The sequence below is a fragment of the Pagrus major genome, chromosome 16 (assembly GCF_040436345.1).
Source record: "Pagrus major chromosome 16, Pma_NU_1.0".
Classification (NCBI taxonomy): domain Eukaryota; kingdom Metazoa; phylum Chordata; class Actinopteri; order Spariformes; family Sparidae; genus Pagrus; species Pagrus major.
Window position 1 is genome coordinate 9,488,085 of NC_133230.1, and position 288,358 is coordinate 9,776,442.

At 41.0% G+C, this 288,358-nt stretch overlaps 11 protein-coding genes and 3 non-coding genes across 21 annotated transcripts; 10 read left to right on the plus strand and 4 right to left on the minus strand.

Moving 5' to 3' along the window:
* Positions 1-29,751: 29,751 nt before the first annotated feature.
* On the minus strand, positions 29,752-50,431 carry rps6ka5 (ribosomal protein S6 kinase, polypeptide 5). The gene is made up of 17 exons (XM_073483366.1): positions 50,230-50,431; positions 47,051-47,122; positions 46,639-46,857; positions 46,328-46,443; positions 46,140-46,241; positions 45,085-45,168; positions 44,841-44,944; positions 44,594-44,744; positions 44,244-44,405; positions 42,772-42,897; positions 41,481-41,614; positions 40,651-40,744; positions 39,608-39,778; positions 39,108-39,299; positions 37,129-37,288; positions 36,196-36,359; positions 29,752-35,798 (listed from the first exon to the last, which is right to left on the minus strand). Exons 1-17 carry the CDS (start codon positions 50,297-50,299, stop codon positions 35,514-35,516), a joined length of 2,406 nt encoding a protein of 801 aa, XP_073339467.1. The 5' UTR covers positions 50,300-50,431; the 3' UTR covers positions 29,752-35,513.
* A 2,451-nt stretch (positions 50,432-52,882) lies between these two features.
* Positions 52,883-60,778, plus strand: hadhab (hydroxyacyl-CoA dehydrogenase trifunctional multienzyme complex subunit alpha b). The gene is made up of 20 exons (XM_073483685.1): positions 52,883-53,041; positions 53,778-53,819; positions 53,937-54,007; positions 54,095-54,228; positions 54,362-54,500; positions 54,608-54,727; positions 55,092-55,194; positions 55,365-55,487; positions 55,586-55,704; positions 55,833-55,889; positions 55,986-56,095; positions 56,364-56,498; positions 56,671-56,842; positions 56,995-57,081; positions 57,161-57,301; positions 58,069-58,137; positions 58,269-58,464; positions 58,579-58,693; positions 58,803-58,948; positions 59,947-60,778. Exons 1-20 carry the CDS (start codon positions 52,975-52,977, stop codon positions 60,090-60,092), a joined length of 2,292 nt encoding a protein of 763 aa, XP_073339786.1. The 5' UTR covers positions 52,883-52,974; the 3' UTR covers positions 60,093-60,778.
* A 1,359-nt stretch (positions 60,779-62,137) lies between these two features.
* On the plus strand, positions 62,138-69,030 carry LOC141010252 (kinesin-like protein KIF3B). Its single transcript, XM_073483125.1, has 9 exons — positions 62,138-63,544; positions 63,638-63,739; positions 63,850-63,972; positions 64,231-64,376; positions 65,936-66,049; positions 67,198-67,312; positions 67,475-67,591; positions 68,356-68,535; positions 68,905-69,030. The coding sequence occupies exons 1-9, from the start codon at positions 62,138-62,140 to the stop codon at positions 69,028-69,030; spliced, it is 2,430 nt and encodes an 809-aa protein (XP_073339226.1).
* Positions 69,031-69,799: 769 nt separating this feature from the next.
* asxl2 (ASXL transcriptional regulator 2) lies at positions 69,800-84,944 on the plus strand. Its single transcript, XM_073483686.1, has 12 exons — positions 69,800-69,997; positions 71,341-71,423; positions 72,355-72,463; positions 72,702-72,843; positions 74,513-74,631; positions 76,117-76,234; positions 76,532-76,591; positions 77,624-77,784; positions 78,093-78,189; positions 78,308-78,413; positions 78,911-79,640; positions 80,099-84,944. Exons 1-12 carry the CDS (start codon positions 69,941-69,943, stop codon positions 81,920-81,922), a joined length of 3,606 nt encoding a protein of 1,201 aa, XP_073339787.1. The 5' UTR covers positions 69,800-69,940; the 3' UTR covers positions 81,923-84,944.
* A 5,396-nt stretch (positions 84,945-90,340) lies between these two features.
* On the plus strand, positions 90,341-117,260 carry dtnbb (dystrobrevin, beta b). Of its 6 annotated transcripts, none has more exons than XM_073483543.1 (17): positions 90,341-90,407; positions 90,669-90,749; positions 90,881-91,094; positions 93,732-93,817; positions 94,138-94,292; positions 94,421-94,526; positions 95,834-96,000; positions 97,508-97,632; positions 108,879-108,969; positions 110,691-110,779; positions 111,731-111,844; positions 113,635-113,731; positions 114,069-114,089; positions 115,634-115,793; positions 116,079-116,168; positions 116,438-116,501; positions 117,209-117,260. In XM_073483543.1, exons 1-17 carry the CDS (start codon positions 90,341-90,343, stop codon positions 117,258-117,260), a joined length of 1,779 nt encoding a protein of 592 aa, XP_073339644.1. The 6 variants fall into 6 exon arrangements, with proteins under 6 accessions (XP_073339644.1, XP_073339645.1, XP_073339646.1 ...); XM_073483544.1 differs by having other exon boundaries at positions 116,438-116,495; XM_073483545.1 differs by lacking the exons at positions 116,438-116,501; positions 117,209-117,260 and adding exons at positions 104,053-104,127; positions 112,196-112,210 and having other exon boundaries at positions 110,697-110,779; positions 116,079-116,173.
* An 8,561-nt stretch (positions 117,261-125,821) lies between these two features.
* On the plus strand, positions 125,822-170,137 carry LOC141010355 (DNA (cytosine-5)-methyltransferase 3A-like). 3 transcript variants are annotated; one of them, XM_073483265.1, is made up of 23 exons: positions 125,822-125,897; positions 127,063-127,259; positions 131,771-131,878; positions 137,655-138,006; positions 143,501-143,547; positions 145,763-145,909; positions 153,284-153,667; positions 155,481-155,639; positions 155,900-156,007; positions 157,093-157,249; positions 157,432-157,578; positions 159,128-159,172; positions 159,510-159,589; positions 159,741-159,853; positions 161,346-161,529; positions 161,632-161,716; positions 162,193-162,338; positions 163,364-163,454; positions 163,558-163,706; positions 164,249-164,349; positions 165,409-165,478; positions 166,673-166,791; positions 166,925-170,137. In XM_073483265.1, the coding sequence occupies exons 2-23, from the start codon at positions 127,179-127,181 to the stop codon at positions 167,064-167,066; spliced, it is 3,015 nt and encodes a 1,004-aa protein (XP_073339366.1). In that variant the 5' UTR covers positions 125,822-125,897; positions 127,063-127,178; the 3' UTR covers positions 167,067-170,137. The 3 variants fall into 3 exon arrangements, with proteins under 3 accessions (XP_073339366.1, XP_073339367.1, XP_073339368.1); XM_073483266.1 differs by lacking the exon at positions 145,763-145,909; XM_073483267.1 differs by lacking the exon at positions 145,763-145,909 and having other exon boundaries at positions 164,249-164,334.
* A 6,462-nt stretch (positions 170,138-176,599) lies between these two features.
* On the plus strand, positions 176,600-185,081 carry dpysl5a (dihydropyrimidinase like 5a). Its single transcript, XM_073483822.1, has 12 exons — positions 176,600-176,860; positions 179,355-179,513; positions 180,069-180,248; positions 180,418-180,486; positions 180,639-180,683; positions 180,797-180,872; positions 181,491-181,647; positions 181,733-181,874; positions 182,069-182,211; positions 182,323-182,530; positions 184,247-184,415; positions 184,996-185,081. Exons 1-12 carry the CDS (start codon positions 176,600-176,602, stop codon positions 185,079-185,081), a joined length of 1,695 nt encoding a protein of 564 aa, XP_073339923.1.
* trnaw-cca (transfer RNA tryptophan (anticodon CCA)) lies at positions 183,309-183,380 on the minus strand. Its single transcript has one exon. It is a non-coding gene; the product is annotated as a tRNA-Trp (tRNA).
* A 2,481-nt stretch (positions 185,082-187,562) lies between the features above and the next one.
* Positions 187,563-194,557, plus strand: mapre3a (microtubule-associated protein, RP/EB family, member 3a). Its single transcript, XM_073484052.1, has 7 exons — positions 187,563-187,650; positions 190,165-190,292; positions 190,683-190,828; positions 190,960-191,116; positions 192,103-192,245; positions 192,341-192,493; positions 193,110-194,557. The coding sequence occupies exons 2-7, from the start codon at positions 190,172-190,174 to the stop codon at positions 193,176-193,178; spliced, it is 789 nt and encodes a 262-aa protein (XP_073340153.1). The 5' UTR covers positions 187,563-187,650; positions 190,165-190,171; the 3' UTR covers positions 193,179-194,557.
* A 696-nt stretch (positions 194,558-195,253) lies between these two features.
* Positions 195,254-195,326, plus strand: trnaa-agc (transfer RNA alanine (anticodon AGC)). The gene has a single exon. It is a non-coding gene; the product is annotated as a tRNA-Ala (tRNA).
* A 1,065-nt stretch (positions 195,327-196,391) lies between these two features.
* Positions 196,392-196,464, plus strand: trnaa-agc (transfer RNA alanine (anticodon AGC)). Its single transcript has one exon. It is a non-coding gene; the product is annotated as a tRNA-Ala (tRNA).
* Positions 196,465-201,552: 5,088 nt separating this feature from the next.
* Positions 201,553-216,095, minus strand: LOC141010482 (otoferlin-like). The gene is made up of 41 exons (XM_073483463.1): positions 216,050-216,095; positions 215,420-215,546; positions 215,270-215,324; positions 214,970-215,101; positions 214,519-214,581; positions 214,333-214,417; positions 214,086-214,245; positions 213,822-214,008; positions 213,490-213,676; positions 213,107-213,330; positions 212,575-212,683; positions 212,027-212,210; positions 211,687-211,807; positions 211,465-211,565; positions 211,096-211,186; positions 210,879-210,995; positions 210,615-210,767; positions 210,343-210,532; positions 209,923-210,047; positions 209,685-209,819; positions 208,588-208,749; positions 208,377-208,496; positions 208,114-208,275; positions 207,801-207,963; positions 207,381-207,454; positions 207,151-207,177; positions 206,915-207,046; positions 206,728-206,800; positions 205,785-205,894; positions 205,508-205,645; positions 205,240-205,371; positions 205,014-205,141; positions 204,728-204,898; positions 204,460-204,620; positions 204,160-204,302; positions 203,950-204,038; positions 203,754-203,852; positions 203,412-203,653; positions 203,089-203,267; positions 202,889-202,989; positions 201,553-201,733 (listed from the first exon to the last, which is right to left on the minus strand). Exons 1-41 carry the CDS (start codon positions 216,093-216,095, stop codon positions 201,553-201,555), a joined length of 5,379 nt encoding a protein of 1,792 aa, XP_073339564.1.
* A 4,870-nt stretch (positions 216,096-220,965) lies between these two features.
* Positions 220,966-226,916, plus strand: map7a (microtubule-associated protein 7a). Its single transcript, XM_073483126.1, is given in 16 exon segments — positions 220,966-220,997; positions 221,284-221,344; positions 221,346-221,457; positions 223,036-223,110; positions 223,219-223,382; positions 223,496-223,595; positions 224,066-224,182; positions 224,406-224,563; positions 225,081-225,103; positions 225,244-225,315; positions 225,406-225,629; positions 225,710-225,887; positions 225,973-226,141; positions 226,236-226,340; positions 226,447-226,497; positions 226,668-226,916. Coding segments are annotated over 16 exon segments (1,890 nt in total).
* Positions 226,917-229,569: 2,653 nt separating this feature from the next.
* Positions 229,570-234,950, minus strand: LOC141011230 (uncharacterized). The gene is made up of 13 exons (XM_073484493.1): positions 234,758-234,950; positions 233,716-233,832; positions 232,883-233,002; positions 232,622-232,741; positions 232,066-232,185; positions 231,745-231,953; positions 231,610-231,655; positions 231,415-231,539; positions 231,075-231,206; positions 230,834-230,948; positions 230,575-230,709; positions 230,017-230,142; positions 229,570-229,894 (listed from the first exon to the last, which is right to left on the minus strand). Exons 1-13 carry the CDS (start codon positions 234,948-234,950, stop codon positions 229,761-229,763), a joined length of 1,692 nt encoding a protein of 563 aa, XP_073340594.1. The 3' UTR covers positions 229,570-229,760.
* Between the last annotated feature and the right edge of the window lie 53,408 nt (positions 234,951-288,358).

The window sequence follows — 288,358 nt, forward strand, 5'->3', positions numbered from 1 at the left end:
CTACGCCATATCAATGTAGGTAATAATTTGATTCCTACTTTTACAGGGATTTTTATCCAACAGATATAGTCAGTTACTAATTACTTTGCAGATAAATATTTCAAAAGAGGAACATATCATCATCTAAAATAAAATCAGATGTGTTGTTTTAGACGAAGATTATTATAAGAGTTCTGTATATGCATAGGTTTAAAAGAGTACATTTACATTGGGGTATGGCTACTTAAGTAAATGACCTAAATACTTCTTCCATCACTGCTAGAGTCCTCTCGGATGTAAGCAAAATGTGTTTTTGTTGCCCTTTTCTGTCTGTGATTTGGGTGAAATGACCCATCTTCTAGGGCACTAAAGGAAATTGATAATGTTGAAGAACTAGCACTGGAGAAACAAGACTTCCCAAAGTAAAATAGAAAACAAAAAAATCTCTTGCCTTTTACGTCATTATGAATCAGCGTGTACTGTCACCTGCTGCTTTAAGCTGGCAGTGTTGCTCACCACACTTCTTTGTTCATATCAAACAGCAAAAATCACTAAACACGGTCATCATGATCCACTCAACATGGTCTACATGAAGAAGCATTCTTTGTTTTCAAATCAACTTATTGAATTCCCTGATGAGCGATACTGTTTGAGAACATTTCTTTCTACTTAAATTATCTTTTATTCATAAGATGTTTTTTTCACATGCCTTTGTGTGCAGGTAGAGTTGTGCCTGTACGTGTCATTCAAGGCCCGAGCGAATTATTCACTTCTAAACACAGCATTCCTCCACTTCTCCGGCACACCCAACAAACAGACAAACAACAATGTAGACTAAATGACTAAAGTGTTGAATTGCCTTCCTTTTGTTCTTTACCTTATTTCTCTTCTCTGCTGGCTCTTTCTCTTTCCAAGACAGGCTCCTTTGGTGGTGAGCACCAATCTTAAGTAAACGTCATTAACTGTTTGCTCATATCGCCCACAGAAAGTATGCCGCAGCCTCCTTTGTCTCACTATCAGTTGTTTAAAGAGGTTTGTGCTGTAATGGTGTGGCCAGCCAGTGCCAGAGGCTTTGAAGTGCCGTCTCGCCCGGAGAATTGACCTCTATGGTCACTGAAAGCTGACTCTGACGTTGCAATTTGAGGAGGTCACGTGGCAAAATACCTAGAAAACCCTGTGCACATACTGCAATGCACGGTGTCACCATTACCAGCTTGCAGAAACTATACAACTTTCTAATAAGGCACACTTTTGTCAAAGCTTTATCAGTTGTAACTAATGGCTTTATCATTGAGTCATTTATTAATGCTTTACAGATCATGAATGAGCCATTAATGGACATAAAAAGAAAGCTTTTTCATTGTCAGGTTCTGAAAATCCCTTTGATCAATGTGCATCTTCCTTGAGAATAAGCTTCTTTTTAGCTCTCTATTCACTTAAAAGACCCTTCTAAAATGGACTATTTGACCACTTCACTCCTATTACCATTATTAACAGAGCCCAACTGGTAAATTGGTTGGCAGATACTATTGGCAGATATTGGCCTATCACAAATTGGCATATATAAAGTCCAATATGGCATACTAACATGTTTAACTGCAGATGGTGGCTCATTGTAGAGTGAGAAACCCCTGATGTTTTATCACTGACTTACTAATATTTATGTATATTTAGAAATAAAAAATGTATAATCGATGAACTCCTTATGAGTGACATTCTCACATTTGTAACTGCAGACTTGATGGCTTACTAGAATATTAAGCAACCAGTAATAAAAGGGTTAGACTAATAAATAAGTTACATATTGTTGGTTTGTCAGCAGGATCACACAAAAATCTAGATCAAGATCTGATGAGCTTAAATGATGGTTAAGCGGTTATGGGTCGTTTAAAACTTAGAGTGATACAGGACTATCGAGTTTGATATTGGATTAGGCTTGATTGAATTAAAGATCTAGATACCAGACCAAAGATGCCGTCTTTTCAGTCCCATAAGAATCGCTCGCCTGGAGCAACAGCCAAAAAAAGATTCTAACTTCAGGGTTTACTTTGTGATGCGGCCAGTGATATGCTCACTACTGAACTACAAGTTCTCACTCGGTCCACCAACTTTACATTCACATCACAGATTTTAAAACCTGCTCGAGGAAAGTTTTAAAATAGAAAACCTCCGCGGATCAAAAATTTGCAATACAAAGGTGCAGTAAGTGTCCTGTCAACAGTTTTACAGATGTCTCTTTGGAAAATGCTTTTTGGGCTGCAGGGGAATTTTTTGCTGTATTCTCACAAATTTGGAAGCAAGGCTGAGCAGCACTGCAATATCCAGGTCTTAATAATATACTCCTTGTTCTTCCACTATCAAGCATGAATTATAAATGTTTATAAATGTCTTATGAACATGTTCAACCACAGACCTGATGGCTTATTATAAGTGCACAAAACCACTGACCTGTCATTTGTGACTTTCTAACATTCATGAGCAAAGACTTTAGATATTGTAGTGTAAGAACTCCATATAAATAGCATAATGACATAACTGCAGACTTAACTATTATGTCAAAAATAAAGGGTTATAGGTATTTTAGGATATAAAATACTATCAGTTAAGCAGTTATACATGTGTATAAGCTTTGATAAAGGATTATTCTATTAATAACTGCCAACTTGTTGTCTTATAATCAAGTATACAGTTATAATTACATTACTAAACTTGCAATAATGAGGGGTTCTTCCACTCCAATAATCAAGTACAAAGTCTTAATGTTCCATCAAGTTCTCATACTAACAACAGTCTGCCACCTGCATATGTAGAGTTTGGTTCATTTTAGATAACTGAAACTTCTCGGGTTCTTGCGTCAACATCACACACTTTGTATACCCAACCATTCACCCTAATTGGCCCCTAAGGGTGTGTCGGTATAACAACATCACTCTTACAACAGCTATTATTTGCATGACTGCAAAAGGTCATTTGTGAGGATAACATATACATAGATCACAAACATTAATAAAGGGTCCCTCCAGGTCACAGTTGTAAATGTCATAGATTGTTAATAAATAAGTTTTAGAAAAATGGATGAATGGATTTAACCTCAACGTACAGTTTTAACCTCAAGTGTCCAGGTAAACAGCTTTCTGGTTGGAAAAATCATTACCTACTCATCAGTCATCGTCTCATGTCCTCACAGTATAAATACACTATTTGCAGTGATGGAATGTAACTAAATACATTTACTTTTAAGTATTTTTTTTAAAGTGCAATTTTGAGGTCTTTCTTTGAGTATTTCCATGTTGTGCCACTTTATACTTCTACTACTACTATCAACTAGATTTTGGAAGCAATATTGATACTTTTTACCCCACTGCATTGATTTGATAACTTTGATAAATTTGATTTGCAGATTCCATGCTGCATCAGAGCCAAAGTACTGATTCGGATCAGCCGATATTTATGTTAAGCCATAGTATATACATACTAGGGATGCAACGGTAGAGTTTTCCCACAGTTCGGTATGCATCACAGTTTTTGGGCCACGATAACAGTACGGTTTCGATTTCTTAATATAAAACTACTCACACTAGCAAAGGCAATATTGCATGTAAAAATAATTAAAAGCAGATATAGTCAAACCACAAACCTTATTATAAAAATCTTATCTTAATTGCCTTCCATAAAAAACATATGCAGTATCCAATCAAGTTAAACAGCAAACATTATTGTAGTATTGTATTGTACTGTATTGTATTGTATTGTTTGCCCTTGTGTATTGAACCTAACAGGGCGTATTGAACGGTTCGATAAAATATTGAATATTGTTGCATCCCTAATACATACGTGTAAAAATACATATATTTTACTTTTAACACTAAAATACTTTTACCATTAGATACTTTAAGACCTTTACTCAAGTACTATTCATATGAGTGACTTTCACTTTCACCAAGGTAATATTTTAACATATATTATACATGTATATTGTAATTGACCTTTTGGTACTTTTTATAACAGTATGTATTTAGTTGATGGATATTTTGGGATCTTCATTAGAATTTGATAAGTTAGCTGCAGTGCATGAGTTTGTTATACTGGACCCACCAGTTATTCAGTTAAAGACCTAAATAAAAAGACAAGGCACCTTGCTTTGTAAGATTATACACACAAAGTATTTGTGAAAAGTAGTTAAGTACATTTACTCAAATAGTGAAGTTAAGTTAAATTTTGACGTACTTCTACTTGAGTAATTCCATTTTACGCTACTTTATACTACTTGGCAAATTCAGTGTGATACATACGTAGAGGGTGTATATAACGTGTTATCAAATCAATATGGGATCTCAGGACCTCCACAGGCTCGGATTACGCCATACGAGCTGTATGGAACAAGTTTATCTATATTTTTAGTTGTTTATTACATTTTAAAACAAGTCCCTAGCTAATTCAGTTGTTTGGGAGAATTCTGCAATGCTGTTTTGCTGTGAAGCTCCAGAAATGTTTTGTGGACTACAAAACTTCACCTGACTTTCCATCAAACGTGAGTAGATAATGACTTCTCCTTTAAGTATAAGATCTGTGTACTTCTTCCATCACTGTACACCAGCATGGAGTTTTCAAAACCTGCAACCAAAAAGTTATTCCTGGCTTATTACTGATCAGAGAAGCATTAATAACATATCTATTACCCAAAGCCATTAGTTACAACTCATAAAGCATGAAAGGTTTTAGTCACTTTTTCTTAACTTAGTGCAAAGATGCTCTTGGGGACCCAGACACATTATTATAGAGATTTTGGCACCGGCAGCACCTGGGTAAGTAATGGCTGTGGTGCATTAGGAGAGGGGAGAGAGATGTATGATAGCCTGAGTTGTGAGTCAACATCAGAGGCCTTGGGCTGACCCCACAGGGGATTACACACTCTGATTTAAGAGCATCTGTCCAGCACCTCTCCTCTCTGTAGCACTCGCGTCCTTGGTACATACAACACCCACCTGATGCAACATAATGTCCAGGAATACACACACATGCTCATGTGCACACTCACACGCACACACTTGTATGTGGGATCATTCTCGTTATACCCTTATTCTTAGCCGCGCTCCATCTTCTGTTACAGGGTCGGGGCGGAGTAGGATCCTATCAGGGTTTGTATCCAGAGAGGGAGAAAGAGATCCGAGCCCCTGCAGGGGTAAGTAAATACAGCCTAATGGCCTCTGATTAATTCTACATTGCTCTCATCGGGCCAGTAAAAAGAGATGTAATGACCTGCATCTCTCTCTCCCTCTCTTTCTTTCTCCCTCATTTCTCTCTCTCACTCCCCCCCTCCCCCCTTAGTCTTTCTCAATTTCTCCCTCATTTGCTCAGCTTTTGATTATGAATTAAAAGGGATTGCAAATGGTATGCTGTTGGTTGGCCCCCTGATTGCCATATTTGATTAAGAAATGTCAGTGTGCATGTTTCCCATGTCTGTCTTTTTTTAGCCCCTCCATTCGCTGCAACATTCGCACATGCACGAGGAAACACAATGGCTCTGCGGCTCTCAGACAGTCGGCCGTGAACAGCAAACTTGCGCTAATCAAACGCATTCTTCCGTCTTCCCTTTCTCTTTTTCTCGGCCTCTCTTCTCATTTTTTGCCTTTTCAAAACTCGGTGGGTTTTTGTATCAGCTGTGAGACACACCAACAAGGGAGAAATCACAGAAAATTAAAGAGCATTGAGAAAGACAGGTAGAGCAGAGAATGAGGACAGGAACAAGTGACGGAGATCTGACTGAAATCAGAGCAGACAGGGACCAGTTTCCTACCTCTGTAAGTTAATTGTAATCCTCAAACAGGAAACTTCTGATTTGTATTTTCCCCCTTTTGGACTACGTACCTATATACTGATATATACTCTCGCATCTACTGTGATGACATACATCCTGAATCCTTCAACACAGCAGCTATAAGCAAAAGAAGAAAAGTACCCTGACTGCTTTACCATAAAGGATGCAATTGACCTTTGACGATATGATAAACTATAAAATCCTGACTACAGGTGTCACTGGATATGTTCACTGTTACTAGTATGATGCAGTAGTGTACCTGTACAGCTCACATCTCTATGGTTTTAAAGTTTTGAAGTTATTAGAGTTTTAAGACTTCAAGCCAAGTCTGAGGGTCATGAAATTAATGACTCCAAGTCCAAGACTGCAGCTGTAGCTCTGATTTCAGGCCTTAAATTTCTTGAAGATTTTAGCGTTGTATCTTCAGGTATCTTCAGCTTTTCTCTCCTGTGACCACTTCAGCTCTCTCACTGCTCCAGTTAAATCCATCAGTTTGAGCTCAGTCAGTAGCACATATCTTTTCTTCTCACACCTTCAATGGCTGTTATTCTCTGCACATCAGTTCACAGACCACACGGACAATGTATGTGGCAGTTGCATGCATACATTTGAGCTGTATGTGTATGCATACAAATGTGCGGCATGTCCGAGAGTCAATGCTTGTGTGCATGCATGGACATGTGAAAAAGTGCTCTTTTTTTTGTATGTGTGTGTGTGCTCGCAGTTGTGTGTGATAATGGCCTGTGTCCATCAGCACACAGAACACGAGCCTTCTGTATCAGGCAGAAGACACACTTAATGCCTGTCACAGGGTCAGATCAAGTGTGTACAAAGGAGAATTGAATCCTTTGAAAAACAGAATTCAACCAAGGACAGTTTTCCCATTTGCCAAGTTGTAAGAAAGAGAAAGGTGTATAGAAAGACGGAGAGGGAGAAAATGGGACAGAGAAATGGTGTAGGTGCCTGCAGGAGAGAAATGTGTTGATCTTTTGAGATGAAAAGCCCTACTTTCACAGGCTGCAAAATGGAATGGTGGGCTTCAAGGCCAAGGCTGTAAGGAGAGGACTTTCCTTCCCCTCCAGGTCCTTTTGTTATCCTCTCATCAGTCCATCGTGGAGGAGGTGGAGGTACAGGGCGAGGGCGTTGGGGGACGTGGGTATGACAACTGTCTGCCCCACAAGCAAGAAATGGTCTCCCTCGCCAGTCCTTGGGGGGGTAGATACACAAGCTACCTTAGGCTGGAGATGAACATAGGAGAGGAAGAGGTGAGATTGAAGATTGAAGCGGGTGCAGAGCAGAGGAGAGTGTTAATGAGGGGACGGCACAAGTAGAAAAGGTTCCACCGGGCTCTTTTTTAGAAGGTGGCCCCTCTCGCATTATATTCTTGACTCCCCTCCAGGAGGGCCTAATGACGCTCTCTAAGGATGGCGGTCTTGTGGAGGAAGAAGCGGGGGGAGGGTTGGGCTGACATACCACGAAGAAGCGCCCCAAACGCCACAGAGTAGGTAGCCAAGAAAAGGGAGAGAGAATGGTGTCCCCACTAGAGAGACGAGTGAGAAGGAGCTCTTTTTCTCAAGACTCTTCATGTGCCCATCTTCCTCTCACTTCAATCTCTCTCTTCTTCTCCGGCTCACCTCTCCACCTCCACCCATCCTCCCTTTTCTTTCTGCTCTGTCCTCTGGAGCAGGTTGGTAATTGTCACACACAGAGCAGCACTATTTTCCATTAACTTAAGTATGTACAAGGAGCTAATACCTAACTGAGCAACATGTGGATTTAGTTGTGATTTCAAGCTCCATCACAAGCAGGGAGGGGACCCTTAGGTGGCACCATGGAGCACAAGATATCGGAGAATTTCCCATCCCTTCCAGATTTGTTTTAGCCACCTTTAAAACCAATTCATAATCCACACCCATCTACCCCCAACCCCTTCTATTCCCCAAGAATGTCAGAGTATCCATAAACAAAATCAGAGGCTACAGTAAGGTCTCTAATCAAGGCAATCAGTGCTGTTTTCAGAGGTGTACAGCACAGCAGCAGCGCTGGTCTCATCTTTTTCTGTGCTTTAATTACTTGCTTTTGCATTTTGATGGAGGGGGGTGATGGGGGTGATTGTGCCTTATCACCTATCTCCAAGGATAAAAGACTACCCAATTACTTTGTTTGGATGCTAATGATTGCATTTCATTAGTAGCCGCTCTTAGCCCTCCTCACCCAGTAAATGAATGAATATGCCGTAATTTCAATTATTGGAATTATGAAAATTGCTTTTAAAAAGACGGCACGGGTATCATCAGCTTTCCACTGTGACATAATGCCATTTTAATTTCTATAATAGTTTTAATTGTCAGTGGCCCCGCTGTGCATTAATCATTTAATTGTATTGTCTTTTTCCTGCTGCAAACACCTACACCCCCTGAACACCCACACGCTTTTCCCGCCCCAGCTTTGAAAATACAAATCACAATCAGTACTATCATCTTGAGAGTGATGAGATGACGGTGAAAACAAAAACCAAGTTAGAGGCGCAATTCAAAGTTCTGAGATGGGGGTAGACAGTTATTCTTTGTTGGAGGTTTTTGCAGAGGGAATATACAGTGTGACCTTGGATATATTTGTGATTTTGGTCAGATTTGTAGTCAAATATTGGTAGAAGCTAATTGAAGCAGGTGAAAAATAAAAGGTTTATTTTAGGTTTTTACGCTGCAGGTATTAATAGAATTGAGGATTCATGACTTAAAGTTGCACTGAATACAGGTAGAATTAGACATGTATTAATTATCATTAGAGTTAAAAACAGAAATATTCTGTATTTTGTTGTATTATTTGTTGTATACGGGTTATATTGCAGAGACAGAATATTTAAAGAACCAAAACAGCAGCTTTATATCTATTCTTTCTCTATATGGAAAGGTCAAAGGTCAAGGATATCACACAGACCTCCGCTCAGAAAAACAGTGTCTTTGTGGCCATAGTCACCTTCCATAATCCCTCAAAAACATGAAAATTTGTCGGATCAGAGCTTTTAGGTTTGTTATGTTTGTTCCAATTTAAGAGATATAATATCAATCATATAAAGCTTTTCTTGGCCTTTATATTAATGATAGTAAATATTAAAAATCAATATTATTCTCATAATTTTGACAGCGACACAGGCCAATTATTTTTCACTTTGCATGACACTTGAAGAAACCAAAGGTATATCACATAGGAATTTTGCAAAGAACTGAAATTCATTCAAATTAAAATGTGAATTAGAATAACAAAGAAACAACAGTGAAAAAGGAAAATATAAATGAATTAAATCAATTATAAATTAAAAGCAGTATTTATGTTCTGTTCCTGATCTCATCCCTTATCTTTGTTTGTGCACAGATGTTGTTTTTTAATTAAAATTTTACACATTTCACAGCACTTGGAGTCACATATGGCAAAAAGAAAATAGAAAAACCACAGACAATTATGTTATGTTAAAGCACAATGAGTCAGTAATGCAGCACTGCATTGAAACGAAAGGTGTAAAATCAAATAGTCAACATATCAATTTATTCAGTTTTATCCGTGTAGAGCCGAGAGCCGTGCAGCAGCAGCACCATGAGAACAAAAATGTCTGACTGACAGCCTTGAGCAGCCCTCCACTGTCTCCTCCATCGCTCCTCGAGAGGGAGGAGGTCAAGTGTACCCCCTCAAACAAACACACTCAGATGCCCATGCAGAACACCTTGCCAAGCCTTTTAGCCACAGCTATTTTTCTTAAACTCATGTCATCAAGTGCACCAGAGGCATCTCTCAGCCTTGAACTTATGGAGGTGAAGTGGGCCGACGGCTGGGTAGGAAAGGTGTGCTCCCCCATGTGAATACATTTAATGCCTCGACCTCCAAATGTGTTCTTTCTAGTCTGTTTTGAAAAGAGGAAAAACATTCTACCGACGTTTATATGCCACCAAATTAGTTGGAATTCAGTCACATAGAAAAGGGCACTTCAGACCCTTTGAGATCAGCCTCTCTGAAAGCACAACAGTAGCTCTTCTCATAGAAATTTTTACGTCCAAGCATGTTGCTGCATGACCTTATACCCTTTGCTTATGTCAGGGAAACGTCCGTTTTTTAAATTATATTTTTTTTGTTACTGTTGAGAAAAGTGGAGTGTAGCACAGTGGTGCACTTAAAGCGATCAAACATCAAGATGGAAGTTGAGACAGAAAATGGCCAAAGTTGTCCCTGACTTTCTTGGTCAAAATTCAGTTTTTTGCCGCCACAAACACAGCTGGAAATTGTCCCCAGGTCTCCTTAAAAATATCAAACAGTGTCATCTTTAAAAACGAAGAAAATCTGTAGTCCCTCAAAAATGTTGAAAGGCAGTCTTGAACTGCAGTCACTGGCTTTGCAGTCTTCTCACCTGTAACTCCACCACCATCTCCTCCACCTCCAGATATGAAAGTCAGGTCATTGACATGTAATGTGAACGTGACATGACACCTATTGTAGAAATGTGTGTATGGTAGATAGCCTTTGACCTGTACAAATCTCAACGAATCTGGTTTGCAGAAACGTGAGTTAACTGTCAACAACTCAGTACAACGCCACCACAATGACCTCAAGGATAAAATGTGTAACTTCCTTCACACATCTGTGACAGTGTCAACAAAAGCTGCAAATTATATGCATCATAGTTGTTTATTTTTTTCTGTAGACCATCATGCATAAACATGAAGATATTTTTTACCTCACTACAGTTTGATTAAAAAACGGCACCATATTTCTATGAGAAAAGGTCTTTAATTATTAATGAGCCGTTAACTATAATCACTTAAACTCTTAGTGACTTGATCATATAATAGGTTGAATTGTCATTAATCATGAATGAGCATTTGTTTTGTAACCTTAATATAAAGTTTAAGCAACTTTTAAATTGAGTAAGCAGTAGTTCATGAAAAAGCTCTCAGAAATGTCAGTAAAACCACTCATTTGAAAAACTTCTTGAGCTACTGTGCTAATAAAAAGATGAACAAAGGAGCCAAAAAGGTGTCCTACCTGGTGGAGGTTATTAATAATCTGCTCATGGACCAGCTGAACTAGAATTTAAAGCCTTTTCAATCACCTTTCAGTTGGAATACGACAATAAAAAGCAGGGTTTAAAGTATCTCATTAGTACATTAAAAGATCTCATTAAGTAAGAAAGTAAAACTGAAGCTCAATGAGGATATTGACCTTTTATTGGTATTAAAGACTTTCCAAGTAATGGGAATTTATGAGGTGACGTTGCTCTGCTCTGGTTTATTTTAATAATTAGCTTCTGGAGTCCCAGAAAAACTGAGTGCTTTTCAAGTTTTCTTTTATTTCGATGCTTTTTAACTGAGGCTAAAATTGACAGTTGCAGGGGATTCATCTTCATCTTCAACATTCAGTGTAGTGCCACTCTGAAGGTTTCTTTACAGGAACTTATGTGACCTGGACAAGGCGATGTCACTCGACTTGACCTTGGTGAATTTGAATTACAAGACTTTGTGGATGGGCCACATGCTCTTCATCCGAGGCTCTTTCTTTTCACCGAACTATATACACATATATATGTGTATGTCGGTTATATATATATATATATATATATATATATATATATATATATATATATATATATATATATATATATTTATATATATATTTATATATATATATGTTATTTTCTTTTGCAGAAGAAAAATACATTTTTGGCAAATTGTGAAGACTGTCTTCAAGTGCAAAGGTTGAAGAGGTCTCTTAACATGCAGGGAACAAAGATAGAGATACTGTTTTTTTATTTGGCTGGCCACGAAGCAAGACCTCACTGACAGGCTTTTTATATTGCATCAATGGCATCATATTGAATGCCTGGCCTCTGACCAGTTCCTACACAATTGTGCCACCTTCTGGAATAAATGGGGAAATCTACCAAGGACGGGGAAGAATTCAACAGGGATTCAGCTTAAGAATAACTTATCTGCTTGTTTCTGAAGTTCTTTGGTTGTATTCTGTGCCGGTGTGCTTCCTTCCATCGTATTGCAACTATCCTGCAGTAACCTATTAAACAGTATCAGCATTCTGTTTATTTTCCTTATTAATATATCTTATAATAATGCTTTACTTTACAGGTCCATAATCTAATAATAACCACAAAGGACACTTTCTGGAAAAGGCTGTTTTCCTAATTATAGGTAAAAAAAACATAGCAGGACCCTACAGTATAATGGTAATTGGTACTCTACCAAGTAATTAATCCCCAATAATTGCAAGAGAGTCTTTTAGACAGCACACAGTGGGTCAGAGAATAAACTTATAAATGAATAATTAATTAACATTTACTCAAAAGAAGTTCTTTCAAGGCAATTCTTTTCCCCCCAATAATTAGAATAATTTAGGAAATGTATTTATTTATTAGCAAAAGTAAAATCAAGCATCACCACAAAATTTAATAGTAATTCCATTAGCAGATATAGCAATATCAATCAGTTTTAGACTAAATTAAATAATAAATAGGAGCAATAGTCAGGAGCATCACCACAGTTAGTTTGATGGATATATTTCTGTTTCTGTGTCTCGTAAAAGCATGGCTGCATGGATGCGTTTGTGTATTTGGGGTTGTGGGGGTTGTGGGGGCTGTGGAGGGTTGGGGGACGAAAGAAGATTGGGGAGTGATTCAATCGCTACACAAATGGATTTGGCTAATAGAAGGAGCCTCTGATCCTGACTGGTGCACAGCTGGAGCTCCCCTAATTGGAGAGGGTGAAGAGTGGAGAAGAGAGTGGGGAGAAAAGAGAAAGAGAGAATATGGCCCCCGGAGAAATTGCACCTCCACTGTAACACTATTGACTCGACGAGGATCATGCCAAACGTTAATACCGGTGTAAAAGGACACGCTCCGGGAAAGTAAGTCACGCAGAGGCTCAACGTAGCTCAGTGTTCATTTTCTCACCTTGAAAAAGCAGCTCAATCAATTTTTGTGTAATCGTTTCCAGTGTTTTAAATAACTAATGAAGGGTGCCATATGAGCAGAAAGTGGCCAGCTCTCTAACCCACTTCACATCAGCAAGGACCATTAGAGAAATAACTGAAAGGTGAAAACAGGAGCCTTAAAACCATTTAGCAGAGTACTCACCACTATTTTCAGTGAATTCAATTAATTGTTAAAAGAAATCAAAATAGAAAAAAGTGATTCACTGTTATTGATGACCTTTCTTGTCAGTGGGCCGACTCAGAGATCGATGAAAGTAGCAAATGTCAGACTGGTTCAGTAGAGAATGAAAAGAATTCACTCTAAAAATGTATGAATACATTGAAAGAGGTGAAAATAAGGAAGATTTTACATAACTGTTGCCTTTGTGCATGCATGAACAGAAGAGAGTGCAGACAAAACATTCAAAAAGAGAGCAAGGCTCGTCGTTTTAACAGCTACTACAACTACTGCCCAGCAATGAAAGATTAGAAGAGCCCATTATCCTTGAAATGCCTTCACTTATGCTCCAGGAAACAGAAAGAAGGAGAAAAAGTTAATAAAATCCTCCACAGATTTCACATCTAAGAAAAAGAAAAAAAAACATCCATGGTTTGCAGAAACATGCACTGCCAAAATGTATTCTGGTCACTGGATAGCGTCCATTAGGTCAACTAAATGATTTATCAAGTGTTACCGGCTTGATAACTTTAGTATTTACATACTGTATGTTGTTTTTGACATTTTCTGAATGAGCCAATGCTGTTGCTTTTTTCTGAGATGACAAAACCTCTTGGACATCATTTATTTAGAGAGCGAAGTGTTAAAACAAAGTTGCGAGCACCAGGACCAAAATTTAAGATTTATACAATTGTGTGCACAGTCAAACATTACAAAGAATTATTGTAGGAGAAGAGAACAGGTGTCTGGACCAGCTGAGAGTGTATGTGTGTTGTGAATGAGTGTGTGAGTGAGAGAGAGAGAGAGAGAGAGAGAGAGAGGGAGAGAGAGAGACCAAGACAGACAGTGAGACATCTTGTGTGTATTCTAAAAGCAGGGGGTCTCTTCCAATCGCCCAGAACACAAAGAGCTGCTCAGCAGGAACACACCAGGGGGGCTCTTAGGAAACCCATCAGCTCACATGGAAAGGGCAGAGGAAAGACTTACATATATAAAACAGGCTGTATAGGAGGAGCACACACACAGAGACATCCTCCACTCCTGTCTTGTGGAGGATGTCTGTCTTCCTATATACTGTAAAACAAAACAAAAACAAAACAAAAAAAACAGCACAGGTGAAAAAACAGATATGTGGACAAAACTGTGAACCACACCTCTACTAACTTCCAAGCTGAAAATTAAAATATTTGTACAGCGTGTGTCAAAACTGAGGTGCAAAAAGTGCCCTGCACCCCATGCTGCCCAGTTGGCAATCAACAAGCTAAGATCAACATATTAGTGTACAAACACAGACAAATTGTTGGATCTTGCAGGGACACTCACACAGAGGCAAGACGGCAGACCCTCCCACCGTGTTTCCATTGTAGCAACCATTGTAACAGTTTTGTCTGAGCCATATGGGCTGGTTTAGGGGATGTGGACCCCCGGCAGCTGAGGCTTTGTCCCCATGTCACAGAGGTCGCTGGGATTGTGTTCCCAGCTAATTCCCTCTTTCAGGGACTGCAGATCAGAGTCTATAATGATCTGGGCGGCCTAGGACAGGGATTACTGCTGCTGCCTCTGACATCAACAGGCTTGTGTGTGTGTGTGTGTGTGTGTGTGTGTGTGTGTGTGTGTGTGTGTGTGTGTGTGTGTGTGTGGGTTGGGGGTGAAAAGGAGAGCGAGATAGAGAGAGATGACATCTTAAGATGAAACATTGTCGCTAGTCCTTAACAACAGGAATCAATTGATTCCCCCCTCACGGCAAACCCACCCACCACACCGAAATAGATCCACCCCACCTCCCAAATACACACACATGCAGACACACACACACATGCACACACACACCCCAACACGCTCTGAGTTTTCCACCTCATTTCCCTCAATCTAGCTTAGGCAAACATTATTAGCGGAGAAAGTGAAGGCAGTGAAGGGAAAGTAATAGCTTCTTGTGTCTTGACTGACCTCTATTGTCATCATATGGTTTACAAATTACAGAGCACTGTCTGGATATTTTGACTTACATCTCCAGCGTAGCCGCTTCTGTCTCACTACAACAAGTAATTAATCCACCATTTAAATTAAATGATCTGTTGTTCCTTATCTGCCATTGTAGAGAGCGTTTATTTTAAGTAAAACCAGTACCACCACCAAAAATACTCCATTATGAGTTCAGCATTCAAACTTTCAATTAAAGCAACATTATATAGTTTTTTCACCTTCAAATAAAAGCTTCAAAATCATTGTGATGGTGTCTTGTAATAAGGTTAATGGTGTGACAGCCACTCCGCCCCCCATCACTTGTTTCTCACTATGTAACTTCAGTGAGAGGGTAGGATCACAGCGTTACAAACATGTTTACTCCAAGATACAAGTTTTCAACACATCACATTGTTATGACGTAATGAGGGATTTGTATTTACGACAGTGGTGTTGAACTCAGAAACTGTGGGGGTGCCAAATCAAACAAAATGCCAGTTTCTACATAATGTTGCTTTCAGAAAAAGTAGTTTTCAGCCAAAATCAATTTAAGTATCTCAAATTAATTCTGCAGAATAACATTGTCTGTGGAACAATTTTATATATTATAATACAGTTTTTTTTTCATGCTGATTCATTAACTTTTAGTTAATTTTATTTATTTTATACTAGGACTGAATCAATTAGTAGATTAATCAAATAGTCAATTAATATAAAATTAATCAGCAACTGTTGTAATAATTTATGTTTATGTTTATGTATTGACTTATGACTTTTATGTCAGGCAGTGGTGATGATGGGGGAGTTATGAGAGAAGGCTGCCAAGCCTTGAGCCTCAACCACTTGATATTTTAAAGGAGACATTGGGACACTTTCCAGCCATGTTTGTGTCAACAAAAGCAGGTATTTGAAGCAGTCCATAGAGTAGTAGTCCATAAAAACAGCATCACCATAACATAAAATTGAAAATTTAACCAAAAGAAACTCAAAATTGCAACATAAAGAAATGTAAAGTTATATCCGTGGTTTGCAGAAACGTACAATTGGACTTATACACAGACACACATGTATCTGCAATGAGCTTATATGGGCCTGACCAATTTATCAGTCTACCTCTAAAAGTAATGATAACTGTTGACTAAATGTGACAGAGTAGAAAAGAAGCATAACAGGTACTTAGGTCACCGTTTACAACTGTATTTATGCCACCACACATTGATTATCTTTGAGTATATTTTGTGTCAACTGAAAGTCTCTCTCTCTTTGGATTTTATGGCTCCAACACAAACAGCACTCGCATGTAGAAAAAAAGCCTGTAGTTCACTGAATGGCTTATTGCAACAAAGGCATATCAATTACTTCCAGAATAACAAACACTAGCATGAACAATTGAATCCATATATTTGAACATAGCTCCTGGTGTATTGGATTGTATGGACAATGCTTGCTAGATACACTTCCACAAAATAAGGAGCCAACCTGAGTAATCAGGTATACGTGTTTTCAAGAAGAGACATCTAGATCCTAAATGAAGAGCACTTACACAAATACATGCTGAAGAGGAAGCATGCTACTCTTCATGAAGCCATCCAATTCTTGATAGAGAGTACTTTCAACAAGGCAGCTGAAAACAAAACTTGTTTGCTCTCCTCAATTCCACTTTTAATGTTCTGCTCTCATTTGTTCCTGTAGGCATCTTTCCATATTTTATTCTCTTTCTTCTTTCCCTCTGTGAAAGGGACTTTCATTGAAATTCATGCTCTCAAGGACCGGCACCCATGCAAGGCCAGAAGATAATAGGCGACCTATTTACCCAGCAGTTTTATTTATCTTTTCTTCCCTCCCTACCTCCTCCACCCCCCCCCTTGGATTGATCATGGTCGCTGCAAGATAACAGCTGTCTCCTGTGCATTAGCATTGCAAATGAAATAGAAGAGAAAGAAGTGGAGCTTCAGTGTGTTGAGCCACAGGCCTGCAGTCTGGGCTGGAAGAGAGCGGATCAGCATGCTGACCAAGTGCTGCCAGGACACTATGGGACAAGGAGCAGCTGACAGTGGGGCACGAACACAGCAGTGTCATCAGTTGCTTTGACAAAAAGATATTTTCAAGAAATATCACCATTTTTATCATATTTTTAATATTATCTTGGATGACTTCATTAGTGACCAGTGGCCATAGGACATAAAAAGTTCAGAATTACTTTCTTTATTATTATTTTTCTGTTTTGTTTTCTTTCAGTCAGTATTTGGAGCAGACATAGCCGGTGTACTATCCTGCCTGTTATGTTAACAAAGTATATATTTCCACTGCAGCGCCATCTTGGAATGAAATTTCACGACATTTTACAGGGCTGATCGATCCTATCTGCACATGTATGGCCCAAACGCACAAAAACTGACACCAAAGAACTGGAGGAGACGAAAGCCGACTGTTGTGTCACCTCACGTCAACTGTGTCTCAGCCGAAAAGCTGCACTTGAACACACCGAAAAGACTATAGTCAACTAGTGCGAATTGTATGGCACACATTGCAAACACTAGGGTCATGACGCCCTAACGTAACTTTGGTTGCAACAAAATTTTACATTGAAGACTTAACAGGAGTTTATTCACAGAGGCCACACCTACTTCAGGTACTTAACCAACTCTGGTAACCAGTTGTGGGGGGACAGCAGGGAATATAAAAAAACTAATGAAAAATTTGTTGTGGGGGTCGTCCAAATATGGTATGTACGATGTAAGATTGGTTAAACATTAAGAATAGGAAGGAGATTTCTTTTTCTTTTTACAAAAAATAATCTTGTGAGGCACAAATGGGCATGCCCTATACCAATCTCTTCTCAATGTTCTTAGATATATCAAGCTGACAATAAATTGCATTTATTTTTTTACTGCTACAGCATACATATCTGCTCTGTAAATCACTTATGTTCTCCTTTGAAAAAAGACACCAAAAGGGAGACATTTATAGTATATAATTTTTGGTTTCATGATTGCGCCCCTAGCTTTGCATTAATTTGACAGGATACGGTTCCCATAAGTAGGCATGCTCAAGCTCATTTATGTCTGAACATATCATGAAGATTTTATACTTGATAAAAAGACTGTAAAAAGCATCTCTTATTTGCGTGGTGTAAAGTCTATTGGCTGAGAGAGAAGGCACATGGAGGAGGAACACTAATGTGAATAACTGAGAAAAGTTTCTTGGCTCATGCGCTCGGAGCGCAATTTTCATTCAAGCGAGAGGCCAGCATCTTTGGGTTTCAGTATCTAGTTCCTATAATAAATCTGTGGCCTTAATCCAAGGAAAGCAAAATGAATTCATCTTGTATCATGGTTCATGAGCTAGTAGCCAAAAATATAAACTACTGTAGTTGATTTTTGCCATTAACGCTGATGCTGATGTATCCACTGATATTCTCATATATTACAGATATCTACACAAACAAAATTTTTTGATGATCCCTCAAATGTGGCTATCAAACACTTGTGACAAAGATACGTATGCCATGGAGGCTGGATATCTCATAGTTTAACAAAAGGTTATATTGTCCGAAAAAAGCATCTTTGTCTGCATTATGTTCTGTAATAAAAAAAAAAAATATTATATTGCACATATTGGCCAATAACATAGGCCAACCGATGTATCAGTTTGGCTCTATTTTGAAGGCAAAATTCGTTGAACCATGTGTACCAACTTTAATAACTTTAGCATTTATATTTTTTTAGACATATGATGAAAAAGTACCACATTCGAAGATACATGCGGAGGAGAAATCAGTGCAGGATTATTGATTTTTATCCATTAAAATCCAAGGACTTTGCGATCATTGCATTGAAAGGCCATCACATGTGTATGGACCGAAAAAAGCATTTACTTTGGCCATGTGGTGAATGCAGCTGTATTAAACCAGGATCGATTAACACAATTTATTAAACCTATCTTTCACACAGTGATGTATGTTAGTATCCAAGGACAAATCTTATTAATATCACTTCTATGGGGAGGCAATACAGGTACTGTAGGTGATTGTTCCAAATCCCAGCAAAGAAATATTGTCATGGTTACCATCGAGCACTTCAGACAAAGCCGCAAGTATCCTCGTGGAGTATGAACTGAAACGCACACATGGACATGAAAGCATAAGAAGGTGTACAAAAATCAGAGACGTGGGCAGTGTTGTGAAAGAGGCTGAAAGACAGTGAAAGTTTAAATCAGAGATAACAAGTAAATAGGTACATTTACTCAAGTAAGGAACTGAACAGTTTTGAGGTATGTTTTCACTTTATGCTACTTTATAATTCTACTCCACAACATTTCAGAGTTAAATATTGTACTTTTTACTCAACTATATTTATTTGACGGTCATGGTTATTCATATTTTTTGCAGGTTAAAGATTTTAAGTTAATAGATAACAAAGTAGTGGTTCTCAACCTGTTTTGCTTGTGACTACTTACAATAAAATGCAGTGTCTAGTTGGGGCTCTGTCATGTTTCTGATGTCTGTAAGTGCTTCCACTAAAGACTAATTTACCCTCAAAATGACTCCTTCCACTCATTTTTTCAGACATATAACTCAGATTTAAGGTGAGCAAAGAGAAACTTTCCTACCTCAGTAGATTAATGCGAAAACAGCCTTCAAGTATTAAACTCTACATTTACATCAGTCTGCACAAGGAAGGTTCAACATCAAAGAAACCATTAGCAATACACATTTTTGCACAAAGAAGAACTAAAAGATCATGTGAAGTATCCAATATCCTAGATTTTCATCAAAGCTCTGTAAGTGCTTCTGCCATTGGTCTACAGGAGTTTCGACACACTGAAATATTTATTAGTTTTTCTTGCCTGAATTTTTTAATGCAAATAAAAGCTTGCACATGACCTGTAATTGCCCCTATTAGCTAGAAAACACAATAGGTCCCAATCATTTAGTCTTACATGGTCCAACTCAAAATTTAATAACAATATCACTGAAATGTGAAATTTCACAATTTTTTCTTCTCAAAATACGAGTGCATAGATCGAAAAACAGCCAATACAAAGAGCAAAATGCATAAAACTACATAAACGTGCAGACATCTCCTTGGCTACATTTGAGGGATTGTTGCAAAAAATGTGTTTATGTACATATTCTGTGTACATAAACAATATCAGCCGATATATCAAATTTTGGAATTTTTTAATTAGCTAGTATCAGTATTGGCACCAAAAATCAAGTACTGGTCGGTCTCTAACACTTATTCAGTTTTGCTGGTAAAGTACTTTACTCTTAAGTAAGAATTGGAATGCAGGACTTTTACTTGTCCAATTCCTTCAAGGAAAACGTGTTTCTTCTCCCCCCACTGTTAATGAGAGTTACCTGAGAAAGATCAGTGATGTAGCTTCTCTGCTTGAGCCCACCTCAGATTTCACGGGGCCAAAGAGACGCACAGAGGAAGGACAAGTAAACTGGCTCGGTCCTTTACAAATGCTAGAGTGGCCATCCTCCCACTGCCAGTCCCTCACACAGGACCACAATTAAATTCTTCGCCCACTCATTCTTTTCCTCTTTTTTTGTCTCTTGAGAAGACACCTCACTTGAGAAACCACTGAGGCTGCTTTTTAAAGGTCCCTGTGTGGCAGGGTGACAGAGGACACCACTCTCTGCCTTTTCTCTCATTTGGAAAGACCGAGTGAAATTGAAAAGGGGGTCCTCAGCTCCCTCCCTGAAGACCCTCTCTACCCCCTCCACCTCACCCCACCATCCCCACCTCGGCCTGGGTGGACTCCCTCGGTCGGTTCTCAGACCTCCCCTGTCTGTGTGATACCAGCGGTATTGTGAGAGGCTGACAAAGAACAGGAAGCCTGGGGGTCGGCAGGGCTCGCCTGAAGGTCAGCTCAATCAGTCTCTGTATGACGGATGCAGCGCGGGGGCCGGGTCACCTGAAATGCACCAAACAAGATGGGCCAGTGCACACCCTCTTGGTCCTTTTGCAGCTTCTGCTGTTCACTTCTTTCATTTTCCCTTTCTCACACACACACACACACACACACACACACAGTAACTCTCTATATCCCTCTGCCAGCTTTTTGCTTTTAAAGATACTGTATGGGGTTCTACAAGTGCATCTAAATTTGTTTAGAAGAGCCAGAAAAAAACAGGCAAACATTTTAAAGCAAGATGCAGACAGATTGCATTAAACAACTTACTTATTAGGGTAAAATTAAAGAATATAAACCTGCAACCTCCGTCCGCTGTCCACTAAAAACCATGTAACTGCTTGTCATAATTGCTGATTCTGAATTTCTCAGATCAAGTATAGGTTGAGAAAACTTAACTCATTCCTAAACAAAAAAAAACATTCAAAAAACACTGCATTACTTGAAGGCAGTTATAGTGTAAAGAAATACTCAATTACCAACTTAGCTCGCATAAGAGTGATGAATAATTGTGGTTTTACTAAATGTAATTTTCTAATAACTTGAACTATCTACCAATGTACCTCTGATGTTAACCTGTGCAAAACGTTTTGGTTTCTTTTAGCATATAAGAAAGACAATCTATTCATTTTGCAATGAAAAGTATAGGCAATGCAGTTTATTTAAAGTAATTTGGGCATTGTTTCTGCAAAGACACAAGACTGTTGAGTTTATCATGTAATATTTTTATAGTTCGGGGAGACAGACTTAATTACACTCGAGTAAAAATAGGTTTAGAAGATCTAAAAGTGTGAAAATCAACGCAAAATGATCTGCAAGGCTAAATACCATGGGTCTGAAAATGTGCATTTTTCAATCCTTCAATCAGAGATATACTGTTGAATTTAAAGGTTAAGTCTAAATTATATTTCACTTTGGCTCACTCCAGGTGTCTTTTTGATGATTAGCAGGAAACCTTTAACAAAAAAACAAACTGTTTTACAGGAAGAGAACAAGGGGAAGACAAAGATAAAAGAGACAGAAGAGACACTATATAAAAACAAGCCGAATTAAATGTACAACAGACAAAATAAGGTATTACCTTGGTTAAAAAGGTATTTAACCAAGAAAAAGCAAGATATGACAAATGGGTTTAATGACAGTTTGTGAAGAAATGCACTGATTTTGCTTTTCTTTGCGAGAGAAAAGCAACAACTACAGCACAATCCACTTCATTTACAATTGTATTATTTTTTCTTTTCTTTTCTTTTCTGAACAAAGTCCAGAAGTTCACCAAGTTTCCTTCTCTTCTCTCTCACAAGTGGCATCGATGTAAGTTACATGAATTTTGCTAATATGAGAGTTCACCACCAATTTCTCTGCTGCCCCAGCAGCCTGAACACTGTGTCAGTGGGTGGGACGAGGCATGTATGTATGTGTGTGTGTGTGTGTGTGTGTGTGTGTAGGGTTGTCCACCGTTGTCATGGAGACCCCTGTGTGTGGGAAGCAGTCCAAACATGACAGGGCTGAGTTTACTGACTCAAGGTGACTGGGCCGAGGGCACAGCAGCACACAACAGGGGGACAATGGCCGCTCCATTAGTGCTAATGGGGGACACATGTAACAGGATTAGGGGTGAAGACACCTGGGGGGGGGGGACCACATGGAGAGATGGTACACCCGTCCAACCCACCCACCCCCAAAAACCTTTCCCTGTCGTGTCCCACTCCATCAAACTTGCACAAAACCAGGAGTCTGCTGTGGAGAGATGGCTGCCTGCCCACCATGTTTGTCGTTTTCGACAAAAAAAACCCAATAAGATGGCACCACTTTCATGTCTTGGAGAAATATGCTTAGCTTCAAAAGATTCCTAAGCTATTTTAACAAAATGCCAGCTTACCTATTTGATGAATTTGTTACAATACATCAGGACATCACATGGCTCAACAAATGGTAACTGTTGCATTGCAATGCACAAAATCTCACTTGGAAAATCTGTCTTTTATATGAAAAGAGCAAAACTCTGGAACTGTCCAAAAAAAGCTGCAGAGTAAAAAAATCCCATTTCTTTGGCTTTTATGCTTAATGATGAGATGAGACATTTCCGGTATTTTCATATTAATAAAACGATTTAAGAATTGGTTACATAAGCTTAAAAGTTAATTGAAATCAAGCCATAAGAAGAAGAAGAAGAAGAATCTTTATTTTGTCAGTTGTCTTTTACATGCGACATGCAAACAATAATCAGTATTCCCTCATAATGAATACCATGAACCAATTACAAGTGGAGGAAAAAGTATTCGTAGAAGACGTAAGTATTGACAACATGGAAAAACGGTATAAAAATACTTATTATGCAGGATGGCCCCTGTCAGCGAAAGTGCACAACATTATTTGATTGTTATCATCATTATTATTATTTATACAGCAACAGCAGTAATGTTGGACTTGGTCAAGGAGCTAATTTCAACCGCTTATATACTTTTCATCTATAACAATACATAATATCTTATAATCTAATATTATTTTTTCTATCTGAAAAGTCGCCAGTAATTTTATATGTTTAAGTAAAAAGTACAACAACAATTTCCCTCTAAAATGTTGTGGAGTAAAAGTACAAACGAGTACAGTGCGTGAATTTACGTATTTAGTTACTTTCGACAACAGATTTTTTTTTGACAAAAGCATTATATTTGGCTTTTTTCGCCTTTAAAACTGGTCAAATATTACTTCAGTCTATATGGTTAATGTAGTAGTGTCACTGTAAATGGAAATTAATAAACATCTGGTGCAGTGACAGTAACAAAGTTCTATAAAGATGATGGGGTGACTTTTGGAAAAGGTTTCTTGAGTTAATTTAAAACTGTTGGGCTGATTCAAAAGAATTTTAAAAAGACTAGTTTCAGATATTTACAACAGACCCCATCCCTCAATTAGAACATCTACATCACCACAACTCTCGCCTTCCTAGCAGCAATGTAAATCAAATGGAAATAAATCTGAGACAGAGGTTAATGAATCTTCATTGGTGGACTGCGAGTCTTTCCCAGTCGTCCCGCCCCTCCATCCCTCTCAGCTCATCCCTCATCCCCACTTTTTAGTCTCCCCCTTCTGCAAATTCCTCAACTCTGCCCAAGACGCCCAGTCAATTAATAAGACATTGTCTCCTCCCCTTGGAGCCCGTGCACAAGAGGCCACCCAGGAGCCAGCGGGCCTTCCCTCTAAAGCTGCTTCACTGGTGGCCCCCAGGAATGCCAATCGCTTTGGGAACAGGCAGAACAGGGTTGGATAGGAGGGGGTCTGGGAAGCTGGATAATAGAAACAGCCCCATCATGCTCATGTGCTGGGGCAAGCCAGTCAAAAATTGGAGGGCAACAAAAGGAAATGCGTTCCACTCCCAAGGATCGGAGGCACTTCACCCCTCTACAGTCCAGCCTAAACCCCGCCCTCTGAAACACACAAGCAAGTGCACACACACACACGCTCATGATTGTGCCATACTTGAGAGAACATTGCATTGGCTTACATTCACTTCCTGCTGGCTTACCATAAAACTTAGACCTAGCGCTTATCTTAACTAGTGAGCCAAAAGCGGTGATGAGACCTGGCCAAAACATCTGCACAGGACTAGTGGGGTGTCAGAAGTCAGCCCTGTCAAGTACAGCTCAACAAGACCACCATGACACACTCATCAAAACGCAGCTCAGAGACCAAAGTCCTCCATCATGCCCTGTCCATTTTGTATTCATCTCTTAGCTCCCCCCTCATTTGAGCAAATGCCCTTTGAGAGGAGATGTGGACAACTGCACAGGAAATTTCTGTTCCACATGTGGAACTATTTGTAACTTTTGGGAGAATTTCGTGCATTGGTTATTGGTCGGGCTGCACAACTGATCAAAATATAATCAAAATCACAATATGGCCAAGTGCAATATCCACATCACAGGAAGCTGCAGCTTTTTGATAGAAGGTTAAATGTGTGAGAAAACCGCATGATAATGAAGTCCTGTAGTGCCTCAGAGATGCCCTCGTCTACAAATTGTGCTCTCCAGATGAAGGAGAACATGTGTGTTTGGTACAGGCCCCAACAAAAGTCACACGGTCATGATTATTACCAGTTGTTTCAGTGAAAATGAAAATTGTGATGCAAAAATTAGCATTTTAATGTGTTGCTTTCCCTTTTTTTTCAGAAATGTAATTCTAAAGTGTCTTTGAGTAATGCAAAAAGCACTACATCATCATGACAAGCACTTTACCAATAACCACTGATCGTGCTCATATCGCAAATCACAATATCGGTCTTGAATTGCAAATTGCAAACCTATGGTACTTCAAGGTAGCTGATATTAGCCTATATTATTGATTATTGGTTTCAAAGAAAAGCAATATTGCGCGCACACACAGAGGATACAGTGTGTAATGAGTTTTTTTTCCACTGAGCATCCAATATTGATATCGACATTGTAAAATTAGCCAGGCGACAGCACTATCTGTATTGTTTTTGCAATAGTATCAAGCTGACAATAGTCTTTATCATTTAAATTAGTTGTTTATATTGTGGTTATAGTAGTATGATGTCTTGAATATTGACCTGTCTGTTCACCAAGGCATTTCTCTACCTACCTACCTGCCTGCGGCACCAGGTCGACAGCTACCTGTCTGATGTCACTTTTGCTGCCCACAAGTGACAGTCACAGGATAATGATGGATGCCAACATACACACTTATCAGTTGTAAAAAGGTATATCAGACGACGATAACATATAGGCTTAGCAGTAGATATAAAGTTGGCAGTAGAGGGGATATTTAAGAAAAAATAGCACGAGCAGTCTCACCTGCTGGGAGGCTGTAGCGTCGCTCCTCCTCGGCAGAAGCATCCTCTCTCCTCAGCTACCAACATTTCACACGGCACTGGTAACTTTATCTTTGAATAATACACATGTTAACTTACTTTTCGTTTTGTCTTTGACGTTTTTTGCTCACCTTCTTATTTTTCGCTACTTTTTCTCGTTTAACTTGTGTTTCCGCTTTCTACTTTGATGTCCTCTGATTATTTCCGGCTTGACCTCTGACATGCCATGAATGGACTGATCCACTGCAAGGGAGGGCGGGGGGGAGGTGAAGACGGGCGGTACCACGTCTGCCATACAGAAGCCTGTAGGTGGCCTACTGATAATTTTGGGGTGTTCAAAAACATGCAGGTGTTGTTGGAAAATGGAGCAGGAGCCCCAAGGACGGGATGATCATCATTCATCTGGGAATTTGACAGACAGGTTTAAACCAAACCCTCCAAATATAGGCAAGCTCCCCACTGGACTGTGTTCACACTGGAATAAACCAGAAACTGTCAATCATGTACGTGCTGATAAATTGCAACAGACATGATGAAGAAAGAAAGGAATTCATTGCTGCACCAGCAGATGGAAAATACAACATTACATTGGAGAATCTGCTAGAAAAGTCATCATGGAAAGTACACAAGCTTCTAATAAACCACCTAAAACAAACATGAATAATGAGAGAATTTCTTTTTTCTTTGTTTTTTTGTTTGATTGTTTGTTCTTCCTGATAATCAACATTAAAACTCAAAGAAGAGTAAGAAAATTTGCGTTTTTTTCCTGCTGGTTGTCTCCTCGTGGCGGACAAGGTGGGCTGGCCCATCTGGCATTTGTCAAAACTTCCAGATTGCCAATCCAGACTAATCAAACCAGGCCAAGTTTGTTAAAGGAAGGGTGTGTTATTTCCTCTTTCAAAAGTTGCACACACTTTTTATGTATTTATTTTTCTTTCCTTTTGTCTCTGTCACTGCCACAAACTGCCAGTTTGAGGGTGGAGCTGGGGATGATCAGTAGTCCTACTACTGTTACTGCTGTTATGAGACCATCTCACCATGTTTAAGAATTCGTAGACCAATAAAAATCATTTGAAAATAAAGAAACATTGCATAGGGTGATCTTAACTGTTATATTTTCGACAATAGTTAGTAGGGAAAGCTCATTTTCCTGTTTCAATATCTATAAAGAAACTGTTTTCTGAGCTTGGTGTGGAAGAACTGCAGAGACGCATGATTCCAACCCCATTCAACACCTTTCAGATCTCGATTGATTGATTTGTTTCTGGTTACTGTTATTTCTATGAACTTAAAAACAGAAACATATAATGCAAAGTACCTTCAGATCAAATCACTTGGTCATAAAATCAGAGACATTAACTGACGACTGAGGCTTTTGGAAATATGGTTGACAACAATACATGTTGACATGAGCGAGAGCAAAAGTAAAATTGTCTCAGGTTGTGCTTTGAAGGTGAACACAAAAGGGTTGGCATAAATAGGCACAATTATGGTTCATAGCACAACAAACAAGGGATCACATTGTCTTGACTTTAGTACTATTGTTGAAAAAACCTGTTCCAAATGTCTTATTCTCTACGTTTCAAAACTGCATCAGCCACCATGACACCATTGTTAAGAAAGAAAAAAGGATCTACTACGTGTCTGGGTACAAGGAATAAATCAAGTGACCATATCTTGGGCTTCCTTTTGAATCAGATTTGTGGTGTATTTTTGTCTTGATGTATTAGCCAATTGTCTCCCTCTATAAAATCTCAGTGATGGATTTTAGAGTGCAGAGCCTCCATTTGAATACTTGACCACAGCATACAACACATTGTTTACTACGCCTAATGGATAGCGTGTTAGTGCAGAGAGATTTCAAAGAAAAGAGATATCACGCACACACACGCAAACGCACACACTGTGTAATGTGTTTCTCCCGCTGAGCATCCATATTGACATCCACATTGCAAAATTAGCCAGGCAAAAGTGCTCAGTAAGTGCACCATCTGTGTTGTTGCATGTAGTGGCAAGTGAGGTGAAATCACAATAGTCACTGGATTGAAAGCCAAGCATCAGAAAATACTGTTTAAAATACTGTGCAGTAGTAGGCTACTGTATCAACCAGGTTGTAATAAGTAACAATGTTTTGCTGCGAAGCTCCAGAAATGTTTCGTGGACCAGAAACTTCACCCGACTTTCCATCGGCATGAGAGTGAACAAATAATGACTGAATTTTCATTTTTGGGTGAACTTATCCTTTAATTGTACTTAATTGTACCAGCTAGATAGATAGCTAGTGACTTTTGAACAACAGCAACTGTGATAGTTAGAGGATAACTAGTTACTCTACATGCTTCTTGTGACAAATGTACTTATTGTAAGTCACTTTGGACAAAAGCGTCTGCTAAATGCCCTAAATGTTAACGTAATGCTGAATGATGAAATGTAGTAGCACTAGACCCAGTCTTTGTCATTATGCAGCAATATCCAGCTGATATTGGCTAACATTAGCCACATAAGATTGTGCCAGGACAGTTGGTATGACCTGTCAATTGACCTCTGTTGAAGTGACATTAGATCTGATGATGGAAAAAGCAGAAACAAAACTCAGAAAAGGGAAATGTGGGAATTAAAACCTTACAAAGTAAACAGGAATCCTAAAAAAATCAGTAACTTTTGATTAATTAACCATCAATCTAGATTTAATGGATACCTCAAAAAAGAATGATCTATATATTGCATGTTTTAAAACATAACTCATGCAGCAGAAATCCAGAAAGCATATTTCTTGACCTCTGACCTCTACGATGCTTTGATCCAGACCTTCTCCAGTGACTAAATCTCCAGATCTTGGAAGAAAATCATTGGTTTGGTTTGGGAGCCTAGTCTGATTTTTGTTTCCTTAAAAGGGGGAGTTTCCCTCTTGTATGTTCACCTGCTTAACACCAAAAATTTAGTTTTACTTATTTAAATTTACTGTATATAACTTTTCCCAAGACAGGAGCAGTCATTGTCCAACTGACTGAGAGCCAAAGAGCGTCCTCTCCTGTCAGTATATGGTAATACACAACAGCGAAGACCACTGGTAGCCAGGGAGCTGCAACAATTAGTCCTTTAATTGATAATTAATTGAGTAGATTGACAGAAAAGCAAGAATACAGAGGCTTCACAGGGTTTTAGCATCTCATTGGTGAATATCTGCTGGTGTTCTTAGTTTTTATGATAGTAAAATGAATATCTTTGAGGTTTTAAACAAGCAATGTAAGAAAAAAATCATTTTGATTTTGAGAATTTTCCCACAATTTTCTGATATTTGATGGTCAAACAATTAATCAAATAACAGAGAAAGTTATATTAAAATGAATCAATAAAGAAAATGCTCATTAGCTGCAGCCCTAGTGGAAAGGATGTGTAATATTTGATTTTTTTTATTGCAACATAAATAAACAGTTCCATATTTTCTGAAATACCCGAAAGCCCTTATCTTCTAAAATAAAGATTTCTTCACAGATGAAGTTGATGACACTTCATCTGGCAAAATCTACTGACACAAACAATCCTCATTTGCTATTACTTCACAAAAGATCAACAATTCCCTAATGACCCATATAACAGATATCCATTCAGCTCGTCTCCAGCTGGACAGTCTCACACTAGCATCACTTTTAAAAGAGACTGGAAACCTTTTTTTTGTCAGGTCTACTGCATATGACTATTTTAATCAGAGCATAACAATAATATAACTTTTACAGTACTTTCCGTTGACTGTTCAAGACACAAGATCTTAGTTTGGTTATAAATATGCATTTAATCGACCCGGTACACAGACATAAATCTCTAGTCCTGCTAGACAACATGAAAAACGTCATTTTGAACCATATTTAACACAATCTTATACTTGACTCATCTATGAATAAATCTTAAAGGCTGTTCATGCTGCACAGTAAACTGCTCTCCAAGTGGTACTTTATTAAACACTGCCATCTAGAGGCTGCCAGCTGGAATAAAAGCTTCCACGTCTCCTTACTTGCCTTTTACATTAAGAGTACCTCATATTTTCAGATATGAAAAAGCTTTTCACTTAGTTAATAACTCAAGATCAATAAATGAACAGGAAATCGTACATTTATTGTCCTTCTGACAACTCATACACACAAATCCAGGTATCACAAAATAGCTTCAGTAATGACGTAAATACACTTGAAAATACAATGAAGCCAAGGGTCGATTAAAAGACTCATCATGGCCGGTATCAGGTTATTAAAATGTACAGATGTATACAGCCAGCAAGTAAAGCATTTATTGAAGCAAATCAAGGTTTTTTCCTCAGACTATCAATGGTGTGCCTAAAGACCTGAATGATGTTCACAGTGCCCTAAAAAAGCAGGTATGCACATGGTGTATCCTTGCAGTACAAGTACTATCCGGTGTTGAGGTTCATATTTTAGTATTGTCTTAGAAATGTTGGACAAAAGCCATCAACACAGACAGACGGATGAACAAGCTGAAACATCTGAACCTGCACAAAGTCAAAAAGGACAGTTTTCCTTCCGTTACAAAAAAAGATCAATTGCATGATTAAAATAACATACAAGTGCAAAGTTTTGCCCTTAAAGCTTGATTGCGTGTTTTGAAACAGTTTAATACTGACCAATCTCAAAAGGGATTCACTGCTACAGTACTTTTTGACACGCTTCAGTCACAATATGACAAGGATATGACAAGAATCAATGAAAATACTGACAGGAACTGAGCAATAGCACATGCATGACTGCGAGAATGAGGATGATGATGATGCCTTAAGTTGCAGGTTGGCATGAGCACTGACTGACATCCCTTACAACTTGTGTAGGCGAAAAGCATCGATGTTTCCCTCGATAAAAACAAAATGCTACAGCCTGTTCATTTAGCTTTAATCCCTGTTGACACCAGAGTAAACCTAATAAATTCAAATAAGACACAAAGTCCCGGGTGTCGACATGCTAAAGTGTTTCTGAGAAAGATAACAGTGCCATTCTGTAGCTGATCATGTCCTTCTCTGGCAGGGTTAATGGTTTGGATCATTAAAGGGGCAGTTCACGCAAATTCCAATATTTTTTTTTACAGTTAGTTCCATCAGGCTTTAATTTAATGCGGCCCGGCTGTAGCATCATGATCAATGAAACAGCTGTTGTGTGATGCTCCCCCTATTGAAAAATCACATTTATACTGTATTTTACTGTAATACTGTACTTTTGATAATCCACACACCACACTGTAAACCAGGAACCTATTTCTTAGGTTTGGATATGGGGACGCCACTCAGCCTTGCGTTCAATTTATCCAAGTGGCCGCTAAAAATCTCGCTGTGGCCCAAGAGGACCCCCTTTATAAAAGAGACGTTCGTAAAACCGTTGACAGGACACCTCAAACTGCAAACAAGGTCAGTTGACTTTACCTATTTTAAATTTTTGACCCTGTCACTTCATCACAATGTTAGGTCTACGGGCCAAGCAGGAACTTACGGAGAATCCCTACTGCACATATTCAGTGGGCCACATAACCAGGAAGTAAAGCTAGAAAACGTGTCATTGGACTTAATAGGCGCAATATTTGCATTCACCATCTTGTTCTTCTTTAAAACTACTTCCTCACAGAAAAAAGGTTCCTATGACTACTGTGTTTTTGTTTGGTTCCCGCACTTCTTTGTCCAAAGTTACCCAACAGTCCTATAAAAGTTTATATAAATCTGGATGTAATTTAACAATATTCATTATATCAAACTGATCACTGTTTCTATTTGTTTTTTTATTAATTTTTTTTTTTACATCTAAGACATTATCATCCTGGAATCGTTGATGTTCAGGTTTGCTCTATTTTTACAGTAGATTTGGTTAATTTTGCATTGATACTACTGATACTACTACCACAAGCTGGGTATTTCAACCACCCACTCTCAATCACAGAAGGTGTTACAACAGTCTCAGGTTGGTGAAAGCTGTGTCATCCACAGTCACCTTATTGTAACTTTTAGTTTTGTGAAAATTGGAAAGAGGACTCCACTGATTTAAATTACACTCCTATAACATCATCTGAGTCATGGCGGACCGTCTTAAAAATGATCAAAATCGATGCACATATAAACTTTATTTTTACTCGCACTTTCTTTCAAAACCTACGTAACAGAGCAACTCAAGCGGCGACAGTTCAGTTGGAGATTCAGGTGTCATGCTAAATGCGGCTAACGCAGCCTCGAGCAACTACAGTGTGCTACAGAAGTCTGGTCTTTCACCTCAACCCGATTTTTGTCATTTTCAAACAACGCTGACTCAATTGACATCACTCGAGGCAACTTACCACACTTCACACAGCTCCCTCTGAAGCGTTCCCCTCTAAGACCAGCCTCATACCCATTTGTAAACCAATTTGTTGGCTTGTTTTCCTCTTTAGCACAATTTCTACTTCTTAAAATTGTCCCTCCCCTGGCAACTGTGCAAGTGCTCCTGGTTAGTAAACACTGCTTTAAAGGATCACATTATTACAGGTCATTGTGGGAAGCCACTTGTTTTTGCAGCATCACCAGAGGTTTGGCCACTTCAGCACCGCGGACAGCTCCGTATAATCCATACCGGCAAAAAAGAGCCACAACAGCCACGGCATCTGTCCAACAACTGAACACAGATCAGAGATAATACAATCACTTTCAGCTTTGGCAGCCACATCTGTCTCTAAAGCACATACTGTACGTGACAGCAGGACACAGGAAGTCCAATCCTTTGACTCTAAAACGCACAACAGCAGACACCGGTTTATATAAAACAGTTCAAATCACGAGCCCTCTTATTCATGTTGCTAAAAGCTCGAAAGGTTTAGTTAATCAGGTGGGAAGCCAAACAGAGGAAGCACAGTAGGCAGAAAAGGAACTTCTATTCAAATTTCAATCCAACCTACAAAATAGACAAAAGGACGCCAAATCAAAACTGGTCTCCCTCCCTCCATCTTCCTCATAGTAGCACACTGAACGTTGTTCATCAAAGGGGCAAAATCAGCCACAAGAGACGTTGGTTCTAAAGAAACCCTTTCCTGTGATACTCTGTTATTTTCCCTACAAACAAGTGAGCTGGGTCCCACAGAGGCAGTGAGTGGAGTACGGTATTTTCTTTGGAACAAACAGCACTGCAGTACATCAGCTAATAGAGCCCGGCTCCCAGAGGGGAGCTCAATATAGGACACTTTTCCTCTTCCTCCACTTGAGCTATTAATACACCCAAACAAAAGAAAGGAGGCTTAATGAGGCAGCAACGGGGAACTCATGTGAACTAAGTTAGACAAGAGCTTTGAAGTGTTTAGCTCCAAGGATTCCAGCTTTTCATACACCAATGGATCAGACCTTGTTATTTGTGGCTGATGCCATGAGACTAAAAGTACACTATATATACATCAAGTTGCGCCCTTCTAAGCATAACGTTTGGACCCATTTGCGGAGGTCTTTTTGAAATGGTGAAAGCAACACAACAGCGAAAAGAGATGCATAGTTTCAAGCATGATAATGTGCAGGATATGGATATTATAGATCCCATGAAGAGTCTCTGAAGAAACACACTGTACACAGTTACATAATCATCAGACACGTCTACAGAGTTCACCAGTTGGACAAAAAACAAACAGAAACTGTGATATATGAAGCATTTCTTTGCATATTTGCATGAAAGTAAATATCTCATGCAGCTTAGAGCAGCTACCTTGAAGTTAATGCTTTGGTTCAGATTCAGAGTGCATTCAAATGGAAGAAGATGAAGGAGTGTATTTCAATGCACACAGTAGTCCAACTAAGAATTTGGAGAAACTGTTTCTAGTCAGCTTCACATACTGAACACAAATACTCCAACTATTAACCATGGACACACACTAACACATACTTGCAAAAAACACAATTCACAGAGCATGGCATTTACTTGCCTAACTATCCTGGCCAACACCAGTATTGTAACATTAGAACATTACAATATTCAGGCTTTTGTAAAAAGGGGTTTCGGTGTTTACATCAATCACACCTCAAATAGCATAACTTCAAAGACCCGAATCAAATCGGGGGATATTCAAAATGTGCAAGTAAACAAACTCACATTAAAATCAAGTAAGATTCTGCCAAGAAAGCCCATTAAAACAAATAAAAAAGAAGAGGCTGATGTTTCAGTTTACATCATGCACTGGGAGACTTGATACGAACCAGATATCTGCCTCAAAATGAGAGCAGTCACACAGTGCAAAGATCACCGTTTCAGTCATGCAGTACAACATGGTAAATAGAGCAAGGGATGGTGTCAAAAGTTAAAGGAGTGTTTGTTTGAGGAACTTGATGTTTTCATAAAGGGTCGATTTTTAAAACATTTTTGCACTATATTGCATTAAAATAGTGTTTAATGTATCACCACCCATTACCTGATTTAATGCATTTTTTGGCACATAAACCTTTCCATTTTAAAATAATTTAATCTCATCTGAAGAGGAAGCCACTTGAAGCTGCCCTTTGGCATCTTGGATCTCTCGACCACAGACGTCTTTACAGGTTCACCTTGACACTAAGCCGATCCAAATTTTCCATTTGGGCCATTCTGCTCAATCCAATTGGTTGTAGCGACAATGAGACAATTAAGTCCTATACCACACAAGGCAAATCCGCTGCTGGGCTAAATATACTGACTTAAGGATCAGAGAATGTGGAACAGCAGCGATGCTGAGCCTTGAAGTAGTCCTGCTCCCACATCAGAGGCAAAAATAAGTCTAAATATAGCTCTTCTTGTGGGGTCACATCCCCACAGGCAGCAGTACTCCCCATACAACAATAAATCAACAGATTTGGCTGAACATACTACATCCACATTTGGTTGTTCCTACGAAAAGATGTTGCTTCTTTAATCCTTATAAACAAGGACATTTTTTGATTGAGGGACACAGTTCAATCTAAATCCACCAGCCTCCATAAATAATTCTGAACCCCTTCACCACCATTAAGCAGTAATGGTGTTAATCTCTTCTTGCCTATAATAATCTTACATTATCTACATAACTGTGTCTCAGTAATCTACTTGAAGCACTGATGTCTGTATGATGATTACAAAGATGTATGAACAACCACCAGACTACATGGAAACAGTCTTTAGAGCTGATAGGGAAAAATACACACATACACAAAATGTCTCTCTTTTTTTAAAAGACTCACTGTATCCATTATTTCTTTTCAGATCAGTCTGAACCATAAATAAGTTAACAATATAGCTTATCATAAATAAATTCAGTCTGTAAAATTCACATATATAAATACCCTGCTCCACCTTGCAGAGACTTCCCAGAAAAGAGAAGTGGACCCACGTAATGTTAACGCTGCTGCACGTTGCATTTTCTCTCTCCCTTTGACATAAAAATACAAAGCATCCATGGTGTAAACACTACGACTTTCCCTTTAAAACCTCTGGAGGCATGGACAAAGACGGGTAAACGCAGCGGACAGATTGAGCTGTGATTTCATGATGAGACTAAAGATGTCTCTCCATTGTCTGTCTGGACCTGGGGCAGTGGGGCAGCCCTTTTCATTTTGGACACCGGTGACAACATCTTCCTGGTCCAGTCCCTGATTGATACAGTCTGTGTGTGAAAGTGAGAGAGAAAGAAAGGATAGGCTATTGCTAGTGATGATTGATTGATATTGAGGTGACGGTTGCTGCTCCTGCTGCATGCTTGGTTTTGGAGACTTGCGGACGTCCATGCAATTGAGCCAGAGGCAGAGAGCTGCCAGGGACAGAGAGAAAGAGGAGAGCTGTCTCTACGCTGGTCCGAGCCATCCTGCTGTTCATGAAACTATCTGAATCTCCCTTTTTTCTCTCGCTGCCTCACTGTCTTTCTGAGAAGTCAAAGGCTGGGTGTGCCGGTTGGTTCTCAGAGTCTGTTCCCAGTGGCACGGGTGTGTTGACAGGAGTGCTGTTGGAGGGCTGCGGGTTGGTGTCGCAAGACTTCTCCTGAGACTGGGAGGAGGAGGATGAAGAGTGGGTGCTCTCGCTGGAGCTGCTGCGGGTCTCTGTGCTGGTACTTGTCTTTTTCATCTTCCTCCTCTTGGCTAGCGGAGCCTTGTCCACTGTCTGCAGGCGGAAACCTTCCCGCTTACATTTGTTAAATGCCTGGGACAAAACACAAAACAAAAAGGGGGACTGGTGAGTCAGTCAATAAGAATTCTCTCAATTATTCATTTTCAAATGGATACACTGATCCAAAATTTGTCAATTTACTATCACATAAGATGAAGTGAAACCTCAAAACTGAGAGTTTGGAACTATGTCTAGTATTTCAGCATGAAAAATTAATTAAGGGATTAATTGTTCATCAAAATAGTTCAGAGATTTTCTGTTGATGGCCTAACAGCTTAATCAACAGATCATTTCAATTGTACTTTGGACAATTCACCTCATAACACACTTGAACTACAGATGTTCAGTACAACCCAACCTTTACAGCAGGAAGCCCAAAAGTCCCACATCCCTGACCTAAATCTGAAACAAGCATGCACTCATTTCGTACATTAAAGGTAGCTTTGACGTAAGTGTGGACGGAGGCAGTGGAGGAGCCGAGAATGTCCGGGGTCATGAGCGGGTTGGAAGACAGCTGGCTGTCGTCCTGCAGCCAGGCATTATAGCGTAGGCCACACATCTTAATCCTCTTGTTTGGGTCCACCGTCAGCAGCTCTGCAGGAAACGAGACACAGATAATTACCTTTAGCACTCTTAATACGAGAGTGAGGAGGTGAGCCACAAAGAGGAAGCGATTGCCACTTCAGGAAGCTCAGTCATTGCGGACACTGTGTGGTTGGCTGACTGAAAGGTCTTTTGAAACAGAAACAAACTCTTTATACAACAACTGAATTTTAAGTTTGGAATGCTTGATGCTGCTAAGAATCATTCACATCAGTTCACATCTGAGTATCGGACCTGTATTTTCAATTACAATGAGATGAACAACACACAAAATACTCATTCATGATAAGACACTCTATGAATCTTAATCTGTTACAGGTATGATAACACCTGTAATTTGTATGGTTTAACGATTACTTTCATTATCCAATAATCTGCTGATTACTTTCAAAATTAATCACTTAGTCTGAAAATTGTCTAAAAATGCTCATCACAATTTCCCAGAGCCCAAAGTAACATCTTCTAATTGCGTCTTTTGTCCGACCAACAGTCCATAATCCAAAGACTCTTCATTTAATGTCATAAATGACAAAGAAATGCAGCAAATACTTACACTGAGGAAGATGGGACCAGCAAATGTTTGACCAGTATCTTAGCCAATTAAATCTTTTGTCAGTAACATAATAAAAATGTACTGTAAACCACAGTCTCAACGTGACATGACATCTGATCTTACATCTTGTGAATAAAAAAAAAACTTCTAGCAAAGTTCAACACATTGGATTTAACAACACATTAAATCAGTCGTTTCCATCCTCACCTTGTATAAGGTCCTTGGCCTGCTGGGACACATTTCTCCAGGCCTCGCCTTCAAACGAGAAGTCCCCGTGTTTGATTTTCTTCATGATCTCCTCAGCACTGGTGTGAGTCAGGCTCTTCTCCTGACACTGAAAAGGCACCTGGCCAGACAGCATGGTGTACTGCAAACAGGGGGGCAACACACAAGCTGCTGTTATAACGCCGAAACAGTTTGCCTGTCTAAATATCCACACTGGAAATGCTACGTGACAATCACGTTCCTTACAATGAGCTAGGTAAGTAAAGGCACCGGTGTTAAAACATATCAACATGCTTTAGAAGAGCTCTTAACCAATCACGAATAACATCCATTGTTATTCTGCATGTTGTTGACCAAGGTTAAACCAGCATTAAACAGAAGAGCGGTTTGTGCTCAGCTGAATGAACAGGATGCTCTCACCTTGGCCTGTTTATATCTGCCCTCAGATTTCTCATTAAAATGACAGTAGTCGGGAACAGCCCTTTTGGCAGTGGAGGATCTGTCGTGCCTGCTCTCTCCCTCCCTCTCTGTGTTGGCTCACTTTGCTTCCAGGGCATTGGGCACACGGCTTGTCAGTAGCCATTTCATCAAAGCTCCATGAGGCACACTACACCCATGTCCCCCCAGGGGGCGACGGTGCAAAACAACACTTGCACAAGGGAGTCCAGGCTCTGTACGGATGACTGGCCGAGGACAGAAATCTCTCTCTAAACTCTCCAACCCCTCCTGTGTATGTGTGCCCTCTCCATCTCCTCTCTACCTCTCCTTTTAATTTTCCTCCTCTGTGCAGAAAAAGGTTGAATTAGGATGACATTTCCGCTGCCGGGAAGTACCGTCTCATGTGAGCGAGGCTTAACCAGCTCTGAGAGCCGGGCTGGTTGGTCTTCACTCCGTGGTGAGCCTTAAACTGTGTCAGCTCACCACAGGATGCTGACAGCAGCAGCGCAGAACATGAGAGGGAGATGAATATCATGCAAAACAGATGAAATAGAACATGCACACACACGCATACATACATGTGCACACTGACATGTAAAAACACCCTTTATACACATACACACACACACACACACACACACACACACACACACACACACACACACATATTCTGAAAGCCCAAATCAGTTAAAATAACAGCTGATTGCTTAATCAGAACGGCCTGCAGCAAATTTTGATTCCATAAACTCGATAACATCAACAAATCAACACTGTGTAGAGCTCATGATTAAACATTTGGTTTGAGAAATGCTCCAGTTAACAGTATTATGAAAAACAACTTTAAAGTGGAGCTTGGAGCTGTGGATTTTGGAAATGATTTTTAAAAATCATAAATTTATAATCAGGTCACTTTCCTGGAGCATTGTGGGAAGTGAGGGATATACTTTCAATGCGACTGTGCAGGCACAAAGAATGATGCTCTTGAATAGGGCTAATCAATGATCTGTTATTCGGTCCTATCCCTGACTGAGTGGCATAAATGTCATGAAACCAAAAACTTAATTTTGATGTTAGGAAATATGCTGTGAGTATGCTCAGTTACTTTGACCTGAAGATATCAAATATTAAATATTAAATAGCACAAAGTAAACATTGGGTGCTTACTGGGTTCAAGGGTCAAAATATCTGATAATGTTAGTTAAGTCATGATGTATAATGTACTTTCTTTCTGAGACAGACTGGCCTTATTGAATTTATATGTGAATTATAAATTATTATTATGTACATTATAAATTCTGAAATTTGAAAACACTCACAAGTATTCACATTTCAAAAGCTGTTATCAGCTTAGTCTCTGTTATGTTTACAATTTCTGTTTAAACTGCTGTTATCCTAACCCTAAAATAACACACCTAGAGAAGTGCTATGATTACAGGCTGCTGATATGTGTATTTACTCTAAGGATAATGTTAAGTTGAATAATGAATGATAATCCATCAGTCAGTCGTCCCACACCCACTCACCAGAATGACCCCCAGACTCCACAGGTCGCAGGACTCATCGTAGCCGTCATATTTGAGTATCTCTGGTGCTGCGTACTGCAGCGTGAAGCAGGGAGTCTTCAGGAGCTGATTGTCTGGCGGTTTGAGGCGAGCAAAGCCAAAGTCTATGATTTTTATCTCGGAGTTCTCACTCTCGTCTGTGAAGAGCAGGTTCTACGAAGCAATTCAAGACACGGACAGCAATCATTTCTTTCTGCTCTGCAAAACTGGTCCACTCAAGAGCTCGCTAAATTGGACATCAAGACTTGTCTGACCAGGCACTTTTGACCCATGTTAGGGTCAAACAATTTTACTCTTGTTGTGCAGAAGATTGCACAGTCACAATGACAATACGGCAGATCACACTAAGTTCAGAAAAACACAGTAATTCAGTTTGAAAAGCTTATGATCCTGTGTCTGTATTCATCACAAAGACTGTGCTCAGAGAGAAAATAATTTCTTGCTGAGTATACGTCCAATACCTCCGGTTTAAGGTCTCTGTGCACCACTCCTACATCGTGCATGTGGCTGACTGCCGACACCAGTTTTCTCATGATGCGGCTGGCCTCAGTTTCGCTGAAATGTTGCTTTCTGCGGATCCTCTCCAGCAGCTCACCTCCACCGAGCAGCTCCAGGACCAGGTACGTGTGGAGCTACAATAAACACACACACAGTATATTTACGCTTCTCATTGTTATACCCATTTCTAACCATTCTTCTTTATGCTATAAGTTTTGCAGTTAAACAAATAGTGAAAAGTGTTTGCTAATGCTTTCACAGCTTGAACTGCAAGTTGAAAACAACTGGATGTTAACATGTAAAATGGTGGATGAGAATTTTATTTGTTGCATAATTAATATGGCAAAAACGTCCCTGATCCCATGATGGTGAGATCAAACCATAATGGTATTGAGTAAAAGTGAAAGGGGCCAAACAAATTGGGAAGGGAATAATGTGTCTGGGCAGCGGGGTAGAGTTTCTCATTAGTGCTGGGTCTGTGGAACAAAGGCAGGACTCGGCTGAGGAGAGGCGAGGCAGCGCTGCTTTGATCTGGGTCACAGGCCTCTGAGGTACAGTAATAACCCCACTGAGCTCATCAGGACTAAAGTGGTGCTCCTAGGCTTGAAGGACTGGGGCTAATGAACCTGTACACAGTCAGCCACACGGGCACACCTTCCAAATAACCGAGGTAAGCTTCAGTTGGAACACATGCACACTTAGTTTGGTTTGAGAGCGCGGCTCGATTAGCAACACAAGTAAATTTGGGTTTTTATTCAGTGTTGCAAAATGGATGTTTGTCCAGCTGCAGTTTTAAAAACACATTTGGTGTGAAATATCAAGCGCACGGAGAGATGTTTATGGGACAATACATGAAGAGACAGACCTCGAGGGCTTCAAGCTTCCCCATTAATCTGCCCCGTTCCAGTTCCAGGACTTAATAAGGCTGCAGTCCCCACAGGCTCCTCAGAGAGCCATGCAAAACAGAATTTATGGTGGCAAATGGAGCCGCCGCGGTCAGCCTTACCTGGTCATGGTAAATTTCATGTAGCTTGACAATGTTAGGGTGGCCATCACAGAGCTTCAGGGCTGCTATTTCCCGCTGAGTCTGTGCCTCCATCCTGTAGCAAACACAAGCAGGAAGCCAGATAAGTGTCAGAACTACAACATGAATACACACATATGCAGCAGGGTGAGAAATTGACTTTTCAGAGGGCAGTGTTTGTATCCTTTAGCAGGTTTTTGTCAGTTTTTTTCAGGATAATGTCAATGTGGTAATGAATGGTGCAAACTGCATTACAATTTGGGGACAATATTGAGAAATGTGATATAATATATTTTTTGGGAAACGTTTAACCTTATAGATTAAATTGTGCCCAATTTTGAGTGTTTACTTTCCAAACAAGCCTATCTGAATTTCAGGAACATGTGTTTGTATCGGATTGCTCCAGCGAGGGTTACTCTTTTCACATCATGATATTTGTTGTGTAGGACTGCAGTCAATACACAAGATCAAAGCTTATTTTGTAGCAGTTGCCAGCAAAAACAACCAGGTTTGCGAGCTGAGATGTATTAACATTTATTTAACCCACATCTGGCAACGTTACACAGAGTAATAGAGCAAATAAAATCTGAGATATTATGTAATCAAGTCATGTAATGACATAATTTTGCATTCACAATATTAACAGAACATTTCTCATCTCATTCTTTTATAAGATTGTGTTAAGAGTTGGCTGACAGCAGTCCAGGTTCTGCCAGCGAGAGGAGGAGAGCCAACAACTGATTTATCTAGTGAAACAATAAACATCACGCAGCCGAAAACAACCGAGCTGACAAAAACATCTGAGCTTGTACCTCTTGCTGACAATCTTGACTGCGTATTTCTGTCCAGTCTTCTTGTGTGTACAGCGTCTGCAGATAGAGAAGCTGCCCTCTCCCAGAACGCTGTCCCTCAAGTCCATCTCATAACTCATATAGAAAGGTGAGTCCTGCAGGGGGGAACAGCGGATCAAAACAACATGTTAGATCAAATATACATTATAACTAAGAGGCAAGTGTCCAGTAATTGCAATGTAAGAACTAACTTAAAGCTGTTAGGTTTGAGATGAAGTGGTCATAAAATGTATTTAACTATTTTGTATATTAAAATATATTATGCAAAATTCTTTAGAGTAACACAAATCTCAAAAATACTGGAACTGCTGCTACTTGGCTTACATTACACAGATCATGTTCTGGGTTAAAGCTAAAAATTCAAATTATAAAATTCAAATTCAAAACACATTTTTTATAAATGTAGTTATTTATTTATTTATTTTTAAATAATACATTTTATTTTTATTAAGTACATCAGCACAGAGTGATCTGCAGCAGTCCATAAAAACATTTTATGAGGAAGCCAGTAAACCTCTCTTGTTATGCAACTTTCATTTGTATAAAAAAAGAGAAGCATGCAAGGGGCAGATGTCGCAACATATAACTAAGTGGTGGAAAAATCTACATTTTCCAGATGTGAGTTAAGATATTGAAAATGACTACAAGACAAGACCAACTATTAGGTACCTTCCAGTCTGGACCAGCACAGTGGAGTGGCTTTTATTGGAGCACATTGCGGCCTGACTGCTCAGCTTAAACTTCCCCTTTTATCAAGTGTGTTAGCAGCATTTAAGTAGGTTGTGACCAAGGTTACATGCAAGCCAAAATCTAATGTGAACATCAGTTAAATTTAATATTCCAGCATTTATTTTTTATTAATCAAACACTCCTAAAAAGACTAAAAGCATTACTATGAATTACCAATATACCTAATATGACAACAAATATTCAAAACAGCTCAATTTCATATCACTAAAATCCTCACAAAATCTCTACAACATGATGATGTTGATGAGAAAACGTGCTTTGCACCAGAGGCAATGCCCTGCTGCCCTTTTAAAAAGAATTTTGTTGCACAGATACAAAACACAAACAGCCTCAAATAAACAGGCTCACGTCTGAAAACTGAATCTGAGTGCAATGAAGCAAGTACAGTAGGAAAAAAAAGATCTAGTGGAATGGAGAGGAGGGAAGAAGTCTCATCTGTCTGTGACAGCAGCCATTAGCTTAAGTGTGTTTGTACAGGGGGATCCAAGTCCATTCATCTTACCTTCATCATGGCGCTGCGGGCCACCGCAGCAGAGCCTGGCCTCTCAGAGACCCCACACAGCTGGACAGGGTCGTCCATCACCACATTCCTCTTGAACAGGATGGAGGGGGCCATGAAAGAGTATCCCTACACACACAGACACGTGAACTCTAGGTGTTTACATCTTACAAAGACATAAAGTGAGCAGTGGACTGTATTGACAGAGGGAAAGGAAACATCTATTGCTGACTAAAAAAGACTGTAGCATTAAAATCCTGCTGATTGCACTCTATTTTATATGTTACTGGAATTCATAGACACTTAATGTTTTTATATATTTCCATATTTGCTATAAAACTTAAAATTTCTTCAAATGTCCCACCAGCCTGTCAGCTCCACAATAAACTCAATTCTGTTAATTTGTGAGTGACAGTGGCTGTCCAGCTGTTCCTATTGTTAGACCTGTCATTGTGGAGCGCTGCCTGCTTAATTCCAGCTGTGGGGAGCCCAGAGCTTTGAGCTGGCATTAATCTCTCTTTCCCTTTTTCACCGACGCACACACAGCTGTGTGGTATGTAGTGACAGCCATGGATGGACGGAAGGATGGATGTTGAATGAATGAGATGCCCTAAATTGCCGGGCTTGAATATTTGATTGCTCTGCTGTGAAATTACATCTTGGCACTCTTAATGCAATTTTAATTTTGTTTTGTGAGGCACGGTGGGGGAGCAAGTGCACGGTTTAAAATTGGGATTGCTGTCGTTATCTCAGAGATTGCTAGGCTTGCAAATTATAAAGACCACAAAATTTCAGACTATGTGAATGGCAGCTGAGAGCGAAAAAAGCCAAGATGAAGTTGGCAATCAAAGACTGAAGGCGTAACCGAGACAGACGTGGTGATGCTCTCAAAGTGTAACCTTTTATTCCATGAGAGAAGCCCGTTAATGGATCTATTGATCTACCGAGCTCAAGGATCCAGAAGGCAATCAGAGTTGAAATTTCATGCAATACATCAGACAGCCATCAGCTGGCACGGAGTTGTGGGCCATATTATGGTTCAAAGCTACATCAAAAATAGTCATTCACATCTGTTACTTCAATAAGAGCTGCATATGGCAGCAATTACTTCAATAAAAGGCTCTTTAGTCAATTTGAATACCAGTGCACACAGACAGACTCATGTTGACTTACAGCAACCTTTTGAGGACATTCAAAACTTCACTTGATTACTTCGATTGCTGTGGAGTATGTCAAATATAGTCGCAGACAAAAGCGCATAATGTATAATGCGATTTTTCATCCGTGTCAACATTTCACACTGCCTGCAACCAAAGCCCAGACAAACATCAGCACAAAGCACATGCAAATATAAATGCTGTCCTGTGCAATGACCTGCAAGGAGCACAAAGGAATGTTCCTGCCTGTAAACAACAAAAACGTGAGTCACAACAAAAAGCAGTCGGGCTGTGAAACATCCTTCAACGCCCTCCCACCTGGAAGATGCGGTCGCAGTTTTGAGGCAGAGCTGCAGGGGAGTAGGTGGGGTCCATCTCTGTGAACTCGTCGGCAAAGTTGCTGACATCCAGCTCATCCCGGATCACCGGCTTGAACGGGGCAGGCACCTTTTTAGCCGCCAGGTCCTCCCAGTTAATTTTCTACAGTGAGTTTAAATAAAGACAAACATTGTGGTTCATTCCCATCCTTATCAACAAAGCTTATACAAACACTCAGTTTCCCTAAATGCTGCACACTCAAAGCAGCCCCATTATGTATAGTAAAGCCCATCCTGCCATTTAGCTTTTCTAAATATTGTGGAAGAGTCGAGACAGGCAATGAGATCCACCTGGTAAAACGGGTGCTTTTTTACATTCTCCGCTCCGTTAGGACCCGAGCCCAATCTCTTCTTTGGATCTTTGATGAGGAGCCGCTGGATCACGTCTTTGGCCAGTGGTCCCATATCTTTGGGGAAAGGAGGGTCCTTTTTTAAAATCCTCCTGTGGTGAGTGAGACAGACATGGTCAGTGTTGTAAAGAGATTATAACTGAAGGCTAGCTGAAAACTGTGGCTGATGATCGGGGGGGAATCCATACTTGGCTATGTCTGTGTGTGAGTTCTCGTCTCCGTCGACAGTGAAGGGTGATCCACCAGTTAGAAGCTCGTACATCAACACGCCGAGGCTCCACCAATCCACCGCCTGTAATGCATGAAAGTAATTACTCATGACTAAAAGAGAAATCTCATAGAGCATGCACATTCAATAATACAGAGAAGAGAATATGGGGGATTTGATCTGATCAAATAGATGACAGCATAAAACATAAAACCACAAATTACCTTGTCATGTCCAGACTCTCCGCCTTCCACGATTTCTGGAGCCATATATTCAATTGTGCCACAAACAGAAAATGCCCTTTCCATCTGTTTTTAAAAAGAATTGCAAATTCATGAGTAGACACATTTTAAAATCCAAATATATCAAAAATACAAATGATCTTAGTCTTCTCTGTGTTGTAAAATGCCTGTAAGTGTTTCTTTAGAACATTTAAAGGTGCCCTGTGGACTTTTCGACATCTGATAGCGCGTTAAGTAGTTTTTCTTTGAGTGGGTTCACATTTTGTTTGTCTCGTGCACATGCACAAGGACACAGATTTCTGGGCAGTATTTATTAGAAGCTTAACTCTCAAAAACTCTAATCTGTTTCATCGGGACTATGCAGGTGTGGCTGGATCAAATTTGATTGACAATGGCCTGGCAACATAATCAAACAACCTCACAAATGTTATCAGATTTTGATTCAAATGTTGCTAAAATCTGGAAGTCTGTGACAGCAGCTTTTCCTAACTGAGTCTGCCCACTTCAATCCAGCAAAGAGAGCTCGTAGGATGATTTCTCTTGTGTGAAATAAACAAAACAGTTCTTACTCTGGCAGAAAATTGCGTTTTCAAGCATGACCCCATTACTCACAGAAAAACAGCTTATTAAGAAAATAGTTTTTCTGGGCATTTAAGGGAAAAGCCAGACAACTTCTTTGTTATATAGGTTATAAACCAATTTTGATTCAAAATTTGAAATTAGGTAGGACTAAACGATTAATCAAAATATTATCGAAATACCAAAATGGCCAAGTGCAATATCCCAATCTATAGAGCTCTAATTATTTTTGATAAGGGAAAATGCATCACAACATACCAATATAAATTAAGCATTGTGGCACCACAGAGATGTCCCGGCCCTCAAAACATATTCTATACAGAATTATATAATTTAAGGAAATAGAGATTTTAAAGGATAAGATCACCCAAAAATGTTGCAACACTGTTTTGCTGTGAAGCAATTTTCAATTTTGGGGGAACTTATTCTTTAACACATATTGTTGAGACATACTTTACCTGATCAAATTCTTTGCTGAGGCCAAAGTCTGTGAGAACTATATGACCACTTGAATCCAGGAGAATATTCTCTAGTTTTAGGTCCCGATAGACAACCCCAAGCTGCAATGAGAAAACGACAGAATGTGTAAACAGCAATAGACAACTCCTGAAAGGACAAGAGGCCTTGATTGTATGGGATCTGTTACCTTGTGTAGATGCTCTAATGCCAAGGCAATCTCTCCGCTGTACAAGGCTACTTCTTGCTCCTTAAATCGCACCCTTTGCACCAAATGTGTGAATAGCTCCCCACCATTTACATAATCTAGAATGGAAGATATAATGCATGTCAGGTTTGAACCAAAATGATATAATGTGACTGGTTTTTCTACATTCAGTTTGGGAAAACCTGTAACTGTGTTAAAGACAATCATTAACCTTTTGTTTTGCGTGTATTAACATAACACAGAAATGTCTATCTGCAGTGTATGGCAGGCAGTTTCATTTAAAACATCCTAACCGAGTATGAGGTGCAGTTTGGTATCCGTCTGGAAGGCGTAGTGAAGTGTGACGAGGAACGGAGACTGGCGAATGTGCTCCAGCACTTGCCGCTCCGTCCGTGTGTGCTCAGCCGTCTTTGCCTTTTGTACAATAGTGGCCTTCTTCAAAACCTTCATGGCATACAGCTTCCCCGCATCATGGCCACTCACTTTCCTCACCAGGAACACCTTGCCGTATGCTGGTGGTTAAAATAAACAAAGACCAGAGCAAAGTTCAGTGCAGGGCATAGGCTTCAACAGAAATGCCTGGTGTAACATGCTTATCATTCCAAAAACACACAATATCAGATGCCAGACTGACATGCAAACTATCACCTAAACGTCTTGTTCTGTACAACACAGAGAAAGACTACAGTTAAAGGCTTTACTCACCTCCTGTGCCCAGCACCTTTAATAGCTCAAAGTTTTCAATGCCCACCCTCTCTACATGGCCCGTCAGGTTGGCTGAAGTGAGAGCAGACATAAAACATTACAAGGGAAACAACCACTCAATTCACATAATGACAAAACAGTAAAGAAAAGTCAACATCATGTTACAGGAGATACATGTATTCCCTTAAGGTTCACTATTTTTTGTTTTTTTTAAATCAATAAGTAGCTCGACCTTAAAAAGAAGAAGGAAACATTTTTTTCCGGATGAGGTATTTTTCCACTGAGGCTTATCTGGAGCAGGGGAAAATGTATGCTTTTATTCACTGCTGACAGCCCTGCTGTTTGTGCCTGCAATTGCTTTTTGCAGGTGCATTATTAATCTCCCACCTACCCCAGATTGGTGCCACGTTACTGGGGACAACTCATCGGAGACTTAACATGACCTGCAAGCCCCTCACTAACAATGGCAAAATACTGTGTACTTAAAACAGTGAACGCAGAGTGTAGTAAAAAGTGATTTCAAAATGTACTACATGTATAAAGTTGGCCCAATAAGAGCAGCCAGATGTTTCTAGTGCAAAAAATTATTTTTTTTAAATAATGTTAATGCTATTATATTGATTGTGAGGTCACATGCTCTTTAAATATGGAGATCTCTTAGTGTTAATTATTTTTCATAATTTAAGCTCAGAGGCAGAGTGACACAGGATGTCAGTAAATTGAGAGTACGTGGGATGCTCGAAGTATTTTGCATCTTCACACAAAAGGGGTTTGCTTTTGGCCTGTGGCCCACCATTAAATTTCAGTTTGGCCCTATCAGGGAAAAAGTTTGGGTCTATTTAATAATGTTAATACAGCCAAGTGGTAAATACGTTTGTACAGGTCAGCTGTTTTTAGCTGTAGATGACAAAAACTGCAGCCGTTGCATGGAAGCCATAAGGCATACTTCATCACCTTGCAGGCATCAATAGTTTTTGTTTTGTAGCTTGTGCCTGAGTCATAAATAATGTATTTTTGCATTCCATTTTGACACAAAGAGACCCTGAGCCCTGATGCTTTGAGACCAATGAATTTGAAAAGGCTGGGCTTTAAACTGGAGAATCAGCGATTTAAAACACAGTTAGGAAAATCTTGCTGTTGGTTAAATGAACACAGAGCCACAGCAGCAGACTGGTAGCACTGGTCATCTTGCAATAGTGAATTTGTTTAAAATGCACAAATACAACAGATGTAACATATGCATAATCAGCAAATTTCCTTCATGTTTACTGGTATACTTCTAAACTCCCTCTCAAAAGTACAAGATAATCTTCCATGCAACTGCAAGCAAATTTGCTAAATTAGCTAGCAATAGCTCATTATTTCCCATCAAACATCTTCAGTGAATTCAGCTCACATTGTCCGTGACTCCTCATGTCTTTCTAAATCGTGGTGTCCCTGTACAGCTGACTGAGCATAGCATGATGATAGATGTGCATGTCCATTGTAGTGAATACATTCCTTCTGTCTCCCACTCTGAAAATAGGCTACTGAGCAATTAAAACGGCTCATTTGATTTTTTTTTCTGCTGCTTCTCCTCTTACACGCGAGAAGAAATGCGAATGCAACTATTAGGCACTTAGGGTGCACACTGTGTCATTTCGAAGCAACAATGCTGTCCTTCAAATCTGAGGTCAGAGGTTCAGGTTGCATAACACCCCCGCCAAGGCCAAGTTTGATTTCTGTGTGTTTATTAATAGACTGACAGAAGTGTCGAGCCAGATGACGCCTTACTGCAAGACAAGAGGAATCTCTTCGGTCTGCATGTCCGTCAAAATAAAAAGCTATTTTGGTCGGTTTCCTGAGTGATAAATCTGAAAATCCAACACATGATTACAACTATCTGAATCAGCATCAACGCAGCCATGAAGATTAAGACAGGAAGGAACAGTGATCACTTTTGTATTGACTTTGCACGACTGCATATTTACAAAGATAGGTTTTTTAGTAAAAAACTGGTCTGGCCTTTTGCACCTTTTAAATGCTCTGTTGTTTCCACTGGGTCAAATACTGCAGGAAGGGTCAGAAGCAGGGTTAAGTGGTGCAGCAGCTGATATGCTATTTGAAATTTAATACCAAAAAAAAAAAAAAAAGCAGTGACAACTAGAATGACTGCATATTTAGGGCAGGGCAGTAAATGGGGGGTGCAGCCTAGTCATGTTGCAGCCTGAACAGCAGCACTGTGTCATTATAAACCAGTTGTAGCTGAGGAAGTGTCCAACTTCATTCAGCAGCCCTCGGCGTTAAATCAGCAGACCTGCAACTCTTCTCACTGAACATTATGATTGAGACTTTGCCACTGAAGTCTCAATCATAATGATTTGGGAACTGCAACAGTAAATTTGACTGGATTTCCTTCCTCTTGATCCTCCTGGAGTCACGTTTTGAGGTGCAGCTGGTTTATGTCAACACTACTTCCATTGCACGCACACACAAAAAAAAAAAACAAAAGCCAGCAGGATTTAATACAACCGTCACAGTTTTACCTTGAGGGTGTTGTTGAATGGTGTGAACAAGGCCAGCAAGAAGTACGAGTAATTTACTTGTCAAGCATGATTTCATGAACCAACCGTGCTTGATGTATAATGTGCAGAATGAAACCAAGCTAACTCGTGGGATCTGACAGCACTGCAGCTGTGTCTGCTCTTCCTTGGCTAAGGAGAAGTTAGCGGTGTGACCGCGAACAAATCCGGGCAAAAACAGGAAAAACCAACTCGTTTAGTTATTAATGTCACATTAAGGCGTCGGCAATCCCATAAACTTGCACAAAAATCCATGCCAGTGGTCTAATTTGGCATTGTTAACAACTAGCTTAAGCTAATGTTATTAACGTTAGCCGGGTTGACCACGGTTATTAAGAAGCAGTTAGCTAACGCTGGTAAAATGGTTAGGTAACGTTTAGTTTGCGTGAGTTAATAAGGACAGTCAGCCCCAACATTAGCCTTCCTCTGCCATTTTTGGACTTGAGCCACGTTAACATTGATGTTAGCGCTCACTACAAATGCCCACTGACAGTGACAGTTGACTCTTCCGAGCTAGGCAGCTAACATTCCTGCAAGGCACGTGTCTCGTCAAGAAAAAAAAAAACAGCAAATAAAACGGACTGCATTAAAAGTTTAACCAGCTTGCTGCTAACTTACCGTTTTTCAGCTCATGTTTCACAGTAAAGAGGTCACCTTCTCTGGAAGATCCCTCCATCGGGGATGGCATCGTAATTTCGTGCTCCACTTATGGTCAAAGATGCTCCTCGGACAAGGATACGTTCACCCCGTGGGCTAGTTTACAGTATTAACATGCAGAAACTGAATTACTGAGCAAGGTAATCAAACGCCTGATAGTTAGGCGCCAAACTTAACAGATAAATCGGCAGTGCGATGCTACTAAACGTAGCAGCAAGCAAGCCCAAAGGAAACACTTGCTTCATCCAGTACACCAACACTGCCACTACCTTCGCAACCAGACAGTCCCTCGTCGCTGATTGGGGTTGCTATGTGAGAATCTGACATCTGATTGGATCGCTCCGTGCTTGCGACACATGATCCCGCCTTCCTCGAAAGACTGATGCTGCCTTCAAATGTCCCTCGTACACGCGAAGTCAAAGGTCAGAAGTGTAAACATTAAAGTGCAATCGATGGCGATGAAAATATACTCCTGCGTTCAGAATAGAATAGTAAATGTGACAGGATGTTGCTTCTGTGGGTCACTAGCCTACTGCACAATTTTGAAGGACTATTTGATTTATTGCATTTTATAGTCATTACTTTATATACTGCACCACATTTATTTGAAAGACAGTTGCTTGTTTGAACATAACATATGATCATCTTATAAAATGTGATGCATATGATGTGTTTATTACTGATAAAACAGAACTGCATCAGTAATAATTATCTGACAAAATAGCACTAATAAAGGCTAAAACTTGCTATTTCACTATCTCAGGATTTCCTCCACCACCGTGCCAGCTTATTCAGTTAATGGGACAGCTTGACCATTAACCCTGGAGATCTACTATTATAGTAAAGTTAAATTACCCTTATGAAGAGCCTTTAAATTGTGCAGCAGCAATTGAGAGCATCTAGTTTTGCCACAGTGGGTAGATAGTGGTATGAAACAGTCAGCTATTGGGCAAGACTGAGTCAGTATATCTTGAAAATGATCAGTTCCTGTTAGTTGAGATGAACTATTTCTAAGGTACCAATTATAAAGATCCTAAATTGCAGTGAATTGTCTGTATTCATTTTCAGCCTATGTTTTCATTTGAGGCAACATTGAAATGGTTTAATTTTGCAGGGATGGGCTCTAAAGAAAACGCAGAGTAATTCAAATGGAATTCAAGCTTTGTAATTATTATTTCACATGTAATTATCCCTGTCCATCTCAAAACCTGGAGTAAACCCAAAAGACACTCAGCATTAAATCAGCTACAGTGCACCCTGTGTAAAAATGTGTGGGAGCCATTTTCCTAAAGTGAGGTCGATGTTAATGTAGTTCACCAAGTTGTACACAAGGTGTCACCTTTGAGCTGTGATCAATATCAGATACAGGAAGGAAGGAACTGTCACTCGGGTGTGAACAGGTTCTGACAGTCACACTGGGCTACAGAGAAGTGTTTGTGAACACCTTGGCTTTATAATAAAAATCATGGACTGCTGTTATTGAGATCCTTGTGCAGTGAGCTATATATACACCACAAAAAAAAAAAAAACAGAAGAAGGAATGTTTGGAATGTGTTTATTTTGCTAGACATGCTCTACAAGTGTGAAGTGAAACTAGCTGTTGCACTTAACTGTGCCATAGTGAGTGATACAGTATTGCGCAGGCTATTATTAGATTAGAAATGTTGGATAATATGACCTTATTGGGACTGAATTTTCTGTAACCATCTGACCATATTTGAGAGGAAGTGTGTCTTTGCCAGAACTCATCACAACACATAGACATCAAAATCGTGAAAAAAGGAAGATTGCAGTCATGTAAAGAAAACCACATGTAGTGACAGTTTTAAATCTTGAAGTGAGAAGCTGCTTGCAGTTTCAATGACTAAAACAGGAGACACACTTTATATGAAGCAAACAACATATTTCCCTTGTGCTCTGTTGTGAAATGTATAATTGATTAACATAAACAGTGATTTACAGACAGATAAGCACACCCAGAGGTAAACCAATAGGCAACAATTAAATAAATACAATAAATGATGTATAAATAATTTAAATGATATAAATGATAGATTGCTGATACATGTGCTCTCACAGCTTTTTTATTTGCAATGAGATGGTGTCAATGTACTGTAATGTTCAAACTTGCATTTCTCTATTTTGTATTAGTATTCTTCCTGATAGATAGTGGGATAGTTTCATTAAATTTAAATGAAACAACAAACATTTTTCCAAATTATGTAGCTTTTGACTATGAAAACTTCTCAGTGCAAACATCCAGTCAAAATCTCACACTGATTTTCTGCCTCCGCCTTGTGGTATCATGCTGCTATTGCTTTCATTTAGTCTAATAATTATATTTTACACTGTGTGCTGAAAGTACACATTTTGTAAGTATCTCATATTAATCTAAATATATTTTTGAATGACAATGTGAATTTAAAACCGAGGACTTCCAGTCGTCCCCGTTCATATGTTTAGTTATTTTCAGCTGAGGAAGTGGACACGTCTAGAGGCGTTTTGTAGTCCTTGAACGTCCCATGAGCTGCGACTTCCGCAGTGTCAGCCAATGATATGCGGCGGTTTGCAACAACAGCCAATCAGCTTCTGATCCGCGTTTTCAGGAAGTTGCACACACGCCACAGTCACTTTTGCTTCTCAAATACCAATGACAGCAAGCTAACTAGCTTCAGTTCATACTGCTGACTGACCTACGCTCCCAAGATGGCTGGTGTTCGAGCCCTTGGTGTTCTTTCCAGAGTGACATTAAGGAGATATGCTCTCTATTCAGGTAGAAACGACATGCATTCACTATTTGAAAAGTAAAGACAACCAACGCGGCGAATGATACTTAAAATACGGGATTTGCTAGGTACCGCAGATGGGTAATTAGCTTGTTAGACTAGCAGTTAGCTCCGAAGAATGTAACCTAATGCAGAAATGTGACTTGGTTCTTCAAACAACATGACTTTTTATATTTTCAGCAAACACCGAGCTTAATGACAGAACGGTCCCTGAAAGTGGAACTTGTGAACTTTTTGTTTTAGTGAGCAAACTTTTGAGTGTAAACCCGCTATCTGTGCTAGCTAGCTAGCTGGTTGCTACGGAATCGAGCAAGTTTAATCACGAGGGCTCTCGTTCAGAATTAAAGTTTTGATCTCAGACTATCAGCTTCCACTTTGGACTATAATATGTCCTCGGTAAGAGAGTTTGGACGGGCATTTGGGGACTTGTGCCATTGATTCGCCATTGTGATGGCTACTGTTGCCTCTTTCTGTCTGAATGGTAGGCGGAGAATGTAGGTGAGGGGTCATTTTCCAGTGGATTGCACAGCATGGCCTAGACCGTCTGAGGTCATGGCAATATTATGTGTACGCCTCATATAGACGACTTATATGCGTGTTGTACGACGACACTTGGTTTGGTTAAAGTTTTTAGGGGCTATATATAATGATTTTGATATGGATTATATGTTGATGTCTATATGTCTGTAATAATGCATTGTTTTCTGTCATTTTTCTCTACAGGCAGTACTTTTCGTACCTTCTCAGTAGCTCCAGCCATGCTAGGTAACTCCTAAATAACTTGGAATTTACTGCATATAGTACATGATTAAAAATAGGTCAGCCTGTCCAATGACACAATTATTTTCTCTCTGTACAATATCTTCCTTTCTCTATTTTTAGCACGAACCCATGTGAACTATGAAGTCAAGGGCGATGTTGCTGTTGTACGGATGAACGCCCCAAACTCCAAGGTGTGAAACAGTCATGATTGATGTGACAGTTTCCACTCCTGAATTACGTGGCTGTGATCTGAACTTTGTGGTCATGTCACCTTCCAGGTTAACACACTGTCGATCCAAATGCAAAATGAGATGACAGAAGTAATGGATGAGTTGTGGGCCAACAACGCTGTTCGAAGTGCTGTCCTCATCTCCTCAAAGCCGGGATGCTTCATTGCAGGAGCTGATATTAAGTAAGAAGTAATGTTAAGTGAAACAAAACACTCAATCGGCATGAAGATCTTTTATTATATTTGAATGTATTGCCAAAATGGCCATGCTTTTGATTCCCTGTAATCTTTTGAATACAATGTACATCTGTTTCAGTATGATCCAGTCCTGTAAGGATTCAGAAGAGGTCACCAAACTTTCTCAGGAAGGGCAGAAGATGTTCGAGAAGATTGAAAAGTCTCCCAAGCCCGTTGTTGCTGCCATCAACGGCTCCTGCTTAGGAGGCGGCTTAGAGGTAAACAAACAGTATTTCAGCAGCCAACTGTATGTTTGACAATTGTTGGAAACATTTGACTAGGATTATTATAATGTGTTATCTAATGGCCTCTCTTTGCATTTCAGTTTGCCATCGCCTGCCAGTACAGAGTTGCAACAAAGAGCAAGAAAACAGTTCTTGGTACTCCTGAAGTAATGCTGGGTCTTCTTCCTGGAGCTGGTGGTACACAGAGACTCCCCAAAATGGTTCGTACTGGGAGTAGATTCCCTACATTTTGATTGACTTCACTTAATGTCATAATATGTGAAAGCGTTTAATAATGGCTCGTTGGGACAAGACCTAAAATGGCTGGTCAGTCATGCAAAATAATCTGGTTAATGCTCATAATTGGTTTAAGACGTTTACGTGCACCTTCGAGAAGAACAGATTACTTCCCCCGGTCCATCATGTCTAGTTTTCAATAACACTGTCCTTAGAAGTGCAGGATTATGACAAACTACATAATGACTTCTTTTTAATGCACTTTCAGTGCTTTAAGGCATGCAAGAACACAACACACTGTTGATATTGATTAAATCAGTCCACAAATATTTTCTTCCATTATTTTAGATTGGTCTACCCGGTGCCTTTGACATGATGCTGACAGGAAGAAATATCCGAGCAGATAAAGCCAAGAAGATGGGGCTTGTCGACCAACTTGTAGACCCTCTAGGTAAGCTATCTTTACAAAAAAACATTCAACTGCTACAAATGGGTAGTTTTAAAGTATTACCACCTTCAGAAATGTGAATCTGTAATTTCTCAGCAGCGAGTATTTCACTGTACATTAGTTGCTCATTTTAAAAAGTTAATCTTTGCATGCTTTTTCTGCTTGTATAATAGGACCTGGGCTGAAGAGTCCAGAGGAAAGAACAATAGACTACCTCGAGGAAGTTGCCATCGAATATGCCAAAGGGATTGTCGATAAGAAGATCAAACTCCACAAAGAGAAAGGCATGATGCAGAGTAAGTAGGGCTGCATTTATTGAACATTTGACTCTTTCATGTCAATTAAGTTTGTTTCATCAACAAACTAAAAAAATACTTATGTTCTCTTTCCATAGAAATCCAGGACTACGTAATGAGCTTTGAGTTCGTACGGAATCAAATTTACAAAACTGTCCACAGTAAAGTTATGAAGCAGAGCAAGGGACTTTATCCAGCACCCCTGAAAATAATTGACGTAAGTAAAGAGTTTCTACGACTATTATTAAAAAATCTGGCCATTCTTGGCTATTTGTTGTAAAAGTAGTCCAACCATATAATATTCTAAGAATATTTTTAAAGTTTTGAATCTTTTTCCTTCTTCAGTGTGTGAAGACTGGAGTAGAACAAGGCCCCACTGCTGGATACTTGGCCGAGTCTCAGGTACGGTGTGTTCGCCCACAACATCGAGAAATGTAACATTCAATTGCAGTTGCACGTTGTGCAAATGAACATCACAGATTTTCTTGTCTATCACAGAACTTTGGTCAGTTGGCAAAAACGTCAGAATCCGGTGCCCTGATTGGTCTCTATCATGGTCAAGTTGCGTGCAAGAAGAACCGCTTTGGAACTCCTGAAAAAGAAGTGAAGTAAGTGGAGATCACTGATGACACATCAGTTGACACATGTTCAACTTGCATTTTCACTTTTCAGACCTGTGTGTTTGGTCCTGGTTAAATAGCTGACCAGCACTAAAGACAAAGCCAGGCCTAAAAACAAATGTTGACAGTTTAACAGCCACAAACAGGACATTATCTTTGCTTTGGTTTAAAGGAAGTATAATTTTCCTATCCTCTCCTCTATTGGCTCTTTTGAGGTGGTAGATAAATTCTCTTGTCTTTGTGTGTGTGCCACCAGGACTCTTGCCATCTTGGGAGCAGGTCTGATGGGAGCAGGTATCGCCCAGGTGACTGTGGACAAAGGTGTGCACACAATCCTGAAGGATACCACTGTAGGTGGACTTGGCAGGGGAGAACAGCAGGTTTACAAAGGGTGAGTTTTCATAGCAGACATGTAAATGTTGAGAATGTTTTCGACAGCATTTAATTCACAGCCAGACTGTACATTTGGTAGATAAAGTTGCAGTCTAGTGACATAATAACCTTAAACTTTCAAAACAGGTGAGAAATTTGAGTTTAGTTTGTATGTTTTTGTTTTAAACAAGGCTCAACGACAAGACCAAAAAGAGGAACATCACCTCATTTCAGAGAGACTCCATACTGTCCAACTTGACTGGCCAGCTGGATTACAGTGGCTTTGCGAAAGCCGACATGGTTATTGAAGCTGTGTTTGAAGACATTAAAATCAAGCATGCAGTTCTGAAGGAGGTGGAGGCTGTAAGTATGACTGGAAAGAATCTCAGCAGGCCTTTGCTTATACACTTTGTTGTATCAGTTCTTGGTATTTACATTTGTAACATTAAATCCAGGATAAAATTGTTGTGATTATTAGTTCAGTTGTGACTTTGAGCCAAAACATTTGTCTGCAGGTGGTTTCCCCTCACTGCATATTTGCCAGCAACACATCTGCTCTGCCCATCAAGGATATTGCTGCTGCCAGCAAGAGACCAGACAAGGTTTGTAGCTGCCTTGTAGTTTCAAAGTGCTTCTAAATAAGAATTAGAGTTGCTGAATAATTTTTCTTTGTGTCCTTAGGTGATTGGAATGCACTACTTCTCTCCAGTGGACAAGATGCAGCTCCTTGAGATTATCACCACTGATCAGACGTCAAAGGACACAACAGCCTCTGCTGTGGCAGTCGGCCTGAAGCAGGGCAAAGTCATCATTGTTGTTGGGGTGAGCGTCATGGTTGTGTGTTATTTCCTGGTGTGGTTACTTATCGACATGATAGCAAATGACCCACAATGAGGTTGTTAAGTGATTCAGCAAAGATATTTATCACAGCAGTAGAAGTAATGACCACAACCTATGATAGACAGGCTATGAAGACATTAGTACTTAAACACTTGCACATATTTGCACTTTGCAGCCAGACTGCTCTTAACTCTAAGTGTAAACATATATGTGTATGTATGTATTAGAGCAGGCACAGGTCAATTACTGAGAAAGCAGTCCATCCATTATCTTTATTCAGAATAAATTAATAACTTACTAAAACTACCATTAATTACCATGACCTGGATGACAGAGAACCTTCATCAACAACTTACTAAAACGTACAGAAACATATTCTGTTCAATATTCCACTTTCCACTTCTTTTCCCTCTTCCTGTCACTCTCTCCATCTCTCAATTACACACACACAGACACACACATATGCCCTCAAATACCCTTGCATACCCTCTCCTCTCCATGCTGGCTCGAGCGGTGCTGTGCATTCCAGCAGCAAGCGCATCCACTGAGTGTGCTTTCAGCTCAGCTGGCCGTGTGCTCGAAGCGCATTGAAATAGGTTAAACCCTGGAACTGTGGACTGCATCGTTTTCATGAGGCTAAACCACTGTAGAGTAGGCCGACTGTAAAGTTTCCTGATTCTGATGATGATGCATGCTAATAATTTAAACGCTATTGCGCCTCAGTTAAATATTCCACAAATTCTCTACAGGACGGACCTGGCTTCTATACAACAAGGTGTCTGGCTCCCATGTTGGCTGAAGCTGTACGAGTACTTCAGGTTAGTATTGTAGTATTCCTAAATCCTACACACTGGAGCTTTAATGAAGGAAAGCTCACTTGAGCAGAGCATATTCATTATTCCAGGATTGCTGTTGTACATATTATTAATTAATCCATTTGCACTTGCAGGAAGGAGTTGATCCCAAGAAGTTAGATGCACTCACCACAGGCTTTGGGTTCCCTGTGGGTGCAGCCACACTGGCTGATGAAGTTGGTATCGACGTCGCTGCCCACGTGGCCGAGGACCTCGGCAAAGCTTTCGGCTCCCGCTTTGGTGGTGGAAACGTGGACGTTCTGAAGACCATGGTGGACATGGGATTCAAGGGTATGGATGATGAAATGATGATTAAAGCCCAGTTTTAGCTAAATGAGGAACTTGTGTTTTTGTGGGCATGTTACATTAAAAATTAATTAATCCTTGCTTTTCTTAATTCTCAAGGCCGCAAATCAGGAAAGGGTTGCTACGTCTACCAGCCAGGACTCAAAGTCAAAGAGGTTAACCCAGAGATTGGAGATATCCTTGAAAAGTACAGGATGACACCAAATCCTGCTGTGTAAGTTGACACTAGACAAATGCCGAAGTAGCGATGCAGTGATATACGTTGCTCAATGAGGCTGCTGTTTGAATACTGAAATACTCTGTTCTCATGACTCTTTTTACAGTTCATCAGACTCTGATGTGCAGTACAGGCTCATATCTCGATTCGTCAACGAGGCCGTGCTGTGTTTGCAAGAGGGCATTTTGAACAATCCTTTGGAAGGAGACATCGGGGCTGTGTTTGGCCTGGGATTCCCCCCCTGCCTTGGAGGTAAGAGTTCAACCTTAAGTCATGATCATCAGTCAGAGGCTGTTTCCTCAGGGTTTCCTTTCATTCTGTTTTTCATGTGAATTTGAAAGCCCAAGAATTGTAGTGACAAAGCATTTTAGGATGAAATAAGGACCCTAACCTGTCTGTTTAGTGTTATTTATAGTTCAGTAACACAGCTGAGGGGTGTTTGATAAAGGTGTTTTGGGGAGAGCCTGCTTTGAATGAGCAAAACAGAACCTGGATCATAAAGCTTTCATAGAGCCAAGTTAAGACGATGAGATCTAAGTTAAAGATTTGAAACACAGACCCAAACAAATCAATCACTGATCACATCAATTCAAAGAGAATTAAATGGACATTTAAAGACAAATCTCTGTTGTCTGTGTCCACAGAGAAATACATATGAAATATAAAAGCAAAAATGAACAGAACCACTGCAGTTAACAAAGCCAGACATAGCTTTACACAAGTAACACTTTGAACTCCTGTGTTTGCTTAGTTAGTTTGCTTAGCTTAGTTTGACTGTACTCAGCTTGTAATCATATCATTTTTGGGTTCAAGTTTTTGTATCACCTGTGCTAAAACTTAACATTTAAGATGATGCATGATGTTTAGATAAGCACCCAATAGGACACCAGCCAGATATTTTAGTCTTTAGTAAGAAGATGAATTTGGTAGAAAGTAAAGTTGGCCCAGATCAGTTGGATTACTTCACTTTGTTTGTACAAGTGATATAAGTGTCTCCCTATGTCTCCATTTATTTTGAATCCCTTTAGACGGGCTGTCTGGTCTAGATATAAGGATGCTTTAGACTGGAAAAAAGTCCACAATAACTTGCGCCCAGGTGCTAAAATGTGTTATAATTGACATCCTCCTTGTGTTTACAGAATAGCTCTTCATAGAGACAGAAAAACAAGCCTGGAGCAATATCCCTATTATCCATTTGTTGTGTACATTGATGATAACGTCTCCCTTACGTAACATCTTGCTGTTTCCAGGACCTTTCCGTTTTGTGGACACCTTCGGTGCAGACAAGCTGGTGGAGAAGATGAGGCAGTTTGAAGCCGTCTACGGGAACCAGTTCACACCCTGCCAACTCTTACTGGATCACGCGAAGGATTCTAGCAAGAAATTTCACAAGTGACCGACCCACCGTGTGTGCCAGTAGCTTTTCATAGAACTCCAGCCTGCCGCTAGAATGTGCCTAACATTTATATCATGAGTGGGGGCAAACATACTGAAAATGCAGTCTGTTGACAGTTCATGAGGTGCATCTAGGTAAATCTAGCAACAGCCCTGCAATAAATCCTAAAGGTTATGATGTTCAGTCTTTGTTAAAAACTGGTTTAGAGAGGTATTGAAAAGTATTGCGTTATTATATACAGGATATATAAAAAAGTAAAAAGTAAGTGGTTTTGAAGTCTCAATATTACAACCTTAAGGGAGGTACGATTTATTGCAGACCTGTTCATTAGAATGCATTATTTTGGCTAGTTGTACCTAATAAACTGGCAACTTGAGTTTGTGATGTCAACACAAAAGGATGTTTTTCTTTGTACTTTAACATTATTGATTGACTTGATGTATAGATTGAGGAGCAGATGGAGGCTATATATTCACACATTGCGGATGAAAAGATTCTGGAGAGGCAGAAGAATTAAAATATTTTCCAACTGGCAAATTAGTTCTTCATTAAGGATGAATGTCTACCACTATGAGTGTCTTCTCCTTTTTTGTACATTAAAAAAAACTGGGGGGGAGGGAGGGCTGGTGTGAACAAGGATGTAAATGTGACACCTGAATAAAATTTTGTTATTGAATCAAAACCTGCTTTTCTTTCTCTCTCTATTGTTGAAGTGCTGGTCATACATTAGATGTCATTTTCACTGTCCTCACCACTTTTGTAAATTACTGATTTTGTCCTCATTAATTTTTAGGTGCATTATGTAACTTTTCATAGTCACAGTTTTGGTTACATAGTCCTATGTTAAATTAAAGGAATTCAGAGAGTAGCATGTGCCTGCAGTAGAGGCATCGCTGGGACCAATCATTGTAGGCAGCAAAGAAAAAACTTTAAAAGATGATAGAAGCACATATGTGTCTGTCAGCTACATTAAATCAGCAGTAGCCTACTGTTTAGTGTACATGCTTATTTCATACTCAATATTTTACAATTTTAATTAAGTTTAAATAATTGTATTAGCATTAAAAGTTCAATATGTAATATATGTGGTTGAAAACATTTAAAAAAATACTAAAATGATCAGAATGTGAAGAAATAACAGTTTTGTTGGACACTTGCCTGGTGAGGACCGCTAGCTGCATGGCTAATTGAGCTAACTCACTGGTGGCAGCTACACATGGCAGCAGTTAGCGGCTACCATGGTGATATGCTGCTCCCTATTTGTTTTGAGGATGAATTTGACAAGTTGCCAATTCTGACATATTGCACCTTTAATTAAAATAAAACAACTGCTGTTCCTTATATCAAGTGCTCTGTCTGTGTTTATTTTTTTTTTAAAAAGTAGTATAGTGCACCTTTAAAAGCATCATTTGTTAAAAATGTTCCAAATGGCTTGCACCAAGAAATATTATCTAATAAGATTAAATGAATTTTAATATGCCATTATGCAATATTTTTCCTTCTGTATATCTACTCTGACATCTCATGGCCTAGATATATTGCATACATTTGCATATGTGAAGACCACTTAAATAAATCTTATGTCACCACCACTTTTTAATATGGAGTGACGCCCTTGCTGGAGGGTAATTTGTCATGATCATAACAGATGTAGACCATAGCTGTGTACCATGAGAACATTTGCTCCAATCCAATGCGCTGCGCAGGTCACATGTCTTCTCTCCATTGTCCGCAGAGCAGGGTGTGTTCCGCGGGGAGGCTGTGTGGGCTGGGCCGGGGGTGGCAGGGTGTTTTTCCTCCAGCAGCATCCTTTTACATCTTGTGACATCGCCTCCTTTTTGCTGGAAAGATGCTCGGGGCGGAGGAGACGCTGCGTTCACGGGGATGATGCAAACGGCGCACATGAGGTGTGTCTGACCGCTTTTTCCCTTCCACCAGATGAAACAGAAGCTGCTGCACCTGTACGGAGAAGGATAAAACTGCGGGACCCGCCCGAGAAAATGGCTTTTATTATTTTAACGTGCTGCTTTTGATCTCGCAACAAAATGTCTAAAATCAAACACTGCGAGGCTGTGAGGGTGGTGGTCCGCTGCCGGCCATTCAGCAGGAGAGAGGAGATGGGGGATAATGAAAACATTTTGCAGCTTGATGACAGACTGGGGCAGATCACCATCAGGAACCCAAAGGCACCACCTGATGATCCAATGAAAGTGTTCACGTTTGATTCTGTGTACGGCTGGGATTCAAAGCAGAGCGACATTTATGATGATGCAGTCAGACCTCTGGTGGAGTCTGTGCTCCATGGCTTCAACGGGACCATATTCGCCTATGGCCAGACCGGGACAGGTAAAACACACACCATGCAAGGGGTTTCAAACGACCCAGACATGAGGGGGGTCATACCGAATTCGTTTCAGCACATTTTTACACAAATATCCAGAACTCAGAACCAGAAGTACCTGGTGAGGTCATCGTACCTTGAGATCTACCAGGAGGAGATCAGAGATCTGCTGTGCAAAGACAACAACAGGAAACTGGAGCTGAAAGAGAACCCTGACTGTGGTATTTATGTGAAAGACCTGTCTTCAGTGGTCACAAAGAACGCCACTGAGATCGAACATGTGATGAACATAGGCAACCAGTCCAGGTCTGTGGGGTTCACCAACATGAACGAACGCAGCTCTCGCTCTCATGCCATCTTTGTCATAACAGTGGAGTGCAGCGAAGTGGGGCCAGATGGCGAGGACCACATCCGGGTTGGGAAGCTCAACATGGTCGACTTGGCTGGCAGCGAGCGCCAGAGCAAGACAGGTGCGAAAGGTAGGCGACTGAAGGAGGCAGCCAAGATCAACCTGTCCCTCTCAGCGCTGGGGAATGTCATCTCAGCTCTGGTGGATGGGAAAAGCACCCACATCCCGTACAGGGACTCCAAACTCACCCGCCTGCTCCAGGACTCTCTGGGTGGCAACGCCAAGACAGTCATGATAGCAACCGTGGGGCCATCGCACAAGCACTTTGACGAATCCCTGGCCACGCTGAGGTACGCCAGCAGGGCCAAGAACATCAAGAACAAACCTCGGATTAACGAGGACCCCAAAGATGCCCTGCTGAGGGAGTTCCAGGAGGAGATCGCACGCTTGAAGGCGCAGCTAGATGAGCGAGGGATGCTCGCAAAGGAGAGGAGGAGGAGAAGGAGTAGCAAAAGACTGAGTAAAAGTATGGTCGGGATGGAGGAGGAGATGCTCAGAGAGAGGGATGCGGATCTGTGGAAGGCTCTCGAGGAGGAACAGGAGGTGAAACATCACATGAAAGAGGGAAGTGACATCCCCAAGGTTCTGACCTGCCAGGGAAGCCATGGGAAGTTAAAGCATGTGAACGAAAACAGAAAAAGCTTGATCGAGGACATGCAGTGGGACCAGGACGCTCTGGAGAAGATCATCGAGAAGTATAAGGTACTTGTGAAGAGCGTGGGCCTTGTTATGATACAGTACATGAGACACAAAAGAAATGTGCGTGAATAATTAATTGTTTGTCTTTGTTCGCAGGCGATGGAGAGCAAACTGTTAGTTGGAGGAAAGACTATAATTGATCACACCAATGAGCAGCAGAAAATGCTGGAGCTGAAGAGGCAAGAAATTGCAGAACAGGTGTGTATAAAGATTAACACTTGATAACTCTGTCTGAACTTACACATGTTTTAACAAGCACTTTTTCTATCAATCTTTAATGGAGCTTAATGTGTCGTCTTGCTTTTCAGATAAGACGAGAGAGAGAGATCCAGCAGCAGATGATGTTGCAGGATGAGGAGACTTTGGAAATGAGGGAGACGTTTTCCTCCCTGCAGCAGGAGGTGGAACTAAAGACAAAGAAGCTAAAGAGGGTAAGATGACTCACGCTGACGTGTCCTGTTATGCCGTTATCGCGAAAGCCCTTCATCATAATTTAATCAGTCAATCTTGGAGTCAATAATCTTTTTTTCAAGAGAGATGTCACTCGGGGAGGCTTCTCTGGACAGAACACGTCCTGGTGTTTACGCATGATTCAGTTTCTCATTGCTGGTCACAGAGAAGATCTTTCTTTTGCTCAAATTAGGCAAAGTAATGTATTTTCCTCGTCCATGACAGCTTTGTGACACCAGTTATTGATATGTTCCTGTTCTGTACAGCTGTATGCCAAACTCCAGCTGGTGAAGGCCGAGATGAGAGATGTGATTGGTGAACACGTCACAACCAGACAGGAGCTGGAACAGACTCAGACCGAACTCACCAGAGAACTCAAGTACAAGTGAGTAGCCGCGTTAGTGGATGTGCACATATACATCTCTGTTCGCAGTGTCATTTTTGTCTTGTTTTCTCATCATGATGTGTGGCTTTCTGTTGGATTTCCATAATTTCCATTAATACAAAGACAAAAAAGCATTATAAAACATTATTTTAGCATGGCAAGGTTGCTCAATGGCTGTGATCATAAAGAGTAATTTGATGACAAAATGGTTACAGATTTCAACCACAGACCGTCTTGTGATGTGATCACACCAGCCGCAGTTCCAAATTGGTGTGAATAGCGCAATGAAACACAAGAAATGAGAGAAGTTGGTACTGACACACTGTATGAAGTGTTTGTGTTTCACTGCATTTTTATTGGTTAGGTTTATAAAGCTTTTATTGGACGGAAGACATTTCACAAATATGTACCATGATCTGCAAATATTTCTTTATTTGTGTTGTGTAAAGTCACATCTGGGAAAATATGCAGCCATTTGCAAATAAGCATAACTAACTCTGAAAATACATATTTTATTTTAATCCAAACATGATACAGGTTTCACTAATGTAAATAGTTCCACTACAAAAATACGTGTAAAGTCATATTCATTCAGATCCATTTTTACATGTGGAATGTCCTATTTTTTTTAACATAATAGTTTCTTCCTATTGCTGCTTTTTGGTCTCTAATTTCAATGTCTGGATGGGAGTGAATCTGGTATAAAGTGATGCGTGACTTAAAACAAATTTGGAGCAGGACCGTAAATTGGGGTGCCAGTGGCCCCTTCCCTACTTCCTACCCCCGCTTCGGGCAGCCTTGCTCGGACCACGCCCATCTTCGAATTCAGCGTTCTTTTTGTCATCGAAAAAGTAAAGTAAAGCACTCAAAACCACTTCTGTGGTAGTTCTCGCTACGATAGGTCAGGACCACATTCTGCCATGATGACACACACACAGACTCACAAGGTGAAAGCCTTGCTGTCGTGGCTGTACCTGAGTGTTCTCACATTATCATACTGTTGTAAAATGTTTACTACAAATAATTTCTGTTCAGCACTTTTTTCTCTATTGTGAAATGTGTTAAATCCTTCAAATCAAAATCTAAAACTTCAAGGATACAGTGCACAGGGAGTTAACATTATGCTACATTGTCATAATAAAAAGGAGCAAACAACACACTTCACAAAGCCTTTGACTTTACCTCCTGTATATCTTAATATTGTTATGATCAAGAGACAAATGAATGGTGTTTGAAAGCATTATGTTCTTGATTAGATGTTTTTCCTGTTCAATCAGGATATCAGGGAGGATCAGTCAGGATATAAACTGTAACTAGGCAGGGAAACAAAGGCTTATTGCTGCTTGGTGAGCAGTTTATTTATGGGATCATTGGATGACTTTTATTCGTGCATATTGGTACATTACGACGAAAGCGGTAATAATGCAACATTTCCAGGCATAAAGAGTTTGTTCATATAAATGGAAGGAAATATTTATTCACATTTTGTTCTGAAACAGTCGTGTATTGTACTCTGGAGAGAAGTTAATATGTACACTTGCATGTATTTCACATTTCAGATATCTCTTGATTGAGAACTTTATACCTCCTGAGGAAAAGAACAAGATCATGAACCGGCTGCACTTTGACAGTGAGGAGGATCAATGGAGACTCCAGCCGGTCCTTCCAGAGAGGTCAGTGGATTCATTTCACATTACTTACACATAATCTACTATGACTGGTAAACAGTAGAGAAAGTACAATCCTCCAAAACAAATTGTCAACCCACTGGGTGAAATGCACCACTGACGCAACAGAATGAATAGACCACAGTGCAGTGCTGCTGTAAGGTACAGTGTATTGTTAAGTAACTCCCTTTCACTCTTATTCTAGTTCTTTTGGACCCTGTATATTACACATGAATGCACCTGCACATTCAGCACTGTCTCTACAGGCTGCCAGTGGGAAATGAAGGAAATCACTTTAGTATAAATAGATTAGGCAGGGTGAGACCACATTAGCACACCACTGTAGTCGCTCTCACCCACTGATCTCATTCAGCCAAAAAACCTGTCACCTCTGGCATACATCCCTTTGCTGGCACCACATGTCCGTAACTTAGCTGTGTTCGGCCTCAAATGTTTGAAAAGAAGATAGTTGGCTAGCTATACTGAGGAAGCTGAGCTAAGAAAACACAAATAGCTACGGCACAAGTGAGAGAGATACACAGCGCTCTGCAGAAAAGAAACTCAGCTGCCACCAATGCAACTGAGCATCTTGGGTTTGCCCTAGCTGGGCAGGTTTAATAAGAAAACAATAAATGGGACATGGAGACGTAATGTGCATTGAACAGAAACAAACTTCTTCTCATTTTCTCTCCCACACGTCACAAATGCCAATAACTCATGCCTCATGGCTCTGAGGGGACACACAACTTTTTAGTGCTTTCCTTTTGGGTGCCTTTTAAATAGCGATGCTATGATGGTACAGGGCTCAGTAATCAATGATTGTCAGCCCAACCCTAGACCTGACATGCTATTGATTAATGCATTCTACCTTTCCAGGGAAGGCAGATTGCCTTAAATGATCAGAGAGGTTCAAAATAAGGTGCTGGAACCAGAACAAAACCTGCTCCATCTTGGTGGAAAAGGGGTACATGACAGTTGTAAAGCTGAGTAGAAGACAGCACAGGGGAGATAACAGGGGAGATTTGTCTGGTGGGAGCCGATCAGGTGACCTATATGGGGGGGGGGGTCCCAGAAACTAGAGTCTTAACTGCTAAACCAAGTCTAAGTGTATTATACTGAATCCAAATCCTTCTTTCCCCATGTCTTTATCCCAGTGCACCCACTCAGGTCAAGAGGAGGCCTCTCTCTGCTGTAGGATACAAGAGGCCAATCAGCCAATATGCACAGATGGCTGCGGCCACAGCAGCTGGGGCCCCATGTAGATACCAGGTCAGTGGTCGGATGAGATGAGTTGAATGGATTATGTATCTGAAACAGGTGGAAGAACAACCAAAAATGAACATAGCAGATTATCTAGACAGGAAGAAAAAACAAATTTGCATAATTATGTAATCCTGCTATTATAACTACAACTTGTATCTGTTCTTACAGGCTGAGAATGTAATGCTGTTGGAGTTAGACATGTCTCCACCGACCATGTTCACCTTGAACCTTAATGGCTCTCACATGGAGAGAGCCTTTTCTCCCAGACTGATGAGGGACCTTCTGGTAAATGTTCCCATTAGAGAGAGGGCCGGTGCGTCGTCACGGGTCAGGAAGTCCAAATCCTGGTGAGAGAACGGCCGAGAGAGACAGACGTCTTACACGCTTACAGATGCTGAAAGTTCAGGGTTTTTTGGTTGCAGTATTTCAGGATTAGACTGATCCTGGTCAGAGGAAAGCTATGAGAAGAAATGTCATGGACTGTGTTAGAATTTGTTATCTTACTGACTCCTATGTCGGGTCAGTTCTAGTTTCTTAAATACAGTTATAAGCATGTATTGGTGGTGCCTGATAACTTTGCAGTGGGCAATATTACAACGAAGAAAGTGAGTTTTAAATCACAATTTAAAGGTGAAATATGTAAGAATTTTAGTTTAAAAATGTCAAAAATTAACTAAAATTCTCAACAGAATGTGAAGAAACAAGATGTAATGTCAAAGACATCTACGTATTGTGTTGCAGAAATATCTGCTGATGTTACGTTGACGGCAGCTGCAGTTAGCAGCATTTAAGCTTGATTTATGCTTCTGTGTTGCATCTACGGTGTAGCCTGACATGCACCTCCACAGAAATGTAACTGCACGTCGCAGTGACACACACCTTAACAACTGTGATTTGTCCGCTTTGTAGCATCTCTATCAACTTCTCTGTCTGCTAATACAGGAGATTCCATAGTTTCCCCAGTAAGCACACACCTCTCCGTCTGCTGCTTCCTTTTTGGATATACCCCTACTCCACAGCTTTTCACTGCCGGAGTATCTATGGGCTAGAGAGGACGGACAGGCCGGATGTCCGAAGGACCAACTGCTTCTCCACTAAGCAGCATGGTGGCAAACGCAAGTAATATTAGTCCTGCGTCCGAGCTCGGTGTGTATAACGGGAAGCCCTCCCTGCAGACATTCGGCCTGTCCATTCTGCCTAACCCAGAGAAAGAGCTATTAGCCAAAGAGGTCTGTGTGTTTACCTGGCCAATAATGTGTTACTCGCGCAAATTCGTACATAAAGTACCTTTAAATTACAAGTATATTTGCATGTTTTACCCGTCTTACCCAGACACCACACACATTTTTGACCAATGTCTCCTAAACCACCAAAGTTTGTTTTTTTTTACATGCAAATCCACTGGTACGGTATAGACTTTAAAATGCCACAAGTCTCAGCACCTGATGAAATACTATATGTATACACTGATGTATTGCTAATGATCAGCCCCATTAAATCCCGTGGATACATATCGTCATTCTGTGATATCGGACTGTAAAAATCAAACATATTGGATCTTAAATAATAAATGAGTTGCTTTTTATTATGCTCTACAGGTATCAAGCACCACAAGCGGCATCCGTCACATCATCCTCATCATCCACCACCCTGGTGTCAGAATCTCAGAGTTTCTCTCCTCAGAGACGAAGACCGTCCTCCGCTTCCTACCTTCCAGCGGGTGATCCAGTCGAGACAAGCCCCTGATTGATGTTTATCAACACAACTAAACACAGGGCGAGCCTTAGTTCAAGATGGCACATGGGGGGGAATCTTATGCCTTGATTTAAAATTGATTTCACACCTTTTTTGGGGGAAAGAATCACTTTAGTAAGCATGTATTCAGCTTAAACGGAAAGACAAACATCATTTTTGCCTACTGTTGCCTGAAAACCTTGTCGTTTCTCGTGGCTTACGTCAGTCTCAATGAATAGCACAGCCAAAACATAATCTTCTCAAACCAGGTTTGACATACAGTGAATAGTTTGGAGTTTAATTTCATTTTTTAATCGCATATTTTCTAAAAGATGAACGCCTGTATATATGTATCTGGTTTTTGCCAAAACAGTGGAGGGGGTGATGGGCGGGGGGGAAAATGAGGGCCCACCCTGGTCCAGCTTGTATGCTTGATGAATTGTTGCTTCACTTTCTAGCTAATGTAACTGTGAGCAAAAAAAAAAAAAAAAAAATGTGAAGAAAAGCTTGCAACGGTCCTCTCTTGATTAGCTGCCTTATTTTTTCATAGTCGTGAAATCGTGCAAAAAGTCCATTTGCTTACACATGAAAATAAACAGACTGAAATGATCTTGAACTGCCTTTTTTCTGTGTTTGTCCAAAGAGCTGCGGTCCTCCCCCCTGTGATCCTGCTCATAATTGCAGCTGACAGCTTTTATAAATATATATGCGAGGGGGAAAAAAACTTGGGAGACTTCTGAAATGACAGCTATATACAGTAAGATGACGTTTCCTTCGGAGTCACATGACTCTTTACAGTAAGTCCAACATGGCAGACGGAGTGGATCTTACGCGGTAACTAAACCAACATTTCAACTGGATCAGACAAATTCAACATTACTCTGCAACAAGACGCCGACAATGAGGGAGAGGCAGAAGAAAAAGAAGGGGAGGACGTGGGCGGAAGCCGCTAAAACGGTATTCTTGGTGTTTTTACCTCCCGTTTGTTGTGGTTGTTTTCCTTGAACGCTCCCACTTGTACAACTGTGTTTATGAGTTCATGACCTGCTGGTGGAGACGAAATGTTGCGTACACCGCGCGAGGCCCGTGTTTAGACATTGGGAGGACCGCTGTCACTTTAGCTTCGCTTACCCGACACCGTTGTGCACAAACGCGGCGAAAAACAAATGTCAGCCGTGTGCATCCAAGCATCGCCCCCCCCCCCCTCCTCAAACATTTCTCCGTGTTGCGTCCAGGCAGCACGGCTGACATGTCTGTCACCGATTTGAATAAGAAGTAAGCGCGTCAGTGTTGCGCGCTAGCTCGGTTAGCACGCTAGCTGCCGCTAACGCAACTCAGTTGGTCAACAAGTTTGTCTGATAACAGTTTGCAGATAAAACACAGCAAAACATTTGGTGTGCGTATGACACGAATTACACCCGTGTGAACTTAACTCGGCAACAAATCGCTGTGTTTATCTCTCGCACGCCAGCGTTTGTCGAGACGTTATCAGTGCTGAATGTTGCTAGCTTCGTAGCTCGCTGCCTAGCCTAGCATGCTAATGAATTCAAAATATCCAAACTCCCAACAACTATTTCATAATGGAAATGTAACTTTGCTGCTTCTGTGTACATACTTCCAGAGATGTATTAGCCCCATTGAGTTAATCGCAATTGATACTTTGCTCACAAACGAAGCTAACTCCATAGATACTAAATTGTTATAATAGATTTCTTTTTACACACCCTTTAAGCTATTTTCATTGCGATTCTCCACATGTTAAAGCAATGTGGGGTTGTACACAAATGTGCAAGATGGGAGAAAAAGTGTCGTCAAAGTGTCTGTAATGTCACTGTACTGTGAGGTGTTTTTGTTGACATGTTTTGCAGTTAGCTCCTACTAAGGTTTAATGAAAGTGTCTGTAATCTTGCTGCATTCCCTGTTCATGCCTCAAAATAAGGCAGTGTTTCCTTGATTGACAGCCATATGTGAAAACGATTGCTCAGTAATAACCACCTGTTATTTAGCATGTGCATTTGATCTTGAGAGTAGGCTATAGGCCAGCATCATAGCAGAAGATCTAAATCTATTAAAAGCAAAGAAGCCACAATGTTTACAAAAGGCTTGTGGTCTTGATTTTTCTTAGCGTAACATCCTGTACTTATACAGTTGAGGGAATTGAGGCTTTGTGGAAACCCTATAGAAAGCTTCAGCATGTAAAATCTCAGGCTTCGGGCTGAAATAGAGATCACATCATGTTTTAATGATAACCACTCTCACTCTCTCTTTTTTTTTTTTATTCTGATAATTTATTATTCTAGGTTTTGGAGAAATATCCCAATACGCCTATGAGCCATAAAGAGATCTTGCAGGTTATCCAAAGAGAAAGGCTGAAGGAAATAAGGTAAATAATTTCTCGGTGCTGTAGCTTTACTGCGGCGAACGCCCTTTAGGTAGAAGACATTTTCATGTGTGTGTGTGTGTGTGAGAGAGAGAGAGAGCACTGCAGCTTCCTCCCTCTGTTATTGATACCATGCCATGTACTTTCCTTTCTCTTGTTAATTAATAATTGTTTCGTCTCTTTTTGTTTCATTGTCACTGTTCTCATCCAGAAGGTAAGAAAAAAGCTAGACCCCCCCCCCACCCCTTATCTTAACAAACTCACTGCAATGCCACTTTGTTTGGCTTTTTGCCTTTTGCATGTTATTAACAATAACATGTCCTAGGTCCAGTTGCATAGATGCAGTGTTAGACTTACACTCATATTTCAGCTACACGTGCCGTGGCCATCTACAGCCACCTGTTGCATAAAAGCATAATTCTGTTTTCCGGTTTGGTAAATTACTAAACATTCTAACAAAATAAAGCATGGGCACTAAATAGGTTTGAAAGTTCAACACCGCTACATGACATTATCCACAGAATTAAGTGAGAGGAGATAAATTAACTGGCAGTTGTTGGCCTGCGATATTTGTACGACTAAGAAATGTCATTTTTGACAAATACCTTTGGATACATCTCTGGTGTGACTGCTGAGACTAGAACAGATATTTGCAACAGACATAGTTCTGTCAGATCAGTTTAAATTAAGGACATGAATTCCTTACATTGATTAGATTAGTCTTGAACCAGTTTTCTGCAACTGATTCTGTATAAAACGTTCCCCCACAACCGTACTGATGTTCATCCGACCTGAACTCCCACGTGTTCTCTTGATGCATGATAGCGGTTTTTCCCCAGATATCAGACCAGCATTTACCCCTCTTGCAGCTTTCTCCCAGCTGTGGTTTATTGGGGAGCAGATGTGTAATTTGCGTTTTTGTCTTATGATCTAGTGGAACCTCACCGCTGGCATGTCTGAATGCAATGCTGCACACGAACTCCCGCGGCGAGGAGGGGATCTTCTACAAAGTTCCTGGCAGAATGGGGGTCTACACGTTAAAGGTCAGTTAGATACAAAGCACCTTTCACTATTGTGAAATCTATTATGAAAAAGATCACTCACAATCATTCATTTTGGTGACGACAATCATTTTTCAGTCTATTTTAGAGACAGGTAAGATTAGATTAGAGCATTGTGTGTACCCCAGAAGATGCTTTTGGACATCTGCTTGGCTGTTCTTTTTCTGTATCCATAACATGAAAATAATACACTCTTTGTACTCTATTTGACTTTCTGTAGAAGGACATCTCAGATGTAGCAAAGGAGCTGTCTGAGGAGGGCTCTGACGAGAGCAGCGACAATCTTTCAGACTCCCAAAGCACAGAAAACAACAGCGGTGCCATTGCTCAAGAGGGCAGGAGAGGAAGGTGGATGCGACGAGGTACTTTGCACCGCACACAGGATCATTATTCACAAGTGGTACACCACTGCATCTCTTCAGTCGTTCCTTTAGGGCCCAGACACACCAAGCAGGTATCAAAGAACTCGCAGAAACAAAAGCCAACTGTTGTGTTGCCACACATCGCCTGTGTCTCGGCTGAAAAGCTGCACTTGACCACACCGCAAAGACTACAGCTGATGGCCAACTATCTCATATGTTCTGCACCTGTGCATACCCTCTCCATACCGCAGAAGAATAAAGGGAAACCAGAAGACTCTATACAGTGGATAAACAAACTGTTGCCATGATGATTAAACAACATTTTTTTCACACCTCTCTTGCTAATATAGACACTTCTAATTAAGAATATGTCTGATAAAAAGTTGCAAATGGCACTGGTGAAGAGGCCGAATAGTGCCAACTGTGCGGGACACACCACAAAGACTAGACCCAGGGGCGCGGCCCCGACATTGGCCAATATCTGACCATTTGGCCTAGTGTGTCAGGGCCCTTATATAAGGTTTACAGACTGTCATCTCCAAGTGCCTTTTGTGTCATGCAGGATTCACCAATCAACATTATAAATGGCCTGATTGCCCAAATATTTAAATATTCCAGGAACAGCTTTATTTACAAGTGATGTTTGTACTAGTAAAGATTATGGGCTTCTTTGTTGTTGCATATTTGTCACTACTGGTCAACAATCATTCGGGTTGAATCAATACAAGAGAAAGATACCATGTTCACCATCGATAAAGTATAACGCATATATATATGTAAGGCTGATTTTCTCTGGTTGGTTACCTTGCTCTGTTATGACTCTGAAAGTTAACGCCCCTTCTCAGCAGTTGTTCAAAGTCATTGCGGAAACACAGGAAACCAGCTGAAGCAGCAGTAGTAGAGGCAGGTTGAGAGAAGGTGGCTTTGCCACAAACTTAAATTACACCATCTCATCGAAAAGTAATTCCTGGAATATACTGAGCATCAGACACGATGATAGCAAAAGGTGGGTTTTTGTCTTTCAACCAACACGCTGCGTCCATAACGTGTTTAGTAGAAATCGTCCGCGGGGAAGCTGCTGGCTGCACGTGGCTGTCGCGTCCGAGCAGTTTTTGCTCCTTTGTTGCACAACTGATTGTGCCTGATTGCAGTGCAATGTCGGAGATTGAGCTTTTCCTCAAGTACCAATTATTTTGTTTTTCTCAGGCTGTGCTCTTACTGACTCACATTATTGTGACTGTTAAAACAGGAAACTGTATTTTCTCAGCATGACCCGTGACTACTTCCTCATTATGCACAAGTTAGAAACTGCCAAGCAAATAACCTTGGTTTACATCTGAGTGGGAGGACTCGATATAGTTTTATTTTTGAACTAATCAATATGGAATGCCGCAAAGTCATATGCAAATGAAGTGCTGTTGAAAAAAGATACCAGTGGAGCTGCTGCAGTATGTAGAAAAGGTGTTTTTATCAGAAATATATAACAGGGAGGTTGTTGTGAACAATCTTCCTATTGTGGTGATATTTTAGTCTTGTAACGTAATCTGCTTCTTTGTGCACTGTGATGGTTTCGGTTTCATCAAAACAAAAGCATGATGGGATAAGGTTTGCACACCACCCTCAGGAAGTGTATTTTGTAACATCTGTTTCGTGCTTTCGTATTTCATAGTTCCCTCCAAGCTGCAGTCACAGCCGTCCTCTCCGCAGCCTCGATGCTCGTCGCCCTCTGTCCCCACCAGTAAACTCATCTCTCCTTCGCAGAAACACAGCAAGAAAGCTCTGAAACAGGTACTGATGGATTGTGTATACTCTATTTCTAATCGTTTATTGTCATTTTCACTTTTTGTGCAAACACACATCTCAGATGTTACACAAGTTCCTGCCACACCCTCATTTACTTGCACCCGTTCTGTGTAAATCCTTGCCAGCCCACTCTGCAACACAAAAGTACTTTCTTGTTATGTGTAGCAATGTTTTTATTAAGGATGGGAATTGACAAGATTTTATTGATACCAATGTCATAATTGATTCTGCTTAGCAGTCTGATTGTTTCAGGTTCCCTCATTAATTCTGTTTTATTATCTCCGAGTCTGAACACAATGTAGAAACATCACAATTTCCCAGACCCCCAAGTGTGCTGGAACCATTTATCAAAATAATGTGCAATAGATTTTCTTTCGATCAACCCATCGATTAGTCGACTGATCGTTGCAGCTCTGCACATAACTGACCTCTAGGAAAGCAGGTGACCTACTAAAAATCTGGTTCTTCTACTCTTGAGAAAGGATGCAAACATTTCAGTTCAAATTTTGAGTCAACAAGGTGACACAGGAATACAATTCCAATGGATCGGACAATCTAAAAAAACGTTTTTTGAGTCCCATCTGTAGTTTTCATGCAGTTTTTCTAGCCTTGATAAGTGTAGAATTTTTAGATGAGACTAAAAAAAAACAGAGCTGAATCTAAATCAACTGTCCCTCAACAACTAAGGTTATTATTGTATGTGAATTGTTAAGATTATTTTCACATTTCTAATCCATGTCAAAATACTAACGTACAGATTTCACCAGATTTTTCTAACTTTTTTGCTGACACGTAAGGAAACACGTACATAACCCATGTTTATCCTTTCATTCCCTGTCTGTGCAACATCTTGTTCTGATTATATTAAAACGATGAGGCGTCAGGGAAAAGTGCCTATAGCTGGTTTTACAGTAGTCTGCGTCCTTATAATCCACCCGTTCAACATTTTCCTATTGGCTGCTTTGTGCCTTTTGTGTTCCATTTATTTGGATTTCACTTGATTGCACACGTTGTAATTCACTCCATCTGTGCTGGTGTGGAATTTTCAGCTCTGTAAGACCAATTTATATTCATTTATTGGGCGTATGCAACACTGGAGGATGGCGATTTGGCTTAAATATCAGTGCTGGAGAGACCTATTGTGTATTTTTTTTTGTTGATTTTCTTTTCTTTTTGATCAGCTTAAACAAAAGAAAGGCACACAGTGGGCTGTTTTGGATTGCTTTTTTATTCTGTTGACATTGTGTTTGTGAGGTGATCAGACTCCTGGACTGCTTTATAACAGAAAGATGATTTATGCTCGTGTTATGCAACCACTGTTTCATTGCTGCACTGTTATTTAGCTGTTATTTAACCAGGCAAGTAGCCCTGGGGGACTAGTTGCAGGGAAACAGAGGGTTACACACATTCACACTCTCTTTTTCTCATACTGCTGGCTATTTTATTCTTCCTTATTTTTTGTTCTTTGAGGCCTTGAAGCAGCAGCAACAGAGAAACCAGCGCAGACAGGGAGGAATGCCAACCACCTCCAGTCCCAGACTGCTTCTGAAAACCATCAAAGATATGGCTGACATTACTACAAAGACTGGTAGGTGGCAGCTATTATATTGTCAAATTCAATATCAAATGAAATTAACAGTTACACACTGGGCTTGAGCAATAGCTCCAGCTCACAGAAATCAGGTGTGATATTCATTCAGTTATGACATTTTACTAATATTCATTGCATGATATTACACTCTGTTTTCAAGATAAATTACTGAAATGCAGAGGCATTGTATTTGCACAATTCAGTCATGACTCATATATTTGGCGGCATTAATAGGGAAGCAGTTAGATGTCTGATCTGCAATTTCTCAGAGCTTCTTTCCCTCTGTCCAAACAGACTTATGCCACCCAGTCGTCCCAAGAAAGGTTTCCCAGAGGTCAAGCCGCCTCAGTGCAGGTAAGTCTCACGTATACTTAAATGTAATCAAGTTAGTTTGGAAATCTTAAAGGACAGGGCTGGTGATGTTCGGTATTTTTGGTACTTTCAACAAATCCCAGGAAAAGACCAAAACATAGACCAGAGTATTCCAAGTATCCAATCTTAAAAAAAATTACAAACTACATATTTGCACTGGATGTTCTTTAATTACAGTGAACACAGACTGAGATTTTAATTCAATCTCAGCTACACTGTCCTCCTGCTAGTACCGCAACAAATGCCCTATTTACTCCTGATTTAGTTGCTTTACTAAAAACTAGAGCCCAGCTGATGCTTAATTATTCAGGCCAATGCCGATGCTCATACTGATATCAGGATGTTAAGAAATTCCAATATTGATATATCAGCTGATATACACACATTTTTTGCAAATGTGTCTATTAAACACTTGTAACAAATATATGTAACAGAGGCAAGATATTTTACTATTTAACAATGAACTTAATTGTCGAAAAAGTCATCAGTGCCTGGAAAAGTAAACTTAAGCCAATTGATATATTGGTCGAGCTTTACTGAAGACTACAGTGGCCAGCTCTTTTAGGACATTATTCAGCCTCATATTACTATACTATATATTTGTGTTTCTAAAGATAATTTCTTCAGTAGTAGCCAATGTGGTTGGGGCTTTATGCCATAGACAAAGTAGAGAAGTCAAAAAGTACAGGGAGACGGACATATGCATTGTTGGTTCTGGTCTTTTCATGGCATTTGTTGACGATCTTTTCCATTAAAATTGTTAAAAATAATATGACATAATACGACAGTTGGTTGCAAACGTATATCTGCCTGCTTGCTTGGACTCAGAATGAGCTAACTGCATTATTTCAAGAAGCTGCGGTACAAGTGAAATGATTCAACATTTGCAGAACAAAAAACTAAATAAATCTACTTGTGAAAGTAAATTACTCAAGATTACTATTGCAAGATCAACATCATTCTACTCTGCTAGATCTGTCTTGGCTTACTTCTGTTTCCTGTTTGGCTTTGCAGGGCAGCTGAAACGTACCAAGTGTAACATAGATGTGGAAACACCGGACTCCATTTTGGTTAACACCAACCTGCGGGCGATCATCAACAAGCACACCTTCTCTGTCCTGCCCCCCGACTGCCAACAGAGGCTGCTCAAACTACTGCCTGAAGTTGACCGGCAGGTGGCTCTAAGATTATACATACTTTTAATGTGTCTGTTGCATTGTATAACAGTATATCTAATGTAATATTATTGCATGCCATTCCTCATCTTCCCTGTCAATTGATGTATTATGTAAACTAACTTACAAAATAGTTTTGAAATATTTTTAAAAGATCTCTGCACATGGATATACAGCTATAAATTCTGTACAGCATTCTGTGTTCACTGATTCTACATGTGTATTTATACATAAGTACAAGTTGATGTACTGCTGCAGTGATGTGATAGTGATGATGCTAGTCATAACATTGTGCCTCCTCTCCCCAGGCTTGCATGGACGGCCTTCTGAAGGTCACTAGTTCTGCCTTAAACAATGAGTTCTTCACATCAGCAGCACAGTCTTGGAAGGAAAGACTTTCTGAGGGTCAGTACAGCCGCTTCCAGCTGATAAAAACAGCATTCAGTTTACATTCAAAGTTAGAATTATGTAACCAAGTATAATAACCTTCTTTTTTTTTATTATGTAACTTTCTCCTTTACAGGAGAATTCACTCCTGAGTTGCAGCTACGAATGCGCCAAGAGATCGAGAAGGAAAAGAAAGTTGAGCACTGGAAGGAGGCCTTCTTTGAAAACTATTATGGTGAAAAGTAGGTTTTACTTTATGATCTTAAAGTTATGATTAATCCAATACAGCTGATAAAATGGACAAAGTGACAATGTGATTCCTGTGGGTATAAAGGAATTGTGTGAAGTATACCCATTGTGTTTATCCTGACAATTCTGTGTGATAATAAATACTACGACAAAGTTTTGGTTTATGTACGTTGAAAGTGCCTAAATATTACTCTCTAAGAGCTCTACGAATCTTATAAAAAAAAGGCACAACTTGGTATAAATTCAGATTATCTAACAATTTCAAAAATGATCATGAATGTAGGGAATCTGAGTAAAAAACTACACCAAAGTGTTTTTTTTTCTGTGATCTGTAAAACTAGTGCCTGAAATGTACTTTGTAGGATGTTTTGAGTCATTTTCAACATTGTGTGTATTCCAAACAATTCCTTTAAACACACGGTGTGTAAAGAAAGCAAAAATTTGATTAATTTTTTGTCTGTCTTCCTACCTCCCTCTTCTCTCTGTATAGTTCTGGGCTCAGCTTTGAGGAATCCAAAGAGCTGACAAAGGCTGATCAGAATCAGGAGTCTGCCAGGCCCCAGTTCCAATCTCATCAGACAGGACCTGCCGCTCAAAAACCAGAGGATCCCAAGGGCATGAAGGACAGCAGCCAGACTGATGCTGCTGCTATGGCTCTGAAAAACATGAAGGCAACACAAGTACCTCTGAAGGCACCACCTGCTCACAAAGAGCCAGTCTTCACCACAGAGCCCATGAAGACACGGCGCTCCCAATACGCTGAGGATCGTAGGTTGAGCACAGCAGCGCAGTCTGCGCCACCTCCTGCGGTGAAAACGCCTGAGGTTGAGAGTCGGACTGAACGGGCCCTGCCTGAAAAGGAGCATAAAGAGAAAGTGGAGGAGGAGACTGAGGAGCTCCCCCAGTCGCCTGCGAAGAAGAGCCGTCCACCAGCAGCTAGTTCAGAGTTAAAAGAGGATCAGCCCGTGTCTGTGGTTAAGTCTGCTGAGGAGAGCGAAGTCATCCCTGAGCCCAGTGGCCCCACAGAGCTGCTGAAAAGGAAATCTGTCAGTGAGATGGAGGGTAAATTGACGCCAGAGAAAAGGCCACGTATGTCCTCAGTTTCCTCTGTGTCTTCAGTCTCTTCTGTATCTCCTCCAGCATCATCCACATCCAGCCCTCCTACACCAACTCCAACAACTCCAACAACTCCTACAAATCAGAGGGTTCCACCACTCAAGGTAGGGAAATGTTTGTGTACTCAAAGTTTCCTCTGATCCATCTAATCGTTTTACTTTAAAAAAAAATTGCCACTTGTATGCTTGAAAGGTGGCTCTGACAAGATTGTAGCTTGATTCTTGCTTCAGCTGTTGTCAGATTGGATTTAGAGCAGTTAGAGTGGATTCCAGAGGCAACCTAGAGAGATAAAAAATGATCAAATTATCCACAGAAATGTCTTAAACCTCTCCTGCATTTCTCTGACTTCATGCTCAGTATGTTCCAAACATTCTTAGCTCTCCTATTAAATCCCTAAATTAGCTACATTCAGCAGGGGTTTGTAGCTGTGAGGAGGTGATAATGAGACACAGAAGTAGTGTATTTAGCTTTGGTATGGGAAACCTTTAGTTATTTTTGTATAATTGATGTTTTCATTAATGTATATGCATATTTTTAAATAAATCTCTTTTTCATGTTGCAGATCCCAGTGTCTCGAATTCTTCCAGTTCCTCTGTCACCTAGCCAAGTCTCACCAAGGACACCCCTCCCAGCCCCACTTAGCAGCCCAGGCCGCACTGGTGCTCGCACTCTTGCTGACATTAAAGCTAAAGCTCAGCTTGCCCGAGCACAGCGAGCAGCGGCTGCTGCCGTATCATCTGCATCGAAGGGACCCGTGCCAGGCCCAGGGCCAGGGGGAGGCAGTGCTGAACTGACACATCCATCGCCCAGCCCTAGCCCAACATCTCCACAGGCATCAACCAGGTTACCAGCCTCCGAAAGTACACCTCCTTCTTGCCCATTGGACTTTGGTCAGCTAAGCCCAAACCAGCCTCAAATGTTTTCCTCAAGCATAACTGATGAGAAACACAAAGGTCATTCTGCTGGTATGGTGAGTGCAGGACCCCATAGTGTTCAAAAGGGTTCAAACGCATCAACTCAACCCACTCCATCTGTGCATGCTGTAAAGGGACAGGAAAACCCATCACTTGCTGGATTATCCACCAGGACCAGCTCCTGTATCCCTGCAAATAACCCATTGGTCACTCAGCTTCTGCAGGGCAAAGAGGTTCCATTGGAGCAGATCCTCCCAAAACCACTATCCAAGGTGGAAGTGAAGATGTCTAACATACCCTCTGGTAGTAAGGGGAAGACATCACACTCACACACACATGCTGAGCACAGGGCTGATAAGCAGATGTCCCAGCAGCTCACTACAGCAGGACGAGCAGGAGTTTTCTCCGAATTCACCAGACATCACAGGGAACTTCCTGATAAGGAGACTCAGGAGCAGATCCTACAGGCTCTCATGCAGAGAAAAGTCCAGCACAGCCAGCCTTTTGGTGGTATGGGGCCTCAGCACCCTCAGTACAAAGTCCATCAGCTGGTGCATGCAGATGAGCGCCAGGACCAATCCAGGATCTCGGTAGGATTTCTTGGTCGTAAGAGGACGCCCAGGCCGGCCATGACAGGACACTACCTGCTCAATGTGTCTACATACGGTCGAGGACCAGAGAGCAAGAGACTGCACCAGTCTGCCATCCCAAACACGTCTGTGTCCATTTTAAAAAGGGAAAGCGCAGAAGGCGAGGAGGCGGCTAAGGAAGAAGAACCAGCCAGGAAAGTTTTCTCTGCCGTTTCTGGGGTCAAAACAGAGCAGCAGGTATACTCAATAACCAAGTGTGATGAAGCAGGGAGCGTTCAGCCTTGCTCCAATGTAAAGACTGAGCCTGGATCAGAGGATAGTGCAGCTGGTGCCGACAACAACAGCACCAGTGCGACAGCCAAAGACACCAGCCCTTTTTTTCAGTCACACCGAAGGCACCTCCAACTCTGCAATAGTAAACATGGAAACTCCGAGCCATATCGTACCCAAGTAGACCCCAGCCACCAGCGGACGCCTGCCTTTCAAACCCAGAGAACGCTCGATAATCAGGAACCCGTGGCAGCATCGTGCTACGGTGGCACTATCAGCATGTCTGTACCTCACACTTTGAACCACAGCACTGCAGGTGCTGGATCTTCCAATGCCTCATCAGAGGCAGACGGCGGCGGCGTCCATGGGAGCGTCATGTCTTTCTCAGTGACTGTCACCACCATTCCTGCCGGTCACTCGTTAGACCACGGCAACCAGGGGGAGCCCTCACCTGAACAGTCGTATATAGAGGGCTCCAACATGGAGGATGTCCAGTCTAAATGCTACTGCCGCCTGAAGGCGATGATCATGTGCAAAGGATGTGGCGCCTTTTGCCACGATGACTGCATCGGCCCCTCAAAACTGTGTGTGTCATGTTTAGTCGTGCGATGATATGAACTTAATAATAACTAGAAGATAATGTGGTTTGATTTGCTTTGGAGCAAGGCACAAAGCAGAAGCAGATCATCCAGAATCGATACAGAACCAGCGCTCGGGCGGAGCACGCAAGCCGTAACCAGCATGTATGTGGTTGCTGTTGAAAGGCAAGGATTTACACTGGATGGTCTTTTGTTTCACCAACATCTATGAAAAGTTGTTTTGTGCAATTTTTTGGTAGAAATGTCAATCAGTTTTCAATCAAATCAGTAGTCTGTCAGATGTGTGACAAATATAAAATCTGGCAGTGTTTGCACTCAGCTAGGATTAGTGTGATATATTTTTATAAATATATATATATGTGTAGTTTTGAAAAAACTAAGGGGAAAATGAATGTTGCTATTTTTGTAGAACATAATGACTGTTGTGTTTTAGACTGACACTTTTATTATGGGCCTATGAGTTATGGTTAAAGGCAAAAAAAAGGGCGCTAATGATAATCATCGGTTGTAGAGTACCTCCTATATGGCATTTATGCACGCATGGCAGGGAAGTGCAACCTACAGTAACTATTTTATATAAAAACTGTACATTTATTACTGAACACACTCAGATTTAAGAACTAGAAAGAGCATGTATAGTTTTAGATAGAGAATATAAAAGGAAATTTTGAATGATACTTCAGCTCGTGAGGATTGCACATCACATCATTTTTTGACTAACAGTTACAGGGCGAAGCACCTGAAAACCACCTGGATATATGGTAGTTACTGTGTACAGCACTTACATTCAAATATAGGGAAAAAGAAGAGTCATTTATATATAAAAATGCCTATATGTTCCTTTTGACAAATTTATATCTTTTCCACTCCAGGTCAAGGTGTAGAGAGTCACTTCCTACTGTGTGAACCTGCATTTTCTCCCCGAAAAGCCAGCTTGTAGATATTGTCTCACGTGAGGTGGGTTTTTTTTTTCACACTCGTATGTCTGTATAGAAAGATCAGCAGTGGCAAACACTCAGAAAACACTCAAGGCAAGGGGAGAAAATGAAGATGATTTTGTTTTTTCACTGTAAATATTTGCTCATTTACGGCATATTCATAGATGTAGAAATTTATTTTTATTTTATTCGTGCAGCACACATTGCTCGAGCATATTCAATTGTTTATTATTATTTTTACTTTGGAAAGAAAATGGAGAAAAACAGTAAATTATGCTAAAATATGCTAAATGCTTTATCTTAGAATGATTCAGCTGCAGTTTTACAAAATGATTTGGAGGTACAAAATGACACCGATTAACAGGCGGGTGTAACACTTCACTTCAAAGGAGACATATTATGCTCATTTTCATGTTCTTAATTTTATTTTGGGTTACTACTAGAACAGGTTTACATGCTTTAATGCTCAAAAAAACACCAGTTTCTTCATACTGTGCAGTGCTGCAGCACTGTATTCCCCCTCTGTATGAAACACTCTGTTTTAGCTCCTGTCTCTTTAATGCCACCCTCCTGAATACCCAGTCTCCTCTGATTGGTCAGCTCACGCATGCCTGACAGAGCAGCTGTGCTAAATCAATTCTTAGGTGCTAAACTAGCCGCCAGGCATAAATTATGCAAATGTATTTCAAGATCTTTTATATGCTCAAGCTCAACCTATGTAAAACACTGAAGAAAAGGAAAACAAGCATAATAGGTCTCCTTTAAAAAGGCCTTTTTTCAGACATCCTCCATTTAAATGTGGTTTAAATGATTGTAAGCATAAAATAATACTACACCATGTTTATACAGTATAATGTACAATAATGTGTGTGTGTGATGTGCACAGATGAACCAGCAAATTTGTGGTGTGAACACTGTTGTAGCTGCGTTAAGACGATGTTAACACAGTTTAAACGCTTACTTGACCACATATTAACATGCAAAAAGGCCAGTGTGAAGAGTTACCTCAACAGGTCCTTCATGTGTTCATGCTGTTCGAAAAATGAACTATAATCAATTATGTTTTGAAATCTCCTGGAGATGCAACGTAGGCCTGTTTCACAGCAATTATTTCCAAGGTAATATGCCAAAGTCACCTTAAAGAAAACAAAATAATCAGATCTTGTTTTTGATGTTTGACTTGTTAATCAAAGTAATATATTTTAATTAATATATTTTAATATAAAAAAAAAAGTCTATTTGCTAATTGTTTTTGAAAATCAACAGGGTATTTACTATAATAATATATTGGCTGTCTGTTTTTCCTATGATTTTGTTTAGACTGGACAGACCGCTGTACAGATAATAACTTGACTTTTTATAATTCGAATCGACCAGGTATCAATATTATGTATGGCCCAGGTTTTTTCAGTGGATCCGTTTGGTCTGTATTTTTCCATAGAGATGTTGTCTAATATAGCTGTCTACACTTGTGTCATTACCTGATGAAAACAAAATGTTTTTAAAGCACCATTTTTAGATCAGTTGATTAACTGAAAGTCCATTTTTAAATGTATTTGTTTTTAAATGGGGGGTTGTGTCTTGTGGAAAATTGGTTTAAGATGTTAGGGCTAGTAGTCATTTCACTAAAAATGACTAAAATTCACTAAATTTAAATCATCCTCCATAAATGTTTAGCTCTTATTTGGTTGAATGTGATGTTAGGGTGCTGTATTTACCCATGTTGAGTTGGGGACTGGATTGCACTGCAAAACAATTAACAAAAACATTCAATCATCCCAAAAGGCAGCTGAAATCTTTGTTAATAACGACTGAAACCCGAGTCAGGCAGCAGTCCCCTGTGTCACTGAAGTTACCTGTTGTGTGTGCATTCAGAGGAGCAGTTTATATAGAAATGACTGTGGGGATTAAAGTGTCATGGGCAATCCTCACCCTTTTAAAAATGTCACGTTCATCACTAGGTGAATTTGTTTAATTCGTCTGTGTCATTCTGTCTCCATTTAAACTCCGGGTGAATGTAATATAGTAATCAGCACTTGTAAACAAAGTGTATTTTATCAAAAGTTATAGACTATTATGAATAAATAATGAAAAGTATTTTGTGTGTTTTTACTGGTGCTCGTCTCACACAGAGGGGTGTAAGGGGGAGTTCAATTTACTCAACACGATGAGTACCATGCAGCACTATATTGTCTCAGATTTGGCTTGAAGCTTTCAAATTAAAAGCAGAAAGCTTGAGTTAAAATAAGATGTGTTGAGTTTAAGAGTAGTGGGCTTTTAGGAGGCAGGGATAGCCTAATATCTGTGGTTGTGTAAGTAAAACTCAGTTGAAGCACTTCATGGCTAAAAGACAAATTAACAAAATGCATTAAAATAAAATTTGTTTGATTAAAAGAAGTAATCTTCACAGATGAACACCTCTTATGTTTTTGAAGCATAATTAGCCATTAACATGAGGCTATAAATGAACTATATTGCAGTCGCATGATTTCAGCATCCACACTAGGCTATTAAACGTCTTACCACACTATAATATACACACTACTATAAGTTGATCAATATACAAGTTGGAAAGTTAGAGTTAGAATAGTTTTCAAGTCAGGTCATGTTTGGTGTAATGACGCTTAATTTAACTTCGTAGATGTGGAAATCTCAGGCCTTATTTCAGCCATCTATCCAAAAACCCACTCAAAAAACCTGATGACGAGACAAAGGAACCTGAAGTACAAAAATTCTCCCTTATTTTTGAGTTTTAGGACTCATTGCATTATGGGAAATGTAGGATCCAGTGTTTTTTTGACTCATAAAATCAGGATGTCTCTTCCTCTGTTGCTGTTATTGTTTAATTTAAAAATAATAATAATAATAATCTGTCTCTTTTGAGTCCCCTGACTTTATGTCAGTGCAATAGGAAATCACCGGTGTGTCCCTTTAAATTCACTTCAATCTGTGTGTCTTGTTTCTTCTCCCCTCTATTTTGAGGATCATAATTCAGAGTAAAAGCAGCAATAGTAGTAGTGCGCCTTTAACCAGCGTGCGTGCGCACATGCGTAAAGTATAGTAGGTGGCCGCGCATGGCATCTCCGTGCCTGCTCGCGCTCTGCTCTGCTCTGCCGTCCTCTGCCGCTGGGTCGCTGATGATGCCGCGCAGAGCGGGGCGCTTGTACGTTTCTGTGTGCGGCCACAACCGCAGTTCCCAAGATTGAAGTCGAATGAGACGCGAGAGGAGCCTGAAATATGATGATGGATCGCCCGAGCCGTTTCTCATCGCTCGGACAGCTGTAACGTCGGCGGACACACGCGTGGATTCATCAAAGGTGAGAGTGCGGCTGTGAATCATAGGAGGAAATATCCTCCTTATTCACCCTGGACCACTTATCCTCCCCATCTGATGCTGCTGCTGCGAGGATGATGATGATGGTGATGCTCTAAACGCAACCTGCGTGATTTTCCTCCGGTAAAGGCCAGTTCCCCCGCTCTGCCTCTCACTCGGCTGCTGAGGCACCAGTGAAAATTGAAAAAGATGCACGATTGCCATTGTTTCTTATCCCCCCAAATTTTATGGGCATCACGACACAGCATTCCCATTGCGGAAATAAGGTAAATAGGCAGTTAAATCTGCAATATGGCTGCGTTTGTGCCGTGCCGTCGCTTCAGAAGTGAATTTTAAGTGTTGCAGGGTTGCTCACGGTGAGATTTGAGGCTTGTAGAGAAGCGAGAAGTGAATGATATCAGCGGAAGGGAGGTACTGCAGTAACCGAGTCCTTATGTTGACTCGCGTCAAAGGATGTTGTCATTACCTCGAAGCTGAAGGTGCGGTTACAGTAAAATGCACCTTTACGGGCCTATAATGAGAAGCACACATTCGTACTGTATGAAAACAGAGCTGACATCAATACATCTATCAGTTTATGATGATTTATGTGCGAATGAGTGAAAGGAATTGACTAAAAAATCCCCATGACTTCATTCTGGTCTGTGCCTTTGGATGTGCTCTGGTCTGTGAATTCATCTTCTCTATGAATTATTAACAACTTGCCTCTGTTTCCTTATCAGACATGAAATAATCAGCTCGTGTATTAAACTGTCATTTCCTGCCAATGCACTGCTTACATTTTTTTCCTGCCAATGCAAGGCCTGGAGTTGCCTACTCATGAATTTCTGCAGTTACTTCACAGGCTGAATATTTACAGTGAACCATTGTGTTGTTTTGCTGACATGTGTCTGTTGGGTCTCCCACTGCATCGCCCAGTGTTTTCTTCCCTCTCCTCCAAAGTACAGCAGCGTTTCTCTGACATATTAAAAAAAATGCACGAATACAATATGTGCTGCCCCATGCAGGACCCCATTTAATATGTAATTAAGCCGACCAAGTGTTTCCAAGTGGCCAAAGTGAACCATTAATCGTGACCAAGTTATTGTCATGATTTGCCCACTGAGCTACAAAGAGCCATAAGACTGTTTCAGGGCATTAAAACTGCTGCTTAATTTAGCACGAATGGTTTATTGCAGTCTTAGAACGCAGCTATATCTGGTGGCGATCGTAATGAGAGCTGAAAATGAGTCAGTTAATCAATCATTGTAACAAAAGAACTGTGTTTTATTAAGTGATTGTAATTTCAGCCATTTTTCAAGCAAACATTTTCTGGTTTCAGCTTCTGAAAAGTGAAGATTTTCTGCTCTTTTCTTCCCAATTTCACTGTAATTCTAATATTTGGGGGGTTCATATTGCATTTATATTGGAAATAGTGATGGGTTGATGGTTTCTTTCACTGACGGTTCATTTTCCAATTCATTTCTGAACAAATTAATAGTGGCTTATGAAAAAAATGCCCGTTATGACTTACAACTAGCCCAAGGTGACACCACCAATATCTTGTTATGTTCGATTAACGGACCAAAATCTGAAGGTATTCAGTTTACGATCATATATGAGACACAAAAATGTTCATTTCTGACATTTGAGAAGCCGGACCCAGCATTTTTATTACACCAAAATGACATAGTTGCCAATCAGTTCTTGTTTGATTGTATAATTGTTGCAGGATATGTGTTTTTTGACATATCATTTCGATTAAGTGCAAAAAAAAATCATTTAAAGGAGCTCTATGTAACAATTTGTAGCAATTTACATGCATTAATCACTTTTTTATTGGCCATATGTGAGCGGATTGTAACGTGCAGTGAAAAATGAGAGCTGCCCTGTGATTTGTTCAAGTTGTGTCATGCTGCTGGGCTGTGGATGTCTTTGTGAAGGACTCGGGTCAGATTTTCCTTGACAGTCCAAAGGATGTGACTTTATCAAGTGCCTCGTCTCAGTGCCTCTCTCCTCTCCGCTAACAGACAGCAACAGTAGCTAATGTTAGTTTAGAAATGGAGTCCGCTATCGTAAAATAACCACCGGCTTCCAGCATGACACAGATGTTCCACAGAGCCCCTTTAATAATGAAATGAATCAGTAATTATAACACTGTATTTCAGTGGACGGAGCGATTATAAAGGCCTTTGTTGGTGCCTGTTACCAGCAATAACAACGACTCAACATAAGCCAGAATTGCAAGTTACTGACTGGAAGGGCCAAAAAAAAAAAAAAGAAAAGAGAAATGCTCCCTGTCTTCCTGAAGGTAGCAGTCCCTTGGCTTTTTTGCACATGGTCAGCGAACGTCCCGTGCGATCCAGACATGTTTGGGCCTCTCCGGTCCCCCCAGTTCGGGGCGGTCCGATGGTACTCATTGGCCAGCTGTGACGTGCTCTGTGTCGGTCACCATTAAGTGGTTGCTTCGCAGCTCAGTCGGTGTCATTATCCCACAGGATGCAGTCACTGCTGAGCGGGATGTCATGGAGAATTATCATTTGCACAGACCACGGGCGCTGGAGTGTTCCCCAGCCAGCTCACCAATATCTCTACAGGAAGAGAGGGAGGGGAAACAAAAGCACAAATTGAGAGTTAATGAAGTCCTTGAAGGAGGGAGAGAGGCGAGGTGTTAATTACTTATTTAAAAGTCAACTACATTTTGCGAGCGAGGAATAGCTTATCTCTCTCGGTAATGGTGACATCAAGTCGAGAGGCGCTCTCGCTAACTCTCTGAATGTGGCTTTTCTTCACAGGGTCGACGTTAAGGGCTTCAGTTCGTTCGACACTCAGCCCGCGACAGGTAAATACAATCTTCATAAAATAAGATGCTAAAATTGTATCTTTTATGGTCAAAGACATAGTTTATCTGTCATGTATGGGCTTACAACAAATGATACTATTTCCAATACGTTCCACTGCACATTTATGACACTTTTATCTTGACACTGCTATCGAATATCTTAATTTCATAGGCTGATATTACTGTGAAAGAGCAATGGAGGTAACAGAAAGACATCTACTCTGCCCTGCTGGCACATTTCAGTGAATGAAATAAAGAAACCTGTTTTGTTTCAAAGGCAGCACTGTCAAGCACAGAAGAAAAAACAGACACAAAACCTTTTTTGAAAACACACAACAGAGAACAGCGCTGACGTCGAATCAGGTGTCAACACAAAAGTTAAATTGTTCAATAGATGTAGATTCTTCGCTATGAAAGAGACTTTTTGTTCCTCCTGCATCCTGAAGATTAAAGATTCAGTTTTTCGACAGCAGCCTTGCATCATTCTTTTTTATCTTTGTGCAGCTGATTTTAACACTAAATACAAATTGTCAGCGCACTTTAAAGGATAAGCTCAAACAAAATGAAATGATGTCATTACTTAGTCCCCCTCATGCCAGCGGAAGGGGTCGAGGTCCACAAAACTTCACGGCATTCTCCTCAACAACTGAAGTGGATGGGGACTAGCAGAGCCAAGCTAGCTGCTTTCCCCCTGTTCACAGTCTTTATGCTAAGCTAATCTACTGCTGGCTGTAGCTTCATTTTTACCACGGGAGTGTGGGACGAATCTGTTCTTCTCACTCTCGGCAAGCAAGCGAATATTTCCCAAAATGTCAAACTATTTCCACGACACTCTGACGTATAACTGAGCCAAGATAGGCGAAGTCAGTGACATTTAAATTAATAGTGAATTAGCCGATCATTTGGCTGTAGTGAATCTTTCAAATCAATGAAATTTGTGGAGAAACTGTTAATTAATCTGTTAGAAAGCCAGCCATATAATCTGTATATTTTACAAAGTGAAGAGCTGGAGTGATGACTAACGCAGTCCTTGATGTACAGGGTAAAATAACAAAGATGAAAGAACATACTGTGTCCTTCTGGTATCCAGCATTCAGGAGCTCTCATGTTCATAACACATTACAGGTGAAACGTGGACTCACACACACATAAAGACCAGATTGCCTATATTTCAAAGATTTCAGTATTTCCACAAAAATTACAAGTCGTCAGTTGCACTGATCATTTCTAAACATATAAATCATCCTCACTTGCAGGGTGTGTGTGTTGCAAATTCATGAACATGCTGCTTGTCTGAAGTGTAAGCATGGCGTGCTCTGCTGTTTGATGTGCCACAGGATGATCGAGGAAGGCAGTAAACGAGGCAAGGCCATGGTGGAGAAGAGACAGCTCTTCATGGAGATGAGTGAGTGGAGTCGACTGAGAGAAATCTCTTTTCACTATTAGCAGTCAGCGGCATTCGGCTCATGTAATTCTTTGACTGGCTCCGAGTTGCGCAGGAGATACGTGGCGCCTCACACGTACAGTATAATTCCTCCCACGCATAGACGGTGGTAGTGTTTAAATGTAGCCTCAGTAGGCCGGAGTGTTTTTTCATTAAACTGGACAGGCAGAGCATTAATCTGATTTTTTTAATCTTTCTTTGTGCTTTTTTTTTTTTCTACAGGAGCTCAAAACTTCGATGTAATCAGACTGTCGACTTACAGGACTGCCTGCAAACTTCGGTTTGTGCAGAAGAGATGCAACCGTAAGAGAAGATCCTTAAAGATTTTCCTCTCTTTTTTACTGCTCTGACACTTTGTAACCAATAGAAATGTTTGTTCCAACATGAATAGACTTAATTGATCACTGTCTGTCTGTTCACCCCCCCTCTCACAGTTCATCTGGTGGATGTCTGGAACATGATCGAAGCCTTTCGTGACAACGGGCTCAACACATTGGACCACAATGCTGAGATCAATGTGTCGCGGCTGGAGACTATCCTGTCTTCCATCTACTACCAGCTCAACAAGCGGCTGCCCACAACCCACCAGATCAATGTGGAGCAGTCCATCGGGCTGCTGCTCAACTTCATGGTGGCTACGTATGACAGGTACGGGTCATGCGGTCGGTGCAGAGGAGCACTGCGCACTGTAGCTGATGACATGACTAAATAAGAGTAATGACATGTATTCAACAAACCACACACACATAAAAACAAAGCTCTGTTGCTAAATGTACGATTTTAAATATTATTTAGAGGCCTGAAGAGGTGGAATATTCTCATATTTTACAAGGAAAAAGCAAAGATTAAGTTCAAATCTGGAGAAAAAATCCTAGATTGTTTAGGTTATTTTTTTTTCTTGCTATCCCTCAGACAAATCTTGTGACCCCCTGGATAAAATACACCTTTGCTCATGTGAGCACACTTAGGCTGGTATGACCAGTAGCTTTCAGGGGCTTTTCAATGTAATCGTTATCATTTGTAATCTCCACTTTTGGCAACAGTGGCTTTTGTTCCGAAAAAGTTGGACCGTCCCGCTTTAAAGCTCACACTAACAAGCTCCCTCTTTCTCTGTTTCTTCAGCAGACAAAGACTTAAAATGTTTAAAACTCGGACTCATTATTATCGTCTCTCGAGCTTGCTTTCATTGATTAGCAGCCCCAAAGACAAGAAAGATGCGCTGAGATCAAATTCAGTTACTGAAAATGTATCACCGCTGTCCATGTAAAGGCACATTAACAAACATATTGTTTATACATAAATATAAAACAAATTAAAGACGATTACCATGTGTGCCTCTTGGACCATAGCCTTATTGTGTGTTTTTGATTCTCTGCAGCCATGTTGGTTCGGACCCATAATGCTACTGAGCCATAACACGTCCCATAATGCCCTTTACTAAACTCTGGTCCTGCAACATCTGCATTAAAATAAAACTTTACATAAAGATTTCTACATTTCTTGACCAAACAGTCAACGTGGCACATTTTAGACACAGGCTGTATGAAAGCAAGTAATCACAGATTTATGACACAAGCTTACAGAAGATAGCATCTCAATGAAACATGTCTCTGAGACAGTTACATCCAGTTACTGTTCTATTACATTTTCTGCAAGTTTTATTTAAATTAAGCAGTATGAGGAAAATGCTTATAACTTAACTTTTAACTGAAACATTTAAGTTATTTATTAAGGAAAAATGCATCATCAGTAGCTCCAGCTTCTTCAGTATGAGGAGTTGCTGCTTGCTTAAAGTAAGTTATATATCTTTAATTTCAGGCTGTTTGTCAGACAAAACGAGACATCTCAAGACCTCCTTAGACTTGTGATGGGCTTCTTTGTCTCTAGAAAACTTCAGAACTGTTAGGAAATGAAATTACAGAACTATAAAATAATAGGTTAGCATTTTACGTCACAAAACAAAAGTCTAAATGCAATTTTAAAGCCCTCTCCACACTGTCCGGAATGAAATTCAGGTGAAAAAATGCTGAGTCCTTTCATAAATACAATTATTGGAATCAGCCAAAACGAGACTGTCTGTTTGTCCCCTAATTCACAGAAAACATGTACAGCACATGACCTTATTGTCCTCAATTGGTAGCTATGGCTCTAAAAAATCCATCCAGCCAGGTTTTAGGCCTCAGAAATCTTGGCACTAAGCTGGAACGAGCACACATCTGCGTGCTTTCTCTCTCATGCAGCAGATAGACGAGTGTGCTGTGTGAAACGTCCCTATCAGCTGCAGTATCCCTGGTGATGCTTTACTGTCTCTCCCTCCTCTTAATGTCCTCTCTGTGCTCAAGGCCTCAGACACTGTGCATCCCGGAGTACGGAGGTTTATTATTGACCGTAAAAGCTCTCTCTCATTATTGTACCTTGTGTGCTCGAATTGATTGGCTGTTTGCCCCGTCCATTCATTGACCCATTCATTTGCTTTACTTTTTTATCTGCGAGGCCATTGTGGTCCCGCTCCGTTATTATTCATGCAGCCTTATCTCTGGGAAACTTTGTGGAAATGACTGTCTGCGATCACAGGAAGCAGTTTCGCTATCTGTCCCTGAGGTCCAAACTGAATTAGGCAGACGAGCTTTCATGTACTCTGTTACCTCTGCTCGGAAGTCAGAGCTAAATGAATCTGAAATGAAAGAGCCGGTCTCCCATGGCAAGTTTAAAGATTTTAAGGGATCTTGAGGCAGCTTATTAATGACCTGGATATACAGTGCTGTGTTAATCTGTGACTTTTAAGGCTTAGATCGGGATTTATGCCATTTTACAGTTACACACTCATGGATGCAACAGTAAATGTGCTCTGAAATATGTTTTAATTAGAGTTTGGCATATGCATAGCTGTATTTTATGTTTATCATGTTGCATAGTTTTCCTTGTTTTCAGCTCAAATTCTTAATGAAATTTCAGTCAATATCTACTCGATTTAAAACGTAAAAAAATAGACTGGAAAAAAAGGCTCGATACAGCCTCTCCAGCGTAATCCAAATCTCTGGAAGCCTGGAGATCCCACATTTATTTGAAAAGACGTTATTTACACCCTTTTTAAAGCCGAAATCTTGTCACTGTAGGTGCTAAGCTGAGCACCCTGTCTGAAGTGGGTGCAACAGCTCAGCCATGCGTGCGGGTTTAAATAATGTCTAAGCAGTAAATCATGTAAGGTAGATAATGACTGCAATTTAATTTTTTCACTATAACCTATTTTTCTGATTTGAAAACATCTTTTCTCCCAACTTACAGTGAAAGCCATGGGAAGCTGACAGTTTTCTCAATGAAAGCCATGCTGGCAACAATGTGTGGAGGGAAAATAGTGGACAAACTACGCTGTGAGTACATTTCGGAGCGCCTTACGCAGGATACTGAACTGGATTTTTTAAATTAGCTTTTATAATCTGTGCTTGATTTTTCTGAACTCTGATGTCATGGCTGCCTGCACTCATCTGCGTTACCTGAGAGAGTAATTGCTCAAGTTAAACACACAGGGGCACTGTTGGAGCATGAATGCAGAGTGAATTAATTTGCTTCAGCTGAGCATATTTTAACTTTGTGCACGGACTGTGGATCAATAACAACATACATTCACAGAAATGCCAAAAGTCTCTCTCTCTTTGCTCGGAATAATAATCTGACATTTGCCTTCTCTCAGACATCTTCTCACAGATCTCTGACTCAAGTGGGGTCATGATGTTTGCAAAGTTCGATCAGTTTCTGCGGGAGGTGCTGAAGCTCCCCACAGCCGTGTTCGAGGGTCCGTCTTTTGGATACACGGAGCATTCGGTGCGGACGTGCTTCCCTCAGCAGGTATGATAAGGATATTAAACACCCCATTTCTTCTTCTTCTTCTTCTTCCTCTTCTTCTCTCTCTTCTTTTAAATCTCTAACCATTTACACGTCTTGATTAATACATGCATGTGTGTGTTTGTATCTAGAAGAAGATCATGTTGAACACGTTTTTGGATGTGTTGATGGCAGATCCTCCCCCTCAATGCCTCGTATGGCTACCGCTCATGCACCGACTTGCTAATGTTGAAAATGGTAAGACCTGGACTCTCAGCTATTTATGTTTGTACTGTACATTCACACCAATTTCAACATTTGAACGTTAAGGTGTAGCTTTTTAATATTTCTAAAATTGGAAGATTGGATTTTGTCCAGTGACCTGAATATGTCCACATGTTGGAGCTTCAGAGGCAAATAAACACATTATAGATTAGTGTGAGGTTGATTTTTAGTATATTTGTTATCCCCATAACCATTAATCTAGCCATTTTAACAGCCTCAAGACACAGTTTTAACCAATCTGAATTGATGCAACTCCACATTCTAGATTTTGTACACACAAAGCGTCAAAATAGCCTAGATAGCTAAAATAAAAAGTCATGGATAAGTGGTTGAAAGACTGACCGAAGAAACTGAGAAAAAGAAAAAATGAGCACTCGCAATTTAAGATAAGATAAGATATGACTTACTTGATAGTAATTTTGAAGTTCACTTGTTATAGCAGCTTACAGATGGAGCGAAAGTGAGCATTACAAACAATAGCTAGTTCGCCGACTTCCTCTCTCACTCTCGCATCATCTGATGTTTCCCTTGTTCCCCCGTGAGTTTTTTTGTAACCTTTATGTTGCATTTACAAATGACAATCAGGCGCTATCATTGTTGAACACACGTCATAGTAACTCCAAGCAAACAAGAAGAAAACACACATAAAAACAATAATGTAAATTAAAACAAATTAACATTTAATCAATACATTACTCTGGTAATTACTTTTCTCTGCTTTTTCCAAGTCATTTTTATATTCCACCAAACTAATAAATAATCTACATTTGTGAATATAAAATGTACTTTTAATCAAAATATTATATCACTGAAATTCAACATATTTCTTTTGCATAAAAACACCAAACTTTACAATATGATATTCCTAATCAGGTATTGCATTCTTTGTAATGAAGCACTCATAACAAAAGCTTAACAGATCTTGCTGGGGTTCAATCTAAATCTAAATGACAAAATAAAGATCCTTTACTATTGTTATTACTAACATTATTCTTAAGAATTCACATTTCCCTGTAAATTATAGCAACTACAACCAAATGAAACAGACAGTTAGCTTGAATAAAAGGACAGATTTCTCAGGGTTTGAGTATTGTTGAACACATTGGGGATAATATGGGTTGACAGCTCAACAAAATATCTATAACATTGCTCTTTTTTAGACATTTAAATGCAGAAATGTCACATATTATTCCTTTTAAAACTAACTGTATGCAGAGATTTTTGTAAGTAAAGACGTCTCTGACAGAAAATCCTCCTTGTTATTGTTTTTCGCTGCTCAGTCTTCCATCCGGTGGAATGTTCATATTGCCGGAGCGAGAGCATGATGGGTTTCCGGTATCGGTGCCAACAGTGCCATGGCTACCAGCTTTGTCAGAGCTGCTTCTGGCGTGGCCATGCAAATGGTCCCCATAGCAACCAGCACCAGATGAAGGAGCACTCGTCTTGGGTAAGGCGAAGCCCTGATCGCTCTCAATTTTACATCACGTTGTTCTCTTTTCTAAACAATCCAAAAGTCAATATCTCTGTGACAGCGTGGAATGATTGTACAGCACGGCAGACCACTCAGCCATCTCCCTACATTTCCTGTCCTCTCTCAAAGCCATCCAAGAGGGATTTTATGGGGTTTTACTCATTTTGGAAAATTAAATTGCATTGATTGAATTCGCCGCGTTGCCGCATCACCCCAAAGCTCAATCATTATGTTATAAATCGAAACAAGGGAAGTCAAAGGCGCTGGATCCCAAATCCAATTCCCAGCCCGCTCGGTTTTCACAGAAGAAAGAATGACTGTTCACGAAGCCTCAGGACTTAAATTACATGCTCGAGTGCATGAAACACAAAACACTGTCTGTAATATGAAAAAACATTTATGACAATTATCATGAAGGTAAGGTGGATAAATCTGCTCTGGATTCTCTTCTACTTCTGCGACAAATTTGTGTAAATTGTAAATGTCAATGAAACACTTTTTGTTTGGTTTCCAGCACTCAGAACCACCTGTTATGTTTGGTTTGGGCATTTGGCAGTATTTCCCATCCACTACTATTCTGATCAGCTGGCAGTGGGACTGCCAAATTCTCTTGCTGTAAGAGTAAAAATGGCTGTTCGTACAAGAGCAAGACCATGGCTGTGTTTCCACCATACAAACTTTTGTTTGCGCTTTCTAAAGGCAAAGCATTTCTTTCCTATAGTACACTCAATGTGATTATTATTCGACAGTTGTGATGGGTATTTGGTAATTTTTTCAAATACAACACATAAAAGTACAAAAAATTCAGTTAATGAAGAGATAAGAGACTGAGCCGGGAGAGGTCAAGAAGTCGTCAGGCTTACAGAAAGGACCTCCCCTCGCTTACAGAAAAAAACAGCAAAATTAATAAAAAATAAACATAATTGGGAAAATGCAACAAAAGCTAAATAACATGACATATCAGCTCACAATCTGGATTATACTTTGCCCTTTTTCTTTGGTCTTTTGTATACACATAACCAATATTTTTAGGTCATTGAAAACAGACGTTTTGGAAAACTCCTACCAGGATGAAGATATCTGGAAACTCCAGTTTCAGTGTTTAATATGTTTATCCTACAGTGCTTCCAAAATGATGACTGGCAAACTCGCAGTTTAAACCAAATTTCATGCTTATGTTGTTGCTGTTTATGCACAGTATTTTTAACCCTTACACAACAGACTCTTCAGATGACATGAACAGCAGAATAATGGACTCACTGCATTGTGTTTTTGTGACCGTGGGGCAGCCACCAAACTGCCTGTGAAGCAGCAGACACAAGCACTCACCGAATAAGCACAAACGACTGCTGATCCACACTTTTGACACAGTAAACAAACAGTTGACCTAGTTATGTAAATTATATCTGACGGAGCTCAAAACTGTTTCTACTATTCCAACACGAGGTGACAGATACTTCTGTTTGTCCCGCCCTCCTCACAGAAGTCTCCGGCCAAAAAGCTGAGCCACGCCATCAGTAAATCCCTCGGCTGCGTCCCCATCGGAGAGCCTCCGCATCCTGTGTTCCCCGAGCAGGCTGAGAGGCCACAGGAACTCACCCATACTGTGTAAGTGCCATTCCCAAAGCGTTTGTTACCACTCTTTGTGTCATTAATGAGGGAGACCCAGCTGATTTGTTGATTAACAGCACAGCGAGGCCCAGCGTGCTCATGATCTATAGTCTGTACTTGTCATGTAACTGCCTCCATCTTTCCATTTCGCCGTCACTACATGACTGATCGAGTGCCATCTCGCTAAAGCGTCAGGCCCATGATTATTCGCTAACGTGGAAATGGTGATATACTGTGCAGGTTCAGCCGTTAACAGCACAGTCGTCCTCATCAGTCTGTTGGCAATGGAACGGGGACGATGGTATAAATCTCACACCCCAGGCTTTGAGGCTCCTGGAAATCATTACAGGAAACGCATTATATTCTGCTGCTGTCTTAAACCCCGCACAGTCATTTACATTTCACTTGAGAAACTGTGCGATTTCCATAATCAATTCCACCGCCGAGATACATCCACAGCAGTCCACATCGCTAAGGTCACTTCATATTTTGTGCATCATTGCTACGCTGAAACTCTGACGCTTTTGGCCTCCACCAAATCTAATAATGTTTCAGATTATAAAAAGTTGATTTATGATTTTGCTTGTCCGCGGCATTAATAGGATCACAGGAAATCTCTCAACTTTCTCATTTGAGCTTTCGACATTTCTCATGGCACATTTCATAACAAAATCCTGCTTCGTATTCCAGTCACGACCATAAACCTAAGCTGTCTGTATATGCTTTTGCTGCTGGCAAGTGTCAGTGAGTAATTGATAGTGAGCTCCATCTTGGGGGAGGAAACTAGCTCAGTGAAAGCCAAGAAAAATAGACACAACGTAAATGCATCAACATGATTTCCTGTTTTACTGCCTGATAGACACCATCATCTCTGAGTCGCTTCTCGCAGCCAGGCTCTGCCCGCTGGCGGGGAGGATTTTTCTGCATTGTGCCCAAACTTATGCATTTAAGATGAAGTTTACATTTGCATAAATTTACAATTCATCTCGACGTCGAGAATCAACTGTCGAGCTGGATGTTTTTCTTCTGACTGAGAGATGAGGCGATTGGATTAGCCCGGGCGGTATAGGCTCTGTAGCATGAAATTACATCACACAAGTAGATTAATATTGATTAAAATGAAATTTGTGGCTAAACTGCATTGGATTATGCCTCTCCAGCGTCCTCAGCAAGAAGTAATCCGTGTCAGGGGTTTTTTGGATTTTTATTTTCCTATTTTTATTTTTTTTACGATGTTGATTTTTTCAGATGGTGGACGCCCCCCTGAGAATATTGAGTTCTGTCCAGTTGGGGCTTTTGGTTATGTGGGATTTTATAGCACAGAGGCCTTTTATTGTTATCCTTTTCCTCGGAATGATTTTTCCATGAACTGAAGGGTCCTGTTGGAATGTTTTTATACTTTGGAAATATATATTAGTGATTTGCAGTGGTGGAATGTGACTCAGTACATCAAATCAGGTATTTTTTAGATACCTTATACTTCTACCCCTCGACATATCAGGAAGAAATATTAGATATAGATATAGATATATGGTTACTAGGTCAGTTAGTTCAGATTAAAGGATAAATTAACGCAAAAATGAACATTCAGTCTTTATCTTCATGAGCATGAAAGCACAAATTTGCATTTATGGGTGAACTTATCCTTTAACAAGTCCTTTTTTACAGAAAGTACTGTCTAGTTTTGTCACAGACGTTTCTCGATTAAACTAAGCCTAACGAAGCCCAAATATGTAATATTTTCCAATATTTCACCAAAAGTAAAGATTAGAGAAAAGGCCAAAAAGCGAATGCAGATTTGTGTCAGAGATCTGTGTTTCTTATTACTTCTCCCATTAATAATCTCTCAGATTTATCTTTTGACTCTGAAGAGGGAACTGAACGTCCTAGTCACTGTCTATGAGATCTCTAAAATGGAAGTTTTGGGGTGGAAATTCTAGGAACTTCTTGTCTCCTTTAAGACTTTAATGGATGTGAAGTGCATTCTCATGCTCTCAGAGATGGCCTTTTAAGGTTGGTGGCACTATGTGTGTGTGTTCAGTGACTTTTAGGATAATGGATGTGACTGTTGACCCCTGAGACCTGTTGTATGTCTCTCCGTCTCTATTGTTACGTTTGACGCAGGAAAGGTATTTACAGAGAGCACTCGTCTTCGATGACGGAAAAATGTGTATTTTTGTTTTTCGGAAGCATTTATGTTTTCATTGTGTGTGCTGATGAAGTCTCATGTCTCATGAAAAGATGTTTTTTTTAAACCTGACAGCCATTCAAAATATGTTTTCATCAGTCACTGACGTGTTTCAGATTCAATGCTTTCATATTTAATCCACGGTATAGATTCTTTTGGCAAAGCGTATCCAGAGACAATACAATGAGGCTATTTTGTAGATACACAAAATATTTTTATCTTTTACTAGTCCTGTATATGACTGGATAGTTTGAGATTATAACATTTAAAGGATGGGCACATCAACAGCACTCCGTCTGAAGCTAAAAGCAGTACACAGTTAACTTTAGCATGAAAACAAGTAACCTGGCTCTGCTAGAAAGAAACAAAAACCACCCATCAGCACATCTAAAGCTCACTCATGAACTTGTTCTTTCTTTTTTGTTTAATCCCTCCAAAAATAAAACTGTAAGGAAAATATGTGCTCATGCGGGTGTTTGATGAGAAGATCAACAGACTCTCATGTCTGTCCATTCAATATGAAGCCAGAGCCAGGAGATGGTTAGCTTATAAATGCTCCAAACAGCCAGATAAAGCAAGCTGGTCTCTCTCCAAAGGTAAGGAAATCCACATAGCAGCACCTCTAAAGCTCGCTGACTAATATATTATATCTCACATAACAGGCACATATGTGAGAATATGTAAGCATTAAAATCTGAACCGAAATTGAGAGTAGCAGTCACTGATGAATGGTTGTCAGCTTTAAAAAACATCTTTTCATAATGAGACTTCATCATCGCACGCAAATGAAAAAATAAATGCTCCTGGAACCAGAAATAGACATTTTTCCATCATCTTCTCTATGAAAGTGGTATCGATCATCTCATCTAACTCTTGGCTCAAGTGAGCATAATTCCCAAATAGTTGCAGTAAATCCAGAATACCAGTTGTACTTTTTGTTCAGTCTTTGTAGCCATGAGCTTTAAGGAAGAGCTGGCACTAAAGGAATAATTTCCATTTGTTAACGGTCAATTTCAGACAGTAATTTTCCGCCTTACCATTCCCGTGTTGATTTCCCTGCTGGCTACAGAAATCTTCCCTCGAACTGGATCCCTCAAATAATTAGTCACAGGAAAACTGCCAAGCCTCCAATTTTTTCTGCACTGACTTGATTTTATTGATGATACATAACAGAGGGAGAAATGTGCTGTTCTGAAAATAGTGCAGCTAGTTGCCAATCCTGATGAATGCTGTCTGTGAAGAGGTGTTATTTAATGTTGTGAACCAGGAGACATCCATCAGCGTGCTCTCTCTCTCTCTCTCTCAGGTGTGCGTGTGTGCTTGTGTGAGGCTGACGAAGCGCCAGTGTGAGTGAGTAATAATGGCAGAATCAGGGTAGAGCGTCAGGTTTGATCCGAACTCCCAAATCGAATGGACATGAGTCTCCCAGCTGCCCAACCCCTTTGCGCTGTCTTCAGACAAAGTGTAGCTATTCTGAAATATTTACTGGCATCTGAAAGCAAAGACTAACAGCGAGCTGAGCTGTGAATTTCTCCCTCCACTCAAACTGTCAGCGAGATTCTCAGGGATTTGTGTTTTGGAGAGGAGTTATAGGTTTGGGTTGCACCGTCTGTCTCAGGAACTTTAAATCTATGAGACGACTTCCTACCTTCAGACTTAGCAGCGCTTCCAGAAGACTCCAAAATAGCTCACGAGTCGAAAATAGGCATCTTATCGCACACTACGGCGCCAAATTCTCTTCATATTTAGCAACCAATTTCCCACTCTTCACATAATCCCCAGAAATCCCTTGACATTTCTTCTGTTTTACATCTTTTTTTTACTCTCCGGGTCAATGCAAATTCCATCAATGTCGTTAAAACGGAGGCATGAAATTCACTTTTCCGTGAGCGTGCTCCATTGGGTTTTTTATGGCCGAGGTACTGAGAGCCTCCAGGGGAGACGGGGGCACCTTTGCCAGCGGGAGAGGATGCTTCGTATTATTATTTTTAGCCGACTGAGGGCGATTGAAGGCGGCCATGCATCCATCAGAAATAAGGTGAATGTGTGTGTTAAGCTCTGGAAGACTTAATTTTCCCTGTACCCCTGCCAACTGCCAAGTACAAGGAAAGGGTGGCACATTGTCATGCACTGCACGCAGGTAGCACGAGGCATAGCGCATTGCAGACTTTGATCTCTTAGAGCCTAAATTTTGACCTCTGAGGCACCGGCTGGATGACTGGACTGCGCGTCCTTAATCATCATTTCTTCAGCGAGTGAACCACGGGGCTGCGCACACTGACGTGAATGAGTTAATCCAAATTCTTAGAGGCAAATGAAATACTTTTACGTAAGAGGAAGCTCTTTTTTTTTTTGTTATTGCGCCCTGCTGTTCCACAGGAGTTTTTATTGGTGTGCTCAAAAAGGGACTGATGATTATTTATAGAAGGATAGCCGTGAAGAGCTTTGACTTATGTAACTCGCTAAAGGTAAGAGGAAAATATGTAAATGCATTTGTAGTATAGGCTGTAGAGGCCAGTTCGCCAGGGATGAGAGTTTTTTAAGAGGTTGCAATTGAGGTATTTTCAGCAAATGGCATTTCCCTAATTTCCAGTGTGTGCTCATGTGTTCGAGAGAGGTGAAAAGACGGAGTCAGAGCAGAGAGCTTCAGAGAGAGACGGAGAGGAAAGAGAGAGAGAGAGAGAGAAAGAGAGAGAGAAATCTACGTCGTCATAAAGTCACGTGGCCTGTCGAGTTTCCTTGGAGACAGCAGCAGTGTAGTACATTGAGATGCTCGCCTGCTCAGTTGAGGGCAGATTAGGCATCTGGCAACAGCAGCCGTTGGATGTATTTTGCCAGCCAGACAGGTGCTTTCTCTCCTCACAGAGGTAAGTGTGCGATGCCTCTTCTGTCTGGAGCTCTTCACCTTCTGGGTGGATTATTACGACATAATGAGCGTTAAATGAGAGGTAAACATTTGCTCCCACGGGCTTGGAGTGCGTCTGTGAAGGAGACGAGAAGGCAGCATGTGCAGGTTCGTGTAGTGACAGCTGCTTTTTTCCTTTCCCCCGTTGTTGTCTTAGTGCCTAGGATATAACAATCAGAAGGGAATGTGTTTGTGCAAATGGCCTGAGAAACACAAAAAAAAATTAGGGCTGATGAATTTCTCATGCATTTTCTTTTGAATCTGTTAGGGCTAGCCCTGAGGGAGATTCAGATGTATGAAGTGATAAATAATTGGAGTGTGTCTTTAAAAAGAACATGCTGAGCCCCGCGAGCATCCACGTTAATGCAGGGGATATGGGAATTTGTGAACAAATAACGCTGCAAATTATTTCACCCCGTGAAATGATGCACTTTCTCTTGCTTCTTATTTCTGTTTTACTTTTAGTTGCACAATTAATCCACAGAAAAAGATGACTGTGTTTGCTGTTGTGGCACCGTAGCGGAATAAGGCTCTCAGTGCCTCGTGCTGATAACAGTATTCTGCACAGTGTGGATATAAATAGTTTGATTTTAGGCAAAAATGCTGATTGGACAAATAAGCATAATAGGACACAATGCTGTTCAGTGCCTATGCCTTTTATGTGATAATGAGCACTTTAAATAAAACAGTCGGACACAGTAGGGTGAAGGCCGATTACTACAGAGAGATAGTGCAGATGGAGGAGACATGGATCGAGTGCTGTCGTGAGTGGCTGCTATTTGCGGCGCCGGGGCGAAGTGTAAAGCTGAGATCACCTGAGAGTGATATTTTGATCCATTAATGAGACTGTGTGGTCCGGGGGTTCGGGCTCCGACACTGATTCAGCCGCCAGATGGACCCCATCGCTTTGTTTACTCTCACAAATTACCTCCCACAATGTCACCTTTCCCGGTTTTTCATAGACTTCCAGTTTAATTAGATTTCTTGTCTGCAGTTGTTGCTCTTGCCGGTGTTAATTAGGTTTAAGCTAACTGCCCTAAAAACATTTAAATCTCAGTTCTGCGGAAAAGTCAATTATTCTGCTACAATTTTAAGTTAACTCGAGTACAACATGTTGCCTATTTTGTGCAGCACGCTGAGTAGTTTATAATGATCCCCCCTGCCTCCTCTTTTATCCTCTTCTGTACAGTTGGATTAAATTGCAGTCAGGATCGCTGATTCATGATTACTAATAAAATGCAAATGCCCTCTACTCCATTCCCTGGTGACAAGCACCACAGGCCTCTGCAGCGTAGCATTAAAGACCTCTAATCTTGTCTTTTAGTCAGCCGAAACCAGTGGCCAACAACATGAACGACACAATGCTCATGTCCTCCGGGGCACCTACTCCTACCAAAAGGTAAGCACTACCCCGGGCACGATCTCTTTTTGAAGATATTATTCTGATGATTCCACAGAATTAGCTTCAGCATTTTCTAAAGATGACAAAATGTCACTTTTAGTTACACACACACGCAAAAATAATCCACTCTGTGCTCAGAATGGGTGACAGATGCTCTCTCATCAGTGGAAATGACAAGAATAGTGCGGCAAATCAGACTACAGATGTTATTTGTTCCCTCACACTTGACACACATTTTTTTTGCATCTGAGCAGCTTTGCCCTTGTGAGTATATTTTTAGAGGAAAATTTGTTACGCTGTCATGAAGAATATGCGAGCACTCCTACTTAAAGGGTTGATTTGACAAATAGATTATGATAGAATTGGAGCTTTATCGTGTAAGCAGAGAGCTGGCAAGGGCTCTGTGAAAGCAGCCTAATTGTCCTCTCGTTTCAGTTAAAGGCCACTTCTATTAGTATTTACCCACAGTGGTAAATGAACCATTGTGGTTATGAATCCGATAATGGAGAGCACTCTGAGGCGGCTGTAATGTATCTGCACTCTGTCCTGCAGGTCTGTGCATGGCTGAATTTTCCTTTCGCTTCTCTCCATCGCATTTTTCCCGGCAATTTGTGTTTGCAAAATGGGACTGCTCAGGGACATCCCACGGCACATTAGAAGGGAAGATACGTCATTGTCTGGTGAGCAGAGGGAGCAGAGGTGTGCATGGGAAGATCAGGTGTTTGATTCAAATCCAGACAAAGATTCATGCAGGGCTTGAATGAAGTCTGTGCTCTTGTGGGCTGGGTTATCATACAGTACAAGGACCCAGGCAGCTGAAGGGCAGCATGCACACTGCAAAAAATGTCCATCACAGCAAACCTGAACATTAAAATGTGTTTTTTTAACCACAGTGATCTGCAAACTTCCTTTACATCTCTGAAGAAAGTGTAATTATCCAACCTTGCTGGAAGATTCCCGAGGAAAATCTAGTCAATACTAGTTTAAGTTTCTTGCCGAGATGAACATTTTGTGCAGCCCTGTCCCCGAGGGCTGACAGTATCAAGATCAGAGCAGGTTTTGGAAGGAAGCTGACAAAGATAGGGGGCACCTGAGGTGGTAAAAACGATGCCTTGCATCCAGACCCGTGGAGGTCAGTGGAAGACATCACGTGCTGCGGCATGTACAAGAGCAAGGCGACGCTCTCCTGAGGTTTGTCTCACTGTGGCAGTAATGAAGAAGCCTGATAACCTTTGTCTTGACATTTTGCTCCGTGAGTCAGAGCTGCTTTGGGAAGATGTCATGCACAGACGATGCTGTTGCCCTGGAGGGGCATAACAACTGCAAAGCTGCCATATTTAGGGCAGAAATTGTGCATTAAGCCACCGTGACGCTTCCAAAATAGTTTGTGTCGAGAGTCAGTGTGGATACCGGTAGATAAGGTGTTGACTGAGGAGGGAAGGAGCAGGCTTCACTTAGGTTGCAGAGAACAGAAGGCCAGTTCTTACCAGCCTCTCACTGTGTCACATTTGGTTTGTAAATATTAATCTATTGTATAATTACCCGGCACTGGCCTGCCTGCTCTCACATGAAGGGCCTATGAGTCAAAGATGCTGCTGCTGAATAATGCAAAGCTCCTCGTGGCTCTGCCTCCAGTTCAAAAGCCCAAGTGCTGTCCCTGTTTGTTGACCCTTCCAGGTTTCCACTCTTTTATCAGAGAAGAAACACACTCTGGATTGTGTGTCAGTCCGTTTGAAAAACTGTGCGTGTTGTGCTTTCAGCCTCCATCACAGTCGGCTCTCTGATACTGTCTGCTCTGCTGACATGGCATCTGCTCCCTCCCACCTCGCTCTCTCACAGACAATCGCTCAACACTAGCCGGTCCTCCAAGGGCGAACCGCAATTTATTACCTGTTAGTCATGCAGAACCGTGGCGGCAGAAGATACAATTAAAAAGAAAAAAAGGAGAATGCTGTCCTGAGCTTGATGAGGTTGAATTCGGACTTAACTGAGAATTGACCGAATGTAAGTCAGCTGGCGGTGAAACAGTGTGTGTTTCCATCAGGAGCAGTCGATATCTAAGATGTATGAGCTCCTAAATTATTTGATGAAGTGATTTATACTTAACGTAAAAGTTAAGATGAAAACATTTACTGGAGTAAACTGACCCTGTCAGCCTCCTTACTTCAAAATAAACCTGATAAGAACTTCTCAAATGGAACCAAGGTGGGGAATAATTCAATATCATTAAATATATTCATTGATTTTCAGTGGCATTGAAATGTAAAGAAAGGATGATGTTTTGTCACCAATTTATAATATGTTGCCATCTAAATTCATGACTCCAGGCTGATTTTAATTAAAAAATAGTTTTGTGTAATTAGTTTTGCCTGACATAATTTTTAATTGTGGAACAAAGCTCTTGCAATGCATTGATTTAATTAGTTTAAATGGGATTTACATGCATGTGGTAACACTTTACTTTCAGTCGCCCTATTAGGCATTTATTAGCGATAAACTTACATTTTAGAGAAACAGCATATTATAAGTCCGACAAACAACATTCACAAGTCATGAATAACATCAGATCATAAAGCTTTCATTTTTTAATCAGAATCTAGTTTAATTACGCTTTTAATATCAAATCTGTTAGATGCTGTCTGTCACTACAGAGTACGATGCCGTACCAGCGCTCTCCTCTCCCCAAATTTTTAATTTCTGTGTGGAGCTCATTAGGTTAATTTGTATGAAAGGTAACATAAGGCCAGGGATTACTGTGGCACTAAAACATGAGTCAGCACTCCGCCATGACTGAATGAGAGCAACTAATAGCAGAAACACTAAATTATATAAAAGAGACTGTTAAAGTGGATCTGTCACGTCATGGCCGATATCAAATACAGTTAATAAGCGCATTGTCACTGTAGATGCTGATCCGTCAAATCAGACCTGTGCATCCCTCACCAATGGAATATCTAAATTATTATAAGTGATAAGTTAAAAGATTTAAAAGAGGATTGAAATGTAATATTTAACAGCAGAGCTACAGATAATATTGCAGAAAGATGAACTTTTCTTGTTAATATCACCCATTTACACCTGGTATTACAATCTTTGCGTTTACACCCAGTATTTTTAATGTGCTTTTGTTTTCGTCATTGAGATCAGATCTCTGTCCTCCAGAGGAAAACCTGTGCATTACTCATTTTGAGGTGGCAGCAAATCAAACCCCAGACTCCATTAAAAAATCACAGTTTTGCAAGTTGCCTAGTTAGGGTAAATCTTACAAACTTTGTGAAACGCTGTCTGTGACAAATTCTTAATTATGTGTCCCCCACTTGTAAATTAGGTTTGTTTTTTTATTTACAAAATAGTGCTTATGATCTGGTTAGGTTTAGCAAAAAAAACACTTGGTGAGTGTTAGGAAAACATAATGTTTTGGCTTAAAATACTTGTTTTGGTCGCCACTAACAGGGCTGAAGATGTCGCAATGTTTTGTTACTACAAACACAGTTAAAAACTGTCCCAAAGTCAACTTTAAAACATCCAGTGGTGTCTCAAACTGCTGTCCCTAGTTTGGCAGCCTTTTCCCTTGTAACTCGACTAATTTGACTCTCTGGCCTCAGAAAGCAGCATTTAAAAATCTCCATGCCGGTATCTTCAAATGCGTGGTTCAAATAAAAGAAGCCCGGGAAAGATGCCAGTTCAGGAGCGCTTGAAGGCGGTTCATGCATCTTTGTCCAAAATGTGGCACAGACCATCAGGTGGAGCCAGGAAGCTCCCTGATGAAGCAGAGGCAGGAGCAGCTTCTTTACTGATAGCCCGGAGATCCAGACATGCGGTGCAGCTCCAAAAGACCTTGTAGGGTCACAGCCTTTCCTGAGCCAACCCGGGCAGTACGTTAATCTTACAAGAAACCTCGGGCTCGCTCTATATGTTAGCCTGGGAATGAGACTGTAAATTTACAAAATGTAAAAAAACATTTTACTCAGAACAAGTGCTTTGACATGTTTGTGGAGTGGCTTTTTCCAGTGCAGACCAACTGAATGTATTCTGACACAATCTTGGAACAAGTCGAGTGATCCGCTGCGCCGAGTATTTTATGATATCATCGCTTGGCAAAGAAACCCCTTGAAACAAGCGAGGTAGCAGCTTAAATCATCTCATCAGACTGACAACTTTTTTTATCAGCTTTGAGGAAGATAAGATTTTAATACGAACGTTGTTAAAAAGGCCAGTTTGAAATGTGTTTTGGGCCTGGGTAGTCAAAGCTGCGGGGACTGTGCTTGTTGATGCAGCAGAGTTTGAAGCCAGATTGGGTTTAATGGTCTTAATCATCGCTCGCTCTCCAGTCAGAAAGCGTCCGGCACCATTTCAGCTCTCCTTCACTCTTCATTGCGGACTGCCTGCCGAGAAGGGATGGCATATGTCCTGTCATCTGTCCACGCCATATGCCACACCCATGATCATTTAAAGTCTCATGCCTTATTTGACATTTCCAGTCAGTAATGAAATGACCCGAACAGGCGTTGGCAGAGTTGCAAATGCGTTTGGCAAGCTGCATTCTCTGTTATTCATCTCAATTCATTGTTACAGCCAATTATCTCAGACTGTCTATCAACAGTGGAGTCAAAGCCAAGTGTCATATACGAAGGTCACATCAATTATGAAGTTTTACGTAATCATTTTGACTGTATAGACTTACTTACATAAGAGCTCTTCACATGTATATGTGTGTGATGTTTTTCTCTGTATCTGACTTTGGGCAGTGTCTTGGAGAGTCCCAGCCGGCTAGATGAAGAGCACCGCCTCATCGCTCGCTACGCTGCCCGCCTGGCAGCCGAGGCGGGCAACTCCACAGTGAGTGTCTCGCCTGACGTCCCGTGGTGGGCTTTAGTCAACCTGCATTTCACATTTAATGCTTTGACAAGTAATTGCTAGGCGCTTCGCCGAGGCTGGAGAACTTTAATGTCGAAGCTGCAGTGTGAAGGCTACTAACATTTACAAGTCAGACTGTGCATACCCAAGCAAAAACAATACTTCTTTTTTATAAGACAAATAAAGAAAGGGAAGGATAAGCATTTATTTTATAGCAGTTTTACAGCTTTAAAGTAGTAATGCTTAAGATTTCAGTCCTGAGGCCAGATGTATACAACAATGTGTATACACAAAAAACATTTGTGCACCTTTTCTCACAATTAAATAGTATTTATGAAGGACGAATGTGCGGTGAGCATGTACCTACTTCACACAAACTTCAGGTCATGCGTACACATCTAGAGAAAGCAGTGGGTGACAATGCAGTTGTTGTTTGCCAATTTCACTGACTGTGTTATTCTGTGTTCAGTAAAATGTCACTCAGAGGCGCATTTATAAACTTCAAGGAGACATATTATGCTAATTTTCATTTTCATTTATTTTGGGTTACTACTAGAATAGGTTTACAGCTTTAATGCTCAAAGAACACATCAGTTTTCTCATACTGCACAGTGCTGCAGCTCTGTATTCCCCCTCTGTCTGAAAACGTGACGTTTTAGCTCCTGTCTCTTTAAGTCACCCCCTCCTGATTGGTCAGCTCACACACACCTGAGCCCAGCCAGCATCGCTAACAACAACAGAGCAGCTGTGCTAGATCAATTCTTACATGCCAAACTAGCTGCTAGGCAAAAATTTTGCAAATTTGTGCTGTAGTGTGATGTCACACAGTCACGTAATTAAAGGCAGGATTACTGACGAGGCGTTTCAGGAGCAGTGTTTTCTGTGGAGCTTCCATTGGGGAGGACTTTGGGCTTTACAAGACCTTTTACATGCACAAGAACCAAGATAAGACACTGATGGAAAGGAAAGAAAATAAAATGCATTATATGTCTCCTTTCATTTGAAATTATTCCCCTGTTCATTTTCTTTTCTTTTGATCCCGAATTGTGAATCACTTTGTCTGTTTCAATATGAGCTCTATAGATTAATCATTGCTCATCCCTCTGACATGTAATGATGATGAAGAGATAATACTGCAATGATGACAGGTATACATGCATGTGCTATAAATAGCCACAGCTGTGCATAACAATCGTGCATAATGACTGTTGGAGAACCTCGCTGATGAAACGCACCTGGTTAAATTGCATTGCACTTCTTATTTTCAGGTCTTCTGGTCTCATAAGTGGTGGAGCGGGCACACTTATCAATATACAAACCGATGTTTAAGGGATTCTGATTTGAATGTTGCTACATCACCTTTTTCTATCTGAACCCTGCCAACTTTAAACCAGCAAGAAAAACAGAAAAAAGGAAATATTCAGATTTCTCTAAAGTGAAATGACTGAAACAGCAGCTGACTGGAAGTGTCCATGTAGGGTTATATTTGCTTCGTTTGGATTTGTACTTTGCAGTCTGCCTCTTTATATGGAGGGATAAAGGAAAGCTGTGGTGAGCTGAAAAAGCTCCTGTTTATGCAGAAACATAAGAAGTCTCCAGCAGAAAGTCATTACTGCCCACTGTGGTTAGAAGGTAGCTGCTGTTGTTTGACTTTTGTTCTCACGTTGTTGTTAATGCCGTTTCCGTGATAATTTGTTTTTCAGCAACAGTGCCCTCCATCAGATCTGAGTTTCAACTTTGATGCCAATAAACAACAGAGACAGCTGATTGCCGAGCTGGAGAACAAAAACAGGTACAATTTATCATTTAAACATCGGTTACAGATGTAAGGATATCTGTTTTGGTAACATTACTTTTCTTGAGTATTGCTCTAGTCTGCTACCTTTCTTGGAAAATATTGCACTTTTTTACAATTGACAGACATCTTAGATTACCTTGCTTAGAGTAAAGGGCTGTCCACATCAAGAACGATAATGTTGCAGCACTGCTTAGAATTTTGTTTTCTTTACTGTAGACGATCTCTATTATGTACACGAATTGATGGCATTTAGGAAGCACTTTTTAGATTATCTACTCAGATAATGAGCACAGAACAAACTCACAGTGGGAATTGCTATTATTACTTAAAGACACCATTAGCAACATGGCTACTGCTTGCAGTTTGGCTACTGTCTAAAACAGAAAACAACTGTAAGAATCCCAGTTTGACCTCAAAACTCTGATCTCAGTGCGATGAAAAAAGGCAGAGCAATACACTTTGTTGTATTAATAAGATGGCAGGTTGTGTTACTTCCTGATCTAGTAGAAAGAGTGCCGGTTTTGAACCGCCTCACGTCCCGGTGGTACGTGGAAACACATATCAACTGGGGAACGGAATTTGACACAAGGAAATCCATCAGCAGGGTTTCCTTTTCTTTTACAGCGAAGAGTTTTCAGTTATTCTAGTTTGTTCCACCGTTACCTGGGGATAGCAACCAGAGAAAACACCTCCTGTTCCTTCCTCTGCCGCTTTCTTTGTGCTAGGATTTGACATGAGGAAAACACGAGCCCAATGGCAGACCAAATAGCATAGTGAAAGCGAGGTTTGTAGGGAACCAATGTATATGCGGATGGTGTCGTTTCTCTACAGCCATTACATCGTGCAATCAGTATTTACTTGTCTATTGCCAGTTTAAGTAAAGAATTTAAGTATTTCCTCCACCACTGCTGTCGAGTTAACTGATTTACTGACTCACCTATTTAGGGAGATCTTGCAGGAGATCCAGCGGCTGCGTTTGGAGCACGAGCAGGCCTCTCAGCCGACCCCAGAAAAAGCCCAGCAGAACCCCACACTACTGACTGAACTGCGACTCCTCAGGTATCTACCCTCCTCAGCCCCACCACCACCACTACCACCACCTCCGCAAGAGCATCTTCTTTCTGACAGCAGGAAGGAAGAGCCATATATTAAGGAGCCCAAGTAGTAAAATCACTTCAGGGCTGTTGTATTTATGAAGACTAGACTCATTCTTCAAGTAGAAATAATGCCTCGCTAATTCAAGAGGATGCATTTGAATTAGCTTCACCAGCAGCGGTCGGGGAATTTGTCATGCTGGCAGGAAGCTGAGACCCTTGGGTTCAGTTCTTGGAAGAGAGGCGGTGCAGCACTTGTTGCCCTGAATTACTCCTTGTTTGTCAAGTCTGGCCTGAATAATGAATCAGCAGTAAGGCTTATGGTCTATAGGTGTGACAAAGATTTAAATTTGATATTCAATTAATGTTTTATGAACTAGATTATTGGCTGCAGTTATAGCAGAAGATTTGAATTTAGAGTTTGAGTTTAATCAACCACACAGTTGCTCTTGGAGGATTGTTGTATGTACAGGAATCTATAATTACATGTTTTTTTTAAACATAGTAATTAAGCTGTAAGATAATTAGCTTATATTACTGGAGGATGCATTCATTCCACCGCTTATTTCTCCCAGTTTAATTCCAACATGTCTGGAAGCATTTTTCGGCTCACTGAGCCTGTTTGTGATTCAGGTTTTAGACCAGGATATTATCAAGCAGTAATTATTTCATGGCAGGCTGTGCACTGTGTTTGGAGCCTGGCTGGACGGCTCTGATATTGCCTTTAGTCAGCCCGGGGATACATAGCAGAGTGGAGGTGTTTACAGTCTGCAGAGGTTTGTGAGGTTTTGTGAGGACAAATCCAAACAGACTGACGATTGCTAGTTTTTTTGACAATGCAGTTACACATTGTGAACACCAGGGGATGATAATAAGCCAGAATCCAACCTGAAAAGAGCTGGCCAGATATTTACAGTAACCAGAGTTATAAATTCAAATTTGAAAGCCATGTCAGTAAATACATCATAGCTGTGGAATGAGCGATGCTGCTGAGATTGTATTTAGTATTCACCGAGAAAAGCAGCGTCATGCAGATAAGATGATTAACAGTCACAATAAATGAATGGCTAATCAACTGTACACGTCTCCTGAAGCTGTCAGCGCTCCTGCTCAACATTTTTCATTCATAGAGATGTCTTGGTGTCAGGTGCACTGAAGTAAATCAGAGTTTTTATGTTTAAGTATTTATGTCGATGAGTAGGCAGCTGCATCCTGCCGATGTGAAATGTGGAGCATAAAAAAGGCAGTTTTTATGCTGCAATATTGTAGTTTTGCTTAAAAACAGAGTAAGTGGTAACTGTAAAATAAAAGACTGAAAAGGGGACGGTGGGAAAAATAGAAATGAATCGTTTGTGGGATGGATTTAGCAGAAAATTAAACACGTTAGGGCCTTTATACAATCGTCTAGTGGGGCAGATATTGTATTAAATGACCAGGTTTGAAGAAAAATCTCACTTTTTCAGTGTTAAGTGAACCGATGACGGATTAATAATGAATAGAGAAATATAATTATACTAGACAGTAGCAACATGAGCTTAATACAATGTAAGCAAACCTCATTAATAAATGGTAAATCAAACTTCAGTTAACCAATATTTCACTATTAACAAACATTTAAATGCTTTATAAACCATTTATCAAGCAATCGTAAAGATTTATAAACATAATCAGTTGCAACTTTATAATAGTCATCCAAGTAAAAATAAATGAAAACAAATAAAGAACTTGATTTTGAACTACTTTTTTCTGCTGCAGACACAGGAAGGACGAGCTGGAGAGGCGCATGTCAGCCCTGCAGGAGAGTAGACGGGAGCTGATGGTGCAGCTGGAGGGACTCATGAGGCTGCTGAAGGTAGACCAATCACCTGTTTCTAGAAGATTTAAGTGTTATAAAAGCCTCTGAATTAATTGTCCTTTGTCCTAAGTTCTTCTTTAGCATTTGTCAGTGCTAATCTAGTTGACGTGATTCAGTTTGTGAATCTTGTTTGCATGTTTGATGAAGTGAGATGTCGGCATGTTTGATTCTTTAGTTCTGAGACATTCCTGCAGTGTTCTTAAGTTATGTTAATGTGCCATATGGTGCATGCAGGAATCCCTTTCTTCTTCTTCTACTTCCTCCTTCGCTGCTTTAATTCTGTTGCTCTCACTCTTCTTGCTCTCTCTCACTGCTTACCTTTGCTGGCTGATAGGATGAGGAGCAGAAGCAGGCTGTAAGTTGCCCTTAATTCAGTTTGTAAGGCTCTAGTCACAGCACTTAGTTTAATGCTACTCCAATCACAGATGTGATCGAAGGAAGTTTTTATAACAGATTTAAGAAGGATGTTAGGAAGATAATAGGATTAGGCTATTTAACTGGGTTACTCTAATCTAGTCCCACTCCACCGCTTCCTTGCTTGCACCATTAGAGAGCTAAAATCTACAAACTGCGACACAATCTTTAACGCAAGTTTTCTCAGTTCCTCGGTCCAAACAAGTTGAGAGAACTGTGTTTTTCTTAGCGCAAATGTCAAGGACCCGTTCCTTTCATCGGCACTAACAACCTCCCTTCTAATGTGACTGCAGTCTGTCTGGCCATCTGCTGCCTGGCTGCGAGCCATCGACCTGGGCCTCCACCAGTCCCAGAGACACACAGTGATCCTTTCTCTGTGAGATATATCTCTCGTATCAGCACAGGCCCCAGTCGCTCACCATCACATGGTTCTCATTACCCACTCGATGCAGTAAAGGTGCACTATAGAGACTGCAGAGTATAGCCAGCCAGTTTAGGACTTCCAGAAGGTTTTCCTGCCCTGTTTTTGTTTGTTGTCCCCTGTAAGGATTAAGTTCTTTTGGTCACATCTGTGTCTGTGTTTGTTTTAATAAAAGTCATCTTTAGAAGCAAAAAGGCCATCGCTCCCCAAAGCTGCAGTCTGTGATTGCAATAAGGCATCTTCCACTGAAATGTTCCAGAATGGGCTTTGTTGATGCAGAGATTAATTATATTGAGGTTTTTTTCTCTCTCTATCAGAAGCCCAGATTCACAATAGACGTGCACATGGAAGATTATCCAGTATGTCACGGAAATAACCAAATATGCCATGTTTTTTGCTAACACCAAAAAGATGCCTGGTAATTGGTCAACTAGTCCATTTGTACTAAGACTGTGCCGAAGACCTAAACATGTTTCAAGACTAACTTTCCCCAATTTTTTTAAAAAAAGGAGTAAGATTAGACACGTTGCTGTATGTGTTATGTAATAACTAGACTTGAGTTTAAAGAGAAAGTGAGAAATTTTGGGAAATATACATTCTTTTCTAGAGTTAAATGAGAAGATCAATACTACTCTCATGTCTGCACAGCAAATATGAGGCTGCCCCCTGCAGTCAGTTTGCGTATCTTAGCATTAAGCCTGGAAACAGCTAGCCTGGCTCTGTCCAAAGGTGATAAAATCCACATACAAGCACCTCCAGAGCTCACAAACTTTCATGTTATATCTCTTTGTTTAATCTATCCATCTATTGTGGTTCCTCTAAACAAAGCCTGGCTAGCTGTTTTCAGCCTCAGCTAAGCTACCCAACTCTTGGCTGTAGCTTCATATTTAAATGTATGAATGATATGAATCTTTTCATCTAACACTCAGTGAGAAAGCAAATTGGCATATTTTCCCAAATGTTGAACTACCACTTTAGAATCTGCTTCAAGACTAACTAAAATGATAAATTTCCATCTGTAAACTCTCTCTACTGTAACTATAATGGGTGGTTTTGTGTTGCAGTCCCAGTCTGGAGGCTCCCCTCATTCTTCCCCCAGTCACGGTGCAGGCTGCTCCATGCCCATGCCCATACGCTCCACCTCGGCTGGGTCCACCCCGACTCACACGCCGCAGGACTGCCTGGCAGGGGTTGGAGGGGACGTGCTTGAGGCTTTTGCTCAGGGTGAGAGTGCACCAACACCTGAAACAAAGAGCATTCATTATGAACACTACAAAAACTTGCAGTGATTTATGATATGGAAAAAAAACCCCAGAAAGACACATTTTAGTGATCAGTTGACATGAGCTTACTTTTTTCCTTTCAGTGATACTTCCCGTGATAATTAAGTGATTCTACCACCAGGATAGGCGGCCTTTCCCTTTATACACTTTTACATGATTGCAACTGCAAGACTAGAAATTGTGTTTTGCCAATTTAATGTGTACAGTAAATGTCTCTGTTTTATAGGTGTACCTAGAAATCTACGGAATGATCTATTAGTTGCTGCTGACTCAATAACAAACACAATGTCATCACTGGTGAAAGAGCTCCACTCAGGTTAGTTAAAACCACATGTTTCAGTCTGTTTTATCATCTGGATTATGTTCCGTTTTTACGACGGTTTTGCTTCCAGGGTTATTTATTAAAGGGGAATTCTGGGATATTTTAAAACATGGCCCTATATCTTCATATGTTGGTGTGTAAATGATTTATACTTGCCAAAAGTTTTGGAATCGCTCCAACACACCTGATTCTGATGTTTCCTTCTCTGTATCCGAGCTTACACATAGTCACCAAAAACATTGTCACTGGTTTTATTTTTGAAGTGGATGACGTGGCAGACGAAGAGGAGACCAACATGAGGAACGGTGGGGACAGAGGTAAGTCTTTGTATGTGTTAATAGTGTCTGGCTTTAATCTGTCAGAGCCAGTCACACCATGTAGAGTATACCACCCTTCAAAAGCAGGATGCAGATTATTTACTTAGTATGCAAAGCCAAGAACAGCTGTGGTTTTACTCAATGTATTTCATTCTATTACTTCAGCATCACAAGTTACTCATCCTGTTTTTTTGAGATGTTAAAAGATCATGATAACGGGTTAATTATCTCATCTTCCAAAACAGCTTGTAATGTCAACAGATTGAGATAATTGACCCAGTGTCACATGACTCTTACATCCTGAGATAAGTGGCCATTTAACCCATGATCTCAAAACAATGGAATGAAATAAAATTATTGAAACCGCGTCTGTTCTTGGCTTCCGTTTATACAAAATTTATAGAAACAAGTTGCCTGAAGTACATTTATTTTATGCAACTGGATAAACAGGAGTTGGTGCTAATAATGACACAATTGTTTCTTCATTTGTTGGATTGGAAGCCGCAGCTAAACATTTGCATGACTCCTTTATCAGCCAATAAAGTTCCTGTTTGGCTCATTATAACGAGCTCCTGCTTCAAACTTCCATCCAAAGTAGGAAGGCTTCAGAGCACACAGCCAGAGAGTCATTTTTACTTTGTTTTTTTTTTTTCAAATTAATTCAGACTATGCAGGCTGACAGCAGCGCTGAATTTGCTCTTCCTTGTGTGTATCCAGGCACAATGAGAGTACCGAAGCACTGAGGAACAGACACCATCCCACCCTGTAAGGACATACAGTCATCAACTGGGAAGAATCAGTAACAACAACAACGACCCCTGGCATTAGCACGTAGAGTAATGCATGCTGTAATCAAACAGGATTTCACTATGTGAAAAAAACGTTTCTTCACACCTTGCAGGTAGCAAGGTGTGTCTAATTAGCGAGTGTGTATGTTGTCCTGTAAACAAAAACTGCTGTAATTACCCGATGATTTCCCTCATGACTGCTAAGGAATGGCTTGCTGTGCTTTCTCCCCCAACCGTTCCATCGCAGCAGATCATTCTGTATATAAAATACTGTAAACACACGAACGTGGGAACGCCCCGACATGAAGGTGACCTCCTGTCACGACATGTGCCCTGTCATTGCTTTTGTATGATTAGCGCTAGTATTATTATTTTTCTCTTTTTTTGTATCATTTTTGCATGAAGTTGCACTCATGTCTGGATTTAGGTACTGTACCATGCTATGCCAGCTCTTTGTGGGTTTATGATGATGGCTGGGGTGTCAAAAGTGTCCTGCCTCATAATTCACGCTGAGTGTGTTTACATGCACATCCATATTCTGAAGTTTGTTTAAAAAAAAAAAGGTTGTTAAAGCTGACTTGCCATCACCGTGAGGATGGAGGGTAACCAGCGGGGACGTCAGGAAGTCATGAAAGAGAAATAGAAATAGCTAAGCACATAATCCCTCCTATAAAACACAACTTGATTAAACAGAAAAGATATATTGCATCACATAGTTGCAAGTAGGTGAATTTATTTTAACCTTTGGACAGAGCCATGCTAGCTGTTTGCACCTGATTCCAGCCTTAATGCTAAGCTAAGCTAACGTTCTCCTAGCTGTCCCAAACCTATGAGGGTTTTTTAAAAATTTTTAAATGTTTTATTTTAATTTCAGGATACAAAATGTTAAACTATTCTTTTTAATATATTTTTTTTAACCACTGATTTAAATGAAATTGTCAACACTTCCTGCTGCCTCCCTTCTATTAATGTGTGCAGGGGTGTCTGTTAATACAGCATGAAGAAGGAACCAGGAATAATTGCTGGTATCCACAATATTGTGTGCATGTAAACACACTCAGCGAGTCACATACTATACTGCTGCTACTGTGCTCTCAGTGAGCCACCCTTGCAAATAAGAGGGCTGCGCAATTAAGGGAAACCAAGGGGCTACTTTAAACTAAATAATGAGCCGAGTCTCATTGTTTCCTCCCCGTGAAAACTTAGCTGAACACACCTGACTAGCTGGTAGCCTCAGTATTTATTGTTTCAAGTGTAGGGAAGCACCTCAGGATGTAGTACTGAACTAGGCACTGAGATTTAGTTGTGAGTTACAAAATGAACACTTATACAGTATGTAAGGATGTAAGGTCGTAGTAAGCAAGTAGGAAATGCTTCGATAGCTTTATTTAGTTAAATAAAAGAATATTGATAATGTTTATGCGCAATGAAGGTAGGTGCTCAGGGACTGCAGAGCTACTCTTGATTGTATGGTAGTCACGTCTTTTAACTGCTGGACAACATTAGCCACATGTTAAAGGTGCAATGTCTAAGAATTGGCCACCTGTTCAGGATCACTCCAAACAAATAGGTTGTGGTTCAGCTATCTATGGCTGCAGCTACTAGCTCCTGTTAGCTAGTTAGCTCAGTAAGGGAGGGACTGTAGGTGATTACACTGTGGGCAGAGGAACCGGGTTCAGCAGCCTCCCAGTGAGCACGGCCAGATCAGGACCGAACAGCGCTTGAGACAACAGTGCTAAGGTGATCTACAGTGGCTCTACCTTTTAAGGAATAGGTTGATTGCCACTGACTCCCAAAATGACATATTTCACCGTTTCCAAAACAAGATGACCTTTGCAGTGTACTAGTGAAGCAACCTACATTCGTCTTACACTCACAGTTTCGTTGGGTAACCAAGAAAACTACTTGGTTAGGTTGAAGAAAACATCATGGTTTGGGTTAAATCAAGTATGTAACTTCAGTTCCTATTGTACCTACGTTATGTACGTAACTTTACGTTATGTACGTTACGAAATGTATCTTTGTCAGCAAGTTAAAGTAACTCACAGTTGACTTTCGCCAACCTATCCGTCCCTGATGTCCTTTGAAAGCAGACTCGTCGCTGTTTGCATTACTTCACCTGACTTCCTCCTTTGCCTCCTTTGCTGAGGACGGCCTAGAGACACGGCAGGCGGTGGACAAGAGAGGTGTGAAGAGCATAAAAAGCAGCGCCTTGAGCAACAACAAACATTTTTAAAATTTTTACTAATTTAAAAAAGTTTTAGTTGCAGAGGGCTATACTATCAGACTATTAGCACAAGACAGTACGAGCCGGTGCTAGCGGGTTAGCATGCTAACCTCAGTAGATATTTCTGCAGCACAATACATAGTCTCGTCTTCGACACAACGTCAAAACTGCTATTTCTTCACATTTCATTAATAATATTAGTTATACTGGCCATATCTTATACATTGCACCTTCAATAATGGTTAAAAATGGAGGGTTTCATTCCAAAATATACATCCACTGTTATTCACAAATAAGTCATTGGACTTGCTTGTGTTAAGATTGTGTTGAAACGTCCTAAAGTCGTTCATTTTGCTCTAATTCCATCAGTCGTTTTTCTCATTTTGGGATGAAACTCTGAAACTATACAGAGGAAAACAACAGCAAGTGATACAACGCTGAGTAAAGAATGTGGATCATCAGAGGGAGAAAAGATTTTCTGAAGTGCTATTTGGTGAAGCATGTTGTTGGATATAGTTTGTCTGTGTGTGAACTTGTGTCTTTCACGGAAAAGCAAAGCTGTCACAGAGGTAGCTGTTTGTTTTGAGTCAGACGGGGATCAGGTCGAAGATACCTTTACATTTTTGTCTTCTGTTTCAATGTTTTTTTGTCCTTCAGGGTAGCCATACATCTCAAATGAAAAATGAGCAATGTTTGCTTTTTAGTGGGAAGAGTTGTAGAGCGATATGTGCAGCTTTCAAAACGAGTTGCGGATAAAATCGGACTGAACGGGACTGAAAACTTTTTCTTTTTGACATTTGTACAGTAAGCCTATCCTAAAAGCTAAGTATAAGGTTTCAACCACCTGTGACACTGTGTCAAGAAAAAGAACAAAAAGAGGCTCCTCTGTTATCGACGTTCTAAATGTGATGTTTTCATTCAGTTCTCTGTTCTGCTCTATGTTATCATCAATGTTTATTATTCTGGTTTACAATATAAGTGGAGTATAGTTAATGTAATGAGTTTGTCAAAATGCAGATTCACGTGCATACTCACAGTTGCACCCAAATATATAAATTCATTTTAGGTCTTGAAGTACTCGATTTAGCAGGAAAGGTCCAGAAATTACTAAAAGGCAAAGGAAAAAAAAAAATAAAATCGTCTTCCCCTTCAATCTCGCCATGCATTTGACGTCAGAAGTTAGCTTTGTTTTTGTTCTTTCAGTTTGTGCCTGTAGCGGTTCTGTAAAGTGCTGTATAAAGTAACCATTCTGCAGATAAGATGATCTATCAGCCTTTATGTCTGTGACTTTGTAGAGGTTTTATTTATTTATTATAAATGTGTTCTGGGGGAAACTGATGCTCAGCCTTTACATTTGTGCCAAACTGTTTGCAGACATTGTGTGTCACACAAATTACAGGTATATATCAAAAGTATATCTGCATTAGTATGTTGTTGTTGCCCATAGTTTATTCACAGAATGCCTGGAGATGTTCACAGTTAATGTTTTCCACTGCTGGAAAAACTCGCATTTAATAGATTATAAAGACACATTCCAAATCTTACTGATAGACAGTCACTGATGTCATTTTAGCCAATGTGGAGGCAATACTGTATACCCTGTCAGACCAAACTCGGGGTTACACAAATAAAACACAGCCGGTCACGCGGAGGTGCGTACATTGTGATCCTTTTATTGTTTGCAGAGAGACAAAGAGGACGACCTCGACGACGACGACGCTCCCCTGATGTTATTTATCTATGTATGTGTTCTGTATGGTTATGCTTCTGGTACACATTTGTTTCTCATGTTGATTTTACAAAACATAGTTTTATGTCACAAAGCCACTGTCTTTTGTAAATAAATCAAATGTGAGATATATTAAAAAGATTTAAAATATGGCTTTGATGGGTCATGTCGTGATTGTGAGTGTGTATTTTATGGATTCACCTTCACTAAAGGTCCCTCAGTCAACACATACATCATTTATTAGGGTTGGAAAGTGAGATAGAACACATTATGACTCGATATTTGGGTCATTCCATGAATTCAGAACTTTTCCCAGTTCATGTCATTGGTTTTGTCAGAAAAGTATGTGTTCAAACTTTTATTAAATTCACGGGACTCTGTAACACAATCTGGCTTTTTTTTTTTGGAGGATAAACACTGCGTGAGTAACAGGAATAAATGCAAATGATCCTGCGGCCAAGCCTTGGCTCGCTGGGGTTGAATACACCTTTGCACGACCATCATAGTGATTAAAATCTATCTGATATGACTCAGGTACAAATGTTCACAGAAGAGATGTTTTGATAAAACTCTATTCATGTTAGGTTTAGGCTTGTTGAAATTTTTTTTCTAATCCTGGAAGTAGCAACAGGCAAGCAAATGAAACACACTGTTATCTTGGGTAATCTTTTGAGTTACAGTCCTTGGTTCCACATGGACACTGAGGTTAATAAAACACTTCAATCAAACTGTGTCTTTTGTCGCTTGTTTATGTGTTGATAAACACTTCCTCCTAACAGGTCAACCACATGAAAATGCCCCCTCCTGCTTCATTTACAAACTCTGGCCTTTTTCCTGCAGCTTCAGGCTCAGACAGTGACAATAACTACCCAGGTGAGATCAGGTTGAGACACTTTGACCTTATCAGCATCCTCCTCTGTGGGTTTCTAGGAGGAAACAGCCGGCAGCACACTGCTCTCGCCTGTAGGTCATGTGGCATCTTGCTGCTCCTGCTGTCCTCATGTGAACCACTCAGTGCCACTGACTCGATGAGAAAGAGGAGACGCCGCTGCTTCCAGATCAGTGAACCACATCCGCCCGCTGCACACACATTTCCTCTCTCCTTCGTTGCCCCTCAAAAGCACTCAATCTGCCTCACACAGGGAGTTACCCTGAGAGCCTCCAGCAGCATCTGGGCAACCTCACTGCTGTCTCCGTCTAGTGGGCGTGAATGGGATGAACGTGGTAGCAGGGTTAATGGGCTGAAAGTGATAAGAGATTTGATAACTTGCTCTGGCTGCACTCTTCTAGGAAATGAGGTGAAGATGTGGAGCTAGATGAAGTTTCTGCTCGGAGGATCAAATGTACGATTGTACGAGGAGCTACATACTCCTACATCCGCTTTGATGTACAGATTTAAGGCTGAATGACTTATCAGCACATTGCATCCAGAGATATAACTGGTTTTATTATTATTATAAAATAGGTTCCAGTACTGCTTGTTTGTGCATGTTTGACAATATTTCTATTAGTACAGTGTCAAAATGTTGTTGTTACAAATACAATTCTTTGGTAGGATGTGGCTCACTTTTAAAAGAGTAATATTTTAAAACGATATATTTACTTTTTCGTAAAGTATGACTTCTGGGTACTTTATACAACACTGCTAAAGCTATCCTATAAATGTGGTGTAAAAATACAATATTTACCTCCAAAATTTAGTTGAGTGGAAGAATAAAGTATCAAGTTCAAGTACAAGTACCTCAAATATGTATTTACATACAGTACTCAAATGACATGATGGACATGAACGTCACAGTATGTCTCTTCCTGAATGCTTCTTTTTAGTTTCTGTTATGCAAATATGAGGTTCAAGTTGAACTTTAGCCCAAACTGCCAGTCCAGACACAAAAAAGATGCAAGAGATCCTTGCTTTACAGACAGAAACTCACATTTTTGTGGATTTTACGAAACATGTTGGTCCGGAGTCTCTCCACCTTGCATTTTTCATATTGCTTTTGTTCACGTATTGTTTTGCTTTTCAGATAAAGTGTGTTCATGTTCATTTTAGATAACATCAGAGCTTGTTTCTTTATCATCCCAAAATGGTTCAGATGAATAAAACTCTTTCACAGCAGACAGTTTGACTTGTCGTAGCAGGAAAAGCACAGGTAGAACTAATAACATTAATGATGATTCAGTCCCAGCAATTAATGTAATTCAATGCAGCAGTTAACAGTGTTACATATATTATTAGTCACACCTGTGTTTGACAAGTCTTTCTTTCCAGAAAAAAAAAATTCAGGTGTCACAGCAGCCAAATGACACACAGAACAATATAATGTATGTAGAATAACGCAGTTTCATACAAGAATGAGACAGTACTCAAACATATGCCTGCACAAAAGTATATAAACTGAGTATGTACCCAGTAAACTTGTATATGTGTAGAAAATGAGACCTTAGATTAAGAGTTCACACTGTAATCAAGCAGTAAATATTCAGTGTAGTACTGTCAGAACAAGAGGAAGCACATGTTTCACTTCAGCAGGCCTCAAAGCTGGCCTGAGGCATCAGCTAATTACATGGCTGCTTAGGGCCCCACAGCCACCAGGGGGCCCATAAATGCAGCAAATTAAAAATGAGGAAGTCTCCTCAGGTTCCTGTTCATTTTGTCAACATTTTGATAACATTACTTTGTGTTGGTTGTGCTAGGTTGAAGCTGAACGGACTAACCGGGCTTATTAATGTTTTTTTTCATTTGAGTAAATCTAATTTGTAATGAGTTTACAAATGTGTACATCCAGATATCATTTTGAATCATGAAAGTTGTTGCCTACTTTAGTTTACACCCCTCGTATGCCAGCTTGTTTTGTCACGTTTAGGAACAAGGCATTTCTAATGTTTATTTTTTAGCCTTTATTTTTGTCCCTAATGTCACATAAGAGGTGCTAGAGAGCTATTTATGGGGCTCCTGGGCCACTTTAATGTATCTCAGGTGTAACATTAGTTAGAATATATGGCATGGAAGTGCTAAAATCGAGAACTAATGTTTAAACCTTTGAATACAGATTCTGAAGCATCCCTGCATTACCCCCATGTTTACTGTCTATATATGTACTGCCAAACTGATGTAAAATTGGCCCTCAAAATTTAAAAATAAAAATAAAGAAAGGGCACATCTGCAGCTTTTCATGCTACTGGTCATATAGAATATCATAGAGACCGTCATGCATGTGTATGTAAGGGGGATGCATGGTAATAACTTATGTCAGTTTCCGACCCAGTGATGTGGTGTGCAGGTACTTGTACTTTACTTTAGGGACATATATTGTTCTTTCTACTCCACTACATTTATTTGACAACAGTAGTTACAAGTTACTTTGCAGATTTAGTTTGATAAAAAGTAGTTAAACCACCTTTACCAGCTACAGCATTAAAGTGAAGAACACATTAATGCATCAGAAGTTATAATATAATTATATAACATACATTATTTTGAAAAAAACATTCTGCATGATGAGTTCTTTGTCATGCACCGGTCAATTTTGAGATTTTTAACCATATCATGTCTTCTTCCAGACATTAATGGAACAAAAAACGTCATTCAGGTGTTTTTTTAAATTCAGATTTCTGCTCTTAGGCAAATTAATGCATAGTTGACATAACTTATTTGCATATGTAAACATAAAATATGCAACAATTATTATCTCAAAGGATAAGTTAGCCAAATAATGAAATTTTAAGTCATTATCTACTCACCCCTATGCCGATGGAATAGATGGCTGAAGTTGTGTAGTCTACAAAACATTTCTGGAGCTTCAGAGCAAAGCAGCGTTGCAGCATTCTCCTAAACAACTGAAGTAGATGGGGACTTCTTTTGAAACATTAAAAACCAACTGAATAGAAAACATAAAATGACTCCATGCAGCTAATCCAGGTCTCTGGAAGCCCTGAGATCCCATACACGTTATTTATATATTTTTCATTTTTTATTGTAGCTGCTAAGCTACAAACATTAGCCAGCACTCTGTCTGAAGCGGGTACTTGAGTTCAGCTGCACACTGAGAGTGTAAATGATATCTTTTTAAATCAATTCTGGATTCTCTGGGTTTCTGGAGATTTTGCATTACCCTGGACAAGCTACATGAAGACATTTTATGCATTTTTTCTGTTGTTTATTTCTGTTTCTACTTCAGCTGCTAATGCTGCAACATTGTGTCACTGTGAGGCTCCAGAAATGTTTTGTGGACAGAAAAACATCATCGGACTCTCCATCGGCATGCCGGTGAGCAGATAATGAGTGAATTTTCATTTTTGGGTGAACTTATCCTTTAAGCAAAACATTTAAATGCATGGTTTTACTTGTAACAGAGTATTTCTACACTTGGATTTTGCTACTTTTTACTCAAGTACAAGATCTGAGAACTGCTTCCGCTTCTGCTCAGACCACCTTCACCCCCTGCCTCTGCCCCTATCTGCACACCGTGGTGTAGGTGATGAGCGGGTAGTCTTTAGGACCCTGCGGCAGCCGGCAGACAGTCTGCAGGCCCCTGCAGTGAGAGCGGTGCATCTGGAAGAGAGCTGGCCGGCTGGGGAGGTGGAGGACGGGGAGAGAAGAGGAAGGAGGCTCCGGGAGCAAGCGAGACAAAAAGGGTCAGGCCTGGGACTTGGGAAAATCGGGTAACGAACACACAGCGATTCACGCATTTAAATCCGTTTAACCCGGCACTAGTAGCCGCGCAGGAAGGGTAACCTTTATGTGAACAATAACGTGAAAGCCCCGAGAGCGGAAGGCGCTCGATGGAGACGGGGAAATAGCGATTTAGGGGGTTTGCTTTTTTTTTTTTTTTTTCTTTTTTGCAGATGTGCTGATTGGACATCGCGATGTGCACTTGAACTTGACCGAATTTAGAGCACAGAACCAGGACCGCGGCTCCTGGAAGCACTGGCCTCATTAAAGAAAAAAATATAACGGGGATTTATACTTGAGTGGCCGTGGCCTGTAAAAAGAGCCACAACCCCCTGGGTCATATTGCAGACTTCCCCTAGCTGCAAAACACGTCTCAAACTTTGCAATTTCTAACGCATTGCCATTTGAATAATACACGCAAGTGAGTCGATGGCAGTGAGTGGAAGCGTGTGGCCTGGTTGCAGCGTGATGTGCGTGGACATGCGGTGACACTGAACGCCTGTGTGGCCCTTATAATAAATTATTTCTCAAGATAACACGTTCTGGTTGTTGCCCGCAATTTATTTTTTCAGGAGGGAAGACTTCATTTGCAGGCATGGTAGATAAGTGAGAGGCGGCTGTCATCAATCTTGATTTAACCCCTTAGAGGAAATTAAACACATCCCATATGAATGTAGATGTGCAGGCTGATGATCTTTTTTTTTTTTTTTTTTTTTTGCAAATTTCCACGAGTGCAACAGTGTGTGGGCTCCTCTGTGTGCGCATGGCTGACTGCTGGAGTAACTTTAACCCAGACGCTTAAGGTTAAACATGAATTATTAATGATTTAAAAATAGTTTAATCATCCTGGGTTAATTATGGGTGCACATTAGAAGCCATTTAAGTCGACTACTGTACACCCATACAACCGTGTGGTGTTAAAAAAAAAGGAAAAAAAAACAAGTGGCCCAGGCCCTATAGGCAATAGTAGCCATACAGTATCCTATAGTAGCCTGTGAGGGTCCTATGCATGACGTGCACTCAACAAAAGGAAAGCTGATGCTCAGAAAGAGCCTCTTTATGACAGAAAAGTGAAATGTAACCAAACTGACTTCTTGTGTGAATGAAAGCATCATGAGCAAGCTGACTGTCACCTTTTCTTTCTCCATCTTCCAGGAGAGCCGAGAGAGAAGAGGGATCATCTCTCATTCCTTTTTTTTTTGTTTCTTTGAGTTTATATCCACCTCATCTTGCACATCAAGAACATTAAGCCCCGAAGAGCCCTCAGCACGATGCCGTCCAACACTGTCACCAACACCAACACCACTGCATTCAAATCCTCAGACTACGCTGACTCACCTGGAAGCAGAATGGTAAGGACGAAACACGTGTGAAATATGAAAGCACGCCTCAGGAATCTCGCTTGAGGTATTTATGAGGCTCCTCTGAAGCTCGGTATGTTGGTGAATGACTCGGGATTTCTCAGCTTTATTGCCAGTGGGTTCAAAGGGTTCATTCAGTCATGTTATGGCTTTTTTTGAATGAGTTGGGATAAGCTGCTGATTAATTTTGGATTTTACTCTCCATCAGTGCAAAATGCAATTTATCTGAAAGGCCTCACACTCTCCAGATCTGATTTGAGAGGAGATTACTCACTCCAGCGATGATGTAGTACAGTGTGGCTTTTACTATTTTCCTAAAAATATCTATAAAGAGCGCATGTGTGCATGAATGAGTGCAGTGTGTGAGTGTTATTATGTTGATAGTATATTGATGAAGGCACTCAGATATGGTGAAAGTTCATGTCAAAGCCAATTAAAAACCTTTCCCAATTTTATGAAAGTTAACCTAATGCCTTATTGATCCGGAGAGATTGCAGCATAATTTCCTTCTGTTTAATGGAGAAATAGTCAGCGTCCATCTGCATACGGAGTGCCATGTCACCTCTCATGATGCAGACAGACTCATTATCTCAGTCTGCAGCATCACTGATGCTCCACAGCGGCAGCGGCAGCATCACCGCGCAGCCGGCTGCTGCGAGATGCAGCCGTATTCTGTGAGATTTGCTGTTGTTAATGGTGGTTGGTGACGTGGGCGTTGGCTGGTGTAGGTTGAGCTGGAGCTGGAATGGCTCTCCAGATTTTTTTTACTGGGGGGATCTGTCCTCTTCCTTCCACGTTCCCATTACAAAGAACTGCCCTTAGTCTTGTTGCCTGGCAACAGACATTGCCTTAAATAACCGGCTACCCAGACGGAAATAGGGTAAGAGATATTGACAATGCAGTTGGGTTCACTCCAGGCAACAACAAACCATATTTCAGGTTTATTCTGTTTATTTTTTCAGTGTGCAGAAGATATTAGAAGGAAGCTGTGTGTGAAAATGGCGTGTTATTTTCCATTCAGTGTGTCTGAGCGTTCGCTCGGGTTGGGAATTGGATGAACGGTGCAGTGTAGGCTGTTCCTGCAGGCACCACTGAATTGTGTCATCCATGTAAGTGGTTCCCAAATGAGCCTGCACACCAGGCTGCACTCAAAATGTGCTATTATCTATGCAAATTCTGCCGCCCTGTAAGGAAAAACTGAAGCACCAGGCTCTCTATTAGTAATCACACAATGAACGGGGACCATCTGCAAAACACGTACTCTCACAAAAGCATTGATATCTGCATTTAAAGTAACCATCTCTGTATTTTCATCCAGAAAATCCACTGAGGAATTTTCTATGATTTTAGAGCCATATTTGTCAATTACAACCCTGTTTACCCATTAATCACAGCATCAGTTACTCACTTACATCTATCTCTTTATGCAAATCAGTTTATCACCCCGGGACCCTAATGGTTGATGGATTTATTCCATTTTAGCAGCAAACACTCTCAGGGTGTAACATGGCCTGACCTTTGAAATTCATGCTGGTGTTTATTAACATCCTCCATCTCTTAAATTATTGAACAAGTAGAGTCTGCTGGACTCTGTGTGTGCAGGAGTCCAGTTTCTTGAGAGTGCTTTTAAGTGGGGCTGCACAATTAATCTAAATCCAAATCGCAATGTGGCCAAGTGCAATGTACAAATCAAAGGAAGCTGCAATATTTTGATAAAGGTCAAAGACAGCATGATAAAGAAGTGCTGTGGTGCTGCAGAGAAGCTCCTGGCCTGCAATTCTTGTTCTCATGATGTGAGAAAACATGTTTGTTTGGTACAGACGTCAAGAAATATCCCACCCTATTAAAATAATGATGCAAAAATGATCATTGAAACTAATCTTGATTCATATTGCAATCACAATATCTATCAAAATAATTGGATGATTGTATTTACCATAATGTGCAGTCCTATTTTTAAGACTCTTACTGGAAAACAGAGCAGAGAGAGAAAGTGATGACTGATGAGATGTCGCAAAGGTCCCTGGCACATGTTACAACATAAACTGTGACTCGTCAGATTGTGTGACCCGGTTAGGAATGTACAGAACCAATCACAATAATTTCTTCTTATACTCCGCATTACATAGTAGCTTACATACAATGTGTGTATACATCTTACTCATCTAAAAATCATGTTTGATGCTTACAGCTCTCATTAATAACAACACTTGTTACACGCTAATGTTACGGTGGAGACTGATTTAACTGTTGGACCACTGGCTAAAGAAAATGACTGCTTGAGTTTACCCAAAACTAACAGTTAGTCTGTGATCTCTCCGATGGCTTGATATGAAAGACGCTAGCAAAGCAACGCAGCGCAGAAAATAAGCACAGCCGATGTGTCATACAGGTTGGACAATCCTGTTTTACTTACAATACAGTTACGAATGAAAACGACAGAAATAAACAAGTTTGCCAATTTGACACACCTCCACAATGCACTCACCTGCCAGTTTTCTACCCGGAAGTGACTGCTGTTGTTAGTGCGATGCCACAGTGATATGGCCTATTTAGAAAGGATTTTGTCACATCAAACGCTGTATTTTCACAACTGTTGCCAAAAATGTACTCCGTTGTTAGTTATGTTGCTTATTGTCTCATGCACTTACACGTGTCAAGCCCACATGGACTCACGAGAGACCTTTAAAATTACCATTGCAGCGGTGAAACATTTGTCAGACCTCTCAAATGCTGTAGGTCAAGTTACATATTTTCATAGCAGTTACAGATGCTAGTGTCATAATATTTTGATAGAGAATATTTACACACATTTTGACAGCATTGTTATACGTGACTCCAGACAGCATTTAGTCAGTATTGTTTTGATTGTTGACCTAGTATTAAGGTAGCTGTATCTCACAGCTACGTGGTATTGCGTTCTTGGACATAGCCTCACCACAGATCCATCAAGCAGTTGTTCTGGACTTTTTGATTATGTTACAAGAACTTCATCAGCAGATAGAGTTTGCCAAAGGGAACCCATTGTATTAAACCATACAAGCATCATACACTGTAACTGAAATCAATTATACAAAGATGGTTCTGTTATACAAGAGAATTTTGAAACAGTGTTTTTTTTTACATTTAACAGAAATAGTTCCAACCCCAAAATTTGATCCCCTGAACTTTTTTTAACAACATTTCTGGTTTCTGCGATGTAGAAAGTCCAGTGTTTAGGATTTAGGAGGATCTATTGGCAGAAACTGTATATAATATTCATAATTATGTTTTCACTAGTGTATAATTACCTGAAACTAAGAATCAATGAGTTTTTGTTGCTTTAGATTGAGCCTTTTATATCTACAGAGGGAGTGGATCCCCTTCCACAGAGTCCGCCATGTTACATCACCTACAGTAGCCCAGAGCAGACAAACCAAACACTGACTCTAGAGAGGGGCTATCATGTTTTTTGTCCACTATATCCCACACACTGGACCTGTTTCCAGATAATTTAGCAACAATATCGTGAAGCAGGATGGTGATGTATCCGCACATGTGCAGTTTTGTCACTCTAGTTTGCTTTGTATTGGAGGAATTAAAGGTGTTGCACCTGTCCCTGGCCTCCCCTACTTGTCTTACTGTATTAAACATGATCCATTATAAAATGACAAAGTCATGCGGTTTCTTACAGTAATCTTCCCTCATGTCATTCTCGCCACAGTGGCCAAGATTAAAATAAAAGCACTTAACAACAAGTCAACGGAGGGACCCGGTCACCAGGATGCCCTACAGTGCTGAGAGCTCATTTATCTTGGAGGGAATCTCACATTCACTACTGAAGGAATTTAATAAGGACCCAGCCCTCCGCCCCCCACCGCAGCTGTCAGGAATGGCCTTGCAATCTCATTTGCATTCAGACCTGGTGCTGGTGGTCCTATTCAGTCAATATTGAAACTCAAAGCATCTACATTAGGATCATCTTTTCTCCCATCCACCCCAGGGGTACTTGGTGGTGGCGGACATGGGGCTTTGTTCATGGGGGTAGACAGTTTTATTAATCAAAGGGAAATTGCAGCAGGGGGAGGTGCGGGCCGGTCGACGTCTTTGTAACGGTGTCAAGAGGGGATTGTCTGCGGAAGGTCAGCGCTGCGTCCGTGGAGCTTTCACTTCAGCCGAGTTCAAAGGAACGTGCCACTCAGTTTCTATCTGTCTCATTGTCCACTTAGGCCAGAGACACTCAGGAACCCACTGCAGTCCCCCCAAATATTCAAGTGTTTCAGTTAGGTACAGTTTTGTGTGTGTAGTATCACACCTAAAGCATCTTTAGCTGAGGTAAAGCAAACACTTAGCTTACCGTATGCACAAACACCGTCTTTCATAACCTGGAAAGATGCAATGTCTTATGTGCATCCAGGCCTGAAAAGGAAAATTGGACACTCCGAAAGATAAGGGCACTGTTACTCCAATTATTAGAAGTCCAAGTTATGGTGTACATGATGTGTTTATTTTTTTTTTGACAGGGTGAAAGCACAATACTGGACATGGACCGGATGACAGAGGAGATGTCGGCTAAAAGTAGTGCCTCTTATAAAGTTGGCAAGTCTGGAAGGAAGCGCAAGCAGTTTTCAGTAAGTGTTGATCTGATATGTCACACATTTTACATCTACATCCATCTATTCATCCATGCACACCTGTTTTAAAGTGATTTTTTTTAATCAGTTTTCCAATATAATGACCAAATATAATTTCATGTCACGTTTATCCTGACCGGAATAATTGCAATTAATGAAAATATGCTTAAAACTTTAAAAATGGCGCTTAAACATAGTGAAATCACTTTACCTACCATTTTGTTTGAAAAAATCCCCAAAGTTTTTGTTGCATCACAGTTAGGACGCACATCTTTTGTGAGTGAAAAGGATGCCAAGCCACTTGAGAAGATATTCACGATTAACCCGATACTGGAAATTTACCATGATCAACTTATCCTGAGTGTTTTTGTCGAGATTGTGATAAAATATTTCATTTTTCCATCCCTAGTCTCTGTAAACAAACAGAGACAGAGTTCTTGAAAGCTGATAACTAAAGAGCTAATATGAGTTTCAGATGTTCTTCAAAGCCATGTGTTTACATTTGTATTTTTAACATTAGAGAAAACAGGTTTGTATTTTGAGAGGTAAAAGAGAACCATGCCCATCTACAATTCTCACAGTTCGAAAATATGTGACTTTATAAACAAAATTGCTACTAAAAAGTTACAGAGTGCACCTTTAATAATTTTTTTTACATTTCATATTTAAATCTCTTTGGTCATAATGTCTAATAAAATAAATTGCTCTTAGCATAATATGAATTATAATAAAGGAGGAGTAAGTTATCCTGGAGAAAGATAATTGATTGTTAAGTTGCATTTCCAGGTTGTGAAATGTTGACGCTTCGGGTTGGTGATGCACGCCATCAGTGGCCTTGTGAATGATTTTTTTTGAATTCTTGAGTCCCATTTGTCCCAAATCTTAAAGGACATGTTGGACCGATACCAATAACAGAAAGTCAAGTTCAAACTGCAGTATGCTCATTAAGAACTACGTCATACTGAGTGGTATGGTAGCCGAATGTTTACAGCGCGTGCCACATAGCCACAAGATCCGCAGTTCTATTCCAGCCCGAGTCCTTTGTTCCCTTTGTTTCCTATTTGCGTCTTCAATGTCAAATAAAAGGCAAACACATGTTGTCCAGTCACATCTCAAGGCAGCTGCTCCAACCGTCCACACTCGCAGGGTGAAAATCCTGCTGTCATTAAGAAGGGCGAGACGTGATTAATCATATAAATATGGGGATAAATGCGCAGATTTTTAAATAATCTTTCCTGGAAGGCATGCACCGTGATGTACAGAAATAGCTGTGTGAAGAATAACAAAAGAGAGGTCGGATTGCAGAAATTGGGTTGGGCGGGGGGTTCAGACACTGTTTGTCCATATGATAAGCATTTTGGTGGGAGAATAACTTGCCCTAAGTAACCCTCAAACAAAGTGCTTGTCAGATCATATAACAGAGTTAAAACCACCTCCCACCTATAGCCTCACAATCAGACTGGATTCACAATTTAGTTTCACCTCATTAAAGGGTAACTCCACCAATTTTACACATTAAAATGTGTTTACAGGTCTTGGGGAGTACTACTGCATATGTAAAAAAAAGGTAGTATAAAGCCTTTTGTGGCTCCAGAGGAAGCTGCATGTAATCTGATAAATTGCCTCCAGTGATGTCACTGAGTGGTACAGTGTAGACGGTTTAATAACAAATCGTTACAGCAGAACCACAGATACCGCCTTTTTTATTCCTCGCATTCTTCTTACTTTTCAAAACCAGGTGCCTACATTACCCACGATGCAATCACTGGAGGAAATTTATCAGATTACATGCAGCTTCCTCACAAAAGGCTTTACACTACTTTTATTTACATATGCAGTCACACTGCCCAAGACCTGTAAACACACTTTAATATGTGAAATTGGTGGAGTTACCCTTCAAGGAATTGATAATTGTATATTCAAACTATATGAGTCACTGAATAAAATTATGCTGGTGGACATTTGAAGGTCTGGACCCAGGCTAGCACCACCCACACCTTTCTGACGTGAATTGCGGGGGCACCGTCAAACAATTTTTGCAGCTTTTCAAATCAGACAGTCGGACATTCACGGCCACTTCATGCAGCGATAGGTCAGATGTGTGGGGGTCTGAACTTCTCTCTCAAGCCCTCTATTCATTATTCCCTTAAAACCAATGCAAAACCACAAATGCCTTCAAGGAAAATCTGTCTTCCTGCTCTCTATGACAACACCCCTTTCACCCCCATCATCAAATGTGACCTTTTGGAACAACTACAAACACTTTTGCCACATGACACATCATATGAACTAGTTTGTTGCCAGTATAGCTCGGCCCCAAGTGTCTCATGATGGTCCGGATGCTAATTCAAACTTCACATCTTGGTGAACCATTGCCCATTTCCGCAAATTGCTTTGTTTTGTGGACATGAAACTGAAACAATTTAAAAATAATGAATACCTGAACGAGATGACACCGATCAGCAGCCTTTGCATCAAAATAAAGGTGTTGTTTCAGCGTATACTACTTTGTACTCATGCATAATCATCACACAGCCTCCGCCATGTTCCTCAGCTATGCACAACCACTACACCAGCACCATTTGTAATCTGTTTGTGATGTCTTTTGTAGTTAAAAGCCCTGACTTAATAATGACTCTTGGGCCAACGTGTATCTGGGTATGTTTTTCCCTGAGATGTTATCATTTGCATAAGCCTCTGCTCAGAATCATGTTAATTATTTCTCACAGTGTGATTCAACAGACCCAAAAAAAAAGGGGATTACAAAAATATTTACAGATACGTATGGTGAGTAGGGATATGCCAGAGGGCCAGAGAGTGTGTATTTAAATAGCAGCTGAGTGGTCCGACCAATCGCAGATAAAGACAAGATATAGTCAGAATCAGGGCGCCTGAGCGAGTGTTTTCACAGTTGTGGGGGATTGACCACATGTGCCAGACACTCCAGTCCGATAGGTGTTTCATTGTTGTTGTTGAGAGTCACTACTGGCCAACTTAATATGCTGTCTATAAGGCATTATTGGACTTTTTCAGTTTGAATCCCGAAGTTACTTTGTCATGTAATGCAGAAGGTAACGCCTCAAACCTTTTCCCATAAAGTGCACAGACATCATGGACGTAGAAACTGTTGAATGACTGGTTAAAAGATGCCAACCGTAGTAAAGTATTAATTCGTTCACCTCAGTTCACAGGGTTCTATTTACATATTAACTGACCTTGCTGCTATTTACTTTCACGGGTCCACGCCGTAACATTCAGTGCCTTCAGCTAGTCTGGAGTAGGTTAAAAAATGCTCACCTGGTTACCTATTTTAACCTTTGTTTGACCAGGGGGTGAACTCTCATTGACATCAAATATCTCTTTTTCAAGGATGTCCTGGCCAAGACAGGCACAGCACAATTGCAGCTGCAGACATAAAACAAACAAATAACAGATTAGAACGACAACCAATTTCAGGATCATGAAATATCAAGAAACATTCATCAACGTTCAGAACATCTACAGCCAGATGTAATTTACAGTCACTCTAAATGCATCAAGTGAAACCAGCTCTCGAAGATTCAGGTAATTCTGCAGGTGATTTTAAGCAGAGGGCACAGCAGATGAAAAGACTGTAACATCCCGTATTTGTTCAAAGGATGTAGATGCATAAGTACGATGGAAGAAGACAAAGAATAAATAAATAGATAAATAAATGATAAAAAAAATAAAACAATAAAACCTGACCATACAAAGAGAAATGGTGATAAATATACATACACTTACATATTTGTAATTTTAGGAATAAAGAACATTTTTAAATCTATATTTAAGGCGGCATTAATCACATTTTTCACTTGTTCTTATTTTGAGATAATAAATCATTATTTTAAGAAAGTTTCTCAATATTTTGCAAATCAACTCATAATTATGACAAAATAAGTCATTTCTTTCAGAAAATTCCTCATTCTTTTGCCATTCTCAGTCATAATTTTGAGTTATTAAGTCACAATTTTGAGAATGTTTCTAACTATAATATCTTAAAGGATATTTTTTTTGTTCATCACATTGGCGGGAATAAGCTTCCATAGTAAGCTCTGACGCTGCTGTAGTAAGTTGAATGAGGCAGCCAGTGTTTCATTTTGACCTCTGTCTGCCTGTCTGAGCTGCCTGATTTGCCAACTGTGACCTCTGACCTCTGGCAGGGGCCACGTGTAGTTCACTGGGTCAGTAAGCTGTTGCATAATTCTTCCAGCGACAGTTGTGTGTGCTGTTTGTGCGTGTGAGCGTATTCCCTCTGTTTGCGCTTGTGTGTTTGTTTGCCGAAACCCACACACTCTGAAAGCTTTCTGTAGTTCCGAACTGAGTCAGAATATTAATAATGCCTGAGCTGTGGATTTGTTTGTTTTCATTCATCGTGTCAAACAGATTTACTCGAGTGCTGCTCTTTGTGTGCGTGCAACTGTTCAGCATTTACAGTTAATTTGTTTTCAGTTACTACAGTGATGAAGTCATGCAGAGTTCTGCGGCCTGCGAGGAATGCTTAAAAACCAACTTTGGCTTGATGTAGCTCCGTTTTACGATACAGTCCGACTTCCCCTGAAGTTTATTTTGCAGATCTGTTCCACATAATTTGCATTGCATTCATTACTCAGACATTTTATAAGTCTCGGGGTCACATTAAAGCTAGTTTTACATTGTGTTTTCCGCTTCAATCTGCGCGAACAAGATTAGATCTGACCTCTTAGCCTCGAGCACAGGGTCTTTGTGTTTGCTAAATATCGCCTGCTGAAAGGCAGATGCCTCCTGAGGCGATGCTGTCGCCTGCCTTAAATGCAAACTGCTGTACCTACGTCTGCAGCAGATGAAAGCTTCAGCGCTGCTCTCATCAGTGTTGACAGTCTGATCTCACAAGACATGCTCCACTTTCTGCTCCCAGTGACCTAGTAATGGGATTGTCTGAGAAAGTGTGTTTTTATGGCTATTTTTAGGCAGGAGCAGAGACACTATCACATTTCTTCAAAGTGTTGAGTCGGAAAAGAATCTTTTCTAGGTCTTCCAAGACAGGCGCAGCTTTTTTTAGGCAAAGGAAGGTGTAATAACCGAATGTCTGTGGCTGTAACTTTAGATAGGTCACCTCTGTTTCTGCTTAGAATGAAATAGCTCGACTGGGCGTTCCAAACTGGACCGAGTGGAGAACTTCTTCGTTGTCACACAGCCAACATTCCTGACATGTTTCCGTGCTGCTGTAATGATAAAAGCACGGCTACAGGAAGCCCACCAGTGTACCTGATGAACTCTAATGTAATCCCTTCCTCGCTTGCATGTTAATGGCTGTGCGGCAGATTTACTGGCACGGCTTTGAAGTTTACAACTCTAGTTTAACAGAGCTGAAAGGGAAATGCCATAATTCACTGACTAATAAGTGCAGAAGTTGCGCTACGTGTTTGATTCTGTCCAGATTGAGCTGAAGAAGGCTTAAGGGATGAAATTAGGCTTATCTAATGTGAAATGGATGAATGCTTTAATTCACATTTTCTTTCAAATAGCCCATTCAGGCTAAAGGGAGCTTATCCTCACTCTGATAATGCCAGCTGCTTTACTTTGTTCAAACACGCTGGATGATTTGTTGTAACTCCTGAAAGGTTTTGTTTATTGCTCAGCCACCTACAGTATATTCAGTGATATGTCACACACCTTCAAAACATCCTCTCAAACAGCTACAGCAATAATCATCTCTAAAGCTGACAGATTGAGAGGATGTTAACATTTCCTCCTCTTCCCTTGCCCGCAGGTCGAGAGCTGCGGCTCTGTCAAAGGCAGTGTGGGTGTGGGCAACAGCTACACAGGGGTGGGTAGGCCGTCCATGGCACAGGTCCACAATGGAGACGTGGGCGGGCACAGAGACAGGACGTCCGATGCCTGCTTCCCCAAACAGGAGAAGAGGGAAGTGGAGAACGGGATCCCCAGAGGCCCTTCCTCCTGCCGGGCAGAGGACAGCTCCCAGGGTCAGAGCCGGAGCCCGTCCCAGGAGAACGGATTCCTGCCCAGCCGGGAAGAGCAGGACTCGGAGAAAGACAAGGACAACAGCCTGACGACACCGCGCAAGAAACGAGGGAGACGGAAACTGGAGCGCCCAACGAAATGTGAGTTTTTTCTGCCTCTCCTTCTCCGGCTGGGCTGTGTTTTGATCCAAACTCTGCAGGAAAATCATGTGACTAGTACTAGATGTTGAGTAATGAACTGTAAATGGATGTCAGACACACAGAGCATGGCACTGACACTGCCAGGATTTGTAACACTGAGGCTGAAAGTGTTGCAGTCACACTGCTGAACAGTGCTGTGAAGGAAAGACACTAGTAGATGTTGGAGCTGCAGTGTAAATCAGACACAGTAATACTGTTAATACTGTTATTATACAGAATCTTATGCATGCTGTGTTTCACTTCTTTTGAATGTCTCAGTGTGGTTTACAAAATGCTTTCAATATGCACAACCAGTTGACATTTGAATGTGTGCCAGGTGCACAGTGTGCCCAAAATAACATGTCAGACAGCTGCAATGAAAAAGACAATTGATTAATAGATTACCTTTGAAGTTAAGTAGCAAGAAAGGACAGTTGCAGTTCCTTTATGATGCAATACCAATAACCGATAATTACCTGCTTGTTTTGGCCAATAACAATAAGATAACCAAACGGATAATGAAAACAGATGGAATACTGAATATTATAATCTAGATAACAAAACAAAACAAAAAAACACAAGCGAGCATAAGGTCATGATCAAATCTCTAAATATAAACAATTGTGCTGCAATCCCTTACTGCACTAGAGCCAAAACTAAGACCAACGGAGATGGCAGCAGAACAAATATTAAAAATGATCCCCTGCCACCACTGCTACAAAACAATTACAAGGGAAACATTGAACTGGAGTAAAAGCATGCCAAAAACAGTGAAATTACTTGTTCTAAACTATTTTTCCTAAAATAATAATGATATCTTTAATAATCTACTTAAATGCAAACTGTACACCTCTTATAAAAAGATATTTAAAATTAATCAATTTTTAAATGAGCTTTGGTCCTACAGAGGTGAATCCACTCCAGCCACAGTGCAGCAGTGGATAACCTTAGAGTATAAAGATGATATAAATCAGGGGGGCATTGTTGGGAGAGAGTGGTGCTGACAGTTTTTAGTCCAAGATGGAGATTAACAATATCACTTAGCCGCTCCCCCACTCTGCTTTTTAGTCCTATCTCTCTCTCTCTGTCAGCCACGTGTCTCTCTCGCTCCTCTCTCGGCCACAGAGACACCGGCTTTGACCTTGATGAGGAGTGCAGTAAATAAAGCCCGGGGAGGAGCGACTCGTCTCCTGGCAACGAGCCTCTGTTGGGAGCTGGCAGGTCTCTGTTGTGGCCGCCTCCCTGTCGGGGGCCCTGCCAGGTGGATGGCGTTGTGCCCAGAACTCTTTACAAACTGAGTCTGCACTCTGTATTCACCTGATCAGTGCTTCTAGGATCTGTTACTTCACTTCAAAGCAGAAATCTGGGAGAACCCTGTTTGCTCTTCGAACCAGGTGTTCAGCGCTGATGCCTGATCTGGGTTTGGGTCCAGTGCTGCTCAGATTTAGTATGATACAGCGGTGAACACAGGGGGCACAACAAATATCTACCTTGATGATTCAAATACATTTTCAAAGATGTTCACAACATTAGGCTCCCTCAACAGAGATAAGTCTGCTTCATGTGATCCGCATGAAGATAATTTAAATAAGACCAAAGTTTTAAAGCGTTCACGCTCATGATGTTGCAAAGCACGTTATTCGAAATGAGGATGGAGAATTAGAGTAGGATGAAGCGGGACAATATGACTGAATAATGTTTTAGTTTTCAGGGGACAGAAACGATGTTAAAGGGGCAGACAACTAATTTTAACACATGAGGATCATTTCTCTTAGTAGAGGGAGTCTTAGTCGGCCTTTCTTATATATAACCCTGCATGTCAACAGTTTGGGTTTACCGCACAGGCAGCGAGGGTCCAACACAGGGATGCTGTTGAGTTGCATGATGGTAGGAGCTGGCATTTTTAGAGTCATTCTTGACCTCTGTTTCTTTAAATTCCACCAATCTTTCTTTTTTTAATCTCTCAACTTTGTGAAAGTTAAATTGTTAGGAAGAGACACACACCAGCGTACTATTGCCTTGTTATAGCAGTAACCCTTGTTGTATACCCTACAAGTAATGGCCAATTCATCTGGTCCTTAATACATCTGAGCTATAAATTACAATGTAATAGGATAACAGCGATATAACAGTTTTAAAGTGTATTGTAGTATGAAAATTGAGGGTTATTATACCATGTACGTTTGATATAAATAAATATAAAGTTGACCATATAACAATTAGAAATCCTGGTGTAGTCGAAACATGTAAGGAATTACAGATGTGCGCTCCTGATATGTAGTGTACATGTGACAAGTTGTCATAGAGTGAAGAGTCAAACATGGGATGAGGTAGGTTTGACCAAAACCAGGTTTCTAAAGTCTTTCACATGTTGAAGGGGCCCTCAGTGAGCGTCAGTGGGCCGTTGTCAACCACAAAACCCATTAGCTGTGGGCTTAGCTCTGATCTAGCCTCTTCCTCTCACATATAGACTCACTTGCGCTCACACGCTAGCAGAAAAAAAAAAAGCGAAACATTCCCTCTTACTCACTCTCACAGATACGCTCTCCAACGGAAGTCATTGTTATACAGTAGGTAAATGGAGTGACTGACAGGTTGACCACATGTTTACTGACTCTGGAAATTGCAGTAGCAGCACCCACAATAAACACTCATTTCATCATTATCTGAACTCAACTGACATCTCCAAACACAGTGACATAACATTAACGCTGAACACTTCGCCCAGTCCAAAGACTTACAGGAAGTAAAATGTATTTTCAAATTTTCTACAGAAGCAACAAACAGCAGACTGCTTTGAATCAACAGAAAGAGGAACTAAGTAGACAGCACAAGCCGCAAAGACAAAGAAAAGACGTGCAGAAATTCAGATTAAAGATCTGTGTGGGGTCCGCAGGCCCCTCAAGACCATGAGCAGATGTTAGTGACATGTTTTTTCTCTCTCTCGAGGCTGCGGGCAGGCATCCGCAGTCACGTTGTAACGTGTGAACGTAGTGCAGGATGGATAGTTTGTTGTTTGCAAGCCACACACATGCACACACACACACACAAACACACACACACACACACACACACACACACACACACACACACACACACACACACACACACACACACACACACAATTTCTGCTTGGCATCAGTTTGTGAGTAATATTTCATGTTTGAAAAAACATTTATAGGAGTCGTTTCAATCAGGACATCAAAATAGTGAGTTAGTGAGCTGGCTTGATGCAAAGGATTGTGGGAGCGGGCGACTGGGGAGCAGAAAGCAGCAGGAGTAGGCATGTGCAGTCTTTAAATAAAGGGCCACACACACTTTAAATCCAGATCCAGATTACATCAGCAAAAAGTGCCTACAGTACTGCCTAGAGTGTAATTGCTGAGTGATTTTGTGGAAATTTAAAAACCATCACTCACTGGACACCAAATCTATGACTAAAACAGACATGCGGGGAGATATTAAACCCCAAGTTTGAATAGAGGGAGGGGTTGGTGTATTCATCTTAGAAAGAAGAGTGCTTGGTGTGGGGCAGTGCGGTGGATCGATAGTCAGCTAAACCGGGTTTGTGTCATCCATCTGGAGGGCACAGGAAGGATTTGAGCTCCGGCTGGAGTGGAACTGAGCTCCAGCAACACGAGAGCTGGAACCCACTCAAACTGGCAAGGTATACTCTCTGTGGGCAACGTTAGCCAGCTCCCCTCACAAACCCAATGACCTTGGCAGTCCACGCCGCCTCACCGATTTGTTATATAGTCACTTATTCGCGATGAGGACGAGGAGACCAGACCAGAGCAGAGAGGGATGGAAAAAAAAAAAAAGAGCAGGGGGGGGGGGGGGGGGGGCAGGGGTTCAGCTACACATGGAACCAACTTGAAGAGGCTGCTAAGAGAGCGGACTATTGTTTGGACAGGTCTGTAGGGTACTTCACTGACAAGCTAGAGTTGGCTGCGCAGAAAACACGCCATCAAAAGTTGTCCGTAGCCTCTCAGGGCTCAAGTGTTATGATAGTGTTTGGGCTTCGAGTCAGCAGATAGTCATGTTTACTCAGGCGATGCCATCATGCTAATTTAGGGCACAGCTGCTTGAATCATGTACTCTGCTGGTGTCATATGCCGGGGCACTTTTAGAAACACTCACTTATCTTGAAATCAAACACAATAACAGAGGCGTTAGTGCGAGGTTCTGCCATGAAGCTGCTTTGCGCTTCCTGATCTATTTTTCTGGGGGTGAAAAACGTTTCATGAATCATGAATCCTGACTGCTGTGCTAGTGTTTCAGTTGGGTGGCGTCCATGCTCCCTGGCTCACCCCTCACTGCTCTGCTGAACACAGGAAAACAATGCTCTTTAAGAATGAATAACATGCCCTTGTTGTTGTGGTCCTCCACATCTTAAATCATGGCAGCCAAGTTACTGGGAAATCCCAACTGGAGCTTTTATTGTGTTCAAGACTCTTTTTTTATTAGGCTGCGGTTTCACTGCACGTCCGCCAAATATTTTCGCTGCTATTTTTGATGATCTTTACCCTCCTGCTGCAGCTCTCGCTTTTGGTTTTGCAACTTCCTCTGCATTTATGGGCATTTTCTTTCCTGTGGAAAATATCTGTCTTTCTTAGTTTTAAATTCCCTACAATATATCAGTTTTGGAAGGGGAATTTTGATGAAGTAGCAATACTGCAATTTAAAAATACTCCATTGGAAGTAAAAATCCGTCATGAAAAAAAAAATTTAGAGTATCAGCTGGAGGATATGTGTCACAAGTGAAAGACTGGATTTGCAAAAATATATATATATATATATTTTTTCATTGGATTTACCACCATTTTCTGTTCTAAGCAGAAGACAAATACCAGCTTCTGCATCTGTCCACCTTCCAGTTGCACATAACACAACTGCCTCAGGAAGAGACTCATGTCTGATGCTGTTGAGGCTTTGGAGATTAGCAGGGAGATTATATACAACCCCAGAGCCACAGTCAAGTGAAGCAGTATGTTGTTGTCAGCGGCGTAGGAGGGGCCACGCTAATAGCAACCAGCTGTGTGTCTCAAAAAGGGGGAATATAAGGTCAGAAGTGTGACATATGCCAAAGTAAACCTGGCCAGTCTCCACACTCATCATAACCTCGGCAGCCACTCCAAACCCTCTGGGTCGTATCAAACCCTCATAACGCACCTGAGCGCACAAGCTCCCATAAGCCCAGACGATTTAGGAGTTTCCCCGAGCCACTATCTCTCAGCACTCTTATTAATTTGACTTTAATTTGATCAAACACACAGTTAATGGGATGATGTGGAGGGCGAGCGTAACGATTTGGGTTAATAAATGTGTCATATGCTTTATTGATGCCAGTGAGGCCAGTTAAGTTTAACACAGATACGAGGATAACCAATGTGGTCAATTTCCACTGTGCTATGAATGATTCAGACCATCTATTGTGTCGCTGTCTTCCCTCTAGATGTGGAGCACAAGGAGGAGGATGGGGGTGATGCAGTCAAGACCGAGGTAAGATTTCTGCTCTCTCTAGTCTTTGTTCTCAGGCTGATGTAACTCTTGTGATGTCTTTCACACTGCCAGGGCTGTAGAAGCTTTTTTTGGGTGAATTACCTTTCCTGTCACACACACCGCGAATCCTCTGCTTGCCAGCATGATATATGGTCGTGGTGTAGCTTGAATAGAAGTGAAAGTGCTTTTTTTGACATGAAAAAGGACAGTTTTTGTCGCAGAAATACTGAATATGAACAGGATACTCCACCTGATGCCATCATACTGGTATGTTATAAAAAACATCAACCATCCAGCGTTTTTACAGCAATCTTCTTCTCACTTAGTTGTAACTCTTGATTGTAGGTTGTGTTTACATGTTGTTTTGCATGACTGTAGCTGGGTAGGAATTGTTCAGCCTTTTGAGAAATACATTTGTTTTCTTGTTGAGAGTTCGATGAGGGAGTTTATAGGTAAATATGAAGCTAAAGCCAAGCAGCCAGTTAGCTTAGCTTAGCATTGAGACTGGAAAGCCTGGCTCTGACCAGTAACTTGCTGGCGTCACACTTAATGTTATCATTTGTGAGCTTTCGAGAGATGAACCGATCCACTTTTTGAGGTCCGATCCAATCCTGATACCCCATACTAATATCAGAGCTCTGTTTTTCTTGAATATTATTATTAATATTATCAACCCAATCATCAGAATAAATATTGGCAATTTGCTTATCTGTAAACCACAAATATGTTGCAACTTTACATTTCTTTAGGTTACACTTCCTATTTTATGTTGGGACAACATTGTGCTTATGCTCTGGTTACGTTTAAACACACACTTGGTTAGGGTTGAGAAAAGATTTTGGCATGTAGTACCTGTTTGGGTCGCCACAAAGTCGGCTGAAAATTTTATCAAGGTCTCCTTAAAAATATCCAGTGGTTTCATGCTTACAGATGTTGAAACACTGTGGTCGCTGGCTTGGCAGCCATATGGCTGGTAAACTCAACCACCATCACATCCACCTCCTGATTTGAAAGTCTGGTCATGAACATGTAATGTGAATGTGATATGACACGTTATGTGGGATTGTCAATACGGTACGTAACCTATGACACATACAAATGCAAACATATCAGTGGTTTGCGGAAACTTTAACTGCCAACATTTTATCCTGGTGACTGGGCTTTATTATCATTATTATTATCGCTGTTGTTGTTGGTGGTATTACTGTATGTTTAAAGTAACATGAGGCTGTAGTAAACCACAAGCACTGAAAAATATACAAAAATGTATTACATTTGAGTTAAATGTTAAAAATTGAATTTGCTGTGGAAACTGATTTAATGTTTCGAAAAAGTTGAATAAATCAAGTGCACAACAATGCATTATAAACTACTAGTAAGTAGATTACTACACATATGTTGAGTGCAATCGAAGATTGACAATCAATAAATCACACATGAAATCTGGATCAGTGCATGGATCTGTGACGTCAATCCCAAAAGTGAATTACGTCGGTATCAGCAACCGATATCAGTATTGCATCGGATCGGTTCCCACTCTACTGGTAGGTGGATTTTGTTACCTTTGGGCAGAGCCAGGCTAGCTGTTTCCCCCTGTTTCCAGTCTTTATGCTAAGCTAAGCTATGAGAGTGGTATCGATCTTCTCATATGAAAAAGATATCAAAGTATTCCTTCAAGTTTATTTCGGTGTATTGTTAAACTTTTTCAACACCTTCTCTCTTGAAAGCTTAAGTAAACGCTATCTGCACCATTGCTTGATTCGAGGCTTTGCATAGTCGCCTTTCTTTAAGGCTTTTTCTTCTTCAAGGTCCAGAAAAGCTGAGTAGTTCTCCTGCCTTTGGGCTTGTGAAAGAAATGGTACCTAATGGTGTATAGATTTGAAATATCAAATACACTTGGGAGCTTCTTGTATCAGTTGGTGCTGGTGACGGTGAGACTGTTGCCAGGGAGTTGTGATTAGACACTGTTGCATCAATGGTTGCTGCCTGACCAATCACAAACTGATAGCACCATACGGCACACCAACACGTGAGTCATCTTTTTAGAAATTAGACAACCCATCACCTCAACCGCAGATTACTCACTAGAGTCTGTGTTAGTGACAGATTGGATGCACAGATTTACTACAAATCTGAATGCCTCATTATGAGAAGAACTAAAAGTAAGAATCAAAAACTAGTAGCTAACTTTTTTTTGTTTTAACACCTTAAACAGGGAGGTCGAGGCAGGCTGCGAGGGGGAGTTGGTTGGGAGATCAGCCTTCGTCAGAGGCCCGTGCCCAGAATAACCTTCCAGGCTGGTGACCCTTATTACATTAGCAAGCGGACCAGAGAGGAGTGGCTGGCCAAGTGGAAGATCGAGGTGAGTACCCCAGCTCTGTCCCAGCCACCGTAGATGACAGGGTGAGTGACAGGTGTGGACCAAAGCTGCCATGCAGGGTCAAAGACAGGGCTTGTGGTGTGTTCACGGCCAAGTGTATTTGATGGGTCATTTGATATCTCATGAAGGTACCATTTATTTCAGTGGATTTTCAGCGCCACTGGCTCGGTCAGCTCCTGCATTTCCTGACTTTGTTCTCGTCTATTGCATTAGCAGAGGAGGAATCACATGCAGCTGTGTTGATCACATCTGTTTGATGCCTTGACATGATTCATGTTTCCTGGATGACAACGTTGCCGTAAATTTAGAATAGCATCATTCTGACTGCCTTTGGTGTCTCGGCGCTGTGGTGAAGTCAGGCTACATTAAAGGGTCAGTTCAACTAAATCACCAAAAAACATATTTTTCCTCTTATGCCTAATGGTAGCCAGCCATACAGATGGTCTCTTTTAGGGCTGGGCATGTGGCAAATGGACTATTTTGTCTTTTCTACTCTTGCCGAAAAATCAAAGCACTGTACAACTCAACTCAGCATTCACCTACTCACACACACACACTGACACGCTGATGGAAGAGCCGCCGGGAGCAGTTTGGGGTTCAGTATCTTGCCTAAGGACACCTCAATATGTAGACTGCAGGGGCCGAGGAATGGGGATCGAACCATAGACACTGGTGGACGACTGCTCTACCTCTTGAGTCACAGCCATGCTTGAAATGGCCTTGAAAAAATATTCCAACATTTTAGGCTACATCGCAATACACAATTTATAATAATAGCTATATTTTATTTATATAGCAGGCTTCAAAACATAATTACAAAGTTACACGGTACATTTATATGCCAAAATAAAAACAGCTTAAAGTAGAATTAGTGAATCATATTGGGCAGGCTAATAGGGAACCAGTAAGTCGGAAATATATTTTTGGCCCAAACCCTGCAGAGCTTTAAAAGGAAGCAATAAAATCTTAAGATCAGTGGAGGATGGGAGTAATGTGGTCTTGTTAGACGTAGAAGATGGCTTTGTGACTAAGAACAGTATTAAGGCCATTGCAGTACTCTAGGCGTGATGTAATAAAAGCATGAATGTTATTTATGTTATTATGTTATACGACATATAGTCACATATCACGATAATGATATAATATCAATATATTGCCCAGTCCTAGCCTTTTTCCAGAAACAATGTCCTTGTTGATCTGGATAATCCACAGACTTTGTTGGTGTTCACACTGAGAACAGTCCTATGTTTAAAAAGGAAACACAAAGGGCTTCGTTGACAGGCGTAAGGCGGTGAAATCTTGATGAGATCCCTGACTTTGAAGGCTTATCAGATGCCAAAACTCTGCACAGCAGTTTATAATCTGATGAGGAAGGACTTCACTGCTCTGAAAAGTTATCAGAGTGACAGTCATTTTATGGTATGCCATTTTTTAAGCTGACATGATGTGAAGTCCTTAAAGTGTGTAGAGAAATGGACATTTTAACATCTACTATTCTATGACAACTGAGCAATCATCCATGGAATCATTATGTGATTCGGAAACCTTCACTATTAAATTGTATACCTTGTAAACTGCTTTGCCAACAACCTGGTATTTTTTTACTTCATTCAGAGTGATCACACTGCGGTAACTTATCCAAGCTCGGATTTCCTGTTGGATCACTAATAAAAGCTGCTAACACAACACAAACATGAAGTTCCCCCACACTGATCATCACTTAGTCATGTTAAGTATGACTCCTGGTTGTAATGTGATGTAGTGAAACTTCATCTGTTACATAATGAGGAGTCTCCGTAGTATCAACATGGGGTCTTCCATTTCTTCTGCCTCCCCGCCCCCCTCGGCTCTCCCCCGGAGAAGGCTCAGCCATAAAAATGTCTCCAGGGAGGAAATATTGCCAAATTAGCAGGACATGCCGGGGTCCCACTCGTGAAATGCCGTAAAATACGAGGCAAGTAGGCAGTTCACGTCTTCCAAACAGAGGTGGATTTTCTTAAACAAGTCGCTCTACAAGGGAGAGATTTAAGGGGATTTGCAAGATGCAAATTTTGAGTGTGTGTGTTTTTTTCCCCCTTTTCTCATCTGGCGTATTGCAAGCTTTGATCTAATTTGCACAAAGACTGATTTGTTCAGGCATCAAAGCTCTTTCCTGAGGAGTAATATGAGGCATAGCTAGCCTGTTTGTGGTTCTGCTCTTGACACAGAGCCTTTAGCTGTTGCATGTTTCTGCAGCAGGAAGGACACGGTGGCTGAAAGGGTTACTGCCGTCTTGCACTTTCTCCAGGATCTCTCTCTCTCTCTTTTTTTTCATGTGCCTTGTGTTACAGTGGACTTCTCCGTCTCTCCCTCTCCGTTTCCCTCCCCCATTCTTCTCCTGACCCCTCCCCCAGCTATGGAAATGAACTCTGTGCTATGGATATGAGGGTGAAGATGAGGTTTGCAGCAAATTTCCAGCCCTGCTTGCAAGACAGCCTCTTGGCTCGCTGCCAACATTTTGCAAGTCCTCTCTAGCCAACCAGAATTCCTGTCGGCAATCACCTGACCCTGAATTCCCAGACAAAGAAATGTTCATGCTTTCTTTTTTTAAGCGATCTCTTCTACCCTGAGAGTGGGGGTGAAAAAAAACTCAAGCCCCACACTGGATTATGAGGGTTGCGCGCTGGTGTGTATGGGTATGTGCACTGCATTGTTTGTTTGATAACACAGGGGGATAGTGTGCATGTTTGATTAGCCTGCTTACAGCGAGTGGAATATGCTGACTTCAGGTATTTCCACGAGAGTTGTCGTGAACCATCTGCTCTGCACAGCTTAAAGGGAAACCGTCTCTTTAAAAGAGGAAGAGTGAGCAGGCTTTAGCCGTGTTTGGGAAAAAAGTTGCTTGCATGAAAAAAGTTTTCCCGTGGGGTGAATATGCGCTGAAAGTATTTCCTGTTTCAAAGCTGCGCCTAGAAATGTCAGAGGAGCATGTTTCTGTTTTAGGTCAGATGTGTTTACCTTAAAAAATGTTGCTGTGTGTTTTGAGGCACCATGATTTCACCTTACATAACGTTCAACTGGGAAAGAGGTGAAGTTGTTGTCTAGGCCTCAAATCCTTTTGCTTCCTATCATTGTGCACTTTGTTCTGTTTGACTCTGGACATAGATTTACTGTAAGCAGAGCAATTTGATTACCTGAAAAGATTTTTTAAAGGGGGCTTTGGAGTGAGCCGAGCAGCCTCCTCGGGGGAGCTTCTTTAACAACTCCACTTGTGGATTCATGGGCAATTCTGTTTATGTATTCATGGCTGACTCTGTAATATTCCTAATTATCTCTTAAAAGGACGCAATACAATGAGAACCAGATGGCCTATTTTGGTGTGACCCCCCAAGGCCACTCATGAAATACACAGCCTTTGTAGGGACCTGTGCTAAAAATCTGGCTAATGAATGCAGTAGCCACATTGCTGCACAGCAGAACCTGCCACTTGTGCATTTCCAGACAGTATTTCCTCTTTAAATGATCAGCTTTTGCATGCATCTTGAGTTAACTACACCTGCCTTGACTGTAGGAAGTTTAGATAATTTGGTATATAAGCGAAGGTCTTTGCACTGAAGACATATCTCACTGTATTATCCATCAAACAATTGCACAAAACAGTCCCCGCTGTGTCTCTCCTGCCTGTTGCGCATGAGAGACTACTGCATTCAAAGGTCAAACTCTTTTGTGTTGCTTCAAAGGCTCGCTGTCACGTTGCGTGAGGAAGTAATGTTCAGTGACAGTTTATTTCATCTAACTTTTACCTTTAATCAGAGTGTGCAGAGCGCTTGTTTGTTTTGATTCGATGGCACCTGAACTGCTGCTTTAACGTTTTTTGTTTTTTTTCTAACATCACATTGGTTCAATGCCCGTCAGTGTACTACATGTGAGTTGTCAGAGCTTGTGTGCAATTGTGGTTCGTCTCAACGGCTGCACTTTTGACTCTTTTGACAAATTTCCTCGTAAACTTAACAACCTTCATAACAGCCACTTGTTGTCTTATAAATAAACGCCGTAAACGTGACCTTTTTGTTAACAAGCGCAGCCCAGATTAGATACTAGCGTATCATCTGCGCACCCCAGAGACCAATATCTCTTCTCTTTTTTCTGCTTCCCAGTGCACTCTGTCACCCCTTGAGCCCTCAGGGTATCATGCTGCACAGACCTCTAAGTCAGATTATCCCTTATTGTGCACCCAACATGTCTCTACACCCTGCCAGAGGCCTGTGGAGCTTCTGTTTTCACTCTCTCCATAACAAAATCCACGGTTACTGTGAGTACAGTAACTTAGGTTTCCATTGTATTCATGTATGACATTTTTCCGAGGGGGAAAAAAAAAAGTGTTTTCGCTGTGAGGTTGTTTAAACACATTTGCTCTGCTGTGTTTATACATCTACAGTATGCCTGCTGTCATTTTTTGGTATTTGTCTTCAGGGCGGCGTGACAGCGGATATAAGTGGTGGTATTTCTGAGCTGTCAGTGACGGGCAGGCGTGCGTAAATGATAAAGACCGCATTGTGTCTCTGCTACCTCCTTTCCTATTTTCCCCTTTAGACTCGGAGAGCCTGTCTTGCTGGTGGAGCTGCACACACACTGTGAGGCCCCCAAAAGGGGGGCATTTACAACTGGGAAGAAGTCCAGAGACAAATATCTGGTTCTTATAGCCACTGTACTTTCTCTCCTCCCCCCACTGGCATTTTCAGCGTCACTTTCTCATTGGCTGGGAGGAGAAGGAACCCTGGAGGCAGACTGACCCTAAACACACCAAAGTGAGCGCAGTAATAGCAGCTTGGCCGCTTTATTGCCATATATATATTCTCTCCCAGTATACCTGTGATTACTGGTCAGCACTGATGAAGCAGTTCACCCACACACACACACACACACACACAGCTCTGCAGTCTGCACCGGCTCTCCTCACATGCGATTATTTCCCTCCATACTCATAACGCATTTAGCAGTTTAATTGACATTGTTGTTTTTTGCAGTTTACCATCTGGAACCACACATCCAAGCAGGCTGTCGAGCGCTAACTCCAACGTGCTTGTGCTGGAGCCAAGAGGTCTAACACATATGGCCAAAGGCTTTGAACCATCTATCCAGCACTACAGTACAGATATTTATAAACCGCAGCAGAGCCTCTTGATTGAAGAGCACATGTTTCTACTCTTCTGCGCTGAAACCCCTCCCCGTGCCGTCTAGGCACCACCTCCCCTTAAAGGCGCTATTGTTTACGAGTCACACTGGGAGAGAGGACGGAGGATTGTGCTATACACTCTCTCTCTCTCGCTGAGCCTCTCTCCTTCTGGCCTTTTTTCTCCTCTTCCCACACACCCAGTCCACCTCTGGACATTTACAGTGTGTGTGTGTGTGTGTGTGAGACCTGAGAACTTGAGAAAGACTTGAGGAAAGTAAGCACAGCTGTGCAGCGCTGCTCTCACGTGGAGCCTATAGTATGACCAGCACGTGTTTACATACGGGACTGCAGATATATATTCTGTACGTGTGTGCGTGTGTTTTTGAAGGAAAAGAGCGAGAGGAGGAGAAGAAAGTTAACATGTGTGTGCATGCCGAGTCCTACCGTGTGTGTGTGTTTGAGAGAGAGACATCAGAACGAGTGCAGCTGTTGGGGATTTACTGTGAGAGGCTTAAGTCCCGGCTGCGTCTCGTCCTCTCTGATCGACCTAGCGGTTCAGTGTCAGGTACCATAAACCCAGTGAACTCTCCGCTGCAGCTATGGACACTAGAGAGTTACTGTATACCATGCCGTTGATGAATGGGCCTTACAGTCGGAGATAAAGCCGTGTTTACAAAGGCTGTCAGGCCCTCCCACAATCTACATTCTGCACGAACACAGCAGACTAACACGATGTGCACAACTTGGTGTGCAGCTGAATGGCTACAAATGCTATCAGCCTGTGTTTATACTGTTTTTAGCTGTAAGGCAATTTTATCGAGAGGTCTGCCTGGTCACGGTTCAGGCAGAATACATGATTAATATGTTAAATGATTTCAGTTTTATCTACTTAAAGCTGCATTAATGAATATCATTAAATTAAAGGCTCAGATGATTGTGTGTCATGTGAAGGGTGTTGCTCATAGTGACAAACGCACAGAGGATTATCAGTCCGCCTCAGCTTTATGGTGCATTTTAGCATCTTTCAGCTCATTGTTTTGGTTTTGGTAGACTGTGGGTATCCATGAGTTGCCTCGGAAGGTCACTTGAGAAACGATTATGGGAGTTTTGGTAGAATCAGCGTAAATAACAAAGTATTTATAATTGATGCACCAGCGGTCGTTTCAAGGCTTTATAAGCATTAGCTTAGTGGGCAAAGCAATTTTAATAGTGTTAGTAGTCTTCTAACCACTAACCTGGATCTTCATTAATTAGCGCTGTATGTGATTAGCGTCAGAATTGGCGACCATAATTCGCACAAGGTATCACGAGGGCTAGAAATAAGGTGGATAAGCCTGCCACAGGCCGCTATTTCAGACTGCGTTCTCCTCCCTTTCACTATCTGCATGTTGTTGTTTCAAAATCCCCAATCTCTACAGAAAAAGACAACAACAATCCTCTAGCTAGCAATCTACACACTGAAAATGGCAGGTTACCCCTAACCCTAACTTGGTCACTACTGGGACAAGCTAATCAAGCTAGCAGTGGTTACCTTTTCTTTTGCAGGGATTCAGTCATTTCAATGTCAGGACTCTCCCTCCCCACGTGCAAAGCAACAAGATTATTTTGGGGCTTTTTAGCCTTGATTTGAGAAGACAGCTAAGAGAGTGACAGGAAGCAGGGGAGGGAGTGGGGGAAGAGCCACCGGGCCCCATTTGAATCCTGGCTGCTGCTGAGGGCCCAGCCTCCAGTATATAGTCCAACCACTCAGAGTTGAGCTATGAGGCCACCCCCCGATACTTTTTAGCAGGGTCACGAGTGGTTCACGATCCTCTTCTTACCAAAGGTTAGCATTAGACAGGGAGCAATGGTTACCTGGACAGGATGGCCAAAATTAAGAGCTTTTGAGTTTGTTTTGTCATCTTCTCTTTGTGATCCTATTCTTTTTATTCCTTTTGGAACAATTTCCTATCATGTTTTATCAAATTCAAGGGTATTTTAACCTTTTTTTTTTTACTAATCAACCAAGCTTAAGTTTGTCCTTTTTCCTGATTTTACACTGTTTTTGTGCAAAGTTCTTGTACAGCTATTTGTATTAACAATTGTCTTTTTCTAACTGAAAAAGTAGATTTGTAGATAAATGTGATTCTGCCTTTAAACACTGCACACCTCATCTGAAAAGACCTGTTCTCATCACTGCCCGTCTCCGCGCTGTGTTTCAGGCAGAGAAAAAGGCCAAACTGATGTCAGCGATGAATGCGATGAAGGATCACGAGGAAAATGAAATAGAGACAGAGAAAGAAGAAGAGCTCTCAATAATCAAACACCCATCGCCTTCAAAGCTGCAGCAACAGCAGCACCTGATGCAGCAGCTGCAGCCTCAGTTGCACACTCAGTCACAGCCTCAGTATCAACAGCAATCACAGCCGTCGCTGCCACAGCAACAACAACTTCAGCCTCCTCCGCCGCCACCGCCGCCTCAGCTGCAGCAGCAGCAGCCTACTGACCCCGCTTCGCCCACTGTGGCCACGACCCCTGAGCCCGTCGCCATCGGAGGTGGAGACAAGACATCCCCCAAGTCTGCAGACACTGAGCCCGAGTATGAGGTAAGATCAGTTTGAGCTCGATTCACACTGATTACTATCTGACTGTAAGACTAACAGGATTTTACAACAGAGATCTCTATTGGAAAAAGGATTTAGCTTAACGCCGGGGTTAATCCATGTCAAGGTAATCAGCCTCTCATATTTTGGGAATTTACTCACTTCAGGTGTTTCACAACTTTCAGCCTTGTGGAGACCCGGAATCAGACATTCAGCAGATAGAAAAATCTATAACACTTTATATTAGGGTACTCATATTAACCATTAACAATCAGGATGCATATTAGTAGCATATCTGATCTTTACTAGTCATTATATAGGACTTATCAATGCCATAATCAGCATGACCATATTCTACAACTACTAGGTGGCCCCCTCTCACACTGGACACCCACCAACATCTGGCTTTTGTCTTCAGTGTGAATGGGTACACTCGACTGTGGCAAATGTGTCTATCAAAACTTTAGATAAGCTTTTATTTTCGTAGTGATGATTAAGGTGCAGTGTTACTCTTGTAATGTTTGAACTTGGCACTTTGTTTGCTCAGGCGAAAGTGAATTACACCTGAGCAAACAATCATTCTCTAAACATTCACAGTGCAAAACAAAGGCTCTGATTTGTCGACACATCAGTAACACAGCCTTGGTGGACACAAAAAGGGGAGGCAGCAATAACTTTTTAACACAGAAAAGTGGATAAATAATCACAGAAGACATACAGTGGCGGATTTATCATCGTGGATGTATTTTTACAAGGCCTCTGACAGAGGTATGATCGACCCTCGTTTAAAGGTTAAGGTGTTAACGGGTAGCTTTCCTGAGATATTCAACATTAGTAGCATTATGTTCTGTATGACATTGTCTATCCCAGAGTTAACTTCCACAGTGTGCACTAGATTTTTCTCTCCAGTCCTGTTCAGTGCTCAGTAGTGAGACAGAGTCATGCACACAGTTAAGATGGAAAAGCTCCGCTTCAGTGATACAGCCACAGTTTATCTTCAGATTACATTACATTGAACTTAACATTTATTTTTCTCTTGCCTGATAGAACACTGCATGAGGGATTTCTCCTGCTTGAACACAGTTTACTTGCCCCGGGCAAGCATTACTGTTGGCCACTACGGCTCTGTCCTCAGCTACCCAGCAGTATGCAATATTAAAGCAGTGATGGTATAATTCAGTTATAGAAGCTAAAATATATTATTCTGATATGGGCCATTCTGCATAATCTTTACATCTATTTAAGTGCTCAAACTTCTGTACTTTAACTAAAGTAACATTTTCAATGCAGGATGCAGGATCAAAGCATGATGTGTGTTCTTCTTCCTCTAAAACTCATTTGTTTATCAAAACAAGATGTTTCCTCGTTGTATTTTGATTTCAAAATGTTCCAAAAGGCTTCATTTGCATATTAAATCAATAAAATTGATGGTGGAGTAAATGCCCCTGGACCTCCCTAACCGATTTTGGTTTCGGGTCATGTCCCCTTTTTCCGCTGTGTGACTCCCTAAATCAGCAAAACAGACTTTGATGTGAAAATCAGTGAGCCTACCCTGTGAGGGTAAGAAGCATTTCAAGAAATTAACCATTAACCAGGAAACATTGTCAGGCTAAAAATGCCATAAATTCCTCAGTTCCAGCATCAGAGTTTTAAAGAATGGCTGATTTTCTTTGTCTTAAGTGAGAGTAAGAGCTTAATTAAGATGGTTACTGTTCTATATTACCTACCAAACTGAGACAGACTGTGTTCAAAGTTTTCACAATCATACCCAGAAGTTAATATCAAGCGGATGATTCGTCTTTTATTTTGGCTGCAGGACGGTCGTGGTTTTGGCATCGGCGAGCTGGTTTGGGGGAAGCTGCGAGGGTACTCGTGGTGGCCAGGCCGCATCGTATCCTGGTTGATGACGGGACGGAGCAGAGCCGCCGAGGGAACCAGATGGGTCATGTGGTTTGGAGATGGAAAATTCTCAGTGGTGAGTGCCTTCGAGCCAACATTAATATTGCTGTCAGGTGATTTTTTTTTTCTCACCAGAAATTAAGCAAAACAGCCTTCCGTTTATAGTGACAACCACACACTGTATAATGAGCTTTTTGGCTTTATTTGCTCAACTAATCGTTATTTTCCAGTATAAACATAAAAGTCGTTATTCTCCAGACACGTTTTGCCTCCTCATCATGATTTTTTTCGAATATGTGTGGTAAACAGCCATTTAATTTTCTGTGTATTTTACAGGTCTGTGTAGAGAAACTCTTGCCTTTAAGTTCCTTCAATAATGCCTTTCACCAACCAACTTACAACAAGCAGCCCACGTACAAGAAAGCCATTTATGAAGTGCTACAGGTGAGTCTAACCTGCATATTAAACTGAGCTGTTTGGTTATCTTATAATTGCAATTTTTATCATTACATTTGCTGTTATAGTGCAATTTTAAAAATACTCAGGCCATTTGATTGATCGCACTGTACAGTTGTTTTTACTGGCGACGTTATGCAACTTTTTACCTTAAAATAACAGTGATGTTGCTTTAATAGAATACTTTGACATTTTGGTAAATGTGCTTATTCTCCTTCTTGCTGAGTGTTAAATGAAACTGATGCTGCTTTCATATCTGTGTGTGTAAAAATCATGCTAGAGCCCGCAGATGATTAGCTTAGCTTATCTTAGCACAAAGACTGGAAGCAGGGGGAAACATCTAGCCTGGCTCTGTACAGAGTTAGAAATTATACCTGCTAGCACCTCTAAATCTCACTCACTTACATATTGTGTCTTATTTATTTAGTTCATAATCAAATGTGTTGCCCTTAAGAATTTCCTGAGCATCCATAGCCAACTATATCATGTTGATGACAATATATGTCCTTAAAATCTTTTAAATGTTATGACAATATTTGTGTGACAACATTGTGACAACTATGTTTCTGGTGTGCTTATGCTCTGGTTAGGTTTCGGCACTTGGTTAGGGTTGGCTAAAATTATCTGTTCGGGTTGCCACAAACACAGCTGGAGATGTCCTGAGGTCTTTTTAAAAACACCCAGTTTGTTGCCACAGACATGGCTATAATATATCAAAGACTTCTTGTCAAAAATATCATTTTTTTTATCGTCACAGACACAGCTGGAAATTGTCCTGAGGGCTCCTTAAAAATATCCAGTGAGATCGTGCTTACAAATGTTGAAACGCAGTCTTAAACTGCAGTCACTGGCTTCACAACCTTTTTACGTGTTACTCTACCACTGTCCCCTCCAACTCCAGATATAAAAGTCAGTTCATAAACATGTCATGTGAACATCATATGACACATATAGAAGAAGAAGTACGTAGCTGAAGTCTTTTGTTGAGACACTGAAGACACTGAATCAATAGGTGCAGTTCTGTAGGTGTACTGAGGGAACTTCACTCATAAATGTTCTTTATGTGTTCACAGGAGGCTAGCAGCCGGGCAGGCAAAGCCTTCATGGCTCGCCCCGCCAGTGATGAAACAGAAACCTCCAAATCTGTTGAAATGCTGAACAAGCAGATGATTGACTGGGCAATGACAGGATTTCTGCCCACTGGACCCAAGGCCTTAGAGCCACCAGAGGGTAAGAAGATGTCAGTATAATGAAGACTGAGTTGTTGGACTTTTAAAACTCCTTTATTTCTCAGAGATAAAGTAACTCTTTGACTACAAATTTCTCTAGTTAAACACGTGACTGAATGATTCAAAATGCTGCCTGTATTAGTAGTTGTCTGATGTCTGATTGTCTGATGTTGTGCACCCCAGAGGAGCGCAACCCATACAAAGAGGTTTACCCTGAGATGTGGGTGGAGCCTGAAGCAGCAGCCTATACACCACCTCCAGCCAAAAAGCCTCGCAAAAACACAGCAGAGAAACCCAAGGTCAAGGACATCATTGATGAGAGGACACGAGGTAAGGTGCCTCATTTATTAACTTAAATAGGAGTCATGAACTCTATATTCCTTCCCATGGGGAGGACTTAGCAGAGTTGTACATCGGAGTAAGTGGTCTAAGAAGTACTGTGTGGACAAGAGGTCCATTAGAGGGGCAGTTTTAAGATGAAAGTGAGTCACATGACGAGGCAGAAAGGTTTGGGCTGTTCCAAAGACAATGTTGTTTGTTGGGTTCATTCCCAAACAAGCTTTATTGATATTACTACAGGATGTCTTGAGTATGAATGAGTGGCTGAAGTTTTCATTGATTAAGCAGTATCAGTGCAGCCTGATGTTAGAAAAGCTATCGTCAGAATCTGCTTTTTTTCACTTATGAGTACAATGCTTCTCTGAGTGAGTGAATAGATACCAGCCACCTAAATACGCCTGATTTTTCATTATTCCCTGAGAAATGTACAAAAATTGCCAGTTTGCAATATTAAATTATATCTTTAGGGAGGTAGAAATAAATGCTCTTAAAAAAATGTAAGATTGCTAACTATTAAGTGAAATTTTACAATACAATATATTGTAGCTTTTGACCTGTGGGCACCTCTGCTAAAGATATAACATTTACTTACTTACTGACTTTAGAATATCTCAAATGAATGTGTGAAAGCGAAGTGCTTGAAGCTTTCCCTATAATTTATTGCTGGGTAATAATATGGACATCCCCTCTCATATATCAACCAATTATCTCCACCTGCTCAGACTCTTGGTTGACAAGTCATATCCATTAGCATCTAATTATTTATACAACTTCGACCCTGAACTGGATGATTTAATGAGGCAAGAAAATAAACGTTTTGGGGTGTAAATATACTCCAGAAGCTTTTAATTTACCCCTTTACTCGCACTGCTATGATTGCTCCAGCTTTCCTACATGAAAAACTGTTAGTCATAATGGATTTTATGCCAAACTGGACTGAAAAATGCTTCCTTTTGTATCATTTTCTCTTTTAATAATAGCTTCTCCTCGATTTTGGTGTACCACAGGGGTCAGTTTTGGGCCCTCTGTGGTTCCTAATTTTCATCAATGGTCAGCCTAATGTTTGTAAATTGACATGTAGTATTTTATTTTCTGGTGACTTTAGTATCCTTCATTCTCATATAAATATATTTCTGGTCGTTTCAAAATATGTCTCTTTTATAGCAGAGGCTTAATTTAATTTTGTGTATAGGGAGCGCGCAGATATCCTTTTTATGAGCTGTGATATTCTGAACATTTTACAATGTTGTCCACTGAAAATGTGCCGTTTGCACACGGCTATTGATATGTCTGCTCTTTATTAGTCATTTAACACATTTGTACTCTTCACAACTACCAAAACAGACATAATCATCAGATACAGACCGCATTCTCAACAGCATAAATGTCCAGTTTTAAATTATTCTTTATTCTCTAAATCTTTTGATCCTTGAATAAATAAACTGAAACATCTGAACTAAAATTGAAGTGTGAAAGAGGACAAGTTTCAAGTGTGGGTTGTTGACCTACATTTCTCATCATCTGTGTCATTGTGTTTCAGAGCGACTCGTTCATGAAGTGAGACAAAAGTGCCGCAGCATAGAGGGTAAGTGATGTGTCCTCTGTGTGTTCACGCTTGTGGCAGCACCGGGGGGCCTCTCAGAGGAGGAACACTTTGACACCTTACAGTACTTTCGCCCTTGTTGTTGTTGAGAAGCACACCAGCAGAAATGTATGCGTCTGTGAAAAAAAAACAAAAAAGATGTGCATGATCTTCCCTACTTTCCTGGCTCCCTTGTTAGTATTCCACAAACATACCAGCTAAGATCATTAGATCTACACCTGCGTCACAGCTGTTCAAATAATTTCATTGAAGTGTGAAGTTGCAACACCTCTCTGACCTCTGCCTGTTAAATACTGACATACTGCACTTGTGTCTGCAGACATCTGTATCTCCTGTGGAAGTCTGAATGTCAGCCGTGAGCACCCGCTGTTTGCCGGAGGAATGTGCCAGAGCTGTAAGGTAAGCTGCGATAGAGGTCATTAAAAGTCTCCAACTACTGCGTCGTAAAAAACTCACAGCGCCTTTCAAAGCTAATAGTAAAATGAACATATTTCAAGCAGCGCCTGATGTGACTGCTCACTTCTGATTTGTCTTTTTTCCTTCTTTACAGAACTGCTTCCTAGAATGTGCGTATCAATATGACGATGATGGTTACCAGTCATACTGCACTATCTGCTGCGGAGGACGAGAGGTGCTCATGTGCGGAAACAACAACTGTTGCCGGTGAGCTTTCTAGTGGGTTCTACTGTGTGATGAGGGAGGCAGGTGGTGATAGAAACCACAATAAACACAATGTCTGCATCAGCAGTGTAAATGTAAAATTATGGGAGCAAAGAAGCATTATTTAATGTGTGTGTATTGTGGTTGGCGGTATCTATACAAAGTGCACTATTGTCAGGTTTGCAGAAAGTTAGCAAAAGAAAATGACTTCCCAACTCGGGATACGGGAACATCCGAGCAGCACGTGAATGCAGTCAAATAAATTCAAGCGCACTTACTGATTAAAAAGAAATGAATGGCACATGGCAGCAAGTATTACATAATTTCAGGGTTATATGCAGTAGGCAGTTTGAATATTTTTAACAGGGGGGACGCCCCCAGGAACCTCATAATTATTAGTTATGATTCAGTGCCATATAAAATATTTTATTTCCTGGGCCTTTAGTTTAGATTTGAGTGGGTATGTTTGCTCAAAATCATGCTCTGCGCTGTTTGATGATTGCTGTGGTGTCAGATATGAGTCATACTGATGTTGACCTGCCAGTGGGAAGAGTGAACACGTAGGCTAAGAGGCCATTATTGATTAAAAGCTATTAACTATTTATTATTTTCTATTTTCTTTGACTGTTGTCTCTTGTCTTGTCCTGTCCCGTCTGTCGTCTGTGCGTATCTGTCTACCTCCAATCAAATTTCCTAATGCAATACACAGATTTGATTGGCTAAGTAGTGTTTACTGAGCAGTTAGCAACTCATCTAATTGTTTTTGAGAGTTTTTTGCACTAAATATTTCCAAAAACGTTCTGTACCCTTAAATGTTCTGTTGAAATTGTTCAGTTAAATCTCCATAGCTGCCATTTTTATATAAATTAGTAGTAGCTTCTATTGTGCAGTTGTTTTTCTAATACAGACAGCAGGATTGTGCCGTCTTTGCACATATTGAATACACAATAGAGGCTTTGTAGGGGTGTAACGAATCCCATAGCAGTGATGTCAGACGCCATCATGGAGGTCCCGTGAAGAAGATCACAAATATTATAAAAAGTGTGGTTGTGTGTCAGTTGAATAGACCACTGTTAATTATAATTATAAAGAAATAGTTTCATAAAATGTGCTCCCACGGCCAGAAGACCAGTTTAAAGTCTAGAAATAGAGAACAGATTGAGCTTTGTCATCAAATGCCGGACTCAATCAGCAGACAGTAGTTCTCTGTGTGTTTATATGATGCTGTTTAACATTACATGACATTTTGATGATAACTCAAAACTCCCAAACCTCATTCAAAACCTTTTTTGAACCAACTCAACATTGTACATATAAAACTAAGGCTGATACTGTAACTGTGTGCCCTGCTTCTGACCTCTGCTTTAAAGAGGAGAGAGCCTTCAATCAGTTATTGAACAGCCTACTTTAAGGATAAGACTTGCAACAGACAGGAAACCACCGATGTGTCAATGATGATCACTTGTACTAATGAACCTCTTTGGCCTGTGCTAAGGTGTTTCTGTGTGGAGTGTGTCGACCTCCTCGTTGGTCAGGGAGCAGCGCAAACAGCCATCAAAGAGGACCCGTGGAACTGCTACATGTGTAGTCAGAAGGGTGCGTTCGGTCTACTGGGGCGCCGCACTGACTGGCCCAGCCGTCTCCAGCACTTCTTTGCAAATAATCATGACCAAGATTTTGTGAGTAATGCACCTTTTGGACCACTAACTGTCTCACTCAAATAGTCTTTTCCCCCGCGTGTCTCATTTTCTTCCTCCCTCTCTCTCGGTGTTGTATTTCAGGAAACACCAAAGATTTACCCCCCAGTCATGGTGGAGAAGAGGAAGCCCGTTCGTGTCCTGTCGCTATTTGATGGCATAGCAACAGGTTAGACCAGAACTGTGAAAGCATGAAATGTGCCGTTTGTATTCATTTACACCATATTCCTCCTTTCTTTATATCCACAACAAACCAAGGGAAAATAGAAAATGTCATCCTTTAAGTAGACTTCCATGTCATGAAATATACTCTTAATGGATTAAAAAACATGAAAATACTTCTAATATTTGCTTTTTACATGCTTTTCTAGTAGTAACTTTATGGTCTATCAATAATCGCACATAAAGAAATCATTGAATAACACTATTCACTTAGTCATTGTAAGGTTTTATTGGTCAAAATGGGACTGAAATCGAAACGTTATATCGATGAAGGGACAGTGATTGAGGTCGAGCGTGTTTCAGATACTGTGAGAGTATGTGAGGGATATGAGTGGTTGTTTTCAGTTTCTCCTTTCTCTTCAGTCAGGAGCGTCCTTTTTTGTTTTCTATGTTCTACCTGACCTTTGTCCCCATACTCTGCAGGGCTCCTGGTGCTGAGAGAACTTGGCATCGAGGTGGATCGCTACGTAGCTTCGGAAGTGTGCGAAGACTCCATCACTGTGGGTATCGTCCGGCATCAGGGTCGCATCATGTATGTTGGCGACGTGAGGAACGTCACACGCAAACATGTGAGTTTAATTTAGTATTTGTAGGTGGTTGTGTGAATTGGTCATTGTCTTTTTCAGTTGTAGCATGCTTTACATTCATGCAAGGAGCAGTTTTGTTGTGCTGAACACTAAAGAGCAAAAACAGACCTGTGGAGTAGCTGAAACCTACAAAAACAGGTCAAATTGCACCAGATTCTTGAGTCTTAAATGTGGGAAGTGAGCACATGTTGAACGACTGCGTGAGTGCACACTGATTGGTGGCCATGATTACAGATGTGTTGCTAGGCAAATCCTGCAAGACCATGAATTCGAGCATGTTTCGGTACCAAAACAGAAACACACATTAATTGAATTTGCTAATTTAGACTGCAGCCTGTGCAGAAAATGGGGGGAAAAGGATGGAAAAACACCATGTTTGAATTAGAAGGCAGCAGAGACTGTTTCATGTCAGACTAGTTTCCTATTTGATTGCTGTTGTTGGGCAGTTTTGTTTTCATAATTATCTGTGTGTGTTGTCAATCGTTACAGCTCCAGTTGGACATATGACACATGTTTAACATAGTAATCTTAATGAAAACAATGTGTAGTTTAAAGTATCAGAATTTCTCAACACCTAACAGTGAATCATTTTATCTCCCGACTGTCACACATCTTTAATTATAATAATAATCCAAACATATAATCTGTTGTCTCTCTTCTGCCTGACTATCAAGCCTCTTTAACATGCCAGATGTACCATTTTACTGACCTTGTATCACATGAATGCTGACCACTTACATTCAATAATTCCAGGAGAAAAACAAAAATGTCATTGCCAAAGTGCATGAAGTCATTAAAGGTAGAAACTGGAGACTGGAACACAATAAAGACATTTAACTAACTAAAGCCTCCACCAGATGCTGCAAATGCAACTGAATTAGTTATTTTATTGCAGAATATACGTGAAAACTGTGTGGATGCTGGATCACTGCATCCTACAACACATTATCTATACTGTCTCTGTCTTTATCTCTGTGTTTCTGACTCTGTATCTTATCTGTATACAGATACATGAGTGGGGTCCTTTTGACCTAGTTATTGGTGGCAGCCCATGCAATGACCTCTCTATAGTCAATCCTGCAAGGAAAGGTCTTTATGGTAGGTTTACTATTCACTCCCAAGACTTTCTTTAGTCAAATATCATCAATATGTGCCCCTAACTGTAATTCATCTCTGTTCAATGTCTGTTTCTGTCCCACAGAAGGCACCGGCCGCCTGTTCTTTGAGTTTTACAGGCTGCTCCACGAGGCTCGGCCGAAGGAAGGGGACGACCGGCCTTTCTTCTGGCTCTTTGAAAATGTGGTTGCCATGGGTGTCAGCGATAAGAGGGACATATCTCGCTTCTTAGAGGTCAGCTTTTCTCTGTCGGCACAACTTTCTGCTAAATAACGAGTTTATCTAATCCCACAGGTCGTAACTTCTACCAGCTAGTTTAATCTCGGGACTGTAGTGTAGAGACAGTATGATGTGACGGCACTGACAAAGGGACTGATGGATTATGAATGCCCCCTTGTGGCCCTATTTTATTATCTTTAGATACAGATCATTGGAGGGGAACACTCACTCTTTTAATCTTGATGCAAGCGTTTTAATGAGCTGTGTTTAACATGCTTTAATGTACTCATCTTTTGCTCTCCATTTTGCAATATGTCCTGTAAAGACTTGACTTTGTTTGGCTTTTGAATCAGTTTTTAAAAAGTGAGATACAGTGAGAAATGACATTTTTGGAGTTGGTTTTCACCAGACCCTAAATTGATTTTTCAACTGTACAAGGATTTTTCTCAATATCAGTAACACTGTGCTATTAAATGGTAGTTTAATGTTTGGGGGAATACCATCTAGCCTTCCTCTCTGACTGGTGTCTTTTCTTCTCTGCTTTACTTGGATTTCAGTGCAACCCAGTGATGATCGATGCCAAGGAAGTGTCTGCTGCCCACCGCGCTCGCTACTTCTGGGGTAACCTTCCTGGCATGAACAGGTTGGTGTGCGAATGGTGAGGGTAGCAACAGCCTGTGATATACACAGGGGAACTAGAATGGCAGTCAGTAGAGTGCATACCTCCACCAAGGCCCAACAGTCCCCTTTTGTACTTAAATACGTAAATAAGCCTGATAAACGAAAATATTGAAAAATCTCAAAAGTATACAAAAAAAAAAATGTTTTGGATCTATCCTTTTATCCAAATCTCTGGTCTGTTCTGGGCTAAGACCCGTCCTCCATCCAATTTTCACGAAAATATGTTCAGTAGTTTTTGTGTAATCCCGCTGACAAACCAACAAACAAACAAACACAGGTGCGTACTTGGCGGATATAAGAAAAAACCCTAGACTACTTAAGGTAGTGACAATGCTAGTTCTATATTTGCTAAATTAAGAAATGTTCTGTTTTGTTTTTTGTTAATATGACTGGCACTTTATATTTATAACCTTGGACATCCAGACTGCATCTCCAGAGCTCAGTTCAAGGAAGAAACACAGTTACAATAACTGACTAATCAGCAAACTTTTAGAAGATGACATGACCTGATTCTCCAAAATCCTGAACCTCATTTACAGCTATTAAAAATAGCTGCTGTAGATATATAATGAAGCATGATTCTGGCCTTCTTTGAAACTTATCTGAACTACCAATGCAGCCCGAGTTGAGTGTATATCTAATCAGGTGTATGTGAGGTGGAATGCAGTGGCTACCGTCTGATGATGGTGAAACTTTTTTGTTTAGTTTTTTTAATTATTTGCATTCATATGCAGTTATCTGTTCATAATGATTCCCCGATTAGCCCATTCTTGCGTGTGAAGTTGCTAATCGGACTGGTGCACGGAAAAGGAAGCCCTGGCCCAGATATCTGCTGGCTGCACCAGACACCCTGAAACATTGGCTGTTGCGCCCAGAAGCTAAATTGACGTTCCAGATTTTTCCATACCACAGTCATCAGAGCAAAAAATGTACAATTACTGTACTTAGCCAAGCATCACATTTCTTAAATAAAGTCCAAAGTTAAGCAGTAGGTCTAAATATAAATGTTGGCTCCTGATCTTTTTCTCCTTTGCAGGCCTTTGAGTGCTATGTGCAATGACAGGGTGGACCTCCAGGACTGTTTAGAGCACGGCAGAACAGCGAAGGTACTTGTGTTATACTTGATGGAACAAATATATCGCAGCAAAGGTGCATGCATCACTAAGTAAAATGTCAACAACATGTTAGATCTTTGGCATGCTCTGTATCCAAGTGTGGATCCTTTGGTTCTTTACATTCCCAACAGTACATTGATTTTGGGGGAGGCTTTTGTAAACGCATTTCAAAATCTGATTGCAGCAAGATAAATTATGTGTCCTCTGTCATCTCATGCTTTCGAAACAAGGGAAACCAGTCTGTGACAGTCAGCGCTGTTATTTTAAAGCAACATTATGTAGTAATTGACATTTTGTGTGATTTGGCGCCCCGCACAGTTTCTGAGTGCAACTACAAACAAAACTCATTATGTCATAACATTGTTATGAGTTGTAACCTGAGGTAAACATGTATGTAACACTGTGATCCTACCCTCTTACATAGTGCAGAAACAAGTGATAGGGGGGCAGCGTGGCTGTGACAGAGACACCATTCACCCTATTACAAGACACTGTACCATCAACATGATTTTGAAGCTGTTATTTTAAGGTGAAAAAGTTACATAATGCTGCTTCAATCAACAAGCAACAAAATGAAAGTTGAATTTAATGCTCAGAGCAAGAGTAAGCAACTTTGCACATGGGCGGCTCCCAGTGGCAGCATAAGGTAACAGTCGTAGCCCATCAGTCAGTACTGACAAGCGTTTCCTAGTAGTAATATTGTAGGCACCACTGTGGCAAAGACAACCAAGTTGCTTTCTGTTTTCCTCAGCGTAGCAACTACAAAACATTAGTTTATTAATTCATTTAGTCTCTGATGGAGACATGAAAGCAGATAGAAATGGTGTCAGGCTGCCAGCCTGACTGGATCTTCAGTCAGCCTTCATTTTACCGGGAGATTTCATGCCTGGTGGCAGACCATATCGCACCGTGAATGCAAGGTTTCATAGGGAACCAATCTAAATGCAGATGGTGTCATTATTCTATAGCTATTACACTGTGCACTCAACGTTTACTTCATAATGATACGTTAAAGTAAAAAACTTGTCTGTTGCCAGCTTAACTACACACAGAATTCTCATGTTTAATCGATCTGATTTGTTTTTGGTTTTACTGCAGCTTTTGTGTGTCAAACACTGTAAAAAACATAGAGCTGGTTAGACTCTTGCACTAATGTGTCTCCTGTTCCCCTTTTTCCTGTGTCAGTTTGACAAGGTGAGGACCATCACCACCAGGTCTAACTCCATCAAGCAGGGCAAGGACCAGCACTTCCCTGTCTATATGAATGAGAAGGAGGACATACTCTGGTGCACTGAGATGGAGAGGTATGTAAGCGTAAATATCGTCTGTTAAACTACCTTCCACAGCTCTTTCAGGGATCAAAATCTCAATCTTTTCCTGTGTCTTCCCCTGTTCTGCTCCCTGTCTGTCTGTCTGTCTGGCTGGTTTCTCTGTCAGGGTCTTTGGCTTCCCAGTCCACTATACGGACGTGTCCAACATGAGCCGATTGGGGAGGCAGAGGCTCCTGGGCAGATCATGGAGCGTCCCGGTTATCCGCCACCTGTTTGCACCACTCAAAGATTACTTTGCCTGTGTTTGAGCAACGAGAAAACTCGGAACCATTTTAGGAACTGCAACTGTACGTTGTGACTAGAAATAAGAGCCTTGATCCTCAAATTATACTCCTGTATAATTTGCGAGCGAAACATTGACGTAGATTTCACATTATTTCTTGTATTTGAATTGTAATTCTTATTCTATTTAATTTTGATATGTCATTTTACCTTTTAGCAGTGTTATCAAGTATTGTTGATTTGTTTGTGCAAGCTATACTTGAGACTATGCTTTCTTCTCAAGACACTGAGACAGAAAAGTGCTAAACGTGTGTTTTAAAAGAGACGGTGACGCGATGGGAAAGAACCAGAAAGATAGGGAACGGTTTTGAGATATGTGAAATATTTCTGCTGTGTGAGCGTACCGTGCGTCGGGCAGCCATGCTTCCAGCTACTGAGCCTCACAGAGATGTGAAAAGAAAGGCGATTTTCTTCAGTGTCAGGAGAGCCTCTAAGTCTCTAAGAATCCAAAACACCAGATCACATATACCTCTTTGTTTACAGTTTCTATACACAACTGAAGGTAATAAAGGTACTACTGTAATATGGTTACAATACCATGGTGCTCCAAGATGATGAGAAACATCATAGCCCATGTGGCACTTTAGACAATACGGAGCTGTTTAACCTGTTGCTGGAAAAACATGTGCTCAATGTTTTTACACTTAACGGAAAAAAAAAACTGTTTTGTGCCGTTTTGTTCACTTCAAAGTCGGAGTGTTGGACTGCAAAACAGAGCGTAGTCTCTCTTCTGCATTTTACAGCTTTTATACAGTTTGTACTGGTGCTCATTTAATCTCTCAGCCTCGCCACGCTCAGGCTCACTACCTGGATCTGCACAAACAGAAAGTGAAGCTAGCCACATGGGAAATGATGTTTTCTGTCATTCGATAAAAAAAAAAAGAAAAAAAAAGTATACAAGATCAAACGTCTGTGAAACTTTTTTTTTTTTCTAGTTTCATCCTGACCAATGACATTACTGTACAACTGTTAGCAAGTGTGGTCGCTGAAAGGAGGGAGGGAGTGTTTGAACCTCGGCTCCTCAGCGTCCACCTCTGTAAACTGAAAAAAACTGTCAGGTGCAAAATCCTCAACAATATGGTGCGGCTTCACAAAGTTCTTCTACCTTTTTTATAGCAATTTTGTGCTGTTTTATCAACATTATAAAGCACTTTTATATGTATACTTTCTTTTTTTCTTGATATTTTTTAAAAAAAATATTGTTTCTTGTGAATTGTTTTTTGGTTTTATGATGTGAACTGATCTACCCTCGTGTAATACTTTTTGTATACAGTAGGGCTGTGCCAATAGAAGTGAAAGAATGGATTTTGATATGTGAAACCCATGTTATTTGACTCAGTGTACAGTAGATGGATTGACATTTGTAACCCCTTTCCCTTCCTCCATCATCCATATTGGTCTCTGTTTGACAGCAGCGATACAGTATGTTACTACCCAGATTCAAAGAATGTCTATCTCTATTAAGATTGTAAAATGTAAGACAGAGTTAAAGAACTATGTCACGCGCCTTGTATAATATTTTGTCCCCTGTGAAGGACAGTCGGCCCTGATAAATCGTAGTCGCCATGTTGACAAATTTAAGTGCTGATCCAAATTTTGGATTCACAAACTAAATTCTCTTGATTGTAACCTCTAAGCTAAATATGGAGGATTTAGGCTGCAGTTTGTCAAAACGAAAAACTGACACGGTGCTTAACAAAGACGTCAGCACTCAAAGAGTTTAAAGAGGGTAATAAAAACAGATGTTATCGCTTATCTATATCATATTTAAGATTCAAAAATTTGAAATTTAATTTCTTAATGTAATTAATTTCTTAAGTGACCTTATTGCCATCATTTTTGTCCATGCACACAGGGCTCAATATGAGCTCTCGTGATGTTTTACCCAGATGTTATTTCCCCCTCTCCTCCTATAATACTTAACATCCCCTCATGTTTGTACATTTTGTACATAGAGTTTTCTGGTTGCTGTTTTCAATTTGTTTTTATCTTTTTTTTTTTATTACGTATGAGATGTACAAATATAATTCTTTGCTAATATATATCATCAAATTAGGGAAAAAATCTTAGGTTAAAAAATAAAAAAATCAAGTGACAAATTTGATTCAAAACTTGCTTTGAGCATTTAGACGTAGGGAGACTCCAAGTCGACTTTTATCGTACTGATTTGTTTGTGTCAAGTGAATCCAGATTTAGTGTCATGTGATCTTAATAGTGGCCTATGGACAGCTTTAAGATGAACGGTCTCTACTTCACTGCACAGCCCTACACGGTGGTGTTTTTGTTTTATGCTTCTGTTTCCTTTTTTAAGACTTTAAAAAGAGGGATTGTAGGTGTTTCTGATGGTGCTACAAATTTTATCTAATCAAGAAAAAGTATATTTGATTGGAAGAGAAATAAACACGTCTTGACAATGACTGTTTTTAAGTTCCTTGTAGTAATGGAAAAAAAAAACTATTATTTCACTCATATAAATATATTAACAAAGGCATTTTAACTTTGTACTTGAAAAAATAAGGATAACAAATAATGAAAGGTTTCCTATATTGTTTTAGACTAGAGATTGCTGTAGTTGGTGCTTATCTGTGGGAAAATCGTGTGAGAAAAAAAAAACGGTAATAACTTTACTGTAGCATAATGTATGCTTAATACGCATTGCTTCTTAATCCTACATTCCATGCCGTACTATTCTCCATGAAATGTTGTTTTGAATTGATTGTTTTTTCCTTCTTTTTTTTTTTTTTTATCAGAAACAACATTTTTTTTACTGTTCAAGGCAGGTCATTAATTCTATATTCGGTGATACTGTTGACACTCTGTGTTACTTTCTTTCTGTCATAACTGTTTATGGCCTATACGCTTTTCCTCAAGACCAGTTCGTACAGCAAATGTAGCAGTCATTCTCCACTTTGACCCCCCCTCTCCGCCCCCCCCCCCTCCCCCCATACTTATGTTTAGTGTCCAGAGAGAAGATAAAGGCTCCGTATGTACTTGTGCTGGAGAACACTTGAATAAATGTATTGTTTTTGTGCAAAAATCCGAAATTTCCTGTCCTTTTTTTAGTCAGATTTAAAACTTGAAATTACGCTATAGCCCCTGAAAGTGTTGTTTCCAATCAAGAGCATCGATGCGTAGTATTAAATATGCCTCAATCAAAAAACACAAGTTCGAATGTTAGCTTACGAGAGTTTAGAATGGCACTCAGAAGAACTCATACCTCTGCCAAGGCCCAACAGTTCAATCAAGCCTAATCCAATATCAAATGCGCCTGATTTTCTTCATGCAATAATCCCTGAGAAATTAATGAACACCCTATATCGCTATGAACACCCTATATCGCTATGTTAAAGAAAATGAGAAAAAGTTCCTGGATCCATACCAAAAGTTAATGGGGTCTATTCTGGGCCAAGACCCATCCTACAACCATGTTTCGTGGAAATCAGTTCTGTAGTTTCTGTGTAATCCTGCTGACAAACCAACCAACCAACAAAGAGACACAGCTGAAAGCATAACCTCCACAAATGATCTTCCTTATCAGGACTGTTTGGGTGTGCTTTGATCAGATTTCATTGACATTAACCTGCGACATTAGCAAACAACCCAGAAAATGTCATCAGATTCAAATCTGCTGAATTCTGATTGGTGTACAGAAACACATGACATTACCTTTTTCCAGTTCTGCACCCAGTGTGAGGAGTACAGACAAAAAAACTGAAAATATCTCATTCACACATTCACAGGTGCTTTGATTCAGTTTCATTACCACATATTTCAGTTATACTGTTACTTATTTCCATAGTAAAAGCACAAGTGTAAATTCTATTTTGAACACGACTCAAACGCTACTCAAAAAGTGCTTTGAATGTAGTGGGAATAAGGTGTACTGCTGAAGTATTGGTCTCCCGGGACACTTAAATAGAACAGCGGCATTAGTAACATTATTAATAACACCTGTGCTTTTCCTGCTATGATGCGTCAAAATGTCTGCAGGGAAGAAGGTCTGTTGCACACATGGAAGACAATATCTGCCACTTTAAAAGGCTTTTTTCTCATTGCTGTTTTTTTCCCTTCTGACTTATTATCTCATAATATTTGCTAGATAAGAAACAGTACAAAATAATTCTCACTTAGTTTCTCATAAACATGTGTTACTAATAACATTAAGGATGTGTCTATTCTATTTAAGTATCAAAATCCATCAGCATTTTTATATTTTATGAAAATTAAGTCAAAATTATGATGTACTACCTAACAATTATCAGAAATCTTGTGATTTCGTCAAACTATCCCCTAATAATGATACAATATTGTACACATTTCAGGGAGAAAACTGCTTGATGATGATAAACTCCTCTTGGATGGCTTCCATTACACCTAATTGTCTCATTATAGTGAAGATATTGTAGAAATCCGCCCATAATTAATGATCACACGACTCTGTTTTGGCTTCTAATTGTCAGAGGGCTGATGGAGGAGATGTGGACATTGATATTAGCTCCTGTTTCCATGCCATCATGCCCCCAAGCGGGGGATCTGTTTCTCAGCGTGTTGACACCTGGGTCCTCGGCACCCACAGTGCTTTAAATAAGGGTGTTGCCCTGCAGCTCCTCTCTGATCAGACCTGAACATGTAGCAACTCTACAGTCTGTTACATACCCTGAGTGTGTGGGCTTGCACTTACATTTCCCACTAATGCCATGTGCTCATAAATATATAATTTATCTATTTTAATGTTCATTTTTCTTCAATCATAATTGTGCCCAGGTCATGTCAGGTGAGACAGAAAGAAGACTGGACTATTAATATATCCGGTTAAAGCTCACTGAGACATGTAAGCCATCATTTTCATGATAATAGTGATGATAAGACATAATAATAATCTATTATGCTGTTATCTGTATGCCACCCTCTTCCTCTGATAGTGGTACAGCCTCCTCACAGTGGACACGCCCTAAGTCCAAAGTAATTGGTTGCATATGCGACCAAGCCTTCACTCAGCGTCGTTGATTGGAGCGTCGCACCGTCGCACGGCCAGGATGCTGCGAGCTGCGTCAAGTCGACTAAAGTGAGATGGAGACGTACAGGAAGACTGAAGATTAACCTAGAAAATAAAAGACGTGTGTCCCAGTATGTGCTTTAAGAGGACATTATTTCATCATGTTGCTGGCATTGTAAGGCAAAGAAGACAGAAAGGCCTCACCACTATTTGTATTTAATCATGTGAAATTCATCCGAATTGTTGTGATAGAGTGGGGATTATATATGCCAACAGCACATGGTTATCTGTATTTACAGTATCTTATGTTATTATTATTAAAGGGGCAGGTGATTTAAGTTTCTCTCCTTCCTGCTCATGAAATGTGTGTATGTTTTTTGGAAACTATACATTGAAATGAGCAAAATAAAACAAATGGGATTTTTTAAAATGTTATATTTTATATCTTCACAGAGTGCCATCATGTATGAACACTTCCAAAATTATATTTTAAGGCAGTTTTTTTGAGCAGTCTAGTTGGTCACTCAATGTGCAATTCACTATAGAGATTTTTATTAACTGATTCACACTAAAGGCAATATAAATTACAACTATGCAATGTGAGTGTAGGTGAGACAGTAGAAAAACATTCCCCCCACCAATTTTGGCAACCTAGCGGACTTAAGTAAGACATTTTCTCTTCCAGTGCATGTCAGGAGAAGGTATTTTCTGAAGATCTGACTTTGGCTGGTAGTAAAATCTGTAAGGAGGACTTGGTTTAGCTGTTGAAAAGGCCATAAATAATCGAAATAGTTATAATTTGTAGGGACTTTTTGTTCAGGACTTATATAATAAGCCTTTAAGTGCCGGGCATGTCCAAAGTAGATGTAGGAAAATGACTTTTAAATTGAAATAATCAAGTGTTTCATAAATTGCCAACTATAGAAAACTATTTCGATTTTATTTCGAAAGCCATGACCGGAAGTCTCCCTTATACCTCCCTGCTGACTTGACGATGATGATGCTGGTCCCGCACCGGCAAGGAAGGCATCCATCTGGTGTATGTGTATGTGTGTGTGAGTGTGTGTGTATGTGTGTGTGTGTGTGTGTGTGTATCTCCTTGGGAAGTGCCATCCACGGATTGTGTTGCATTCTGTTCCTGTCAGAAAGTAAGCAGAGAGCCGAGAGGAGCAGCAGCAGCAGCAGCAGCAGCAGCAGAGGGCCCATAGAGGAGGTATGTGCTCCACACCATCAGGTTTATTCTCACTAGTCTGTCTGTCTGGAGGAGGGAGGGAGGGGGAGATCCTGGACACTTTGTTTCCATGCCCCCCTGGCTACACGTCTGGGTGTCTGCCCTGCCTGCTGCGCCTGCCACCCTCCCGGGATCTAAACACACCCTGGAGTACAACTAACTGCACCTCTTAACCTTAAACCTGGCTGTGTGATTATAGCGTCAGGCGGCGTTGTGGAGGAGGGAGAGCAAAGGACGAGGGAGAGTTGGGGAAGGCGGATTCTAGGTCGCTTAATGAAGGCTGTGCAGCCGATCATGCCGGATGGAGACCGGTTTCTTTGTGTCAAGTCGCACAAGTGGAAGTGTCATCATCTCAGTGCGATCACACTGTGGCACTGAAATTACATTATTTATCGGATAATTATTCCGTTTCACGCTGATTCTCAGATTGCATTTGATTTGTAGCAGGGATTTCATTGATTTTAAAGGACAAATGCACAACACTGAAGACGTTTGATAGCACCAGGGCCTGTAGTTTTATATAAATGTGCTCCAAAGTGAATATTTAAAACACGTGCTTAGCTGTAGTGGCATATATTGAGTCTGCAATCAATTTATGTTTTATTCATAATAGAATTTTATTCGCAATTATTTATTCTGCAAGTCTTAAAACAGGTAACATAAGCTCACCTGCTAATATTGACTAACCGGCGTCAACTTCCTCAGTAGTTCCTGATCAATAGGCCCTATATTATAATAATAACTCTACTATAGCCTGTAGCTGCCTCCGGGCAAAAGAGGGAAACATCCGAGTGTCTCCCCCTCTGCCTTCCAGCCTGTGAGTGTCAATGCAGGGCCGTTTTTAAGGTGGAAGCACCCTCCACTATCAGCCATCAGATCTGGATGTGTGAAGGAGTCCATGCCATGCAGTAAAGTTGCCGCACCCTCATACGTACGCATCCTGCACGCACACACGCACGCAAAGCACGCACACACAATACATCACATCATTAATACAGTGGTGTAAAAAGGGAAGGGAGGAAGGGAGGAGGCAGATCTGGGAGATTCTTTGTTATTGATGAATGGATGATCACTGATGATGATGATCACATAATCATATTGGGATTTGCCTGTGATTTTTGTGCTCAGAGAGGAGAACAGAGTGGATTATATAGCCAGGGTGTTACATTTTTAGAAATAGTGAGGTCATCATGAGACCCCACCCTCACCCCCTGCCAAAATCCACCCCCTGCAGTTCAGCAAATTGAATTTCAGAGCAGGGAGATATAAATGACGATTCAATTCTCCACACTGCCAAAGAACACAGCTCGGGATGCTGAGTCCAATATTCCTTTTTTGTGGTTCAAAAGTGATTCAATTTTCAAATCTGCTGAGGCAAGAACTAGTGGAATTGGTCTTTAAAATACCCACAATGTGTACTGCATTTATGATAGTTGAATGTAAACTCATGACGAGTTGTTAAAATTCTGAAATTCACAGAAAAATACTGAGGACATGACCTCACTGTCCTCAGTGGTCTGCTGCACCTTTGAACCCTCATCACAGGATGCGTGTCTATGAGCTGTGATTGACTCAACACCGACAGGAATTTTAACTTTTCAGATTACTTCATGAGCTATTTTTTTATGCTGAAGAGTAAAACTACTGATATCCAATATTTTGCAAGAAAAAAAGCAAAGAATGGAGAAGAGTTCATACAAATTGACATTCACATACTCATTTTCAGGTTCATAATTTTGCGTTTGGTTACTACTAGAATAAGTGTAGGTTTACATGCTTTAATACTCCGAATATGCATCAGTTTTTTCATACTATCTACCAGTGCTAGTGCTACAGCCCCAGCTCCTGAATACCCAGTCTGCTCTGATTGGTCAGCTCACACACGCCTGAGCCAGCACCGCTCATAGTGTCTCCTGTCGGCTCTGTCGTGTTTTCAGCTTCCAGTTAGCATCACTTCTACCATGAACGTAGGCAGAAATTATGCAAATGTGTGACATGGTGATGTCATGTGATGTCAAGAAGTCACGGAATTAAAGGCGGGGCAACTGATGAGGCATTTCAGGAGCAGTGTTTTCTGTCGGAGAGAGGAGCTCCCGTTGGCGCAGACTTTGGGCTTTTTAACTTTCAAGATCTTTTACGTGCACAAGAATCTGATCGCACGGAAAAAGCATTTGTAACTTTTTTTTGTTGCATTTTGGCTTTTATTTCGCAAATGTTAATCTAGAGACAAAGGGAATATGTATATAATGCATGACGCATATACAGATATATCTGTTAGGCTGTAATAGAAACAGAAGGCACGCTCACTGGTACTTTTATGAGACATAAAGAACAGTAAAAAGAGGAGCAGTGGTGGACATTAGTTATTTGACTGGAACATTTAATGAAGAAAGATAGAATGACAGTAACAGAGGCTCCCAGCTGGAATTAAACCAGGGATGCTCTCTTTACATGGTATGCTTCTCAATCTCAGCAAATATTTTGATAATTAATAATCGCTTTGAGTATTTTTTAAAGAAAAAAAGTAAAAATTCTCTGTTTCCAGCTTCCCTACTTATGTTGTGGACAAAACAAGACATCTGAGGATGTCTTCTGAGACACTGAGCAACATTTTCACCATTGTCTGATATTGTACAGACAACTAATAGATCAAGAAAACAATCAACTGATTAATAAACAATGGACATAATTGTTAGTAGCAGAGAAGTACAGTCAAGCTGTTTGGCAAGTGTGGACTAAAACCCACCTCAACTTACTTAATTCATATTTTTCAACCATTATGAGTCTGTCTATGTAGCTTCATAGTGAGTGAGCATCATTGTAAGCTTTATGCTGCTTTATGCCTTTCAAAATAATGGCCTCATTGACCCTTCTTCTCTTATTGTGATCCACAATTGGACTCAGCTTTTTTCTTTTTACCACTACGTCACTGTTCACTGGGACGTCAGGTCACAGGCGGTGACTGACACAGCCTACTCAGTCCTGTGGCTGATGTCAGTCACAGCCTGACTGACTGGCCACAGAGCAGCACCACTGATTCTTCTCTCTGCTAGACTAACTACACTGTGTCAGGATGAGGTACTGTAAAAAGTTATTTCGTCGAGTTTCTTATAGAAAATGCTGCTGGAGATTTAATTTTTTGTAGTTAAGTGGTTTTACGTCTAGTCAGTTTACCAGTTTTAGCAGCTGCCTACAATACCTGACAAAAAAGGTTTCAAAACACATCACTAAACCCTTTTTTTTCTCTCTCTCTTCCACGCAGAGCTATAGCCATGTCTTCCAGCTCAGCGATGGTGCGGATCCTGATAAAGGGCGGCAAGGTGGTGAACGACGACTGCACCCAGGAGGCCGACGTCTACATCGAGAACGGCATCATCCAGCAGGTGGGGAAGGAACTGATGATTCCAGGTGGAGCAAAAGTGATCGACGCCTCGGGGAAACTGGTCCTCCCGGGGGGCATCGACACCAGCGTCCACCTGGAGGAGAACTTCATGAACGCCACCACGGCAGATGATTTCTACAGCGGCACCAAGGTAAACGTCTTGCTGGAAATAGAAAGACAGAAGAAGGAAAAAAGGGTTCAGATTGGAAGTAGGGCAACTTGCAGTGTCCTAATTGTAGAGAAGAGCAAAACTTAATGTCACAGCATGTTTTTCAGTCTTTTCAGTGCAGTTTTTGTGCTAAATTTACCTGAACTCTTGGATGGCGCCCTGAGTTTGATATTGCGTATGATCACAAGTGGGTTTTTTTCTATCAGACGGATCAGTGACAGCTTTCCACTGATGCTAACTTTAGCCGAGATGTCAGTGATGTTTCTTCAGTCCTGTTCTGATGAGATGAAACATCTTTCTCAATATTTTGGCTTCAAATATGCTGGTTATTTTAGACACAAGCTCTCTCACTGTCTAAGTAAAATGATTGAATTGGAACATAAAAATAAAACTATTATATAAAGCATTAAAATGGCAAAACAGCTGGTTTAAAAGTGATTTAAACTAGGCAAATGATGTTGGCAGTTGGAACACTCAGTTATTTAGTAATTACGTACTTTGGATGTTCTGACAGCCAAGGCATCAATCTTGGAGCTAGAGCCCCACAATAAGTTGATTTAGTAATTATTAAAGTGATAGAAGATGATTAAGACATTATTATAATTGCTTCACAGGCATAATATGTCATTTCTGCGTTAAAATGTCTAAAAACGAAAACGTCAAAACTCCAAAAAACAAAAACGCTGAAATAATTGTATTCATTAACTCAAGTGTCATAAATAATGGAGCTGACATGGAGCCATCATGTCAGTGATGGATAGTTAATTTCCTCACAGTAGCTGTTTATTAATTTGTGACACTACTGTGCACAGCTAAGAGAAACATAATAAATCATAAATCATGTGGGATATGAGCTGCTGTAGCCAATGCAGAGCTGGCTGCAGGGTGACACTGAAAAAAGTGTGAGGGGAGCTATAACTACTCAAAACTCTGGTTTAGTCTAATTTCCAGGACAGTTAGGACAGGAATATTTCAGGATGTCTGGTCACCCTAGTTTCCAGCAATGTTAAAACCCTGAAAAATGTGTATTTATACTCACATGATCACATGATTTGTCAGAGAGTGAGGAAGAAAGAGGGTGACGTGAGTCATGGCAGATAGATTTTTATGGGCAATGGTGGTTGTTTTAATAATGAAGATGACTCCCATGATCTCATGCTACTTCACGACGTCATCAAGCTGTCTTTTGTCTTTGTTGTTTCGATTGAGAGACCCCTAGCGGCAGAAATTATATGCTGTACATACATACTTGAAATGTAAAAACAAGCTTAGAGCTAAAACAGCAGGTGCAAGCCTGGCATGTTGTGATGGGCGTGGACATTTCACAGACAAAATGATGAATAGCTTATTCAAGAAATGAATCTGCCCTACTTGGCAGTTTTATGTGTTATTTTTTGGAAGAGTCAGAGAGTTGCACAGTCTGTGTTTCACAACATCACACAAAGATGATTTGGCACTTTGCTGCTGGCGAGGCTGCCAGAAACTGTGCAACGGGAGTCATCATGGCTGCTGATAAGACGGGATACCCCCACTCTGCTTCAGGGCACCATGATGACTCATCACTCTGTAGCACTTTGAGATGATGGAGGCTGAGAGATGATGACGGCTGCTGTGCTCCGGTTGTTTCAGGCAGATTGTAGCCGGTAGACGCCGGTGACAGACACTATTCTCCACCGCTCTCTTCACCCCTCATTCCTCTCTCCGTCACTCTCTCCTCGCCCCTCCCCTGCCGCCGCCATGCTCCAGAATGAGCCCAGAGACAAATGCGGATCAGTATCTGTTTCCATGGATACCGGGGGGCTGCTGCAAAGACTGCTGCAAAGCCTTTTCACTCGCGCCATTGTGCTTGGAGACAATGGTTCTCAGACCCACGCCCCCCTCGTCCTCCCTCCCACTACACACCACTCCACTCTCTAGGGTCAGCTGACAGATGCTCGGTGAAGCATGCACTTATACACAAAACACACTCTGTCCCCACATCTACGTTTGTTTTTTTAATGGAGGATAAAAAGTAAGAAGTGCTGATGCTGCAAAGAAATTGTGAAGTTATTGCTTTATAGGTCTCTTGATTGTACTGTGATGGGCAGTTAATCCTGTGCTTTAACTACCAAGGGATTTATAGTATTTCCCTCAGCAGCCGTCTGCTAATAACCATAAAGATAAGCATTAAGGACAATTGAAGCTTTTACTTATATGCTGGGAGCAGGGGCTGTGTTGATTAGCAGATTACTTCAGCGTTCACGGGCCCAATAAATCAATGTCTGCTTCTTTATCAACATCGCTTGATGCCTCAGTTTAATGTTCATTTCAGTAAACCTCAGTTCATTTTAGTCTTTAATGGCAAATAATTAAAAGAAGAGTTAACACACTAATGCAAAAACCTGACAAACAAATACAATCATTTTGCATGTTTAATTGCAGAGTTACATCCTACGTTTAAAGTTACTTGAGAGCTAATATTGTGGATTTCTTCCAGGCTGCTCTCGCTGGAGGTACAACCATGGTGATCGGACACATTCTGCCAGAGAAGAATGACTCTTTGCTGGAAGCCTACGAGAATTGCCGCAGCTCGGCCGACTCCAAAGCCTGCTGCGACTACGCTCTGCACGTGGGAGTTACTTGGTGGGGACCCAAGGTACTCCAACACTGATCCTCCGTCTACACAGGATTATATTTTACCCACAATCATGTTTTTTAATGAGGAAAAGGATTAATATTTAGCTGTTAGAGAAGGGTTAACATTTAACTGTTTAACCGTTAACTGTTTCTGCCTTTCTCCTTATGGATACTCCTAATTCCTAGAAACCTTTTTGACATGTTATAGGCATCTTTTATATACAAAATTGGAGACACGGAGAACATTATATCTAAACAAGGGTTATTTTAAGCCAGAATGAAGCAAAAGTTGTTACCTCCGCCAAGGCTCAGCAGTCCCCTTTAATTCAATAAAGCCTCATCCAAATGCGCCTGATTTTTTCCATCAAGATCCATGCATTATTCCCTGAGAAAGTAAAACTGATTCAGTAAGTGAGAAATAAAATATCCAGGATCCCTCTATTTATCCAGATCTGCAGCGAAAGTTAATGGGGTCTATTCAGGGATGAGACCATCCTCCATCCTAGTTTCTTGGAAATTCGTGGAAAAGTAGTTTTTGTGTCATCCCGTTAACAAACTGTTCCCCTCCCTGCAGGTACGAGCTGAGATGGAGAAGCTGGTGAGAGAGAAAGGAGTGAATTCCTTCCAGATGTTCATGGCCTATAAGGACACATTCATGCTGAGGGATGGCGAGCTCTTCCAGGCTCTGCAGCACTGTAAGGACATCGGGGCTATAGCGAGAGTCCATGCTGAGAACGGGGAACTGGTGGCAGAGGTGAGCGAGAATCATTTCACTACATTCTCATTCATATTTCTGTCTATTGTACGTGTTGCTAAATGCTTGTGTTAATGAACTTCATCTGTAGTTTTATTGATTTTCATTTATCCTGTTATGTTATGTTGCACTAATTTGTTGTATGCATAATTCATGGCATTCTTCTCAGGGTGCAAAAGAAGCACTGGACCTGGGCATCAGTGGCCCAGAGGGGATTGAAATCAGCAGGCCTGAAGAGGTATGATAATCAGGATTATCCTGCTTAAAATAAACTTTTATTATATCCATACTCTTGTCAGGAGTATTACATTATTTTTCTGTAGTGAAATAAATCCTGTCTTCATCTTCGTACCTCACTATGATTCCTCACTTCCTTCTGTTTCTTTACAGTTGGAAGCAGAAGCGACCCACAGGGCAATTACCATCGCCAACAGGGTGAGCGAGATCTCTTCAGCACAATAAACATATATATATATATATATAAAGGTGAAAAGAGAAGATCAGTTTTAATATACCACATACTGTACCTTGTGTGTGCTTTCTGTTAGGCCCACTGCCCGATCTATCTTGTCAATGTGTCCAGTATGCCTGCAGGAGAGGAAGTTGCGACAGCCAAGATGCAAGGTAAGGCCTTTTTTCAATGAAACAGTAAGCTTTTTTTTAAGCGTTCTATACTGAGTCATGGTTTCCTTGCTTAAAGGACAGGACTCAAAAATAAGAATTCAGTCATTATCCACTCAGCCCCTTGCAGATGGAAAGTCGGATGGAGTTTCATCGTCCACAAAACATTTCTGGAGGTTCACAGCAAAACAGCGTTGCAGCATTCTGCTAAACAACTGAAGTAGATGGGGACTTGTTTTAAAAAACATAAAATGGCCCGCTTTAAAGCCAAAATCTTCACTGTAGCCGCTAAAAGCGTCAGCAGGCACCCTGTCTAAAGTGGGTGCACAAGCTCGACCGTACGTAGAGGGTGTAACTAATGCCTTTTAAAATTTGGGACTTGGATTGGAGCTGTATGGAGCCATTACTCAGTTGTTTAGGAGAACGCTGCAACGCTGTTTTACTATGAAGTTCCAGAAATGTTTTGTGGACTACGAAATTTCACCTGACTTTCCATTTGCAAGGGGGTGAGGAGATAGTGACTGAATTTTCCTTTTTTTGGGTGAATGTATTCTTTAATCTCTGCCCCTTTTTTCTATCATCTGATCCAGTGTGCATCCATATTGTACTGTCTGATCACAGGTAAGGTGGTCCACGGTGAAACAACCACAGCCCACGCTGTGCTGAACGGCATGCAATACTATCATCAGGACTGGGCCCACGCTGCTGCCCACGTTACCGTGCCCCCTCTCCGCCTGGACCCCAGTACTCCCAATTACCTAATGAGCCTGCTGGGAAAGTGAGGCAAAACACCATAAAATCTCACATTAAATGTAACATGATGTCATGAATAAAACCCCTCGTCTCGCTCTGTTCGGCTGCAGTGACTCTCTGAATGTCGTGGCGTCCGACCACCGTCCATTCACCATCAAACAGAGAGCCATGGGCAAGGACGACTTCACAAAGATCCCCCATGGGCTTCCAGGAATTCAGGATCGCATGAGTGTCATCTGGGAGAAAGGAGTGGTATGTGTAGCTCTTTTGTTCCTGTCTGGCTGCCAGAGAGCTTCCACAAGTAGGACATCTGTTTTGGTTTGCTGGTTATCGATTTGAACTTTTAAAAAAATAAAACACAGACAGCAGAGACACAAAAACATCTTCCATCAGGCAGATTCTGTCCTTGTCATAATACTAAATTGTGTCTTTGTTATAATCCACAGATTGGAGGGAAGATGGATGAGAATCGCTTTGTAGCAGTCACAAGCTCAAACGCAGCCAAGATCTACAACCTCTACCCCAGGAAAGGGAGGATCATCGCAGGAGCAGATGCTGATGTGGTGGTTTGGGACCCCGAGGGATCCAAGTATGAAACCTGATCCATTTTATTGATCGACGGGCTTGTCTCGCTGCAGCTTTTATCTCTGCTCTCCGAAGCTGATTAGGTTGTTGTTGTTTTTTTTCATCTCTGTCTCAGGACCATTTCTGTGGATAACCAGGTCCAGGGCGGAGATGTAAACCTGTATGAGGGTCTGCGTTGTCATGGTGTGCCCCTGGTGACCATCAGCCGTGGCCGTCTCGTTTATGAAAACGGCATATTCACATGTGCTGAGGGCTCTGGAAAGTTTTGCCCCTTGAGAACCTTCCCAGATTACCTTTACAAGAAGATGGTTCAAAGGGAAAAGGTACCTGACAGAAGCATCTACATAGGAAGCTAGTTAGTAATTCAGCCTTTGATCGTGTGATAACAGAAGCCATTTATTAAATATTATCATGATACAACATTGAATATGAGACAGCTGTTCAGGTTGAGGTCTAGTCTTTTATTCATTTCACTCACATACTTGGATAAACAGCATGTTGCACAATTACATTATGAGTGAACCTGCTATAAAACAATTCACTTTATAGACACTAAACTCTACCTTCACTACTATTACTACTACTATGGCTACTACCACGACTGCTTTAATGACGGCTACATTAAAACTGACCTGACCGCTATATTTAATTTTTGTTACCTTCTCTTGTTTCGTTTCCTTGTTTCCCACATTTTTTTCTTCTTTCCTTGATCAATTACCTCATTTCCTTTCCTTCTTTTCTTGTTTCATTAAGGACTTTTATTTTCTCTTAAAACATATCTCCTCATTTCTTCTCTCCTCTCATGGTTTCCTTGCGTCTTTGCATGCCTCCTCGGTTGGAGGGAAAAGGAAAGGAAAGTAGAAAATGCAAGTGAGAGAAACGTAGATGCAAATGGAGGGAATTGGGATGCACCCAGTGTGTCCTTCTTTACTATTTCTCTTCTTGTTTCCTTTCCTTTATTGTTTTTTCCCTTGATTGGACTGACTATAGAACAAGTGTATCAACTGCCCATGAGCGAGAAACTCAAACTGGATGTATGTTTTTGTATGAATGATACCTCTCCTTTTCTTATTTTGATTTTTAATGAACAATCAAAAGAATTGACCCTGACGTGATTTGAACACGCAACCTTCTGATCTGGAGTCAGACGCGCTACCGTTGCGCCACAGAGTCGGTGTTAGGATGAGGGATAACTGGCCACCATGTGGGTGGTCAGGGGAAGTTCAGCTGGTTGCAGTCTTCAATCTCACCACTAGATGCCACTATATCCTGCACACTGAAGGATTTCAGTGCTGCCACTAGTTATTAATTCTGTGACTGAGGGGTTAGAAATAAATAACAGGTTATAACCCTCTTAAGTGGACTTTAATGGAACTATTGAGTGACTTATTTTAGTGTGATAACAAAATCAGCCAGGTATACAACCTGTTTTTTGTTTTGATTTTTGTTTCTTTCTCTTCCTTGTTTTCTTCTTCTGTGTCCTTGTTTCCTTCCACATTTGTTTCCTTTGACTCATTTCCTTCTTTCCCCCTTTTGTGACCTTCTCTTTAGCTTCCTGCTTTCCCTCACATATTCCTTCTTTCCTTGACTCTTGCTAGTTTCCTTTCCTTCCTTATTTCTTTCCGTCCTTTTTCTTCTCATCTTATTTCGTACATGTTTCCTTCTAACTTTTTCTTTTCCCTGTTTCCTTTCCTTGTTTGCCAACTACACGTTTTCTGATTGTGCATGTGCTGAAAAAGTACCCTGGGTGCTTATTTCGTGTACTTTTGCACAAACTCTAAATCATTCCTTCTGTTTTTGTGATCTTTACAAATAAGCACAAGATTTGACCCTAATAATCACACAACTTTCTGATCTGGAGTCAGACACGCTCCTGTCGTGCCACAGAGTCGGTGTAATGAAGTGGAATAAAGCATTTTGTGGCTGTCATCAGCCTTCAAAGCTCATATTGTTTATGTTGAATCTTACTGTCTGGCTGTCAATGTGTCCATATTTAACTAAGCTCCTATGTGCATGTGTGTTGTCATGTTGACTACCAGAGCCAGGCTGTGAAAGCTGTTGAACGGGAGCCCTACACGGGTGATGTTGTTGCTGTGGCCAACTCAGGAAAGAGGGATTTTGGGGCTGCAGATCTGGACACTCCAACGCGCCCCTGCACCCGACACGGGGGCCTGAGAGACCTCCAAGAGTCCAGCTTCAGCCTGTCCGGTAAGAATCAACAAATCCAGTCAGATACCAGTGAAACTTAGATTAGTCTTTCATGTAATGATACTATAAGTGAAAGATGAAGTATTTTTAAGGTTGTGTGTAGGTATTCTGTCATACACTGCTGACTGAATTACTTTTGCTGAAACTTGAAAGGATGCTGTATTTTGTCACTGCCTTTTTGACTTTTAAAAGATACACTAATTTGCCTGATGAGGGCGCCATATTTAAAGAAATTTGGAGGGACACAGCTTCTTGAGGACCCCATATAGTCTGCTGTTGGCCCAGTAAATGCCTGCATCAATTTTGGAGGATGTAATGTTGAGGTTTTAACTTAATTTCACAGGATTGCTATGCTTTTCCCAAGACATATTTGGAAATATATAGCACTTCATATAAGAATGTAACAAATTACTGAGTCCATGGTATTTAAAAGCATTTCTTGGGCTTCTTTATGTCAGCCATAAGCTGTTTAAAGAAGCCTTTACAATACCACAAAAACTGTTATATAGCTGTGCATATAGTAAACACTACCAGAAAATAGTAAATCATTGTGTTTCACTGTGTGCATGTGCATCTCTAGGGGCCCAGATCGATGACAACATCCCAAAGAGATCCTCGGCCAGGATCCTCGCTCCTCCTGGGGGGAGATCCAGCGGGATCTGGTAACCAATCAGACGGGCCATTACACGAAGCAGAAGAATGATACCCGAGGGAAACGTATGGCCAAGCAGGATGACTTGTTTTTCTTTTTGGAAGCGTAGAATGTGTGTGGGGGTAACAAAGTCATGTTTTTGTTTTGAACTCAGTTACATAGGGCCGTAAAATGTTAAACTGTATGACACCGCCGTAATAATATTGGAATACGGATCAAGGTAAAGAATTTCAGTCAAATGTTAACCAAATATAAGCAGCACATAAAAAAACAAGTTGCCAGTGAATTACTTTTTCTGATGGATTACGTTAGGGGAAATATCTTACTAATAGTTTTAGGATTATGAAGGTGAGTCATGGTTTTTATGATGCGATTGTGTTACCTCACTGTAAAATACGATTTTGCACTTGTATCATGTACTATTTAGATGCCTTTTTACATGATTTAATGTCACAAATATCACAAATGTCTTTTTACTGCGAGCCATGGTGAAATGAAATGTAATAAATTATTACAAGGGTGTCGGCATGACATTAAGATGTCAGTTATGAAAAAAAAAATGTAGTTGCAATTGACCAGTGGATGAATAATATCATAATGGAAGCTAACCTTTTAAATGTTTGTTTTATTTATTTTTTTATATTTCGTTGTTTGTGGTTAGAATGATGGTCTTTGTTTCTTAGTTCATTAGCATTTCAGATCATGTTTACAGCCTTATAGCAGAATAGATTTCTGTTCCACCCCCACCAAATGTGAATGAACCTATGCTGTGTGTACTTTGCATGGTAGCATAGTTAGAACTACTGTTGTAAGCACTAATACTGCTCGTATTACGCGGCATTCATAGTGATCGTATCCATTTTCCACAGAGAGCAAAAAGTCTCACCCAAACTGCCTTTTTCTCACCTGAGAACACTGACACCCACAAACACAACGTCCCGTACAGCCGGTGCAGATCGTGACACGATAGATCGCTGTCGTTTCTCTTACAGCAGGCACACTTTTTACTGCTTTGAAATGGCAGGGTTTTAAAATGTTCCTCTGATCGACACTCCCGATGTAACACACCACTGTGAAGCATATAGAGAAGGCGGAGAGATCCTCTTTAGCATTCACAGAGATAGTCAATTAATAGCATCTCTTCGGGGGATCAGATGCCTTCATACTGTGTGTCACTGGAAGCTCAGCATCACAACTGGAAGGCATGCTTATTCAGCAAATATAAAAGCACTGACATTACTACTACTACTACTACTACTGTATTTTTATTGTTTGTTTTTAGTTTCAGAATGTCTTGTGAATAACTGTCTTCGTAGTTTTGTTATATTTTTGTCAACACTGCAGTGTAAGCAGAGGTGCACACAAGGTTTTACTCATGTTCAGACCCAATTATGTTTAGGAGATCATCATGTTACAGTTAAAGTCCTAAATCTTTGTTTGTTTGTTTGTTTGTTTTTCTGGAAAAGATTTCACTTTCTGATCTTTAGCAGCTCCAGTGAATTTTCCTGTGTTCCCCCTCCTCCTCCTCCCAAATGTACACTGGTGCTGAACAATGTGTCATCACATTGAATTCCTTTTATCTCTTATTTTGTCTTGCAGCTCTTTATCACATGATTTGAGTGCAAATAAACCACAATGAAATCTCCAACTGAATCCTCCGTGTTTTCACTGAATACACTTGACAGCTACGTATCGTTGGTTGCTTCAAAAGCCGTGAGTGTTTCCGACCTCCGTGGCTTGTGACTTTAAACAAAAAAGCATAAAAGTCACATGAGAGCAAACTGAATACAAAAATTCAATACAAATTCATCCAGCACTTCCTCCTGTGTTCTCTTTTCCTACTCACTCATCTCATTTCACAACTCCTCAGGTTTATCTTGTGACTTTGGAGAGGCACAATTTACGGCTGTTTTTCGTACTTTTAGCTGAAACATGTTTTCCTAACCCTAACCAAAAAGGTTTTCATGTCTCATCCTAACCAGAGCAAAAGCAAAGCGATGTGACGACAAAAAATTCAAATTGAACCTAAAGAAATGTAAAGCTGCAACATAAAGAAAGTCAAAGTTTTAACTTATCTGTGCTTTTTGCAGAAATTAACTTTACTGACATTTACTCTGGTGAGTGGGTTGTTGAATTATTACAAAAACAATCATCAGATTAATTGATCTAATCAGAGGCTAATGAAAACAATCACTAGCTTCAGCCTTCACTGTCCTATTAGCACTTCAGCTTGAGTAACTGATCTAACCCTTCCTCCACAATTTTCTTCTCCAGCAGCAGATAAAACATTGCAGTGTGGCCTGACCTCACTAAAACCTCAGTCACCAGCAGGCCTTAAAAAATCCAACCAGACACATCATGTGTCTCTTAGCTGGAACAGGCCAAAGTCCTATTTATAATGAACCTTTAACAGCATGGAGTCGGGCGCATGCGCGGTGGGAGCTGGATTGTTGCAGCCCCAGACAGGGCGGCCCGTTACCAAGCAAGCACTGCACCGCGCAGGGTCTGACAACGACGACAGCAGCGGGCATTGACATAAGGAATACAGCCAGCGTGATAACAACACAGACTCTCCTGAATACAGTGAGTATCGTGAAGAATCCTTTCACCCGCTCCCCGTTGTTTGTTCCTCCTTTTTGTGCGTGCGTTTGCGGGGGGAGCGGTGTTTTATTCCCACGCAGGGAGGATATTTCCCGTGCACTGACAGTCCTGAGGTATTCCGGGAGGCCTGTAGAGGGGGCCGCTGGTGGAGCAGCAGCCAGCGTTGCGGCTTTTTTTTTTTTTTTTTTTTTTACCCAAAAGGCACCCAGCAAACGGCCACATTTATTGTTCTCAGCTCGGGCTTGGAAATGTCAGCCCCCCCCCACCCGCCCATTTGTCCTCGCTAGACTCCGGGCTTTGCGCCCTGGATTTTGCTGCAGTCATTACCGGAGCTTTCTCACAGGCCTGGCACATTTTTTTGGAGAATAGATCTGCTTTTTCTTCTCATGCACCGTTCTCGATACGATCATTTATTAGAAATAAACACCCACTGCGCAGTGTATGCGCCTGCCGCAGCTGGCCCCTGCGTGGATTTGTCTCACTAACATGATGCTATTGTTTGTTATTTGGTTGTAAGTTGTAATCATGTAATTGTTGGCTAGCCAAGCCCCCATGGGAGCCTGCTGCTGGTGTAGCGCACGCTGCTGAGGGTGCATGCACAATATTGTTATTAGTGGCATCATCACCAGAAATCACCGCTTACGCTGGCTGCTGCTGCAGGGACGCGTGATTCAGATGTTACTAGAAAATGTGGTGACATGCTGTAATTTCTCCCAGAGTCGGGAGTGACTTTAACTATCATCATTTCACAGTTTAAAAGTCTAAAGTGGGTGTCAAGGTGTTACAGGCCCTGTTTCTGACGTGACACCGCTGGAAGGGGTTTAGCAAGGCAGGCAAAGTGAGCACAGAGGATGGTGAGGGCTGGTGCTGCCAGATGTGTAAAGCTGCTCACAAACATCAGGATATTTCTGTTTAATCTAGGGGGGATTATGCGCACAACACATGTGTAGATTAAAACTGAAACTGTAAAGATGCATCTCAGGCGACAGTGTTTACAGTCCCAAATCGAGGGTATTTCGCTTGGTGTCAGTGGGTTTACGGGCCCTGCCTTGCACAGCTGCAATGCTTTCTGACCCAGCCAAAAATCTCCTCTTCCAGAACACTCCAGAAAGTACAGAGATCCTCCCAACACATTGACAGATATTTTTAACAGTTTGTATAGATAACAGTAGAGTCGAAATTAGTAGTACCATTGTACATCCCCCATCAACAATTAGATCAATAAGTCAAATAAAGCAGGTCCATGATTAAATCTAGAGCTGAAACTATTAAAGTCCAACTGTCTTTGTGGCTGATGCCGATACCGATATTAATATTGTACTGAGTAAAGGAATTCAGATAGTGATATATTGGCCGATATATACGGAAGCCCTAAAGGGCCATGCATTCATACATTTTATTTCCTCCGTTTTCCCGTGATAACAAGTTAATTTCATTTGTTTTCTCGAGATCTCGAGTTATTATCTCGAAATAACAACTGCCATTTTCCCGAGATAACGGGATAATTTTCTCGAGATCTCGAAATAACGAAATTTTGTTTTCCCGAGATAACGATATAAGAGATCTTGAGAAAACAAAACGGGAAGACAAAGTTTCGTTATCTCGAGATCTCGAGGTATTATCTCGAAATAACAACTGCCGTTTTCCCGAGATAACGGGATAATTTCTGGAGATAACGAAACTTTGTCTTCCCGTTTTGTTTTCTCAACCCTAAAAAAGTCACGAATTAATTATATTGCTATCTCGGGAAAACAAAGTTTCGTTATCTCGAGTTCTCGAGAAAATTATCGCATTATCTCGGGAAACCGGCAGCTGTTATTTCGAGATAATAACTCGAGATCTCGAGAAAACAAATGAAATTAACTTGTTATCACGGGAAAACGGAGGAAATCATATATGAAACAATTTCAAATATTGACTTACATGTCCAGCCCATACAAACATGGCATGTATGTCACATATATAAGAATTTATACATATAACACATGTATTTGTATAAATGTGTAATATATACAAACCGAACATATATACAAGGCATAATATGCACATATCTATGAAATAGTCATCATACTGTAGCTAGACTTTAGGAAGTTACAACAGATATTTTTACAGACTGATATAGGATCAGTAGATTGATCACTATTGACATAATCCTTACTTGTAGCTCTAAATAAGTATTTCAGTTCAAGTCCAAGACGTCTGGCAGGTTGGGTCAAGCTTACATGGTGGGCAGCTTGGTTCAGTATGGGGTTGGATCTTGACAGATTGAGAAGGGCCCCACTTGATTATAAGATTAGAGCAACTGGTGTATATCTGTTTACATACAGTGGCCAATCAAAGACATGTGAAGTAATCCGTTTGAAATATTGTGATTTGTTTTAGGTTGTTCTTTGCCCCATGACCTAACTGTCAACCAAAGTCCACTTAAAGTTTGTGAGATTCAGCTAACAGACAAACTGAATGACTGACTCCCTCTTCCTCTGTTGTTGGTTGCAGGTAGGGGATGGCAGTGAATGTGTACGCAACATCTGTGTCCATTGACAACCTCAGCCGACATGACATGCTGGCATGGGTCAACGATTCTTTGCATCTCACCTACACTAAGATTGAGCAGCTCTGTTCAGGTAAGGCTAAAGTTGTAATTAAAAACAGACTTAGTCTTAGGACAAATTTACAATGCTGTGAGAGGCAGAACATGTAGACACATTTAAAACACATCTGAAACAACAATAGCCTAAGATCATCTGTAGCAGCCATCATCAGTATCATCACAATCCAAATTATGGTCATAAAAATGAATAGTATACTGCACATCCCCTATGTATCCATGTATTTTACATCCACAGGTCCATGTATTTCCCCAGACGGCCACAGCTTGTTTAAATTAGTTACTGCAATGAGAGTAACTTGTTTGGTTGGTTCTTATCTTGGGTTATCCATACCTCCGATCAGTTTTGCTCAGCAGAACATCGAAAGACATCGAAAACTAATTGTTGTGTGTTTGTGTTTTCCAGGAGCGGCATATTGCCAGTTCATGGACATGTTGTTTCCAGGTTGTATCCTTCTGAAGAAGGTCAAATTTCAAGCCAAGCTGGAGCACGAATTTATACACAACTTCAAAGTTCTTCAGGCAGCCTTCAAAAGGATGAGTGTCGACAAAGTCAGAACACTTTTATCATCATTTTTGATCATACTGAAGATGATTTGTTGATCATTTTCCTACGTTTGTATCATGTAACAGTGGCATAAACTGTGTGTTAAATCACAGCATTTCCTGTTTCCACCCTCCAGATTATTCCTGTAGAAAAGCTCGTAAAAGGGAAGTTCCAGGACAACTTTGAATTCGTGCAGTGGTTCAAGAAGTTCTTCGACGCCAACTACGACGGCAAGGAGTACGACCCTTTACTAGCCAGACAGGGCCAGGACGTGGCCCCCGCCCCCAACCCAGGTGATCACTTTATCCACAAACCAAAGAGAAATCCAGGTAAACCACACAGTTTTGCCTTTGCTGCACGGTCTTCCTGAGCTTTGGATGGCTCGAAAGCGCTCCCTGCAAGCAAGTGGTGTGAGCAGCACGATTCACAGAATGACTGCTGTCCTCTTAGATCCATCTCACTGCCCGGCACTCACAAGCAACATGATGGCACTGTGTAGGTATGACTGAGTCACTGCTGGGATAATCACCACAGTGACTATTGGGATGCAGCATTCATGGGGTTGGAAATCCAAAACATGCAACTCCAGTTGTTATTTGCTTTCCCAATTCTAATTGATCATGGTCAGTGATGCCAGAAGTCCTGCATCAAGCAGCTGATGCAACAGCTCCATCTCTCTCTAAAAGCTGGGCTGATAAGAAAAGAGAGTTTTTTTTTTTCATTTTACTAACAAGAGTAATGTCAGCTTGAACAGCCTTGCTATGTCTCTGTGAAAGCTTTTTGCTTGAATATCATGGCAAACAACCTAATTTGACTTGTAGTGTGTCATTAGCCTGGTTAAGCAGTGTGGTTGTTAAAGGGCAGACTGCATTTTAAAACAACAGCATTTTGTTGGCATGTTTTGAGTTGATCTGAAACACCTCTGCTGAAGCACTTATAGAGGTTTGGCAGGACGCAGATTTTTTTGTCTTAAAAGATTTTGACTTAAATCACTTTGAGGCCTCTTAAAGTAATTGTCAAGTTTTTATTCAGAATTCGGATTTTTAAAATCTGGCAATCCAAATTTGTGTCTTTTAAAGCAGTTCTGTTGTAAAAAACAATTTGAAATCCTTTCACAAAAATGGCATACCAAAGGCACAACATTATGCTATAAGCTGATAGCATCAGCTCTCTATAATGTGCTATATCCATCGCCACAATGCTACACAGCCAATATTAATGCAGCCAATCCCTTTTAATTCAAATAAAAAACATGTCTGAACATCTCTGACCGCTCCAGGACCACAGAGGACATCTCCAACAGTTCCCAAAAACATGCCAACACCACAGCGGGTCCAACACAACGTTCCAGTTATGAGGAAGAATCCATCTTTGTCTAGAAACGGCGGCAGCGATGCCGAGATCATGGAGCTAAATCAACAGGTAGAGTTGCCTGGAGATGAAGGACAACTATACTCTGAAACCACACCATCTATGTTTTTGTGCATGGTCGCTCACTGTTTTCTTTCCTGTCCAAGTTGATGGAGCTGAAGTTGACTGTAGACGGACTAGAGAAGGAGAGAGACTTCTACTTCAGCAAACTACGGGACATTGAGCTGATCTGCCAGGAACACGAGAGTGAAAACAACCCCATCCTCAGCAAGATAATTGACATTCTCTACGCAACAGAGGTATCTTTCCATAATCAGCAACAAATACATGCTGCACTGCACAGTTTCAGTCAAGATTCAAGAGCGACTACAGAGAGTCAAAGTGAAATCTCATCCTCTTTGCTCTTAAATAAACCTGATTCAAACATTTTTAATTAGACAAATTACTATTAATCTGCCTTGGAAAGTAACCCTTCTCAACAGTATGTTGTGTGGCTTGTTCTATATGTTTAGATAAGGATGATACTGTTTTTTTTTGGGCCCATTTGAGTAGTATATCCAGCTGCAGCTGTAGCACGAACGTGAATGAAGAATGTTTACGAAGTTGACGGAAGTTGAAGTTGTGAATATGACTTTGTGGGCTGGTCGGGTAACAGAAGTGACCAAAAACTAAAATACTGACACGAGGCTCCGTAGTCTGAACAAAGACGGCAAAGTTTTGTTCCATTCTGTCAGACTATTTCACTTCCAGGCCACTCAATGAAATAGCTTACGATATTCATGTATAAATACATTTTTAACAGTTAGGCTTGCAGGGTAAGAGACTGCAAGGAGTAAGAGAAGCAGGTGGAACAGTGGAAAATGTTATCGTGAATAGAAAATAACTTGAATAATACCTTATTTTGTGTGTTTTTAGGAAGGCTTTGCGCCTCCAGAGGATGAAGACCTCGATGAACAAGCTCACCTGGACCAGGATGAATACTGAACCCTTCATCTCCCTCCACCCTGACATCTCCATCTCCATCTCCATCTCCATCTTCCCTTTCCTTTTCTTTTTGCCCTCATTTGTTTTCTACTCTGCACGCTCTATAAATACTCCACCATTATCCCTGCTCTCAGTCTGTCTTTTCCTTTCTTCCTCATATGTATATCTGTTCGTAACCTCCCCCCATCCGCCCTCTGGCCGTCTTCATACTATACACACACACGACTACTCTGCATCATCATCTGCTGCTCCTCCCTGCCTACACAACAGTAATGTACCACATATCCCAGTTATTTCAGCATGAGTAACACAGAACTAAGCCTGGCATGGAGGTTATTATGGAAAACAGTGAATTTTAAGTCTGTAAATATTACCGACATTGTGATTTCTGAGAGGACAATGTCTTTGCTCATTATGGAGTTATTTATTTGCCTTTGGTGCGCTGTAATACTTTCTATTAGAGCACAGAACAACGCTGCTCCGATGTGCCATCAGGACACTCCCTGAGCGACTAAAACTGTAACTAAAGTGACTTTTTAATAGTAATTTCTTATTTATTTAACTTATATTTCCTTTAGATTAACTATCTGTAGCAAAATTGGTGCAAAACCTACTGTACATGAGATGAAAGCTGAGGCCATGTTTGTTTTTTAAGTTGTGGTTTGTGCTTGAGTCAGCATCAAGCTTTTAGTTTTTTGTTATGGTGGGTTCATGGCATGTAGAAACGCTGAAGGAAATTCTTTGGTGTAATGACTCAAGGCGTATGATCAGTGCTCTGCGATTATTCGTTATTGATCAGCAACATATCTGAGCATGAGAATGTTACACATTGACTGTGAATGAGTGATATTTTGTATATGTATGTATTTTGTGTGGAGATTTTTGTCCAATGTCGCACGATCCTGGTAAACTGCAGTCGTGTCTTTGAGGCCGACATGAAGACGCAAGAAGTTTAAAAGTTAGAGATGGAAAGCCACCTACAGACTGACAACATGGTTAGAGATTATAGCAGTTCTAATGCTTTATTATAAAATATAAGGGACCCTGACACAGAATTAATACAAACACATTTCCACATGACAGCTTTAATCATGTGTTTCTTGCTGATCTTGTGTTTACACTTTTAATTTGCTGTTCTGGGTTGCCCAGGGTGTATGAGTTGAAGTTTGGAAGAAAGCCGGTATAAACAAATCTGTGACCAGTCGACTGGTCATCATCAGCATCCAGTTACACCAAGGAAGTCTCCTAGTCCTTCCCCAGCTATTTTTATTTTGCAAACTGGCTGTCGTCTGCTCTGGAACTTGCATTCATCGACCATGTAAACATCAACAGAACACTCATCTTTTGAGTTTTGAATAAATAAACAGTTGTGAAATAAATGGTTGTGGTTCATTTGGGTGAGAATGGATTTGTGATGCAAGAATGTTTGCAAGCTCACATGAGCAACATGTGTGAAATTTAGCCTACAACTTATAAGGTTTTTTTTTTGTTTGTTTATTTATCTACTATATCTGAGATTGTGACAAACTAGTATCTAGAGAGGGACAAAAGATGAGTAGGATGAACCTGAGATCTCCTTTTGTTTGCAGGTGAGAGTTTTAATGGGTGTGTCATCTCTGCAGTGTTGTAAAAAGTACCAAAAAGTTCTTGAATAAAAGTAAAGATATTGTGTTAAAATATTACTTTGGTAAAAGTAAAAGTTACCCATACCTATAGTACTTGAGTAAAAGTCTTAAAGTATCTGATATGAAATGTACTGAAGTATCAAAATTGTTTTTAGTATGTCTGCCTACTATTTAATTTCAAAATGTGCTAATTTGGCTGTGATGCACAATGCAATCTGCAAAGTAACACTGCAGTGGCTAAAGTTATCGAATAAATGTAGTGGAGTAAAAGTTACAATATTTGCTTCTGAAAGATAGCGGAGTTGTATAAAGTAGCAGAAAATTTAAATGCAATATAGTAGCGACAAGAACCTAAACATTGCAACAGTTACTGAACTTATCGCTACCGTTATTAAAATCAACCATTCAAATGTTATGTTTGTAAAGGCCATGTAACGCGGTGAAGCTAACGGGGGATTAGCTCAAATGGTAGAGCGCTCGCTTAGCATGCGAGAGGTAGCGGGATCGATGCCCGCATCCTCCAATACTCCTTTTCTTAACCTGACACTGTTTCAACCACTAAATAAATATGAAATGTATATAATATAATATAATAATAATATTATAATAGTATAATGAATATGATGAAAACTAACATTGATTAATAAATATTCCCATGGTGAGCCATAATTATGAGAGAAATAGTCGTAGTTATGAGATATAAAAAACAAAACAAAACAGCAAAGTTGTGGGGAAATAAATGAATAAATATGACATACAAAGTGATAATTATGAGATAAAAAGTCAAAAGTTATTAGATAAAATAGTTGAATGTATGAGATGACAGTTATAAGTATGGGTTAAATTCATAATTATTAGACAAAAATCCAAATTGAGATACAAAAGTCATCATTTGACTTTCTAACTCACAACTCTGACTTTTTGTTATAATTAAAAAGATTTTCTAATTCCTTTTCAATGCTGCGCCTTCTGGTATGCATGACATCAGTAGTATTCATAAAATCCTGGCTACAACCCTGCATGCAAGGAAATGTTCCACCTTAAAAGATGTCGATAGTCTTTTGTGAATTGATTGATTATTGTTAAATATAACGTGACCGTGTGCGTGCATGCCAGCGACCATCGCATGCGCGCATGTACGCACGCATGAGCTCATCTTAGGAGGAGAGCCTTCAACGAAAACAGCATTTCTAAAGTGCGTCACAGAGTTTATACAAAAATATCAAGCATACTATCCTATCAGTTGTATTCAATACATTATAAAGTCTCGCTGTCATCCATAAGGTGTCAAAAGTCAATCTCTTTTGCACAGAATATTAACCTACCAGTCTCAAACGGAGCCTCAGTGTTAATACAGAGCTGGCTGAATATATAACCTGCAGTCCCATCTAAAACCAGCAGATGGCACCCCAATACCATATATGATGGGATCTTCTCTGAGGGGGCCAGTGAAAGTTACAGATATCTGTGAAAGTTTGCGAATAGGCCTACTATGAAGCACCCTTCAAACATAACACAACATATAGCTCCTAGGAAAGAGGTCTCCTTCAAAATCGATGAGATAATATCACAAGAGTGAAACTACATAGGGGGATTAGCTCAAATGGTAGAGCGCTCGCTTAGCATGCGAGAGGTAGCGGGATCGATGCCCGCATCCTCCAAATGAACCTTTAGTTGCACTTTTGTGTCAAACTTAGCAAAACCATGTCATCCTCTCAATTTCATCGCCAGTTGGACCCTAAACATGGTGTCTGCAGAAGGATAGTAGGTGAAGCAATACTGACAAAATGGTATGATGCCAAAGATTTTAAATTCCAGACATAATGCCAAAGGTACAGAAATTGATTTCTACCTCCTTCAGGTACAACTTTATTTGACAGCACTACTTGTTGACTACTTCCCAATTTTTCCTATCACAGCAATGCATATAACTCAAATTAGGCTACCAAAACAAACAGCATTTTTACATTTTTGTAAAAAATACCGCCTAAAATATATATATTTTTCTATAAATGAAGACTGAAAAGTCTTAAATTTGTCAATAAATAACTTGTCATGTTTAAAACCCAGTGAAAGCAGCTGTCACTGGGCGACACTGGAGAGCTTTACAGCCATGTGTGTGAACAGATGATCGAACAGATGACGTTAAGATCAGAAATGTTTGTAGTCGCCACTTTATTCACAAATTCAAAAGACAGACAAATACTGCACACTGATGAGATCACAATAAATCAGCACAAAGGTGACAGTCTTGCAACAGCAACAGCAACAACCACAATAATTATAATAAATAATAATGATAATAATAATTTAAGCAAGATAAAACATCATTGTGAAATAATAACAAATTTTCACCACTACATTGCAGTAATGGATTTTAGCGATTACACGTCAATATGAGAACGAGCTTGCCGTATTGAGTACTGTAGCAACACTTATAATCCACAACTTGATGGTGTATTCTGTCAAGTGGCAAAACTCTTTCAAGAACACAAGACAAACTTACAAGTGAAACAATTTCTGTGTGTGTGAAACAGTAAATTCCAGCAGATATCTCAGGCTCCCAACATTTTCTTCACCATGTATCCAGGCATGTTGTAGAGGAAAAGACCCAAGATGGCCAGCAGCAGAAGAGCAGTGACAATCTTGATGGTCAGCCACCTGTACTGGTCACATATCAGGTGTTTCGCAGCTTTGAATGGGATGAGGAACCAGAGGAGGGCGATGTCTGGACGGCTGGTGGAGCACAGAGACAAACAGTGTGTTAGAAATTTTATCGCAAATGAAATATCCACTGGTTCTGTTTCAAAGTACTTATACCCGATATAATAATCCCCTTTTTTCAAGGGTTAAAAATTGTAAGGACTTTTCTTAGACTCTTCTGTTTTTTTTCATACATTTCTGTTAATAAGGGGGATACATTTTGGCCATTTTGATAACAAGGGGGAATATTTTGGTTACTTTGCTAACAAGGGAGATACATTTTTGTTATTTTGCTAACAAGGGGAATACATTTTGATTATTTTACTAATAAGGGGGATACATTTTGGCCATTTTGCTAACAAGGGGGATACATTTTGGTTATTTGCTAACAAGGGGGATACATTTTTGGCCATTTTACTAATAAGGGGGATACATTTTGGCCATTTTGCTAACAAGGGGGATACATTTTGGTTATTTGCTAACAAGGGGGATACATTTTTGGCTATTTTGCTAACAAGGGGGATACATTTTGGTTATTTGCTAATACGGGGGACACATTGTTGGCCATTTTGCTAATAAGGGGGATACATTTTTGGCCATTTTACTAATAAGGGGGATACATTTTGGCCATTTTGCTAACAAGGGGGATACATTTTGGTTATTTGCTAACAAGGGGGATACATTTTTGGCCATTTTACTAATAAGGGGGATACATTTTGGCCATTTTACTAACAAGGAGGATACAATTTTGTTATTTTGCTAACAAGGGGGATAAATGTTTGTTATTTTGCTAACAAGGGGGATACATTTTGATTATTTTACTAATAAGGGGGATACATTTTGGCCATTTTGCTAACAAGGGGGATACATGTTGGTTATTTGCTAATAAGGGGGGATACATTTTGGCCATTTTGCTAATAAGGAGGATGCATTTTGGTTATTTTGCTAACAAGAGAGATACATTTTGACCATTTTGCTAACAAGGTGGATACATTTTGGTCACTCTGCTAGCAAGAGGGGGTGAATTTAAATACAAATAATAAAACATTCCCAAACATACAACACAAACAAGGACATGTATACATAGATAACAGGACTACTGGAACTTGGAGGGTTCAGAGGTCAATTTATGCACAAATTTGAAATATCATACATAGACACATAAACACGACAAAACATTGTACAAGCAAGACAATATGAACAGCAAATTAAAAAAGTGAGATTGTTAGCCAACTACGCTAATAATCTCACTTTTTGTAGTTGTAATTTTAACAGGTGAGCAATGGACAACAAATGAATAAATGACACCACATTTCAAGAAACAAGAAAAAACACTTTGTTACCACTTGAACAGCAGCTATATTTTGAGATTTGTTCACACAATATATCATTAGTAATGCCATTGTGGTAGTCCTCTTTTAATAACGCACTAGTATGCGTGTGCACAGATATGTAGTTAAGATTAGAAATGTTTGCAGTCCTCACTTTATTCACAAATCAAAAGTCAATACTGCACACCGGTGAGTTCACAATAAATCAGCACAAAGGTGACAGCCCTGCAACAGCAACAACCACAAGATAAACATAATAAGGCAATGCTTGATGTTGAGATGATAAGCATTAGTTGTTAGATAATAAGGCCCTTGCAAGTCCTTATCAGATGCTTAATTACATTATTATGTGTAAATAAAATTAATAGCATATCATAAACACATTTATTGATAGATTATATAACCTTTATCAACACTAACACACTGTATATGAAACAGTTTACAGACTGTTTAAGAACATTAATTCAAGTCTTATTAGTTAACTGTAAATAAATGCATAATAAAGGACTTATTAACCTAGCAAAAATAATACTTAACTGTTAATAAGTAATAGTTGACCACTAATAAATTCATAATAAATTATGTATTAATCATAATAAAGCTTAAAAAGCGTAGCAAAGATTTAACAATAAAGTCATAGGCAAGTTTAACTCACCAAATTATAAGAAACTCATAAGGGTTTAATTAACATTCTTAATCATGATGCTGTTATTAACACCTAATTTAGTCGTATTTAGACAATGATCTTAATAACATCTTACAAGGGCCTTATAACCTATTAACAAATGCTCATTACATGCACCTTAATAATAATAAGTATTATCCACAATAGTAATAATAGTATTTATAATAATAACAGTAATAATTTAATTTACATTTCTTTGTGCATAAAATGGTAATCTAGCAGATATCTCAGACCCCCAACATTTTTTTCACCATGTAACCAGGCATGTTGTAGAGGAAAAGACCCAAGATGGCCAGCAGCAGGAGCACGGTGACGATCTTGATGGTCAGCCACCTGTACTGGTCACATATCAGGTGTTTTGCAGCTTTGAACGGGATGAGGAACCAGAGGAGGGCGATGTCTGGACGGCTGGTGGAGCACAGAGACAGAATTAGGCAATGCCAAAGACAGTCACGATTCAAAACAGAGATTCCACACCAGGGATGATATTCCTTTTGGTGTGGAAGTTGGATGAAGTGCACACTTATGATAGACGGAGGCACATGTTTGAGCCTTATTGCTAGAGAAACGTGGCTTGAATGTTGAATAGTTCTAAGGTGAATGGCGACTCATCATTCCCCTTGTCCATACAAAGCATAAACTCAAATAATCACTTCATTTGCGACTCTGCTGTAAGAAATGGAGGACAAAATCCAGTTCTAAAGCTCATACAAGGCTGCATTTAAGTCTAATCAAGTGGGTTTATCTCCCAATGTTTCAGTCTTTTAAGTAAGAATTTCCCTCTAAGTGTTACTATGCATGCACTGCAGCTTTGCAAGAAACTACATAAAGTTAAGTTAATTTCATAGTAAACATATAAACTTTGGTAGACGCACATTTGTTTTGGCTACTCGGATGGCTAAAACCTCTCATGTTACTATTTTTTGCATAGATCGAGGGCTGTGGATTTTGTCCAACATCACTTTCATTGAAGTTACATTACTGAGGCATCATTTCAAAGCCACAGGATGGAGAGGAGGAATGATTACAGAGAACAGTAACTCTTTTAATATACATATGGACATGTGAGTATTGTATTAAGATCTGAACATAGCCGTCAAGATCAGTTAGATCTTTCTCAGATCTCTAAATTCTCATTTACACACACTGCTTAGAGGTAAGGGAGAGTTTGGTTGTTTTGCAACTTTATTCACAAATACTGTCCAATTTTGAAGTGCAAATGAACATTCATTTAAACCAAAATAAAACAGTGCAAACATGACCAGAATACTGATAATTACTCAAGAGTAAGCGTCACTACAGGGATGGTTAAATCACTCAGTTCAGTTGCTGCTTGCAGTGTTCTTACAGTCATTACCTCTTGATCAAGTGAAATACACTCCGAATTAAGTAATAAGAGTAATTCTCGCACAAAATCTTTACCTCTGCATTGATAAATCTATATTTATAGAATAAATCCATTAATGCAGAGGGGAAAAGGACTTGTTTCACTTTGATTCCCTGCACTACAAAAAAATCAGGTGGTGTGCGTTTTGCCTTTGGCTCATCAGACACTCTGAATGCAGATTGACGAGGCCACATCAAGCATTTACTTCCACTTTAATGCTAAACTGAACTGGTGCACTGAAAACGTATGGTTCCTTTTCAGAAGCGCTTCAGAGTAGTTTTACTGGTCACACTTTATTTGGATCATAAACTGTAGATTTTCAGGTGAAACAAAATCTGCTTTTCGTCACCTGAATGCTGAGAGTCAATATAGTTATATCCAACTCAGCAGACTAAATCCTAATATTGAGGGTAGAATATGTTTTTCTTTAACGCATTCTCAAATCATGTTGTTTTGCTGTTTCTTTCTTCTTGGCTCATAAAATGACTTGTGGTCTATTTAAATTGTATTACTGGTGCTATTTAGTTTTTAAAATGCTATCGTTGAAGAGAAACTGTAGATAAAAAGAAAGAAGAGAGAGGATTAGAAGCCATCTGGTTAGTGAAACTGCTGGAACCTTCTGCAGATGTGTCTGAGCAACATCTCAAGCTCCCAGCATTTTCTTGACCATGTAACCAGGCATGCTGTAGAGGAAAATAGCCAGCAAGGCCAGCAGCACGAGAGCAGTGACAATCTTGATGGCCAGCCACTTGTACTGGGTGCAGATCAAGTGTTTAATGGCTTTGAAGGGAGTGAGGAACCACAGAAGGCTGGTGTCTGGGCGGCTGGAAAGATAAAAAAAAACACAGATGTTCAGTAACACAGACTTTTAGCTTTATGGATCTAATGTTGCTTTCTTCTGAGGTCAATTTGAATGTAAATATAGTTAAGATTACGGATACAAGGACAAAGCAAAACACAGAGAAACAATTTACAGTATTTTGAGAACTTGAAGACGACTCACAAAAGATATGAAAAGCAACTTACCATGTAAAGAAAGAAGATCGTAGAGATAAGTCCAGAACTTGGTTGAAGTAAATGCAAATAAATGTCTTTCCTAAATTCAAGAATTGCTTATTGTGGTTGTTTTGTTTTTTTATTAAGTAACTTTATAGATGTTTAGGAATATGTTTATGCTTGTTTTATGATTGTTAGGAAATCCGAGTTCTTCTGTTTATGAATGATTTATCTTTGTATTTATTCATGTGTTTATGATGATTTATTTATCATAAGATTTATTTTGTTATTTTTGGTCTTTTCCGCATTAGACCACTTTTTAGTCACTTGAAGTAGCTGAACACTATGTATGCCTGCATTTGCGTGTCTGTGTGTTCAAGGGTGAAAGGTAGCCAAGCCATAGAATAAACTGAACAACATTATTAAAGGCGACCTATTATGCACATTTCCAGCTCCTTATTTTTATTCTGTGACTCCACTAAAATAACTTTTCCTGGTTCAAAGTTCAGAAAAAATCCTTATTTATCTTATACTGGTCCATTATGCAGCCGCTCAGTTATCCTCTTACTGAAACTCACTGCTTAGTCTCTGTCTCTTCAAGGCCCCTTCTCTTAAAAGCCCACATTCTTTTGACTGGACCACAAATACTTATCATGTTTTATGCTGAAAGAAATGGTGAGTTTCCTGGCAGACGCATAGTTTTATTTGTTGCTTAGTCAGTTAGCTCAGTTAGCAGCAACAGCTAGAGGTCCTATTAGCTACAGCTGACTCTGCTCGGACTGGGATAGGTGTTTATACCTCTAGCAAGGGTGATTTGGACGGTTTTCAGGCCCGAGGTGGAGAGAGTCATATAATAGGACTGCTAACTGCATGGCTCAAAGCAAAAATAGAAAGCATAATAGGTCCTCTTTAAGAAAAATAGATAAAGAGTGGTCAGTAATAAAAATGTTGGCAGCGGGGTGATGACAGAACATCCTTCATACTTGGGTTTCTCCAGTGGCTCTGGTTCGTTTCGCCCTTCACCCGCTGGGCTTCTCTCTGCTTCCTCTCCTGTCAGAAGGTGCAGCTCTGCTTCCACTTTTCCCTAAAAGCACAACAAAAACATGTGGTTTTAAGCTATTGTCCAGCTTTTTATACATTCAGCCATGACCAACATTTTGGGTTACTTCTAACTTTCGCTTACCGTGAGTTCAAACTCGTCCTCTTCATTTCTGGCCACAAATGGCCACCAGCCTTTGATCCTCTTCTGTTTGAAGATGGAGACCATGGGCATCTCTCCTTCATTTGTCACCATGTCAATGCTGCACTGCTTGGCAGTCTTCGCACCACGTGGGAAACGGTTCAGGTCCAGCTCAATTGCACCTATAAAGAGACATTATTGAACATGATGGAATGAAAGGAAGTAGTGCATGGACAGACCCGTATCTTCACGTAAATAGGTCTGATGAGTTCGATTGCAAGATGTACCAAAAGCCAAATGTTAACATAAATGTACGTTCGCTGCACCTAAGAAGTCATCTGCGGAGAAATGGTCAGCGTCCCACACTTGCAGATTGAGACGAGCTGGGATCTTGTATTCAGTCTCATCCCAGGCAAACATGGACTCTTTTTTCGAGATGACGATCTTCTCCTCAGCCATGAGGTAGTCGAAGGGGTAGACGAAGCGCCAGTTGAAATTGCCCTCCCCAGTGATGGAGTGGTAGTGGACATCTGTGTCCTGCTTGTCCTCCTGCTGCCCCTTCAACCAGCTGAAAAGATGAAGGATAGATTCACAATATTTAACAAAGCATTGTTTTAAATAATTTGTTGTTTTCTTCACCATCCAAATCATATAAAGCTTGTAAGTACCCTCGAACAAATATGTCACTGGATTTCTCGCCGGTGAAGATATCATCATCCTCCAGAACGACCTCATCTGTGTTCCAGACGATCACCCTCAGTTCAAACCTGCACACAAGATTTGATTAAACATTCATTTCAATAAAAGCCCTCCTCTGGCTGTTGGATTGGCTAAAACTGTATATAGTGTATACAGAGGACATACTTCTTTGGTTTCCTTGGTGAAATGTCAAGGGCGGGGCCAGGTGCAGTCATATCCTTCGGGAACATATCCACCCACATCTCAATTCTCCCCTAAAAGCAATTGAACACAAGGAGATGTTGGTCTAAAAGTATGCAAACAAACCTTTACAGTATAAAGAGTCTTGATTAAAAGGCAGGAATAGAGCCAGCATGAGCACACTGAAGGACATACTTGTTCAATTCCTGGTTTGTCAGGGTGGAGCAGTGGTCTGGTTTCCACGTGTTCTGGGACGAGTTTGCAGCCGACCTTTGGGATTTCTTCCCAGTGCTTCAACACGGTCAGAGCCAGATGTTCCTCCGTCTGCTTCTTCAAGCCTGAAGAAAACCAATTGGTTAACACTCGTTTTTAGTCACACGCTCCAGAGAAATATCAAATAAGTACAGTGCAGTACAGAGGTTTCTTACTCCATGGTAGATAATCAGTTAAATTCAGTGGGAGAAACAAATGGGTTTGAGTGAAATGAACGTTTACCATTTTCATCCTCTATCTCAGTGTGTGCCATGAAGACACGGTTCTCCACCTTCACTCTTCCTCCAGGGCCGTAGTGAGGCCCATCGAGCTTGCCATCCTTACACAGCTTAGCCAGGATTTGTGTGGGTTTCATTGGGTCCCGCCACACATTGTAACCATGGCTACAGGAAAGCGCAAAAGCAGTTACAATTATATGAAAAGCAATGCTTTATATAAATCTATGATAACCTACAATTAGGAATTGTGATATTTAGCCGTTGATTCTTACATGGCGTAGTTACTCGTCACGCCACATGTGGCTCTGTGTTTGCTGTAGAAACGGTTCTCGAGGTCAAGTTTGGTTTCTCCAATCAGATCATCGGTTCCCACCAGGTCCCAGTCATAAATTGAAACGGTGAGTGTGGAATCCATTGGGAATGTGGCCTCCACGTCAAAGGATCTGATAAGATGAGAAATACATAATTTGTCTGGTTTTCATGTATATTAAAACAGGCAGTAACACTTGGATCATATAGTAAAGATACTTTGATCAGAAATAAAGAATTTCTACTTACTTGCCGAACAAAGGGTTCAGCTGTTTTGAGATGTAGTTCTCTTTGTCCTTGAGCTCTGTCTTTCCCAGTCTGATTGCAATGTATGGATCGGCTTTTCCATTAATGTCAGCTGGATGCAGATCAGTTGCCTACCAAAAAATACATTAAGAATGAAATGAATAATCTCATCATCTGAGACATCGACAACAGTATTATCATAGACTGTAGTAAAGTGCAGAATATGTACCCTGATAACGTAGATGCGGACGAGGACATTAATGGGGTCGTTGTGAGGAATGTTCTGAAACATTCCCATGTTGGAGTCGAAGCTCATGTCTCTGGACATGTCATCTGACACTTTGTACATGCACAGTGAGCCCTAAAGGGAAATAGTTAGACAAAAACATGATGAATGTTTAATTTACTATAAATTATTGTTTATGGTCATTATAAAGCATTGCCGAGCAACCTGTGATGAGCTCCTTATGAGAATAACTTAAACATTGTGTTTTTACTTTGAATTTTCCAACAATTCTGTCCTCATCCGTCACGTTTTGGTCGTCATCATCGCCGCCTTTCCCCCTGAACAGGTTAAAACTGTGGAGCCAGTCCTCAAAGTTGTCAAAATCACTCTCCAGTTCCTTTGGGTACACCTACACACACAAATGATCAACACACCAATTCAGTTTCGGATGATATGTTTTCCTCAGAATGTGGCACTTTTATCCGGGATGACACTTCACACTGTATGAGAATTGCTTCGAGCTGTAGCATAGATGCCGAGTCCCGTACCTTCAGCTCATCCAGCTTCGGCTTCTTCTTCTCAAACGGATCTGGCATCTTCTTCTTCTTGCCTTTTCCTCTCTTGGTGCCTTTTACAGGAGAGTCATCAGGTTTGATATCTGAGTACAGGTTAGTGGTGAGGACGGCGTGAAGTGGGGGGAGCGGGGCGGGGGATGAAGGAACAGAGCACTCGAGACATGAATTCTACATGAAAGTTGCCAAAAACCAGCTGTTACTGCATTCAACAAGCATACCAGTGAATTATATACTATTGAAGTATACAGTTCAGTGGGGATACTTGGTGGTGTGACAGGAACCTCCAGACAGGCAGCGGTCTTCTTGAAAGTAAAGAGAAGCTCACAATTGTTTCCTTTCATTTTAATTCACAGTGACGTCATATAGTGCAGTACACTATATTTGCACACATGCTATAAATAGTTGATTCTGTAGAGCCCGGTTGGCACAGCACAGAATCAAATATGTTTCATTTTATATCACTAAATTAAATGCCTGTCATCAAACTGCATTGTCTGTGTTTTATGATTACTTTTCTCATTGACAACTTTCATGGTAAGCATACGGATAATATGCACGTGTGGGAGGGAAAAAGGCGGCGGTCGCACGTGTGGAAATTTGGATTCATGTCAGCATCTACATGGAGGCAATCTCGGCTAGGAGGATCTAAGAGGTTCACTACTGCACTGTAGAAGGAAACAACAATCAGAGTTAGTCAGCTCGTAAAACATGAACATGCAGAGAACAACAGAGAAACTAGTATCTGAGTGCATTTGTTGTTGTTTTCCTCTCTGTCATATGACTTTAAAACATCACAGATTTGCTAATCCACCATATCAAGGCAAAGAGAACTTGCGGCTACTACTTGGCACAGAGGTACACGAAAGCATGCGTAAAAACTTTAAATGATGACAGGAAACAAACTCTCTGGCTTTACCTCCACCGTCTGCAATGTCCATGTCATCTTTGTCCTCTGAATCTGACAGAGCAGCTTCCTGAGCCTTTAGAGCCTGTGGGAGCAGAAGGTAACATCTCAATTGGATTTATCAAGAAGAAAGAGATCCAGGTTAAGATCTGAGTTGACTTAAGGCTCAAAATGGCCGTGCTGTTTTCCTGTTACTCACCTCTGTCAAAGTTTCAATGGAGGCGAAATATTTGGACCACCAGTCCAACATGCTCTCATCAAGTTCCTCCTCTTCAATCTCATCGCCCTTCTTCCTCTTCCTCTTTTTCCCCTTTCCATCCTTATCATCGTCCTTTTTTTTTTTTTTTTTTACACAAAATGCAATAAACATGTTGTCAGTAGAGCTTTAGGGCTTTTGCAACAGCACAACAAATCTTTAAAAAGCACTCTGCTCACCTCAACTTTGACCACAGCATCAGAGCACTGGGTAGAAAAACAAATTGCATAATGTCACATCATGTGACAATATGCTTCAGTGCAAAACATAGTTTTCACAAATATTATTTGGTTTTTGGTCCTGTTTTTGAAGCTGTCTGTTCTAGATGTGCCCTTTTTGAGAATGACTATACAAACTGGGTTTAAATCTTTGAATAAAGGTTACATAAAGATTGAATGATAGAACTCACAGAGTCAAGCTTGACCACAGTATCCATCTTCTTAAAAGAAGGCTCAGTTTCCATGCTGACGACAATAATTTCCTCTGAAAGATGAAAAGATAACAAGGCGAGGGAAGTTTATCAATAAAGCACCATTCAGGCACAAGGCAGGCAATTCAAAGTGCCATAGAGGGGCATAGAAATACATTAAAAATGAGACATTAAGAAAAAAAAGATTAAAAGAAAGTGCATTTAAAGACAAAAAGCATGTAGATAAATCATCACAGATCTAAAACAAGTTATGCATCTAATTTACTGAAAAGTCGTGTCATGTGCTCTACTTTCTTGGCGTTGGTGTCTGGATTTTGGATTATGTTGTTCCTAATTAACAACAATGTAAAGAAAATACACTGTGATGTACAATGTCCCCAGATTTTAGGTTTTTTATACCTGTTGTGGAAAAGTTGTTGGCCTGCTTGTCTGTTGCCCTGTAGATGAACTTCCGCAGGCTGGTGACGGCGTTAGAGCCAACCAGAGTGTAGCGGCCAAAAGCCCTGCAGTCCACCACTCGGATGTTCAGTGGCGGGTGAAGCAACTCATTCTCAGGCAAATCCTGACGCACAAAATCCAGAATTAATTTCATCGATGACAGTCATTTTTGTGGGAATTTCTTTTTGAATATCAGCAATACACTCAATTCATGTTTTCTAATGTGCTTGGAATATAAATATGATCTATTGGATTAATTTAAATGATAAAATACCACTTCAAACCACTTGACAAGGGTGCTGAAGTTGGGGTTTTTCTTGTAGTTGGGAATGAGGGCAGACTGCACTCCCTTTCCGGCACATTCGATGTCCACACGAGGCCGATCCACCTGGGCCAGGTTCACCCTCTTCAGGTCCCTCAAGCCCCAGAACAAAACCTGAGAGTTGGGGAGGTTCAGTGATTTTGATGTCGTTGTACTTTCATTTTCTTACTTAAACACATTTTGCTGACAAGTTAGAGCTAAGACAAAGACTTCACCTCAATCCTGTATTTGCTGAGCACTGGTCTGATCCCCAGTGGTACAGGCAGGATTGGGCCACGGTCCATATCTGTGGGACCATCTATGGGAGGCAGGTCAGCTTTCCCATTGGGGCCAATCTAGGTAGATATAAGACACAAGCGATCTTTAATTTTCAATATGATCGGACAACTTTAGTAAACAGTACCCTGTAGTATCTGACAGTCTGACCTGGAGCAGCTCAAAGGCTGCCAGCATCTCTCCAGCGCTGCAGTTCCCACGGTAGATCTGATAGTACTCCAGTTGCGGAGGGAAGCGTGGTGGACCATAGTGCTCGTCCGCCATCTTGACCACAGGCTTGGCAAATGTTCTGCCCATGAAGTCGGCTTTACCCTGGAAGTATAGGAGCAAAAGAAACCTTAAAAACATCACACCATAAAACATGAATTCTGGTTTGACTATTTGAAAGAATGGTCTTTTTAGCCTACCATTTCCAATCCATCAGAGTTCATATAACATGGTCGCTTATGGTGTAATCATTAATTATTTGATTTGTCCTGTCAGAAGGAAGAAACATGGCTTGACATGCACATGTTTCTAGGGAGACTACATATAAGAGCATGGAAGATAAAAGTAAACAAAAACAACATCGCTAAAATAACCAGTGAACTGCAAAACAGACGTGTGTTTATGTGATGTCAAAAGATCATTGGATGATTACCTTGTAAAAATATACAATATTAATTCTCTCTTGCAGTTAGTGGTTATGAAGAGTCCAAATTCTCTGTCGGCCACATACAAAAAGCACAAAGTTTAACTTAAAGGGATGCAACAGGTTTAAGTTGATCAAGGAGGGTCCATCTATCCTTATGGACATTGCTTATTCCTCTTGCATGCCTTTCAATACAATCTACTCTGCACACATTGCAGCGCTGCTACAGTATATCAAGCCATCAGAATCCACACTCTACTTATCCAAAGGGTCATCCAAAACAATGGTGTTATTGCCAGGAGCAAATGTAGAATTGACAGTCAGCAAAAGCATTCTTTCAAATATAAATCATATCAGGTTGTCATTAACGCTAACAAAAGTGGTATAGCTCTAATATTAATTACAATATAAAGTAACATCACGCGCTGGTTTTAGACTCATTATGTGACATGTTTACTCTTACATCTCAACTGAAGACAGGCAGGCTCTTAAATTATTAGGATGATAAGGACGGAAGATTGCTATCTGGAAATTCAAGCTGTGTGAAGGCAGACTGTTCGCTCACATTAATACAAATGGAAAGAGACGGGCGTCTCTGTTTCAAAACCACTCTTACCACTGTGTCTTGATCATAGATTTCAATAACGATAATAGGAGGGTCATCTCTCAGTTCGGTGGCTTCTCCAAACAGCTCCACATTCTCAAAGACCAGCAGCTGGTCCCATGTCGGGCACAGCGTCTCAGCCAGCACCTAGAAGTGCACAAAACATTTGATGAAGATTCAGGATCTATGATGCACCTACTCACATTTTAGGTTGACAGCTGACTTCCTTACAAGCATTTTGAGTGCTCACCTCAGTGACCTGGCTTTGTGTTGAGAAGAAGACTCTCGCAAAGGGATCAGACAGACCTGTGCTATCAGCAGCAAACAGGCTGCGAGCCTGGTACATGTGGACCCTCAGCTGGAAGATCTGTTTCACTGTGGATGGATTAAGATTTTCAATATCATCTGTTCCTACTATACTTGATCTGTTCCATCAATGTACAGAGATTTGTAAAGATTATATTAGAATTATCTTAATTTTATAGCTTTAAAAAATGGTGTATCACGTGAAATATCATTGTTTTGTCAACTGATAACATACTGAACATTTTGTAAAAGAAGGTATCAGATTTTTTAAATGGCAGATATCTCTTTTTATTCATTAATCCTTTATCTCAGGCTGCCTTTAAAATGAACATCTAAGAAATATTGAATTGGTTGATGGTCTTACTCATGTACGTGAGGCTGATGGGAGGTGAGCACGGCATGCCAGGTCCTTTGGACAACTTATTTTCTTCAAATCCATTGGGCAGGCCGCTCAGGTAGTCTTTACGCTGTCTACTCAGACCCAGCCACAGATAAATCTCTATCTTGGCCTGCACTGTCCAGCCAGCAGGCCCAAAACCTTTCTTACCAGGGATCTTTAGTACAAGAGGGAAAAGACAGCATGATTACAGAAGCTGCAACATTCAAAAAGATTTACTATATTTGGTGTAAGCTCACCCTCAGAAAGATTGTCTTGACTTTGCCGCAGTCCTTCCCTTTCTCCTCCTCTAGGGTGGAAAAAAGGAGGTCTTTGGAGGGAACACGTGCATAAGCGATGCGCTTCCCATTGCTTATCATCCATATGAAAACATCAGGAACACTGTGTTGAGGCTGCAGAAAGAACGAAGGCTCACACCATTAGACATGAAAGGACCAAAGTGAAACAAGCAGGTACAGCAAACATTGTTTGTAAATGGCAGACATAATTGTTGTAGTTCTCACTTCATCAGCCAGGAAGCGCAGCTTTGTGAGGAAGTTCTGAGCCAGCTTGATTTTTTCTCTCACTGTGCTCTTCTTCACCTGCGACCTCATGGCTTTAGCTTGCTGGCCGATGCTCTCCTACACCCAGAGACAGCAGAGCATTTAGCAAGACAGTGCAAATACCAATAACCAACAAGTAGAAGAAAACAAACAACAGCTCCTTTTTTAGTTGACGTACCACTTCTGACAGGCACAGCTTCAGTCTCTCCCTGTCAAGTTTAGTTCTGCCAGACTGGTTCGGATCCTTGTTCGCCAGTGCAACAAACTGACTGAAAGGAGTAGAGCTCAGTCAGTGACGAAATCTCTTTTAACCTATTAGACTTAATGTTCAAAATGACTACGAATCCCAATTTCAAAAAAGTTTGGACAATGTGGTTCTTCTCACATTGTGTATTGCAGGCACAAATTTGTACAAATAAACAATAAAGTTTACCCGTTTGCATGTGAAAAATCTTGAAAAGGATCTGCAAAGTTCTGTTTCTATTCATGTTTTACATAGTGTCCCAACTTATTTGAAATCAGGGTTTTAAGTTTCATGACTACACACTTGCAGCCCTGGCTGAGTTCCTCGAGGACGCCTCTCAGTCTGCGCTCAGGATAGGTCTTCTCTGTCTTAATGATCTCTTGCACATCATTCAATCCATCCTCCTGTAGTAGCAAAGGGAGATGTCGAGGCTAAGTGAGCACAATTAAACTGCAAATTAATAGTACATACCGACTTTTCTAATACTTTGCTCATCTAGTTATTGAGTTGAAGTTCGATTCTTGCCAGTTTATCTGCGATGTTGTCTATGATGTTGGCATTGTACAGCCTCCTCCTCTGGTCCTGCCACCAGCTCTTGATGTAGATACACGGCTTCCTCTCAAAATATGGCAGGTGGAAGTAGTTTCTGAGGATATAAATGAGAAATACATCAAAATGGGGAAAAAAAGAAAAACTTGGCTGGATAAACTGTGATGTTGAATGAGGTGCAAAAAGGGGAGGGAAGAAACTCTAAAATACAAGATTCAAAAGAGACTTCTACTATTAACCAAGTAATATTTGTTTATTTATTTAGTTTGTTGTTATTTGCACCGTCACTCTATAATGATGATATTTTTGCTCTGACCGATCAGTGATGACAGGTTTCATGGGAGGAGTAGTCGCCACTGAAGTCAGGTCCCCGTCGTCGTCCATCTCCTCCTCACTGGAGTTGTGGATCAGTTCAGTTTCCTCCTCTTCTCCGTCTCCTCCCCCCTTCTTCCCCTTTGTTTTTGGCCTGGCAAGCCCGTCGATCTCGTTCCCGTAATAACCTGGCACAAAGGTCACACTCCTTAAATGCGCTGCACCTTCAACTCATGATGATAAATGTACTTCTCCAGAACTGCACACTTTCATATGAATTACAGGTTTATTATTACATTTAATGGAAATCCTGGTGTTTTTAAACATGTGCCCTCTCCTTTATTCGATGTGTCAATGACTTTGAGTACCTTCAGTATATGAGTCAATTAGGCCCCCAAATATGTAATAATTGGGCCAAGTTTATCCTTTAATAACTTATGATAAATCGTAATTCAAGCTCAGCAGTAGAGATTAACATTTGTCAATACATTATGCTCACCTATTACAGTGAAAATAAGGGAAATTAGATAATGAGATGGTAATGGAAAATACCTATGGTGAGCTCAAAGTTGATGGGCTTGTCACCAATCTTTCTGTCAATCATTGTTGCCTCCAGGAAAGAGCCAAAGAGGAAAAACTCCTCAACCTTTCCGGTAGCGGTCTGGAAAAAAAAGACAAACCAGTGTTAGCAAATGTGGGTAAACATTGCCTCACTGTCTTAATTTTTTCTTAATCGAAAAAACTTACATCTTAGACAATAACAGGAGACTTTAATCGACAACTTTTGACTGGATAACATAAAGTAACGTAGTGACAACCTTGCTATACAAGCTGTTGGACAGTGCCAATGGTATCCCTGGGGACTTGGGATAACAGTCCCACTGTGCTCAATTGCGTTTGCTGTGTGACTTACATTGTCCACCAACAAAAAGAAGCCACATTAATGCACAAGGCATGTTAATAATGCACAAGGTGGGCTAAATAAAGACAATTAATAATTCATAATAACCACAGCACAATGACCTGTCAGTATGACTGACAATTGGCTTCCTCTGCATGGCTGCCCATCCAAGCAGGGACCCACCTCTGAGATGTTGGGCACTCCCTCCAGCTGCACCTCTGTGGAGCTGGTAATTTCAGGTGAGGAGGGGTCCAGGATCTCCATGCCCAGGCTGATGAGCAGACGGGCCCTGAAGGATACTCCCTCTCCGAGCCCTTCGTTTAGCTCCTGGTACTCGTCCATCAGGGTGTAGGTACGAGTGGAGCCGTACATGTTAACCCAGGCAGGTCCCAGCGTGGGAAGAAAGCCTGAAGAATAAAGGATAAATAGGATTTACATCTGATAATCTACTGATTATGGATGGAATGGCGATATCAGACAGATTTACACAATAGATCTGACTACAAGGTAAACAATCCTAACCCTAACCCATTTAGGAAAAAATGGAAACAAAAATGATATGTCACCTTTGTCCCCATCATTAGAAAGCGTCCGTAAGTCCAGGAAGTGTGTTCCTATAGCAACATCATTCACTTTATCTGAGTCGCGGATCTGGATCTTCATGCGCTTGCACAGTGGTGGAAACATCTCAGTGAAAACAAGTTGCTCGTTCCAGATGGGCTCATAGCAGCTCTTCTGAACTGATGTTTTCCCCTGTAACAGCACATTACAATCACAAGTATATGTGAATTAAGTCAGAAATTGTACTGTCAGTGTAATTTATATTTCGGCCTGGCTGAGATGAAAAGGCACAAAAACAGAGGGTAATGAATGTTTCAGGATCCTTCACACTACTGACCTTCTGCCCAGCAAACTGCACTTGAACATAAGGATCAACCAGGTCCTTATTCTCTCCTATGAAGGCCTTTTTGACATTGGCCATGATGCTGGTGTTCATTCTGGGGAGTCCCTCAGCTCTGTAGATCTTCAGATAATAACGAGCCCACTGTCTCTCTGCAGGCACCCCCTCTGGTAGTAAAAGATTGCTGTAACAGAAATTGGAGTTCACCAGGAGTCCTTTTCGACAATAATAAACAATAATGTTTAATTAGAATTTAGTTACCCCTCTATGTCATCTTCATCTGTTTCATTGGCCTTGTGTGGAGTCTTTATAGTGTCTCCTTTGGCCACAACTGCAATATCACACTTAACGTAGCCTTTACAGCCCGCTGAGATGTCATCAGGGTCAGACAACAAAGCCCACTTGTGGTAGAACTGATGTTCTGCAAGACAAACAAGACAAAAAAATCACTGAAATATCAGTACAATCAATTTTATAATAAGAAAGCTGATTTTTATTGATTCTTTACCAGGCTGGGAGTAGATCGTGCCGACATCCAGTTTAAAAGATCCAACCAGTGTTCCGCTACGCAGAAGATTTTTGGAGTGAATTACCTAAAGGGTTTGATTCAGGGAAACAAACATGGTGACATTAAATACAGTTGTCTTGTCTACACAAGGAATCATATAAATCAGTTTAATGTTACACAACTTACAGACAACTTCAGGATTTTGTCGAACATAACGTCTGGAGGGACGTGGAAGTCGAACACAAAATACTGGAGAAAGAAAGAGTTAATGACAACATTGTTAGCATTAACCCTGTACTTATATACATAGTGAGGTTTTTCCCCGAACAGAAATTAATATGCAACCCTGATCCCAAAAAAGTTTGGACGTAGTGTAAGACATGAACAAAACAGGTGATAGTCGCCTGGTAACAGGTGATAGTATCATCATTGGGTATTAAAGGGGCATCCTTGAATGGCTCAGTCGCTCACACATTTGTGATACACTGTATAATGGATGTTACTACATGGACTCAGAAACACTTTGGTAAACACAGTTTGTGTGCAAATTATTGCATTCTGTTTTAATTTATGTTTTACACAGCGCCACAACTTTTTTGTTGTTGGGTTGTTGATACACTATGTTGTAATGACTGACTTCATTGTAGTAGGGGCAGTTGGTTGATTCCTTCATTGAGGTGTACTTCTTATCTTCTCCGATCTCCACACAGACCATTGGATCCATGTTGAGTCCCACCAGCTGCCTGGCTTCAACCACTGTCACGCTGACCTGAAATCAAATGATCAAGAATGTGACCGGCTGATTATGTACCAATCATGACCTAAACTTAAGCTCAACAAAGTAATTTTATTATATCCTTAAAAAAAAGGTCAGTAAATCATCAACACAGGCTACAGAGAACTGGAACAATACAATGATTGGTAAAATTTCTCTTACTTGGTAATCTACTGGTCTTCCAGAACTGGGCTCCATCTTTATGTCTGGTTTTGATCTGTAAGACAATGAGGTCAGACATTAGCGAGAATCTTTAGACGGATTCACATAATGTTTAAAAGGCAGTTGTATGCACAGAAGAAACATGCTTGCCTCTTATTTGAGACATTGTCGGTGACGGCTGTGACTGAGGCCAGTGAGATGGTGTCAGGATCTGGGCCTCCTCCCATGAACATGCCCTGACGATCCAGGTTCTCTGTCTCAAGAATAGCTGGCTCGTCTGGAGATCACATGGAGGACACAATAAGGACAACTTGCACTAAAATTAATGTGCCTAAAAATGGTGACAGTGGAAGCTTTTACAGTTTTACACTAGCAGTCCTGCTCAGACATTCTGTTTTATTGTGTTTTATTTTGAAATTCATTCTGGGAATTAGTTTTTTTTCAGTAAAAGTTGGAAATGGCCATACATAACATTTAAAATGAGAAAGAAGATAACAAAGATAATAATAAAATCTAATTGCATTTTAGTCTACTGCAAGATTGGTCCATACAGGCCCCAAAAGGAAAAACCTACAGTATGCCACTTAGGAAAATCAAGTAACTACTGCATTGCATTTTTTCAGAATAAAACAATCCTTGGTACTTTGGTTTAACTAACTGTTCTCTAGTTGGCTGAAGCACTTTGATAGGAGTTGTAAGCCAATATGAGTCTGTAATATTAGCCAGGACTTCCTCGCTTATTTGACCTTATCTTCTGTCATCCATCTTAGCTACTGATACCTCCATTTCTGTCCTCCTTGTGTCCACGGTGCTTACTGCGCTTCATGGTTCAAAACAATCCTTTATTTGCTCTGTAAAGAAATTGAAAGAGACAACAGGTTTGCACTTTGGTCAAGGAAACAGTCCTGTATATTTGTTGATGCAACTACTTGAACATCTCTTTTATAACCTACTTTTAACTATTTGAAAACCAAAGAAGTTGACCAACGTTTTATGCACGTTAATCTCAACTCAATGCATGTTCTGCTGTCAGAACAGCTCAAAAACAGGAGAGTAAAGCTACGACAAAAAACTAAACCACGACGCTCTCCTCCAATGTCTTAGAGATAGAAGGCGGCTGATAACTAATTGCTATCAGGTTGCTATCAAGTAGCGCAACTGGAAAATGCCTAAATATTTAAGAGCATCTAAATCATTGAATGCATTTTTATTCTAATCCAAAACATATGAAATCGGACACATATTTCTAAATGCCATAACAGAATTCAAGTAGATAATTGACGCTGTCATTTTAAGAGGGGTGACTGTGTGCCACCACCGCCTGGTTTAGCCTTCAAAAGGGGCTTTCAATTATTCAAATCAGCTGACCTTAATACATCAGCTAAACAGGATACATTTCACATGCATTGTGAAAAATAATACTCTTAAAATAATTACCCCACTATCATTAATCAGCAAAGTGCCCTTTGCACAGTTTAAATTAAACAAATCATAATAAGTCTTACTTATTTTCAAGATCGGCATTTGTCAAAGATTTACATAAATGACCTACAGCCCTTCATGAAGGGCTGACACTTATTTCCCTAATGTTTTATTCACTTTTGGAATATCTTCTTTACATGTTCAGAGTTCTGTGTAAAAGTTGAAGAGAGAAAACAAAGCGTAAAACAAGCACCACATATTTTTTAACGCATCTCACAATACTTGAAACTTTGCTGAAACCAGGAGCTCAGCAAAATAAAGAATGGCCATGATGAGCTGACATGAGCTGCATGTTGCACAGAAAAGCACTCAAGAGGTTTATAATAGCCAAAATGTATGCAATTCAAAACAAGTGCAAAAGACCTAGAATGCAAATATAAGTACCTAAATATTTCTGTCGTATCCAAACCATAACAATTAGCTCGACAACAGAAAAGCACAAATATAAGTCATCAGAAAATCCTTCTTTAAAGAAACTGTCTTTCAAGTATTCTGCAAAACTTTGAGGCCTCAACACCAAGACTTTGTTTGTTATACCTGATCTCTACTTGACACGATGTAGCAGATGAAACAGTATGATGTTATAATACATACCATACAAGAAAATGATGCTCTCGTCTCCTTCCTGTGAGTAGCTCCAAGAGGTTCCCTCCAAGGGAAACAGCAACGTCTTCTTTCTCTCTAAGATGGAAGCAATACTACACACACATTTCAGACATTTACACAGCAGTAAGAATAAGGCAACAAGGTAAAGTTGTACAGAAAAGAATTGGGTTTGTCCAGGTCTGAAGTTGGGCAGGAGTGATGTGATACACCAATGAATAGTGCATGAGTGTTGAACCCGAGACTGGTAACTATAACTAGGGTCTGCTGAGAGACGTCACTGTGAGCGGAGTCTGCCAATCCACATAGGCTGTGCACAAAACAAAAGAAAAGGTACAACTTTTTTAAATACTAAATCATCCTTTAAGAGGACCGCTGAAAAGCCAACCAGCAACTTTAACGTACATCAAATTAATCCAACTGATAAGTTGTTCAAAAAGCCTAATCCTAACTAAAGTAATGAATAGTCAAAAAGTACAACATGTTGCCTTTTGCAGGTTATATTCAAAAACATTTTGTCACGTTGCATTTATTTATTATCGTATTATGAAAACAGTACTTCACTCAAAAAGCTTCAAAACGTGTGAGCATGAGGTAATCAATTTACGGCCTCGTCACTGGTGATAGAATTTCATGGAAGTAAACAAAATGTCAGCTCAGCCTACTTGGAAGAATGCTCCCTTTTTAATCTTTAACAGGATGTGGCTCCAAATTAGGCCTCCGTGCAGACACACTGTCTTCTGTCATGGAGTCACCCAACGGTGTCTGTGCTTATTTGCAATGCCTTGTGTTTCGAATCCATTCAGGTTTGACCCTTAGCGTCTAAAAACTGACGCCAATTTTGAATCACACCGGTGCTGTTTGTTATGTTTTGCTTCATGCTATTTTCTTGAATAAACAAGGATCGAATAAGAAAAACATGCCACATGTTCCTCCACAAACTTTAGGAAGCAGTGTTAAAAGCACTGATTATGTTTATTTTGCTAAGATGCGGCATGCTTTAGCAACTTCTATTCAATGCAACTTCTTTTGAATGCCGAAGTACAACTCATCATCTCATCAATTACACATACAGCCAGTCTGTAAGCCATACGTCAAAGTCTAAAGTTGCTGGTGTCAGATTAAACAAGGCTCTAAATTATTTAAAGGCTCCAGTCAGTGTTGCATGTGGCATCCTCATTATGAGGAGGTATCACTGTTCACAACAAAAGAAATACATTTTAGTCAGAGGGAATAACAGGGAAACACATTATCATTATTATTCAACTGCGTAAATATCATCATGTTTTACTCACTTTAGGAAATGTAGTATTCTACATTCAAGAATGCATATATAAATCAATATTTAGTAGATGTGTTTTAAACAAAACAGCGTGCTTAACTTTATGCAACTAATTTTCTTGTTTTAACCTAAAACTGTGACCGATGCATCCTTTTCCTGCCTGCTCACCTGGAAGTGTGTGATACTCTCAGCGACACCAACCTGACCAATCTGTTGAGGGATTCTGCCCTTAATTACCTTATTCAATAACAGCTACGAGGGGTTGAGGAGATGTCCTAGTTCCTCCAGGAAGGCCGGTAACCATGTCACCAATCGTGCAAAGTTACTGGTCGCCCCTGTAGTCTAATATACTAACCTCATTCTCTGATGGGTGCTGTCATCGTATGCAACTTTAAACACTTTGAAGTTGACATCAGCCACCAAAGCGATGTATCACAGATGACTTTTTGCGTCTGATAAAGAGAAAAAACTTGATGAAGACAACAATTATTACATTAACAATTAACCTTGCATTATATCAAAGAACCTCTAAGAAGAAATGAGTCCTCTTAGATGCAAGACATCAGCTAAGAATACTGACATTTATGCAAAATGGAGGAGAGTTATTATTTGAATTTTGGGTGTATAATTAGGTTACACTAATGAATATGCATGAGCAAGCAACCAAGCCCTTAAATTGACACCTTTGACAATGCCGTCTAGGGTGAGCCACAGAATTACTTGATACTAACCATGCAATCTTATCCCATGTAGGTCCAGTGTCCAAAGTCCTTTTTTGGCGGTTGGTTGTAGGCGGGTTATCACCATCTTGTTTGTGCTCCAGTGACTCTGTGGGCGCACCAGCTGACCATGGTGTAGAGTATCCTTATGACACACTGTAGACTTTTGGATGGAGGAGTTTGGCAAGCTTCATCAGTGAAACACAGCCAAAGGGCATTGTTATTGTTGGTGTCGGTGGGGGGGAGGGCATTGTACTCGACAGCAAGCACGTAGGGCCCAGGTGGATTTGACCTCAAATGACCCCAGAAACTTACTTAAAATTGATTGCACAAAATCTGAATGATTGGTTTGTTTGGTCTGTGGCTTGAAATGTCTTCTGTATCACCAAAACATGCTGCGTTACTTATATAGACAAAAAGGTTCGGCCTATTTATGGCACAATTTTGCCTCCATTGTGCGTCCACTTTCTTAAATGGCTCCCAAATGGACTTATTAAGGAAGCAAAATAGATTACATCTACTCTGTCTTTCATCCAGTGCTGTCATGATGAATGTGGTTAGGCCGGCCTCTTGCACAAATAGTCTGTCCATAACATAACATACTTAGTGTACATGGGCTAACGCAACCTGTTGTTGCCACAGAAATGAATGGGAGCACCACCTCAGGGCCGCTGGGGTGTCATCGCTGTGAAGGTTGCATTGTACTTTTCAATGAAGGGTAGCTGGAAGTTAAAGTAATCTTATTTATTTATTTTCTTTTGTGTCGCTGTAGGTTAAACAGTAGGCTATATAAAGTAGTGAAAATGATCCTAAACTTAAACATCTACAGCAGTGAAACACACAGTAATGCAGCGTGCACTGACAGGGACCATTTTTCTGCATAGTTAGTACTTTTACCTACATATTGCTGATATAATGAATTAATAATTACGACTGCAGGGTTTTTACTCTGGTATTTCCACAGTGCTGCATTTGCTTATGTAAAGGATATGAATACTCTTTCCACCACAAGCAAAGAGTATCACAAAGGCCAAAGAAGTCAGAGGGTCACCACAGTTTTTAGGATTTATCATTTGTTTGAAAGTGATGTAGATGTTGATATATTTCACCAGATGAGAGAAAACCTTCGGACAAATCGTATATGATGATGATATATCACATTACGTGCATCTTCCTCTGCTGTCACTGAAGGCTTTATACTCCTAGCAGTACTCCCCAAGATTTGAAAACACACATTAATGTGTCAAATTGGTGGAGTTACCCTTTAAAGGCCAGGCTGACTTGAGCTTGTTCTCTAGAAAGAAAGACCTCCATCTAGTGGTCATACCATTTCATTCATCAAGGGGGGATCATGAGTAAAAGAAAAAAAAAACACTCAATGTTTTGCCTCAGCTATTGAGGACACTGACTCCATCAGAGTGAGTTAATGTCCAAACAATGTATGTCAATGAATATTATCCCGCATTTGTCATAGTAATAATTCATGAAGACAGGCTTTCGGCTTTGCTTCCATTTTTTCCCCTGTCTCTAGGAAACCCTGCATCCCTTTGGCCGCTTCCATCTAGCAGGCAGGCACTGTGGTGGGGGAGTTAAAGTGACACAGCTATATTATGTTGAAAGTAAAGCAGAGCAGCTCACAAGGGTGAGATCTTTAAAGGGGGGGGGGGGGGAGTATCCTTTTTATAGATGAGACTCAGTGAGGATCAGAATCTCTCCAGACTTCCATAACCTTAAAGGAGACAGCAGTGATTTTTCTCTGTGGATAACCTGGCTTTAATTTATCTGTAGCCCAGTGGAAAGGGGTATAAGTGGATGCTTTGTTTTCATGCTTGGTTTGTAAGGCACAGATGGACAAGCAGCTGATGCAGAGGGCAACGCACTTGGAAAGCGAGGACCCGAAGGCATCTTGAAATAGAAATTCAAAGGAGGAGGAGGAGAGAGAGGAGGGGGATTTTGAGTGAGAGCATTGGTATGCCAGGCTCAATACCTAGCTAGCATGGCTGTGCAGAAGAAACAGAGTGTCGTCCCTCCATCGCAGGGACCACTATCTACACGTACCATTGAGAACCAGAGGAAGGGGAAAGGATATGAAAGAACGGGAGGTTAGTAGGCTTTATCTGTGCTCTTGTTTAAAAAGGATCTGTATGTTATCTTCTCAAAACAAGCTGTTTGTTGAAGCAAAGCCAGCATGACTGTAGATCATAAAAACAGGATCATCTGATCATTTTGATGACGCATTAATCGAGTATACTGAGAAATCATTCAACATTTTTTAACTGAGGTATAGCTGCCATAAAAATGATGACATCGGGGGGCATCTGTGGACGCAGATTACATAACATACATAGAATAATCAGCATCCTGATATTGTTTATCCCTAAAGGAATATATCCATGTGATTTTTTCCCCTTGTGCTTTTCTACGAACATCAATATGTTATATGTTGACTTTTTCCACTGCTTGTATTAGTCATCTTACATGAGGACTGGTCAGGTGCTACCATGTTCTCCTCGCCTTTGATACGCAAGCACTTTATAATGCCTCTTTTATATGCAGCTGACCCCTAAGGCCATCACAGTCCATAACAGCCACTGTTTGGGAGAGATTCCTCAAGCTGATTTGTTTTTTAGTCTAAATGCAACAGCCCCTTTGCGTCATCTGTTGTGCTAAAAGATTAATTTAATGGTAGAATTCTAAGTATATTATAGATCCAAATATCAAATGGATACTGAGAAGAATAAAAACAGAGGTATTGCTGTGTTTTAACCGAATAACGTGCTGTTTTTCCCTCACTTTTAGACAACTGCAAACCAAATTCACAGGCAAAGAAAACAGCCGTTTCTGCCTCTTCACGGATCGCTGCAGGTTTGACAGAGCTATCATATTCACCCTTTCATCAAGCAGCTGTCAAAATATTATGAAATTGGATAATAGGGTTGCAGCAGTATACTGGTTTTATGCATGCAGGTACAAAAACTGACAGCTATCATACTGTGCATAATCGTTTGTCTAAGGTATTCTGCTGTATTAGTGTAGTGTAGTGAAATATATATATTTCACACTTGGTCACTACGGCCGGATTATTCCCCGTAGTGTAATACAAATAATAATCTCTTGATTGATTATTAAGAATCTCTTTTTTCTTTTCTGTTTTGATTTTTAATTATGACCAAAAATATTCTACATACAGAGGGTGCTCTGAGTGCCCTGAAAGTGGAAGTGTCAATATCTGAACATCCATTTCTGATTGTAGTCATGAATGCACCCCGCCTGTATGTATGTGAAGCACTCATGCTGGATATTTGGAAACTTTGCCCTTGTTTCTGCCGGTAAATGCAAAAGACGCTGCACTTTAATTGCTGCATCGACTCAAGTAAAGTTTAACCAGACTTTTGAGCGCATCGTCATCAGAGCAGAGTGAAGGAGCACATCATACATAGGAAGAGGGATCTCTCCTCTGGATTGACAATAGCAAAAATATGAACATGAACATTTTAATTCCTCCAAAACTGACAGCAGCACACAATAAAAACATTGAATAGCACTAGGACATTTAAAATCATTTGCTCTTGGAGCAGTGTTCCCCCATGTTTCTCCCTACTTCCATTAATGAATATAACTAATAGTAGTAGTTGATGGCATCAAACCAGTGACTACAAACTCTTATTTTGGCATTCTAGTGGCTAATGGACAAAACCTTGATGAGAGGCTGAAAGCAGCACGGGAAAGACGAGAAGAGCAAGAGAAGGCACTTGGTATGTAAGGCCCTTTATGACACCGTTAATGCATTGTCCTCAATTTCTCGTAAGATCACCACACATTACTGATTAATCTATTTATACTGGTTAACTGTTTTTCCTCAGCCTCTCGGGAGCTGAGCAGAATTGAGCGGGAGCAGCGGGCCAGGCAGTACTTCGAACAGCAACTGCAGCAACGCAAGAAGAAACTCCTGGAGCAGAGGCTCAAAGAGGAGAGTAGGCGTGCTGCTGTGGAAGAGAAGCGCAAGCAGAGACTGAAAGAGGAGAAAGTGAGTTTTGTTTGTTTCAAATAATAATAAAAAAAATCTATTATTTTTAGTATGGGTGATGATTTCACAGCTCTGGATTGAGTAACACTGAAACTTGTTTTTCCTGAATTAAGGAGCGCCATGAATCAGCAGTGCGTAGGACGCAGGAGAAGAGCCAAAAGGCCCAGCAGAGCCCCGGTCAGAACTCAAGAGGAAGGAAGCCCGCCAAGAACGGTGAGTAGAGATGAATGTGCCGCCTTTTTTCCCTCTCTTTTAACATGATCTTTCTAAACTCATAACGCCATACTCAGCAGTAGAGCTGCAACGATTTGTTGAGTAATCAATTAGTCATTTTAAAGAATATTCATTGATGACTAAGAAATATTTGCTGGGTGCAGCTACTTACATTTTTAAAGATTTGCTGCTTTTCTTTGTCATAAACAGTCGTTTGGTTTTGGACTGTTGGTTGAACAAAAGCAATTCAAAGATGTCACTTTAGTGTGCTCTGGGAAATTGTGATGAGCACTTTTCACAATTTTTGGACATTTTAATCAGCAGATTAATCAACAATAAAAGCAATCGGAAGTTGCAGCCCTACTTAACAGTATCTGTTCTTTTTGTAACATATCTTAACACAACAATTCTTGGAGTGCCTTATCTTTTGTTTTTGCCGCACTAAAACTTTATACTGATCAATACGCTAGTTCCACGTCGCTTACCACTGACACCATGGGAGAAGAACTTGGTCAGTCGCCTCCTTACCCCCACATGCTCTTATCTGGCCAGGAGCAAGAGTGCTGGTTGTCAGTCAGGAGAAGAAGGTACTCTCCCTCATGATAACAGAATGCACCCATTTGCTTTGATGTAATAGCAATGCAACACTAATGGTTTTAAGAGACTAATTCAATTCATCTTTCCAGCTCTTTGAATACTAACGCTGCTCACTTTCCTCTCTGCTTACTTGCCACTTCACTTCATTTCCATCACTCTTTCCACCATTTGTCCCTATTTCCTTCATAATTATGGCACAAATCACTGGATCAGTTGTTCATATTTGTCGTCGTGCAGTTTCATTTCACTCCATGAACACCACCATCACCATCACTCCTCAAAAACCCCAGCGCTCCGGTTCAGTCCCCAACAGGCCAACTGCCTCCCCCAGTCCGATCCCCAGCCAGTACAGAAGCATCAATCTGGCACAGGTAAGTCCAGCTGTTCCTTTGGACTCGCAGTCATGATGTGTTGCTAAATATCAGCATTTATATCAAATATATAAGTGATATTTCTCTTTTTTCTGTCTTTACCTGTTCAGTCAGAAACCAGAAAAACTTGTTCATGCATTTTTCTTCAAAAGGCCAAACTATTGTAATTATGTGTTCACAGGTTAGGGTTAGGGCTACACAGCTGCAGCTCGGCCGGAATGCCAAAACGCAATTTTAACATTTTCTTAATGTGGTATTTTAATGCATTTCAATGTCCTTGTAAAGCACTTTGAATTGCCTTGTGTCTGATGGTGCTATATATACAAACTTGCCTTGCCTTGCTTTTTTTCTTCGTTTCGGTTTAGTACAAATCACCAAGACAACAAGACACTCCTAAGAAGAACTCGAACAGTGTCTCAAATACTCGAAATGCCTCCCCTAGTCCCAACAAAAGCCAGCAGAGAACCATCAATCTGGCACAGGTGATTCCGCCTGTTCCTTCCTCCACTGCGCACAGATTATTGAACTGAAAGACGGGATGTATTCAGTAAGAAATTAATTCTGAGTTTCTTTCTCTTGTTTTTGTTTTAGATCAAATCACCAAAAAAACAAGATGCTCCTAAAAATAAGAAGAACTCAAACAGTGGCTTAAGTACTAGATCAACTGCCGCCAACACCAGGGTCAAACCGGCCACAGTTACAAAAGCCACTGTTACAAAAAGCAGACCCTCCCCCCCACCCTCCCCTGAACGGTAGGTGAACAGTTTGTGACCAAAAATACCCACAGTGCACAGTAATCTGAACAAAGTGGGACATCTGTTCTCTCCTACTTGTTCTTCAAGGACCCCCCGAAGATCGATCAGCAGACATTCAACCCCGCTGCAGCTTGAGCTCCCATCCGTCCCTGAGGAGGATGTTTCTGTTTGTAGCGCTGCCCTCTCTCCCGGTAACTCCAGGCCTGTCAGGACATCAGCTGAAGGTCAGCAAGAGAATCCACCTGAGACTCCATGTTCCAACCTGCCTCAAAACAAGACAGAAGCAAGAACCAGAGCAGCAGCAGATGGAAGTAAGATAAAGAAACACTTAAAACACAAAGAGCAGTATTTCAAGCGTTACAGGTATATACTGAAGTTGATTTCTCTTCAGGTCCTCTCCGAACACCTCCTCCTTCAACTCCAGAGACTCCTCAAGTCACTTCCAAGCCTTCAGCCGGGACTACAGACCGAGAGGAGGCTTCACGTCTCCTGGCTGAAAAGAGGAGAGAGGCCCGGCTCCAACGGGAGAAAGAGGAGCAGGAGCGCCTGCAAAAAGAGGAGGAAGAAAGGTAACAAGCATGTCCCCCTATGAGACAGAAACACTGCAACGGCAGGCCACTACAATAGTTATATTGCAATTTATGACATGTCCAGGCGGTGTCGTGAAGAGCTGGAGCGCAGGAGGTCAGAGGAGCGAGCACGCCAGCAGGCCGAGGCTCAACGTCTCATTGAGGAGAAGATGAGGAGGGAGGAAGAGGAGCAGAGACGAGCTGAGGAAGAAAGAGCTCAGGCTATGAAGGAAGCCGCCCTCCTGCAGAAACAGGTGGGAAATGCAAACAGTCCTTGTGGACACATCTTCTTTTACTAATTTGTTTTCTAATGTGTTTTTTTTTTGTCTTGTTTCTTGTCTGATACAGAGAGAGGAGGAACAAGCCAAAGAGAGGGATAAGGCTGAACAGATCAAACAGGAGCGAGAAATAATCGCACAGAAAGAGGAGGCAGCACGACAAGCAAGGAAAAAGGTTGAAAATGTTTGATCACTGTAACTGTGTTCATCAAGTGAACAACATCAAAAGTCCTGCCTTATTAAAGGAACTGAATGTTTAACAAAGCTGTTTTCTTTTCCAGCGACTTGAGGAGATCATGCGGAGAACCAGAAGGACAGATTCTCCAGATACGGTGAGATTTACTCTTCGGTTTTTAAAAAAGTACATCGCCCCAGGGCTCATATGACGCACGACCAGCATCCACTTATAACTAACCAGCTTCACTTAAAAAAAACAAAAAAACAAAACAAAAACAAAAAACAGCTTGTCCTTGACTACATGGGTTAATACCTGTTTTAACAGAAGTCTGCACCAGTGAGGACCTTGCCACCCTTGCCAAATGAAGCGCAACCAAAGGAAAACACGCATCCTGTGCACAATGGCACTATAGAAGATGCAGTCAGGCTGCCAGAGGTGACTAAAACCTCCCAGCTGGGTTTGAACAATGAGGAGGACATGGTACCTGTTGTGGCCTTCAAAGAACGTAGGTCTCTGAGGACTCTCACAGGCCTGGATGAAATCCAGACCCACCAACGAGCAGGTGAGACATGAGCAGCAGATCACGTGAGAGCGCTTTTTCTCAGGGTGGGAAATTATACCAAGCACCACCAAGCAGGTCTTTCTCAGGAATAGCCAGACAAAGACATTTTTGCTTTGAATACTGCCTGGTTTTGCCTGATGAAAACATTGCAGGTGAAAAAGTTATTTCAGAGGTCAAATATATGACATTCACTGGTGCTAGATATCACACTAGAGCTCAGGATGTCAGACCAAAACAAATGCGCATGTCGTTCACTCAGTAAAGCTGGAAAAAAAAGAAAGCTGCATCTGAACAGACAGTGCTCACAAAGCCCGGATCAAACTGTGAAAACTAGACAGCGCTGATCAAATATGAATCAAGATTCTGTTTGAATTTCTTACTCTTTTTCACTTTCACAGAAAATTTGTCAACAGACGACGGCCATTTTGCTTCAAAATTTGGCCCACCACACTCAAAGCGTGACACGAGGCAGTGCAGATCAAATTAGTGCAAATAGGTTTATTTGTCATGGATGTGGGGAGGAAAGAGAGGGACTTGCGTGCCAGCTACCAAACCAAAGGAAAGAGAAGTAGGGTTGAGTTGATGGAATAGGCCATCATTTACAAAATAGGAGTATGTCAGGAGTTGTTGGTTTGTGACACGTGGTAGAGAAAATGAAAAGAGGTTTGTGTCTGCTCAATGCACTAATGTTATCTCTGCCTCTTCATGTCCGGTTTATTATGTTCTTATTGCCCAGTTAGGTGAATAACGATGCTTTGTTACACTGGTGGCAGTGGTGTTTCTTTTCTGCAGACAGCTGTTTAGTTTGTTCCTTTCAATCATGCCACTGTTATTATGTTTGCTTAACTTTCTCATTAAAGCTAGCAGGATAACTTTATGTAACATTAGTATGAGCTAAGGCAATGTAGTGCAGAGACAAAGACGCTTTTAAATCCAGGCACGGGAGTGCATGAGTACGAGAGTTGATCTGACTCCCTGCACTGGTGACGCAATACTGACCAAAGTGGTGTGCTAATGAGCAACTCGGGCCTTAAGACAACTCTGAGGGGACACACTACTAAAATCCAGAAACACATTGTAACCCTTCACCCCACCCATGTTATCGTCCTTTGTGATGTTTTACTAAGATCGTCATACAGCTAGACATCGCCCAATCCTACAGGAAGCTCAGACAACAGCAGAGAGGGATTGTGTCAGGTTGCCATTACTCCATTATATCTTTACAAAGCAAATAGTTGTTTGCGGCTATACTAATGTTTAAAATATTTCAACTTTGTCAGTGGCCTTTCCTCTCTACTGTCTCTGAAACATTTCATTTGATTCTTTTTTATATCTTGCTTCGTTTCTTCAGAGGTCATCTGAGCTCCTGCACGTGGGCAGACGATCGTAAACTTCGTTGGAGAGTTGTGATTTCCCCGTGAACCACAGCAATTACTGCAGTACAGCCATTGTGCTGCCCTTCGGCACCTTGAAAGAGCATGTAAAATACAGCCTTGCCTCTCACTGAGGACGTCAGCATTTGCTCACTTTTCTGTGTGTAACCAGTGGCACAAATCTCGGGCAAGCTATTTGTTATTCTTCAGTACCGCAGGTTTCTGAACTAATAATGACTATCCCAAAATATAAAACAGTAGACGTAGACAGTGGTAATGATAGTTTGCTGGATAGAGTTGCCTCTGTGAAATACTAGGAATAGCCATTCTAACAAACACAACATATGTTAGCCATATGCTTATTGCTTATTCCTGATATTTCTTGCCATCTAAGCACTTTTCCTTCCTCAGTTTTGTCACTGTGGAATTAGAATAGCTCAAGTGGCTGTTTTGCGCTGACAACACAAGAGTTTAGGTTGTTGGTGAAAGCTCACTTCCTGCATAAAGTCCTATCTTACCCTATGATTTTGTCAAGTACAGCAATCACATATTTCAAAGCTGCTAAGGAACTTAGTTTCCAAAGATTTTGCTTCAGTTTTGTGAGTGTTGTTTTAGAGAATACAATGCACAAAGCGTTTATTGCACTGACAGTTGCTTTGTTTGATTATTGCGCAATCACATTACAAAGCAATCTTAGAGGCGTAGAGGTTAGGTGAGTTTATTATAATAAAAGCATACAAAAACAAATGTAACTGATCATCAATATTTGATCTTATAGTTTAAGTATTGCTTATACCTGTCATTTGTTATCCTGGTAAAAATTGAAATATATGCCATATTTAATTAAAGTTGATACTATGCTGCATCTCTGCCTTGTTTTTCACTTAATTTGTTGACTGTAAACATAAAAACTGATGTAAAATAAACACATTAAAACACATTATGAAAATGCTGCTTGTCCATACAGTGCATGAATGTAAACATCTCGTCCAGTCCCCACAGTGCACATCCTTTGGTATTTGTAATGAGAAGGTTAAAGGGTAAGTTCACCCAAAAATGAAAATTCTGTCATTATCTAGTAGTAGATGGGGACTTGTTTGAAAACCTTAAAAAACCCAAACATAAAATGGCTCCTAACAGCTCGCTTGGTGTAATCCAAGTCTCTTGAAGCCATGAGATCTGAAACTGATTTGAAAAGGCATTTTTCCCACCTGCACGGTCGAGCTTGTGCGCCCACTTCAGACGGGGTGTGAGCTAAAGCTTCTACAGTAGCTTAGCAGCTACAGTGAAAATCCTGCTTAAAAGAGGGTGTAAATAAAGTCCCCACCCACTTCAGTTGTCTAGGAGAATGCTGCAACACTGGTTTGCTGTGAAGCTTCTGAAATGTTTTGTGGACTACAAATCTTTACCTGACGTTCCATCGACATGAGGGTGAGTAGTTGGTCTAATGACTACATATTCATTTTTGGGTAAACTTATCCTTTAAGGGTTAACAGAAGATAGCAGGGGGGGCTGAATCATTTGCAGCAGCCGTCTGGTTTCCTCCGTCTGCGCATGCACCTTCCTGAGCTGAACCTCCAACTCACTGTTAGCCAACAGGGATGAAAAGTCTCCATCTGCAGAGGAAGACGGCACAAAGCAGGCTAAGAACTCCTGAATTACAATGACCTCAGGATATCTGCTTTGATAAAATCATTTAAATGGCTGAAGTATCCTCAGCTGCCCAATAAATACAAACCTTTCTTGAGGTTGAATATTGTCACTATGCCAAGCTGCTGGAACTTAACATCTTTCTGTTTGAGGTAAACCAGCAGGTAATCCAACATGGTGATGTAGTGAGGTCTCAGCAGCTGGACCTTATCATCTGGGTGAATAGTGTGGAAACACATTTAAATTAGATTTCATATGCATAACAAAACTTTTCTATTTCATTTTTACCTCCGCAAAGGAGGTAATGTTTTCACCTATATCCGTTTGTTGGTTTGTCAACAGGATCACACAAAAAGTACTGAACAGATTTCCACGAAACTTGGATGGAGGATGGGACTCGGCCCATGTACTTTTGGTGTGGATCCAGATAAAGGGACAGATCCAGGAATTTTCAAGTTAAAGTAAAAAGATTAAAGACTTTTTTATGGACACAAAAGAATTATCTCTCTTAGATTTTTGATTAATTCAAATCTGTGTCAGGGAGCACTTCTCCCTCGCCATGAAAATTATAGTTGTTTTTTGTTGAGTGTACAAAAGTCATGTAATTCACAAAAATAAGCGATACACTTGCATGACATGACATTACCATTAATTTCTAGTTTGCTGATGATGGCCGCACTGTTGTATGACAACTGAGGAGTTTGTATTTGTCCTGACAACTTCACGAGTCTTGAAACTTGTTCTGATGTTATCGTCACTGACAACTTAGACCTGAGTTCATCTGAAATGACAAGCGGCAAATCGAGACACATTATGAACATGATTCGTATGAAAAGAGATCCGTAGAGTGGTAGCAACATTCAAAACGGAACAGATAAATACTAATTAATGTCCACATCTCTTACCCCAAGTCATCAGGTGATCTAAGTGTGATGTCACATGCAGCAAGGTGTCATCTGACAAGGCGGGAGACAGAAGCACCCAAAGGAGTCCTGATAAACACAGACTTTCCATCACAGCCTAGAATAACAATGATAGGAATCAACATGACTTTATCTATTTCAGGCGCCATGCACAAACAAATCATGTCGGCCTATTTACTACAGACATGTGACATGGATTCATTAAACTGCAGCCTCGCTGTACCTGCTGACCCACGCAGGAGCTGCACAGGTCAGTGATTATCTTGCAACTGTGTGTGATTATAACTGGGCTGGATCTGTGATGATGAAGCAGCTGACCGATCTCATCCAACAGACCTTCACTAGCCAGGACATCCTGGAAACAAACCAAAAAAATATTATCAATCATAGGATTTAAATTGAATAGTTGCCTCAAGTTTCAAGTTTCCAGTTTTTTTTAAAAGCCAGTAATGACGAGTTCAAGAAAAGGAAAAAGAATATCCCGATGCATTCACAGATACATTTCACTAACTCACAGTTGCATCACACAACAGATAGTTTGCAACTTTCGTGGGAAACCTTACATTGTTTGGTGGGTGTGCAGACAGTGCAGACAGTAGAGCTATGGCTGACTCAGGTGAAGATGTTTTCAGCAGCGCCTTCAGAGGCGACACACAGTCCAGCTCCATCAGCTGATCCTGGATCAGAACTATACAGAAAAATCACTAACAGCCTCTGCTCTGAGTATAATGTCGTTAGGTTTCATTGTTTATAATTACCATTCTTTGAGAGAGTTTGGAGGCATCTGCATGCCTGGGTTGAATTCTGAAAAAAAGAATAAAAAAACATTTTTAGTGAGCATTGCAGCTGATTTATCTAAAATGTATCCATCAGCTACTACAGTTCACACTTACCTTTTGCACAGAGGAAGACATGAGGGTCAGAAGAGACTTCAACAAAAAATGGCCTCCAATGCTGAGCAGCTTTGGGTGGTGCTCCTGGATAGCAGCGATGCTACAAAGAGCAGCGCAGCTGTAGAACTGAACCTCTGAATCTGAGGACTGCAGCAGAAGGACCAGGACAGGAATGGCTCCTGCTTGACATAAAATCCTTGTTGACCAGTCTGGAAAAAGAAGAGAAATTCAAGAAAAGTAACATAATATGAACAAGAACAAAGCTGCTTTGGGTTATACGAAAAACACGTGGACATTGAGATTAGAAGAAAACAATCCCACCTGACTGTGTGAGATGTAACAGAGCCCAGGTTGCGTTCTGTTGCACCTGTGGGTCGTAGGATTTTGCCAAAGCCAACAGTGGTATGATTCCATCCACCATGACAGCTTCTCTGTTTGATTCTGTGTGACAAGAAAGAAAAACAGAGACATTTTATGGAGCATATTTTCTATTTCACTTTTCTATCATTTGTTAACATGCCATCATCTGATTCTTCCCATTATCTTGCAGTGCAACCTCATACAGTACGTGACGGTGTTCATAATTACATATGCTATAAGATATAGAACAAGCAGAAGAAGAAGGAAAAGAGAGAAGACGAAGAAGAAGGAAGAAGACAAGGAAGAAAAAAGAAGGAAGACGAAGGAGAAGGAAGAAGAAAAAGCTGAAGAGGAAGGAAAAGGAATGAAGAAGGAAGCAAAGAAGAAAATGCTGAACAAGCAGAAGAAGAAGAAAAAGAAAAAGAGAGAAGACAAGTAGGAAGAAAAAGGAATCTAAAGAAGAAGCAAGGAGAGGAAGACAAAGAAGGAAGAAGAAGTCCTCCCTGTCTGTACAAACCTGAGGAGGCCAGCAGGATGACACAGGCACATGAGTGACACTGGGCAGAGGCATCACCAGACTGGAACAGCTCCAATATGGGCACCAGCACCCCCATTTCAATCACTAACTCTTTGCACACTGAAACCAGATTTCATTATGGACAGTAATAACCATCTGATGCATCTGTGATAATTATTGATTTGACCTATTAAAACACTTTAAATACAGTGAATGAACAAAAGACGATAATTTAAATATCATGTGACTCTTATCTCTTACCATTATTCTTTACTAACAGATTGACCAAGGAGAGAGAGATGGTCTTTTGCACATGCAAATCAGTTGATAGAAGTAAGGCCATGATTGGCTCCATGAAGGCATCTGGTAAGGAAGACTCCACTGTAACATGATCAGAAAGGAAGGGGAAAAAGAATAAAATGAAAACAAAAAATATTCACGGCTAATGTATTTTTTTAGAATAACCAAGAAAAATCAAAAAGTTGAACGCAATCTAAATTAGATGTTGGTCTCATTAAATAAAGGCAAAAGTTGGTTATCAACATGAAATATTTTAACTGTGGTTGGTTTTAAACCCATGTCCTCAAAAAGATGTCCAACCTTTGTTCTATCAACCTTTACCAAGTAAACACAGCAATCTGTCAACTGCCACGTATATGCAAAATACAACATGTGGTCACACATTTGCACACTACTGGTCATAACCTTATCAATACAATGCTCTGATTAAAGAGAAAACTGAAATACAAGGTACACATTCACTTTAAATGAACCCACTCCTCCTGCAGCTGCCAGTTTATAATAATAAAGGATATAATATGGTGGGATTTCAAAATAAAATCAATTAAGTTTTCTCTCCATAATGAAACTAAAGCCCACACATGCTGGGGATTATCTGCCAACAGTGGAACAAAAAACGGTTGAGAATTTGCATACTGGTCGTACCCGTTGCGGAGGTTATCCTCACACTGACTGATATGAGAAACCTGAAGTGCAAACAGTTGTTTCATTTGATGTGCCACTGATCTGCAAGTCAGACTATCATGAAGATTGTCAGAAGCAACATAAAAATCAGTTTTGACCTGTTTACTCACAGTTATGACTGAGATGTAAATAATACATGGCTGCAGTCATCTGTAGATCAATGTTTTCTGAGGTTGAGAGTCTGTTCAGTACCTGTAGACTTTCCTGATTAAGTAGAGCTTCAGCATCTAAGAGAGAGAAAAAAGATAGACAATGATGACTATCCCCAAACCTGTGGGATGATAATCAGTCTAAAATGAACACTGTTTGTTTAAGATACTACACATCATCTTAGATTTTGGATATGGCTATATCTTATCATAAATGTTGTCTTTTCCCGGTTTCAAAGGCTGCATTACAGTTAAGTGATGCAATTTTCTGAACTTACCAGACTGTTCTACTTGTTCTAATACATTCCCTTCACCTACTTAGTCATTATATTCACATTGCCGCTGATTATTTATCAAAAATCTCATTGTGTTAATATTTTGTGAAAGTACCAACTGTCATCCAATCCAACATTGTCAGATATCAAGTTAACTGGTCAAAAATATTGTGATATTTGATTTTATCGCCCAGTCCTTGCATTTATATGGAGCCCCATTTCTGCTAATTACAGAAAAAAGAGATGAAAACTAAGGTTGATATATCCCCATGGTAAGTCATTATAATGTGATAAAAAGTAAAACATTTTAGATAAAGAGTCAAATTATGGGATAACAAGTCATACTTATGAGATTTAAAGTCAACATTTAACTCATGATTTTATTTTTTATCTCATAATTTAGACTTTCTATCCCATAATTATTACATTTTTTTCCCCACAATTTCGATAATCTCATAATTATGACTTAAATGAGAATGTTTTTATTTGAATCGAGGCTAAGTTTTCATCATTTGTTTTTCTTTTTGGCTGAAATGAGCTTCCGTACTTTTATGATAACAACAACATTGTTGATCTAACTTTAATCTTCGACATTTAAATTAACAAAACATAACATAACATCTGTGTCAACTTGGTAAACTTAGTCTCAGCAATAAAACAGGCAAGGCATGTGTAAGTGTGTCTCCTGTCCATAACAATGCTGTCAGGAACAAAGGAAGTGCACCTACCACACAGAAGGTGCAGAGAGGTGGAGTCCTCAGTCAAGAAACTCCTCTCAGGTGTAATCCTGAAGCAGGTGCACTGACAAAGCTCTCTGAAAACGTCCCTGACTTTTTGCCCAAACTCTCTGCAAACCTTCCTCAAATAAGCAGCAAACTCTTTGAGCAGTCGGGAGCAGTCCTCACAAAAACCAGAGGCCATGACTACATGTTGAACAGAGAGGTACCACACCTGCTGAACTACCTGACCGTGGACACGCCTCCTTCAACGTCATGTGACTGTAATGTGCATGCCTCTTCATTGTTCAGTACAGTACACACTGTTCAGAAGTCTTACTAAAAGGAAAAGGTCCAGAATACATATTTTAGTGATCTTGAGGGAGATCTGTTGTGTCACAGGAACTTAGATGTCTTCAGTAGCACAGCACAAGGGATTAGTGCCCTCTGCTGGTTACACCGAGTTAGAAAATGAATATGTACACACACAGTATAATCAGTTTTTAATGTTTGTTTATAGGAAAAGGGGACATTTATTATAGAGCACAACTGAGACTCAATTTTTTGGGCATGGATATCAAAATGAGGGAGAAGTATTAATATATCAGCCAATATACTAAAATCCATTAAAAACAGGTGTGTCTCATTCAACCAGTATAGGACGACATGTGGCATTGATTTTGAGTCATTCTGTCAAACAACCTGTGAGCTATTGAAAAAATCGGCTGATGTTTTCATGAAAAATTGTGACTTTTCTTTAAAATATTCATGAAAAATAGAAATTCCACAAAAATCCAATAAAAACTGCTGTGTCTCATTCTACCAGTATAACAAGACATGTCGGCATTGATTTCGAGTCGATGGCTCAAATGACCTGGGAGCTATTGAAAAAATCGGGCGGTGTATTCGCCAAAATGGTGATTTTTTGAAAAAAATATTGATGAAAAAAAGAAATTCCACTAAAATCCAATAAAAACTGCTGTGTCTCATTCTACCTGTATAACAAGACATGTCAGCATTGATTTCGAGTCGATGGCTCAAATGACCTGGAAGATATTGAAAAAATCAGCCGACATTTTCATGAAAAATGGCGACCTTTCTTTAAAATATTCACCAAAAATACAAATTCCACCGGAATCCAATAAAAACTGCTATTTTTTTCTTTCCGCCAGTATCGTCGACATTTGTGGTCAATTTCGAGTCCATTGGTCAAGGGCAACCCTAACCCTAACCCTAGCCCCATAACCCTAACCCTAACCGTAGCCTTAACCCAGCCTCATGAAACATTGTCAATTTTCACTAAAATATTCACCAAAAATACAAATTCCACCGGAATCCGGTGGAGACTGCTGTGTCTCATTCAGCCGGTATAGGACCACATTTGGGAGCGATTTCGAGTCAATCGGTCCAAAGACCTGGAAGCTATTGAAAAAATGGCCCGAGGTTTTCATGAAAAATGGCCACTTTTTTCTTTAAAATATTCACCAAAAATACAAATTCCACCGGAATCCAATAAAAACTGCTTTTTTTTCTTTCCGCCAGCACCGCCGACATTTGTGGTCAATTTGGAGTCAATCGGCCAAGCGGAACCCTAACACTAACCCTAACCCTAGCCCCATAACCCTAACCCTAACCCTAACCCTAACCCCAGCCTTAAGCCAGTCTCCTGAAACACTGTCCCTTTTCACTAAAATATTTCGCCAAAAATACAAATTCCACCGGAATCCGGTGGAGACTGCTGTGTCTCATTCAGCCGGTATAGGACCACATTTGGGAGCGATTTCGAGTCAATCGGTCCAAAGACCTGGAAGCTATTGAAAAAATGGCCCGAGGTTTTCATGAAAAATGGCCACTTTTTTCTTTAAAATATTCACCAAAAATACAAATTCCACCGGAATCCAATAAAAACTGCTTTTTTTTCTTTCCGCCAGCACCGCCGACATTTGTGGTCAATTTGGAGTCAATCGGCCAAGCGGAACCCTAACCCTAACCCTAACCCTAACCCCAGCCTTAAGCCAGTCTCCTGAAACACTGTCCCTTTTCACTAAAATATTCGCCAAAAATACAAATTCCACCGGAATCCGGTGGGGACTGCTGTGTCTCGTTCAGCCGGTATAGGACCACATTTGGGAGCGATTTCGAGTCAATCGGTCCAAAGACCTGGAAGCTATTGAAAAAATGGCCCGAAGTTTTCATGAAAAATGGTCACTTTTTTCTTTAAAATATTCACCAAAAATACAAATTCCACCGGAATCCAATAAAAACTGCTTTTTTTTCTTTCCGCCAGCACCGCCGACATTTGTGGTCAATTTGGAGTCAATCGGCCAAGCGGAACCCTAACCCTAGCCCCATAACCCTAACCCTAACCCTAACCCTAACCCCAGCCTTAAGCCAGTCTGCTGAAACACTGTCCCTTTTCACTAAAATATTCGCCAAAAATACAAATTCCACCGGAATCTGGTGGGGACTGCTGTGTCTCGTTCAGCCAGTATAGGAGCACATTTGGGGGCGATTTCGAGTCAATCGGTCCAAAGACCTGGAAGCTATTGAAAAAATGGCCCGAGGTTTTCATGAAAAATGGTCACTTTTTTCTTTAAAATATTCACCAAAAATACAAATTCCACCGGAATCCAATAAAAACTGCTTTTTTTTCTTTCCGCCAGCACCGCCGACATTTGTGGTCAATTTGGAGTCAATCGGCCAAGCGGAACCCTAACCCTAGCCCCAGCCTTAAGCCAGTCTCCTGAAACACTGTCCCTTTTCACTAAAATATTCGCCAAAAATACAAATTTCACCGGAATCCGATGGGGACTGCTGTGTCTCATTCAGCAAGTAGAGGACCACATTTGTGACGAATTTCGAGTCAATCGGTCAAAAGACGACCGTAACCCTAACCCTAGCTCCATAACCCTAACCCTAACCCTAACCCTAATGCCAGCCTTAAGGCAGTCTCATGAAGCATTGTCTCTTTTCACTAAAATATTCACCAAAAATACAAATTTCACCGGAATCCGATGGGGACTGCTGTGTCTCGTTCAGCCAGTATAGGAGCACATTTGGGAGCGATTTCGAGTCAATCGGTTCAAAGACCTGGAAGCTATTGAAAAAATGGGCCACTTTTTTCTTTAAAATATTCACCAAAAATACAAATTTCACCGGAATCCGATGGGGACTGCTGTGTCTCGTTCAGCCAGTATAGGAGCACATTTGTGAGCGATTTCGAGTCAATCGGTCCAAAGACCTGGAAGCTATTGAAAAAATGGGCCACTTTTTTCTTTAAAATATTCACCAAAAATACAAATTTCACCGGAATCCGATGGGGACTGCTGTGTCTCATTCAGCGAGTAGAGGACCACATTCGTGACGAATTTCGAGTCAATCGGTCAAAAGACGACCGTAACCCTAACCCTAACTCCATAACCCTAACCCTTACCCTAACCCTAATGCCAGCCTTAAGGCAGTCTCATGAAACATTGTCTCTTTTCACTAAAATATTCACCAAAAATACAAATTTCACCGGAATCCGATGGGGACTGCTGTGTCTCGTTCAGCCAGTATAGGAGCACATTTGGGAGCGATTTCGAGTCAATCGGTTCAAAGACCTGGAAGCTATTGAAAAAATGGGCCACTTTTTTCTTTAAAATATTCACCAAAAATACAAATTTCACCGGAATCGGATGGGGACTGCTGTGTCTCGTTCAGCCAGTATAGGAGCACATTTGGGAGCGATTTCGAGTCAATCGGTTCAAAGACCTGGAAGCTATTGAAAAAATGGGCCACTTTTTTCTTTAAAATATTCACCAAAAATACAAATTTCACCGGAATCCGATGGGGACTGCTGTGTCTCGTTCAGCCAGTATAGGAGCACATTTGGGAGCGATTTCGAGTCAATCGGTCCAAAGACCTGGAAGCTATTGAAAAAATGGGCCACTTTTTTCTTTAAAATATTCACCAAAAATACAAATTTCACCGGAATCCGATGGGGACTGCTGTGTCTCATTCAGCAAGTAGAGGACCACATTCTTGACGAATTTCGAGTCAATCGGTCAAAAGACGACCGTAACCCTAACCCTAGCTCCATAACCCTAATCCTAACCCTAACCCTAATGCCAGCCTTAAGGCAGTCTCATGAAACATTGTCTCTTTTCACTAAAATATTCACCAAAAATACAAATTTCACCGGAATCCGATGGGGACTGCTGTGTCTCGTTCAGCCAGTATAGGAGCACATTTGGGGGCGATTTCGAGTCAATCGGTCCAAAGACCTGGAAGCTATTGAAAAAATGGGCCGAGGTTTTCATGAAAAATGGACACTTTTTTCTTTAAAATATTCACCAAAAATACAAATTTCACCGGAATCCGATGGGGACTGCTGTGTCTCATTCAGCAAGTAGAGGACCACATTCGTGACGAATTTCGAGTCAATCGGTCAAAAGACGACCGTAACCCTAACCCTAGCTCCATAACCCTAACCCTTACCCTAACCCTAATGCCAGCCTTAAGGCAGTCTCATGAAACATTGTCTCTTTTCACTAAAATATTCACCAAAAATACAAATTTCACCGGAATCCGATGGGGACTGCTGTGTCTCGTTCAGCGAGTATAGGAGCACATTTGGGAGCGATTTCGAGTCAATCGGTTCAAAGACCTGGAAGCTATTGAAAAAATGGGCCACTTTTTTCTTTAAAATATTCACCAAAAATACAAATTTCACCGGAATCCGATGGGGACTGCTGTGTCTCGTTCAGCCAGTATAGGAGCACATTTGGGAGCGATTTCGAGTCAATCGGTTCAAAGACCTGGAAGCTATTGAAAAAATGGGCCACTTTTTTCTTTAAAATATTCACCAAAAATACAAATTTCACCGGAATCCGATGGGGACTGCTGTGTCTCGTTCAGCCAGTATAGGAGCACATTTGGGAGCGATTTCGAGTCAATCGGTCCAAAGACCTGGAAGCTATTGAAAAAATGGGCCACTTTTTTCTTTAAAATATTCAACAAAAATACAAATTTCACCGGAATCCGATGGGGACTGCTGTGTCTCATTCAGCAAGTAGAGGACCACATTCTTGACGAATTTCGAGTCAATCGGTCAAAAGACGACCGTAACCCTAACCCTAGCTCCATAACCCTAGCCCTAACCCTAACCCTAATGCCAGCCTTAAGGCAGTCTCATGAAACATTGTCTCTTTTCACTAAAATATTCACCAAAAATACAAATTTCACTGGAATCCGATGGGGACTGCTGTGTCTCGTTCAGCCAGTATAGGAGCACATTTGGGGGCGATTTCGAGTCAATCGGTCCAAAGACCTGGAAGCTATTGAAAAAATGGGCCGAGGTTTTCATGAAAAATGGAGACTTTTTTCTTTAAAATATTTACCAAAAATACAAATTTCACCGGAATCCGATGGGGACTGCTGTGTCTCATTCAGCAAGTAGAGGACCACATTCGTGACGAATTTCGAGTCAATCGGTCAAAAGACGACCGTAACCCTAACCCTAGCTCCATAACCCTAACCCTAACCCTAACCCTAACCCTAATGCCAGCCTTAAGGCAGTCTCATGAAACATTGTCTCTTTTCACTAAAATATTCACCAAAAATACAAATTTCACCGGAATCCGATGGGGACTGCTGTGTCTCGTTCAGCCAGTATAGGAGCACATTTGGGAGCGATTTCGAGTCAATCGGTTCAAAGACCTGGAAGCTATTGAAAAAATGGGCCACTTTTTTCTTTAAAATATTTACCAAAAATACAAATTTCACCGGAATCCGATGGGGACTGCTGTGTCTCATTCAGCGAGTAGAGGACCACATTCGTGACGAATTTCGAGTCAATCGGTCAAAAGACGACCGTAACCCTAACCCTAGCTCCATAACCCTAACCCTAACCCTAACCCTAATGCCAGCCTTAAGGCAGTCTCATGAAACATTGTCTCTTTTCACTAAAATATTCGCCAAAAATACAAATTCCACCGGAATCTGGTGGGGACTGCTGTGTCTCGTTCAGCCAGTATAGGAGCACATTTGGGGGCGATTTCGAGTCAATCGGTCCAAAGACCTGGAAGCTATTGAAAAAATGGCCCGAGGTTTTCATGAAAAATGGTCACTTTTTTCTTTAAAATATTCACCAAAAATACAAATTCCACCGGAATCCAATAAAAACTGCTTTTTTTTCTTTCCGCCAGCACCGCCGACATTTGTGGTCAATTTGGAGTCAATCGGCCAAGCGGAACCCTAACCCTAGCCCCAGCCTTAAGCCAGTCTCCTGAAACACTGTCCCTTTTCACTAAAATATTCGCCAAAAATACAAATTTCACCGGAATCCGATGGGGACTGCTGTGTCTCATTCAGCAAGTAGAGGACCACATTTGTGACGAATTTCGAGTCAATCGGTCAAAAGACGACCGTAACCCTAACCCTAGCTCCATAACCCTAACCCTAACCCTAACCCTAATGCCAGCCTTAAGGCAGTCTCATGAAGCATTGTCTCTTTTCACTAAAATATTCACCAAAAATACAAATTTCACCGGAATCCGATGGGGACTGCTGTGTCTCGTTCAGCCAGTATAGGAGCACATTTGTGAGCGATTTCGAGTCAATCGGTCCAAAGACCTGGAAGCTATTGAAAAAATGGGCCACTTTTTTCTTTAAAATATTCACCAAAAATACAAATTTCACCGGAATCCGATGGGGACTGCTGTGTCTCATTCAGCGAGTAGAGGACCACATTCGTGACGAATTTCGAGTCAATCGGTCAAAAGACGACCGTAACCCTAACCCTAACTCCATAACCCTAACCCTTACCCTAACCCTAATGCCAGCCTTAAGGCAGTCTCATGAAACATTGTCTCTTTTCACTAAAATATTCACCAAAAATACAAATTTCACCGGAATCCGATGGGGACTGCTGTGTCTCGTTCAGCCAGTATAGGAGCACATTTGGGAGCGATTTCGAGTCAATCGGTTCAAAGACCTGGAAGCTATTGAAAAAATGGGCCACTTTTTTCATTAAAATATTCACCAAAAATACAAATTTCACCGGAATCCGATGGGGACTGCTGTGTCTCATTCAGCGAGTAGAGGACCACATTCGTGACGAATTTCGAGTCAATCGGTCAAAAGACGACCGTAACCCTAACCCTAACTCCATAACCCTAACCCTTACCCTAACCCTAATGCCAGCCTTGAGGCAGTCTCATGAAACATTGTCTCTTTTCACTAAAATATTCACCAAAAATACAAATTTCACCGGAATCCGATGGGGACTGCTGTGTCTCGTTCAGCCAGTATAGGAGCACATTTGGGAGCGATTTCGAGTCAATCGGTTCAAAGACCTGGAAGCTATTGAAAAAATGGGCCACTTTTTTCTTTAAAATATTCACCAAAAATACAAATTTCACCGGAATCGGATGGGGACTGCTGTGTCTCGTTCAGCCAGTATAGGAGCACATTTGGGAGCGATTTCGAGTCAATCGGTTCAAAGACCTGGAAGCTATTGAAAAAATGGGCCACTTTTTTCTTTAAAATATTCACCAAAAATACAAATTTCACCGGAATCCGATGGGGACTGCTGTGTCTCGTTCAGCCAGTATAGGAGCACATTTGGGAGCGATTTCGAGTCAATCGGTCCAAAGACCTGGAAGCTATTGAAAAAATGGGCCACTTTTTTCTTTAAAATATTCACCAAAAATACAAATTTCACCGGAATCCGATGGGGACTGCTGTGTCTCATTCAGCAAGTAGAGGACCACATTCTTGACGAATTTCGAGTCAATCGGTCAAAAGACGACCGTAACCCTAACCCTAGCTCCATAACCCTAATCCTAACCCTAACCCTAATGCCAGCCTTAAGGCAGTCTCATGAAACATTGTCTCTTTTCACTAAAATATTCGCCAAAAATACAAATTTCACCGGAATCCGATGGGGACTGCTGTGTCTCGTTCAGCCAGTATAGGAGCACATTTGGGGGCGATTTCGAGTCAATCGGTCCAAAGACCTGGAAGCTATTGAAAAAATGGGCCGAGGTTTTCATGAAAAATGGACACTTTTTTCTTTAAAATATTCACCAAAAATACAAATTTCACCGGAATCCGATGGGGACTGCTGTGTCTCATTCAGCAAGTAGAGGACCACATTCGTGACGAATTTCGAGTCAATCGGTCAAAAGACGACCGTAACCCTAACCCTAGCTCCATAACCCTAACCCTTACCCTAACCCTAATGCCAGCCTTAAGGCAGTCTCATGAAACATTGTCTCTTTTCACTAAAATATTCACCAAAAATACAAATTTCACCGGAATCCGATGGGGACTGCTGTGTCTCGTTCAGCCAGTATAGGAGCACATTTGGGAGCGATTTCGAGTCAATCGGTTCAAAGACCTGGAAGCTATTGAAAAAATGGGCCACTTTTTTCTTTAAAATATTCACCAAAAATACAAATTTCACCGGAATCCGATGGGGACTGCTGTGTCTCGTTCAGCCAGTATAGGAGCACATTTGGGAGCGATTTCGAGTCAATCGGTTCAAAGACCTGGAAGCTATTGAAAAAATGGGCCACTTTTTTCTTTAAAATATTCACCAAAAATACAAATTTCACCGGAATCCGATGGGGACTGCTGTGTCTCGTTCAGCCAGTATAGGAGCACATTTGGGAGCGATTTCGAGTCAATCGGTCCAAAGACCTGGAAGCTATTGAAAAAATGGGCCACTTTTTTCTTTAAAATATTCACCAAAAATACAAATTTCACCGTAATCCGATGGGGACTGCTGTGTCTCATTCAGCAAGTAGAGGACCACATTCGTGACGAATTTCGAGTCAATCGGTCAAAAGACGACCGTAACCCTAACCCTAACCCTAGCTCCATAACCCTAACCCTAACCCTAACCCTAATGCCAGCCTTAAGGCAGTCTCATGAAACATTGTCTCTTTTCACTAAAATATTCACCAAAAATACAAATTTCACCGGAATCCGATGGGGACTGCTGTGTCTCGTTCAGCCAGTATAGGAGCACATTTGGGAGCGATTTCGAGTCAATCGAATCAAAGACCTGGAAGCTATTGAAAAAATGGGCCACTTTTTTCTTTAAAATATTCACCAAAAATACAAATTTTACCGGAATCCGATGGAGACTGCTGTGTCTCGTTCAACCAGTATAGGAGCACATTTGGGGGCGATTTCGAGTCAATCGGTCTAAAGACCTGGAAGCTATTGAAAAAATGGGCCGAGGTTTTCATGAAAAATGGACACTTTTTTCTTTAAAATATTTACCAAAAATACAAATTTCACCGGAATCCGATGGGGACTGCTGTGTCTCATTCAGCGAGTAGAGGACCACATTCGTGACGAATTTCGAGTCAATCGGTCAAAAGACGACCGTAACCCTAACCCTAGCTCCATAACCCTAACCCTAACCCTAACCCTAATGCCAGCCTTAAGGCAGTCTCATGAAGCATTGTCTCTTTTCACTAAAATATTCACCAAAAATACAAATTTCACCGGAATCCGATGGGGACTGCTGTGTCTCGTTCAGCCAGTATAGGAGCACATTTGTGAGCGATTTCGAGTCAATCGGTCCAAAGACCTGGAAGCTATTGAAAAAATGGGCCACTTTTTTCTTTAAAATATTCACCAAAAATACAAATTTCACCGGAATCCGATGGGGACTGCTGTGTCTCATTCAGCGAGTAGAGGACCACATTCGTGACGAATTTCGAGTCAATCGGTCAAAAGACGACCGTAACCCTAACCCTAACTCCATAACCCTAACCCTTACCCTAACCCTAATGCCAGCCTTAAGGCAGTCTCATGAAACATTGTCTCTTTTCACTAAAATATTCACCAAAAATACAAATTTCACCGGAATCCGATGGGGACTGCTGTGTCTCGTTCAGCCAGTATAGGAGCACATTTGGGAGCGATTTCGAGTCAATCGGTTCAAAGACCTGGAAGCTATTGAAAAAATGGGCCACTTTTTTCATTAAAATATTCACCAAAAATACAAATTTCACCGGAATCCGATGGGGACTGCTGTGTCTCATTCAGCGAGTAGAGGACCACATTCGTGACGAATTTCGAGTCAATCGGTCAAAAGACGACCGTAACCCTAACCCTAACTCCATAACCCTAACCCTTACCCTAACCCTAATGCCAGCCTTGAGGCAGTCTCATGAAACATTGTCTCTTTTCACTAAAATATTCACCAAAAATACAAATTTCACCGGAATCCGATGGGGACTGCTGTGTCTCGTTCAGCCAGTATAGGAGCACATTTGGGAGCGATTTCGAGTCAATCGGTTCAAAGACCTGGAAGCTATTGAAAAAATGGGCCACTTTTTTCTTTAAAATATTCACCAAAAATACAAATTTCACCGGAATCGGATGGGGACTGCTGTGTCTCGTTCAGCCAGTATAGGAGCACATTTGGGAGCGATTTCGAGTCAATCGGTTCAAAGACCTGGAAGCTATTGAAAAAATGGGCCACTTTTTTCTTTAAAATATTCACCAAAAATACAAATTTCACCGGAATCCGATGGGGACTGCTGTGTCTCGTTCAGCCAGTATAGGAGCACATTTGGGAGCGATTTCGAGTCAATCGGTCCAAAGACCTGGAAGCTATTGAAAAAATGGGCCACTTTTTTCTTTAAAATATTCACCAAAAATACAAATTTCACCGGAATCCGATGGGGACTGCTGTGTCTCATTCAGCAAGTAGAGGACCACATTCTTGACGAATTTCGAGTCAATCGGTCAAAAGACGACCGTAACCCTAACCCTAGCTCCATAACCCTAATCCTAACCCTAACCCTAATGCCAGCCTTAAGGCAGTCTCATGAAACATTGTCTCTTTTCACTAAAATATTCGCCAAAAATACAAATTTCACCGGAATCCGATGGGGACTGCTGTGTCTCGTTCAGCCAGTATAGGAGCACATTTGGGGGCGATTTCGAGTCAATCGGTCCAAAGACCTGGAAGCTATTGAAAAAATGGGCCGAGGTTTTCATGAAAAATGGACACTTTTTTCTTTAAAATATTCACCAAAAATACAAATTTCACCGGAATCCGATGGGGACTGCTGTGTCTCATTCAGCAAGTAGAGGACCACATTCGTGACGAATTTCGAGTCAATCGGTCAAAAGACGACCGTAACCCTAACCCTAGCTCCATAACCCTAACCCTTACCCTAACCCTAATGCCAGCCTTAAGGCAGTCTCATGAAACATTGTCTCTTTTCACTAAAATATTCACCAAAAATACAAATTTCACCGGAATCCGATGGGGACTGCTGTGTCTCGTTCAGCCAGTATAGGAGCACATTTGGGAGCGATTTCGAGTCAATCGGTTCAAAGACCTGGAAGCTATTGAAAAAATGGGCCACTTTTTTCTTTAAAATATTCACCAAAAATACAAATTTCACCGGAATCCGATGGGGACTGCTGTGTCTCGTTCAGCCAGTATAGGAGCACATTTGGGAGCGATTTCGAGTCAATCGGTTCAAAGACCTGGAAGCTATTGAAAAAATGGGCCACTTTTTTCTTTAAAATATTCACCAAAAATACAAATTTCACCGGAATCCGATGGGGACTGCTGTGTCTCGTTCAGCCAGTATAGGAGCACATTTGGGAGCGATTTCGAGTCAATCGGTCCAAAGACCTGGAAGCTATTGAAAAAATGGGCCACTTTTTTCTTTAAAATATTCACCAAAAATACAAATTTCACCGTAATCCGATGGGGACTGCTGTGTCTCATTCAGCAAGTAGAGGACCACATTCGTGACGAATTTCGAGTCAATCGGTCAAAAGACGACCGTAACCCTAACCCTAACCCTAGCTCCATAACCCTAACCCTAACCCTAACCCTAATGCCAGCCTTAAGGCAGTCTCATGAAACATTGTCTCTTTTCACTAAAATATTCACCAAAAATACAAATTTCACCGGAATCCGATGGGGACTGCTGTGTCTCGTTCAGCCAGTATAGGAGCACATTTGGGAGCGATTTCGAGTCAATCGAATCAAAGACCTGGAAGCTATTGAAAAAATGGGCCACTTTTTTCTTTAAAATATTCACCAAAAATACAAATTTTACCGGAATCCGATGGAGACTGCTGTGTCTCGTTCAACCAGTATAGGAGCACATTTGGGGGCGATTTCGAGTCAATCGGTCTAAAGACCTGGAAGCTATTGAAAAAATGGGCCGAGGTTTTCATGAAAAATGGACACTTTTTTCTTTAAAATATTTACCAAAAATACAAATTTCACCGGAATCCGATGGGGACTGCTGTGTCTCATTCAGCGAGTAGAGGACCACATTCGTGACGAATTTCGAGTCAATCGGTCAAAAGACGACCGTAACCCTAACCCTAGCTCCATAACCCTAACCCTAACACTAACCCTAATGCCAGCCTTAAGGCAGTCTCATGAAACATTGTCTCTTTTCACCAAAATATTCACCAAAAATACAAATTTCACCGGAATCCGATGGGGACTGTTGTGTCTCGTTCAGCCAGTATAGGAGCACATTTGGGAGCGATTTCGAGTCAATCGGTTCAAAGACCTGGAAGCTATTGAAAAAATGGGCCACTTTTTTCTTTAAAATATTCACCAAAAATACAAATTTCACCGGAATCCGATGGGGACTGCTGTGTCTCATTCAGCAAGTAGAGGACCACATTCGTGACGAATTTCGAGTCAATCGGTCAAAAGACGACCGTAACCCTAACCCTAGCTCCATAACCCTAACCCTAACCCTAACCCTAATGCCAGCCTTAAGGCAGTCTCATGAAACATTGTCTCTTTTCACTAAAATATTCACCAAAAATACAAATTTCACCGGAATCCGATGGGGACTGCTGTGTCTCGTTCAGCCAGTATAGGAGCACATTTGGGAGCGATTTCGAGTCAATCGGTTCAAAGACCTGGAAGCTATTGAAAAAATGGGCCACTTTTTTCTTTAAAATATTCACCAAAAATACAAATTTCACCAGAATCCGATGGGGACTGCTGTGTCTCGTTCAGCCAGTATAGGAGCACATTTGGGAGCGATTTCGAGTCAATCGGTTCAAAGACCTGGAAGCTATTGAAAAAATGGGCCACTTTTTTCTTTAAAATATTCACCAAAAATACAAATTTCACCGGAATCCGATGGGGACTGCTGTGTCTCATTCAGCGAGTAGAGGACCACATTCGTGACGAATTTCGAGTCAATCGGTCAAAAGACGACCGTAACCCTAACCCTAGCTCCATAACCCTAACCCTAACCCTAACCCTAATGCCAGCCTTAAGGCAGTCTCATGAAACATTGTCTCTTTTCACTAAAATATTCACCAAAAATACAAATTTCACCGGAATCCGATGGGGACTGCTGTGTCTCGTTCAGCCAGTATAGGAGCACATTTGGGAGCGATTTCGAGTCAATCGGTTCAAAGACCTGGAAGCTATTGAAAAAATGGGCCACTTTTTTCTTTAAAATATTCACCAAAAATACAAATTTCACCGGAATCCGATGGGGACTGCTGTGTCTCGTTCAGCCAGTATAGGAGCACATTTGGGAGCGATTTCGAGTCAATCGGTCCAAAGACCTGGAAGCTATTGAAAAAATGGGCCACTTTTTTCTTTAAAATATTCACCAAAAATACAAATTTCACCGTAATCCGATGGGGACTGCTGTGTCTCATTCAGCAAGTAGAGGACCACATTCGTGACGAATTTCGAGTCAATCGGTCAAAAGACGACCGTAACCCTAACCCTAGCTCCATAACCCTAACCCTAACCCTAACCCTAATGCGAGCCTTAAGGCAGTCTCATGAAACATTGTCTCTTTTCACTAAAATATTCACCAAAAATACAAATTTCACCGGAATCCGATGGGGACTGCTGTGTCTCGTTCAGCCAGTATAGGAGCACATTTGTGAGCGATTTCGAGTCAATCGGTTCAAAGACCTGGAAGCTATTGAAAAAATGGGCCACTTTTTTCTTTAAAATATTCACCAAAAATACAAATTTCACCGGAATCCGATGGGGACTGCTGTGTCTCGTTCAGCCAGTATAGGAGCACATTTGGGGGCGATTTCGAGTCAATCGGTGTAAAGACCTGGAAGCTATTGAAAAAATGGGCCACTTTTTTCTTTAAAATATTCACCAAAAATACAAATTTCACCGGAATCCGATGGGGACTGCTGTGTCTCATTCAGCGAGTAGAGGACCACATTCGTGACGAATTTCGAGTCAATCGGTCAAAAGACGACCGTAACCCTAACCCTAGCTCCATAACCCTAACCCTAACCCTAACCCTAATGCCAGCCTTAAGGCAGTCTCATGAAACATTGTCTCTTTTCACTAAAATATTCACCAAAAATACAAATTTCACCGGAATCCGATGGGGACTGCTGTGTCTCGTTCAGCCAGTATAGGAGCACATTTGTGAGCGATTTCGAGTCAATCGGTTCAAAGACCTGGAAGCTATTGAAAAAATGGGCCACTTTTTTCTTTAAAATATTCACCAAAAATACAAATTTCACCGGAATCCGATGGGGACTGCTGTGTCTCGTTCAGCCACTATAGGAGCACATTTGGGGGCGATTTCGAGTCAATCGGTCCAAAGACCTGGAAGCTATTGAAAAAATGGGCCACTTTTTTCTTTAAAATATTCACCAAAAATACAAATTTCACCGGAATCCGATGGGGACTGCTGTGTCTCATTCAGCGAGTAGAGGACCACATTCGTGACGAATTTCGAGTCAATCGGTCAAAAGACGACCGTAACCCTAACCCTAGCTCCATAACCCTAACCCTAACCCTAACCCTATTGCCAGCCTTAAGGCAGTCTCATGAAACATTGTCTCTTTTCACTAAAATATTCACCAAAAATACAAATTTCACCGGAATCCGATGGGGACTGCTGTGTCTCGTTCAGCCAGTATAGGAGCACATTTGGGAGCGATTTCGAGTCAATCGGTTCAAAGACCTGGAAGCTATTGAAAAAATGGGCCACTTTTTTCTTTAAAATATTCACCAAAAATACAAATTTCACCGGAATCCGATGGGGACTGCTGTGTCTCGTTCAGCCAGTATAGGAGCACATTTGGGAGCGATTTCGAGTCAATCGGTCCAAAGACCTGGAAGCTATTGAAAAAATGGGCCACTTTTTTCTTTAAAATATTCACCAAAAATACAAATTTCACCGGAATCCGATGGGGACTGCTGTGTCTCATTCAGCGAGTAGAGGACCACATTCGTGACGAATTTCGAGTCAATCGGTCAAAAGACGACCGTAACCCTAACCCTAGCTCCATAACCCTAACCCTAACCCTAACCCTAACCCTAATGCCAGCCTTAAGGCAGTCTCATGAAACATTGTCTCTTTTCACTAAAATATTCACCAAAAATACAAATTTCACCGGAATCCGATGGGGACTGCTGTGTCTCGTTCAGCCAGTATAGGAGCACATTTGTGAGCGATTTCGAGTCAATCGGTTCAAAGACCTGGAAGCTATTGAAAAAATGGGCCACTTTTTTCTTTAAAATATTCACCAAAAATACAAATTTCACCGGAATCCGATGGGGACTGCTGTGTCTCGTTCAGCCAGTATAGGAGCACATTTGGGGGCGATTTCGAGTCAATCGGTGTAAAGACCTGGAAGCTATTGAAAAAATGGGCCACTTTTTTCTTTAAAATATTCACCAAAAATACAAATTTCACCGGAATCCGATGGGGACTGCTGTGTCTCATTCAGCGAGTAGAGGACCACATTCGTGACGAATTTCGAGTCAATCGGTCAAAAGACGACCGTAACCCTAACCCTAGCTCCATAACCCTAACCCTAACCCTAACCCTAATGCCAGCCTTAAGGCAGTCTCATGAAACATTGTCTCTTTTCACTAAAATATTCACCAAAAATACAAATTTCACCGGAATCCGATGGGGACTGCTGTGTCTCGTTCAGCCAGTATAGGAGCACATTTGTGAGCGATTTCGAGTCAATCGGTTCAAAGACCTGGAAGCTATTGAAAAAATGGGCCACTTTTTTCTTTAAAATATTCACCAAAAATACAAATTTCACCGGAATCCGATGGGGACTGCTGTGTCTCGTTCAGCCACTATAGGAGCACATTTGGGGGCGATTTCGAGTCAATCGGTCCAAAGACCTGGAAGCTATTGAAAAAATGGGCCACTTTTTTCTTTAAAATATTCACCAAAAATACAAATTTCACCGGAATCCGATGGGGACTGCTGTGTCTCATTCAGCGAGTAGAGGACCACATTCGTGACGAATTTCGAGTCAATCGGTCAAAAGACGACCGTAACCCTAACCCTAGCTCCATAACCCTAACCCTAACCCTAACCCTATTGCCAGCCTTAAGGCAGTCTCATGAAACATTGTCTCTTTTCACTAAAATATTCACCAAAAATACAAATTTCACCGGAATCCGATGGGGACTGCTGTGTCTCGTTCAGCCAGTATAGGAGCACATTTGGGAGCGATTTCGAGTCAATCGGTTCAAAGACCTGGAAGCTATTGAAAAAATGGGCCACTTTTTTCTTTAAAATATTCACCAAAAATACAAATTTCACCGGAATCCGATGGGGACTGCTGTGTCTCGTTCAGCCAGTATAGGAGCACATTTGGGAGCGATTTCGAGTCAATCGGTCCAAAGACCTGGAAGCTATTGAAAAAATGGGCCACTTTTTTCTTTAAAATATTCACCAAAAATACAAATTTCACCGGAATCCGATGGGGACTGCTGTGTCTCATTCAGCGAGTAGAGGACCACATTCGTGACGAATTTCGAGTCAATCGGTCAAAAGACGACCGTAACCCTAACCCTAGCTCCATAACCCTAACCCTAACCCTAACCCTAACCCTAATGCCAGCCTTAAGGCAGTCTCATGAAACATTGTCTCTTTTCACTAAAATATTCACCAAAAATACAAATTTCACCGGAATCCGATGGGGACTGCTGTGTCTCGTTCAGCCAGTATAGGAGCACATATGGGAGCGATTTCGAGTCAATCGGTTCAAAGACCTGGAAGCTATTGAAAAAATGGGCCACTTTTTTCTTTAAAATATTCACCAAAAATACAAATTTCACCGGAATCCGATGGGGACTGCTGTGTCTCGTTCAGCCAGTATAGGAGCACATTTCGGGGCGATTTCGAGTCAATCGGTCCAAAGACCTGGAAGCTATTGAAAAAATGGCCCACTTTTTTCTTTAAAATATTCACCAAAAATACAAATTTCACCGGAATCCGATGGGGACTGCTGTGTCTCATTCAGCGAGTAGAGGACCACATTCGTGACGAATTTCGAGTCAATCGGTCAAAAGACGACCGTAACCCTAACCCTAGCTCCATAACCCTAACCCTAACCCTAACCCTAATGCCAGCCTTAAGGCAGTCTCATGAAACATTGTCTCTTTTCACTAAAATATTCACTAAAAATACAAATTTCACCGGAATCCGATGGGGACTGCTGTGTCTCGTTCAGCCAGTATAGGAGCACATTTGGGAGCGATTTCGAGTCAATCGGTTCAAAGACCTGGAAGCTATTGAAAAAATGGGCCACTTTTTTCTTTAAAATATTCACCAAAAATACAAATTTCACCGGAATCCGATGGGGACTGCTGTGTCTCGTTCAGCCAGTATAGGAGCACATTTGGGAGCGATTTCGAGTGAATCGGTCCAAAGACCTGGAAGCTATTGAAAAAATGGGCCACTTTTTTCTTTAAAATATTCACCAAAAATACAAATTTCACCGTAATCCGATGGGGACTGCTGTGTCTCATTCAGCAAGTAGAGGACCACATTCGTGACGAATTTCGAGTCAATCGGTCAAAAGACGACCGTAACCCTAACCCTAACCCTAGCTCCATAACCCTAACCCTAACCCTAACCCTAATGCCAGCCTTAAGGCAGTCTCATGAAACATTGTCTCTTTTCACTAAAATATTCACCAAAAATACAAATTTCACCGGAATCCGATGGGGACTGCTGTGTCTCGTTCAGCCAGTATAGGAGCACATTTGGGAGCGATTTCGAGTCAATCGAATCAAAGACCTGGAAGCTATTGAAAAAATGGGCCACTTTTTTCTTTAAAATATTCACCAAAAATACAAATTTGACCGGAATCCGATGGAGACTGCTGTGTCTCGTTCAACCAGTATAGGAGCACATTTGGGGGCGATTTCGAGTCAATCGGTCTAAAGACCTGGAAGCTATTGAAAAAATGGGCCGAGGTTTTCATGAAAAATGGACACTTTTTTCTTTAAAATATTTACCAAAAATACAAATTTCACCGGAATCCGATGGGGACTGCTGTGTCTCATTCAGCGAGTAGAGGACCACATTCGTGACGAATTTCGAGTCAATCGGTCAAAAGACGACCGTAACCCTAACCCTAGCTCCATAACCCTAACCCTAACCCTAACCCTAATGCCAGCCTTAAGGCAGTCTCATGAAACATTGTCTCTTTTCACTAAAATATTCACCAAAAATACAAATTTCACCGGAATCCGATGGGGACTGCTGTGTCTCGTTCAGCCAGTATAGGAGCACATTTGGGAGCGATTTCGAGTCAATCGGTTCAAAGACCTGGAAGCTATTGAAAAAATGGGCCACTTTTTTCTTTAAAATATTCACCAAAAATACAAATTTCACCGGAATCCGATGGGGACTGCTGTGTCTCGTTCAGCCAGTATAGGAGCACATTTGGGAGCGATTTCGAGTCAATCGGTTCAAAGACCTGGAAGCTATTGAAAAAATGGGCCACTTTTTTCTTTAAAATATTCACCAAAAATACAAATTTCACCGGAATCCGATGGGGACTGCTGTGTCTCGTTCAGCCAGTATAGGAGCACATTTGGGAGCGATTTCGAGTCAATCGGTTCAAAGACCTGGAAGCTATTGAAAAAATGGGCCACTTTTTTCTTTAAAATATTCACCAAAAATACAAATTTCACCGGAATCCGATGGGGACTGCTGTGTCTCATTCAGCGAGTAGAGGACCACATTCGTGACGAATTTCGAGTCAATCGGTCAAAAGACGACCGTAACCCTAACCCTAGCTCCATAACCCTAACCCTAACCCTAACCCTAATGCCAGCCTTAAGGCAGTCTCATGAAACATTGTCTCTTTTCACTAAAATATTCACCAAAAATACAAATTTCACCGGAATCCGATGGGGACTGCTGTGTCTCGTTCAGCCAGTATAGGAGCACATTTGGGGGCGATTTCGAGTCAATCGGTCCAAAGACCTGGAAGCTATTGAAAAAATGGGCCACTTTTTTCTTTAAAATATTCACCAAAAATACAAATTTCACCGGAATCCGATGGGGACTGCTGTGTCTCGTTCAGCCAGTATAGGAGCACATTTCGGGGCGATTTCGAGTCAATCGGTCCAAAGACCTGGAAGCTATTGAAAAAATGGGCCACTTTTTTCTTTAAAATATTCACCAAAAATACAAATTTCACCGGAATCCGATGGGGACTGCTGTGTCTCGTTCAGCCAGTATAGGAGCACATTTGTGAGCGATTTCGAGTCAATCGGTCCAAAGACCTGGAAGCTATTGAAAAAATGGGCCACTTTTTTCTTTAAAATATTCACCAAAAATACAAATTTCACCGTAATCCGATGGGGACTGCTGTGTCTCATTCAGCAAGTAGAGGACCACATTCGTGATGAATTTCGAGTCAATCGGTCAAAAGACGACCGTAACCCTAACCCTAGCTCCATAACCCTAACCCTAACCCTAACCCTAATGCCAGCCTTAAGGCAGTCTCATGAAACATTGTCTCTTTTCACTAAAATATTCACCAAAAATACAAATTTCACCGGAATCCAATGGGGACTGCTGTGTCTCGTTCAGCCAGTATAGGAGCACATTTGGGAGCGATTTCGAGTCAATCGGTTCAAAGACCTGGAAGCTATTGAAAAAATGGGCCACTTTTTTCTTTAAAATATTCACCAAAAATACAAATTTCACCGGAATCCGATGGAGACTGCTGTGTCTCGTTCAGCCAGTATAGGAGCACATTTGGGGGCGATTTCGAGTCAATCGGTCCAAAGACCTGGAAGCTATTGAAAAAATGGGCCACTTTTTTCTTTAAAATATTCACCAAAAATACAAATTTCACCGGAATCCGATGGGGACTGCTGTGTCTCATTCAGCGAGTAGAGGACCACATTCGTGACGAATTTCGAGTCAATCGGTCAAAAGACGACCGTAACCCTAACCCTAGCTCCATAACCCTAACCCTAACCCTAACCCTAATGCCAGCCTTAAGGCAGTCTCATGAAACATTGTCTCTTTTCACTAAAATATTCACCAAAAATACAAATTTCACCGGAATCCGATGGGGACTGCTGTGTCTCGTTCAGCCAGTATAGGAGCACATTTGGGAGCGATTTCGAGTCAATCGGTTCAAAGACCTGGAAGCTATTGAAAAAATGGGCCACTTTTTTCTTTAAAATATTCACCAAAAATACAAATTTCACCGGAATCCGATGGGGACTGCTGTGTCTCGTTCAGCCAGTATAGGAGCACATTTCGGGGCGATTTCGAGTCAATCGGTCCAAAGACCTGGAAGCTATTGAAAAAATGGGCCACTTTTTTCTTTAAAATATTCACCAAAAACACAAATTTCACCGGAATCCGATGGGGACTGCTGTGTCTCGTTCAGCCAGTATAGGAGCACATTTGTGAGCGATTTCGAGTCAATCGGTCCAAAGACCTGGAAGCTATTGAAAAAATGGGCCACTTTTTTCTTTAAAATATTCACCAAAAATACAAATTTCACCGTAATCCGATGGGGACTGCTGTGTCTCATTCAGCAAGTAGAGGACCACATTCGTGACGAATTTCGAGTCAATCGGTCAAAAGACGACCGTAACCCTAACCCTAGCTCCATAACCCTAACCCTAACCCTAACCCTAATGCCAGCCTTAAGGCAGTCTCATGAAACATTGTCTCTTTTCACTAAAATATTCACCAAAAATACAAATTTCACCGGAATCCAATGGGGACTGCTGTGTCTCGTTCAGCCAGTATAGGAGCACATTTGGGAGCGATTTCGAGTCAATCGGTCCAAAGACCTGGAAGCTATTGAAAAAATGGGCCACTTTTTTCTTTAAAATATTCACCAAAAATACAAATTTCACCGGAATCCGATGGGGACTGCTGTGTCTCATTCAGCGAGTAGAGGACCACATTCGTGACGAATTTCGAGTCAATCGGTCAAAAGACGACCGTAACCCTAACCCTAGCTCCATAACCCTAACCCTAACCCTAACCCTAATGCCAGCCTTAAGGCAGTCTCATGAAACATTGTCTCTTTTCACTAAAATATTCACCAAAAATACAAATTTCACCGGAATCCGATGGGGACTGCTGTGTCTCGTTCAGCCAGTATAGGAGCACATTTGGGAGCGATTTCGAGTCAATCGGTTCAAAGACCTGGAAGCTATTGAAAAAATGGGCCACTTTTTTCTTTAAAATATTCACCAAAAATACAAATTTCACCGGAATCCGATGGGGACTGCTGTGTCTCATTCAGCAAGTAGAGGAGCACATTTGGGGGCGATTTCGAGTCAATCGGTGTAAAGACCTGGAAGCTATTGAAAAAATGGGCCACTTTTTTCTTTAAAATATTCACCAAAAACACAAATTTCACCGGAATCCGATGGGGACTGCTGTGTCTCATTCAGCGAGTAGAGGACCACATTCGTGACGAATTTCGAGTCAATCGGTCAAAAGACGACCGTAACCCTAACCCTAGCTCCATAACCCTAACCCTAACCCTAACCCTAATGCCAGCCTTAAGGCAGTCTCATGAAACATTGTCTCTTTTCACTAAAATATTCACCAAAAATACAAATTTCACCGGAATCCGATGGGGACTGCTGTGTCTCGTTCAGCCAGTATAGGAGCACATTTGGGAGCGATTTCGAGTCAATCGGTTCAAAGACCTGGAAGCTATTGAAAAAATGGGCCACTTTTTTCTTTAAAATATTCACCAAAAATACAAATTTCACCGGAATCCGATGGAGACTGCTGTGTCTCATTCAGCAAGTAGAGGACCACATTCGTGACGAATTTCGAGTCAATCGGTCAAAAGACGACCGTAACCCTAACCCTAGCTCCATAACCCTAACCCTAACCCTAACCCTAACCCTAATGCCAGCCTTAAGGCAGTCTCATGAAACATTGTCTCTTTTCACTAAAATATTCACCAAAAATACAAATTTCACCGGAATCCGATGGGGACTGCTGTGTCTCGTTCAGCCAGTATAGGAGCACATTTGGGAGCGATTTCGAGTCAATCGGTTCAAAGACCTGGAAGCTATTGAAAAAATGGGCCACTTTTTTCTTTAAAATATTCACCAAAAATACAAATTTCACCGGAATCCGATGGGGACTGCTGTGTCTCGTTCAGCCAGTATAGGAGCACATTTGGGGGCGATTTCGAGTCAATCGGTCCAAAGACCTGGAAGCTATTGAAAAAATGGGCCACTTTTTTCTTTAAAATATTCACCAAAAATACAAATTTCACCGGAATCCGATGGGGACTGCTGTGTCTCATTCAGCAAGTAGAGGACCACATTCGTGACGAATTTCGAGTCAATCGGTCAAAAGACGACCGTAACCCTAACCCTAGCTCCATAACCCTAACCCTAACCCTAACCCTAATGCCAGCCTTAAGGCAGTCTCATGAAACATTGTCTCTTTTCACTAAAATATTCACCAAAAATACAAATTTCACCGGAATCCGATGGGGACTGCTGTGTCTCGTTCAGCCAGTATAGGAGCACATTTGGGAGCGATTTCGAGTCAATCGGTTCAAAGACCTGGAAGCTATTGAAAAAATGGGCCACTTTTTTCTTTAAAATATTCACCAAAAATACAAATTTCACCGGAATCCGATGGGGACTGCTGTGTCTCGTCCAGCCAGTATAGGAGCACATTTGGGAGCGATTTCGAGTCAATCGGTCCAAAGACCTGGAAGCTATTGAAAAAATGGGCCACTTTTTTCTTTAAAATATTCACCAAAAATACAAATTTCACCGGAATCCGATGGGGACTGCTGTGTCTCATTCAGCAAGTAGAGGACCACATTCGTGACGAATTTCGAGTCAATCGGTCAAAAGACGACCGTAACCCTAACCCTAGCTCCATAACCCTAACCCTAACCCTAACCCTAATGCCAGCCTTAAGGCAGTCTCATGAAACATTGTCTCTTTTCACTAAAATATTCACCAAAAATACAAATTTCACCGGATTCCGATGGGGACTGCTGTGTCTCGTTCAGCCAGTATAGGAGCACATTTGGGAGCGATTTCGAGTCAATCGGTTCAAAGACCTGGAAGCTATTGAAAAAATGGGCCACTTTTTTCTTTAAAATATTCACCAAAAATACAAATTTCACCGGAATCCGATGGGGACTGCTGTGTCTCGTTCAGCCAGTATAGGAGCACATTTGTGAGCGATTTCGAGTGAATCGGTCCAAAGACCTGGAAGCTATTGAAAAAATGGGCCACTTTTTTCTTTAAAATATTCACCAAAAATACAAATTTCACCGGAATCCGATGGGGACTGCTGTGTCTCATTCAGCAAGTAGAGGACCACATTCGTGACGAATTTCGAGTCAATCGGTCAAAAGACGACCGTAACCCTAACCCTAGCTCCATAACCCTAACCCTAACCCTAACCCTAATGCCAGCCTTAAGGCAGTCTCATGAAACATTGTCTCTTTTCACTAAAATATTCACCAAAAATACAAATTTCACCGGAATCCGATGGGGACTGCTGTGTCTCGTTCAGCCAGTATAGGAGCACATTTGGGAGCAATTTCGAGTCAATCGGTTCAAAGACCTGGAAGCTATTGAAAAAATGGGCCACTTTTTTCTTTAAAATATTCACCAAAAACACAAATTTCACCGGAATCCGATGGGGACTGCTGTGTCTCGTTCAGCCAGTATAGGAGCACATTTGTGAGCGATTTCGAGTCAATCGGTCCAAAGACCTGGAAGCTATTGAAAAAATGGGCCACTTTTTTCTTTAAAATATTCACCAAAAATACAAATTTCACCGTAATCCGATGGGGACTGCTGTGTCTCATTCAGCAAGTAGAGGACCACATTCGTGACGAATTTCGAGTCAATCGGTCAAAAGACGACCGTAACCCTAACCCTAGCTCCATAACCCTAACCCTAACCCTAACCCTAATGCCAGCCTTAAGGCAGTCTCATGAAACATTGTCTCTTTTCACTAAAATATTCACCAAAAATACAAATTTCACCGGAATCCAATGGGGACTGCTGTGTCTCGTTCAGCCAGTATAGGAGCACATTTGGGAGCGATTTCGAGTCAATCGGTTCAAAGACCTGGAAGCTATTGAAAAAATGGGCCACTTTTTTCTTTAAAATATTCACCAAAAATACAAATTTCACCGGAATCCGATGGAGACTGCTGTGTCTCGTTCAGCCAGTATAGGAGCACATTTGGGGGCGATTTCGAGTCAATCGGTCCAAAGACCTGGAAGCTATTGAAAAAATGGGCCACTTTTTTCTTTAAAATATTCACCAAAAATACAAATTTCACCGGAATCCGATGGGGACTGCTGTGTCTCATTCAGCGAGTAGAGGACCACATTCGTGACGAATTTCGAGTCAATCGGTCAAAAGACGACCGTAACCCTAACCCTAGCTCCATAACCCTAACCCTAACCCTAACCCTAATGCCAGCCTTAAGGCAGTCTCATGAAACATTGTCTCTTTTAACTAAAATATTCACCAAAAATACAAATTTCACCGGAATCCGATGGGGACTGCTGTGTCTCGTTCAGCCAGTATAGGAGCACATTTGGGAGCGATTTCGAGTCAATCGGTTCAAAGACCTGGAAGCTATTGAAAAAATGGGCCACTTTTTTCTTTAAAATATTCACCAAAAATACAAATTTCACCGGAATCCGATGGGGACTGCTGTGTCTCATTCAGCAAGTAGAGGAGCACATTTGGGGGCGATTTCGAGTCAATCGGTGTAAAGACCTGGAAGCTATTGAAAAAATGGGCCACTTTTTTCTTTAAAATATTCACCAAAAACACAAATTTCACCGGAATCCGATGGGGACTGCTGTGTCTCATTCAGCGAGTAGAGGACCACATTCGTGACGAATTTCGAGTCAATCGGTCAAAAGACGACCGTAACCCTAACCCTAGCTCCATAACCCTAACCCTAACCCTAACCCTAATGCCAGCCTTAAGGCAGTCTCATGAAACATTGTCTCTTTTCACTAAAATATTCACCAAAAATACAAATTTCACCGGAATCCGATGGGGACTGCTGTGTCTCGTTCAGCCAGTATAGGAGCACATTTGGGAGCGATTTCGAGTCAATCGGTTCAAAGACCTGGAAGCTATTGAAAAAATGGGCCACTTTTTTCTTTAAAATATTCACCAAAAATACAAATTTCACCGGAATCCGATGGGGACTGCTGTGTCTCGTCCAGCCAGTATAGGAGCACATTTGGGAGCGATTTCGAGTCAATCGGTCCAAAGACCTGGAAGCTATTGAAAAAATGGGCCACTTTTTTCTTTAAAATATTCACCAAAAATACAAATTTCACCGGAATCCGATGGGGACTGCTGTGTCTCATTCAGCAAGTAGAGGACCACATTCGTGACGAATTTCGAGTCAATCGGTCAAAAGACGACCGTAACCCTAACCCTAGCTCCATAACCCTAACCCTAACCCTAACCCTAATGCCAGCCTTAAGGCAGTCTCATGAAACATTGTCTCTTTTCACTAAAATATTCACCAAAAATACAAATTTCACCGGATTCCGATGGGGACTGCTGTGTCTCGTTCAGCCAGTATAGGAGCACATTTGGGAGCGATTTCGAGTCAATCGGTTCAAAGACCTGGAAGCTATTGAAAAAATGGGCCACTTTTTTCTTTAAAATATTCACCAAAAATACAAATTTCACCGGAATCCGATGGAGACTGCTGTGTCTCGTTCAGCCAGTATAGGAGCACATTTGGGGGCGATTTCGAGTCAATCGGTCCAAAGACCTGGAAGCTATTGAAAAAATGGGCCACTTTTTTCTTTAAAATATTCACCAAAAATACAAATTTCACCGGAATCCGATGGGGACTGCTGTGTCTCATTCAGCGAGTAGAGGACCACATTCGTGACGAATTTCGAGTCAATCGGTCAAAAGACGACCGTAACCCTAACCCTAGCTCCATAACCCTAACCCTAACCCTAACCCTAATGCCAGCCTTAAGGCAGTCTCATGAAACATTGTCTCTTTTAACTAAAATATTCACCAAAAATACAAATTTCACCGGAATCCGATGGGGACTGCTGTGTCTCGTTCAGCCAGTATAGGAGCACATTTGGGAGCGATTTCGAGTCAATCGGTTCAAAGACCTGGAAGCTATTGAAAAAATGGGCCACTTTTTTCTTTAAAATATTCACCAAAAATACAAATTTCACCGGAATCCGATGGGGACTGCTGTGTCTCATTCAGCAAGTAGAGGAGCACATTTGGGGGCGATTTCGAGTCAATCGGTGTAAAGACCTGGAAGCTATTGAAAAAATGGGCCACTTTTTTCTTTAAAATATTCACCAAAAACACAAATTTCACCGGAATCCGATGGGGACTGCTGTGTCTCATTCAGCGAGTAGAGGACCACATTCGTGACGAATTTCGAGTCAATCGGTCAAAAGACGACCGTAACCCTAACCCTAGCTCCATAACCCTAACCCTAACCCTAACCCTAATGCCAGCCTTAAGGCAGTCTCATGAAACATTGTCTCTTTTCACTAAAATATTCACCAAAAATACAAATTTCACCGGAATCCGATGGGGACTGCTGTGTCTCGTTCAGCCAGTATAGGAGCACATTTGGGAGCGATTTCGAGTCAATCGGTTCAAAGACCTGGAAGCTATTGAAAAAATGGGCCACTTTTTTCTTTAAAATATTCACCAAAAATACAAATTTCACCGGAATCCGATGGGGACTGCTGTGTCTCGTTCAGCCAGTATAGGAGCACATTTGGGGGCGATTTCGAGTCAATCGGTCCAAAGACCTGGAAGCTATTGAAAAAATGGGCCACTTTTTTCTTTAAAATATTCACCAAAAATACAAATTTCACCGGAATCCGATGGGGACTGCTGTGTCTCATTCAGCAAGTAGAGGACCACATTCGTGACGAATTTCGAGTCAATCGGTCAAAAGACGACCGTAACCCTAACCCTAGCTCCATAACCCTAACCCTAACCCTAACCCTAATGCCAGCCTTAAGGCAGTCTCATGAAACATTGTCTCTTTTCACTAAAATATTCACCAAAAATACAAATTTCACCGGAATCCGATGGGGACTGCTGTGTCTCGTTCAGCCAGTATAGGAGCACATTTGGGAGCGATTTCGAGTCAATCGGTTCAAAGACCTGGAAGCTATTGAAAAAATGGGCCACTTTTTTCTTTAAAATATTCACCAAAAATACAAATTTCACCGGAATCCGATGGGGACTGCTGTGTCTCGTCCAGCCAGTATAGGAGCACATTTGGGAGCGATTTCGAGTCAATCGGTCCAAAGACCTGGAAGCTATTGAAAAAATGGGCCACTTTTTTCTTTAAAATATTCACCAAAAATACAAATTTCACCGGAATCCGATGGGGACTGCTGTGTCTCATTCAGCAAGTAGAGGACCACATTCGTGACGAATTTCGAGTCAATCGGTCAAAAGACGACCGTAACCCTAACCCTAGCTCCATAACCCTAACCCTAACCCTAACCCTAATGCCAGCCTTAAGGCAGTCTCATGAAACATTGTCTCTTTTCACTAAAATATTCACCAAAAATACAAATTTCACCGGATTCCGATGGGGACTGCTGTGTCTCGTTCAGCCAGTATAGGAGCACATTTGGGAGCGATTTCGAGTCAATCGGTTCAAAGACCTGGAAGCTATTGAAAAAATGGGCCACTTTTTTCTTTAAAATATTCACCAAAAATACAAATTTCACCGGAATCCGATGGGGACTGCTGTGTCTCATTCAGCAAGTAGAGGAGCACATTTGGGGGCGATTTCGAGTCAATCGGTGTAAAGACCTGGAAGCTATTGAAAAAATGGGCCACTTTTTTCTTTAAAATATTCACCAAAAACACAAATTTCACCGGAATCCGATGGGGACTGCTGTGTCTCATTCAGCGAGTAGAGGACCACATTCGTGACGAATTTCGAGTCAATCGGTCAAAAGACGACCGTAACCCTAACCCTAGCTCCATAACCCTAACCCTAACCCTAACCCTAATGCCAGCCTTAAGGCAGTCTCATGAAACATTGTCTCTTTTCACTAAAATATTCACCAAAAATACAAATTTCACCGGAATCCGATGGGGACTGCTGTGTCTCGTTCAGCCAGTATAGGAGCACATTTGGGAGCGATTTCGAGTCAATCGGTTCAAAGACCTGGAAGCTATTGAAAAAATGGGCCACTTTTTTCTTTAAAATATTCACCAAAAATACAAATTTCACCGGAATCCGATGGAGACTGCTGTGTCTCATTCAGCAAGTAGAGGACCACATTCGTGACGAATTTCGAGTCAATCGGTCAAAAGACGACCGTAACCCTAACCCTAGCTCCATAACCCTAACCCTAACCCTAACCCTAACCCTAATGCCAGCCTTAAGGCAGTCTCATGAAACATTGTCTCTTTTCACTAAAATATTCACCAAAAATACAAATTTCACCGGAATCCGATGGGGACTGCTGTGTCTCGTTCAGCCAGTATAGGAGCACATTTGGGAGCGATTTCGAGTCAATCGGTTCAAAGACCTGGAAGCTATTGAAAAAATGGGCCACTTTTTTCTTTAAAATATTCACCAAAAATACAAATTTCACCGGAATCCGATGGGGACTGCTGTGTCTCGTTCAGCCAGTATAGGAGCACATTTGGGGGCGATTTCGAGTCAATCGGTCCAAAGACCTGGAAGCTATTGAAAAAATGGGCCACTTTTTTCTTTAAAATATTCACCAAAAATACAAATTTTACCGGAATCCGATGGGGACTGCTGTGTCTCATTCAGCAAGTAGAGGACCACATTCGTGACGAATTTCGAGTCAATCGGTCAAAAGACGACCGTAACCCTAACCCTAGCTCCATAACCCTAACCCTAACCCTAACCCTAATGCCAGCCTTAAGGCAGTCTCATGAAACATTGTCTCTTTTCACTAAAATATTCACCAAAAATACAAATTTCACCGGAATCCGATGGGGACTGCTGTGTCTCGTTCAGCCAGTATAGGAGCACATTTGGGAGCGATTTCGAGTCAATCGGTTCAAAGACCTGGAAGCTATTGAAAAAATGGGCCACTTTTTTCTTTAAAATATTCACCAAAAATACAAATTTCACCGGAATCCGATGGGGACTGCTGTGTCTCGTCCAGCCAGTATAGGAGCACATTTGGGAGCGATTTCGAGTCAATCGGTCCAAAGACCTGGAAGCTATTGAAAAAATGGGCCACTTTTTTCTTTAAAATATTCACCAAAAATACAAATTTCACCGGAATCCGATGGGGACTGCTGTGTCTCATTCAGCAAGTAGAGGACCACATTCGTGACGAATTTCGAGTCAATCGGTCAAAAGACGACCGTAACCCTAACCCTAGCTCCATAACCCTAACCCTAACCCTAACCCTAATGCCAGCCTTAAGGCAGTCTCATGAAACATTGTCTCTTTTCACTAAAATATTCACCAAAAATACAAATTTCACCGGAATCCGATGGGGACTGCTGTGTCTCGTTCAGCCAGTATAGGAGCACATTTGGGAGCAATTTCGAGTCAATCGGTTCAAAGACCTGGAAGCTATTGAAAAAATGGGCCACTTTTTTCTTTAAAATATTCACCAAAAATACAAATTTCACCGGAATCGGATGGGGACTGCTGTGTCTCGTTCAGCCAGTATAGGAGCACATTTGGGAGCGATTTCGAGTCAATCGGTTCAAAGACCTGGAAGCTATTGAAAAAATGGGCCACTTTTTTCTTTAAAATATTCACCAAAAATACAAATTTCACCGGAATCCGATGGGGACTGCTGTGTCTCATTCAGCGAGTAGAGGACCACATTCGTGACGAATTTCGAGTCAATCGGTCAAAAGACGACCATAACCCTAACCCTAGCTCCATAACCCTAACCCTAACCCTAACCCTAATGCCAGCCTTAAGGCAGTCTCATGAAACATTGTCTCTTTTCACTAAAATATTCACCAAAAATACAAATTTCACCGGAATCCGATGGGGACTGCTGTGTCTCGTTCAGCCAGTATAGGAGCACATTTGGGAGCGATTTCGAGTCAATCGGTTCAAAGACCTGGAAGCTATTGAAAAAATGGGCCACTTTTTTCTTTAAAATATTCACCAAAAATACAAATTTCACCGGAATCCGATGGGGACTGCTGTGTCTCGTTCAACCAGTATAGGAGCACATTTCGGGGCGATTTCGAGTCAATCGGTCCAAAGACCTGGAAGCTATTGAAAAAATGGGCCACTTTTTTCTTTAAAATATTCACCAAAAACACAAATTTCACCGGAATCCGATGGGGACTGCTGTGTCTCGTTCAGCCAGTATAGGAGCACATTTGTGAGCGATTTCGAGTCAATCGGTCCAAAGACCTGGAAGCTATTGAAAAAATGGGCCACTTTTTTCTTTAAAATATTCACCAAAAATACAAATTTCACCGGAATCCGATGGGGACTGCTGTGTCTCATTCAGCGAGTAGAGGACCACATTCGTGACGAATTTCGAGTCAATCGGTCAAAAGACGACCGTAACCCTAACCCTAGCTCCATAACCCTAACCCTAACCCTAACCCTAATGCCAGCCTTAAGGCAGTCTCATGAAACATTGTCTCTTTTCACTAAAATATTCACCAAAAATACAAATTTCACCGGAATCCGATGGGGACTGCTGTGTCTCGTTCAGCCAGTATAGGAGCACATTTGGGAGCGATTTCGAGTCAATCGGTTCAAAGACCTGGAAGCTATTGAAAAAATGGGCCACTTTTTTCTTTAAAATATTCACCAAAAATACAAATTTCACCGGAATCCGATGGAGACTGCTGTGTCTCATTCAGCAAGTAGAGGACCACATTCGTGACGAATTTCGAGTCAATCGGTCAAAAGACGACCGTAACCCTAACCCTAGCTCCATAACCCTAACCCTAACCCTAACCCTAACCCTAATGCCAGCCTTAAGGCAGTCTCATGAAACATTGTCTCTTTTCACTAAAATATTCACCAAAAATACAAATTTCACCGGAATCCGATGGGGACTGCTGTGTCTCGTTCAGCCAGTATAGGAGCACATTTGGGAGCGATTTCGAGTCAATCGGTTCAAAGACCTGGAAGCTATTGAAAAAATGGGCCACTTTTTTCTTTAAAATATTCACCAAAAATACAAATTTCACCGGAATCCGATGGGGACTGCTGTGTCTCGTTCAGCCAGTATAGGAGCACATTTGGGGGCGATTTCGAGTCAATCGGTCCAAAGACCTGGAAGCTATTGAAAAAATGGGCCACTTTTTTCTTTAAAATATTCACCAAAAATACAAATTTCACCGGAATCCGATGGGGACTGCTGTGTCTCATTCAGCAAGTAGAGGACCACATTCGTGACGAATTTCGAGTCAATCGGTCAAAAGACGACCGTAACCCTAACCCTAGCTCCATAACCCTAACCCTAACCCTAACCCTAATGCCAGCCTTAAGGCAGTCTCATGAAACATTGTCTCTTTTCACTAAAATATTCACCAAAAATACAAATTTCACCGGAATCCGATGGGGACTGCTGTGTCTCGTTCAGCCAGTATAGGAGCACATTTGGGAGCGATTTCGAGTCAATCGGTTCAAAGACCTGGAAGCTATTGAAAAAATGGGCCACTTTTTTCTTTAAAATATTCACCAAAAATACAAATTTCACCGGAATCCGATGGGGACTGCTGTGTCTCGTCCAGCCAGTATAGGAGCACATTTGGGAGCGATTTCGAGTCAATCGGTCCAAAGACCTGGAAGCTATTGAAAAAATGGGCCACTTTTTTCTTTAAAATATTCACCAAAAATACAAATTTCACCGGAATCCGATGGGGACTGCTGTGTCTCATTCAGCAAGTAGAGGACCACATTCGTGACGAATTTCGAGTCAATCGGTCAAAAGACGACCGTAACCCTAACCCTAGCTCCATAACCCTAACCCTAACCCTAACCCTAACCCTAATGCCAGCCTTAAGGCAGTCTCATGAAACATTGTCTCTTTTCACTAAAATATTCACCAAAAATACAAATTTCACCGGAATCCGATGGGGACTGCTGTGTCTCGTTCAGCCAGTATAGGAGCACATTTGGGAGCGATTTCGAGTCAATCGGTTCAAAGACCTGGAAGCTATTGAAAAAATGGGCCACTTTTTTCTTTAAAATATTCACCAAAAATACAAATTTCACCGGAATCCGATGGGGACTGCTGTGTCTCGTTCAGCCAGTATAGGAGCACATTTGGGGGCGATTTCGAGTCAATCGGTCCAAAGACCTGGAAGCTATTGAAAAAATGGGCCACTTTTTTCTTTAAAATATTCACCAAAAATACAAATTTCACCGGAATCCGATGGGGACTGCTGTGTCTCATTCAGCAAGTAGAGGACCACATTCGTGACGAATTTCGAGTCAATCGGTCAAAAGACGACCGTAACCCTAACCCTAGCTCCATAACCCTAACCCTAACCCTAACCCTAATGCCAGCCTTAAGGCAGTCTCATGAAACATTGTCTCTTTTCACTAAAATATTCACCAAAAATACAAATTTCACCGGAATCCGATGGGGACTGCTGTGTCTCGTTCAGCCAGTATAGGAGCACATTTGGGAGCGATTTCGAGTCAATCGGTTCAAAGACCTGGAAGCTATTGAAAAAATGGGCCACTTTTTTCTTTAAAATATTCACCAAAAATACAAATTTCACCGGAATCCGATGGGGACTGCTGTGTCTCGTCCAGCCAGTATAGGAGCACATTTGGGAGCGATTTCGAGTCAATCGGTCCAAAGACCTGGAAGCTATTGAAAAAATGGGCCACTTTTTTCTTTAAAATATTCACCAAAAATACAAATTTCACCGGAATCCGATGGGGACTGCTGTGTCTCATTCAGCAAGTAGAGGACCACATTCGTGACGAATTTCGAGTCAATCGGTCAAAAGACGACCGTAACCCTAACCCTAGCTCCATAACCCTAACCCTAACCCTAACCCTAATGCCAGCCTTAAGGCAGTCTCATGAAACATTGTCTCTTTTCACTAAAATATTCACCAAAAATACAAATTTCACCGGATTCCGATGGGGACTGCTGTGTCTCGTTCAGCCAGTATAGGAGCACATTTGGGAGCGATTTCGAGTCAATCGGTTCAAAGACCTGGAAGCTATTGAAAAAATGGGCCACTTTTTTCTTTAAAATATTCACCAAAAATACAAATTTCACCGGAATCCGATGGGGACTGCTGTGTCTCGTTCAGCCAGTAGAGGAGCACATTTGGGAGCGATTTCGAGTCAATCGGTCCAAAGACCTGGAAGCTATTGAAAAAATGGGCCACTTTTTTCCTTAAAATATTCACCAAAAATACAAATTTCACCGGAATCCGATGGGGACTGCTGTGTCTCATTCAGCAAGTAGAGGACCACATTCGTGACGAATTTCGAGTCAATCGGTCAAAAGACGACCGTAACCCTAACCCTAGCTCCATAACCCTAACCCTAACCCTAACCCTAATGCCAGCCTTAAGGCAGTCTCATGAAACATTGTCTCTTTTCACTAAAATATTCACCAAAAATACAAATTTCACCGGAATCCGATGGGGACTGCTGTGTCTCGTTCAGCCAGTATAGGAGCACATTTGGGAGCGATTTCGAGTCAATCGGTTCAAAGACCTGGAAGCTATTGAAAAAATGGGCCACTTTTTTCTTTAAAATATTCACCAAAAATACAAATTTCACCGGAATCCGATGGAGACTGCTGTGTCTCGTTCAGCCAGTATAGGAGCACATTTGGGGGCGATTTCGAGTCAATCGGTCCAAAGACCTGGAAGCTATTGAAAAAATGGGCCACTTTTTTCTTTAAAATATTCACCAAAAATACAAATTTCACCGGAATCCGATGGGGACTGCTGTGTCTCATTCAGCGAGTAGAGGACCACATTCGTGACGAATTTCGAGTCAATCGGTCAAAAGACGACCGTAACCCTAACCCTAGCTCCATAACCCTAACCCTAACCCTAACCCTAATGCCAGCCTTAAGGCAGTCTCATGAAACATTGTCTCTTTTAACTAAAATATTCACCAAAAATACAAATTTCACCGGAATCCGATGGGGACTGCTGTGTCTCGTTCAGCCAGTATAGGAGCACATTTGGGAGCGATTTCGAGTCAATCGGTTCAAAGACCTGGAAGCTATTGAAAAAATGGGCCACTTTTTTCTTTAAAATATTCACCAAAAATACAAATTTCACCGGAATCCGATGGGGACTGCTGTGTCTCATTCAGCAAGTAGAGGAGCACATTTGGGGGCGATTTCGAGTCAATCGGTGTAAAGACCTGGAAGCTATTGAAAAAATGGGCCACTTTTTTCTTTAAAATATTCACCAAAAACACAAATTTCACCGGAATCTGATGGGGACTGCTGTGTCTCATTCAGCGAGTAGAGGACCACATTCGTGACGAATTTCGAGTCAATCGGTCAAAAGACGACCGTAACCCTAACCCTAGCTCCATAACCCTAACCCTAACCCTAACCCTAATGCCAGCCTTAAGGCAGTCTCATGAAACATTGTCTCTTTTCACTAAAATATTCACCAAAAATACAAATTTCCCCGGAATCCGATGGGGACTGCTGTGTCTCGTTCAGCCAGTATAGGAGCACATTTGGGAGCGATTTCGAGTCAATCGGTTCAAAGACCTGGAAGCTATTGAAAAAATGGGCCACTTTTTTCTTTAAAATATTCACCAAAAATACAAATTTCACCGGAATCCGATGGAGACTGCTGTGTCTCATTCAGCAAGTAGAGGACCACATTCGTGACGAATTTCGAGTCAATCGGTCAAAAGACGACCGTAACCCTAACCCTAGCTCCATAACCCTAACCCTAACCCTAACCCTAACCCTAATGCCAGCCTTAAGGCAGTCTCATGAAACATTGTCTCTTTTCACTAAAATATTCACCAAAAATACAAATTTCACCGGAATCCGATGGGGACTGCTGTGTCTCGTTCAGCCAGTATAGGAGCACATTTGGGAGCGATTTCGAGTCAATCGGTTCAAAGACCTGGAAGCTATTGAAAAAATGGGCCACTTTTTTCTTTAAAATATTCACCAAAAATACAAATTTCACCGGAATCCGATGGGGACTGCTGTGTCTCGTTCAGCCAGTATAGGAGCACATTTGGGGGCGATTTCGAGTCAATCGGTCCAAAGACCTGGAAGCTATTGAAAAAATGGGCCACTTTTTTCTTTAAAATATTCACCAAAAATACAAATTTCACCGGAATCCGATGGGGACTGCTGTGTCTCATTCAGCAAGTAGAGGACCACATTCGTGACGAATTTCGAGTCAATCGGTCAAAAGACGACCGTAACCCTAACCCTAGCTCCATAACCCTAACCCTAACCCTAACCCTAATGCCAGCCTTAAGGCAGTCTCATGAAACATTGTCTCTTTTCACTAAAATATTCACCAAAAATACAAATTTCACCGGAATCCGATGGGGACTGCTGTGTCTCGTTCAGCCAGTATAGGAGCACATTTGGGAGCGATTTCGAGTCAATCGGTTCAAAGACCTGGAAGCTATTGAAAAAATGGGCCACTTTTTTCTTTAAAATATTCACCAAAAATACAAATTTCACCGGAATCCGATGGGGACTGCTGTGTCTCGTCCAGCCAGTATAGGAGCACATTTGGGAGCGATTTCGAGTCAATCGGTCCAAAGACCTGGAAGCTATTGAAAAAATGGGCCACTTTTTTCTTTAAAATATTCACCAAAAATACAAATTTCACCGGAATCCGATGGGGACTGCTGTGTCTCATTCAGCAAGTAGAGGACCACATTCGTGACGAATTTCGAGTCAATCGGTCAAAAGACGACCGTAACCCTAACCCTAGCTCCATAACCCTAACCCTAACCCTAACCCTAATGCCAGCCTTAAGGCAGTCTCATGAAACATTGTCTCTTTTCACTAAAATATTCACCAAAAATACAAATTTCACCGGATTCCGATGGGGACTGCTGTGTCTCGTTCAGCCAGTATAGGAGCACATTTGGGAGCGATTTCGAGTCAATCGGTTCAAAGACCTGGAAGCTATTGAAAAAATGGGCCACTTTTTTCTTTAAAATATTCACCAAAAATACAAATTTCACCGGAATCCGATGGGGACTGCTGTGTCTCGTTCAGCCAGTATAGGAGCACATTTGGGAGCGATTTCGAGTCAATCGGTCCAAAGACCTGGAAGCTATTGAAAAAATGGGCCACTTTTTTCCTTAAAATATTCACCAAAAATACAAATTTCACCGGAATCCGATGGGGACTGCTGTGTCTCATTCAGCAAGTAGAGGACCACATTCGTGACGAATTTCGAGTCAATCGGTCAAAAGACGACCGTAACCCTAACCCTAGCTCCATAACCCTAACCCTAACCCTAACCCTAATGCCAGCCTTAAGGCAGTCTCATGAAACATTGTCTCTTTTCACTAAAATATTCACCAAAAATACAAATTTCACCGGAATCCGATGGGGACTGCTGTGTCTCGTTCAGCCAGTATAGGAGCACATTTGGGAGCGATTTCGAGTCAATCGGTCCAAAGACCTGGAAGCTATTGAAAAAATGGGCCACTTTTTTCTTTAAAATATTCACCAAAAATACAAATTTCACCGGAATCCGATGGGGACTGCTGTGTCTCATTCAGCAAGTAGAGGACCACATTCGTGACGAATTTCGAGTCAATCGGTCAAAAGACGACCGTAACCCTAACCCTAGCTCCATAACCCTAACCCTAACCCTAACCCTAATGCCAGCCTTAAGGCAGTCTCATGAAACATTGTCTCTTTTCACTAAAATATTCACCAAAAATACAAATTTCACCGGAATCCGATGGGGACTGCTGTGTCTCGTTCAGCCAGTATAGGAGCACATTTGGGAGCGATTTCGAGTCAATCGGTTCAAAGACCTGGAAGCTATTGAAAAAATGGGCCACTTTTTTCTTTAAAATATTCACCAAAAATACAAATTTCACCGGAATCGGATGGGGACTGCTGTGTCTCGTTCAGCCAGTATAGGAGCACATTTGGGGGCGATTTCGAGTCAATCGGTCCAAAGACCTGGAAGCTATTGAAAAAATGGTCCACTTTTTTCTTTAAAATATTCACCAAAAATACAAATTTCACCGGAATCCGATGGGGACTGCTGTGTCTCATTCAGCGAGTAGAGGACCACATTCGTGACGAATTTCGAGTCAATCGGTCAAAAGACGACCGTAACCCTAACCCTAGCTCCATAACCCTAACCCTAAACCTAACCCTAATGCCAGCCTTAAGGCAGTCTCATGAAACATTGTCTCTTTTCACTAAAATATTCACCAAAAATACAAATTTCACCGGAATCCGATGGGGACTGCTGTGTCTCGTTCAGCCAGTATAGGAGCACATTTGGGAGCGATTTCGAGTCAATCGGTTCAAAGACCTGGAAGCTATTGAAAAAATGGGCCACTTTTTTCTTTAAAATATTCACCAAAAATACAAATTTCACCGGAATCCGATGGGGACTGCTGTGTCTCGTCCAGCCAGTATAGGAGCACATTTGGGAGCGATTTCGAGTCAATCGGTCCAAAGACCTGGAAGCTATTGAAAAAATGGGCCACTTTTTTCTTTAAAATATTCACCAAAAATACAAATTTCACCGGAATCCGATGGGGACTGCTGTGTCTCATTCAGCAAGTAGAGGACCACATTCGTGACGAATTTCGAGTCAATCGGTCAAAAGACGACCGTAACCCTAACCCTAGCTCCATAACCCTAACCCTAACCCTAACCCTAATGCCAGCCTTAAGGCAGTCTCATGAAACATTGTCTCTTTTCACTAAAATATTCACCAAAAATACAAATTTCACCGGATTCCGATGGGGACTGCTGTGTCTCGTTCAGCCAGTATAGGAGCACATTTGGGAGCGATTTCGAGTCAATCGGTTCAAAGACCTGGAAGCTATTGAAAAAATGGGCCACTTTTTTCTTTAAAATATTCACCAAAAATACAAATTTCACCGGAATCCGATGGGGACTGCTGTGTCTCGTTCAGCCAGTATAGGAGCACATTTGGGAGCGATTTCGAGTCAATCGGTCCAAAGACCTGGAAGCTATTGAAAAAATGGGCCACTTTTTTCCTTAAAATATTCACCAAAAATACAAATTTCACCGGAATCCGATGGGGACTGCTGTGTCTCATTCAGCAAGTAGAGGACCACATTCGTGACGAATTTCGAGTCAATCGGTCAAAAGACGACCGTAACCCTAACCCTAGCTCCATAACCCTAACCCTAACCCTAACCCTAATGCCAGCCTTAAGGCAGTCTCATGAAACATTGTCTCTTTTCACTAAAATATTCACCAAAAATACAAATTTCACCGGAATCCGATGGGGACTGCTGTGTCTCGTTCAGCCAGTATAGGAGCACATTTGGGAGCGATTTCGAGTCAATCGGTTCAAAGACCTGGAAGCTATTGAAAAAATGGGCCACTTTTTTCTTTAAAATATTCACCAAAAATACAAATTTCACCGGAATCCGATGGGGACTGCTGTGTCTCGTTCAGCCAGTATAGGAGCACATTTGTGAGCGATTTTGAGTCAATCGGTCCAAAGACCTGGAAGCTATTGAAAAAATGGGCCACTTTTTTCTTTAAAATATTCACCAAAAATACAAATTTCACCGGAATCCGATGGGGACTGCTGTGTCTCATTCAGCAAGTAGAGGACCACATTCGTGACGAATTTCGAGTCAATCGGTCAAAAGACGACCGTAACCCTAACCCTAGCTCCATAACCCTAACCCTAACCCTAACCCTAACCCTAATGCCAGCCTTAAGGCAGTCTCATGAAACATTGTCTCTTTTCACTAAAATATTCACCAAAAATACAAATTTCACCGGAATCCGATGGGGACTGCGGTGTCTCGTTCAGCCAGTATAGGAGCACATTTGGGAGCGATTTCGAGTCAATCGGTCCAAAGACCTGGAAGCTATTGAAAAAATGGGCCACTTTTTTCTTTAAAAATTCACCAAAAATACAAATTTCACTGTAATCCGATGGGGACTGCTGTGTCTCATTCAGCAAGTAGAGGACCACATTCGTGACGAATTTCGAGTCAATCGGTCAAAAGACGACCGTAACCCTAACCCTAGCTCCATAACCCTAACCCTAACCCTAACCCTAATGCCAGCCTTAAGGCAGTCTCATGAAACATTGTCTCTATTCACTAAAATATTCACCAAAAATACAAATTTCACCGGAATCCGATGGGGACTGCTGTGTCTCGTTCAGCCAGTATAGGAGCACATTTGGGAGCGGTTTCGAGTCAATCGGTTCAAAGACCTGGAAGCTATTGAAAAAATGGGCCACTTTTTTCTTTAAAATATTCACCAAAAATACAAATTTCACCGGAATCCGATGGGGACTGCTGTGTCTCGTTCAGCCAGTATAGGAGCACATTTGTGAGCGATTTCGAGTCAATCGGTCCAAAGACCTGGAAGCTATTGAAAAAATGGGCCACTTTTTTCCTTAAAATATTCACCAAAAATACAAATTTCACCGGAATCCGATGGGGACTGCTGTGTCTCATTCAGCAAGTAGAGGACCACATTCGTGACGAATTTCGAGTCAATCGGTCAAAAGACGACCGTAACCCTAACCCTAGCTCCATAACCCTAACCCTAACCCTAACCCTAATGCCAGCCTTAAGGCAGTCTCATGAAACATTGTCTCTTTTCACTAAAATATTCACCAAAAATACAAATTTCACCGGAATCCGATGGGGACTGCTGTGTCTCGTTCAGCCAGTATAGGAGCACATTTGGGAGCGATTTCGAGTCAATCGGTTCAAAGACCTGGAAGCTATTGAAAAAATGGGCCACTTTTTTCTTTAAAATATTCACCAAAAATACAAATTTCACCGGAATCCGATGGGGACTGCTGTGTCTCGTTCAGCCAGTATAGGAGCACATTTGGGAGCGATTTCGAGTCAATCGGTCCAAAGACCTGGAAGCTATTGAAAAAATGGGCCACTTTTTTCTTTAAAATATTCACCAAAAATACAAATTTCACCGGAATCCGATGGGGACTGCTGTGTCTCATTCAGCAAGTAGAGGACCACATTCGTGACGAATTTCGAGTCAATCGGTCAAAAGACGACCGTAACCCTAACCCTAGCTCCATAACCCTAACCCTAACCCTAACCCTAACCCTAATGCCAGCCTTAAGGCAGTCTCATGAAACATTGTCTCTTTTCACTAAAATATTCACCAAAAATACAAATTTCACCGGAATCCGATGGGGACTGCTGTGTCTCGTTCAGCCAGTATAGGAGCACATTTGGGAGCGATTTCGAGTCAATCGGTTCAAAGACCTGGAAGCTATTGAAAAAATGGGCCACTTTTTTCTTTAAAATATTCACCAAAAATACAAATTTCACCGGAATCCGATGGGGACTGCTGTGTCTCGTTCAGCCAGTATAGGAGCACATTTGGGAGCGATTTTGAGTCAATCGGTCCAAAGACCTGGAAGCTATTGAAAAAATGGGCCACTTTTTTCTTTAAAATATTCACCAAAAATACAAATTTCACCGGAATCCGATGGGGACTGCTGTGTCTCGTTCAGCCAGTATAGGAGCACATTTGGGAGCGATTTCGAGTCAATCGGTTCAAAGACCTGGAAGCTATTGAAAAAATGGGCCACTTTTTTCTTTAAAATATTCACCAAAAATACAAATTTCACCGGAATCCGATGGGAACTGCTGTGTCTCGTTCAGCCAGTATAGGAGCACATTTGGGGGCGATTTCGAGTCAATCGGTCCAAAGACCTGGAAGCTATTGAAAAAATGGGCCACTTTTTTCTTTAAAATATTCACCAAAAATACAAATTTCACCGGAATCCGATGGGGACTGCTGTGTCTCATTCAGCGAGTAGAGGACCACATTCGTGACGAATTTCGAGTCAATCGGTCAAAAGACGACCGTAACCCTAACCCTAGCTCCATAACCCTAACCCTAACCCTAACCCTAATGCCAGCCTTAAGGCAGTCTCATGAAACATTGTCTCTTTTCACTAAAATATTCACCAAAAATACAAATTTCACCGGAATCCGATGGGGACTGCTGTGTCTCGTTCAGCCAGTATAGGAGCACATTTGGGAGCGATTTCGAGTCAATCGGTCCAAAGACCTGGAAGCTATTGAAAAAATGGGCCACTTTTTTCTTTAAAATATTCACCAAAAATACAAATTTCACCGTAATCCGATGGGGACTGCTGTGTCTCATTCAGCAAGTAGAGGACCACATTCGTGACGAATTTCGAGTCAATCGGTCAAAAGACGACCGTAACCCTAACCCTAGCTCCATAACCCTAACCCTAACCCTAACCCTAATGCCAGCCTTAAGGCAGTCTCATGAAACATTGTCTCTTTTCACTAAAATATTCACCAAAAATACAAATTTCACCGGAATCCGATGGGGACTGCTGTGTCTCATTCAGCGAGTAGAGGACCACATTCGTGACGAATTTCGAGCCAATCGGTCAAAAGACGACCGTAACCCTAACCCTAGCTCCATAACCCTAACCCTAACCCTAACCCTAATGCCAGCCTTAAGGCAGTCTCATGAAACATTGTCTCTTTTCACTAAAATATTCACCAAAAATACAAATTTCACCGGAATCCGATGGGGACTGCTGTGTCTCGTTCAGCCAGTATAGGAGCACATTTGGGAGCGATTTCGAGTCAATCGGTTCAAAGACCTGGAAGCTATTGAAAAAATGGGCCACTTTTTTCTTTAAAATATTCACCAAAAATACAAATTTCACCGGAATCCGATGGAGACTGCTGTGTCTCATTCAGCAAGTAGAGGACCACATTCGTGACGAATTTCGAGTCAATCGGTCAAAAGACGACCGTAACCCTAACCCTAGCTCCATAACCCTAACCCTAACCCTAACCCTAACCCTAATGCCAGCCTTAAGGCAGTCTCATGAAACATTGTCTCTTTTCACTAAAATATTCACCAAAAATACAAATTTCACCGGAATCCGATGGGGACTGCTGTGTCTCGTTCAGCCAGTATAGGAGCACATTTGGGAGCGATTTCGAGTCAATCGGTTCAAAGACCTGGAAGCTATTGAAAAAATGGGCCACTTTTTTCTTTAAAATATTCACCAAAAATACAAATTTCACCGGAATCCGATGGGGACTGCTGTGTCTCGTTCAGCCAGTATAGGAGCACATTTGGGGGCGATTTCGAGTCAATCGGTCCAAAGACCTGGAAGCTATTGAAAAAATGGGCCACTTTTTTCTTTAAAATATTCACCAAAAATACAAATTTCACCGGAATCCGATGGGGACTGCTGTGTCTCATTCAGCAAGTAGAGGACCACATTCGTGACGAATTTCGAGTCAATCGGTCAAAAGACGACCGTAACCCTAACCTTAGCTCCATAACCCTAACCCTAACCCTAACCCTAATGCCAGCCTTAAGGCAGTCTCATGAAACATTGTCTCTTTTCACTAAAATATTCACCAAAAATACAAATTTCACCGGAATCCGATGGGGACTGCTGTGTCTCGTTCAGCCAGTATAGGAGCACATTTGGGAGCGATTTCGAGTCAATCGGTTCAAAGACCTGGAAGCTATTGAAAAAATGGGCCACTTTTTTCTTTAAAATATTCACCAAAAATACAAATTTCACCGGAATCCGATGGGGACTGCTGTGTCTCGTTCAGCCAGTATAGGAGCACATTTGGGAGCGATTTCGAGTCAATCGGTCCAAAGACCTGGAAGCTATTGAAAAAATGGGCCACTTTTTTCTTTAAAATATTCACCAAAAATACAAATTTCACCGGAATCCGATGGGGACTGCTGTGTCTCATTCAGCAAGTAGAGGACCACATTCGTGACGAATTTCGAGTCAATCGGTCAAAAGACGACCGTAACCCTAACCCTAGCTCCATAACCCTAACCCTAACCCTAACCCTAACCCTAATGCCAGCCTTAAGGCAGTCTCATGAAACATTGTCTCTTTTCACTAAAATATTCACCAAAAATACAAATTTCACCGGAATCCGATGGGGACTGCTGTGTCTCGTTCAGCCAGTATAGGAGCACATTTGGGAGCGATTTCGAGTCAATCGGTTCAAAGACCTGGAAGCTATTGAAAAAATGGGCCACTTTTTTCTTTAAAATATTCACCAAAAATACAAATTTCACCGGAATCCGATGGGGACTGCTGTGTCTCGTTCAGCCAGTATAGGAGCACATTTGGGGGCGATTTCGAGTCAATCGGTCCAAAGACCTGGAAGCTATTGAAAAAATGGGCCACTTTTTTCTTTAAAATATTCACCAAAAATACAAATTTCACCGGAATCCGATGGGGACTGCTGTGTCTCATTCAGCAAGTAGAGGACCACATTCGTGACGAATTTCGAGTCAATCGGTCAAAAGACGACCGTAACCCTAACCCTAGCTCCATAACCCTAACCCTAACCCTAACCCTAATGCCAGCCTTAAGGCAGTCTCATGAAACATTGTCTCTTTTCACTAAAATATTCACCAAAAATACAAATTTCACCGGAATCCGATGGGGACTGCTGTGTCTCGTTCAGCCAGTATAGGAGCACATTTGGGAGCGATTTCGAGTCAATCGGTTCAAAGACCTGGAAGCTATTGAAAAAATGGGCCACTTTTTTCTTTAAAATATTCACCAAAAATACAAATTTCACCGGAATCCGATGGGGACTGCTGTGTCTCGTTCAGCCAGTATAGGAGCACATTTGGGAGCGATTTCGAGTCAATCGGTCCAAAGACCTGGAAGCTATTGAAAAAATGGGCCACTTTTTTCTTTAAAATATTCACCAAAAATACAAATTTCACCGGAATCCGATGGGGACTGCTGTGTCTCATTCAGCAAGTAGAGGACCACATTCGTGACGAATTTCGAGTCAATCGGTCAAAAGACGACCGTAACCCTAACCCTAGCTCCATAACCCTAACCCTAACCCTAACCCTAACCCTAATGCCAGCCTTAAGGCAGTCTCATGAAACATTGTCTCTTTTCACTAAAATATTCACCAAAAATACAAATTTCACCGGAATCCGATGGGGACTGCTGTGTCTCGTTCAGCCAGTATAGGAGCACATTTGGGAGCGATTTCGAGTCAATCGGTTCAAAGACCTGGAAGCTATTGAAAAAATGGGCCACTTTTTTCTTTAAAATATTCACCAAAAATACAAATTTCACCGGAATCCGATGGGGACTGCTGTGTCTCGTTCAGCCAGTATAGGAGCACATTTGGGAGCGATTTTGAGTCAATCGGTCCAAAGACCTGGAAGCTATTGAAAAAATGGGCCACTTTTTTCTTTAAAATATTCACCAAAAATACAAATTTCACCGGAATCCGATGGGGACTGCTGTGTCTCGTTCAGCCAGTATAGGAGCACATTTGGGAGCGATTTCGAGTCAATCGGTTCAAAGACCTGGAAGCTATTGAAAAAATGGGCCACTTTTTTCTTTAAAATATTCACCAAAAATACAAATTTCACCGGAATCCGATGGGAACTGCTGTGTCTCGTTCAGCCAGTATAGGAGCACATTTGGGGGCGATTTCGAGTCAATCGGTCCAAAGACCTGGAAGCTATTGAAAAAATGGGCCACTTTTTTCTTTAAAATATTCACCAAAAATACAAATTTCACCGGAATCCGATGGGGACTGCTGTGTCTCATTCAGCGAGTAGAGGACCACATTCGTGACGAATTTCGAGTCAATCGGTCAAAAGACGACCGTAACCCTAACCCTAGCTCCATAACCCTAACCCTAACCCTAACCCTAATGCCAGCCTTAAGGCAGTCTCATGAAACATTGTCTCTTTTCACTAAAATATTCACCAAAAATACAAATTTCACCGGAATCCGATGGGGACTGCTGTGTCTCGTTCAGCCAGTATAGGAGCACATTTGGGAGCGATTTCGAGTCAATCGGTCCAAAGACCTGGAAGCTATTGAAAAAATGGGCCACTTTTTTCTTTAAAATATTCACCAAAAATACAAATTTCACCGTAATCCGATGGGGACTGCTGTGTCTCATTCAGCAAGTAGAGGACCACATTCGTGACGAATTTCGAGTCAATCGGTCAAAAGACGACCGTAACCCTAACCCTAGCTCCATAACCCTAACCCTAACCCTAACCCTAATGCCAGCCTTAAGGCAGTCTCATGAAACATTGTCTCTTTTCACTAAAATATTCACCAAAAATACAAATTTCACCGGAATCCGATGGGGACTGCTGTGTCTCATTCAGCGAGTAGAGGACCACATTCGTGACGAATTTCGAGTCAATCGGTCAAAAGACGACCGTAACCCTAACCCTAGCTCCATAACCCTAACCCTAACCCTAACCCTAATGCCAGCCTTAAGGCAGTCTCATGAAACATTGTCTCTTTTCACTAAAATATTCACCAAAAATACAAATTTCACCGGAATCCGATGGGGACTGCTGTGTCTCGTTCAGCCAGTATAGGAGCACATTTGGGAGCGATTTCGAGTCAATCGGTTCAAAGACCTGGAAGCTATTGAAAAAATGGGCCACTTTTTTCTTTAAAATATTCACCAAAAATACAAATTTCACCGGAATCCGATGGAGACTGCTGTGTCTCATTCAGCAAGTAGAGGACCACATTCGTGACGAATTTCGAGTCAATCGGTCAAAAGACGACCGTAACCCTAACCCTAGCTCCATAACCCTAACCCTAACCCTAACCCTAACCCTAATGCCAGCCTTAAGGCAGTCTCATGAAACATTGTCTCTTTTCACTAAAATATTCACCAAAAATACAAATTTCACCGGAATCCGATGGGGACTGCTGTGTCTCGTTCAGCCAGTATAGGAGCACATTTGGGAGCGATTTCGAGTCAATCGGTTCAAAGACCTGGAAGCTATTGAAAAAATGGGCCACTTTTTTCTTTAAAATATTCACCAAAAATACAAATTTCACCGGAATCCGATGGGGACTGCTGTGTCTCATTCAGCAAGTAGAGGACCACATTCGTGACGAATTTCGAGTCAATCGGTCAAAAGACGACCGTAACCCTAACCCTAGCTCCATAACCCTAACCCTAACCCTAACCCTAATGCCAGCCTTAAGGCAGTCTCATGAAACATTGTCTCTTTTCACTAAAATATTCACCAAAAATACAAATTTCACCGGAATCCGATGGGGACTGCTGTGTCTCGTTCAGCCAGTATAGGAGCACATTTGGGAGCGATTTCGAGTCAATCGGTTCAAAGACCTGGAAGCTATTGAAAAAATGGGCCACTTTTTTCTTTAAAATATTCACCAAAAATACAAATTTCACCGGAATCCGATGGGGACTGCTGTGTCTCGTCCAGCCAGTATAGGAGCACATTTGGGAGCGATTTCGAGTCAATCGGTCCAAAGACCTGGAAGCTATTGAAAAAATGGGCCACTTTTTTCTTTAAAATATTCACCAAAAATACAAATTTCACCGGAATCCGATGGGGACTGCTGTGTCTCATTCAGCAAGTAGAGGACCACATTCGTGACGAATTTCGAGTCAATCGGTCAAAAGACGACCGTAACCCTAACCCTAGCTCCATAACCCTAACCCTAACCCTAACCCTAATGCCAGCCTTAAGGCAGTCTCATGAAACATTGTCTCTTTTCACTAAAATATTCACCAAAAATACAAATTTCACCGGATTCCGATGGGGACTGCTGTGTCTCGTTCAGCCAGTATAGGAGCACATTTGGGAGCGATTTCGAGTCAATCGGTTCAAAGACCTGGAAGCTATTGAAAAAATGGGCCACTTTTTTCTTTAAAATATTCACCAAAAATACAAATTTCACCGGAATCCGATGGAGACTGCTGTGTCTCGTTCAGCCAGTATAGGAGCACATTTGGGGGCGATTTCGAGTCAATCGGTCCAAAGACCTGGAAGCTATTGAAAAAATGGGCCACTTTTTTCTTTAAAATATTCACCAAAAATACAAATTTCACCGGAATCCGATGGGGACTGCTGTGTCTCATTCAGCGAGTAGAGGACCACATTCGTGACGAATTTCGAGTCAATCGGTCAAAAGACGACCGTAACCCTAACCCTAGCTCCATAACCCTAACCCTAACCCTAACCCTAATGCCAGCCTTAAGGCAGTCTCATGAAACATTGTCTCTTTTAACTAAAATATTCACCAAAAATACAAATTTCACCGGAATCCGATGGGGACTGCTGTGTCTCGTTCAGCCAGTATAGGAGCACATTTGGGAGCGATTTCGAGTCAATCGGTTCAAAGACCTGGAAGCTATTGAAAAAATGGGCCACTTTTTTCTTTAAAATATTCACCAAAAATACAAATTTCACCGGAATCCGATGGGGACTGCTGTGTCTCGTTCAGCAAGTAGAGGAGCACATTTGGGGGCGATTTCGAGTCAATCGGTGTAAAGACCTGGAAGCTATTGAAAAAATGGGCCACTTTTTTCTTTAAAATATTCACCAAAAACACAAATTTCACCGGAATCCGATGGGGACTGCTGTGTCTCATTCAGCGAGTAGAGGACCACATTCGTGACGAATTTCGAGTCAATCGGTCAAAAGACGACCGTAACCCTAACCCTAGCTCCATAACCCTAACCCTAACCCTAACCCTAATGCCAGCCTTAAGGCAGTCTCATGAAACATTGTCTCTTTTCACTAAAATATTCACCAAAAATACAAATTTCCCCGGAATCCGATGGGGACTGCTGTGTCTCGTTCAGCCAGTATAGGAGCACATTTGGGAGCGATTTCGAGTCAATCGGTTCAAAGACCTGGAAGCTATTGAAAAAATGGGCCACTTTTTTCTTTAAAATATTCACCAAAAATACAAATTTCACCGGAATCCGATGGAGACTGCTGTGTCTCATTCAGCAAGTAGAGGACCACATTCGTGACGAATTTCGAGTCAATCGGTCAAAAGACGACCGTAACCCTAACCCTAGCTCCATAACCCTAACCCTAACCCTAACCCTAACCCTAATGCCAGCCTTAAGGCAGTCTCATGAAACATTGTCTCTTTTCACTAAAATATTCACCAAAAATACAAATTTCACCGGAATCCGATGGGGACTGCTGTGTCTCGTTCAGCCAGTATAGGAGCACATTTGGGAGCGATTTCGAGTCAATCGGTTCAAAGACCTGGAAGCTATTGAAAAAATGGGCCACTTTTTTCTTTAAAATATTCACCAAAAATACAAATTTCACCGGAATCCGATGGGGACTGCTGTGTCTCGTTCAGCCAGTATAGGAGCACATTTGGGGGCGATTTCGAGTCAATCGGTCCAAAGACCTGGAAGCTATTGAAAAAATGGGCCACTTTTTTCTTTAAAATATTCACCAAAAATACAAATTTCACCGGAATCCGATGGGGACTGCTGTGTCTCATTCAGCAAGTAGAGGACCACATTCGTGACGAATTTCGAGTCAATCGGTCAAAAGACGACCGTAACCCTAACCCTAGCTCCATAACCCTAACCCTAACCCTAACCCTAATGCCAGCCTTAAGGCAGTCTCATGAAACATTGTCTCTTTTCACTAAAATATTCACCAAAAATACAAATTTCACCGGAATCCGATGGAGACTGCTGTGTCTCATTCAGCAAGTAGAGGACCACATTCGTGACGAATTTCGAGTCAATCGGTCAAAAGACGACCGTAACCCTAACCCTAGCTCCATAACCCTAACCCTAACCCTAACCCTAATGCCAGCCTTAAGGCAGTCTCATGAAACATTGTCTCTTTTCACTAAAATATTCACCAAAAATACAAATTTCACCGGAATCCGATGGGGACTGCTGTGTCTCGTTCAGCCAGTATAGGAGCACATTTGGGAGCGATTTCGAGTCAATCGGTTCAAAGACCTGGAAGCTATTGAAAAAATGGGCCACTTTTTTCTTTAAAATATTCACCAAAAATACAAATTTCACCGGAATCGGATGGGGACTGCTGTGTCTCGTTCAGCCAGTATAGGAGCACATTTGGGGGCGATTTCGAGTCAATCGGTCCAAAGACCTGGAAGCTATTGAAAAAATGGTCCACTTTTTTCTTTAAAATATTCACCAAAAATACAAATTTCACCGGAATCCGATGGGGACTGCTGTGTCTCATTCAGCGAGTAGAGGACCACATTCGTGACGAATTTCGAGTCAATCGGTCAAAAGACGACCGTAACCCTAACCCTAGCTCCATAACCCTAACCCTAAACCTAACCCTAATGCCAGCCTTAAGGCAGTCTCATGAAACATTGTCTCTTTTCACTAAAATATTCACCAAAAATACAAATTTCACCGGAATCCGATGGGGACTGCTGTGTCTCGTTCAGCCAGTATAGGAGCACATTTGGGAGCGATTTCGAGTCAATCGGTTCAAAGACCTGGAAGCTATTGAAAAAATGGGCCACTTTTTTCTTTAAAATATTCACCAAAAATACAAATTTCACCGGAATCCGATGGGGACTGCTGTGTCTCGTCCAGCCAGTATAGGAGCACATTTGGGAGCGATTTCGAGTCAATCGGTCCAAAGACCTGGAAGCTATTGAAAAAATGGGCCACTTTTTTCTTTAAAATATTCACCAAAAATACAAATTTCACCGGAATCCGATGGGGACTGCTGTGTCTCATTCAGCAAGTAGAGGACCACATTCGTGACGAATTTCGAGTCAATCGGTCAAAAGACGACCGTAACCCTAACCCTAGCTCCATAACCCTAACCCTAACCCTAACCCTAATGCCAGCCTTAAGGCAGTCTCATGAAACATTGTCTCTTTTCACTAAAATATTCACCAAAAATACAAATTTCACCGGATTCCGATGGGGACTGCTGTGTCTCGTTCAGCCAGTATAGGAGCACATTTGGGAGCGATTTCGAGTCAATCGGTTCAAAGACCTGGAAGCTATTGAAAAAATGGGCCACTTTTTTCTTTAAAATATTCACCAAAAATACAAATTTCACCGGAATCCGATGGGGACTGCTGTGTCTCGTTCAGCCAGTATAGGAGCACATTTGGGAGCGATTTCGAGTCAATCGGTCCAAAGACCTGGAAGCTATTGAAAAAATGGGCCACTTTTTTCCTTAAAATATTCACCAAAAATACAAATTTCACCGGAATCCGATGGGGACTGCTGTGTCTCATTCAGCAAGTAGAGGACCACATTCGTGACGAATTTCGAGTCAATCGGTCAAAAGACGACCGTAACCCTAACCCTAGCTCCATAACCCTAACCCTAACCCTAACCCTAATGCCAGCCTTAAGGCAGTCTCATGAAACATTGTCTCTTTTCACTAAAATATTCACCAAAAATTCAAATTTCACCGGAATCCGATGGGGACTGCTGTGTCTCGTTCAGCCAGTATAGGAGCACATTTGGGAGCGATTTCGAGTCAATCGGTTCAAAGACCTGGAAGCTATTGAAAAAATGGGCCACTTTTTTCTTTAAAATATTCACCAAAAATACAAATTTCACCGGAATCCGATGGGGACTGCTGTGTCTCGTTCAGCCAGTATAGGAGCACATTTGTGAGCGATTTTGAGTCAATCGGTCCAAAGACCTGGAAGCTATTGAAAAAATGGGCCACTTTTTTCTTTAAAATATTCACCAAAAATACAAATTTCACCGGAATCCGATGGGGACTGCTGTGTCTCATTCAGCAAGTAGAGGACCACATTCGTGACCAATTTCGAGTCAATCGGTCAAAAGACGACCGTAACCCTAACCCTAGCTCCATAACCCTAACCCTAACCCTAACCCTAACCCTAATGCCAGCCTTAAGGCAGTCTCATGAAACATTGTCTCTTTTCACTAAAATATTCACCAAAAATACAAATTTCACCGGAATCCGATGGGGACTGCGGTGTCTCGTTCAGCCAGCATAGGAGCACATTTGGGAGCGATTTCGAGTCAATCGGTCCAAAGACCTGGAAGCTATTGAAAAAATGGGCCACTTTTTTCTTTAAAAATTCACCAAAAATACAAATTTCACTGTAATCCGATGGGGACTGCTGTGTCTCATTCAGCAAGTAGAGGACCACATTCGTGACGAATTTCGAGTCAATCGGTCAAAAGACGACCGTAACCCTAACCCTAGCTCCATAACCCTAACCCTAACCCTAACCCTAATGCCAGCCTTAAGGCAGTCTCATGAAACATTGTCTCTATTCACTAAAATATTCACCAAAAATACAAATTTCACCGGAATCCGATGGGGACTGCTGTGTCTCGTTCAGCCAGTATAGGAGCACATTTGGGAGCGGTTTCGAGTCAATCGGTTCAAAGACCTGGAAGCTATTGAAAAAATGGGCCACTTTTTTCTTTAAAATATTCACCAAAAATACAAATTTCACCGGAATCCGATGGGGACTGCTGTGTCTCGTTCAGCCAGTATAGGAGCACATTTGTGAGCGATTTCGAGTCAATCGGTCCAAAGACCTGGAAGCTATTGAAAAAATGGGCCACTTTTTTCCTTAAAATATTCACCAAAAATACAAATTTCACCGGAATCCGATGGGGACTGCTGTGTCTCATTCAGCAAGTAGAGGACCACATTCGTGACGAATTTCGAGTCAATCGGTCAAAAGACGACCGTAACCCTAACCCTAGCTCCATAACCCTAACCCTAACCCTAACCCTAATGCCAGCCTTAAGGCAGTCTCATGAAACATTGTCTCTTTTCACTAAAATATTCACCAAAAATACAAATTTCACCGGAATCCGATGGGGACTGCTGTGTCTCGTTCAGCCAGTATAGGAGCACATTTGGGAGCGATTTCGAGTCAATCGGTTCAAAGACCTGGAAGCTATTGAAAAAATGGGCCACTTTTTTCTTTAAAATATTCACCAAAATTACAAATTTCACCGGAATCCGATGGGGACTGCTGTGTCTCGTTCAGCCAGTATAGGAGCACATTTGGGAGCGATTTCGAGTCAATCGGTCCAAAGACCTGGAAGCTATTGAAAAAATGGGCCACTTTTTTCTTTAAAATATTCACCAAAAATACAAATTTCACCGGAATCCGATGGGGACTGCTGTGTCTCATTCAGCAAGTAGAGGACCACATTCGTGACGAATTTCGAGTCAATCGGTCAAAAGACGACCGTAACCCTAACCCTAGCTCCATAACCCTAACCCTAACCCTAACCCTAACCCTAATGCCAGCCTTAAGGCAGTCTCATGAAACATTGTCTCTTTTCACTAAAATATTCACCAAAAATACAAATTTCACCGGAATCCGATGGGGACTGCTGTGTCTCGTTCAGCCAGTATAGGAGCACATTTGGGAGCGATTTCGAGTCAATCGGTTCAAAGACCTGGAAGCTATTGAAAAAATGGGCCACTTTTTTCTTTAAAATATTCACCAAAAATACAAATTTCACCGGAATCCGATGGGGACTGCTGTGTCTCGTTCAGCCAGTATAGGAGCACATTTGGGAGCGATTTTGAGTCAATCGGTCCAAAGACCTGGAAGCTATTGAAAAAATGGGCCACTTTTTTCTTTAAAATATTCACCAAAAATACAAATTTCACCGGAATCCGATGGGGACTGCTGTGTCTCGTTCAGCCAGTATAGGAGCACATTTGGGAGCGATTTCGAGTCAATCGGTTCAAAGACCTGGAAGCTATTGAAAAAATGGGCCACTTTTTTCTTTAAAATATTCACCAAAAATACAAATTTCACCGGAATCCGATGGGAACTGCTGTGTCTCGTTCAGCCAGTATAGGAGCACATTTGGGGGCGATTTCGAGTCAATCGGTCCAAAGACCTGGAAGCTATTGAAAAAATGGGCCACTTTTTTCTTTAAAATATTCACCAAAAATACAAATTTCACCGGAATCCGATGGGGACTGCTGTGTCTCATTCAGCGAGTAGAGGACCACATTCGTGACGAATTTCGAGTCAATCGGTCAAAAGACGACCGTAACCCTAACCCTAGCTCCATAACCCTAACCCTAACCCTAACCCTAATGCCAGCCTTAAGGCAGTCTCATGAAACATTGTCTCTTTTCACTAAAATATTCACCAAAAATACAAATTTCACCGGAATCCGATGGGGACTGCTGTGTCTCGTTCAGCCAGTATAGGAGCACATTTGGGAGCGATTTCGAGTCAATCGGTCCAAAGACCTGGAAGCTATTGAAAAAATGGGCCACTTTTTTCTTTAAAATATTCACCAAAAATACAAATTTCACAGTAATCCGATGGGGACTGCTGTGTCTCATTCA

What these genes read in the sequence shown, in the direction of transcription:
- dtnbb (XM_073483543.1), top strand. Translation starts at nt 90,341, where the DNA reads ATGATCGAGGAAGGCAGTAAACGAGGCAAGGCCATGGTGGAGAAGAGA. An exon ending in GAGCTGGAGAACAAAAACAG is followed by an intron (nt 110,780 to 111,730) that starts GTACAATTTATC and finishes TCACCTATTTAG; the next exon opens with GGAGATCTTGCAGGAGATCC. An exon ending in ACTGAACTGCGACTCCTCAG is followed by an intron (nt 111,845 to 113,634) that starts GTATCTACCCTC and finishes TTTCTGCTGCAG; the next exon opens with ACACAGGAAGGACGAGCTGG.
- LOC141010355 (XM_073483265.1), top strand. Translation starts at nt 127,179, where the DNA reads ATGCCGTCCAACACTGTCACCAACACCAACACCACTGCATTCAAATCC. An exon ending in ACTGGAGCGCCCAACGAAAT is followed by an intron (nt 138,007 to 143,500) that starts GTGAGTTTTTTC and finishes TCTTCCCTCTAG; the next exon opens with ATGTGGAGCACAAGGAGGAG. An exon ending in GGAACGTCACACGCAAACAT is followed by an intron (nt 162,339 to 163,363) that starts GTGAGTTTAATT and finishes ATCTGTATACAG; the next exon opens with ATACATGAGTGGGGTCCTTT.
- LOC141011230 (XM_073484493.1), bottom strand. Translation starts at nt 234,950, where the DNA reads ATGGCCTCTGGTTTTTGTGAGGACTGCTCCCGACTGCTCAAAGAGTTT. An exon ending in TTTACATCTCAGTCATAACT is followed by an intron (nt 233,003 to 233,715) that starts GTGAGTAAACAG and finishes ATCATGTTACAG; the next exon opens with TGGAGTCTTCCTTACCAGAT. An exon ending in TCTGTTAGTAAAGAATAATG is followed by an intron (nt 232,742 to 232,882) that starts GTAAGAGATAAG and finishes ATCTGGTTTCAG; the next exon opens with TGTGCAAAGAGTTAGTGATT.
- rps6ka5 (XM_073483366.1), bottom strand. Translation starts at nt 50,299, where the DNA reads ATGCCATCCCCGATGGAGGGATCTTCCAGAGAAGGTGACCTCTTTACT. An exon ending in TCAGCAAAGAATTTGATCAG is followed by an intron (nt 45,169 to 46,139) that starts GTAAAGTATGTC and finishes TTTTAAAAACAG; the next exon opens with ATGGAAAGGGCATTTTCTGT. An exon ending in ACGTCAAAGCTACCTTTAAT is followed by an intron (nt 35,799 to 36,195) that starts GTACGAAATGAG and finishes GTTTTGTCCCAG; the next exon opens with GCATTTAACAAATGTAAGCG.
- LOC141010482 (XM_073483463.1), bottom strand. Translation starts at nt 216,095, where the DNA reads ATGAAGCGCAGTAAGCACCGTGGACACAAGGAGGACAGAAATGGAG. An exon ending in GTGACGAGTAACTACGCCAT is followed by an intron (nt 204,621 to 204,727) that starts GTAAGAATCAAC and finishes GCTTTCCTGTAG; the next exon opens with CCATGGTTACAATGTGTGGC. An exon ending in AGGACGAGTTTGAACTCACG is followed by an intron (nt 202,990 to 203,088) that starts GTAAGCGAAAGT and finishes TTGTGCTTTTAG; the next exon opens with GGAAAAGTGGAAGCAGAGCT.
- dpysl5a (XM_073483822.1), top strand. Translation starts at nt 176,600, where the DNA reads ATGTCTTCCAGCTCAGCGATGGTGCGGATCCTGATAAAGGGCGGCAAG. An exon ending in ATTTCTACAGCGGCACCAAG is followed by an intron (nt 176,861 to 179,354) that starts GTAAACGTCTTG and finishes GATTTCTTCCAG; the next exon opens with GCTGCTCTCGCTGGAGGTAC. An exon ending in TGGGACCCCGAGGGATCCAA is followed by an intron (nt 182,212 to 182,322) that starts GTATGAAACCTG and finishes TCTCTGTCTCAG; the next exon opens with GACCATTTCTGTGGATAACC.
- LOC141010252 (XM_073483125.1), top strand. Translation starts at nt 62,138, where the DNA reads ATGTCTAAAATCAAACACTGCGAGGCTGTGAGGGTGGTGGTCCGCTGC. An exon ending in AGATCATCGAGAAGTATAAG is followed by an intron (nt 63,545 to 63,637) that starts GTACTTGTGAAG and finishes CTTTGTTCGCAG; the next exon opens with GCGATGGAGAGCAAACTGTT. An exon ending in GGCAAGAAATTGCAGAACAG is followed by an intron (nt 63,740 to 63,849) that starts GTGTGTATAAAG and finishes CTTGCTTTTCAG; the next exon opens with ATAAGACGAGAGAGAGAGAT.
- mapre3a (XM_073484052.1), top strand. Translation starts at nt 190,172, where the DNA reads ATGGCAGTGAATGTGTACGCAACATCTGTGTCCATTGACAACCTCAGC. An exon ending in GATTGAGCAGCTCTGTTCAG is followed by an intron (nt 190,293 to 190,682) that starts GTAAGGCTAAAG and finishes TGTGTTTTCCAG; the next exon opens with GAGCGGCATATTGCCAGTTC. An exon ending in ACATTCTCTACGCAACAGAG is followed by an intron (nt 192,494 to 193,109) that starts GTATCTTTCCAT and finishes GTGTGTTTTTAG; the next exon opens with GAAGGCTTTGCGCCTCCAGA.
- asxl2 (XM_073483686.1), top strand. Translation starts at nt 69,941, where the DNA reads ATGAGGGAGAGGCAGAAGAAAAAGAAGGGGAGGACGTGGGCGGAAGCC. An exon ending in GAAAGGCTGAAGGAAATAAG is followed by an intron (nt 71,424 to 72,354) that starts GTAAATAATTTC and finishes CTTATGATCTAG; the next exon opens with TGGAACCTCACCGCTGGCAT. An exon ending in AGAGGGTTCCACCACTCAAG is followed by an intron (nt 79,641 to 80,098) that starts GTAGGGAAATGT and finishes TTCATGTTGCAG; the next exon opens with ATCCCAGTGTCTCGAATTCT.
- hadhab (XM_073483685.1), top strand. Translation starts at nt 52,975, where the DNA reads ATGGCTGGTGTTCGAGCCCTTGGTGTTCTTTCCAGAGTGACATTAAGG. An exon ending in TGAACGCCCCAAACTCCAAG is followed by an intron (nt 54,008 to 54,094) that starts GTGTGAAACAGT and finishes GTCACCTTCCAG; the next exon opens with GTTAACACACTGTCGATCCA. An exon ending in GGTGGACATGGGATTCAAGG is followed by an intron (nt 58,465 to 58,578) that starts GTATGGATGATG and finishes TTAATTCTCAAG; the next exon opens with GCCGCAAATCAGGAAAGGGT.